Source organism: Microplitis demolitor, chromosome 9 (assembly GCF_026212275.2).
Source record: "Microplitis demolitor isolate Queensland-Clemson2020A chromosome 9, iyMicDemo2.1a, whole genome shotgun sequence".
NCBI lineage: Eukaryota > Metazoa > Arthropoda > Insecta > Hymenoptera > Braconidae > Microplitis > Microplitis demolitor.
This window is the reverse complement of record NC_068553.1, coordinates 14,237,320-14,451,969: the sequence shown is the minus strand read 5'-3', so window position 1 is coordinate 14,451,969 and position 214,650 is coordinate 14,237,320. Positions and strand designations below refer to the sequence as shown.

General features: G+C 28.3%; 13 protein-coding genes and 3 non-coding genes across 19 annotated transcripts in view; 4 read left to right on the top strand and 12 right to left on the bottom strand.

Moving 5' to 3' along the window:
* Nucleotides 1–29, bottom strand: part of LOC128668690 (large subunit ribosomal RNA) — a 3,926-nt gene extending 3,897 nt beyond the window's left edge. Inside the window, exon 1 of the ribosomal RNA XR_008404342.1 lies at nt 1–29. This exon is cut by the window's left edge and continues 3,897 nt beyond it. This is a non-coding gene — a ribosomal RNA (large subunit ribosomal RNA).
* A 240-nt stretch (nt 30–269) lies between these two features.
* Nucleotides 270–424, bottom strand: LOC128668683 (5.8S ribosomal RNA). The gene has a single exon (XR_008404335.1). It is a non-coding gene; the product is annotated as a 5.8S ribosomal RNA (ribosomal RNA).
* A 410-nt stretch (nt 425–834) lies between these two features.
* LOC128668686 (small subunit ribosomal RNA) lies at nt 835–2,744 on the bottom strand. Its single transcript, XR_008404338.1, has one exon. It is a non-coding gene; the product is annotated as a small subunit ribosomal RNA (ribosomal RNA).
* Nucleotides 2,745–14,443: 11,699 nt separating this feature from the next.
* LOC103568615 (proteasome subunit beta type-5) lies at nt 14,444–17,847 on the top strand. The gene is made up of 5 exons (XM_014440775.2): nt 14,444–14,647; nt 14,762–14,918; nt 15,006–15,218; nt 16,969–17,202; nt 17,683–17,847. The coding sequence occupies exons 1-5, from the start codon at nt 14,504–14,506 to the stop codon at nt 17,778–17,780; spliced, it is 846 nt and encodes a 281-aa protein (XP_014296261.1). The 5' UTR covers nt 14,444–14,503; the 3' UTR covers nt 17,781–17,847.
* A 1,197-nt stretch (nt 17,848–19,044) lies between these two features.
* On the top strand, nt 19,045–25,537 carry LOC103568614 (methyltransferase-like protein 17, mitochondrial). Its single transcript, XM_053741801.1, has 10 exons — nt 19,045–19,103; nt 19,295–19,589; nt 20,130–20,301; nt 22,166–22,562; nt 22,633–22,786; nt 22,851–22,994; nt 24,661–24,747; nt 24,810–24,951; nt 25,072–25,210; nt 25,279–25,537. The coding sequence occupies exons 2-10, from the start codon at nt 19,545–19,547 to the stop codon at nt 25,520–25,522; spliced, it is 1,524 nt and encodes a 507-aa protein (XP_053597776.1). The 5' UTR covers nt 19,045–19,103; nt 19,295–19,544; the 3' UTR covers nt 25,523–25,537.
* LOC103568613 (methionine--tRNA ligase, cytoplasmic) lies at nt 25,524–31,585 on the bottom strand. Its single transcript, XM_008545546.2, has 5 exons — nt 31,403–31,585; nt 30,604–31,332; nt 28,873–29,471; nt 26,095–26,331; nt 25,524–26,009 (listed from the first exon to the last, which is right to left on the bottom strand). The coding sequence occupies exons 1-5, from the start codon at nt 31,442–31,444 to the stop codon at nt 25,652–25,654; spliced, it is 1,965 nt and encodes a 654-aa protein (XP_008543768.1). The 5' UTR covers nt 31,445–31,585; the 3' UTR covers nt 25,524–25,651.
* Nucleotides 31,586–41,715: 10,130 nt separating this feature from the next.
* On the bottom strand, nt 41,716–127,168 carry LOC103568611 (transmembrane protein 132E). The gene is made up of 10 exons (XM_053741766.1): nt 126,765–127,168; nt 65,351–66,416; nt 64,147–64,302; nt 63,756–64,050; nt 52,465–52,608; nt 51,379–52,275; nt 48,521–48,989; nt 48,058–48,386; nt 47,494–47,732; nt 41,716–42,508 (listed from the first exon to the last, which is right to left on the bottom strand). The coding sequence occupies exons 1-10, from the start codon at nt 126,796–126,798 to the stop codon at nt 41,914–41,916; spliced, it is 4,224 nt and encodes a 1,407-aa protein (XP_053597741.1). The 5' UTR covers nt 126,799–127,168; the 3' UTR covers nt 41,716–41,913.
* LOC106693374 (phospholipase A2-like) lies at nt 72,873–77,989 on the bottom strand. Its single transcript, XM_053741765.1, has 4 exons — nt 77,732–77,989; nt 74,927–75,086; nt 73,117–73,269; nt 72,873–72,990 (listed from the first exon to the last, which is right to left on the bottom strand). Exons 1-4 carry the CDS (start codon nt 77,871–77,873, stop codon nt 72,909–72,911), a joined length of 537 nt encoding a protein of 178 aa, XP_053597740.1. The 5' UTR covers nt 77,874–77,989; the 3' UTR covers nt 72,873–72,908.
* Nucleotides 127,169–129,472: 2,304 nt separating the features above from the next.
* LOC103568610 (rRNA methyltransferase 3, mitochondrial) lies at nt 129,473–134,576 on the bottom strand. The gene is made up of 4 exons (XM_008545543.3): nt 133,973–134,576; nt 131,722–131,963; nt 131,475–131,630; nt 129,473–131,404 (listed from the first exon to the last, which is right to left on the bottom strand). Exons 1-4 carry the CDS (start codon nt 134,317–134,319, stop codon nt 130,722–130,724), a joined length of 1,428 nt encoding a protein of 475 aa, XP_008543765.1. The 5' UTR covers nt 134,320–134,576; the 3' UTR covers nt 129,473–130,721.
* A 686-nt stretch (nt 134,577–135,262) lies between these two features.
* LOC103568609 (uncharacterized) lies at nt 135,263–138,938 on the top strand. The gene is made up of 4 exons (XM_008545542.3): nt 135,263–135,409; nt 136,253–136,725; nt 137,721–138,062; nt 138,147–138,938. Exons 1-4 carry the CDS (start codon nt 135,346–135,348, stop codon nt 138,750–138,752), a joined length of 1,485 nt encoding a protein of 494 aa, XP_008543764.2. The 5' UTR covers nt 135,263–135,345; the 3' UTR covers nt 138,753–138,938.
* Nucleotides 138,939–145,890: 6,952 nt separating this feature from the next.
* On the bottom strand, nt 145,891–150,309 carry LOC103568608 (tumor protein p63-regulated gene 1-like protein). 2 transcript variants are annotated; one of them, XM_014440768.2, is made up of 6 exons: nt 149,993–150,309; nt 149,645–149,852; nt 148,679–148,855; nt 148,421–148,525; nt 146,460–146,593; nt 145,891–146,388 (listed from the first exon to the last, which is right to left on the bottom strand). In XM_014440768.2, exons 1-6 carry the CDS (start codon nt 150,081–150,083, stop codon nt 146,201–146,203), a joined length of 903 nt encoding a protein of 300 aa, XP_014296254.1. In that variant the 5' UTR covers nt 150,084–150,309; the 3' UTR covers nt 145,891–146,200. The 2 variants fall into 2 exon arrangements, with proteins under 2 accessions (XP_014296254.1, XP_014296255.1); XM_014440769.2 differs by lacking the exon at nt 148,421–148,525.
* Nucleotides 150,310–154,482: 4,173 nt separating this feature from the next.
* On the bottom strand, nt 154,483–180,099 carry LOC103568607 (intermembrane lipid transfer protein Vps13D). Of its 2 annotated transcripts, XM_008545539.2 has the most exons (9): nt 179,730–180,099; nt 173,895–176,789; nt 164,154–170,545; nt 163,897–164,089; nt 160,654–160,836; nt 160,353–160,583; nt 160,110–160,136; nt 157,712–157,872; nt 154,483–156,337 (listed from the first exon to the last, which is right to left on the bottom strand). In XM_008545539.2, the coding sequence occupies exons 1-9, from the start codon at nt 179,824–179,826 to the stop codon at nt 154,535–154,537; spliced, it is 11,982 nt and encodes a 3,993-aa protein (XP_008543761.1). In that variant the 5' UTR covers nt 179,827–180,099; the 3' UTR covers nt 154,483–154,534. The 2 variants fall into 2 exon arrangements, with proteins under 2 accessions (XP_008543761.1, XP_014296256.1); XM_014440770.2 differs by lacking the exon at nt 160,110–160,136.
* Nucleotides 180,100–184,660: 4,561 nt separating this feature from the next.
* Nucleotides 184,661–186,709, bottom strand: LOC103568616 (spermine oxidase-like). The gene is made up of 8 exons (XM_008545550.1): nt 186,457–186,709; nt 186,088–186,355; nt 185,794–186,007; nt 185,485–185,715; nt 185,287–185,412; nt 185,022–185,224; nt 184,841–184,961; nt 184,661–184,777 (listed from the first exon to the last, which is right to left on the bottom strand). Exons 1-8 carry the CDS (start codon nt 186,650–186,652, stop codon nt 184,661–184,663), a joined length of 1,476 nt encoding a protein of 491 aa, XP_008543772.1. The 5' UTR covers nt 186,653–186,709.
* Nucleotides 186,710–188,313: 1,604 nt separating this feature from the next.
* On the bottom strand, nt 188,314–191,802 carry LOC103568605 (sugar transporter SWEET1). Its single transcript, XM_008545537.3, has 4 exons — nt 191,566–191,802; nt 191,417–191,494; nt 191,051–191,333; nt 188,314–188,694 (listed from the first exon to the last, which is right to left on the bottom strand). Exons 1-4 carry the CDS (start codon nt 191,640–191,642, stop codon nt 188,479–188,481), a joined length of 654 nt encoding a protein of 217 aa, XP_008543759.1. The 5' UTR covers nt 191,643–191,802; the 3' UTR covers nt 188,314–188,478.
* Nucleotides 191,803–191,946: 144 nt separating this feature from the next.
* On the top strand, nt 191,947–194,841 carry LOC103568606 (mitochondrial coenzyme A diphosphatase NUDT8). Its single transcript, XM_008545538.3, has 3 exons — nt 191,947–192,037; nt 193,642–194,310; nt 194,401–194,841. The coding sequence occupies exons 1-2, from the start codon at nt 191,990–191,992 to the stop codon at nt 194,302–194,304; spliced, it is 711 nt and encodes a 236-aa protein (XP_008543760.1). The 5' UTR covers nt 191,947–191,989; the 3' UTR covers nt 194,305–194,310; nt 194,401–194,841.
* Nucleotides 194,842–195,048: 207 nt separating this feature from the next.
* Nucleotides 195,049–207,209, bottom strand: LOC103568604 (uncharacterized). Of its 2 annotated transcripts, none has more exons than XM_008545534.1 (3): nt 206,536–207,209; nt 195,871–196,030; nt 195,049–195,441 (listed from the first exon to the last, which is right to left on the bottom strand). In XM_008545534.1, exons 1-3 carry the CDS (start codon nt 207,043–207,045, stop codon nt 195,257–195,259), a joined length of 855 nt encoding a protein of 284 aa, XP_008543756.1. In that variant the 5' UTR covers nt 207,046–207,209; the 3' UTR covers nt 195,049–195,256. The 2 variants fall into 2 exon arrangements, with proteins under 2 accessions (XP_008543756.1, XP_008543757.1); XM_008545535.3 differs by having other exon boundaries at nt 195,323–195,452.
* Nucleotides 207,210–214,650: the final 7,441 nt, after the last annotated feature.

Sequence of the window (214,650 nt, the reverse complement as noted above, 5' to 3'; positions counted from 1 at the left end):
AGCGGGTAGTCTCACTTAATCTGAGGTCGTCAATTTGAATTAAAATACCAGTGAACTAAAAAGTAACAACTGTTTACGGTCTATAATATAAATATAATTCGTAAACTCGAAAATCAGTTGTACCATAATATTATAACAATTCACTGATTCAAGTAAAAATAATATTTTCAAACGACATTATCGTATTTTATAATCAAATATTAATAATGAACGTTCAGTGTATATTTTCTCGCTAGTACATTCAATGTAAGCAGTTTTTATATAATAAACGACCCTCAGCCAAGTGTGGTCCGGGAATTGGATCCGTGGACCGCAATGTGCGTTCGAAGTGTCGATGTTCATGTGTCCTGCAGTTCACAAGTTGACGCGCAATTAGCTGCGTTCTTCATCGATTTACGAGCCAAGTGATCCACCGTTCAGGATAATCATCTTTTTTTAGAAAATATTTACATTTTCTTTTTATGCGTGTTAGCTTAATTTTTATACATTGACAAAATGTCTTTTACATTAGAAACATATTATCCTATTCTAATATAAAATTGCCATCTATACATCAGATGTATATGGCAACGAAACTTTGTAAATATAATTCAGTCATGGCGTATATTCATTTAAAAACCTCATCGATACAATATATGCACAAGACATTTAGAGTATAGACTAGTATAGGTTACCATGACTATGTGATACAAATATAATCGAACACAAAGTTTCTCAAGATACTCAAAAGTATTCATTCAATTTACTTTTTACATAGCGTGTGTTAACACTTTTGAAAGTAATATTTATATATATATATTACAGATACAAAATTTTGTATTGTATATTATACGTTAATGATCCTTCCGCAGGTTCACCTACGGAAACCTTGTTACGACTTTTACTTCCTCTAAATAATCAAGTTTGGTCATCTTTCCAACAACATCGGCAATGCCGAAACATTGCCGCGCATCAGTCCGAAGACCTCACTAAATCATTCAATCGGTAGTAGCGACGGGCGGTGTGTACAAAGGGCAGGGACGTAATCAACACGAGCTTATGACTCGTGCTTACTGGGAATTCCTCGTTCATGGGGAATAATTGCAAGCCCCAATCCCTAGCACGAAAGAGGTTCAGCGGGTTACCCGGGCCTTTCGGCCAGGGAAGACACGTTGATTCTTTCAGTGTAGCGCGCGTGCGGCCCAGAACATCTAAGGGCATCACAGACCTGTTATTGCTCAATCTCGTGCGGCTAGAAGCCGCCTGTCCCTCTAAGAAGATATTTATTTACGTTGGTAGTAAAAATCACTTGATCCGAAAATCAAGTAAATCTTTCAAGATACCAAAAACGCCTATTTAGCAGGCTAGAGTCTCGTTCGTTATCGGAATTAACCAGACAAATCGCTCCACCAACTAAGAACGGCCATGCACCACCACCCACCGAATCAAGAAAGAGCTATCAATCTGTCAATCCTTCCGGTGTCCGGGCCTGGTGAGGTTTCCCGTGTTGAGTCAAATTAAGCCGCAGGCTCCACTCCTGGTGGTGCCCTTCCGTCAATTCCTTTAAGTTTCAGCTTTGCAACCATACTTCCCCCGGAACCCAAAAGCTTTGGTTTCCCGGAAGCTGCCCGCCGAGTCATCGGAGGAACATCGGCGGATCGCTAGCTGGCATCGTTTATGGTTAGAACTAGGGCGGTATCTGATCGCCTTCGAACCTCTAACTTTCGTTCTTGATTAATGAAAACATTTTTGGCAAATGCTTTCGCTTCTGTTCGTCTTGCGACGATCCAAGAATTTCACCTCTAACGTCGCAATACGAATGCCCCCATCTGTCCCTATTAATCATTACCTCGGTATTCCGAAAACCAACAAAATAGAACCGAGGTCCTATTCTATTATTCCATGCACACAGTATTCAGGCAAAATAAGCCTGCTTTAAGCACTCTAATTTGTTCAAAGTAAACGTACCGGCCTACCTCGACACTCAATTAAGAGCACCGCGATAGGATTAAATTGGACCGCCAAGTTTGACCTCAGCTAAATCCACCGGTAGGACGTTCCATAACATGTCAGTTAACACCGCGAGCGATGAACCAACAGTATGAAACACAGATTCAACTACGAGCTTTTTAACCGCAACAACTTTAATATACGCTATTGGAGCTGGAATTACCGCGGCTGCTGGCACCAGACTTGCCCTCCAATGGATCCTCATTAAAGGATTTAAAGTGTATTCATTCCGATTACGGGGCCTCGGATGAGTCCCGTATCGTTATTTTTCGTCACTACCTCCCCGTGCCGGGAGTGGGTAATTTGCGCGCCTGCTGCCTTCCTTGGATGTGGTAGCCGTTTCTCAGGCTCCCTCTCCGGAATCGAACCCTGATTCCCCGTTACCCGTTACAACCATGGTAGGCGCAGAACCTACCATCGACAGTTGATAAGGCAGACATTTGAAAGATTCGTCGTCGGTACTAGACCATACGATCAGCAGAAAGTTATTCAGAGTCACCAAAAGTAACGATGGACAAGCCACCGATTGGTTTTGATCTAATAAAAGCGTTCCTTCCATCTCTGGTCGGAACTCTGGTTTGCATGTATTAGCTCTAGAATTACCACAGTTATCCAAGTAAATGTGGGTACGATCTAAGGAACCATAACTGATTTAATGAGCCATTCGCGGTTTCACCTTAATACGGCATGTACTGAGACATGCATGGCTTAATCTTTGAGACAAGCATATGACTACTGGCAGGATCAACCAGGGAGCTTCGTTACATGTTTTATTTTTTAAAACATCAGAATAACTCCTCTTTCACTTTATACATACATGATAGTATTTTAAAAATCCTATCCGCTGTTAAAGTGGTGCTGTTTTTGTAAGCATTTGCTTCATACAACACTTAAAAAAATTTTTAAATTTACATTATTTATTCACAAAATTGAATAATAATTTTATTGTTCAAACATCCTCTCGTTTTTATTAACTTTAACTCTCGCTAGATATTTTATTATCAAAGCGACTTGGTTTTTTATATGCACGTAAACGTGATATTTTATTCTTGCTCGGAAACAAGTAAGTCGATACTCAGTTTTATATTTGTACACTTTTTTAAGTTATACATAATATTATATAAACGCCGTAGCGATTTACCACATAAAGAGTCATTCAGTCATAGACATCGACCCGTGGTACTGATGCGTTGATGATATTGTATATCATTTCACGGTAGCCAGTTTCAGCCAGCTCTTACTTAAACCGCTTCAACTGACTACTCTTTCATACTAGTACGAGCTGGCGTCTAAAAGGGTTACAGTAGCGCGCTAACTGCCAGCCGCGTCAGCGGCGGCGGATACAACGGTAGCTCCCTGTATCTAAATTACGTGTTGCCACTTAGACAATTTTTTTAATATAAAATTATTTATTTTTATATACATAGTACTATAATTATTATTATTTTTTTTTTTTTTAAATAATTCAATTGTTTGGATAAAAACATTAAATTATTTATTTCTTTTTTAATTGAATATAAAATAGTTTTATAATAATAAATAATATTTTTGCTTACTAAAAATAACTAATTCTTATTCTATAAAAACTATAAATATATAAATTTAATTAATTATTTTATTTTTTTTTAATTAAACATTGAATAATTTTAAAATAGTTTGATATTTAATAAAAAAAACTATTTTCAGTTAAAAAACAAAATAACTAATTTTTATTATTTATTTTTTAAAAATTGTAAATTTAATAAATTAATTTATTTTTTTTTTTTTAATTAACATATCATAATTTTAATAGTAATAATAAATATTATCGGTTGTATAAAATAACTAATAATTATTATTATTGATTCTATAAAAATTACAAAAAATAAATTTTTTAATAACATTTTCTTTTAATACAACTATAGTGTAATTTGATATATTGATTATTATTTATTTTTTTAATTGAAAATTAAATAATTTTTTTTAAATAGTATAATACATAATAAAAAAAAGTTATTTCAATATAAAATTATTTATTTTAATACACATAATAATATTATTGATTTTTTTTTTCTTTTTTAATTAAATATAATATATTTTTATAATAATAAATAATATTATCACTTACTAAAAATAACTAATTCTTATTATTTATTCTATAAAAATTATAAATAAATAAATTCAATATATTATTTTTTATTTAATTAATTTTTTTTTTTTTTTAATTAAACATTTAATAGTTTTGAAATAGTTTGATGTATAATAAAAAAAAATATTATCATTTTTAAAAAATAGATCAAATTCTTATTATTTATTTTATAATAATTGTAAATATAATTAATTAAAATTAAAAAAATGATATTATATTTATTTGCTATTCTGTAAACAAAAAACTTAATTTCAATAATGTATACTAATAAAAATCTCTAATTATATTTGTACGTATTTTAACAACATATTTCAGAATTTAATACTTGACTACTTTTTTTAAACATTTTTATATTTTATATTTTAATTTTTTTTTAAACTTTATTAATAAATGAAGAGAAAATTATAATAACATTTTCCCCATAAACCAATTTCAGTTTTACCCAACTACATACTCCAAGTTATAAAATCATGACTATCGTGATTTTATTCTCATATCATTTAAAACAGCATTTCAATAAATATATATTTATTCCTTAAATAACAAGATATCCCCGTTACTATCTAATTAAATTCATTTATTCTTATTATTTATTCTATAAAAATAATAAATTTAATAAGTTATTTTACATTTTTTATACAACTATAGCATACATTTGATATATTGATTGTTATTAATTTTCTTAATTGAATATAAAATAATTTTTAAATACTTTAATATGTAATAAAAACAAATTTTATCAGTTACAAAAAATAACTCAAATTCCTATTATTTATTTTATAAAAATTGTAAATTTAATAAATTATTGTTCATTTCATAAATTATTTTATTTTTTTTAATTAAATATATAATAATTTTAAAATAGTTTGATATATAATAATAATAATAATAATAATAATAAATATTATTAGTTGTATAAAATAACCAATGATTATTATTGATTCTATAAAAATTATAAATAAATAAATAAATTATGTAAAATTTGTTATTTTAATAAATTTTTTATTCATTTTATTACAAGTATAGTATACATTCAATTTCTTAATGAAATTCCATTTATACAAATTAATATATAAACCATTAAAAAAATATTGTTTGAAAAGTATTAAAAAAAAAAAAAAATGACGTTTTTACAATTACGTAATCTTGGAAAAAAAAAAAACTTCATTAATAAATAAAGAAAAAATAATAATAATATTTTTCCCATGAACCCAATTGCTGTCAACTACATACTCCATGTTGTAAAATCATGACTATCATGATTTTATTCTCATATCATTGAAACAGCATTTCAATAAATATATATTTATTTCTTAAATAACAAGATATCCACGTTACTATCTAATTAAATTTATTGATTCTTATTACTTATTCTATAAAAATAATAAACTCAATAAATTATTTTATTTTTTTTTTTAAATTACACATTTAATATTTTAAAAATTGTTTGATATAAAATAATAATAATAATAAAACAACAAATATTATCAGTTGCATAAAAGTAATTAATAATTCTTATTGATTTTATAAAAAATATAAATTTTTTAAATCATTTTCTTCTTATTTTAATACAACTATAGTATACATTTGATATATTGATTATTATTAATTTTTTTAATTGAAAATAAAATAATTTTTAAATAGTTTAATATACAATAAAAACAAATATTATCAGTTACAAAAAATAACTCTAATTCTTGTTATTTATTTCATAAAATAGCAAAATTAATAAATTAAAATTTAAAAAATGATATTATATTTATTTGCTTTTCTGTTCAATAATATTTGGTAATAATAATCATTTTTATTATATTTATATAAATACTTTTTATTATCATTATTATTATTGCCATAAAGATGAGCGTAATGAAAAAAATTATGTACGTATTTTAGTAACATATTTCAGAATTTAATACTTGAGTATTTTTTTTCAAATTTTTATATTTGAATTAACTTTTTTTTTTTTTTTTTTTTTTTTTTAAACAAAAAAAAACTTTATTAATAAATGAAGAGAAAATAATTGCAATATTTATTCCCATCAACTCATATTCAATTAACTATGTACTTTAAGTTATAAAATCATGACTATCATGATTTTATTCTCATATTATTGAAACATCATTTCAATTAAGATGTATATATTTCTTAAATAACAAGATATCTCTATTACTATCTAATTAAATTAACATAAAAATTTATTAATTAATATAATTATCTTTCTTTTATTCTTTTGTTTATTTATTTATTACTAAAAATAACTAATTCTTATTATTGATTCTATATAAATTATAAATAAATAAATTTTATAAATTATTTATTTTTTTTTTATTTTATTACTAGTATAGTATACATTTAATATGTTAATTATTATTTATTTTTTCAATTGAAATTGAAATAATTTAAAAATTTTATAATGGTTTGATATATAATAATAAAACATATTAGTTAAAAAAAATAACTAATTTTTATCATAAGTATAGTATACATTCAATATCTTGATAAAATTCCATTTGTATAAATTTATATATAAACCATTACAAAAACATTGTTTGGAAAATATTAAAAAAAAAAAAAAATAATATTACATTTATTTGCTATTCTGTATAAACAAAATACTTAATTTCAATAATGTCTGGTAATAAAAATCTTTCTTACTACATTTATTAGACTTTTTCAAATTAGGGGTCTATTTTTATTTTTTTGATGAACATTGAAAAATCGAAAGGGTATCTTAAAATATGATAACAGTTAAAATTTGAGGTCTTAATATTGATATTCAGAGGTGGCTATTGCTCATGTTCGATTTTTCATTTAGTAACATAGTAAAAAATATATAACTTCCAAAAAAATTAAGATACTAAAAACCTCTACTTAAACTTTTGGTAGCAAATTTACTGATCTACAAAAAAGATATTCTATGACTTTTGCATAAATTCAACCATTCACAAGATATCCGACGTCAAAGTTTGATACAATTCGATGAATTTATTTTTACTCGTTCTGAATTTTATACTATGTCAACCTAATGAAAATTCAGAAATTTTCAATACAGTTTTTTTTTTTTTTTTTTTTTTATAGGAAATTGAATGCTCTACAAAACAACTCTCTTATCATTTTTTGATAAATCCATCTGTTCAAAAGTTATTGGAGTTTGAAGTCAAGTTAGAGTATATTTTGAAATTTTTTTACTTTTCCGGTAAAACTACCAGACTAATCATAAAATGTCATAGAATCTTTTTTGTAGGCTATTTTATTTCCTACAAATTATCTTTGATAAATTCTTTTTTTAATTCTCTTCTAGTTATTTTTATTTTAATGCCGAGCTCTTAAAATCTTAAAATCGATCAGGGCGCTTTTTTTAGGAACTTTTTTATTATCAATCATTGAGAAAAATCAATTTATCTGTATCATTCGAATTACATTTAAATTACGAGAGAAAAAATACGATCGTAATTATTTTCTTTAAATAAATTAATATTCTAATTGTTTTGTCACTAAATATGACTAAATGACACTGAATATATACTATATTATTTATTCCAAAATAACAAAGATTTATATTTCCATTTGGTTTTAGGAAGCTTCTCAAACCCAAAAAAGTGTGCATAGAAAAAAAAAGGATTCATTGACACAAAAAAACTTTACTCGCCTAAAGAAAATTTTTACTTACCCCAAGAAATTTTTCGCATTGTGAATTGAAACTAAAAAGTTATTTAGAACTATAAAAAATTTTTTGGTGCAAGGAATCATTTCTTGACCAATATAATCTTTTCTCGCTCCAAGAAAATTTTTGTATTGAATTTATGATGTATAAAATTTTTACAATTACGTAAAAAAAAAAAAAACTTTATCAATGAATGAAGAGAAAATTATAATAATATTTTCTCCATTAATAATCTTTATACCAGGTGAAATCTATAAAATTTAATAAATTTTTAACATATTATGTGCTACATTTTTCTTATTTTAAATTCATAAAAATTTTTTCATATATTAAAAATATTTATTCAATCAAACTCTATTATATTTATAATAGTATATTTTTTAGCTATTCATTCACTAATAAATGGCTAAACTCAATTGTTCTTAGTAACCAACTTATCTTTAGATACCAGCATTTGCAACTACTTTACAGTTTCCATTCTACTGTTCTTTTAATATTAAATTATTATCAAGCATGAAATGTTGACTAAGTATTATTTTTATAAAATAAAAATACTATATAATTATAATGCGCATGATATTCTTCTGTAATAAATTAAAAAATTTCTTAAACTTTTATACTGTATCAAACATTTTTGATACTCACGATTCAATAGTGGAAGTATTTTATAATATCTACCTTACTTTATGCCCACTACTAACGACAATTTGCCTCAACCAAGTAACAACTATTATTCAACATAGTTTTATTACTTGTTGTTATTTTTATTACTCAAACTTGTTACATACAAATTAACTGTATTTATAATATACTCTTATAATCAAATAACTTATTATCAATACATCAAGGTTTTTAATTTTTTTCAAATTTAACAGTTACATTTTTACGGTATATCCATTATACTCGAGTTAAACATTTTAATCTTTTTATTAACAGTTTGATCCATTCTAAAATTCTTCATTTTTTTTTTTTCCGAATTGAAATATTAGAATTTATATTCTTTCAATATTAGAAGCAATTTTTTTTTTACATTTGTTTACATTGCTGTAAGTTAAATCTATTTTCATATTATTTGTTTTATTAATAATTATATATTACAATTTAATTTTTAATCAAACTATTTTTTTATAATCATTTCTTTATTGCTCATATTTTTTATTCTCCATTAATAAAATATGGTTATTAAAAAAATATCTTCAATATATAAGTTTTATTTTATATTCACAGATTTTTTAATTAACTTGGTAGAATGCAGTAACTTTCTGCATGTATATATCATAATATAATTGAGTATATATATTAAAATAACTATTCTTTGCCACTTTAATTACACAATAATGTATATTTTTAACACATACAAGTATGATATATAATATTATATGTTAGCATATATACATATTCAAACTATATATTAAAAATTATATCATAAACACATAAGCAATTTTATTCTATTAATATATATCATTGACTTATAAAATTTTAAGCATACAATATTGATTCAATCATGTCTGAAATCATGTTTTAAACCCAAAAAAGTCTTATTTAGTTTTTCATAGAGTTGTATATATTGATATCATCATCAGATCTACTTATAATATATACTGAGATTTCTGATTTTCCTAAATATTTTTTTATTAATCAGTAGTTATATTTTCTTTTCTCAGTTTAACTGAACTACTGAATATTCATCTACCCGATTAAAAAAATATTCACAAGTATAATGAACATTATTACTTTTTTACAGCATTATTATATTTTATAAAATATCTCTCGATTATATTTTCGTTACATTATTTTTTATAGTTTATAAAAAAAAAAAAAAACAAATACACTTTCAATTTATATGAACATTATATTATGCAATTATATATTTTCGTATATTGTAATAAAAATATACAATTTTCTCATGCGGGTCTTGCGTTGTGTTTCGATTGCTGTTTTATAGCTTCGACTAAAAATCAATAATTTAAATTAATTATAAATAATACTCCTTCTTATCGATAGACTACTAACATATGTCTTAAACTATATCTTTTAACTTTAATAAATTTATATAGATATACTATGTACTTATTTTTTTAAGAATGCGTTTATTAAATCATTTTTTTTAAACATAAAACATTTTTTTTTTTTTTTTTGTTTTTTTATTTTTAATATTCCATTATACCTCTTTTAATAACTAACTGATGATCATGCAAATCAATATACAAACAATAATAGTACAAGTAAAAAAAAGTACATTCCGATAAAAATTGTTATTTAATTATTCAGTCATTGTTCAAGTTTTTTTAATTTTTATCACTAACTTAATGCATAGAGTCTACAATATTTATTAATTTTGTTGTACTTGATATTAAATTTTTAAGATCTGTGAAATATATATTTAATAGTCGAATTTTTATTATCTTTTACTTTTTTTAATTAACATTACATATACTGACCGTCATATTAAAAATTAAATTTAATTATAATCATTCCATCATTTTTTTACACTAATACTTCATTTAGCTTAAAAACAGTAAGCTTACTGTATTCTACTGCTCATAACGCTTTGCATCGACCATCCAACAATCACCAACCAGCATAGTCTAACTTTTTTACAAATACTTTTTTTTTTTTTTTATTGTACACATTATATTAAATCACATTCTATTTTCTTTATTACTATTATTATTTATTTTTTTTTTTATCATATCTATATTAAACAATTCTTTATCATTAATAAATTAAATTTTAATGTTTATATCTTTACTGCTTACAGTTTTATTAATAAAAATGTGATTGTTAAATAAATCAAGAAATATAAACATTCGCAATAATTTACGAATTTCTTATATATATATATATATATATATATATATATATATATATATATATATATATATATATATATATATATATATATATATATATATATATATATATATATATATATATATATATATATTTTTTTTTTTATTTAGAAAAGTTACTTATTCATCTTGTACACATGAGTAAACGACGGGAGTAACTGTTATAGTCTTTTTGCTTTACCATTGAAATTTTTATACAAGTTAAAAAATATTAATATAAGAAATTTACAAGTATCGTAATATAATAAAAGAAAATTATAAATAACAAACACATACAATATTCAGACGTTTTATTTTATTAACGTTTATATACAGTATTCATTTGTATAATCATTTTATTTGCTGAAACATGTGTGTAGGAAAAAAAAAATATTACCAGTAATAAAAAAAAAAAATTTTTTTAACACACATTTATCATCCGATGAGTATTATCATTAAATTTTAAAGCAATAAGCTCTTACTCATTCATAGATTTTTAATTAAAATTTTTATTTTTTTCTTTCAAATAATTCATGCTTTTTATTGGGTCTGTTTAAAATTTATTATAACCGACTTATGTTATTTTTTTTATAACTCACATAGAAAAGATATTAAAATATACATAATAATCCACTTTTTCATCATTTACAATTCTTAAAATAATAATGCTTACGAAGATTTTCATATCTATTATTTTTATTTGTTTCTGCATTAACATAATTTCCATTGCGTTCTGAGTGCAATAGACAACTTGTACCAATGCCAAAATCTAATAATTAATATACGATGCATTCTAACATTATCAGTAACTTTAATCAACAAATTATTCATAACTTCAATCAATTTTTTTTTTAACCAATGATAATAATTTTATATATTCATCTTTAAAAACTTTTTAAATATTGATATGATGTATCGTTGGGCTGAAAAATGAATTCGACACCGCTTATGTGTTTTCCAATCTCGTTTTTTAAACCGAATAATGTATATATATATATATACTATAATTAATTCATATATCTATTTATAATCAATATAATCATGTAACCAATAACAATAAAAATTAGAATATACCAAAGTCATCTATGCATTATAATTCTTGATTTGTACTTGATTGATAACAAAAATTTCCAAAAGCACTGATTTGACCTGAAAGGGTACTGTTTTCTTTTCAAATATACCTGACCACGCAGCAGTAGCTGTCATCAGTATATCTGCACATTCATCCAAGCTTGTTTTAAAATGTACACTAGACTGGGCCAAAAAAATTGACTATTATTTTTTTTTTAGCTATATCGAAAATATTATTTAGAATGACAAAAAAAAAAATTCATAAAAGTTTGAGCCTTTAATATTAATTTTAAGAGGTCTATCATCGCTATTTTCAATTTTTATTCATAATTTGATGTTTTACGGCAGAACTGCAAAAACATTGGATTGGAAGACGTTCATCTTCACTTATTTTTAAGTAAAATTTAATTTTCTACAAAAAAGATTTGATTTAAAATTTTCGTCTGACAAGCCGTTTCAGTTTAATAAAGCTTAATAAATTGGTATATTTTTTCGATTCAACATTTTTACTTTTGAATTTTGTAACTGGCGAATCGATAAATATCTAAAAAAGATCATGACCGAAATCCTGAAGGAAATTTAACGCTCTACAAAACAGGTCTCTTAACATTTTTTGCGAAATGCACTCCTTTGAAAGTTATTCAAGGTTAAAGTTGAGTCAAAACGGTTTTAATAACCTGAATAACTTTCGACGGAGTGAATTTAGCAAAAAATATTAAGAGACCTTTTTTGTAGAGCGTTAAATTTTCTTCAAGATTTCGGTCATGGTCTTTTTTAGATATTTATCAATTCGCCAGTTACAAAATTCAAAAGTAAAAATGTTAAATCAAAAAAATATACCAATTTATTAAGCTTTATTAAACGGAAACGGCTTGTCTGACAAAAATTTTCAATTAAACCTTTTTTGTAGGAAATTAAAATTTACATGAAAATAAATGAAAATGAATTTCTTTCAATCCAATGTTTTAGCAGTTCTGACGTAAAACATCATAATATAAAACAAAATTAAAAATAGCGATGATAGACCTTTTAAAATTAATATTAAGGGCTCAAACTTTCATTAATTTTTTTTTTCGTCATTTTGAATAATATTTTCGATATAGCTAAGAAAAAAAATAATAGTCAATTTTTGTAGCCTATTCTAATGTACACGTTTTTTTTATTTATTTATTTCTTAAAAATAACATTAGTATTCATTTATAACTAAAAATATGTATTTCTTAGATTATCTTAATATATAATAATAAAATCTAAGATGATACCTTTGATTAAACAAACGATTTACTTAACGATGAATGTAAATCTATATTAAATTGATTTTAAAAAATCGACTATTTTTAGTTTTCTTCATTATATCGAAAATATTGTTGGAAATGATGAAAAAAACTATTGTGAAAGTATGAGCTCTTAATATTAATATTAACAGCTGCCGCATCGCAATTTTCTATTGCTAGATTACAGAGTAATACATCAATCCTCGTTCTTTATTTTGCGTTTCAAGTTTTTGTTTAAAAGAAAAGCTTAGACAAAAATTTCTGTGGACCCTTTTTGACCACTATTGAGTTGGCGCGGAAATTTAATAATTATTAATGAACGATATACCAAAAAATTGCTCTCAAAATGCTCTTTCAAGATCCGCAATTTCTTTAGTCATAAAATGAATAATTAATTAATTATCATCAATTAGAAGTACGAAACTCATTTTGTGTAAAACTCAATAAATAAATTTTATTTTTTATATTGATCAGTTATTAAATTGCTCCCCTTTATTTCGATCGAGAGCAATGACTTGTTTGATGAAATATTGAAAATTTATGCTAATTAATTGAAATCGTAATTACAATGTATAATTTAATTGAATTGTGACTTCAAGGTGGTGACGGGACGGCGCAGGAAGTGGGAAAAGGGGTGCGCATGAGTACGGCTCTTTTAAATTGGCGGGAATGATTTAATTTTTTAATTCTTTAATAAAATTTTTTTTGTAAAGGGCATAAAAAGGGGTGGTTTCCTATATTTTTTAGGGTGCGTACTATCACGTAGATACACGATATCGCTTAGTAAAAGTCCCTCAATTTTCCCCAAGTTCGTCTAATCTGGGAAATTCGCGAATTTTTGGCCGTGACTACAAGAAAAACGACGAGACAGGTTGCAGATACGCTACGAGACAGGTTGCAACGAAAATTCGCAAATTTTCGTGAATTTCTATTGCTATTGAAAATTAATTTTTATTAGTGGTCATAAAAAGGGATGGTTTCCTATATATTTTAGGGTGCGTACTATCACGTAGATACACGATATCGCTAAGCGAAGCCCGCCAATTTTCCCCAAGTTCGTTTAAACTTGGAAATCAGCAGATTTTCCTAATTTTCTGCCGTTAGTAGGCATTGAAAATCAATTTATTTATTGAGTTATACACAAAATGAGTTTTGTTTTTTTAATGGATAATAATTTATCAAATTTTAATTTTATGACTGGAGCAATTGTGGATTCTGAAAGAGCATTTTGAGAGCAATTTTTAGTATATTGTTCATTAAAATATATTAAATTTCCGCACCAACTTCATAGTGGTCCCTTTTTGAATGTATCCGTAAAAAATTCCCACTTAAACTTGTAACCATCGTATGATAAAATTGGAAATGTTGTTTTCAGCATCTATAGTAAGTTTAATGACAATGTTGCCAACCAGGTGGGACTTTAAAGCAGCGTGAGATACATTTTACATTCCCCAAAAAAAAAAAAAAAAAGTTTTTCATCACAATTCATAATCACAATATTCACAATTGTAACCGTGACTTGACTAGTAATTTGTATACAAAAAAAATGGCGCTCGTCGATGTCTGCGGTATAAATTCAATAATTAATTTAAATTCATCTAAAGAAAACAATAAATTGCGCAGTGAAATAAATAATTACACTTATAATTTCACTAACAATCTATCGCTCGCAGTTCCTCCTTACTCAAACGTAAGTACAATTAAATTAAATCTAAAAAACTTTCCTAGCCCCAAAATTGCAGCATCATCCTAAAAATAATAACTAATTCAACCAACAAATTAATAAAAATATAAATAAATTCAGCCAGCAGAAAGTCTCGCAGCATTAACGAGCACCCCAGATGAGACTGGACGTAATATTAAAATAAAATTTGATCATGGAACCACAACCCTTGGGTTCCGGTATCAAGGTGGTGTCATCTTGGCCGTTGATTCACGTGCCACTGGTGGTCAATTTATTGGTAATTATTTTCATCCAATAGATATTTTATTATTAATAAATCTAAATCATAAATCACATGTTAATTGATGCATTTATTATTAATCAGGGTCACAAAGTATGAAGAAAATTGTTGAAATAAATGATTACTTGCTTGGTACACTTGCTGGCGGTGCTGCTGATTGTGTTTATTGGGACCGTGTACTTGCTAAGCAATGCCGTCTATACGAATTAAGAAACCGTGAACGTATTTCTGTTGCTGCTGCGAGTAAACTCATGTCTAACATGGTTTATGATTACAAAGGAATGGGATTGTCGATGGGTGAGTATTTTAAATGATTTTATTACTGCGACCAGTTATCCAAGGCCAAAATAAATATTAATTGAAAAAAATTTTTTAAATCTTCATGCAAATTTTCATGAACCTAAAGTTCCCAGGTAGCACACTTGCCTTTGTGACATCTATGAGATATCAGTTTTTAAGCTACTTTTTGACTTGACATTAAGGCAATAATATGTTGACAAAACGATCAAAAATTTATGTCACCGAAAAATTACCTACTTAAAAGACTTAAAACAAGTGACGACAAAAAATAAATTACAAATAGTGGTAAAAAAAGTCATCTAAACGACTTTTTAATTGACATGAGACAGGAAAAACAACACAAATTTTTTCTGTCTCCGGAACTAACATTTGCATGTCGTATTCATATCAAAAAATATGACTGAAACAAAAAAAAATTTGTCTTATCCTTTTAAAAGACATCTTAAAGTTGACTGTGTGCTACTTGGGTTAACAGATAATTAACAGATAATAATTTTTCGAATTTTTTTTCAACACTTTAATTTTTAAAAAAATAAACTGAACATAAGGTAAAAGCCCCTATACCTGATCAGTACCATTAGTCACTCACTTTAACTGTTTAAGGCGTTTCTTTTATAATTTAAAAAAAAAATTACAACTAAAAATATTATTATTGATAAATAATTATTTGTGAATTTAAATATATTAAAATATCATGTATCAAATTATTTTATAATAGATTATAAATTTAAATTAAATGACTGTTCTCAAACTCGCGCTCAGCCGGGCATTTTATGCAACCGAGAAATATCATGGAAATGTCAGGGAATTTTAAAACGTATCCGGGAATTTAAGTGCGGCAGTTAAAAATTAAAAAATTTTTCAATAATACACGAGTTACAAAAATTAAGAAATATTAAAAAAATTCAATATTTTTAAGTGATTTTGAACAGGCTGTAATTCGAACGAAAATGGTCATACAACAAAGACAAAAAACGCAAATTGTAGCCCTAAGTGTTTAGTTTTCTGACCTGGTCTTTAAAATTTTTTATTATTCACGGTCCCGGAGTAATCCTAATAAAAATTATCGAAAAAAAATTTTACAAATTTTTGCTCGTCTTAAAAATGGTCTATAGGCTTCAATAAATTTTTTTCGATAATTATGATTGATTTTTTATTACTCCGAAACCGTGCATAATAAAAAAATTTAAAAACCAGATCAGAAAACTAGACACTTGAAGCTAAAATTTCTCTTTTTTGTTTTTGTTGTACGACCATTTTCCTTTGAGTTACAGCCTGTTGAAAATCACTTAAAAATTTGAAACTTTTTTAATATCCCTTAGTTTTTGTGGCTGGTGTATTTTGAAATTATTTCAATCATAAAATTTCTTATTAAATATTTCAACTTATATATTTTTAACATCGAATAATCAAAAGTAGGCCATGTTAAATTATTTTGACTTGTTTTTTTTGCTTTCTCGCATGATTTAATCATCAAATTTAATTAATCACAATGAAAATATAGTAAAAACTTTGAATGTCTTAATGATACAAATTAAATCTGAATCACGGAAAAATGTGAAAAATTTTACTGGAAAACCGGGAAATATCAAGGAATTTTCTTTGTCTCAAATTTAAAAATTTCCTGGAATAAATATTTTTTTTTTTTACACTTGGGGTCATTGGATTATTTTATCTGGTCAAATGTTACAGAATCACTTAAAATAAGTGTTGATTGGAGCATAATAATTTAATTTAATTTATTTAGGTATGATGATTGCTGGATGGGATAAACGTGGACCAGGACTCTACTACGTTGATTCAGAAGGCACCAGAACAACTGGTAAAGTTTTTAGTGTTGGTTCTGGTTCTGTATTTGCATTTGGTGTCCTCGATTCCGGTTACCGCTGGGATCTAACTGATGAAGAAGCCTATGATCTTGGTAGACGCTCTATTTATCACGCAACACATCGTGATGCTTACTCTGGAGGAATCGTTCGAGGTATCATTATATTATAATTTCATCATTTATATTTTTGTCGTTACTAAATAGTTCAATAAGATATCAGATTAGATATTTAAATAGTAAATAATTTATCAATCCTATGCGTGGAAAAGTACTTTAATTTTTAAAAAAAATTTTTTATTTCTTACTGATTAAAAAAATCCTTACACTTAGTATTATTTTATTTATTACTTTCTGAATAAACTATTCAAAGTACATAAAAAAAAAAGATATCAGTTTTATAAAAAATTGAATTTTCTGTAAAAAAATTTCTTATCATTTTCAGAGTAAATCTGATAGTTTTGATGATAGAAACTTTTAAAGTAAATATTCAATTTAAAAAATATATTCAGTAAAATTATTAATTAATTTTATAACTCACTGCCCTATTAAATAAAATAATTAGTTTAAATCTGACAATCGGATATTTACTAATTAGTAAACTTATATTTAATTTAAAAAAATTTTAATTTATAGTTTATCACATGAAAGAAACCGGATGGGTTCGCATTTCCGACGACGATTGCAAAGATCTTCATTACATGTATCAAGAAGAGAAGAAAAATGCTGCTTAATTAATTAAATTGTATTTTTATTAATTACCTATTAAATAATTAATAAAATAATAAATCTTTATACATACTCATAGATTATTTTATTTTATTTAATATAAGGAATGTATCTTTTATTTTAAATTAGCAATTACACATTATCTTTTTTTATAATCTTTAATAACTTTTCTGTAGTAGCCATATTTTGTTTCAAATTTTTTAAATTCTTATCCGTTTCATTTGCGAGTTGTAATATTTCCTGAAGATTCTGTAATACAAGTAATTATTTATTTCATTGGCACATTTTGTATTAACATTTAATGGTTTAAAAAAAATTAATTAAATACTAACTGTTTTAATTGTTCTGTAGAGTAGTTCAGTTCTTTCTGCTGAGTACTTAGATGTTGAATTTGATCCAGTTGTTGATTCATCAGCCATTTTTATAAAAATATTTTTACTATAAGAAATAATAATTTATTTAGTATACATTGCAATTATTGTTCAAAAATTCAATATATATATATATAACAATCTATCCACATATTTTTAAAAGAATAAGAACTTTTGGTCATCTCTATGACAAAAATACTTATAGGGTAAAGTATCATGTGTGGCTACTTTAGGACCAGTCTTGGCCACTTAAAAAATTTAAATAAAATATTCTGTATTGTACGCAATGACATAATTAATTTTTTTTAATTCATTCAAAGACAATTTTTTTACTGTATTAGAATGAAATTGTTTTTTATACTTTTTCATTAATTAAAATACAGTATTAAAGGTCCAAAAATAGACCACTGGCCACAAATGTTACTTCTACCCTAGATTAAATTTGGTATAAATGGAAAGATCTCGAGTTTAATTCGCGCCTTAAAATAATTAAAATTTTCTATAAAATTATTTTCGGTTTTTACTTTTATAAATTTTGTTATTGGAAAGGAAATAAATTATTTTAAAATCAATTTATTTTTAGAAAAAGTTTATCGGATTTCAAAATTATGAATCAAAACTTTTTTAACAGAAGTAATAATTAATAAGAAAATATTTCGGTAAACAGTTAAATTTAAAATCTATTTAATAAATCTAGTAATTATACTTGGGCAGTTATTAAATTTATGATTCTGAAATCAGTCGACGTCGAATAATTTTTGAATTTTTTTAAAAACGATAAATTATAGAAAAAGAAGTCTTACAAAAAATTGCACCAAGTTTTTTTAATTTTCTACATGTGCATGTTTTTAGTTTTTTTTTTTTTTTTTTTCTAAATTATATTATTGAAAAAATTCGAAATTTTTTAATTTTCTCCTAACTTTAGAATCATATCAAATTTAACTTACAGAAAAGCCGGTAAAATTTTAAATAATTTGAAATATATTTAAACAAAAATTTGTTTTTTAATAATATTAACTACAAAAAAAAATAATTATTATTATTTGTAGAACATTAATATAATTTAAAATTGTATTATTGTTATTATTATTATTATTAAAGAATAATCATGACACCAATTTATTTATTATGATTTTATAATTTTTTAGGTTAGTGCAATGCACATGGTCCTTTATTACCGATAAAAAAAATAGTGCAAGTAAAAGTTTGACGAACGATTTTATGCTCAATATTCACTAATATTTGTTTTGTTATCAATTAACAATAATTATAAGTAAAATAAAATATGACAGTTACATGATACTTGGAAATAAAAATAGATATAAAATTTTAATTAAAATAACCTTTTTGTTAAAATCATTTTGATTTATAAATTTATTTGTTACTGGACTCGAAAAAATGTTTAAAAAAACTTATTTGCCTTTTAAATTATCAACACGACAGGTAATTAATTAATTAAAATAATCAGTACTCAAATAAAATAAACTTTTTGACAATTGTTAATTATTAATTATTTATTATCTATAAAAATTGTTAATTATTTAATAACAGTAAAAATAGCGAACATCTGACAATTTTCAAAACTTTTAAATAATAAATTAAAATTTTTATAAAGTAAAAATAAAAAAATACATGTTTAGAAAATTCAAAATTGAGTACATGCATTTTTTTAAATTTTATTTTTTTGATTATTTATTTTTTTATATCTAATTAAATAATTGTCGTATGTATGCTACATTTGCATGAGTGTGAATGTAGCAGACATCAGACAAATTTAAAATTATTAATAAATCGAGTTAATAATTAACAAAATAAAATTGTTAAAAAATGCACATAAAAAATTTTTAAATTGATAAGTGCATTTCTTATAAATGTTATTTTTTAAATTATTTACTCTATTTATTTATAATTTTAAATTTGTTTGATGTCTACTACTTTTACACTCGTATATTTGCACTCATAATTATTTATTAAAAATTTCAGTGCTCGGCGAAACCTCAAAAAAAATTAAAGCCGAAAGTGATATTAAATGAAGAGATTAGTAATTTAATAAAAGAAGATAAATTAAAACCACGTAAACAACCTGGTGTTATACTGAGAACAGTTGTCAGATTACCAGAATGGTTAACAAATGCAATGAAACGTGCTTTAGATGGTATAATTATAATTATTTATTATTATTATTATGAGTCATGTCCTTTAGAGTAGTCGTTACAAACTAAATTTTCTCAGGTGCTCCATAAAAAATTTCTTTTTGATGAAAAAATATGTGAGTTATTTGGTTTTTTCTTTTTAAGTAAAAAGAACACGTGCCTCAGGACGATCAAAGTTCATTTTTCGATACAATCAAGGTTTTTTTTAAATATCATGAAATATGCAGATTGAAGGAAAAAATTATAGGAACAATTTTGTAGAAACTTAAATTCTTGACAAAAAAGGTCTTAATCATTTTTTTTATAAAATGTATATTTATAAAGATATTTTAAAAAAACTTTTTTAGATCTTATCAATTGAGTATTTAAAGGATTACGAATGTTAAAAATAACGTTTTTTCTTAAATATAGACAACTTCGTAACTCGTAACATATCAATCATTAATGCTTGTTATAGTTTTTTATACTTAGAAAAATGTTATTTTCTTTACGCTGAAAAAAAAATTCCTGCTAAGTTTGAGATCTTAATTTTAATCCTAAGTACTTTCCATTTGATTTCAAAGATTTACCATTTAAAATACACGTAAATTAGATTACTTTTTTTTTTTACTTTCTAATATTCAGCTGCATTTTATGATATCAAACTGCCATTTGTCGCAAATTGGAGAAAACTTAGTGCTCTTCAAAAGTGCCCATAGTAACTTAGCTGTTATTCAAGCTGTTTCACTTGTGTCCATTGAGAAACTCATTTTTCCCATGAAATTGACTTTTATCGGCTTGCAGAATGTAAACCAATGAAAGTACACTAAAAATGTTAATATGCATTTTATATGAAATTTTATTCTCTTTAAAAAAAGCCCTATAAGTCAAGTCGCTAAAGTCCATAGTTTCCGAGTTATAGGAATTTTAATAATTTAAAAAATAAAATATCAATTGTAATTTTTTTTATATTTTATTTTATTTATTAAAATATATTGATTGATGAATAATAAAAAACAAACTTTTACCGGAAATAAAGCACCCTAATATATTAGGGTAGTATTTATTTTAAATATTGTTGTTTTGTGTCACGTACCCCAAAAAAAATTCCTGCAAAATGATTCTTAATTTTAATATTGACTTCCAAGACGATAAAAGTTTTGTAAGTCGCCAATAGGTGAGCCTACAAATTTGAACGATACGTATTTTTTTAGAAAATTTGATTCCCTGCAGAATAAGTTTTAAATGTCATGTATAAAATCAACGAGCAAAAAGTTACAAAGCAACAAAACGGAAAAAAAACACGAGTTCCTTGTTTACTGTCATTATTTTGATGACGAAACATTTTATTTTAAATTTAAAAGAAATTATTCTACAGGAAATTAAATTTTCTACAAAAAATGTCACGTGCACTATATCAGTAAAATTATTGAAAAAAAAAATTACGCAACTTAAAAGGTTGACAAGAATTAGAGTTTAATAAAATAGCTCATGTCGTCAACTTCCAATTATAAGATGAGCAAAATTGATCGTTTAATTTAGAAATACTGATAATTAAAAGTTTTTTTTAAGTGAAGAAAATTCTATTTCCATCACTTCTTTCTCTCATAATTTTTTAATCAAGTGCCTCAGCTCGATACCGAAAATTTTTTTTCAGAAATTTGCAATATTTTGACTTCCAAGTGATATTTTTTTAAATAATAATTTACAAAAGTTGATAATAACTTTGGTTAGTTGTCGTATAAACCTAAGTAAAAAGTCTAAGAACATAATTAGTAGCATTATTAGTTCTGATTTCTACATATTAATTATTTATTATGTAGAGATTTAATGCTCTTTAGAAAATAAAATTATTATTAAATATTTTTTATGACATTTTCATCATAGAACATCCAAGAAAGACAATAGTGGAAGATGCTGCAGGACTTTACCGTCATCTGAATGGTCGACATCCACCACCGGAGCAAGAGTTGATTAATTTAAAGTACTCTGAAGTAAGCAAATCGTTGTACAATAACAGTAAGTATATGACAGCGTTAGATGGAAGTGATGAAGAAATGCAGGAAAAAATGCATCATGACACTGTAAAAATTTTAAAACGTAAAGTCCATCCATGGGCACCTATTCAGTATGACAAATATCGTGGATTGATGTACATGGTGGCACGTGGCTCTCACGATTACGCTATTTTATACAGAATATTACTAGAAATAAAAGAACGTGATCCAGGTTTTAAACCTAAAACTTTGCTAGATTTTGGTTCTGGTATTGGAACTGTTTCATGGTAATTTTTAAAATAAAAATAAATTTATTTAAGTATTTTATATTTTGTTAAATTTAATTTATTTTTATAGGGTAGCATCACAATTTTGGACAAAATCATTAAATGAATATTTATGTATTGATGCATCTGAAGAAATAAGTAATTTAGCTGAATGGTTTGCTAAATTATCGCAACCTAGAATAAAAAATATATTTTTCAAACAATACTTACCAGTGACAAATAATGTAAGACATAAATTTTTTTTAGTAATTATTTAATATAGTGAGTTAGTTGATGATTTAATTACAGCCTACATTCGATATTGTGGTGAGTGCATTTACTTTGATGGAGCTGCCAAGTAGAAAGTCACGCATTGAAACAATATTAAATTTATGGAGAAGAGCCGATCGATACTTAGTACTTGTTGAACAAGGAACCAATGCTGGTTTTAAGGTGATTTTTTAAATTTATTTATTATTTAAGACTTATTATTTTTTTAATTATGTGTAAATTTTTTAATTATTCATATTGTACAGAAATTTTTTATAATTTTATGTGAGTTAAAAATTTAACATTCAAAATTAAAACCAAAAATTTGAATTTTAATAAATTAATTTTAAAACTCATAAATAATTCGAAAGTTTATGAACCACCAAGTAGCACACTTGGCTTTTTGACATCTATAAGATAGAAATTTTGATCTATCGATAAAGCGCCAAAATGTTGACAAAACAATAAGAAATTGATGTCATCAAAAAAAAATATCTGTTAAAAAACTTGATACAAATGGCGGCAAAAAGTTAATTACAAATATGCAGCTATCAAATTTTGCCACCGTTTGTGTCAATCTTTTAAGCAAATTTTTATTTTTGATGACATCAATTTCTGATTGTTTTGTCAACATTTTAGTACCTTACTAATAGCTCAAAAAAAAGCTTCAAAACTACTATCTTATGGATGTCACAAAGCCAAGTGTCTCAAGTAGCAGCATTTTGTGACCAAAATGTTGATAAAGCAATTGGAAATTTATATCACCGAAAAAATATCTGCTTAAAAAACTTGACATAAGTGAAGACAAAAGTTAAACTGCTAATAAGTCATCTAAACAATTTTTTAGTAAATTTCATAGAAATCTAATTATTGCATTTGTCTTCATGACGGAATTTTTGAAACATTTTGCTATTTCTGGGCTTAGCTCGTCGAGCTGAGTCAGGAAATACATATTGTTTAAAAGTTTATATATTTATACGATAGAACGCGGTTCGCCACGACGATAGTGTCCACAATTCTTAACTGATCTCAATGAAACTCAGCCCATATTTTCTGCGGACGATTTTCGAGATCAAGTTCGAAGATAAGTAAAATCGGCCAATTTATTTAGGAGTTATAGCATTTCAAAATTTTCCAAATGTCAAAAATTCATATTTTTACTGATTCATTCTTTAAAAACTTTTCAATGTGACAACTTATCGAATTTCTTCAAAATGCATCTTAGCTCTTTAAATAAGCTTTAATTTGTATGCCTATATATATGCCTAGACCAAAGAAATTACTTATCTCACTACTCATTAAATGAAATTTTGCTATTGCATTCGTTTTCGATGATGTTCAAAACAACTTTTTTGTGGCTTTCCTAATGCCTCTGATTCTGGCTATTCACTTTTTACATATGTATCTATCGATAATATAGATATCATGAAATCTACTTCCATTTCGGCGCCAGAATGGCCTTTCTTTTAATTGAAACGACTTTTTTACGGCAGATAAAAGAACACCAATTTCCTATGACTTTGAGATTAAAAAAATTTATCTTGTTTTCTTAAAAGACATCTTTATGACATCTTAAAATTGCTCTGTGCTACTTGGGCAAGAATCTAAATTATTAGATTCAATTTAATTGGAACACTATTTACATTTTTCTAATACTTATAAAATGAAAATATTTTTTTGTTTTTTGTTTTGAAACTCTAATAATTTTTAAATTAAAAGCAGAACTGTTTATATACATTTTTGTTATATCTGCATTAATTAAACCAGAATTATAATTTTTTGACTGAAACCTTAAAAAGTAAATTTTAAAGTCTGTAAAAAATATTATAAATGAATCATTTTTTTTTAGCTTATCAATGAAGCCAGAGAATTTATAACTCATTTAATAGATGTCCATAAAAAACGTGAATTATATGAGGCTTTTATATTTTCACCCGTAAGTTTTTGTAAAATTATTTATCTTAAATCATTAAATAATTGATCATTTAAATTTAATAGTGTCCACATGAATTAAAATGTCCAAGAATCGAAGACGGAACTAATACGCCTTGTAATTTTGAAGTGAGATTCTTTCCGATGAGCTATAATAGAAGGGATCATATTTTTAGTGAACGTTATTCATATATAGTTTTTAAAAAAGGTAATTTATTATTTATTTTTCAATTATTAATTTCTCGTTTTTGAAAATTTTTTATTAATTATTTTTTCATTCAAGAATTTTTAAAAATAAGTTTGATAAGAAAAATTTATATTTATTCAGGATCTAGTCGAGGTGATAATGAAAAATGGCCAAGGATTGTAAGAGAAACGATTGTACACTCAGGCCATGCTATTTGTCGTATGTGTACCTCTGAAGGGAAATTACAAGAAATAATATTTTCAAAATCAAAACACGACCGGTAATTTATTTAAAAAATTTTTAATTTATTTTGTTTATAATTATATGAAAAATTATTTTATTTTCTAGACCTTTGTATTATTGTGCAAGAAAAAGTCTTTGGGGTGACCGTCTACCGATTGAAATAAAAAATAATCAAGCAATTGATCAAAATATTGATGATGCCACTGGTAAAATAGCAGAAGATAAAGGAATAACTAATGAAAATAAACAAAATGTTGATGATGCCAATGGTGAAATAACAGAAGACGAAAAAATAAGTAATGAAGTTGATGAAAAAAAAATTAAATTTAGAAAAAAATTTCTACTGTAAATAAAAATGACCCACTTTGTTTTTATAAATAAAATAAATAATTACAGCAAAAATTTAAGTAAAAAAAATTGTCTAGTCATTGAATTTAATTAAGAAAATTAACAAAAATTAAATAGATTTTTATCTAAATTAATTCTTCAAATCGGCCATTGATTTTTCTAATTCAGCCACTGGGTTTTTATTTTGTTTGCTTTGCTTCTGAGTTTTTTTATTTTTCTTAACTTTTTCTTCTTTAACGCCACCGAATTTATCACGGTAAGCTTGAATTTCTTTGTCAGTGATTCTAGTGAACAGCGGAAATGATTTGCCAATTTTATGTCCCGGTTCCAATAAAATCGTCACCGTGTCCGGTATTAATCCGTAATGAGATTCAAGACCTAGTTGAGATCTCAAAGCAAGTGATATCATGGGCATAAATGGACCAATCAGCGATGACAGAAGACAACTTAAATTGCAACAAATACCCGAAACTGTTCCAGCAATTTTTCTGTAAAAAAATAAAATTTATGTTTCAGTAGTATAATTAATTAGTTAGTGTGTTAATCAAAGACAATCAATAGTTTTAAACATACTTGTCGTCATCATTTCCTTTAATCTTAGCCCAGGGTTGCTGTGCTTGCAGATACTGGTTACCGAGCTTGGATATCGATAAAATTAATTTCAAACTATCACGAAGCTTAGCTTGTTCCATTAATAAGTTATATTGTGTTAATTCACGTTGTACATGGGCCAATAAATTGTATTCCTCGTCACGTAGTTCCATTTCTTGGATTACCCCATCGTAATTTTTTTCAGCAAATGCAAGAGATCTGAAATTAATTAATAACTTATTTAAAAATTACTGTTATATAAGAAAAAATTGTAAAAAAATTAATTATAAAATAATCCAATGCATTTACTGTAAGTGTTACTTATAAATTTAAGACAGGCTCGGGTAGAAAAATTTAGATATGATCATATGTGAGAACTATTAATACTCAGATCTGAAAAATGATCCTATTTGATTACTAATGATGATACATGAACGAATACTCATAACTAGAGACAAGATTTTTACCTTGATTTCGAAATGAATGTTGCAAATGTTTTGATATTACGACGAAAATATTGGTCTTATCAGAAAAGATTTTAAATCGAAGTTGTAGGAAATTTGATTTTCTAAAAAAAATGTCTTCAGATTTTATTATACGGCAAATATTTTTACCGTAATTCCAAAATTAAGATTCATAATGAATGATTCAAATTTTTGTTAACTACAAAAATCATAATTTTGAAATTACGGCTTTTTTATTAGTCCTAAGACAAAATTATGAGAGATATTTTTTTATAAAATTAAATTTCCTACAACTTTTGGTTAAAAAATTTTTTTATACGACCAATATTTTTGCTGTAATATCTAAAATTTGACATTGCAGCAAATATAAATTGCTGCAATATAAATTTGATATCATTTTTATTATTGGTTAATTTTAAATTAAAGCAAAAATTCTGGCCCTACTCATAACCGTATATGTTTATATATACAGATGATGATACAATATCAGATATGAATAAATATAAGACTGGGCCAAAAAAATCGACTATTTTCTTTTTCTTTCGATATTGTGAAAATATTATTCCTGATGACCAAAAAAAATTATTATGCAAGTTTGAGCCCTTAATATTGATATTTAAAGATGTATCGTTACAAATATTCTTTTTTTGACAGAAATTTCATTTTTTACCCAAAACTCGTAAATCATCTATCTGAAAAATTTGACCAATCTATATTCTTAAAGGAAATTGAATTCCCTACAAAAAATCTCTCTTAGTTAATTGACGTAAAACTAGCCGTTTTCTTGTAACCGTGCCTTAAATATATAATATAATATAATAATAAATTCATATTATATAATAATAAATTCACTCCTTCGAAAGTTATTCAGGTTATTTAAGTCGTTTTTACTCAACTTCAACCTTGAATAACTTTTGAAGGAGTGAATTTATCAAAAAATGTTAAGAGACCGTTTTTGTAGAGCATTGAATTTCCTTCAAAAATTTGTATATTGACTAAAAAAAATTTTAATATTTCTAGTAGTTACAAAAATTAAAAATAGAAACAAAGAATTTGAAATACAAATCAATATTTGAGGCACGGTTACAAAGAAACGGCTCATTTTACGTCAAATAACTAAGAGAGATTTTTTGTAGGGAATTCAATTTCTTTTAAGAATTGGCATTGCTCAAATTTTTCAGATAGATAATTTACGAGTTTTGGGTAAAAAATGAAATTTCTGCCAAAAAACGAATATCTGTAACGATACACCTTTTAATATCAATATTAAGGGCTCAAACTTGCACAATAATTTTTTTTGGTCATCAGGAATAATATTTTCGTAGTATCGAAAGAAAAAGAAATAGTCGATTTTTTTTGGCCCAGTCTAATATATATGATCATGAATGATGATATATAATTATAAACGTCTTCCGAATTTTTATAATCATACATGGCTATATGTACACAGTAGACTAGTTAAAGTTTTATCTCCTAATATTAATATTAACAACTGCCTTATCGCAATTTTCGATTTCCCATTTAAATAACATGGGAAAATTTTTTTTAAAGTTTGGAATTTTATCACTCACCAGGAAATCAGTCTATCTAAAAAATACATGAATATTTTTAATAAAAATTGAAAGCTCTACAAAAAAGATCTCTTATCATTTTTCGATAAAATTAATTTTTCAGAAGTTATTCGAGGTCAAAGTTCGATTTATAGTAAATTTTAGTAATATTTTACTTTTTTGGCGAAGCTATCAGACTTATCTGAAAATGTTGTAGCACCTTTTTTGTAGATCATTTCATTTCCTACAAATTTTCTCTTATCAAGTTTCCGAAATTTTTGAAAGTTCTTAAGTTATTTGCGTTTAAATGTTAATTTGTTTCAAGAAATTGTATTCTGATCGATTTTATTTACTTATTTTTAAATGCAAATAACTAAAGAACTTTCAAAAATTTCAAAAGTATTTTTATTTAAAAATTTTTTTAAATCCTGCCAAAAGTCCAACAGTTTAAATTTATTGTATTTACGTCAGCTAGAAATTTTTTAAAGTAAGGTTTTCAATTTTTTTTTTCCAAGTTTTTCTTTAAAAAAAAAACTGTTAATGCAAATTAAAACTTGAGGCTCGATACATTACTCCATAATCTACCAAAGTCTTTTTATTTTTTGAAAGTTGTTATTTGTTAAAGCAAAAAATGTGGATATAGTTTCCATTTACTGTATAAGTGAAACAATGATAGAAGTGCTCGCGGAGTATTTGTACGACTTAGAAGCTGAAGATTTTTGAAAAATGATAAATTATTTATTTACCTGTTAACAAAATTGCCAAAATTATTCAATAGTTCACTATTGGTTTTAGTCGCTAAATCAGTCCAGTTGAAATTCGTATCTTGACCTTCGGGACGGACATACGCTAAATAAAATCTCCAAACATCAGCAGGTATTCCAGTATCACGTGCGTCAGTGCCAAAAACGCCAACACCACGTGACTTTGAGAATTTAGTATCTTCGTAATTAAGATACTCGACGGCCATGATGTGCTTCACAAGAATATATCCTTGATTAGCAGCTAGCAGAGATGCGGGGAACATTATTGCGTGGAAGGGTACGTTATCTTTAGCCATGAATTGATACAATGAAACATCCATTTCCTTTTCAGGTTTCCACCACTGTTCGTAGTCTTTGTGGTAATTTTTGGAGATACTCAAATAACCAAGAGGTGCATCGAACCAAACGTAAAATACTTTGTCTTCGTATCCCTCCAGTGGGACTGGTATTCCCCATTTAATATCACGGGTAATGCAACGTGATTTCAATCCATCACGCAACCAGGGTTTTGCTATTGCTCTGGCTACCGATGACCATTTACTCTCGGCTTCTGCGACCCATTCTTTAACTTTTGGTTCAATCTAAAAATAATTATTAATTCAAATTTTCTTAAGTAATTAAAATTCTTCGAGCTTAAATAAAATTAATAATTAACAATAACATATTACGATCTCTGATATAAAAAGGTCTATCCAAATTACAACTCAAATATCACATTTCTACCAAGAAACATTTTTATCCAACTGCAACTCTACAAATTAATACAACAAAAAAAAAAACGAAATACTTTTATATGTATAGTTATAGATGTAATTATTTAAAACGAAAATCAGATTTAAAAATATTTGGCATGAGAAATAAAAGAATTTACGATAGTTTCAAAGTATAAGTTACATTTATTAATTTTAAAAAATTTTAAACTAGAAATTAAAGCTGAATTTTATGATGTCTAGTTAAAAATTTTTAAAAGTAACTGAAAAGCAAATTTAAAAATTTTTCAAACGGAATATTTGGTTGCATAACAACTGATCCTCGACAAGTGATCACACGCCAATTAATCCCTCAAACAATTGTATAAAATAATTGATTATTAATTAATTACTATGACATGAGTAATTAAAATTCACTGTTATGAATATAAAAAGTCAAATTATATAAATTAATCGTTGTCTGATTCTGATGTTATTTTTCTCTAATTTCACGCGAACTTTACAAAAATGTTTACCAAAGTCTTTCGAATTTTCAGGCAAACATGAGCACAACAGAATGCCGTGTCTACACAGAACTTCATTATCTTTTTTAAATTTTATCAAGTCTTAAAGTTCAGCTCATTCATTTCTCCACTACATGATTTATTTACTCCAATTCATTTTAATTCTAGAACAAAATCCTAAATTTATGAAAGAAAGGAAAGTCTAAGGTAAATAAGATAATGATGTCTACTTGTTTTTTTTTCTGTCATAATTTTCAAGTTGACTTGTGTTTAGAAGAAAATGAATTGGAGTAAATAAGTCATGTAATGGAGAAATTATTGATCTGAGTTATTAAGCTTGATAATCTTTCAATAAAGTTGGAAGCAGAAAATTAAGAGTTGTAATTAGATGTATTTATTAGTAAGAATATGATAGTGAAGTTGTGATATGGGTAGATCTGTTTATACCAGTGATAAATATCTCTTTAACGATGAAAGATTTTCCTGATAATAAAAACTACCTTAGGAAGATCCAAAAAGAAATGTTCCGAGGATTTAATGACCGGTGTCTGGTTGCACAATTTACATCTCGGATTAATTAATTCCGGAGCATTAATCAGATGACCACAGCCATCACACTGGTCACCTCTCGCATCCTCATATTTACAATCAGGACAAGTTCCCTCGACGAAACGATCGGCCAAAAATTTTTCACAGTTCTCACATCGCAGCTGATCAACTGTATCAGTGAAAATGAACCCCTCGTCTTTAACTCTCAGGAAAAAATCTTGAACAACCTCCGTTTGTTCTTTAGTAGTCGTACGTCCAAAACGATCGAATGCGATATTGAACCAGCGGTAAACTTCGTCATGAATATTGTAATATTTATCACATATTTCTTTGCATGACATCTTTTCTTCAAGTACTTTAGCTTCCGTAGCGGTACCATATTCATCAGTACCTCCTATGTACAAGGTGTTATAATTTCTCTGACGACAATAACGAGCAAAAATATCTGCTGACAGTACACAGCCAATTATATTTCCTAAATGCGGAATATTATTAACATACGGTAGTGCTGAGGTTATCAAAATATTACGTGCCTCTTTTTTAGGTAGCACTGGATATTCTAATTTATTGGATGTCAATTGTGTTTTTGTCAGCCAATTATTTTTAATTGCATTTAATTCATCTTCAGTTATCAACATTTCTTCTGACTCTTTATCTTTTAAATTATTTTCTTGGCTTATCTGGTAAAAATTCAAATGAAATAAATAAATAAATTACTTCATCAATAATCAATATTATTGCAATACTTACTTTGCATTGTTTTTGATTACTTTCAATAGTTGGGGTACTCATTTTTGTTTATTTATTAATATAATAAGTAAAGAGTTTTATGAACCCGGCACGTGTGACAGATTGCACTAAAATGTACACTTATAAATGTATCTATAAATATTTGATGGTGTTGGACTTGGACTATGATGGTATCTATGTGTAGGCTACACGGAGAAACGGAAATGATGAAATTGTATATATAGAATGGATAAAGGTGATTTTTCAACGCTGACGTCCTACGCTCGTTTTGGTCACGTGAGAGATTTTTAAATTTCGCGCCAAATGATTCAGTTCAGAGTGCATTACGAAATGCGCTGCAGACAACAGCAGCAGACTATGAAAGTGCAGCATAGTAGCAGTACGTTTTTTGTGTGAAACACTTGCGTGTTTTTTTACATATTTTAAATATATGATACTGAAGTTAGCCGACGTCTAATAATTTTTGGAATTTATTTAAAACGATAAATTATTGAAAAAAAAATATTTAAAAAAATTGCATTTATAGTTTTTTTATTTTTCTGTATGTGCATTTTTTTTTTTTAGTAATTGATTTGTTGAAAAAAAAATCCGAAAATGTTAATTGTTAACTTCAGGATCATTTTAAATATTTCTATCATATTCTGCCGGCATTTTATTTTGATTGATTTTTAATTTTTCTCCCATTTCTAATAATTTATTTTTCAAATATTCAAATTTACCACGCAAGTAATGAGAATAATTAATAAATTATTGATGAAAATAAAAAATTTCGAGTATACTTTTTACTTTAATTAATATAATTATTGACACAAATACATTTTAATAAAATTATTAAATTTTAGTTTCGAAGTTTCGCGCCAAGTTGGCGCTACTGCGTGTTGCTGGATTCAACATTCACATTTTTGCTAAAGTAGGGGTGGGAGAATGAGTTGCAAAATCGATTGCTTTGTATCAACTGGCGGTCCAATAACAGCAGTCAGTATCATCGACAACGGCAGTAGTAGTCCAGATTCTTCTTTACGTTTAAATTGAAACATAGTATTGCAGTTAATTCGTGGAATTATACATAAAATTTATTGCTTAGTAATTGTTTAATAAAATTGTGCAGTGTTTGTAAAATTTTAATTATGCAAAGTGTCTGTGGTGTCGTTAAGTGTTTTGTTCAGTGCTAGTATAAAGTGTTGCGAGTTGCTGATGCTGATAACTTCCAAGTTCCTGAGCAAACTCATCTGGCATCGTCTGGTGGGAAATAGCAGTTAAGTGACGTTTTTTTAGCTGGAATACACTTGGAGCAATTTAAATTAAATATCCAAGTGTTCTAGGACACCCTTCTGCATATTATTTCCCCACTAAGGTTTGTTTAAACACTCAAGTGTTTTTTTTTAAATTTTTTAAATATTTTTCTATCATATTCTGCCGCCATTATAATTTGACGTACGAATTTTAGTTTTCTCCAATTTCTAATAATTTGTTCTTAAAATATTTAAATTTACCGCACAAGCAATAAGAATAATTAATAAGGGTCCCAGGTAGCACACTTGCCTTTGTGACATCTATAAGATATCAGTTTTTAGACTACTTTTTGACTTGTCTATAAGGCATCAATATGTTGACAAGACGATCAGAAATTTATGTCACCGAAAAAATACCTACTTGAAAGACTTAACACAAGTGATGACAAAAAGTAAATTGCAAATAGTGGTAAAATAAGTCATCTTAACGACTTTTCAATTGACATGAGACAGAAAAAACAACACAAATTTTTTCTCTCTCCGGAACTAACATTTGCATGTCGTATTCATATAAAAAAATATGACTGAGACAAAAAAAAAATTTGTCTTGTCCTTTTAAAAGATATCTTTAAAACATCTTAAAGTTGACTCTGTGCTACTTGGGGTGCATTCGGAAATACAATACGCTACAGATGCTCGCAGCGTATTTCGGAATGCACTTTCAGCGTAAAAGTTGCTTGTACTCAAGTGGTGAGAGTGGACATTTTTGAATTTCATGTTGAATTTGTCATCAATTTAATATTGTTTTATCAAAGTAAACTTAAATTCAAGACAAAATTAACAAATATCAAGCTTATAGTCGCTGAGGTAGGATGGAAAAATAAAATATAAAAAACAAGTTTTTTGTATTATTCAGGTTAAAAATCGATTCACTTCATGATTAATCAATCAATAATGATTAATATTAATATAAAAATATAAATAGTTTTAATATCGATTTGTGTTAAAACATAGGGTAAATAATATGACATCCCTATCCAAAAATTCCCATAGGAGCCACTCAAACGCCACAAAAACCACACAGAATCCTATAAAGTGTATTGGTTTCTATCCAGTCTTTGTCGCATTTGAGTGGATTCTATGGGAATTTTTGGATAGGGATTGAGAGTAGCAGACATCAAACATTTTTAAAATTTTTATGATCTAATTAGTTGTAAGATACAGTATTTAAAATTGGCACAAAAAGATTTTTTAAAGTTTTTTATATGAAATTTTCTAAAATTTTTTTTATAGGTATTTTACTTGTTTATTTAAAAAAACAAAAAATTTTTTAATGTCTTTAATTTCCAAACGGAAAAAGAGTCAACAAATAATTGAAATAAAAAAATTTTTCAATATATCACGTTTTTAAAACGGACTAAAAAGTACAAAATAATTTCTCTAAGCCTCATGAAGATTCAAAAACCCATACAGATTCCGAACTTCTTAGATAGTCTTGAAAATTTTTGATTTATAATTTTTAATTAATAGCTATGAAAATACTTGTAAGATTTAAAACGAAAAACGTGAGCGTATGCAACAAATAATTGTATATTATACATGTCCTATATAGTTTATTTATTTATACACTCAATTATTCAATACTCTGTTGGAAACTAATAAAAAAAGTCGCTTTCCTCTGTTAATCTGTCATCCAGTTGTGAGCTATATTCAAGAATATAACTTATCCAGAAGTTAGTTTTAAATGAATTATAAAAATTTGTACAGAACAGACAAACAAACAAATACGAAAGCAAGTTAATCTTGCATTGTCCCGGTTCGTAATTTAAATCGTACATTGAACGCAATCTTTCGTCTTCTTTTGGTATAATAGGCTTTAGTTTTTATTCTTTTGGTATGTCTTTTGTTTTCGGCCTAAGTTACTCGAGATTGTAGAAGTTTTTTAAAAAAATTTTCTCCGAGTAGACAATTTATGACCAATATCGCATGGACAAATTACATTGTCAATTACATGTAATCTTAACCACTAAACTCCGATAAAAAATCTATTGCAAACACGAAAATTTGCTAATGATGAATTTCAATTGGAACCAATCGAAAATTTTTTGAGCTTTCAATAAGGCTCAATAGGAATTTTTTAAAAGGAAATGGATTTCTATCGTCCTCTGCTTAAAAAATCTCATAAAATTAAATCGATTCTCCTTAATTCTTATAGCGCAATTGGCTTTATTTATGCAGCTACATAAGAATCTATTTTTTTTAAGCCGCGATTCTCGGCCGTGTTTAAAGATCCATAACTCCGATTTATAAAAATTTTAATATTCTCTGAAGGGTCCAGTTTATAAATGAAATAATTTCTCGTGATTTTCTGTAATATGTGTTTTTTTCAAAGAATATTATTCATGAATGTTCTAAGAATTACTTTTTTGTAAACTGATTGCGTACTGAAGCCGGCTTGGAGGCCTCCAAAACTTAAAAGATAAAAGAATATACTAAAGACGTAAAATTAAAAATATAAATTCTTTAATAAAACTTATTAAATAGTCTGAAATTTATGAAAAATAAATAAACAAAAACACAATTACAATTTTTATAATTATTTTTTATTTTTTTTCAAATATCTTTGCTGACGGTTTTGGTGGTAACAACAGGTAAATACTACATATTGTACATTCAATAGGCGACAGTCGTATCTTAATACTTATTTAGCATATTTATATATATTTTTATATATATAGAGAATGATGATGATAAACAATAGCCATTGACTATCGTGTGTTTATGATAATTTGATAACATATTTATTTATTTTCAATTATTATTAAGTTTATTATTTTAATTATCATTATTATTAAATAATTAATCATTAATAATTAATATATATATATATATATATATATTTATATTTATTTAATAATATATCATTTAAATTAATCTCTCTTAACACTTAATGTGCGTTAATAAACTTCACACGGAGGAATGATTTTTTATTTTTGTCACCTAGACAACAGCCTAAACACCTCCTGCATCAATCATTTATTCATTCTTTCCTTCATTTCTTTTTTTTTATTTTTTTTCCAATAATTAATTAGTAAATTAATTAATTTTTTTTATATCAGCTTAACAATTTAATTAATAAATATACAAAGCTCATTTATACTTGTAAGTTTTCTACTTTAAATAATTTCGCGGGCATTTTTTGAAAATTTATTAATTTTTTTTATATATTTTTAAATAAATACCACTAACATAGTGTAGTTAAATAAATTTCTACTGCAAATGCTATTTTCGATTTATCAAAATGAAAAAATAATTAAAAATTGAATTAAATTATTGTAATTACAATAATTATAGCGCATTGAATTGACAATGATTTAAATACCACGAGGGAATAGTGTGGGAGGAGTACTGTAGTGGTTTAAATTAACAAACGGAATGAAGGACGTAATGAGAGTTTAAACAGGAGAGAAATACAAGAGGTAGAGGACAAGAGGAGAGAAGAGGGAAGAGATAAACATGTAATGAGGGTGGGTATAAAATACAAGTTGCTTGTATTGTTAATAATTAATTACTCGCTATTGAATTAACGCATTTGTGAGTGTGCACAAGGCGAGGTCATAAGTTTTTTTTTTTTTTATATTAAGTAATTAATTATTTATTTATTTTATTTATTTATTCATTAATTGAGATGATATAGTTTTTTTTTCTATAAATTGCTACGAGGTAGGAGATTTTTTAAGCGAATTACTTAAATTGGTTTTTTATGGTTTCATGTATTTTTGGTAGAATTTTTTTTGTGCAGAAATACTTGCGTGAGTACAGTTTCAATAATTTTTGGCGGTAAAAATTAAAAAATCAATTTATTATTTAAAATGCTATTTTGTTTCAATTTACTTTTGGCAAGTTGACAACAAGAAATATTACAATCAGAGATGAAATAATTGAGTTTGTTTTATCAATTTAAATACAGAACAAAAAAATTAGTTTTATGTAGTAATTTTCTGCAAAACCCAAATAGTAAAAATTAAATTATTTTCAAAATTTCACAGTGTTACATAAAATGTTTTCTAGTCAATTAAAGTTACATTTAAATTTGTGAATTTGAATCTTCTAATTTTATTTTTTTCTTTAGTTATAGTTATGAAAAAATTTATTAACATATAAAATATTTTTATCAATAAATCGAACAAATTAAAAAAAATTTCACGAAATGACTAATAAAATTTTTTGAATATCCGTTTAAAAATAAAAAATTTGAGAACTAATTCATAAAATTTTTTTTTGTTGCAATTTGCTCTTGGCCCATTTATCAGTAATGTAAAAAAAAGGATGTCAATTGTCATATTTTTACGTTATGCCAAAAAATTTATTAAAACCAAAATAATAAAAAAATTCCAATTTTATTGAACTTTGTATTTTTTTTATTAATTCAACGCGAAGTAAAATATTTAAAAAAAATTTTTAATGATCTTCTTTTTTACTGCTAAAAATAAATGAGACCGTACTGCATTAAAATTTCAATACTTATCGATTATTTTATTAAATTTATACGTTATCATATATAGTTATATAGGAACTCATATTTGGTCATACTTCAACATATATGGCCATATCTAAGGATTTTATTCCCTGACTAGCCAAACTTTTGTGCTCATGTCGAATCAGATATGAGTTTTTATACATGAATATATATCATAATACAGTAATGTAAATATTTATAGCCATATATGATCATATATATTCTGATATGATCTTGCTTGATCATGAATGACATTACGTGTGATCATATCTGATTATTTCAAACATATATGATCATATCTATGTATCTTTACCTGGTGATAATTTCATTTAAAATAATCTAAATAAATTTTATTAAATCTAAAAAAATTACCATTACCCGGAATCGAACTCTGACCTTTTGATTATTCAACACTCGCAACCCTTTATAAAAATTTTATTTTTAATTAATCAATAACTGATTAATTATCAAAGTAACTTATTAATAAAAAAAAGTCAATCCATTAAAAAAATATATTAATAAATAAATACAAAAATATTTTTTCCTTAAATACATTTAATTTGTATTTATGATAATAATTAACTTAAAATATTTAATAATCTTTTTCCAAAAATACATGAAACCTAAATTACCTCGAGGAAATTACAATAAATAATTAAGTATTTACTTAAATATAATAATTTAATGGCAAATTAAAAAATTGAGCATTAAATTTTAATAGTAACAATTAACTACCGTTCATTAATCACAAATCAATATTTTTAAAAAATCGTTTACTTTCTTACGTTGATTAATAAAAAATAAAAAAATACTGGAAACAATAAATAAATAAATACAAATATTGATGAACGATAGAATATTTTTTAAAATTAAAATAATAAATTGACTAGAATGTGTTGAGGAGGGAGTAAAAAAAGCATGAGTCTCCCTTTAAATAATTATCATTATCATCATCATAATCATAATAATTATCATTATCGTTAATTAACAATTAATTACCGATATACGTATTGTATACTGACTTAATTAAATAATTACGTATTTTAATTACGAATTTCTACCTTCTACACGGCATTCTAAACACATCTAAATGTTTTTTTTTTTTTTTTTTTTTTTTTTTTTAATAATAGGTTCTTATAATTAGATTCCAAAGCCGTTAATTATTTTTAACTTCGCTCACTCTGCGTTACAATTTAAATATTTATCGCTTTTTTTATTTTTAATTAATTAATATTATGCATTATTATTTAATTTAACACAGCAAGCTCATCAATTAAATACGTTAGCTCTTGACATTTATTTATATCAATATATATTTGTTGAGATTGGAACTTTAAAGCAGGTTCCGGGAGTAAGGAAGCGGCAGCTCGACGCACATACTCTCAATTTTATAAATATTAATCAATTAATAATAAGCTGCTAATTTTCTTTAGCGCGTCGAGTTTATATTTTATTTAAATATATATTTATTATACTTTTAATATTTATTAATTAAATACTTTATAAATATAATTTATTTATTCGTGGCTTCAATGAAAAAATTTTTTTTTAATATTAATCAATTAATTATTTATTAACTATTTATGGTTAATTAAATAAATTAATTCTTATTATTAATCAATAATAAGTTACTAATACATCGGTATATCTTGTACTATATCGCGTAATTTAATTATAATAATTTATACTTGTAATTATTTACAAAATCTTACAAAGTAAAATTTACAAATTTTTTTTTTATTTATTTTCTTTTCACTTTTAGACGTGAGGTCTGTTTTATTATTCATCTGCTAACGTAATTGTCTTTTAGTCTTCGGTTGTCCGCACAGACTATTTTTACTTTTTTTTTAATTGGTTAAGGTCTTTATGGTAAAAAATAAATTTTTTTATTTACGAGGCCCGGAAATTGTTTTTAGGAAGTAGATGTTAACTTTTTTTTTTATTTAAAGCTCAATCGCATGATAAAGTGAGAAATCAGAAGTGGAAGATGAGAGATATGAAAACATTGCAAGCTGTGATATGATTTTTTTTTTAAATTAATACATTAATGACTGGGATATAGAATTTAATTTTTTTTTTAAATTAATTATTTTTTTAATTATTCCAAATAAACGAGTAATTATATTGTAATTAAAAAATATTTTTCAACTCTATTTTGAAATTGTTTCGTCAAAATTAATTTAAAAATACATATTTGTGGTAAAAAAATTTTATTTTCAAATTTCGAATTTTTAAACAGTATTAATATTAAAAAAAAAATAAGTAACTATTTTTTAAATTTGAAAAAAAGTTTTTATAATTTTACTCTGAAACTCAACAATCAAAATTTTTTTGTAAACTTATTTTATCTCGAAATTTCAATTGCTCAAATAATTTTGTAATTAAAAGTAAATTATTTGTAATTCGGTAGTGTCTTCTAAAATAAATTTTTTAGTTCATAGATGGGTAAAAAAATTTTTTTAAATAAAAATTTTATGATTTTTTCATTAACAAAAGAAAAAAAAATCCTAAAATTTTTTTTCTTGCATTCGAATTAATTTTCGTTTAATTCATAAATTTTTTCAAAGCTGCTTTAGAATTTCGCGGTCAATTTTCTTTTAAAAATACCTTTAGCTTGACTTAAAATATTTTTATACTATCTCAATAATTACATTTTCTGATTAAAAAAAAAAAGTTTTGAAAAATTTCGATAAAAAAAAATTAAACTCTCTCCACTTTCCCAGAACATTAATGAGTTAATTTGATTAACTTTAATTAATTAACTTTCATTTAAATATAAAGAACACGTGCTTATCAGTCGATTAATTTGCCTTTGTAAATTGACTATTTGTTTTTACTAAAACGATTATTATTAATTATTATTTTTTCATCATTTATCGGTATTTAAAAAAAAAAAACAATGTGAGAAAAAAAATTGAGATCTATTTTTTGCACCACGTGAACGGAAGAACTTGAAACCTATAGATATATCTTTATATATTGATATAAATTTATAATTTATAAATATCGCAATCTACGTACAAGCCACCGAGTTTCTTTAACCCTGGACTGGTATTTATTTTTCTTTTTATTTTTAATAATTTATAATTGCTAGTTAATTTAATTAGTTTGTTGTTGCTGTAATTAACACTTCATCTCGCGTACAAAAGATATATCAGACAAGAATATCATTATTTATTAATATTATTATTATTTTTACTTATAATTTCTTTTTTTTTAAATGCTACTCATATTTGACTGATAAAAATTTCAATTTTTTTTATTAAACTTTTCAATCTATTGTCATTATTATTGATAATTTTTTTACCTTTTATTACTTCATTAACTTATCGCTTATACGATCTTATTACTTATACCAAAATAATTATTTATTATTAAATAAATTTATACATTTATGCAACATTTAAATTATTTTAAAGTATTACAATCAGTCTCGATTTAATTAAAATTATTTAATAATAAATATTAATATAATTATTTTAATTGTGTTTATGTGCAGTGTCATCAAATAAGTATAAGTATATTAATTAATATAATTAATGTCATTAATAAGCAATCATTAGTCACTGGAAAATAATAATTATTTTTTTTTATGAAAAAAAATTGTTTTACGAAAATTTTCTTTCGCGCTTTAATTTTAAAATTTGAAAGCCGTATATTTTTTAAATAAAATAATTGACAAAAAAAATTTTGAAATATATCTCATAAAGAATTTAATATTTTACAATTTATATTGAATAAACTTTTTTATGATTCCAATACGCAATGAGTTATTATCAAAAAACAATATATAATTTTTTAAAACCTTTCCCGTTATTATTTAAAATGTTTGATGTCATATATTTTTAAAAGAAATAAATATACAAAAAAAAGTTTGAAATATTTTTCATAGAGAATTTAATTCTCTACAGTTTCTGATTAAAAATTTTTTTCACAATTTGAATACGTGATGAATTATTTCCAAAAAACTATAGATACTTTTTTTTTCAATTCTGAGTTTTTCAAGATTTAAATAAATATACAAGAGCATATTAAAAATCTTTACTAATTACTCGATAAAATTAATTATTAAATAAAAAAAAAAAATTAATTAATTTTTCCAGCGATTTTAGTTTTATTTTTTATAAATAAATAAAAATATTCCATCCATTCTATTGATTTCAGTCAAGGATGAATTAACAAAAACAAAAACAAAAAAATAAATAAATAAGCAGACAAACAATAAATATAAATATATAATACATTAATTAGCAATCGTACCAGTAAAGGGTTAAAGTTATTTTATAATTTAGCATACGCATTAATTTACGTGCTGCTATAAAGCTGACTAGAATACATTGTCATACATTAATATACACATATACACACATACATGATACACTACACGATTTACCTACCCATATATATGTATATATATGTATACAAAATGTAAGGATACATATTTGTATAATTTATGGCTGTGAATATGTAAAACGTAACATATTCTTTGGAAAAAAAAAAAAAAAAAAAACCGCACACTTATCCACATAACGTAGCACTAAGTCGACGTGAGTTTGTATTGATTAAAGCCGACTAGGATTAATGTTCCACGTATACACACACGAATTTAATACAAGTATATATTTATATTAATATATATACGTGTGTAAGATGGAAAAAGTAAAATCTTAAGAAGGATTAGTGGCTGCACCTGACAGATAACGTCTTGGATATTAAATAGACTTTGCCCAGTCAACTAAATCGTGCAGCCGGGCTGTTACCTAGGCATTCGATTCCTTTAAGTTATCAAAATACTGCATGATTTGATTGTAATCCATACCAAGATTAAGATCATCTAGGGCCGGTGTTTCTACTAGTGAAGCCATCGTTTCATTTAACTCTTGATTTGAGACTGTGGACGACGAACTGGATGAGGAAGAGCTAGATAAGTTAGACGAGAACATTGGATTCCCAACAATTGTCGCGCGTTTTATTTCGCGAGGGATTATTTCTTTAGGTTTGTCTTCGTTTACTTTTTTTAGCTCGACAAACTCCTCGTCGTCTATAGTCTGGGCCTCTTCGTTCTTTGATACGGGATTAGTGCTGGGCTTCGTGCTGTGAGTCTTTGGATGATGGTGGTGATGGTGGTGCTTTACATGCCGATGGTTTGCGTGATGATTACGATGTTGATGTTTCTTTGGTGTCTCTGGCAGGCGTGCTGTCACTCCAGTGTTTCTATGAGGTGGTACTGGCGGCTTGTAATCTTCATTGTTATTTGCTAGGTCTGTTACTCCTGCTCCTGAGGATACGGGAACTGATGCTGGTGATGTGATGCCGTGAGGTGGCAATGGTGGAGGAACGTCTTTTACCTCATTTCTGTAAAATTAAATTTTTAAATTACAATATTTTATAATTTTATGTGAAAAATTTAAATAATCAAATGTGAAAGAATGGGAAATGAAAATTTATTATTTTTATATTCGAAAATTATGATTCAATTTAATGGGTCATAATAAAAAATATGGGAAACGGTGACTTTGCGGGCCAGTCCCAAACTTTCTGCTGTTTCTTCAAGTTCTTGAGTTCGAAAACAATTTTGAGCTCTGTGGATTCAAAAAAAGTTATGTCTTGTATTGGTCTACGAAAATGAAAAATAATTTAAAAAAACAAGCAATTCTCAAATTTTTAGTTATCTAGAAAAAAAGGATTTCTTGGAGCAAGAAAATTTTTGTTTTCAATTTACAATGCAAAAAAGTTCTTGGGCCAAGTAAAAATTTTTTGCAACAAGAAATTCTTTTTTATCTGTGTGTGATTTTTTTTTTGATGAAACGCATGGATTCGGACAGAAATAAGTATAAGAAATTTATATAAAGAAATAAAGGAGTTTTGAATCAGATCAGACTGTCAAGCTATGAAATATCCGAGAATAATTACGAAAAAAATCATTTTTCAAATGTTTCGTTGACGACATTTTCTAAACTAACAATTCGATTACAATAAATGACGCAGTGATTAAAAATGATTGTAAAGACAAAAATCTAGTATAATTTTCGAACTATTCGTTAAATTACATTATGAAATAATAAAAATGAATAATTCGTAGATAGTTAGTATTGAATATTAATTTTGAAAATAATTATTTAATATTAATACTTGAATTTTTTATATTTATTTGATAAGTCAATGGTAGAAAGATTTATTAATGTTAAATAAATTATTTATTTACAGAAATGATTTTAATAAATATTTATTAACAATTAATAAATTGATTATTTGATGTGAGTTTGTTGGTTTAATAAATATTTACTAAAAGTCAATATATCTTAATTCAGACCGCTGAAAAGTTAAAGTGATATAGAAATTTAATATATGTGACTCGATAACTTCTTAATTCGAGCTAACTATGATAAATTTATCATATTTATCATAAAGTTTGTGCCCCACATGGTTCAATATTTGTTATTATGATAACATAAATAATTATTATTGGTTATTATAAAAATACAGAGTACATTATATTTCATTATCAAAATATTTGTAATTATTATAAAAATAACATTTCGATGAAAAATAGCATTTAGACCGTTTTCAGGGGTCACGTCAACCGACTTTCAATTCAATTTAATTCACGGACAAATACTGGAAACTTAAAATAAAGTAAAGGGTCTTTAGCGTTTTTTGAAACCTTTTTTTAAGGGGTGGAACGGGTCTGAGATACAACAAAAAAAACATACTTTTGGGATTTTTTTTTTAGAGTACTTTCGTTATTTAAATTCGTGACATTATTAAGCATCATTTCAAGAATATTCAGCTAAATTTTCATAAAAAAATATTAAAAAATAAGCCGGTGGTAGTAGGGAGAGACGTGTCACCTCAAAAAAAAGTCTCCATGCCGTAGGCAGGATAACTCATGATTGCTTCGTCTGAAATCAAAAAACCAAAAAGATTTCTTTAGTTCATAAGTTTATCTTAGATTTGAACGGATTTTTTTTTTTCAATAACTACTTATTTTTGAATTAAATAAAAGGAGCAATTTTTGGTAAAAATCAGAGTTTTTTTATTGCACCTTTACCAAAAATTCAAAAATGAATATTTTGTTTATTACTTTGTTCAAATCCAAGATAAGCTTATGTACTAAAGAAATCTTTTTGGTTTTTTGATTTCAGATGAGGCAGTCATGAATTATCCTGCCTACGGTATAGACTTTTTTTTGAGGTGACTCGGCTCTCCCCACTACCACTGGTTCATTTTTCAATATTTTTTTTTGAAAATTTATCAGAATATTCTTGGAATGATGCTTAATAATGTCACAAATTTTGAGAATTTTTATAAAGAAGGTACTCTAATAAAAAAAATCATAAAAATATGCTCTTTTTTTTGTATCTCAGACCCGTTTCCTCCCTAAACAGAGGCTTAAAAATTTCGTATTTAAAAAAATTCTAATTAGTCTCCGAGAAATTTTTCTGAAATTCCCATTTATTCTACGAGTACAACAAAGATAGTCCCGTTTATTTTTCTAATAATGCGAAAGAGGTCCGGTGACATTCCCCCTTAATAACATTAACTTTTTTGGGTTCAACAAAAAAAATTATTTATATCCAACTCGACAAAAATTTTTTTGAGCATTATTACCTCTGGGAAAATTAATCGATGAGTTTTGATACTATCATTTAGGTCAACAGTGAACATTCTTTACGCATGAATAGAATATATTTAATGTCATTCACTTTATTAAAGATCATTTAAAATAATGAACTAATCTTTCGGGACTTTGTTATGTGTCATATTTTTGTCTAATTGATATATATTATTCAATCATAAATTTATGGATTATGAAACTGTGGGTATTGTGTAGCGATTTATTATGTGAATATGAAGAAAGTTTAATCAAAATAAATACTACATTCGATAAATATAATATTTTTTAAACATTAATAAATATTTGTCAGGTACTAATAAATTAATATTTGCCGTAAATAAATATTTATAATATATAACATATATAATCATTGAATGTTAAAAATTTTTTCTTTTTTAATGAAATAATTTATAGGATTAATTTAAAATAAATACGTTTATTAAAAATAATAAAAACGGTATTTTTATTTCTAGTGAAGTTTAATCTGGAGTAGGGGATGCTTATTTGGTATTCGTACTAACAATATAGACTGAGGTTATTGTCATACCGACTTGTCAAATTGGTGGTTTATGTTCTAAAGTAGAGGTACCATTTTTGGTCATTGTACACGCAGAGAAAATTATGGTAACTGTTCCTAGTACGTTTATGAAATATCATCCTATACCGTTATGGTAATGATTACTTGGGATTATGGGATATAGACTCATACTTTCTGGGAAAAGTTTCCATAAGTATGGGAACAATTCCTATCATTATGGTAACAGTTTCCATATTGCATGTGAAAGAATCATGGTAATGATTACCATACTCATAGTAATAGTTCCCACAAGCAAATAGTAACCGATCCTATAATCACATTGCAATGGTTCCTAAGTGTATATGGGAATAAGCCCTATATATTATGGTAACTATTCCTATAATATTATTGTAAACATAACCATCATATTATGGTAATGGTTACCATAATATTATGGTAATGGTTACCATAATATTATGGTAATGGTTACCATAATATTATGGTAATCATTCCCATAATGTATGGAAATTATTACCATGATATTATGGTAACCGTTACCATAATATTATGGTAACGATCACCACAATATTATGGGAATAGTTACCATAATAGTATGGGAATGGTTACCATAATATCATGGTAATAATTCCCATAATATTTAGAAATTATAATAATTTTTTTTTTTTTGTAAGAAGCGTTTTTTGTGTATATTACACAATTTTAAGTATACAAAAAAAAAGCTTATTACAAAAAAAAAAAATTTATTATAATTTTTAAATACTATGGTAACAATTACCATAATGTATGGGAATTATTACCATAATATTATGGTAACCATTATCATAGTTACATAGTAACGATTACCATGATTCCATAGGAACTATTCCGATACCACATGGGAATTATACCCATAATTATAGGAATGATTACCATAATATATATGGGTGCCATTCCTATAATCAACATTTGAAAAAAACCGGTTACCATGCAGTATGGGAACCATTCCCATAATATATTGTAACTGTTACCATAATTTTCTCTCCGTGTAGGGTCAGTTTTGAATATGTAAAAAATTTTAATAAAATGATTCGTAAAATATGCGATGACAATTTTTTAAATGTGTCGGAAGATACTATTATCAGACTATAATAAAAGTTTTTTTTATACTTTTTCATTAATTGAAGTAAAGTATTAAATATTAAAAAATGGAGCAGGGACCACTCTCTAGAGGTTTCAATTATAGTATAGAAGATCGATATAAATTTCTCAATATACAGCGATTGTACAATAAGCTCACCGACTTTGAAGTTTTTTTTTTCTTATATAAAATCAATAACTTGATAGACTTCCAGAAATTTTAAAACAGATCAACTCTGATACTTACAAAACTGAACTTAGAAGTAAATTGACTGAAGAAGTAGTTGTCTGAGCAAACACAGCGTTAAGTTATGTCTCAAGATGATATTACTTAAAAATTGTAAATACTCTGACAATTTGAACTATTCAAGAGATTCTTTATGCTATTTTAACTCAGCTGATACAAATTTATTGGAATACTGGTTGTACTGTATATTTTTCATTATCAATCATTATGGGACTAGTTGTTTTTAATTTTTTTTCTCAAGTATATCTTAAAACATCTTTATTGTTTATTATTTTACTTGGTAAATTTTTAATAAAATCTTTCTATCAGTGTGTAGATTTAATAAAAATTTTTATATTTATATATATGGGCGTAGATAAGCAATAATGTGTCAACTCACTACAAATTTATTTGTGAAATTTTTGTACCAAATGATTATTTAGTAACTAAAAAATATATATTGAGTAGTTAAGCGTTAAAAAACATATTTTTAAATCATAAAATCAAAAAAATTGTGGACACAAATTAATTATCTGGGATGAAACTTTTTGTAAAATCGAGTTAATAAGTAAATAGAGTTGGAATACTATATTTCAGAGCGTTATTTATTACCTAGAATAAAAATTATAGTAACTTTGTAGATTGCTTCAAAAATAATAAATAAAATTTTCTTATTACAATTTAAAAGTTTTTTTTGTATTTAACTTTTTAAATCTTGAAAGGAAATTTTCACAAACTGGCATCATGTTGGTTGAGACATTTGCTGATCTACTTCCATATTAAAAAATTAAAATAAATAACCCACTGTTATTCTCAGCAAATAAATAAAATAACCTACGTACCCATTGCGTGTAGAAGATGTAACAGGACCATCCAAAATTTGTGTCTTAGCTGTATCATTTTTCTGCATATAATTACGTACTCTGTCACGTTTGCAGTAGGTAGTGGTATCAATTGGCGTAACAGTGACACGATTTCCGGCCGTTGGGAGTTCAATATGATTTGGATTATCAAAGCTGGTACCTAAATCACCGACATCATCGTCAACTTCACCTGCCAGTGGGTTGTTTGTCACTCGTACCTAAAATAACGTCAACAACAAAAAATAAAAATCACAAAAACAATCTAAATCTTAATTTAAATAGTAACAATAGTTTAGTGGTCGATAAATAAAATATATGTAGTACAGAACATCAGTTAAAGTCACCACTAATGACTCGTGAAGATGGGCAATATGCCAAAAATTCAACAGTCACGACATACAATTGCTTTACCCTCTATCTTTAACTTCCAGTTCAACAGTATCTGTATCTAACTATTTATATATATGTACATATGTATATATATGTACCTTTGTATAAAAGTCGATCACGAAGAAGCAATGTCTGAGTTAAAAGTTTAAATACCTGTTGAGGAGCACAAGCAGCTCGTTCAAGTGTTGCCCTACCAAGCCATACCCAATCATGTGCATTGGTCGTCGACTCACGAGGTCTACGAGCTGATGCCAATTGTTGGCTGGCTGCCGCAGCTCGTGCTCTGACAGCTCCTAACATTGGGATGCTTGGTAATGGTGAATCCGATTGATGGGGTTTGAATTTACTGGCGTATACGACGCATGAAATTACGAACACGAGAATAGCAAATCCAAATGCTGCTAGTAGAACATACATTCCTATTTCTAAAGGTGTCATGTGGCTGGCATTGTGATGACGTACTCCTACACCACCTACGCCACCTAAAGAATTAATCAATTGCAAGTTATTGATTATTGATTTTTGATATAAAGGATATAAAATTATTTATTTAACTTTTAGTTTATAAATAAATAAGTCAACGAATCAATGAATGAATGAATAAATTGGTAGTTACCAATGAGTATGTCATGTAAATCAGGAGCAACCTCGCGTCCTGTTTTTCGTTCGCGGTGGTGGTGAGAGGAGCCACCTTGAACCATACCCCCACCGTCGTTCTGGACGAATTCCGGTCGATGCGGAAGGTCGCTAGACGCAAAATCAACCTCAACGTTCGCCGTCGCAGTAGCCAATGCTTGAGCACCACCTTGTCCGTTGTTATTTGTCCTTGATCCTTTAGCTCTCCTGCCGGAGTTCGCTCCTGACATCCTGCATGCCTCTGCTAACTGCAGAGTTACTCTCAGCAGATCTCCGTGACCTTCTCCGACTGCTATCACTCGCGGATGGTGCGATGCGACCATCGGTGCGAATGCCACTACCTCGGGGTCTAAACTCTCTACCGTCAGATGATAATCACTTACGGCTATTTCTCGCAATGGAGTTTTCATTGAATCGGAGAATTCTATATCTATATCTAGAAGTCCTTCCTGAAAGTAATAAATTAAATTATCGATAAATTTAATGCAGCCATAACATGATATAAATTCAATTTTACAAGATAAAAAATACCCAGTACCCAATCACTTTTCGTCGGAGTAATGGGCCATTAGCTTAAAAAAAAATACAAGCACGATTTTTAATTTTCATACAAATTTATCAAGATTTTGAGTAACAAATAAGTTCAAGTAAATATTATGGAAATATTTCATTATTATTAATTTTTTAAAATAAATAAATCAAATGCATCAGTGGCGGATCATGAAAAAATACTCGGTACTAGCATTCGATTGAAAATATCCCGAATGTCGATCAGAGAATCATATATACTTTAATTATGATCGCTATAATAATATAACAATAATAATGCACTTTGATGTCAATAATTAATTATTTATATCCCTTGGGGTGGTTGTTAAAAATTAAATTTTCTTAGGCGCCCCATAAAAAGCTTCTTTTTAGTGAAAAAATACGTGGGGAATTCGGTTTTTTTTTTAAGTTAAAAGAACACGTGCCTCAGGAAAATTGTAGGATCAATATTGTAAGAACTTAAATTTTTGACAAAAAAGTTCATATTCCATTTTTTTATTAAATGTGTATTTTTGAAGATATTTTAAAAAAACTTTTTTAAATCCAAGTACCCATGGTTTCCTACATGGGTTCTTTTATAAATCCATACTTTCTTATATGGATTCCTATGGGTTCCCATGCAATCTCACATGGATTTTGTTGATAGGGTTTACAGCAGCTTAAAATTTTTTACAGTGTTTAAAATTTTTTATACAGTTCAACATCCGACTAATTAAGCCTAGACTAGATCAGTTAATTTGGAAGAGTAAACAATAAAATAAAACATTTAATCAATTTTAATATCTCAGACAAATCAACAAAGAGTATTATCAATTCGTTTGTAGTTTACAGACTAAAATTTATCTGCGAAATGTTAAAACACATAAAGTTTTTACTTCTTCCAAAAATACACGACATAAAAAATGCACGTCTACGCTCGCTGTTTGAAATGATTATTTAAACGCATTTAAATTTCTTAACATATATTTAATTACTCAATATGCTGGATTTAAATTCAAATATAGCTCTTTCATTAATAATAAATTTTTCAACTACGGTTTATTATATGACAATTACATAAATATATTTAGTAGGTCATATTCAGGTGTTGGGTTTGTTGCCGTAACTGGGGTTAAATTTTTTATGGGTCATTAGAAACAAAAAAAAATTTTTGGCACTTTAATATTTAGAAACAAAGCTAACAAAATATTAAAAATAAATTAATGATATATTTTATACACAAAGTAGGGGAGACCGAGCTGCTACGGCCCCTTGGGGCACGGCGACCCCCTTAAAAATTTAGTAAAAATCTTTTTTTTCATTTTCGGTCAAATTATGATACCAATAAAGTTTTAAAGATATTTTAGGCTGATCTGTGATATCTGAGGCATTAAGGACCACTTGAAAAAAAATTTGCTACAGGAAAATTATTTTTTTTTCTAAACTAAAATGAATTTGAAAAATTTATAGATTAAAGCTCTTTTAGGGCAATAGATTATATTGTGGTTAAAATCAAAAAATAAAAATTTCAATATAATTGGTTATATCAGCTAAATAAATTTTTTTTAATAAACTTTAATTACATGGGATGTCAAAAGTACGGAAATAGCCTACTTGTGCTTAAAATCTTTTTTTTTCAATAAAAAAAAATTTTTTTTTAAGCTTTCTTTGGAGAGGGGCTATCATGCCCCATAAATTTTTTTTTTGAGTTTTGGTAAAATCTTAATGGATTTGCTTAAGAAAAGACCAAATTAGGTTGACCTATAAATTAAAAGCCATAAAAAATAATTACCAACTTAAGGTGGCCGTCATGCCCCGGTCTCCCCTATATTGTAAACATTTTTTGAATAAAAAGATTATTTCTTAAGCTTTAATTTTCTCTTTTTCCATTTCTCTACGTCAATTCTTTAATTTACTAAATGAGCAAAAATGACTGCTTGAAAATTAAAGATTTTTTTTTTATTTTCAGATAAAAAAAAAGTTGACTTCATTATCATCAAGGCATTAAATTAGAGTCTTAAGCTTTAAAATGCCTTTTTTCTCATTTCGTTACGATAATTCTAACCCGAGTTACAGGTTCTCAAGCTCACTAATTTATTTCCAATAACAAAGTAATCCTAAATTTATATCCCTAATTAAATACAAATAAATTAAATAAATGAGTTTAAGCAACTTTACTAATGTTGTTTGACATTCTCTCACTTATCTCTACTCTTCGGTCTAGACACTAAGTCAACTCACAATAAAAACCGATAAACCAACTCGTAAAAAAAGAAAAATAAAGTAAACAACTTTAGCATGAAACATTACCTGATACTGAGCAGTTAGACGTCTAGTGACAGATGTTTCAGCGACATATCCATTCTCAATGGCAGTATCCGGACTAATAGTCAATTGAAGACCCGATACAACTTTAACGGATAACCGGGCAATAGACACCCGATCATTACCCACGCGTATCTCTTTGGCGCCAATGACACGTCCAGTAATAGGCGACAGTACTTGGACCTCAGTCCTGCCTACCCCTCGTCCCTGGACAATTCGATCCTGCAGCAGAGTTGCAATACGCGGGTCCGAAACACGAACTAGTCCAACAACTAGATCCGTGACCCTAAGCCACGTGCGTCTGTTAACGAAATACGACTCACGTCCGCTGTCATGTCCGGCCGCCAGAAACCGTGCATGCACTTCGACGGGGCTCTGTTGAAAACGTAAACGGCATGCCGTGGAAGTTTGCAATGAACGATCGATTGAATTAACCACGTCCCATCTATCATCGCGAAATCTTTCAACTTCAATGTCATCAATCTCTTCTTCGTTGTCTTCCTCTTCTTCGTCTTCATTATCATGATTAATAGTCTCATCATCATCATTATCCATTGTATCTAGTCCCGAGACACTTGTTCGTCTTCGTCTACGTCTTTTATTATTGTTATTTTTATTGTTGCTATTGATGTTAAGGGAAGTTATGTCAGTTTGATTTAAGCTTCTTTTATTTTTTTGTACTGGATGACCCTCTGGTACTTTCCATCCTTTTATTTGACTTAGACGTGAGTCAGTAACAGTTACTTCGAGCGGAAATTCCGGCATCCAGACTGTGAATCGTGCTAATCCAGTATATGTACCATATTTAACTAACACTGATGCATTACTTGATCCTCGTATTTCAGAACCGTCTACGTAGACGCTGCTGCATGATGATGAAACCTAGATATGTCAAAAACACAACATTTAATTAATTTTCTTACTGCATAAAGAGGATGAGAAGTTTTAGTTTAAGTTTCTGTTGGAATTATGATGATGATAGCAGGGGTGATTGTGGTGGTGGTGGTGGTGAATAGAAAGAGGAATTTAAAATACTGTTTTTTAAAGAGATTTACTTGTATTCTCACTTGCCTTGAGTACACTTTCATCCTCGGAGTGGCAGGATGACTGCAGTGTTACGTCGGCAACTGTTCCCGCTTGGCTGACGATGAAAACCTTCATCGCTTGGGATACTTGACGACCGGTTAGCACTGCGGTATTCATAACTTCCCAATTCTGTGTACGTATTACAGAATTTATTCATTAAAGTACTCTGTTAGGTTGAATTACATTATATTTTATATAACTTAAAATTTTTATGGTATAGATATTACATGAGGGTATGAAATAAATTTAAGTGACATTAAATGTATCTAGATCTTTAAAAAGTCGGACAGTAAAGTGGAAATGAACAAATTTAAATAAGGGAATTGTTCATTATTTATTAACGACTAGTTTTTAATAGCGACTGCTGAACAATATTGTGTTCAGTTTATAAATAAAATGGGTCACTCAATAACTTTTTATTGGCGGTATTCATTTAAAGTGTTTAATTGTTACGCTGTACTTTAATCAATAAGTAATTTCGAAAGCCAATTTATAGATTTTTTAAATTAAAAAAAAAATTTCTTGTGGAATTTTTAATAAATTTAGACGAAAATTTGACAAATATTTTGGCTACAAGCGAATGTCTGCAGTTGGAATAGTTTTTAAGTATAAATTTTTTTAATTTAAAGAAAAAAATTATTTTAAAAAGTTAGATAATTTCTTTAAACTGTAGGTAAACATTGATTTTCATTTTGCTTAGGAGAAATTCCTATGTCGGCATAGCAAATTTTGCTTCATCAACAAGGGAAATTTTACTAGGGAAAAATGAAAATATAACGACAATTTATGGAAATTTTACCCACATATTATAGGAATATCTTCCATATTACTATAGGAAAAATTTCAATGTAGACATGTAAAAATTCCCTTTTTAATATTGCTGCAATTCCTATATTGACATGGGTATTTTTACTATGTCACCATAGGAATTTTTCCCATGTTACTAGAGTAATTTCTTCTATATCGACATAGGAATTTTTCTTAGGTTGACAAGGAAAAAGTTCCTCTGTTAACATAGTAAATATTCCTACGTTGACGTAGTAAAAATACCCATGTTGGCATAGGGATAATTTTCATGTCAACATAGAAAAAAATGCTATGTTGCATGGAAAAGTCCACAAGAAGCTAAAACCAACAAATTCTGATTATTTTGGTCATTATTATCATTTAGGCTTTAAAGTGATAAAATAGAGATGTGTGAAAATTTTAAGATTTACAAAAATAGAGTTTCAAAGTTTTCGAGATCATTTTGTGTAATTTAATTAAAATTTTTTTGTAGCACCTACCAATGAACAAATATTTTTATAAATTTAATTAATATAAACATGTACGTAAAAGTCAATTACATCGTATTTCCGATAGTATTTAATGATCAATTTAATTAATTAATTTTAATTTACTTAATAAATTACATAAAAAAAACATCCGTTTACAAATACACCGAAAGAAAATTCTAGCAAAATTTACGATGTTAATATCGTAATCGTGGACTAGACTTTTATTAGCGTAAATTTTAAAATATCTTATTTCAAAATTTACTATATGGGTTATATCTTTTACTTTTTAGCATCGTAATTTTAACAAGGATTTTTAGGATTAAAAATTACTTTAAAAATTACAATTTAATATCGTAAAAAAAAAAAGAAATAAAAATTACAATTCAAAAACTATATTTATTCCTATATTTATCTTTCTATGTACTTTTGAATAAAATTAAATATTACAGTGCTGCCTCCATTACAATACGATGTAAGCTCGAAAAATTACGATAATTTAACGTAATTTTTAAATATTAACTGCATATCCGCAAGAGGCGCTCCCATGACTTATGAATGTATATTCAAATCGTTTATATGGACCTTAAAAATAAGTAAAAAAGTCCTCGGTGGCCGAGTGGTCCAAGGCGTCCGACACTTAGCACTCGAAAAGACTTGGCTTCGAATCCAACATCCGGACGAGTATTATTTTATTCTTTAATTTAAAGTTTCTCTTCAAATTTTACGATATTCACATCGTAATTTATACTAAAGAGCTTAAGACTTGGTATTATTTGTCTGAAGTATTAGTTCTTAAATGAAATTTCCAACGCTACATCATAAAAATTACGATTTTGAAAGTCTAGTCCACCACTACAATAATCAATAGGACAAATTACGATATTTTTATCGTAAATTTTGCTAGAAATTTCTTTCCGTGTATTTCATCTTTACATACATGGGAATAATTTCCATGTTAACATGGGAAATTTTCCCATGTTGACATTGAGGAATTTCTTATGTCATTAAAAGAATTCCAGCAATAATAACACAGGAATTTTTTCAATGCTTACATAGGAATTTTTTCTATGTTAACATGGGAAAAATTCCTATCTTAACATTGGGATTGCTTCTATATTACATAGTTATTTTTCCAATGTTGGTATAGGAAAATTTATATTGTCAATGTAGAAATCATTACACTGTAACAAATCAAAATTTGCTATGTGACATAGTTACACTTCACATATTGACATAGTAAAATTTACAACGCCAACAAAGGAATTTTTCCCAAACGAAGCTGGAAACATTCCCATTTTTTTCTCTCCATGAATCAAAACTTTAGTGACATTTTGTTTCACTTTATTCCAAGTATTTATAAATTAAAAATATATAAAATTATACAATATCAGTGGGGGTAATTGCCTCTGAATAGTGTGTACACATAAAAGTTTACGTAGCAAAGAATAAAACAGCAAGTTGATTTAATCAAAAACTAAAACCAGTATCTTAGTATAATACCAGGAGTTATTCCTCACTATAGCTACAGAAAGATCATCAACTAAGAAGTATAAGAGAATGAGACTTGTTAATGAGTTTTCCTTCTCAAGACCAATATCATTTAAAGATCACACAACTTTATTTAATTAACAATTAACAAATTATTAATAAACTATTTTATTTTGTTCAACAAAACATAAACGAGATTACTAAAACCCAATAAACGCAATTTAGTTTATTATTATTATCATTAGTTGTTTTTTTTTAATTTGTTATATTTATTCAATTTCTTCACTTTTCACTTTATACATTTCCTTTTTTTTTTTTTTTTTTTTTTTTTGACTTGCCAAGTAAATAAAGTACGAGCAAAGTCGGCGCTTCAATAACTCCATAGATAGACTTTGAATAAGCCTTAAGATTCACACAATTTCCTTTACTTCTTTCATTTCATTTTTATTTATTTTATCTACTTGCGTTTCTCTACATATACTTTTAAAGCCTTGTACAATTGCTATTGTACAGTCATTGGTATTTGAAAGATTCAACAGCAAAAAAAAAAATATTAAATTCACTATTATTTACACAGCTTTGCAATCTTCCGGTATATACATTACTGTTTCTTGTATTCTTCTACATTAACAAAAATGAAACCAGAATTTGCTTTTTTTTTTTTTTTATTATTCTTGTTGTTATTTTGTTTAGCTCTGTATTAAGCCCGTGACAATATTTTTTGCTTACATTAGCATTAATTAACTTAATTGTTGCTTGTAGAATTAAAAAAAAAAATACTAATTATAATAAGTATAAAAGGAAGATTATTTGAAGACTATGATTCACGTGGAATGTATTATATTTAGCGATGCTTTATATAACATAGATATAAATAAAAAAATATTTATGGTAATAATAAGAAACGTCTGGCCTAGATTTTATATTAACACAAAGAACTGGATTTTCATTGAGGAAATCGCACAAAGAAATAGAGTAGTACAGCTGCCAGAAACTCAATGCTCGACTAATGAAGCTTTTCAAATGTGTCAAAGATGGACTTAAAAATAAATAAAAAAGAAAAGTTACTGTTTCTACATTTTTAATTTACCAGAAATTAATTACTTTTTTTGATAAAGAATGGAAAATATTTTGAGAAGAAAAATTAAAATTTTTTTTATTACACTGTAAAAAGAGTGGTGTTAAAAATGTACTCAACTTAACACCACGCGGTGTTTAAATGAAATAACACCGGTGTAGGCGGTGTTGAATCGGTGTAAAAAAAAAATTCCAAGGATAGAAATTAGAAGAAAAACATGTATTACACGGAGATAAATTTATGGTAACAATTACCATATATCATGGGAATAGTTCCCATAATGCATGGTAACCGGTTGTTTGAAATATCGATTAAAGGAACGACACCCATATATATTATAGTGACGGTTACCATAACATTATGGTAATAATTCCCATACATTATGTTAACGTTTACCTTATTATAATGGGAACGATTACCATAACATTATGGGAATAGTTACCATAATATATAGGATTTATTCCCATATGCACTTAGGAACCATTACAATATGGTTATAGGATTAGGTCCTATTTGCTTATGGAAACTATTCCTATGAGTATGGTAGTCATTACCACAATTCTTTCACAAGTGATATGGAAACTGTTACCATAATGATGGGGATTGTTCCCATACTTATGGGAACTTTCCCCAGAAAGTATGGGCCTACATCCCATAATCCTAAGTAATCATTACCATAACGATATCGAATGATATTTCATAAACGTACTAGGAACGGTTACCATAAATTTCTCTCAGTGTATGCATATAAAAAAATATAAAAATTTAATAAATATTTTCTAGAGGAAATTTCAATTTTGCTGTATACTTATTTAAATAATTATTTATGGTATACGTAATTTATTTATAAATTAAACAGTTGTACGCCCACTTTTTCAATCACCAATAATTAATTAATTTATAAAAACACTGACTAACTGTAGTGATCGAGTAAGAAAAAATATTCACAAAGTAAAATATTTTCAACACCGAAAAATATTTTAACACCGGTAAAGAATATTTACACCGTCGGAGGTGTTATTTTAAGATCGCTTTCGGTGTTGAAATCTAGCACGGAAAATTTTAACACCCATACCGCCTGGATTTACTCCAATTTTTTTTTACAGTGTACGAACACAATTAAAAACTGTTTTTTTTCGATTTTCAAGGATAATTGTCATGGGAATTTAACTGAAATAATTAGTTTTACATGAATATTGAATTTTTATATAATTACAAAAATGAAAGCATAATTTTTAATGGAAAAATAATAAGACTTTTGAAAATACGTAGAATAAATGGAATAAAATCATGCAATGGAATGCATTCCAATTTTAATTGCTAAGGTAAAAGACCCTGTTGTTGACCATGACCCTGTTTCTGGCCTTTTCAACTTTTTTCTAACTTATTTAAAAAACTATAACTTTAATAAGAAAATCGATTTTTTTTTAATTTATAATAATCTTTTTTGAGCCTAATTAATGACAATTTAAAAATCATAGAAATTATTAACTGAATAAAAAAAATGTTTTAGTCATAAGTGGCTGAGAAAGCCATTTTTTAAGTGTAGTCTAAACAATCGACGTTAAAAGGTGCGACAATTAAATCTGTGCACTAATTATCATGTCAGTAAAAAAAATTTAATTGAAAATGTATGGATAGATCAATATTTAAATAAAATTTATTTTAATATACGTATGAAACATATTAACAAGAGTTTTGTTGCTAAAATTTGAAGGTCAATAACTAGGCTCAATTTTAAAGGTGTGATGAAGTTGTTGAGCCTCAAACTCTAACCTACTACGAACGAAGTAATCTATTTAATTACATGTCTGTGAAATGTAAAAATAACAATTTTCATAATTTTATTAAATTTTTTTTCAATATTTTTTATAATACAGATATAAATTGACATTTAATATTTATTTTTATAAATAAAAGATCATATTTAGATTTTGAAAGTATATTTTTGGAGTGATGAATTGGAGGAAAAAAAACTAAACCAAAATAGTTTTAACAAATGATTCTAATTTTTTCATTTCTGTAGTGTTTTATAGCATGATTAATTATTTATATTTTAAATATTACAAAAAACGATGTAATTGTTATAAAAAATATTTAATTTATTTATCTAAACAACAATTTTAGTTTATTCAAACTTAGTAAGTATTTCATAATCATGGTTTAATGCGAGGGTCAGAAACTGCGACCTGAAGAATTCTGACGGTCAAAAACTGGGTCACTAAAAGTCCATTTTTTAAACCTCAATTTAAATTATTAATTAATTCAAATAATTATTTTACGCACAAGACTTTATTTGACAAATCCTAAACTAGTTGATAAAATTTTTTTTTTTCTCATTAAGTTAAATCTTACATTAAGTATTATAGTATAACCTCAACCAGCACTCTTAAAAGGTCAGAAACTGGGCCCCTTACATTATGATATTTATCACTTTAAAATTTAAAGTAAGGCAAAAATAAAGTATATAAATAAGTTAATTTATACCCTATTAAAAAAATCCATATGGAAATCCAGTCTAGATTTCTATGTGGACGTTTTTGGATGGATTCCCATGAGCTTTCCTATAGGAATCAGCAAAGATCTCGGTATAGATTTTGACATTGGTTTCTATGAAAATCGACACCACGCCAAATCCTTATGGGAATCTTGTATGTAATTTTTGGCTAAAAAGTATTCTGCCAATAGAATATTAATCTGTTCTTTTTTTGATATCCGCGTATCAATAGACGATAGACATAGAAATCCGGATACCCCAGATTCTATAGAAATTACTTATAAAGAAACCCAGATTCCTATATGAATTTCCCATAAAGAAATCCAAGTTCCTATCTCGAGTTTCTGCATGGGAATCCAGGTACCCATAGTTTCCTACATAGGAATCCCGAGACCCATGATTTTCTACATGGATTTTTACATAAATCCATTCACTCTTATATTAATTTCTGATTAAGAAAAATGATTTGCTCCATATCTATATATTAGTAAATTCAAATTGTTTTATATCATTTCAAATTGTTTTGAATTATTCCAAATCATTTTTCTTAATTAGGGATTCCAATGAATTCTTACACAAATCCATACTTTCCTACATGGATTTTTATGGGTTCCTATACAATCTCATATGGATTTTTTTGGTAGAGTAATCATATTTATATTTGATAGTATTGATTGATGCAACTTTTTAATTTCAAGTATCTGATTAAAATTTAAAGGAAAATTTTTAACAGTAAAAAGGTTTTTTTTTTATTCGTAATGTTTGTAAAATTAGTTTCGATAACTGGGCGTTTTTTTTTTTTTGTTTTTTTTGTTTTTTTTTTTTTTTATATTAAAAAACACAAAAAATTGAGTAATGTAAAAATCATTGTGCAGGAAGAAATTGATAAAATTTTTGGAAAAAACGAATTCATAAAATTATTTCGTGTAGGAAATTTTGAAGGCTATTTAAAATTTAAATATTAAATTTTAATAAAATAGATATGCTTAAAAGAGTTTTAAAAATTTATTATGAGTTAAAACAAAAGTCTATAATTTAGTACTTTCTAATTCATAAAAAAAAGTGAACGAGAAGTCAGGTTCCGATTTATTAAATTTAGAAATTGCCATTAATTCTCAAGTGATTATTACACAACAGCCTAGTACTTAATCAGTGTATAATTAATAATTATTAATTACTTTATGTAAATTAAACAAAATATAAATTAAAAGTTCACATTTCCAGTAAATTTCCGGTGTTTAAATTTCCTCTGATTTATTTTATTTTTGTATTATGTAAATTTTTTTAGTCAGCAATTATCGTATAAATCTTGTGAAAAATGAGTATGCAGTATAAAAAAAGGTAAATAAAAATAAATAGACGTGTGTGAAGTGTAATTTAACACGATTATAGAATGGTGATGTTAGTTGGAATGCGAAGCCCAAAATTGAAACAATTCAAATGAATAGGATGGGAATAAAGTGAAATGAGTGGGTTGTGGGCAGGTGCGTTGTTCGACGTGAGTACACCTGTCACCCTTTTTGCATATAACAAGTCCACACACAATATATATGTATATTTACATGTATATGTATATATATTTGTTGCTTGAGTGTGAGTGTAGAGAAAGAGAATGAGAGAGGATGTAGTAAATGTTGTGGAGAGAGTAGAGAGCGAGTGGACCTCGAGTTACTGGGCACTGTGGTTAGGTCAATTATACTGTCTGTGTAATTCTTGATTATGGTAGCGTACTGCTAGTTATACATATATGTAGTTTTGTCTATATAGTTGTATATATATATATATATATATATATATATATATATATATATATATATATATATAGATATATATTAGATTGTAGACCGAAGGATAGTAGCGAGATATAATTTATATCCTGGTACCAAAGCTACATCGAAACATGAATTACGATCGTTAAAATTCGCGGTTACAACTCATCTACAATCAGATTAAACTTTTTCTGTTGTTGTTATTTTGTTAAGTCGATTATGACTGATTTTCGTTATTATCATTTTATATATTTAATAGGAAATATAGGTGAAGTAGACATTTTTGATAAAAAAAAAAATCAGGTATAGAAGTAGAATTTTTTGTTGATTGGAATATTTTGAAATAGACATTTTTGAAATAATTACCCGATTCTGACCGTCTTTAAACTGGATCAAGCTGATTATCAAAAAGAAGTCGATAAAATTTTATTAAGATCCAATAAAAATTATGTGTACTATCATCATATATATACATAATGATTCTAAAGTTAGCTGACATTTAATAATTTTTGGATATTTTTAAAAACGATAAATTATGAAAAAAAAAAACATTTAAAAAAATTGCACCTATAGATTTTTTGATTTTCCACAAGTGTATTTTTTTTTTTTTTTTTTTTTTACAACAAATGCAATATTTAAATTTCTATGAAATCCGAATAACATTTTTTTTTTGTTTTATAACTAAAATTTTGATGAAAATTATTTTTCAATATTCAATGCCCTACACTGTTACAAAAATTGCTTGAATTTTCAAAACATTGTATATAACGCAATAAACACATACATTTGTACTTAAAATTTCATTACTAATTTCATATAGAATTTAAAATACATGTTTTTGAATTTTCAAATCAACACTTTGGATTTTCAAATACTTCGTTTTGAATTTTTAAATACCATTTTTTTAATATTCAAATACTTTGTTTTTAATTTTCAAACACTTTCTTTTTAATTTTCAAATAGATGTATTTGAAAATCTTAACTGTTTATTTGAAAATTCAAAAGCTTGTATTCTAAATTCTATACGATCGTTACAAAGAAATTTCAAACACAACTGTATGCATACTTATTGCGTTATATACAATGTTTTGAAAATTCAAACAATTTTTTTAACAGTTCATGGTTACATGGAAATTAAAGACTATTAGGTATATAAAGTAACAAAATGTTTATTGATAAAACTACTTTAAAACTATATTATGCTTATTAGCAATATGCTATATCACGTTTAATACTGTATACTGTCAATGATGTTCAGTTCAGTCACAAATTTTATTTAATTTATATTATCGAGGAAATGAAAACTAAACAACAATAAAGTCTGATGTACACCGCTCATATTACTCAAATTTATTATATATTTAACTAATTAGTATTAATAGACAAAATCCTTGATTACTGAACGCGCAGCACGTCACGCGTAGAAATTTCATATATAAGTATTTGAATTTCCAAATAAGTATTATGAAATTTCAAATGGAATTATTAAAATTCAATGTGTCTTAGAATTTTCAATACTTGCTTTGAAAATTTAAAAAACAAGTATAAATTTTAAGTACGTTTATTAAAATTCATATTCTTTTTCTTAGTTTTAAATACCAGCTTGATTATTAAATTACGTACATTAAATTTGAAGCTTTTTTTATTGAAAATACAATTCAAATATCTATTTATGAAAATTCAATTCCTTTTATATTGTAATTTTCAAATTATTTTTTACAGTGTAATATCTTAGAGCTTTAAAAATTTTAATCAAATTTGCGTCTAAAATAAAAAATCAATTAGTTTTATAAAAATAAATTTTAAAAAATCCATAAAAAAAATGATCAAATTACTTAGTAATTTAAATACTTGGAGTTAATCCGAGCATTCCTAGTTCTCAAATTACTGAAATCAGATTCAGCTTTTCGTCGACGTTCCACAAATGTTCTAGCCCATTTCACCGAGGCAATAGATACTCTACTACTAAAGTTACGTCTAGTCGTCCACGCCTTAGACACCTAAAACTTAGATCCCTGAGGCGGAGACTAATTAACTTAAATTTAATTGTAAACTACCTGTATAGTACCAAGACCAAATCATACAATACATTATTAAATACTAATTTATAGCACAAAGTACATGAATATAATTTATCCCTTAATAATTCACTTAATTCATCAGCGTACAAGTACTTTCTAACAATTAGCCCTCTCACCCTTCAAATTAATTTCACAATTAATTTATAAATTTGAAAAATAAACGTAATAATTAAACATTTACACGGAAAAAAACAGAATATTAAAAATTAATAAATAATAATAAAAAGTGGAATCTGTTATCAATAATTAGTACTATTATGTACTTAATGCAAAGTAGTTTACTAATTTTTGTAGATTCCGAAAAACTACTATCAATTATTTGAAAAAGTAAGTAAATATTATTACTTTTAGGTATAATAAATAACTTATTAGTGAATATTAATTAATTTATGACAAACATATATTAAAAAGTAATGATTGGTCAAATTAAGAATTGCTATCTTAGATACTGACTTTTCCAGCCGAAAAGTTGCAAAAGTTACAAACTTTTATTTTATAAATTCGATATTACTGATCAATAATTAGCTTAAAATATCATTTATTCATCATTATAAATTAATTTACAATATACATAAATCGAATAAGTGGTAAATAATAAAATGAAAAATTAGTATACTAGATACTGATTTTGTTGCTCATAAAAATACCGAAAACTTTTAACTCTTATTTTATAAATTCTATCCCATTGATTAATAATTAAGATAAAATGTTATTTATTCGTTATTATAAATTAATTTATTATATACATAAATCAAATGAGTGGTAAACTTAAAAAATTTTTCTAAGTTTATTTGAATAGTAATGAAGAACTGTAGATAACAATTTATCGATTCTGTTTCATATTAATTTTAATATACGAAATTACAAATTTTGCTCTTCTGTGTGTATCAAATTTTAATATAAATAATAGCCATTTTGTAATATATAATGATCCTGGTTTGATATTAGTATACAAGTATACTAATTTTGAATCAAAAATAAACTACAAACTATTAAAATTTTGAGCATCATTTTTTCCGTGTGCACAAATGTAGCAAATTTTATTTTATTATTGATCGAATTAAAAATAATAATCAATAATATTACCTTAGAAATAGGTAAAACAGCTTGAATATCATCCTTCTGAATTTCCAATCGTGCGCTGAATTTCCTCTTCTCAATATGATGATGATGATGGTGATGCTGTTGCTGTAGTTGCTGTTGACGCTGCAATTGCATCTGTTCAGAAGATCCGGTACGTGTTTGCATAGTAAGATCCTCTTCATCTCCTTCCAATGTATAACGTACACTCCACATGATTCTCCCATCATCCCAGCTGCTGCTACCATCTCCTTCCTCACTTGCCTCCAGCAGCATCGTCATTATTTCCTCAGCAGATCTGCTTTAGTTTAATTATATTACAAAACAAAAAAATAACTTTGTAATTATCTTCATTATACAATAATTAACAGAATAAATAAATAATAAAATAACGTACACATTTGTTGGCTCAGTCGTTATTTCAAGATCATCACGTCTACGTTTAACAGTAAACGTCGCAGCTGTATTTTTTCCATTTATATCAGAGGTTAATATCCAATTAGGGCTACTTGAAGATGCATCTAATATTCTCACGCCTGATTTAGCTCGTGCTCTGGATTTAAATTATTTTAAAATAAATATATAATATAATCGATCAGTATCTCAGTAACTTAGTACTTTATTGGAAGCATATATATTTATAGTTATAAATAAATAAACCGGAAATTTAGTACTAAAACATTATAATTAATTATTAACGCAACATGGAAATATTTTAAATATGGACTTAAGTACATCAATCTAGCTATCAATTATAATTAAAATTGAATTGGAACACGATGAGAATATATATAGACTGGGTAAGAATATAAGAGCGTGAGTTTGTTAGGTCGATCAATAGAAGGTCTCTTGAATTATTTGAAACGTCGTCGTCTAGGTTCTTTTCCACGATCCATTTATTTTCAAACTTAATATCTCTTTTTTTCTTTTTTTTTTTACTTCTTTTTTGCTTTTTAGTTTTTACGTATTCAAACGAGTGTGAATAAATCATTTTAAATCTTTTTACGGCATCAGAAAATAATGTATGCTTTTTTTTTATTGGAATTAACCGCATTGTCTTGGAAGAATTTTACTAAAGGTTAAGACAGCGGGCCATTAAATTTATTATTTATGAGAAATTTATTTTTTACTTTATTTATAATTGTAATTAAAATTTTTTAGCACTTAAGTTAATTAAAAAATGTATATTACAGCTAATTAATATTTACGCGATCCATTTTGCCAGGAAAAATATTTAAATTTTATTAAATAATTGTAAAGTACATTTTTTTGCATTAATAATTATTCAAATATCTCAGGTAATTAATTTTTTTACCCTTTTTTTGAAAAACTCAAAATTTTATTATATTATTATAGAGCATTTTTTTTTTTTACAAAAATTAAATGAAAATTTTTTCAAATTCTTTAAAAAATAAAATTTTATGCGGTTCATTTTACCCCATTTGTTAAAGAAAAGTTTTCGTTTACCACAAGAATTTATAAAAATTACATAAATATTTTTTTGACTCCAAAGAATTCTCATTACTGCGGTCCATCTTACCCCATGTTATTTATTGGCCATTTTATCAGACTTTCGACTATAAATTAAAAAAAACAATTACCTGAGAACAACAGTAACAATGGGAGGTGCTAAAGCATCTTTATCTTCAATCGAGGCTCCAGTTGTATCGACAGTCATTGAATTTTGCGGATAAAGAAACACCGGGACATGCAATCTAGACCGTGGATAAAGTGGTCCATGTGGTACTAAAAGTACTAATGAATCATCAGCTTTTATTTCTTTGTAATCAGCACGATTTGGTGTCAATGGCATTTTTCCTAGTGGCGTAACTGGTTGAATTTGCACCCGCGGTCGACACCCTCCATTACCAGATGACCCAGAATCTGATGACGCAGATAGAGTTCTCGGGACTCCAGCATAAATGTCAGCGGCCATGTCATCAGTAAGTACGACAGTACGTGGTTCCAAGACAGAATAAGCAACTTGAACAAGTCTGGGAGGTGTCTTGGTGAGTTTAATGTGTCCAGAAGAATCTGGTGGCGGTAGAGATGGCCACCAATCAGCGGGAATAGTTATCTGTGCCAAACAAACGCCATCTTCACCGTCGGGACTGCATGCAGCGGTCAGTGGGTTTTTACCCGGTAAAGTTGCTTGCAGTAGGACACAAACACGTTGATGACGTGCTAGCAACTGACGTCTACCACCCGCTTCACTACCAGCATGAAAAAGGACTCTGAGAACTGGAGAATCTCGTGATATGCTAGTTCCTACTAAGTGCGCAGACATGTCCAAATGTCTTGCACCCAAATCTTGGACGTCCATCATAGCTGCGTTGGATGAAGCTGTTACATTACGCCTTTCCGGTCCCGGTAAAGTTTCTAACGGATCAGGAACAATATAACGCGCTGGGACAGTTTGTTTTGTGCTGAAAGGTCCGTAAGTAGCACGTACTGATGCTGGTTCACTTGTTTGGAAGACAGTAAATTTATCTATTGACAAAATTGAACTTGATGGTACGGAGGATGATGTCACGCTTGCACCTTGTCCGGTGTTACTTGTGGACATTGTGTTGTCCAAACGTGAGGGGTAGTATTGACGAGGTGTGTGCTTTAGAAAAAAACCTCCGTCTTTATTTTCGAAGTGAACTTCCACCGACGCTGCGACACCTGAAAATAAATATTTACTCAGTCATTGACAGTTTAAATTTTAGTTTATAGACTTACTTCTAGATGTAACATTCACTCTTTTTAAAATTATTATACGAAATTTTTTCAAACTCTAGGGAAGCTCTATTTTTATTTAAAAAACAAAAAAAAACCAAATCTGTTTTTACTGAAATTACATCATGTCAGACACTAATTTAATGCTTCTAATCCATATATCTATAGATTATATTTAGATTTTTTAAAAATAATTTTTTTTATTTCCCGCTATGAAAATTGAAAATTTTCAAAAAAGGGAAGTTACTGTTTTCATCCTGATTTTCGAAAATCAAGTTTTCATCAGATATCGACGTTTTGAGGTACAACAAAGTTATTCCGACTATTTACGGGTAGACGTTCGTGTGTACGTGTGTTATATGTGTGAGTGTGTAAGCTTTTTGTGTACGACGATATCTTTGGAACGAGCCAACCGATTTGAATGTTCTTGAGGGCAATCTAAAGGGCTTACCAATACTTAGAGCTGAATAGATTTTGAAGTCGATCGGTCAAGTAGTCTACGAGTTATACGAAAAATAAAAATCAGAAATTTTTTTTTTAAGTTTTTGTTGCATAACTTGTAAATCGCTCGACCGAAGGTCATCGGATAAAAATTATACTTTTTTTCAGGGAAATGTATATATTTTTTGGTTCAGCTCGAAGAGCTCGTAAACAGCGGGAAGTTTTGGTTGGGCCACACCCGAGTCGAAAAATAATTTCGGATTTTGGCCTCAACAGTGGGTTTGGACTCATTTAGGTCTCATTCGGCTGTTTTTGTTGGATAAGTCTCAATTTAGCCTCAACAGCTCAACTAATTGATTAAGTCTCATTTTGCCCTCAACGTGAATATCATTATATGAGGACAAAATCCGTTGAAAATGGGGACTTAAAAATAATTTTAGCTTCATTTATTATTGGAGGCAAAACGAGTTTGAAATGGGACTTAGAAAAAATTGTTCCATTTTTAGATGAGAATAAACTGTTGAAATCTCAATTTAGTAAACTTTTGCTATTCTCCGAAAAGGTTGGCCACATGTGCAAGTACATGATATTTATATTTGTTTTTTTAAATAGAGTTTTAGACATAAAATTATTAAACCTTAAAGAAAATTCTGGAAGTAAATTCCTTCGTATAAATATAATAGAAAATCAGTCGTCTCTGAACTCTCAAAACATTCACATCGTATATTTCTATGTCTGTAAATTCAAGAACTGGAATAAATGATTTAATTATTGTTATTATAAATTTTTAATTCAAAAATATTCAAAAAATATGCTTCAATTTTTGGGCTTGTAATAAAACAGTTACAAATAATATCAATAATTCAAATCTCAAAACGTTCTCGTTATCATCATGTGACAGTGAAACTGAAATGACAAGATCCAAAAATTAAAAAAAATGAATACTTGAATACTAAAGTTGTTAAAATGAACGGTAAGTACATCTGTTATTTATTCATGTATATTTTTCATTTTTTCTTGTTAAAATTGTTAATTATTTGAGAAAAATATTTCAGTTATTTATTAACATTTTTATTTTTCTTTATTTTAATAAATAACCTGAGTTTCAATTGACTTTACAGTAGAACCCGGACAAAACCAGCAACAGTAAAACCAGCATCGAAACCAACAATTTAAACAACAAAATGAAAGATATCAAAAAGATTGGTTTATTAATTTTGATAGAGCTAATATTCACTTATTTTCGACGAAGAATAAATACAGCTATTGTAATTGAGAAAAGTATATCTTTTAACAAATATAATAATAATTGATGGTTAAAATATATGTTAAAGTTTACAACGTACATGTACTTCAGTTCAAATAAATCGTTAGTAGTTTAAAAATAAATTTGTTTATTTAAATTTGAAGAAAAAAATACACTCGAGATATTCCTTATTTTGGCCTCCTAAAAGTATCGAGACGTGAGGATAACCTCATCTTGGTCTCAGCCTTCAGAAATATACATATGAGGTTAACCTCATGTACGCTTAAAAGTTGCAAAAGTCGCACAAAATGAGACTAACCTCATCTCAGATTTATATGAATTTTAAATGGTGAGGACACATTGAGACAAACCTCAAAATCTTTCATTTGAGATCTAAAACCGGAATTATTTTTCGACTCGGGCAGAGTCAACCGTTTTTCAGATTTTTTTATTTAGTGAGATGAAAGACGTGATCAAAGAAATCTAAAAGTATGCCCCCCCCTAAATCCTGGAAACTACAAGCTCAAAAAACCTTAAGAAATAAGGATGGATTCCTGTAGTATTTTCGACCGGCATTTCATGGGAACCCATATAGGTTCCCATAAGAATCTCTAAAGATTTAGAGCGAATCCTATACGAATTCTCATGAGAATCCATATAGATTCCCAGAGGAATTCAAGGAGCCTCAACTTAAAATTAACGGACCCTTGCAAAATTTTAATAAATTTTATTAGCTCTGGAAATTAATCAAATTGAAAACTATCTTTATACACGAAGAAAATGTAATTATACTATCTACGATACTAAATTTTAAATTTTAACTATTTGAAATGGTAGCAAAATTTTTTAATGGTAATAATAATTAGTTTTACGGTTGAAAATGATAATGGTAACAATCGGTAGTGGTGACGATTACTATCGAGGATCCTAATTGTAACTAATTAATTATTATAATTGTTACAATCGAAGATGGTAACTGTTACCATTCAAGGTTGTGAAAATTCTGATACAAAAAATAGGATAAATTTATATAAATTTAAATCCTTTATTTATATCCATATATTAGCTATGTACATTTTGTCATTTAAATAATTAAAATAAGTAACAATACAATCGTTTAAGTCCGAATATAATAAAAATTTCCAAATATTAAAGATATTATTGATCACTTTAAATTTGAATGATTGGGTAGTATCATCAAAATAACAGCAATTGTCCAAGCATTAAGTGAAATTCATAACGTACACTAGTAAACAAAGAGAAAATCACTTGTATACAAGCTTCCAACTGTAACGCTGATATTTAAATTCTCTAAGTGTTTACATAGAAATTATTATATAGGCTGATAATAACTATTACCATCAGGTTATTAAGAATTATGATGTTGATAATAGTTATAATTATAGTTAAGATAATAATAATTAAGATTTTTTTTTATCATCAATAATTGTAGATTTTGCTAATCAGTTGGTATATACTACAATACAGATTGTTTATCTGATAATGTAAATAATATTTACTAATATCGAATTCAGTTTAAAAATTTTACTATTACTTAATGGTAACTTTTACTATAAAATTCTCTCCGAATATAAAAATCCTCGGATATCCATTAGAATCCACGGCAATATTTCTCATGCGTTAGAAAAAATCTCCATAGATTACTATTGATTTCTTTACTTTGACTTTTCTTCAATACAACCATATAATGGATTCCTATAGGAAACTAGATAAAATCAATGGGAATCCATTATAGTTTTATTGAAGAAAAGTCAAGGTAAAGAAATCAATGGGAACCCATACAAAGTCGCCGTTAATGGAAAAAATGTCGTAGATCGGCCGATGTCTGACTGCCGTCACTTGGCCAAGTATAGGCAATTAGTAATGGGCCAAGCATGGTTAATTACCAGCAGCCGTTTAATATTTTAAACGACGCTGCCGATGGCTGGCCAATGAATGGCTACTTATGACTGGCCGAATATCGGTTCGCAATGTTAGGATACTGTTAGTGAATCAGTGGTCCATGACTTTGTCAAATAAAAAAATCTACTAATCAATTATTAATTATACAAATAACTTATCATGATAGTTTTCTTTAATTAATAATTATTTATTTTGTGGATTTAAACTAATTTTTAATCAATAATTTATTTTAATTTTCTGATTAAAGTTATTTACAACTAACAATTAAAATATTTTTTAGTTCGTTATTATTTGCAACCAACAACCGCAATTTTATAACGTTATTTTTAAAAATTAATTTAATAAAAAAAATAATACATACATTTTTATAATAAATGTCATTATTAATAATGGTGGTGGAGCAAGATATTTCAACTGGGTTCTTGATAAATAATCAATTTGATTTAATAAGTTTTATTTTTAAAAATTATGTAATTATAATAAAAGTACGAAATCCTTATTTTTTTTTTTTAAATAATCGAAAATATTAATTAAATTGCTCTTTATATTTTATAAAATCGAGTGGTTGTAGTAGAATGAATATCTAGATCATTCAAAAGTGTCAGTTCAACATTAGCAGTTTCGTCCAGTAGCCATCGTTCGGACCCAGTAATCAGAAGGACGGCAGTTCTCGCGCCCAGAACCCAGCAGAGTTTTTCATCGAGATTATCAACACCATTTACCTCACTTAAATTGTTTACACGTTAGTGACCATGAACTTCTATCACGACAATAACAAAAAAAAATTTTTTTAATTAAATTCATTTGTATGCTTGGCCGATTGCCGGTTGCCATTAATGGGCCGGGGTTTTCATTTGTATATTCAGCCGTTCATGGGCCATTAAAAATTGTCAATGACCGTCCGTTAATCATCATACTTTGCCCAGCGATGGGCCATCCAAGGGCCGGTTTCCAAACTTTGTATGGGAATCTACACGGAAAGAAAATTCTACCATAATTTACGATGTTAACATCGCAATCGTAGATTAGACTTTCATTGGCGTCAATTTCTAAATGTCTTATTTTAAAATATACTATAGTCTTTGTTAAAATTACGATGTCGGTTATATTATTTACTATTCAATATCGTAACTTTAACAAAGACTATAGTATATTTTAAAATAAGACATTTAGAAATTGGCACCAATGAAAGTCTAGTCCACGATTACGATGTTGACATCGTAAATTTTGGTAGAATTTTCTTTCCATATATAGAGATTTTTTTCTATCACATGAGAAATATACCCCTGGATTTTTATGGATATCCAAGGATCCGAGGATCCTTAATGATATCCGAGGATTTTTATGGTAATGAAGTTGATAAAAAAAAAAAAATACCAATAATTCGTAATCACTTAAAATTACGGTTATTAATTTTAGTAATGATAATCATTCAAAATAAAAAAGAAGACCACCTATTTTTTTTTAAATATTTGGCAAGTAAAAATCTTATTCACAAAGAAAGACCTATTAATAACTATGACATTTATTTAATGTAGGATATGTTTAAAAAATGCCATCTGGCAACTGGAAGGGAAGTAGATTCCTTTACTAAGATAACTTATAACCCTAATAAAATTCGTAAAAATGCTCAATAAATAAATAGTATATAAAAAAAAAATTCAAATTTATTTTATTAGCATTAATATATTTTTTTAGAGAAATGAGCTAATTTTTTTCTAAAAAATTTATTCAAGATAAAAATCATGACAGAAGCGTTTGTCGTTGATTCGGAAATTTCAAATGAATATTTCTAAAATACTTGACTAATTTTGATAATTTTTCAACCCAAATTTTCGAATCATCTGTGATGAAGCTTCGAGTTTCAATGTCTGTCGTCAGTTGAAACAACACAATTTAAAACCAATAGCCCATATATCAACTGTCGTGTTGGAAGGTTTACATGAAGCTTATAAAAAATTAATGAGATTCTGACGAGTTGAAATGAAGTCAGAAAGAAATTAATGCAGGCGGAAGTAATGAGACATTTTTCCATTTCTAGGGATGAAATATACAATGTCATCCCACTTCTAATTCGCATTAGTCTGAAACTACAAATCATAAAAAAAATTTTTGACTCAATTCGATGGAATTATTAAAAATTTTTTCCTTTAAACTTTAATCTTTATCTTTAAAAAATTATTTCCCTCAATTAGTTTTCTTTTATTGAAAGATAAAGTAAAAAAGGGCTTTTCATAAGTTATCATAACTATGTAAAAAAAAATCATAACAGAGCTCATTAACTTGGCTTGCCAAAGCCGGATTTCAAAGCTTTTGAATTCCTCTAATTGCTTTAATCTGTATTTTATTTTTTTCTTTTTTAAAGTTATAACCTAAAGACAAAATAAAAAACTTTATCAGGAAATTAAAAAATGTTTTATTCAATATTTGTTAATCAAAAAAATGTACAAGTAATTATTAACAAATTTTAAAAATAAAATAAGGATGAGATAATTAAAAAAAAACATTGCTTTATTAACAGTTTCAAAAGATACACAATAAAGTCTTGACAAAAAAGTAGCTATCGATAAAACGTGCTCATCATCGAGTTATTGCTAAAAAAAAATGATAAAAAATTTGTTGGTCGTTTATTTCCGGTCAATCAATCGGGCGAGCTCGAAGCTATTAGATGAAGTGGGCTTTGGATGAAAATTCACGTTAACGGTGTAGTGTATGCTAGTAACCAGCACGTGAAAAGAAGCTGCTATGTTGTATTTATATATATAGGGTATATATAGTAGGTGGTACTTTTCTCCTCATCGCTACTCTTGATTCCAGTTGAATGATTATCAGTAAAGAGGCACGTCGAACCACTGGTATATTTTATCTTGGCTCCTATCCAGATCGTACTCTATGCACCGTTTTGGATACCTGATAATATTTTGTTGTATATTCTTTAATGTTATCAAACCTCGTTTCATTTATAGATAATAATAAATATCAAGTAGTAAAAAAATTTATTTAATATATAAAAATAAAATTTATTGAAGAGCTTACATGATATATTTTTTACAAGATATTATCGGAAAATCATTTCGAAAACATTGGGTATTAAGAACACTGAAGTAAACAGTTCCAACTTTCTGTGAGATATTCTCTTCAGTCCCATGAAGACAGTCGTAAAATTTTTCATCACAAGAACAGTGTACCCTAGTTCATAAATAACGAAGAGTATAATAAAATTATCTAGATCTATTAGTTATTGTTATTGTTATTATTATTTTAAAGCTTTTAAAAGGTACTTGAGTATAAAAAAGATTATTTTTTCGATAATATGAGCCCGTTTAGAAAAATTTGTTTCAAAAAAATTCGACATGTGGAACTTCTAGGCTTGAGATAGATTAGAACTTAAAGTGAAGCTTTTTTAAGCTTTGATAATTTTGATCGTGAATAAAAAGTTTGTCTAGAAGTTTATAAGAATGAAATTTGAGTCGAAAAGAAACGTTTTTAAAACATATTTTTTAAAACGTACACGTAAAAAAAGGTATAGATGAATTTACCAGAATTGGGAGACATACACTACACTGGCTAGTAATATATAGGATGACTACACATTTAGTAATGACTACTAGCCTATTGTGGTACACAAACTGTGGTAACATCTACTACTGTCGTTGGTTAAAACAACTCCTTGGTCAATGACAGCTGTGGTTCTTACTACTCCATATCATAGTTTCTAATTTTTTATCCCTAATTTATTTTTCAAATATATATTAATCGATATTTATTATTTTCATGGTACTTGAAAAGTTTTAAACATTTAAAAATTTATATTATATTGTTCGCACAAAGAGTTTTTAAATATATTAAAATGGATTTATAAGTGATAAATTCGAAATGTCATCCGCACAAAATTTTTAAAGTAGATTTTTTTGTTCTATACGGCATAATATTTATTTTTCATTTGGAATGATCTTTGTAACAAATTAATTCTTATATTAATAACATAGTTTCATAGAGTATTTAACTTTTGTTGATATAAAATACAAGCACGTAATTTTAAAGGTTATAATTCCCACATTTAAAGATGTAGTAATTTTAATTGCAATTGTGGACCCAGTACAACCACACAGTGGGGTAAAAAAGTTGAAGGTGGTGATGTCGTTTTCGTTTGTCAGTCATTTTACTCCACATTGAAGTAGATTGTACAAATTATGTGATATTGCGCACTCCAAAAATAGTAATACCAACAAAATCTTATAAAATTGTGTGGTTAAAGAAACCACAGGAAGAGTTTTTCATACTCCATTGAGTAGTTACTGGGCCTACAAATTTTTACCCCAGTCGAATAGTAAATAGAACTGCTACAGTAGAGATTAATCTTATACAGGGTCATTTATGCTACTCCATTTGTCGCGACGATGACCACAAAGTGTAGTTTAATTATTACTAGCTTAGTGTGGTAAATTTAACTCCATTATTTACTCTCGTTCCGAAAAAAAGTTCCCGTTGAAAACCCATAGCCTCATAAAAATCAAAAAACTTTCATAAAAATTCCAAATTAGAGGTTTTTTGAACTTTTTCGAAACCAGGGTAAAATGTAGTAGAATTACGTTATGAAAACTATGTCTTAAAAACGTTTTTTTTTTGGCTCAAATTTCGCTCATATAAAATTGTGAATAAAAATTCTACATGTCGAACTTTTTGGAATCTTTTTGGAAGGAATTTTTTTGATACGAGAGTATAAGTAATATTTTTAGAAAATGTAAATTCTTGGAGCAGAGAAGCTGGGGTTAGTGCAGAGGCGATCAAAAAAGTATTATCTCGATAATGTAAAGAAGCTCAACATGAATGTGTTTCTTCAAACCTCGTATAGTAAGAGGGATTAGTGAGACCATGTCTGGTTTGCATAGCTTCGATCGTTTCGTCGCAGTGGTCGTGCATTCGACAGCAAGCATCCGTTTCTCTGAAGTAACCCAGGTCATTGTAGTTTTCCGCAATGCTTCCGCTTCCGCACCACTTTGTTCCTAAGATGAACATTATATATAACGCAACCGAGCTGAGGCAAACCCACCCCTTTAGGACCTTTAGAATTATTCTCACTACCCGAGTAATGAGGGTAATTCCTTTCCCTTGATATAACCGAGTACGGTAGACCGAAATAAGAGAGCTAGAAAAGATATAAAATTGTGACGTTCCCTTGGGTTGCTGCTAAAACGGAATTTCAATGTTCATTAAATGTCTTTTCATTCTTTGAAAATAGATAGCAAAGTTTACACTTTTGTTTTAATCAAAGTTCAGTATTATTGTGAATTTTAGTTCCATTTCATTCATTTATAAAATTGTTATTATTATTATTTCTACTTGCTGTTATTGTTTTTACTCGTTGTACAATATTCAATATTTGGCAATTTAGTTTTCAAATTTTAGAAGATTATGAAATATTTACAACAATTTTAAAATTATTATGAACAATCGTAAAAATTCTATAACTGTCTGAAGTGTTGAAGGCAGATTTAAAATTCTCATAATTTCTAAATGTTTTTAATTTCAAACAGTTTTTGATTCTTTCATTAATGATTTTAAAAATTTTCTAAAATATTTTAGCCCGTTGTAAAATTTTCGGATATGTTTCAGTTTTGGAATTTTTGCAACTGGTCCGAAAGTTTATAAAATTTTCTGAAATATTCCAGACGATTTTAGAATCTTGTAAAATGTTTTAATTTATTCTAGAAGTTTAGAATTTTTTGAAATGTTACGGCTGTAAAATCTTCCAGAATTCTTTGTTTGATTCTAGACTTTAAAAAAATTTTTTGTTATACTCGCTCCAAAGGTTCAACTTTTGAGCGCTGGGAGGCGTCCGTAAAGGGACTCTTTTGTAGAGTACTATACCGTCTTTTTTTCACGGCCTAGGCCGTGAAGTTTTACCCCCTCCTTCTTTTTACTAACTTTTCGTGTACACCCAGACGAAATTGAGAGAGATCGTAGAAAAAAAAAATCTCATTCTAGTGTACCGATCAGTTTATTACGAAGCGGACCTAATGTTAATAGAATAATAACCACGCCATTTTATTAACCATAAATAAACGATACAAGTAAATTATCAGCGTATATTTTTAAAGCAAGTAATACAAATTAGTCAACTATTTGTTTAAGATATATCTATATTCACCTATGAGTGTGAATGTAGCAGACATCAGACAAATTTAAAATTATAAATAAATAGAGTAAATAATTTAAAAAATATTATTTATAATAAATGCACATATTAATATTTGAATTATATAAATGCGCATTTTTAAAAATTTAAATTTATTAATTATTTACTCTATTTATTAATAATTCAAAATTTGTCTAAAGTCTGCTACATTCACACTCATATTCACCTACAAGTGATTGAATGAAAAAAAAAAAAAAAAATGTCATTATTTGTCTCCTATCCCTCAAAAGTTAAACTTATGGAGCGATAATAACAAAAAATATTGTACGTCATTCGGCCGTTTAGTGGCGATTTTGACAACGACTTTTTTTCGATATTCGCTTTAATGTTAGTGACGCAAATGTTCGAAAACGAGCGTAAATTTCCGTCCTCGGCTACGCCTGGGACGTTAAAATTACGCCCGTTTCGAACTTTCCCGCCACAAACCTTAAGCTCATATCGAAATATCGTCGTTGTCATAAAACTGCCACTTCACGACCTTATGACGTAAATATCTGTTTTAAATTTTGCAATTTTCACGACTGATCTTAAAAATTTTATAATTACTTTTAATGTTCAAAGCATTTTTAGAATTTTTCCAAATATTTTTGTAAAAATAATTTTCAAACACAACTAAAATTCCGTATAATATAATGTTATTATTATTAATAGCATTATTATCAAAATTACTTTGATATTGTTTTGTCTATTCAACTTTAAATTAAACGTAAGGTGTTAGTATAATCCGGTACAAAGTTTACGAGATCAAATTTTATGGAAAACAAACAAGGAGATTGACTGAGCAACGACAATCTTATTACGAGGATTTATTAACAAACACAGACTAAGGATTAAATAATAAACAAGTGTTTATGAAACCATTGACTTTGAGTAATTATTTTATTTATGTATACAGAAAATAAGGATTTCTTGGTACAAAAAATTTTTACGCGCCCCAAGAAAATTTTTGCATTATAAATTGAAAACAAAAATTTTTTTGAGGCAACAAAAATTTTTTCTAGTCCTAAGAAAATTTTTGTTTTCCTTTCATAATGCAAAATTCTTCTTGCGCCAAGAAATATTTTTTTTCTGTGTAAAAAAATTTTTTCAATGCTTTAAAAAAAAATACAAGAAAAAATTTAATAATTTTTTTTCACCCTCATTTTTTAAAATAATTTATATTAAAGCAAGAAGATATAAATTTTATTTAAAATTATAAAACCAATATATGAGATGCTAGAGTATTTTTGAAAACATGTGGGAGCTCCCGCACATGCTGTCGTTATTTACAATATTAATAAAAAAATCCATTATTTTAATGTAGTTTATATTAAAAAATATATAAAATCCCAATAACTCATAAACTTATATTGAATTTTTTTCCGCATTTTAAAAATTTCAGCAGTGACCTTTTTTTTATATGAAAAAAACAAAAAAATTTCTAAAATATTAAACAAATAATCGCTTTCTTACCTGGAAAAATTAAATTAAATCTCTCATTTTGGTTTTCACGAAGACCATTGTCGTCATTCAAATAAAAATTAATTGACCAGCAATGAAGTAAATTTATCTGAATTAATATTGTCGTAAAAACGATTGAAACTTTACCGAACATAATTTCAAGTATTTTAGAACTTTAAACTTGTAAGCCTTCCAAGTTATTGACTGGGAGGCTAAAAAGGCAGAGCCTTTTGTTGGATTGATAAATGGATATTTGCATTTTTAAAATACGGAAACCAGCAGGGAATCGGTAGCGTAGGGTGATATAAATGATTCGACTATCTGGTAGTAGGTAAGCTAACTAAACCAGGAACGTGATCTGGTTGTTGTAATACATATAATATAAGGCCAGCACTGTAGATGCTTGGTAGTGGGTTATTCTCTAGCAGACTTGATGGCCGAGATGAAAGCTTTGGATACCTCGTGCTACATACTCTGCATTACGTCCTATTTTGAATGATAATGATATACATGAACGCTGTTATGTTTAAGTTGTATATAGAGTTGTATGTAGGAGTACTGAGCTATTCAGCAGGGTTGCATAATCTTGCGAAACGACGCAACATTGGCGTGGTCTTTGCGGTCGATGAACTTATATATGTATATTATGTATATTTCTGCTCATTAGATTCTCATAAATTGTTTAAATTACTAGAAATGTATCAAGCTAGGCATTATGAGAAAGGTAAATGGACATAAATAAAAAAAAACACAACATACTGATATGCAGATTCAAATTGGGGTAGATTAGTTTTTTAAATGGGAATTTTAATAAGGAAATAGCTTCCACAGGTTTTTTTTTATTAGTATTTGAATTTTAAATTATTTATTATAAACTGTTATGTATATTTGGAAAATAATCGACTTTTTGTACTACCGGTAAATTTATTTGTTTGAAATATTTTAAAGGTAAATATTTACCGCGCTTAATTATTCATCGTTTATTTTCAAAATCAATAGATTGTTTTTATAATTTTTTGCTTAATAGGCAATGGTGATATTTATATATATATATATATATATATATATATATATATATATATATATATATATATTAATTTTTTTTTTTTTTTTTTAATGCAGTAGAAACTTTGGCGATAAGACATCGTGATAAAATTTTTGAAAATTCAAGTTAAATTTAACAATATGGTGCATTTAAAAAAAAAAAACTATGATAATTTACTATAGTAATTTGGATTTTTTCTGAATAATTTTAATTTTTGAAATTATCCGATTTGATCTGAATAATTCACGCACACGTTTAAATATTCATAGGGAGAAATTTATTTCTTTATCTCTTCTTGTCTTTAATAATTAATTAAAAAGAAAATAACTAGTTGAGTTATTTCAATAAATTTTTTCCAAACTAAAACTTAAAATCTGACAAAAATTTTAAATGCAAGTGTAAATCTCTGAAGTCAGAATACTGTAAGAGACATGAATTTTTAAATTTTCCATAAAAAATTTAATGACATTAAAATTATAATTCTTTTACTTTAATTTCAAAATTAATTTTAAAAAAAGATTTCTCATGATTTTATTATTTCAACCTTTTAAATAAAAAGTAATTGGAAAATATAAATTTTTTGACATTCTCGGAAATTCTCAAAGCTATAAAACAAAAAGAAAGTAGAACTAATGCAATAGCAAAATTTCATTTAATGAGTGGTAAGATAAGTAATTTCTTTGGTCTAGGCATTTATATAGGCATGAAAATTGAAGCTTATTTGAAAAGCTTTCAGATGCATTTTGTAGAAATTCGATAAGTTGTCACGCTCAAAAAATATTGAATAAAGAATAAGTAAAAATATGAATTTTTAACATTTTGAAATGCTATAACTTCTAAAATAATCAACCGATTGAGCTCATTTTTTAACTTAATCAAGGTAGTTACCCATGAAATACATATACCAAATTTCGAAGCAACCGGTTTGAAATTGTGGCCATAATCAAAGTTACAACCTGTATAAAATTACACGGGTCACAATATCTAGCCTCAATATAGCTTCATCGAACCCAAGTAAGCCTCAATCCAGCCTCACTGATTAAAAAAAGCATTTTGAGCCTCAAATGGTGATCAAAGAACCTCAAATAATATTAATAGAATTTAAATCACATAGTTGAGACTAGGTTCATTTGAGGCTCATCGATGCTTATTAAGGATCTTTGAGCATCATTTGAGGCTGATTGAGGATTTTTGAACATTATTTGAGGCTCAAAATGTTTTTTTTACTCAGTAAAGCTGGACTGAGGCTTACTTAGATTCGATAAGACTAGATATTGTGATCCGGGTAGTTTTTAGAATATTTTACAAACTTTCAAAACCATTTATTTATTTAAAAAAATGGTTAAATCAATGAGTTGTATAGTGAAAATTAAAAGCAATCGAGCGAGCTTTCAAATAAAACAAGCAAAAATAAGTTATCTCGTTCCGTTGTCAACAATTTTTTTTTTTTTAAATTTTCACAATTTCAAATAACCATAACTTCTAAACTTATTGACCAAACTGGCTCATCTTCAAACTCATCCAAGGTAATCGTCCATATAATAAGTATACTGAGTTTCATTAAGATCGCTGTAGAATTGTGGACGCTATCGTTGGAGAATGACACGTTATACGTATATATATAAATTTTTTAACCAATAGTTTTTTTGGAACCTACTATCAAATATTTTTGAAAATGTATTTAAAATCAACAGTTGTATTTTTTAAATTAAATGAATTCCCACCATTTGATTAAACCCCACCTTTAATTATACACGGACTATTTAGTAATTACTCATGAATGAATGATTAATGATAAATGAAGAATTTAAACGGAAATGAATAATTTGCCAGTGGCATCAGCATAATTTATCCACGTAGTCGGACAATAAAGGTAAGACAAAAGGTGTCCGCGTGACTATGCAATCAGAGTAGATGTTAGAACAACTACAGCCACAACTACTTCTCTAACAACTCCTGGTATACTAGTCTACTACCAACATAGCCAGTGGCATATACATATATATAAGACTAAAGGATGATGGTACAAATGCCAGACGAGATGAATTGTCCTGTCGGTCTGTTGTAAGTTGAGCTCTCAGTAAGCTCGACTCTTGTTTAATGCAGGCTGTACTAGCACAGAGGTGTAGTAGAATAGTCCAAGCGTTGAGTATCAGGAAGCAATGTGTCGTACAGGTGCTATAAGCTATTAGCTATTGTGCCCCGTTGATCTTCCAGGCGCAATTGGTGTTAAAGTGATGGGTGATCGTCGAATTAGACACTCCTCTGGTTCAGACACCGACAATGGCATTTGCATCTTGTAGTTCAGAACCCCCAGGAACCAACTGACTACAACTAAACCACCGACAAGATTCTGCGATGAATAAGGTAATCAAGGTGACGGTGGTAGTGATGCTGATGTTGATGCTGATGGTGTCTACTGTATGTAATTGTCATTAACGACCTAAAACTTGTTTACCAGTCATACATTTCTGTATGAGGATCCACAATGTATGCTGATAACTTTAGGTAGTTAAGATTTAACTCTGACTTGGATTAAACTTTAAACTAAACTGCAACACTATTACTGTTATTTGAATTATTTTGGGTGGAGGCGAAAAGAGGAGACGCAATCCCAGATAGAGGGTCTTTAGGGAACAAGCTGGCTAATTCTCAAAGGGACGAGACCATGATCATCTGTAAAAGATTAAATGCTTGATGTTGCACTGGCAATCTTAAAAGCATTGCTGTGTTTTTAGTAGCAGAGGGTAGTAGACAGTAGACAGTACCGTCAAGTTGGAAATGTTGAAACATCAGCTATCGCTGGACTGTGTGAGTAAAGCTGTAAAGCATAGAGGTTTAGTATGAGAGTAAAGATCAACGAGTTGCATAGTATAGCTTGTAAAAGAGTAAAGGGAATGAAATGGAGGGAATAGAGTAGAGTGAAGGAGTTGGGTCGAGTACGGTAGCAATGGTCCAGCTCTCTTTGGCTGGTCTCGACTATCGCGTCGATAAATTGAACGAGGCGACGAAACTCGCGACCTCGTCCTCGTCCTCGTATACATGACTATACACCGACACTGTGCTACATACTTGAATGTTACTAGTGTATTTGTATGTAGAGTACAGTGCTGGGACTGGAACTGGGTAGAGAAGGTGGATCGATTATCACCATCACCCACTCACCCATCCACCCATCCAGTCACCCTTCCCCCAAATGCTTCTATGTATTGTCATGTATGTACGACACTAGTAGTGGATCGCTGTAGCTGTAGATTTAAGTGTGCATCCCGACTATGTTTCAAGCTGCTTGTGGCGTCGCTACGACTACTATCGTTTCTATTCTATGCGACATGTACTGAAATATCTATGTATATATATATATATATATATATATATATATATATATATATATGTATGGCATATAGATTGTAGAGGATGAGGCGGTTATGTATAAAGTAGATGGAAAACCGGGTCGGTGAATCACTTCCGAAGCTATTGTGTACACAAGTCAAATGTTTAAATAATTATTACTATGATATCATTTATGGCAGTATATATAACATTATTTTATTGGGAATTTATACAAATATGAATAAAGACGAATGAGAATTTAGGTGAAATTGTTGAATGAGGTCATAAAAAAAAAAAATTGTAGTTTATGAAAAGTATTTTTTTGTTATTCTTTTTATTACTCGGAGCTTGGCAATTTTATTGGGGCATATGTCGGTTTTATTATTTTTGGTGTATTACTGTTATAAAGACGGATTTTTGGCTGTATACGGAGGATTACAGACTTTATTTTGTAAACATGAAAAGGTTGGAAATTTATATTTGTGGAGGTAGTTGGAATTGAGCTTGATGTTTTAAATTATGGTTGACTGAATCTAACTTTTAAAAAAATTCAAAATACGTGAGTTTGTTGTTGATTGATAAATTTTAAACGTACAATTTAAATTTCGTTCAAGTATTGGAATTTATATTTTATTTTAAATTTTCAGTGATGGACTTGTCATATTTATTAGGATCCTTCATATATTTTTGATATTCATAGTTGAAAGTATATCAATTAGTCGTCAAAATTTTTATCAGGTTTTTAGAAAGAATTTCAATAAAAAATTCTTTGAATCATCTCGATTAATTTTAAAAATAAAAATTGAATCATTAAATTCATTACGAGATTTTTAAAATTATGCACTAATAATTTGTCAGTAGAATATTAACTTAAAATTTAAATAAAGATAACTCCGGTAGCTTTAGAATATTTAAAAAATTTCTTTTCAAGTTTTGTTTTACGTTTCTTCAGTAAATAAAATCTTCTTATCAAAATAGTTCTAAAAAAACAAAAATTCTCATCTACACATTTACATATTCTCATTTTACTCTATAAGCTTTTTTTTTATGAATAAACAAATGTTGAAGTAAATAATTTAACGTTTAATTCTAGTAGAAAAGGATTATTGCTTTCGACCGGATTTCTCATCTGACTCTCGACCTCATTGGAAAAAAGATCATACGTTTTTTTTTTTAAACTTTTTTTCATCCTTTTTCTCTATTTTCCAACGCTCCACTAGGACCAATAAATCGAATGTCGTGCAGTAGCGCATAAGAAAAACAGTCCAACGGGATATAAGAGATTGAAGATCAAACTAAAACTAAAACTTGAACTAAAACTATGATTTAAATATATACATATATATTATATATTTTTCTCAGTTAACTTTTTTTATCAGGACATCACTCGCTTTGATTCGTAATATAATGTAATGATGTTTTTATATTATGTATTACACATTATATGTATATTTACTATCCAAGCATGTATGACGTAACGTACGCGACCTACGTTAGACTGAAATTAAATGGGGTTGCATACCAGTCTATAAATAAATCAACGTACATTCAAATTTTCTCAACGTTAAAAGATTATGAAGATGAAGATGAAGAAGATGCTCAGCATAAGTATAAATATAGAAGAATATAAATATATGAATATAGATTAGAGTCATTCCAAAACTGACAATTATTTTTTATTTTAGGAGGCACAAAATATTGTGATTGATATATCAAACTATAAAAAAATAATTAGATCAACATTGAAAATTTTTAGATCGATTTTAAAAAGTCGCTCAAGCTAGTTGTCGATATTTTTTCGATTTGAACAAGAAAGTTCATTCCTATACAATATGGGAATGGTTCCCATGATATTATAGAAAGTATTCCTATAAATTATAGGAACCATTTTTATAATTAGAGGCACCATTCCTACAATTGTAGGAGCTATTCCTATAATTATGAGAAACATTCCTATAATTATAGGAACTGCTCCCATAATTTATGGTCAATATTCTTATGATGGTATTGAAAAAAATTTCACAAAATTATGGGAATCGTTTCCATAATTTTCTTTCCGTGTAGTAAATTTGAAAATGAAATTTCTTTAATGGGTTCATTAAAGTCTAGAGGAATTTTCGAAAGGACGTAAATTTTTTAACGTTACGGATGTTTTCGACATTTAAAAAAAATTTTCATGTCAATAAATTTTATTTCCTTACAAATACTAGAATGGCTTACGCAAACGAATCATTAATAACAATAAATCCCATTCTTGATAGAGAAAAATATTTTTTTTTCTCTATGATTTAAATAGTCACGGTATAAATGTTTTTTATTTTTTTCGATTGTTTTGTTTTTTTTTTTTTTTTCATGGTAAAAGCTTTAGCCGACAGCATAATTTCCTCTGCGTTGCACAAAAACATGTAAAAAATACGATAGAAAAAAAATTTTCAAATGCATCAACTGATCAATAAAATTGGAATTTTAAAAATTTGGCCTGCGCTACCTTTTTCAATAGAAATAATTATGTTCAACTTTGAAAGATTTTTTTTTTTTTTTTTTTCAATTGCAATAACTTTTTGCATACTGCTAAAAAAATAAAGATTGTCAGTGTTTTTGAATTACCCTAATATATATATATATATATATATATATATATATATATATATTAGGGTGGTTTATTTGGAACGACAATTTTTTTTTTTACTCCCACTTCAAAATGTTGTAAACACTGAAAAAAAATTCCCCGCAAGTTTCAGCCCTTAATTTTAATATTTTATTCACAAAATTAATAAAATCCCTATATCACGTGGACGAAGAACTTGAGCAACTTAAGTAAGAGGACTTCTTTTGTAGAGAATAAAATTTCCCAAAAATCGTTATCTGTATTTTTACTGTAAATTTCGCTATTTAGTTAATATCAACAAAAAACCCATATTATTATTAAAAAAATGCTTTTCAGAACCAATGCAAAATAAACAATTAGAGTCACCCAGAGAGGAAAGTACGACGGGCCCGGGCAAATCAAATGTAAAGTATTGAAAATTAAAATTAAGAGCTGAAACTTGCAGGGAATTTTTTTTCAATGTATACAACAACATTTCGAAATGGAAGTGAAAAAACAAAAATAGTGGTTCCAAATGAACCGCCCTAATATATATGCTCTTTTAATATTAAAACAGATATGACGTATTTTTTTTTTTTTTTTGACGCGAAATGTACTCTGTAAACATGAATAAGTGAAATAGGTGAATATTCACTAATTCTGAGTGCCAATCGAACCACTTTTTACAATAAGTGGTTCGGTTTGCACTTGAAATTAGTGAATATTCACTTATTTCACTTATTCATGTTTATAGAGTATCCTTACAAAAAAAAAAAAACGTTATTTTTTTTTGAAACCTTAATAAAAATAAAACTACTAAACTTTTAAACATGATACTTTGAGCATTCAATGCAGGATCGCATTGAAAAGGTTTTTTATTTCAATTACTTCTATAAATATTTATTTCGCCTCAATAAAAATAAAAATATGTCACTTTTTTTTATATTTAACAAAGGGTAAAACAAAAACCCGATTTTATTTCGACTATAACATTTCAGTAAAATAATTATCAGACAAAATCTTATCAAAAAACAAACACTGTCAAAAATTTTCAGAGTAAACGCGGATTAAATCCGGACACTTTTATTATTTGTTACTCTATAATTTTGGTTTCTTTACAATAACTTTTAAATGTAAATTTCGAAAGTCGCAATAAAAAAAAAATATTTTTAAAAAATATCCATTCATTGTCTAGCGACGAAGGTAAAGATATTACTAGTAGATATATAAATTTGAATTTAAATTATTTGAGAAAATTTTTTAATTATAAACTCGTGAAAAAGTTCTATATATAAATATATATATAGTTGCTACGGAGATTGCGGATAAAGATTAAATTGCTGAGGTAAAAAAAAGAAAATTGATAAGAAAAGTAAAATAAAAAATAAAATAATGATAGAAAGATATTGGATACAGAAGAAGTAAGAATGCAAAAATTGTAGATGGAAACTCATTACATAAAAAAATACAAAAAGTTATTTAATACCAGGATTTCTTGGGTATTTTCACGTGGATTTGAATCTAAAGAGAGTTATGAAAATTAATATATATGTATATACATGGAAGAAAAAAAAAAGTCAAAGAATAAAAAGGAAATGCAAATTAATCTTAGTTAAAGAGCAAATAGATAAAAAGTTTTCTTGATAACTCATAATATTTAAAATAAAATATAAGTTTACGAAATATTAGTTTTTGAAGAAGTCTTTTTTTTTGTGGTAGAATGTTTGGTATTATTAATTTAAAAAGAAAAAAAGTATTACAAGAAAATTTGATTTAAAAACTCAACAGCGGATTTCTGTTGAGTTTAATAAGAATTACATTTTTTTAAATTTAAAACTTGTCATTTGTCAACTGCATTGTGTTATTATCACTATTAAATGTGTTTCCACGGTTACATGAATTTTTGTCGTGTTACGAATAATAAGGTGTCAAGATTATACAACTCTAAAATTAAAAAAAAGTTATTTTAATGGTCACGAAAGTATTCTTAATGATCTATATGTAGAAATGTCTGAGTTGGTAAATTAATTTGACACAAGTATTTTTATTTTAGCTTTTATTTGATTTTATTTCCGGGTTAATTGGGTAATCAAACTTAATATTTAAAAATGATGATATTCTTTTATTATTCAATACATAAATAATATACATAAAAAAATAATAATAATAATAATATCGAAAAAAAAAAAAAAATGAATTTTATTGAATAATTTAGATGGTAAAAGTAAATATCTTACGTAGCATTTTCAAAAATTCAGTATATTAATATTTAAATACAAAAAAATGTAATAAAAAAAATAACTCAGCATATTTAAATCTACATTTTTTTTAAATAAAATAAAAAATATAATATTATTTTTATCCACAAAAATAATCTTTATCTCTTAACAAAAATATTTTATTAAGTTTCGTGTATTGAAACTTTAAAATAACAACTTTCAGTAATAAAGCTCACTAAAAGCCCGTTATATTTTTATTTAAATTGATTAACGATGTCCCTATATTTTGTTTTATCCTCCGATACAAAAAATGTTAGGATAAAATTTTTTTTACTATATTTATATACATGTACGTATCGAGTCAATGAGCTTTTTGTTTTTTTTTTTAATGATTAATTTGACTAATTTTTCCAATTTTATTTTTCGTACACACAGAGAATTTTACGGTATTTTTTACATTAAAAATTTATAGAAAAATTACTATGTCATAGTAACATGAGGACAGTCTGGAATAATTGTGCAAATTACCAATAACGTAGAAATTTTTAAAATACATCGAACGGAATTTACAACGTGCATTGTAATTTTGACAAAGCAATAGATTAATAAATTTAAATTTCTTGGATAAAATTTAATCTGTTGCTTTGTCAAAATTACAATGCACCTTGTAAATTTAGTTCGATGTATTTTAAGAATTTTTACGTTATCGGTATTTTGTACAATAATTCCATACTGTCCTCATGTTACTTTGACATATTAATTTTTCTATAAATTTTTTATGCAAAAAATACTATAAAATTCTCTGCGTGTATGTGCAAAAATTCTTGACTATCAATTTTAAGTTATGAATTTAAAAAAAACTAAAAAAATTATAATTTAATAAAAAAATTTATAATTTATTGCAAAATGGAAATTAAAATCGGTCTTTTTTTTGTCTTGAAATATAAATTGTAAAAGAAAAATGATAATTTATATTTGAGTAATATTTTAAAAAGAATTTTTTTGCTTTTTAGAATCCGACACTTTGGATTCCATTTTTTTAATACAAATTATTTTAGAGTCAAAATAAAACTTTTAGAGCAATAAATAAAAAAGAGTTTCGAATGTCATTGATTTTGTAAGTTTATTATTTTATTTTTTCCGTATTAGTTTGATTTTTCATAAAGACAAAAAAAAGTTTCAAAAATTAGGAAACAATTGCAGTTTTGTGTATCAGTAATCGAAATGATTAAAAATTTAAACCATTCAATTTATATTGATATCTCCTGCTGATACTTGTCTATTGATTAACTCGATTAAAGTGCTAATTAATTAAGTAAATTGAATAAAATATAAATTCCACCCGATAAAAAATGTTTAGATCCAAGCATATATGATTGAATCCAAACAGTCAGATATGCTTGGATCCGAATTTTGGCGCGATCCAAGCGGATCCAAACAGATCTGACAATATCCAAAGAGATCTCACTATATCTAAGTATATCCAAACAGATCTTAAAATATCAAACGAGATCCAAACAGATCTCACTACATTCACGAATATATAAGTGTATCCAAGCAGATCTGCGTAAATGTTGATCTTTAAATAAATCTACATAGATTTAAGCACATAAATCTAAAGAAGCTTCACTACATTCTAATGAATGCATGTATAAATATATTATACTTTTGACGTTTCTAAAAACAATATCTACTCACATCATAGTTCTTATTGCTATGACCTCTTAATGCTTTTGATGAACCTATGTATAACATATACCAAAAGTCAATTGATATTTAAGTCAAAAAAAAAAAAAAAAATAGATGAATACTTCAAAAACATTGATCAAACTGATTTATTTTATTTATTTATTACAATATCAAGTATATGATTTAAATAACGTATACATCAAAATCAGTAAGAAAAAAAAATTTTAATTTTCGTATATAACTCAGATATTCGTGTATAATTAGACAAAAAAAACTCTATATTTAATGTCTTATTCGCAGTAGAACCCCGACAGTTCGACGATTCAGGAGCCTCACCTGTATTTAAATATTATTGGATCTGACCAATATGACTCCATATAGACACACATTTTTGGATATAGTCATAAATTCTTGGATATACGTATATCTGCTTGGATATGAATTATTTTTGCATCTATATACTCACATACATAGAGTCGGGTCTGAGCAGAAATAACTCTATGTACTTATATATGCTTGGATATAAGTATATCTGTTTGGATGTAAATTTTTATATTTGTTTATATATAATTGGATCTGAGCAGATATAACTATATATACTTGTATATGCTTTGATATAAGCATATCTGCATGGATATCAATTTTTATATCTGTTAATATATCATTAGATCTGAGCAAATATAATTATATATGCTTATATCTAGCAAGATCAAATATTAGGATGTATTTGGATGTAAACAGATATAACGAGATCCAGACATATCTTGTTGGATCCAAATGTTTTTTATCGGGCAGAGTTAAAAAACCGAAGGTATCCAAATCCTTTTCTTATTGATCGCTTCAAATAGATATTTATGTCATAGGGCCATGAAGTGGCAGTTTTCTGACAGCGACGATATTTAGATATGAGCTTAAGGTTGGCGGCGGGAAAGTTCGAAACGGGCGTAATTTTAACGTCCGAGGCGTAGCCGAGCCTTGAACCTTTGGAGCGAGTATAACAAAAAATTCTATTTTAAATGTAAAATAACATACATTTAAAAAAAGAAAATCGATGGTATCGAATTTTAAATATCATGAAACTTCACAATAAAAAAAAATAAAAAGAAATTAAATAAAAAACATCTTTTGAAATTTTTTTTCATAACCTACATTTCAAGACAAAAAAAGATACATTTGTAATTAATGTGATTGTCTTCTTTCTACTCAATGTTATGAATTTTTTACTTATGCCATAAATCCATAACTTCCGAACTTCCAAAAACAGAGGACTGAAAATTATTAAACACGGCTTTTTCAATACCCTAGCGGATCCGGATTACAGTAAATTACCGTATTTTACCGTAAAATACTGTAATTTACTGCAAATTTGCAGCATTGTACGGTAACTTGCGGTATGTAAAAAAATTATGAAGGTAAGTTTACCACACTAAGCTAGTAATAATTAAACTACACTTTGTGGTCATCGTCGCGACAAATGGAGTAGCATAAATGACCCTGTATAAGATTAATCTCTACTGTAGCAGTTCTATTTACTATTCGACTGGGGTAAAAATTTGTAGGCCCAGTAACTACTCAATGGAGTATGGAAAACTCTTCCTGTGGTTTCTTTAACCACACAATTTTATAAGATTTTGTTGGTATTACTATGTTTGGAGTGCGCAATATCACATAATTTGTACAATCTACTTCAATGTGGAGTAAAATGACTGACAAACGAAAACGACATCACCACCTTCAACTTTTTTACCCCACTGTGTGGTTGTACTGGGTCCACAATTGCAATTAAAATTACTACATCTTTAAATGTGGGAATTATAACCTTTAAAATTACGTGCTTGTATTTTATATCAACAAAAGTTAAATACTCTATGAAACTATGTTATTAATATAAGAATTAATTTGTTACAAAGATCATTCCAAATGAAAAATAAATATTATGCCGTATAGAACAAAAAAATCTACTTTAAAAATTTTGTGCGGGTGACATTTCGAATTTATCACTTATAAATCCATTTTAATATATTTAAAAACTCTTTATGCGAATAATATAATATAAATTTTCAAATTTTTAAAACTTTTCAAGTACCACGAAAATAATAAATATCGATTAATATATATTTGAAAAATAAATTAAGGATAAAAAATTAGAAACTATGATATGGAGTAGTAAGAACCACAGCTGTCATTGACCAAAGAGTTGTTTTAACCAACGACAGTAGTAGATGTTACCATAGTTTGTGTACCACAATAGGCTAGTAGTAATTACTAAATGTGTAGTCATCTTATATATAACTAGTCAGTGTAGTATATGTACCCTCAATTGTGGTAAATTTAACTACACCTTTTTTTACGTGTAAAATACGGTATAATAGGCAAAATCCGCGATTTCTGTTATTCAAAAGAATTCCCGTAAAATACGAAATTTTCCCATAAAATACCGTAGTATTATCTCAACTTTGCGGGGAGCTACCGATATTTTACCGTAATTTATGGTCATTCTTCTGGATACTGTAAATTACGTTCTTTTATGGTAATTACTGTGATTCAGATCTGTTGGGGTATACTGACAAGAACAGATAAAAAAAACTTCAAATCGAAAAACTATATACATAAAATATAAATAATTTTTTATTATATCTTCTAATAGCCTTTGAACTTAAACTTTATTTACATAATTTTTTTTCTTTCAACCCAAATACATAACAGACTTAAAATTTTTCTTTCTCAGATTATTTATTTTTCTAGCATTTAAAATAAATCCCTCGAATTAGTATAGATTACACTGATTAAATAAATAAGATAATTTTTGTTAAGTAAAAAAATCTATATCCATTCACAGTGACGTCAATTCAAAAGCTTCGAAAATTATTATTAGAAATATCTTAAGAATATAAAATAAGTTTTATGCAGGTCACCATCTACCGTCTTTACTAACTTAAATTATAAATCTTCTTATATTTTATTCAATTAAATATTCACATTACATATTATGGATATATAATAACCCGATAAAACCCATTAAACAATTAATAATTAATTATTAAAATTATTAATGTCGTTATTATTGAATGATATCCCTCAGGTATTTTTATCATTAAATTATCCACAAAGAGTTACAAATTGGTTAAAAAAAAAAAAAAAATATTTATTAAAGTATGAAAGCTATTTTATTGATAACAAAAAAAAGAAAATAATAAAAACTAAAAGCGTATGGAACGTTAATAAGGCAATTCCCGTGGGTATAAGACTCTGCCGTCAGTTGAGAGAATTTCTAACCCTCTAAAGCATCAGCCGTATCGATTGTCCAGTGGTGTAAAAATATAACCCCGAGGCGACGAGCCGACTGGATGAACTTTTATTCTTTTTTTAGATTTTTTTCTCCCTATTTTTCATTGACTTAATAGTTGTATCACAAACCTTTATAACTAATAATAATAATAATAATAATAATAATAATAATTAATATTAATATACATTTAATACCTACACAATTTATCACCATTTATTTTATTACTTTTTTTTTTAATACATTATTTTTTTTTAAATACTTTTTTCTACGTCGCTTTTTTAGCTGGTACTGCAATGTCGTTAAGTGCAATTAATTAAAGTCTTTCCCACGAGTGTCGTTGAGTCTTGGACAGAGGAAGTGTCTCAAGTTGCGGGGGCCAACGAGACCCTGCTGACAACCTCCACATTCCACTAGCCACTCTTCAACAGCTTTAATACATTCATCGTTAACAAAATCACCAATTCCGATTATATTGTAATTTATATCACCACTAGACTCTTTCATTCTTCTTATAAAATTCATTACAATGTCTCCATTTCCTACTTCATCTCCATCTCTCTCAACATTTTCATCTTTATCTTCAACTTGTTCTTTCCCCTCTTGATATCTTTTACTCCCTTTTGGTTCAACATCTTCATCTAGTAATAACGACGATGATAAACTTGATAAATCTCTATTTTTTTTACCCTCACTTCATAAGTTTCATAGATCCCTTGGAAAATATTTTCAAGACCCAACTTCTCTTTCATGTCTACGTACACGTCTTTTATTATTTTCTCTTCTTTTAACATCTCGACCTTATTCTCTTCTTCTTCTTCTTCTTCCTCTTCCTCTTTTTTTTCTTTATCCTCACCCTCACCCTCACCCTCAAGTTCCACCTGCTCTAACTTCGTATGGTTCTCTAGCTCTGGTAAAACCCATCCTACGTCTAGTTTTTCTTCACTTTTACCATCGCTCTCCTTACGAACACCATCATGTACACCCACATTCTGTTCTTCCTGACGTTATTAGTTTCCCAAAAGACAAATCGATTAAAAACTTAAACTTAGACATTCAAAAAAAATGATAAAAATATATAAAAAACTTTTGTTTAAACTCTTTAAACATATGTACATAGGTAGATATATGTATATATGTATACAGAGCTAATGGTTACACACCTTTGAGCAAACTTTTGTTGAGCTATAACCATTTGACTTGTTCACATAACAATTACTTATTGACTGTATAGACTCAAGACTATTACGCAGAGTTTTTCTATTTTTAATACTTTTATTATCAGTAATATCGTCTTTCTTAGTATAAGCGTATTTTTGTTGAGTATGAGCAGTTCTTTCGTCAACAACCATAACCCCGAGCTCTTTCTCATCAGCTTTGACAACGTCCAAACGAGCAAAACATTTGATATCACCCTTGCTTATCTCCGCTTGTGTCACAGTACTTTCTTTTACGCTTGAGCTCGAGGCGACGTCACAAACACGCTGATTGCTAGTCTGTATTGTATTGGATGGATTTTTATTAAATAACCCAATTCATTAAGACCCTTTTTAGCTGAGTAATAATTTTATTAATGTAACTTGTAAGCTTGAGTGAAGGTTTAAGTTGTTATTATTATTTTTTTAAAGAATTGTTTCATCTAGAAAATGGGTAAAATGGAGTAATCACTAAAGTTTTTGTTTATTATTCATTTTTTAAATATTAATAAACCTGAAGATCGGAACGTTTTTCGAACAGCTAAAATGAAAGAAATTTATGTAATTTTACTGCTAAAGATGACTAATGGGACAATTGAGGGGGGACTTCGGCCACCCCCAATATCCGGAACTATTACTTAAGCAGTCAAATCACATAATTTTTTTTCATTTTCGTTGCGCAAAAAATGTTCCGATCTTCAGGTACATAAATATTATGAACCCAGAAGTTTTATTAATTTTGAAGATATGCAGGCACATAAAATTTTTAATTTGCAAAAGGGTTAAAGATTTTTAATTATTAGTGCACTTTTTTTATAATTCTACAATTTTAATTCAAAAAGTATTTGAGTTGCAGTTATTTTGTTTGAAAATCTAGTAAATTTTTGGTGATGTAAAAAATTCATTAAAATACTTTTTTTTTAAATATCGAATTTTAAAAAATCTAAATATAATTGTAATATATAAAAATATATTTTTATATTGAAGTCTGTAATTTAAATTTGAAAATTAATATTTCGAAAAGTATTGATGATTTAAATTTAAACTTTATTTCGAAATGTAAATCAAATTTTTGGCTATAATTAATAAAATACTTTTTTAGTTTTTAAGAAATAAATTTTTGAAAAAGTGAAAAAATTTAAATATTTTTTAATTACACTCATGCCGAAAATTAAAGGAACAGAAAAATTTTAGAAATTTTTTATTGTTTTTTGCAAGGCCGTAACTTCGTGAAAAATAATCGTATCGAGATTTAAAAAAAAAGTATTTTATAGCTTGAAATCTTAAATTTTGGTGCATTTTGATCGAAAATTTTTTAGTAGCTGCGGCTACTGCGCATTTAAATTCTGCACTTTAAATTAAAAAATTGTAATGATGTTAATCTTGTTTTTGAAATTTTTGCCTTAATTTCAGTTCTAACTAAAAAAAAATCTTCAAAAATTTCGAATAAAAAAAAACATCTCGAAGTATTTATATTGACATTGAATTTTTTTATCTCCATTTTACTTCGCTTTTTCCAATTGAAAACAATTGCCAATAAAAATATTACATATAATACGGTTTATTCTTTATTGTCAGAATAATAGAAATACCTGACTTATGCAAACAGATTTCAAGGAGATCCTGGAGATTGAACTCGTAAAAAGCATTTTATCTCTATCTTTTTTCAGCATCTTATTCTTCGTCTTTATCTCCTCCCCTGGTTTATTCTTCTTCAGTAATAGTGAATGTCTCAACAGCTTGTCAGGAATTTTGAGATTTTCAGAAGTACTTTCGGGATTTTCACTGGAGCAATCGAGTCGTGCTAGATAACCATAGATGCTGAGCATTGTCGTGAGTGGTATCATACAAGATCCACCTTCAGGTTCCTCCGTAAGCAACTCACACATGTAAATTATCGTTTCTTTGAGATTCTGTATTATGTACACCAAATAAAATTTTTTCAACATAATCCCAACAATATTTCTATTAATCGGTATTCAGAATATGGAACTATTTATAAACTAAAAATGATTTTTTTTTTTTAAGTATTTAATGACTTAAAACTACAAAAAATTTTGATCTGAAACCTTCGTCATCATCCGATGCAGAATCGCTTGGAGCTTTGTAGCTACTCATTATAAAGTCATCAACGTTTACTAACTTTTTTCTTCACGGAGAGAAAACATGGGAATTTTCCCAATTTTGCTTGGAGAAAATCCCTTTGTTGGCGTTCGAAATTTTACTATGTAAACATGTGAATTGTAACTACTTCACATAGCAAATTTTGCTTTGTAACATAGGAGTTATTTCTATACTGATAATGTAAATTTTCATATGTAAACATTGAAAAAATTCTTGTGTTAATATTGCTGGAATTCCTTTAATGACATAAGAAATTCTTCAATGTCAATATGAGAAAATTTCCCGTGCTAACATGGAAATTATTCCCATGTTGACAAAGTAGGCATTTCCATGTATGTAAAAATGAAATATTTGTAACCTGATGTTTTTTTTTGCGTAATTTATTAAGTAAATCAAAATTAATTTATTGAATTGATCATTATATGCTATCGGAAAAACGATGTAATTGATTTTTACGTACACGTTTATATTAATTGAATTTATAAAAATATTTGTTTATTGGTGGGTGCTACAAAAAAATTTTAATTGAATAACACAAAATTTTCTCGAAAACTTTGAAACTCTATTTTTGTAAATCTTAAAATTTTCACACATCTCTATTTTATCACGTTAAAGCCTAAATGATAATAATGACCAAAATATTTGGTATTTTGTTGGTTTAATCTTCTTGTGGGCTTTTCCCATGCAACATAGCATTTTTTTCTATGTTGACATGACAATTTTTTCTATGTCAACATGGGTATTTTTACTTTGTTAACGTTGGAATATTTACTATGTTAACAGAGGAATTTTTTCCTTGTCAACCTAGGAAAAATTCCCATGTCAATAAAGGAATTTCAATAATGTTTAAAAGGGAACTTTCACATTTCTACATGGAAATTTTTCCAATGGTAATATGAAAAGTATTCCTATAATATGTAAGTAAAATTTCCATAAAATATCGTTATATTCTCATATTTTCCTAGTAAAATTTCCCATGTTGATAAAGTAAAATTTGCCATGGCAACATAGGAATTTCTCCTAAGGAAAATGGGAAAAATTCCCATGTTCTTCTCTTCGTGTTGGATTGCTTTGATAAATATTTATTTAGCGCTAATAAAAACGAAAGAGTTCACTTTTGTTTCTTTCTACTGATTCGAAATTTGGGGCGAATGTTTTTTCATAAGTATTCGCCATGTTACAGTTTTTTTCGAAAATAATTTCTCGAGAGAGATTGTGGAGACGTACGTCAAAGATAAAAACACTCCTGTTCTTTGACTCTGATATCTACAGACTTGAGCTTTGGAACATTTGCTTATTGTTGTTTTACTCAAAAAACCCGCCATTACTTGAGAATTGTTTATTTTTTTTCCAACTTATTTTATTCTCGATTAATTTTGCAACATCCATTCTGACTCTAGATGTTTATATAAGTGAAGGGACCGTTTTACTAAAATTGGAAGTGTGTGGGATTTACAACTACATAATGCGTTTTTTTTTATTTTTGATACCTCCTTTTGTTCTTTCAGGAGTTTATGCTTGCAATATTCGTTTTTTGTAGATATAAATGTAATCTAAGAAATATCTTGACCAAAATTTAAGTCGATTGGATTTTTAGTTGCAACACATCGCGTTACAGATACCATAAGGGCGTATACCTGGAAAATATACCGTTGAAAAGTCCTAAGGGCGTATAAAAATTTTTTTTTCGAAAATCGACTCAATTATATTCTATAAATATAATAGAGACGAAAATAATTTTTTTTCAAAAATGAAATTTTTTTTATACGCCCTTATGGCTCCCGAGGCTGGTACCGGGAGCCATAAGGGCGTATAAATTTTTTTTTTTTCGGAATCAAACGTAATTATGTTCTATAAGTATGATAGAGGCAAAACAAATTTTTTTTCAAAAATCAAATTTTTTTTATACGCCCTTATGGCTCCCGAAATTTGTATCGGGAGCCATAAGGGCGTATAAACAAAATTTAGTTTTCGAAACCAACGTGATTGTGACCTTAAAGAATAAGAATGATAAAACACGTTTGAACTTAGGGAAAATTTTTTGGTTTGTTGAAAAAAAATTTTCAGTTGGAAAAAAAAAAAAAAAAAATTTTTCTAAGTATAAAAAAGAATAAAATTTTGAAAAAAATTTTCTTTTTAGTATTATATTTTTAGAACATAATTACGTCGATTCCTGAGAAGTAAACTTTTTTATACGCCCTTATGGCTCCCGGTACCAAATCCGGGAGTCATAAGGGCGTATAAAAAAAATTTGATTTTTGGAAAAAAATTTTTTTTGTCTCTATCATACTTATAGAACATAATTACGTCTGTTTCCGAAAAAAAAAAAAAAATTTACATGCCCTTATGGCTCCCGATACCAGTTTTGGAAGCCATAGGAGCGTATAAAAAAATTTTTTATTTTTGAAAAATAATTTTTTTTGTCTCTACTATACTTATATAATTTCATCAATTCCTAAAAAAAATTTTTCATACGCCCTTATGGTTCCCGGATGCCATAAGGGCGTATAATTTTTATACGCCCTTATGGCATCTGTAACGCGACATGTTTTTCCAAGTTTGACGCCTCCTCTTGTCTTACCCTTTAGCAATTTATTTCTGCAATATCCCTTCTTAGTTAATATGAATGCAGTTTAAGAAAGTTCCCTACCGAATTTCGTTGGTTGGACTTATAGTTAAAAATAATATTTGATACCCGATAAACTTACGCTCAGCGATCGCTGCAGGCTGGTAGCAGCTAATATATATGTATATATTAAGGTGTGCCAATAAAATCGACCATTTTTTTTTAACTACCGAGAAATTTATAGTTCATTGAAAAAAATAATTTCATAATAGCCAGAGCTCTAAAGACGTATTGAATTGTTGATAATGCTGATCGCATTATTCAATTTTCCAACTATAACACAGAAAATAATTTCCTGTCAGGCTTTTTGATGTATTACCATGTCAAAATAACGTGCTACGAAATTATGCATGACTAATCTCTGATTTAAGTTAAATTTTTGCAGAAGAAAATTTCAATAATATCCAAAAATTTCACAGAAATTTGTTTTATACTCAATTTTTTGCAAAAAAATGTATTATTGGTTCAATGGAATATGTAATTAGGCAATGATACATTGAAGTAATGTCAATCAGAAAATTATTTTTATCCAAAATATAAAATAATAAACAAGAATTCACTTATAAAATTTTTTCTTGGAAGTCGAGTACTCTTAAATTTTTTAATTAAAATTGTTGATTTTTTTGCTGCGTCAAATATTGGAATAAAAAATTAAAGTGTTGAGGCTGCAGTTTAAAAATCGTCAAAGAGAACGCTTTGAAGTTCAGGAGTTTATTTGTCGAGTGTTGAATTCTCTATAAAAATATGTCATATGTACAATTTAGTAATAAACTAGTCTGACATTGAAAATACATCAAAAAGCCCAACGGGAAATTATTTTCCATGTTAATTATATAGGAAATTAAAGGCTGCAAGGATCACTATAAAAAATAAAAAATTAACAACTCAAATTTTAACAGTGGAAAAAAAATTAAGTAATTTTTACTAAATTTGAAAAAAAAAATTACAGTCCGAGAAGTAATCTCGAAACGTTAAAAAAAAAATTAAAAACTTTTACAAAACTGAAAGTACAAATTACAACATATTATTTAGAATAATAATTTCTGTTATATCCCACTAAAATCCCCCACAAGCCCCAATAGGATAAAACTTACAATAATTTGATTTCTTTTCGATTCGGATTTCCCAATTGGGTTTTTATTGGGTCCTTATATGGATTTCCCTATTGAGCATGCCTTATGAGAACCTAATGAGGTCCACATGTATACTCTGGGCGATCCCACAGTACTTTCTAGTCGGGTTGATTATAAAAATTACTGCAATTATAATAAAATTTACTAGCGACAAATAAAAATTATAATGCAGCAATAATTTTGACTATTGTACTTAGTAAATATTAGTTAACGCGCTTTGTAAAAGATGTATTCTGGCGAGTAATTCTTATAATCAAAATAGTAATTATTACAATCTCAAATAGTAATTTTATCTCCCGGAGTAGCAATTTGTACCTACGTAGAATTACATTGGAGATGTAATATTTATCAACTACAAAACAAAAATTGTGACTAATGTGTTAACTTTTAATAATTCTAATAACAATTCATACTTTTTGTAAGATTTAACTATTTCTATATGAATAACTAAATAATGATTTTTTCCAAGCGAAAATTTAACGAAACTTTATTGTCATTATTATAAGTGAAAATTACAATCTACACGGAGAGAAAATTATAGTAACAGTTACAATATATTATGGGAATGGTTCCCATACTGCATGGTAACTGGTTTTTTTGAAATGTTGATTATAGGAACAGCACCCATATATATTATGGTAACCATTTCTATAATTATGGATATAATTCCCATACGGTATCGGAATAGTTCCTATGGAATTATGGTAATCGTTACTATGTACCTATGGTAATGGTTACTATAATATTATGGTAATCGTTACCATAATATTATAGGAACAGTTACCATAATGATAAGAATTGTTACCATATTTATGGAAACCTTCCCAAAAAGTATGGGTCTATATCCCATAATCCCAAGTAATCATTACCATAACGGTATGGGATGATATTTCATAAACGTACTAGGAACAGTTCCTTTAATTTTTTCTCCGTGTACAAAGTAATAATTGAAATAAAATATTAATTTTCAACGAATCGTATTTTTTTTTATGGATTTTAATTTTTTATTTGAGATAGCAAATTTTTCATTGTGATTGTAATTATTATTTAATTTTGACCTGTATTTTTCTCGGTGAAGAAATATTTTTTTTTTTAGTGCATCCTAATTTATCTATACATGTTTATTTTTATCTTTATTTAGTAAATCTTAATTTAAAATATTCTCAAGTTATTAATATGAGTTATTATTTAGTGGGGCTTACAGAACCAAAAAGACCACAGGCAACTGCTAGAAAGCGATATAGATCCACTTGGCGTCTGTCTTGATCATTTAAAAGTCTACCTATCATCAAGATCTGATAGAGAAGTGTATCCGAAAGACCGATGCCCTGCCACTGTACTAGTAGACGATCCAAGGCCACTTTGCTGTTTGCTCGGCCAAATTGATTGAGAAGGGTCTTCAGGTAACGCGGTGTCAGTCCCGTAGGATGAGTGAAAGGCGGATACTCAAACCGTTCCTGTTATGGTACAAAAATAATTCACTTTTGGGCTCGCTTCGGGCTTTCGTTTATTATTTTATCCTTATGTGTACTAAACCTCACCCGAAATTATATTTTTTAATTTTTAATTTGAATTTTTTTTCATCATTATTATTACTATTATAGATATAATCATTATTGGTTGATACTTTTTTTGATAATTAATTCATGAATCGTTGAATGAGTACTTGAAAACAAGCACTTGAGACTCGAGAGATGAATTAATTTGTGAGTGTTGAAATACTCTTATACTAAGGGGTCATTCTACTATTAAATATCAAATAAATTTTTCTGAGATCGATATCGTGAAAGCGGATTATATGAATTCGTTTACTTGTTTGAATTAATAACAATTTGTACTCGTGTTTTTTTTTTTTTTTTCGACGTAATTGAAGCTGTCATTATAAATATCATATTGAGTTTCGCTCTAGCTTATAAACTATCAGGTTTATGTGAAAATTGACAGATACTTTTTTTGTAGGAAATTGAATTTCCTATAAAACTATTTACTGTAATTTTTACCGTAACTTTAATTGAGAGACGTCCGAAACTAAAATTGAATTTTTGATAAAAATTAAAAACCAACTTTCATAACTACCAGGTTCTAAACTATTGGACATACACAAAAATTGATAAGATTCGTCCTTATGGTAAATTTAATTTCCTATAAAATAGTTCTATATAATTTTACCGTAACTTTAATTTAACCAAAATTTTAATTGAAGGACGTCCAAATCTAAAATTTAATTTTTGATAAAAATTAAAAATCGACTTTAATAATTACAAGCTTCTTAACTATAGGGCATACTCGAAAACTGATAAGGTTTGTTTTTTGAGGAAATTAAACCTGAGTCGAAAAATTGAGTCTTTGTAAATTTTTTTGATTCTTCCCTGTTTTTCACATCTAAAGAGAACCAAAAAAAATTATACGAGATACTACGTCTTCACTTAACTCCATGTAATTTTGATTGACTTTTGGTACTCTGCTGATGATAATATTTTCCGTTTTACACGTCAAAAATATCAAATGAGAATCAAGTAAAAAATTTCCTAGATTCTCGTTTATTCCTTCTTTATTCTCTTTTAATAAAAATTAATTTTTTTAAAAATGAAATATTAAATTTTTAATATATATTATTAAATATTAACCTGGGTAAGCAAATTTTAAACAAAAAAAAATAATAAATTTTTTTCTCAGGCGAACAATACAGAAATACAGAAGACAATATAGAAATTTTAAATAAATTTAAAACAAAATAGAATTTGTTTATTCCGCTTGCAATTTTTTGTTTAATCATATTGGCAATCCTGGTATAATCCCTTTCTGGTATAATCAGATATGCGAATAAGTGAATTTTTAATCGAGTTAGAAATTTTTAATTCAGAGAAAAAACACTAAGCTTATCGTTGACCATACAACAACGCTTTGGTGGGATTCGAACCCGGGTCCCTAAGAACGAAAGACCGACGCATTAACGACTAGGCTACGCAACGGATAGAGACTACTAACTTTATTTGTGTTACATAACATTGAAAGAATACATTCGCTAGTGAGTGGATTTTTTGGAGAACGCAGAAGAATCAAAAGCGAATCATCGTCCATAACTTTCGGAGAATTAAAAACTTTAAATAGAGAACTCAGAACAGCTTAAAGAAAACTAAAAAAGCAAAAAGAAACATGAAGAGAATGTAAGAGATTGAAAAAATATCTGAGTAAAATCAAGAAAAATCAAAAATATAATTTTAAGAACTGAAGAGAACCGAAAGAAAACTAAAACTTCGACTCGGGTTAATTTTTTATAAAATTGTTCTGTTATTTTTATCGTGACTTTAATAGTTGAATCCAAATTTTAAGTACTAGAATAAACATTATCAATATAATAATTAGAGCAACATTTTTATTTTTAAATAAAAAAAAAGTTTTGACTTCTTAATAAGAGGTTAATAGCAGACCTTGACTGATGGCACTTGATTATTAGCAAGTGCGCGAAAATAACACGCAGTTCATTTAAGAAGATCATAAGGCTGGGTACGTGTAGCGGCCTTAGCGTAGGATTTTAATATACCCGGAAATGTTCCCGGTATATTTATTTGATCTGATGAATAAATATGTCGACTAATCCTCGACATTTTTAAAATCTATAATTTACTTTCTTTTGTCTCTGGCTTTCAGCCAAAAAATTGTTATTTTATCACCCTCATTTTTGTATAAAAAATTATTTTTATTTTTCAAGTGTTGATTTTTTCAATAAAAGTTAATAAGCATATAAGACGCATTGTTAAGATTAAAGTAAAGAGTTAAGGGTTATAGTCTGCGACTAAAGAGTACTACTCGTGCTGACTTGCACCCTCGCAACCCTCACAAGCCTTTACAACACTCTAGTGCATTTTTTTTTCTTACTAGCCCTCTCCGACGTTAACAATTGCCTTGCACACTATACATAGGTGTCCCAAGAGGACCTCCGAAGACTTGAGATTCCAAGGAGTCTACTGTACTAGAGAGTATAGACAAGAGGGAAAAAAAAAAAAGAAAAAATAAAAGAAAACTTGAAATGGAATATTAAAAAAAATTTAATAAAAAAAAAAAAAGAAATAACAATTCATTTAAGGGGTTTTAAGCGAACAATTTCACGGAGATTTTCATGTAGATTATAGACATTAGCAGCACTAAAGCCCGCTATTAAATAGTTTTTATAAAAAAAATTAATTAAGATAAAAAAGGTTAAGGAAATTAAGATAATGTTGAGAGGAGGGACAAAAAATATTTATTAGTTGCATTGAGGTCGTAAAGAGTTTAAATTTAGTATATAGTATGTATATATCTTTGAGTGTTCAGTCAAAGAGCCCATGGATGATAAGTGAGAGATGTTGAAAGTCGAAGTGCTCGAGCAATTAGACTTGCTAAATTATGCCTTCGCTGGATTTATCAAGCACCTCGTTTTGAAGCTCTTCTATTTCAACCGGAACATCAAGAGACTTTGTAACGATCTAGAGTTTTGCAAACGTTTTATTGTTCAAAGTTTATATTTTTTGTAATCATTGACTTTTTTTGGATTATTACAAATTTATTTTATTTAAACTTTGAAATTTATGATTTTCAAAAATATATTATACTATTAATTTGTTAACATTAAATTTCAAAATTTAAATTAATTCAAATTATATAACTTCTTATTGACGTTACATTTTTTTTTTAATTTTTTAGTTCTAATTAAAAAAAAAAATTGATGTAAATACGTCAACTTTTTTTTTTAATAAATTTCTTAGTGAAGGAAAGGAGAAATTTTAATGAAGTACATAAATTATGAATTTCAAATTGAAAAATTAATAACTCCAACTTTATCAAATATTTGAATTTGTAACTGAAAATTTTTTGTAAACATTTGACTATAATTTGAAAATAAAAATTCATAGAAATATTTTATTTAATATTTGTGAAATAAATTTTCAAATGTGACGTTAAAAATTTTATTTTTAATTATTAAAACTCTATATTGAAAATTAAGCTATTATTAATTTACGATCTACCAAAACTACTCGTGCTTGTATTCTAAATTTTTAGCTAAATTAAAATAAAAACTTTTAAATCTCAATTACTATTTTTTAAAATGTTACTTTAGAAAATTGAAATTTTCTAGTTAAATTTTTTACTTAAAATTAAAAAATGGAAATTTATCATGATCCTGAAGTTGGCAGACAATTAACAATTTTCGGATTTTTTTTCCAATAATTTAATTTAAAAAAAAAAAACAAAAACTAAAAATATGCACATGCAGAAAATTTTAAAAACTATAGGTGCAATTTTTTCAAATATTTTTTTTTTATAATTTATTATTTCAAAAAAAATCCAAAAACTTTTAGACGGCGGCTAACTTCACAATCATAAATTTATCAGTTTTTTGAGCTTGTATTCAAAATATTGTTTTACTTTTATATTAGTTGCAGTTAAAAAACAATTTATTAAAATATCTTTAGGCCATTCTCAGACAGTGCCCGCCATTTTTTTAAAAATTTCATTTACTTTCAATAGTCATAAGCAAATTAAAATTTTATTAAAATTAATTAATTAAAAAAAAATTAAACGATTAATTGAAAGAAGAACAGTTTTGCTGAGGTATAGATTTAAAAAAAAATTACTTGCAGTTGACATCAATTAGGAGTTGAACGAAAATTGTCAAATAAATTTCAGTAAAATCTTTCTGTTACTTTTATAATTTGAATTTTCAAATTTTGTTGGCTAAAATTTATTAAACAAATTTCAATTAATTCCTTGTTGATAAAAACTACAAGTAATTTTTAAAAAATTCTACATCTTGATGAAATTACGAGTACACGTTGTCCTTTCCACAATTAAGGTTTTAATTTTTTTTTAATTAATTAATAAAATTTTAATACAGTTATATGACAGTTGAAAGTCATTGAATATTTTTAACAAGTTGGGGGGGGGATACTGTCTGAGAATTTCCTCAATAAGTTCTTATAAAATCCTCTGCTAGTTTTTTTCGTTAAAAATAAAAAATTTTTCCTTTATTTCTAAAAAAAAATCCAATAAAATAGTAATAAATTATAATGTCATTGTAAAGTAAAAAAAATCATTAATATGCCAATAAAGTTTCTGGCGCTTTTATTCAAAGAATCGGAACGCATCCGCTGAAAAAATCACAATATTCATCGCAGGTATTTTTCAATGGATATATGTGGAACACGTCTCTCTATATATCTCTTATACATCTATATATATTAATATACACATACCTACTTACACATATATACTTATATATATTATATATGCCTAAGTATAGTGATAATAGTATACATCTATATATAAATGAAAATATAAAATAAATTTATATTTTATATTCAAAAAAGTCGAGGATGAAAAACGAAAATATCTTTCTATATATTTATACATATATATACTTTTATATTGAAAAAATAAACCGTAAAGATCAAAGGGAAAATATTAGAGAGGCTTTTGAAGTGAGTAAAACACGTAAATAAAATGATGAGTACCAAGAATGATGCAAGCTTCGTAAGAGATAAAAAACCCAGAAAAATTTTTCTATATCCTTAATACAAATACATATGTATGTTCATACAAGCATGTATGCATGCATGTAATGTGTACATAACTACAGCATGTAAGAGAAAAATAAAAATATTGTACAGTAATAAGAGAAACGTTGAAAAATTTAGAGTCTGAAGTAATAGCGGCGCGACTGCGGTTACAAGCTATTTTACGCCTTTTTTTTCGCTTCTTCAAACCTCGTTTTTTTTTTATTTCTAGTTGTTTTAATTTTTTTTTTAACGCTATTCGTTCTTGACCTTTTTTACGGAGTTAACACACGATAATCCTGTCGTACCTGCAGTGCTTTTATTTATTTTTATTTTCATATATACAATAAAAATAATTTTTAAAAATATTTTAAATTTATATGAAATCTGTGAAACGAGTACATGTGAAATTAACGAATGTATATACGTACAGTATAATCGCTTTTATTTTAACGTTTTATTATCGCACTTTATTTTATGTACATGCAAAATAAAGTTGAAAAAAAAAACTAAATTAACGAAATAAAATAAAAAAAAAAAAATAGGATGAGATTATTGGAATCCCTGGGAGTTTTGTGATGATCGAACGTGGAACGATGTGTGGACTCGATGAGTACGAGGGAAAGAGTATGAAGAGGAGTGAGAGTGAGGGAACGGAAGAGGAGAAAAGAGAAAAGACTAGGATATAAAGAATTTCCCGATAACGAAAAATCTCTCGTTCACATCGCGATGAAAAGTACATTGGAGATAAAACGAGAGTATTATGAAGAGAATTGAGGGATGGAGTAAACGCAAAAAAAAAGTATAATAATCATGGTAATCATTATGACAAACACAAAAGATAGAAAAACTTTTCTCGTTTACTTTTTTCAGATCGAATTGTCAGTTTTTTTGTCTTTGTTATTTCAAGAGAATATATAAATTTTTAATATATACGGGTAAAGTAGACATTTTTATATTATTTTTAAATTTTGCTTTGGAGTTTTTTTTTTTTGTTGTTTTCATATTTTAATTAATTTATTATAATTTAGACTTGCTTTCATAAAAAAATAAAATTTTTGAATAATTTCTTGCTAACCCTTCTATACTCCCGTGTTTTTGACTCGCTTGCACACAGCAACATCCTATAATTTTTTAATAGTGTCCCGTGAGCAAAATGCACATAATGGGCGTACTGACGAGTTAATTAAAAAATGATAATTAATTAACGGCTTTAAGTAATAAAAATTTTATAATTTCTCAAATAGACTCAAATTAATAATTATGGCTAAAATATTAAATTGACAAAAAAAATACCAGACATCTTTTGTATAGAAAATTTTGTCTACAAAATTATATCGATACATTCTTCTTGAATTTTTAATATAGTTTAGACATAAATTAAATTTTAGAAAATTCAAAATTTTTATTGAGACATTTACATTTAAAGTTTGTGATTTTTAATACAAAATTCTGATTAAATTATCAAAGATACCACAAAAAAGTACTAAAATAATTTTATAAATAATTGAATTTTTGTAACGAAAAATCCTTGACTGATCAGCTGCCAATTTCAAAACACAGTAACTGACAAAAATAAAATTTTTGAAATATGTATTCACGGAAAAAAAGATGCTCAAGATTTGAATAGTTTGAAGTTTATTTTTGAGTTAAAATTAGTATATTTGCATACTAATATCAAACCAGGACCATCATATACCCATACAAAGTTTGGAAACCGGCCCTTGGATGGCTCATCGTCGGGCGAAGTATGATTAACGGCCGGTCATTAACAATTTTTGATGGCCCATGAACGGCTGAATATACAAATGATAACTCCGGCCCATTAATGGCGCTCGACTATCGGCCGATTAATGGCAGCCGGCAATCAGTTAAGCATGTAAATGAATTTAATTAAAAAAATAATTTTTTTTTATTAACCTACTAGAATTCATGATCATTAACGTTTAATCTATTTAAGTAGGCTAAATGATGTGAAAAAAACTCGGTGAAAATTCTGCTGGGTTCTGGGCGCCAGAACTGCCGTCCTTCTGATTACTGGGTTCGAAAGATGGCTACTGGACGAAACTGCTAATGTTGAACTGACACTTTTGAATGATCTAGATATTCATTCTACTACAACCACTCGATTTTATAAAATATAAAGAGCAATTTAATTAATATTTTCGATTATTTAGAAAAAAAAAAATAAGAATTTCGTACTATTTTATTATAATTACATAATTTTTAAAAATAAAACTTATTAAATTAAATTGATTATTTATCAAGAATCCAGTTGAAATATCTTGCTCAACCACCATTATTAAAAATGACATTTATTATAAAAATGTATGTATTATTTTTTTATTAAATTAATTTTTAAAAATAACGTTATAAAATTGCGGTTGTTGGTTGCAAATAATAACGAACTAAAAAATATTTTAATTGTTAGTTGTAAATAACTTTAATCGGAAAATTAAAATATATTATTGATTAAAAATTAGCTTAAATCCAAAAAAAAAAATAATTATTAATTAAAGAAAACTATAATGATAAGTTATTTGTATAATTAATAATTGATTAGTAGATTTTTTTATTTGACAAAGTCATGGACCACTGATTCACTAACAGTATCCTAACATTGCGAACCGATATTCGGCCAGTCATAAGTAGCCATTCATTGGCCAGCCATCGGCAGCGTCGTTCAAAATATTAAACGGCTGCTGGTACTTAACCATGCTTGGCCCATTACTAATTGCCTATGCTTGGCCGAGTGACGGCAGTCAGACATCGGCCGATCTACGGCATTTTTTCCATTAACAGCGACTTTGTATGAGATATTACAAAATGGCTATTTTTTATATTAAAATTTGATACACATAGAAGAAAAAAATTTGTAATTTTGTATATTAAAATTAATATGAAAAAGAATCGATAAATTGCTATCTACAGTTATTCATTACTATTCAAATAAACATAGAAAAATTTAAAAAATTGACCAATTATTCGATTTATGCATATAAGAAATTAATCTGTAATAACAGAAAAATAACATTTTATGTTAATTATTAATCAATGGAATAGAATTTATAAAATAAGAGTTAAAAGTTTTCGGTATTTTTATGAGCAAAAAATCGGTATCTAGTATACTAAATTTTCATTTTATTATTTGCCACTTATTCGATTTATGTATATTGTAAATTAATTTATAATGATGAATAAATGATATTTTAAGCTAATTATTGATCAGTAATATCGAATTTATAAAATAAAAGTTTGTAACTTTTGCAACTTTTCGGCTGGAAAAGTCAGTATCTAAGATAGCAATTCTTAATTTGACCAATCATTACTTTTTAATATATGTTTGTCATAAATTAATTAATATTCACTAATAAGTCACTTATTATACTTAAAAGTAATAATATTTTCTTACTTTTTGAAATAACTGATAGTAGTTTTTAGGAATCTACGAAAATTAGTAAACTACTTTGCATTAAGTACATAATAGTACTAATTATTGATAACAGATTCCACTTTTTACTATTATTTATTCATTTCTAATATTCTGTTTTTTCCGTGTAAATCATGTCCACAAGACCCCAGTGGAACTAAAAATACTAAAAAATTGATTTTAAAAAATTTGCCCCTTACTGTGTGTTTGAAATTGGGCAGCCGTGATTTTAGAGTAAATTTATCAATTTTATTGTAAAATGGTTATTTTCAAATATTTTATAAATTTTTTTCTTTTACAATTTCATTAATGAGAAATATTTGTTATTTTTTTTTATTGCAGCAAATTAAAATTATTTATTATTATTTTAGAGTTAAAAAATTAAATTAGTATATTTAATGTAAATAGTGTTTTAACCTCGAATTAAAATTCAAAATTTAAAGTTAATGAATCGAATTACTTTAAAATGAATAAATAATATGACGCGACGTTAATTTTATTTTTAATGACAAGTCGCGACGTCTATAAGTTATATTTATTTATTTTATATTTTTTTAAATGTCAAAACCTCAATGACAGATATTATATAAAAATAAAAATAAATAAGTATATATATATATATATATGTTTGAACCTAATGTCAATATGGTCAACAGATTGATTGACTGCGGGGCTCTACACACACTAATCGTCGTTAAACATCCCCCTGTTGGCACAAAGAGCTCACGAACAAATTGATCGAGAGTAAGAGAGGATGATAAAAGGGAGGATGAGGAGATTGAAGAGGGGCTAGTTGAAGAGCATCACTGGGGAGTGTACAGAGAGGAGTAAGGAGTAGGCAAAAGAGAATGATAGATGTTACTGAATTGAAAGGGCGAATGAGAAGGAGACTAAACGATAAAGCTACAACGCCAATCGACCAATTTGTTGAACCAGTGAATCTATAAATTAATTATCTGCCCAGCAAACTCATTCGTACGATTTAATATCATTAGTATTGATTATTATTTTCATTGTCTAGGGAAATATGATACGATGTAATTTTTTCATTTTGCTTAAATCACTATTCCCTTTTTTCACTGGCACATTCTATGACATTTTAAACTTCATTTTTCAGGAAATAAAATATGAGAATTTGAATAATTTGTGGAATAATTAATTAGGTTAATTAAATTTTTAATTCAAATTTATTCTTATAAACGTTGTTTTAATTTAAATTAAACTGTGTAAAATATTTTAAAAGGTAAAAAAAATTAATTTATTGTTAAAAATATAACAGAGTGGCCACAAAAAAATGATTTCAAAATTCCCTGATATTTCCAGATTTTCCAGTAAGGTTTTTCACATTTGTCCCTGATTTAGAAATTTTATTCGTATCATTTAGATATTCAAAGTTTTTATTATATTTTCATTTTCAATAATTAAATTTGATGATTAAATCATGCGAGAAACCATAAAAAATGACAATAAAATTAATTAACATTGCCTACTTTTGATTATTCGATGTTAAAAATATGTGAGTTAAAATATTTAATAAGAAATTTTATGATTTAAATAAATTCAAAATACACTGGTTACAAAAATTAAGGGATACTAAAATAATTTCAAGTTTTTTAGTAATTTTCAGCAGTTTGTAACTCGAAGGAAAATGGTCGTACAACAAAAACAAAAAAGGCAAATTGTAGCTTCAAGTGTCTAGTTTTCTGATCTGATCTTGAAAATTTTTTATTATGCACGGTTCTAGAGCAATCAAAAATCAATGATAATTATCGAAAAAAATTTATTGAAGCTCGAAGACCGATTATAAGAAGAGCAAAAATTTGGTAAATTTATTTTTCGATAGTTTTCTTAGGATTACTCCGGAACTGCATATAATAAAAAAATTTTACGACCAGATCAGAAAACTAGACACTTGAAGCTACAATTTGCCTTTTTTGTTTTTGTCATACGACCATTTTCCTTCGAGTCACAACCTGTTGAAAATCACTTTAAAATTCGAAATTTTTTTAATATCCCGTAATTTTTATAACTAGTGTACTATTGAAAATTTTTTTAATTTTGAACTGTCGCAATTTAATTCCCGCATACTTTTCGAAATTCTCTGGCATTTTCATAATATTTCCCGGTTGCATTAAATTCCCGGTTTGTGGCCACCCTGCATAACTTTCATTTAAAAAAGATGCATGAGTTGACATGAAAAACAAATAATACTTTTTAAAAAAATAAATAAATAAAACTATCACTGCTTTTATGACTTGCAAACCGATGAAACAAATAAAAATTTTTTCTCAATAAATATAGTTTTTTGTTATCTATCCGCCGTAAATTGAAACATTCTCATAAAAAAAAAGTTTCAGAACTCAATTATCATACTTTTACGTCAAAATAAATAAAGCGTATTCCTGTTTCAAAAAAAAAATTTATTTTCTAAATAATTTAGACTAGGTCAATTCATTTAAAAATTTAATCAGCAATAATATTTGAGCGCCATCTTCAATCACCTCCAAAATTATTCAAATCGGCATATTTTGAAGAAAGATATTGCCAATTCGTACGTACGCACGTACATCTATACGTAGACCCATAGCTACATATTAGCAAATATCCTCCTATACATGTGACTCGAAAGACTCATAACCTCCCATATGTCTGTTGAAAAAATACGATATTTGAACATAAGGAAAAAAAACTGTCGAAATATTTCATACGTCGGGATAGGAACTTTTCGTATGTTAGCTTAGCAATTTTTCCTTCATGGAGAGAAAATTAGTGGACCGCTTCCAATATATTATAGGAAATATTTTTATAAAATCTATGTATATCAAAAGAATTTGATTTCGTTTCACTCCCAGTTTTTGAAAAATTAGAGTATACGGTAAAAAAAAAAATTCTCATAAGTTTTAGCCCAAAAACTTTAGAGTTCTCGAAATTTTTTAATTTCTTAAAAAATTAAAAATTTGAGTTTCTTTTATTCAAGATTTTGAATGCTACGGTTCAGCACAGATTAAAGCCAATTGGATTAAATAGAAGATGCTAACCACCGCGATTCAGAAGTTCTTTGGTGATAAATCAACGAAGGTAGATTTTTTGGAAAAATTCAAAAATTTAAAACGATCATAACTTCTAATCTTTCTGGTCAATTTAACTCATTTTCAAACTGAACCAAACACTTAAACTAAATAATAGCCATATGAAGTTTCATTAAGGTCAATGTGGAATTGTGGTCGATATCGTGAGAGAACAGTATGCTGTATCGTATATATATTAGACTGATTAAAAAAAATCGCCTTTTTTTATTTCTTCATAATATCAAAAATATTGTTGGAAATGACGAAAAATGAATACTATCAGAATTTGAGCTTAAAATCATCAACTCCCGCATGGCAATTTTCTATTTCCTGTTTGAATAACATGGGAAATTTTTTTTTAACTTTGGAATTTTATCACTCATCAGCAAATCAGTGTATTGGAAAAAACAATGACTACTTTTGTTGAAAATTAAAAGATCTACAAACAATGTCTCTTATCATTTTTCGTAAAATTTAAAATTTCAAAAATTATTCAAGGTCAAAATTGGCTTCACAGTAAATTCTAGTATTATTTAACTTTTTCAGCACTACTATCAGATTTATTATACAATGTTATAGAATCTTTTTTGTACACAATTTTATTTCCTACAAATTATCTCAGTTAAAGTTTGTTGAAATTCCGCATTGTTTTCAAGTTATTTCCATTTTAATTTCAAGCTTTTAAAAAAAAAATGTGTTCTCAGTGATTTCAAGATATATATATATATATATATATATATATATATATATATATATATATATATATATATATATATATATATATATATATATATATATATATATATATATATATATATATATATATATATATATATATGCGGGTGTGGGTGCGTGCATTTGTGTGTAAGTAGATATGTGGTTTTTTTGAATCTACACGACTAGTTGGTACAAAAAATGATAAAATTTTTGTAAAGTTGCATCATGAGTACAAATACAATAGTAGAATTTCTGTGAAATCTACTAAAGAATTTGCAAATAAAAATATATTAAAAAAAAAAAAAAATATTTAATTATTAACATTAAAATATAAAACTTTTAATAACCAATTAAAACTCCTACAAATATATATTAAACATAAAAATACATTTATATTAACCATATGAATATACTTTTCGAGAAATCCATACTAGTTTTCGCGCAATCCAGTTGAGTAACTTGCGCTGAATCTCTCATGCACCAAACTCTCACCTCGTTAGAAATAATCTTTTCACAAAGCTCATACCCATATAAATTTCACCTTTGATATATATACATGTATATATAATATACATGTATATATAATATACATAAATTAATAATTAAAATGATATATGAAATAAAAATTTCTAATTTGTCTAATAAATTATTTACGCTCGTTAAATATAAATAAATATTAATTACGGTAGTAAATTAATGTAACTGGATTTAGTGATAAAATATTTTGAGTGCTTGAAGTTGAAGTAAATATATATATATATATATTTATATATACTGTATAAAATATACTCAATTTTATATGTGGTCTACCCTCGACACAATTTAAGGGATGTTATAAAGAGTCACTAGAGTAGTACATATATAACTAAATATATATACATGACATTTGGGGTTTGTGTATTTGTATATAATAGTTGCACAGTGAATACGAGTTTTAGTTTAAAGTTTAGCTCCATTCGACGCTGACCCACCACTACAGCATCTCCCATCACAAGAACTGGGGGAGAATTTACCCCTCCTTGATTTTTTTTTAAAACTTTTTTTCTTACAACAGCCATCTGGTCTCTTACGGCCCATCCGGGGGCCTTTCCCCATACTACTCTCTTAGCTGTTTTCTTATTATTCCTTTTTCCCGCATCGAAAAATCTGCGCCTACACAATGCTACGCTGCACCAACATAAAAGACCATCCAAGAAAAATATTATACCCAAAGATTTTTTTTAATTGGATGAAGAAAAAATGTTTTTTCGTCTGTTTTATTTTTTTTTTTATTTTTTGACCAACTAAACAGTCAGCTGACATTCAAGATAAGATTATTGATGTTTGAGGTAGAATAAAGATTAAGGTTTTACTGGCTGATAAAATCATTTTCTATTGAGAAAATAAAATTTATAAGATTTTTTTTTATCTTTTGTGATACTTTAAGTGTTTGTTGTGGACTAAGGACAATGCCTGAAATATATAGTGTAAAAAAAAATTGATATGAGATATTGAATGAGAGAAAGCAATAAATTAAAGTCGAGTGGGACAATAAGCTGGATCCAGCAAACCAGATGTGGAATTAACTCAACAATAAATTCGTTAGTCTCCCCCGAATATGCGGGCTGTTACTTCATATATATGTGTATATATCTTTATATATATATGGACATATATAGATACACTCTCATATATACATATATATAAATTTACATCTACATACGACACATGTGCACATCCGAGTTCTCCCGTGGTTCCGATTCCGGGAAAAAAAAAAGTAAAATAAAAAAAAAATTTATCACTCCGACCTTTCGATCTGTGGCCCCGAGATTGTGGATACGAGCCAGGGAATGTAACATGCACATATATATAGATATATATGTACACATACTTACATACATGATCCACTCGTGTGAAGACTTTTGTAATAGTGGGAAACGCCTTTTCGTATTGACCATTTCCGCTGCTATCTCATATAATAAAATGTCGTATGCAATAAAAGATTATTAAGTTAAATGACCTATTGCTTGTTTATTTATAACGGGAATGACTAATTACTTTTGCTGGCTCAATTTATTTTCGGACATAAAAAATAATATTATTTCTAAGTTTTTTAAGCTTTTCTACTAAATCTTTTCTAGACATCGCGGAATTAATGGGAAGAAATACATAATGCGTACTTGTAAACTTTGTTGTTTCAAAGTTGAAGAGCTTTTGAACTGTAAACAAAATGTACCTAGTTTTTAATTTATTAGTTTTTCCATATTTTTAGTGTGTCCGCAAAACAACACTTATAAAAAACTAGGTTGGCTTAAGAAAGATTTGCTTGATTTCACTAGGAATTGGCATAGAAATTGAATTCATCTTCCAAACGTACAAAGTTTATATTAAAATTTTTTTTGTTGAATTTTACATTCAATTCAAATAGAAAAATTTTTTTTTAAGTTTACGTTTTGGAAATCGAGTGTACTTTTATGCAAGATAGATTATTATATTTTTTAAAATGCATTATTAATAATTTAACTAGTTAAAAATTTAAATATCGTGCTATGATTAAAAAATAATAAATTATTTATTTATATGTAATTATTTATTTAACGTTCGCTTGCAGTGGTAGAAAATATTTTTTTTTTTCGATGGACTTTAATTTATTATGGTCAAAGTATTAAATTGACAAAAAATGACTTCAGACTTCTTTTTATAAAAACTTAAATTCTCTACAAAATTAATTCAATATATTTTCTCATATTTTTTAAGGTTAAGCCACAATTTAAATTTAAAGTTCAAGGAATTTAAAATTTTTATAAAAATATTTAAATATAGGGCTCGTGGTTTTTAATTTAAAATCTTGGTTTAACTATCAAATGTATTACAAAAATACACTGAAATAATTTAAAACTTTACTTACATTTTTAAATTTAAGGTCATATAAAATAAACAATATACACAAGATTAAAGAATTTTGATTTATAAATATTTTTAAAATAAATAAAATTGTGTAACTCTTCAATAATTTTTGCCTACTCCAATAATACAATGATAAAAAAATGTATGATACTAAATGATACTGAAGTTAGCTAACGTCTAACAATTTTTGGATTTTTTTTTTACCGATAAATTATAAAAAAAAAATATTAAAAAAAATTGCACTTGTAGTTTTTAAAATTTTCTAAATGTGCATTTTTTTACTTTTTTTTCTGTAATTTATTTATTAAAAAAGAAATCCAAAAATTACTAATTGTCTGCTAACTTCAGGATCATTGATACTTAAGTTAGCCAATGTCTGATAATTTGGGAATTTTTTTAAAAACGACAAATTATAAAAAAAAAAAAATATTAAAAAAAATTTCATCTGTAATTTTTTGAATTTTCTACATGTGCATATTTTTAGTTTTTATTTTTTTGCAATATATTTTTAGAGAAAAATATCCAAAAATTATTAATTGTCTGTTTACTTCAAGATCATAAAATTTCGTTTTTATTCAAATATTTATTTCAAAAACGTGACAGCAAATCACTATGTGTAAATAATTTAAAAAAAAAAAATTTTTTTTTAAACATTTTTTTTATTAAAAATTAAATTCTATAAAATATTGCAATTACGAATTCATAAAACAAAAATATTTATTGCGTCGTCGAATAAATATTAGAATTTAAAAAAAAAAAAAAAAAAATTATACATAATCATGTTTTACTCTTATTTTATGTGAAAGTTATCGTTGATTGGATCAACTACTTATTCTTTTGCTTCACTCATATCACACATTAAATATGGTAATCTATATATGTAAGTACATATGTACTTACACCCGATAGTATAACCGATGTATGACACATAAATATTTATGTTAAAATTTTTTTTTCATTTTTGTTGTCGGTGACAATTGAATTTACCTGGCGGGAACAATAAATGAACAGTAAACAACAAGTTGTTTTAAAAATGTAGTAGAAATAATTTCAAAAAAATTATAAGCAAATGTTAGATTTAAAAAATAGTATGCAGTATAAAAAAAAATAATTAATCATAATAATAATAAATTTTTCAATTGTTTATTTTTATTTGTAAAAATAGTAAACATGTATAGTTAGAATAAATCAATTCTCTTTAAGCCGCTTGCGCGCGCTTCCGGGATCGCGCAGGGTTCAAAGGGATCCGAGTTGTGAGCGAGTTGAACAAGTAAAGCTTGAAAGACCATAGTATACCCTATACCCTACAACTTTATATATACCAAAAGAAAAGCTTCTGTGTATTGGCTTTCAAATTGAAAGAAAGAAAGAAGGAAAGAAAGAAAGAATGAAATAAAGGAAGAATGAAAAAGAAAAACTATCTATGACTTTGTCGATACGATATGTAGACCGTACTATAGAGGCTAAAACGTTTATTCGTGTACGAAATATAAAAAAGAAAAAAAAACCATCTCCTAAAGCCGCTTGAATTCAAGAATAATAATGTTAAATAATAAAAATATTTATTAAAGAATTTTTTTAAGAGAACATACTGTTCAACATGTAGGGAGAGACATTTAGCTTGGAATTTAAATTCTTTCGACTATTAAAAATACGATAAAAATGATAATAAATAATTTTATGGATAATTTCATTTATAACAAAAAAGACCTTTGTCAATTTTTATGAAAGCTTGATAATGACGTCACTAAAAGACGTTAAAATTTATGAAAAAAATTAGCCTACAATTTTAGTTTCTTGTAGCATTTTTTTTTTTTTTTCAATTTTTATACACGGAAAAAAATGATGCTCAAAATTTGAATAGTTTGTAGTTTATTTTTGACTCAAAATTAGTATATTCGGGACTAAAATCAAACCAGGATCATTATATATTACAAAATGGCTATTATTTATATTAAAATTTGATACACATAGAAGAGAAAAATTTATAATTTTGTATATTAAAATTAATATGAAAAAGAATCGATAAATTGTTATCTACAGTTATTCATTACTATTCAAATAAACATAGAAAAATTTTTAAAATTTACCACTCATTTGATTTATGTATATAATAAATTAATTTATAAAAACGAATAAATAACATTTTATCTTAATTATTAATCAATGGAATAGAATTTATAAAATAAGAGTTGAAAGTTTTCGGTATTTTTATGAGCAACAAAATCAGTATCTAGTATACTAATTTTTCATTTTATTATTTACTACTAATTCGATTTATGTATATTGTAAATTAATTTATAATGATGAATAAATGATATTTTAAGCTAATTATTGATCAGTAATATCGATTTTATAAAATAAAAGTTTGTAACTTTTGCAACTTTTCGGCTGGAAAAATCAGTATCTAAGATATCAATTCTTAATTTGATCAAACATTACTTTTTAATATATGTTTGCCATAAATTAATTAATATTCACTAATAAGTCACGTATTATACCTAAAAGTAATAATATTTACTTACTTTTTGAAATAATTGATAGTAGTTTTTCGGAATCTACAAAAATTAGTAAACTACTTTGCATTAAGTACATAATAGTACTAATTATTGATAACAGATTCCACTTTTTACTATTATTTATCAATTTTTAATATTCTTCTCAATATAGTTCAATTAATAAAACTTAAAATTAATGTGAAAATTTTGATAGTAAATGAAATTAAATTTTTTATTATCTCGAAATTTAAATTCTGACCAATCTATTAATAGCCCAATAAAAACGACAGTAAAATTATTTAAGAAATAAAATTCTTTACAAAAAGGTTCTTATCATATTTTATGTAAACTCGATAGTCTGGTGGCTACAAAATTTCAAAGTCAATCCAGCTCTCGTTCTTCAAAGAATTTAAAAAATTTACAATCTCCCAAATACAAATAAATCTAAAATCCAACCGTCAAACCTCGCCCTTTAACATAACACGTTTTAATATAAAAAAATAAATAAATACTTTAATTTAAATCGTAACTTTGTAATTTTAAATTTTAATTTTATTTTTGCCAATTTTTTTTATCAATGTATTCCGCATTTTATTATAATACATTATATGAGTACATATATATTTATATATGTATATGGTTACTATTCCGTGGATTTTGTCATTGAACCATACAAAACATAGTTTGAAACCGTCCTCGTGAGTGGGTGTGGCGAAAGCCGTGCCGGCAAAGTAAAACGAGTAGAATAGAATATAGTAGATGCACCATACCCACCATACAAAACGAACCACCGAACCACCATGCCTGTACCATTCGACACATTGATAACTTTCCGATGATAGTATAAGGTCGAAGGCTCTGTGTATCGATACTTTACGTGTGTAATTTATCGACTACTCTCCGACTCTCTATACATATGTACACACATATATATAAATGTATATAATACAAGTAATCTCACTACCATACAACGACACTATTGCTAAAGTGTATATTGTGTACTCCTGCACTACACTACTGAAACAACCCTACACTCTTTTACTTTCCTACTACAATAGAGGGTTTACGAGACTTTTTAGGGAAAAAAATGTATATATATATATGGTATATATATATTGTACCCTCGACGCTTCCCTTCTGTTGCTAATTTTTTATTCATCTAATACAAAGAAAACAAAGTAAAGTGGATTGCATTTTTTTTTATTTAACTTTTAAATGCTTTTATTTATTTATTTTTATTTACAGTATATTGTAGACAAAAAGTTGAGAGAAGCTTCCGGAAGCGGCAAGTTTAAAGAGTTCGAGAGTTTTACAAAAATCATCACATCTCTAGTACAGTAGAGAGGGTAAAAAATAGTGAGAGGAAGGTATAAAAAAAAATTTTTTTTTAAATAAAATAAAAAGTAAAATTGTAAGTAGAGAGTAGTGTAGGTAGAATGTGGTACAGTGAGAGATGAAGAGACCAAGTTTAACGGGCTTGAACAGCCGTGCATCCGCTATTCTATACCACTCTATCTATTCTGTACTCTAGAAAATTTTAAGGAGAAAACGGAATAACTTTTTTGACGGAATGAAAGTTTAAACTTTCGAGCTTTTCATTTTATAGATACATCAAATGGAAAGTTATATATTTGGGTTTTTATTTTTATTATTATTATTATTATTACTTTTTTTTTAGCTTCGAATATTATCTGGCCGTATAATTTGAAAAAAGTTTAATTGTATAGATGGGTTTTTTTTTACGAGAAATATTTCTATTGTGATTCATTTTATTTTTCGTTATTACTTTTTTTTTATTCATTAATGAAAACATTTTTTTTTCAAAGTCACTGGCATGTGACACATAAATAAAAGAATGGGTTGTCATCTCGTGAATCTTGTCGCGCTCGTTTATTAGCCCAGGCGCCACGTGAGTACGTGACAGACTCGAGACCAATGACCACGATGCAACCTACCAACCCTCCTAACTGGCTATCTCATATCAGTTATAAAAAATTGTTAGTTTTTTTTTATCTGTATAAACGTGTCAGCATGTGTCGGAATTACTAATTAACGTTTTAAATCGTAAAAAAATCTATGGAAAAAAATATTCCCGAGTCAAAAAAAAATTCGGATTTAAGTCTCAAAGTTCTCAATGAGGTTTTTTAAGGATCAATTTTGAATTTTAAGATTGGCAACATGCAGTTGAACATTTTGTGTTCTTGTGTATAAAATTTCAATGGTTAAATATTTTGTGTCAATTATTTGACACCATAAAGTATAAATTTAACTAAAGTTGAATGTGTTATCTGATCTCAACAAGTTTTAAACCTGTATTATTGTTTGCGACAAGTATATGAGAAAAACAGAATATAAAAAATTAATAAATAATAATAAGAAGTGGAATCTGTTATCAATAATTAGTACTATTATGTGCTTAATGTAAAGTAGTTTACTAATTTTTGTAGATTCCGAAAAACTACTTTCAATTATTTCAAAAGGTAACTAAATATTATTACTTTTAGGCATAAATACGTAACTTATTAGTGAAAATTAATTAATTTATGGCAAACATATATTAAAAATTAATAATTGGTCAAATTAAGAATTGGTATCTTAGATACTGACTTTTCCAGCCGAAAAGTTGCAAAAGTTACAAACTTTTATTTTATAAATTCGATATCACTGATCAATAATTAGCTTAAAATATCATTTATTCATCAATTATAAATTAATTTACAATATACATAAATCCAATAAGTAAATAATAAAGTGAACAATTAGTAAACTAGAAACTGATTTTGTTGCTCATAAAAATACTGAAAATTTTTAACTCTAATTTTATAAATTCTATCCCATTGACTAATAATTAATATATAATGTTATTTATTCGTTATTATAAATTAATTTATTATATATATATCGAATAAGTGGTAAATAATAAAATGAAAAATTCGTATACATGTCTTTATATATTAATATGTACGTTTACTAATTTTTCGGTTCCTAATTGTTTTTATTTTTCTATACTTATTTAAATAGTAATATCTGTAGAAAGCAATTTATTGATTTTTTTTCATATTAATTTTAATATACAAAATTACAAATTTTGCTCTTCTATGTATATCAAATTTAAATATAAATAATAGCCATTTTATAATATATAATGATCCTGGCTTGATATTAGTATTGAATATACTAAAAATAATATACTGAAAATAAACTACAAACTATTAAAATTTTGAGCATCATTTTTTTTCGTGTATAATGTTTTAAATTAACACAAGAATTTGAATGGACCGTTTGAGACATGTGATTTTTGTTAATTTTAACACAAATTTTTTAACTGCAGTATAGAAAGTTATTCTAGTTTACTCCTCAAAGATTTTTAGTACTAAAGGAGATTTACTTTCTGGGTGGCAAATAAATCATCAAAGGAATTGAGGCTTTTGAGGACTAAACTAGAATTTGTTTTTTGACTCGGGTTTTTATTTTTTAAATCTAGTTATCGTTGGAAGTTAATAAAAATAGAGCTTTTAACTTTTTTTAGCCTGGCTAATTAGATTTGTGGGTATATCGAGAGGTAGAAGACCGTTAAGATAATTAGTTAAGGTTTTGTGATCATTTTAACAAGCATTTGAATTTATTGAATTAATTATCGGTCTTGAGGTTCACTTTTATAGGGAACTAAAATAAGTGGACTTTTGTGTGGGTTCGAAAAATTGAGTTACTTTCTTGACAATACAAATCTAATTCAAATTAAATATATTTATTTTCTGTATTGATAAAATTTATGTCTATTTTAATGTTGAGTAATATAAAGATAAATAGATTTATAAAAAATAAACCAACGAGGAAATTCTAGAAGAAAATAAAGTTAATCGTTTTATGAAGTTGGGAGCCATAATTTTAATGAAAGAACTTTTTATAATATATGTTGTTTTACTTTAAATAATCTTTTTTTAACTAAAATTGAGGGTGGGTACAGTGTAAAAAAATCGGGAGTAAATTTGAAGCGACTACGAATTTTATTTGAATCTGAATTCACTCCGCCATTCGGAGTTCCGGAGTTTTTAAAAAAATCACTTTGCATACGGAGTAAATCGGGACTTTGTTTTTCCAGCGGAGTGATTTCGGAGTGATCTGGATTTTATTTAACCCTTCAGTACTCCCGTCTTTTTTAGTGTCTCGCTTGCACTGCGACATCCTATAATTTGATGGTATCCTGTGAGCAAAATACTCATAACGGAAACGTTGATGGGTTAAATCTGCATTCACTCCGAGTCGCGATTTTAATAATAAAATTAATTTCTTTTAAGAGTTAATTTCACTTGAAAACGGAGATTCAAAATTATAATTAACCCTCCTTCGGAGTGAATTTCACTCCAAAGGCATAAAGTTAATACACGTTCACGCTGCAAATTTTTCAGATTATTAATTTAAAGCTTATGTAATAAAGATTTTTATAATATTTGTAAAGGTGCATGATTAATGATTTAATTAGGTAAAAACATCAAACTATCATACTTTTAAGTATGTCCCCAATTTTTTGAAATGTGAAAAAATTTAAGGTGGTGTTTTCTACACTGTAAAAAGAGCGGTGTTAAGAATGGACAATTTAATACCGTTCGGTGTTAAATCGGTGTAAAAAAAAATTTCACGAGTAGAAATTAGAAGGAAAAAATGTGTTACATATAAATAAATATAAAAATTTAATGAATATTATCTGGTGGAAATTTCAATTTCGATAGGTACGATAGGTATTTAAATAATTATTTATATTATACGTAATTTACTTAAAAATCACACAATTGTACGCCCGCCATTTCAATCACCGTTAATTTAATTAATTAAAATAAAATAAAAATAATTAATTTAAATAAAGATATTCACAAAGTTAAATATTTTCAACGTATTTTCAGTGTATATGTGGATGAAAAATTATTTAACAAATGGGCATTCAAATTTTTAATTAAAAATTATTCAAATAATAATGGATATACCGGTTAATTTATAGAATTCGAGGAATGAAAAATTTAGATAATAAGAGAAGTGCATCATCGGATAAATATTTATAATTTAAACATTCAGTTTACGTGTAATAATAATAATTAAGAGATATTTAATTCATAATTTATAATTAACAGCTAATTAAACAACTACCCTGTAGTAAAAATGATATTTTTTAATAGAACTTAATTAACAGTTATACTGTAAAAGTATATGAAATTTACAAGAAAACTATTGTAGACTTTTTTTATAGAAAATTTAACTTTCTACAAAATTTTTTGAATAAATTTTTAATAGTTTAGTTACGATTTCAATGTAAAGTTAAAAAATTAAAAATCTTTATTGCTATTAAAATTCAAATTTGCTAACTTTTAGTTCATAATTCTGGTTGAACTATCAAAGGTACCAAGAAAATATGGTGAAATAATTTTGTAATTAATCAAATCTACTACAAAAAGTCTTTGTTAACTTTTATGTAAATTTGGTACTTGGCTTAAATTTTTAAATTTAGTCATACAAAATAAATAACGAATAAAGTTTATTTTTAAATACTTTCAAAGTGACATCAGTATAAACTTAAATTCGTCGGCTTTTTTAAAATTCATTCTCAATGAAAAATAATCTATAATTATCTCCAATCATTAAGAAAAGTGAACTGTAAAAAATAGTATTCTAGAATTCTATTTACGTACGTACACTTTTCTCGTAAACTAAAATAGTTACAAACTTGTGTTGGGGCTGAAAAAATTCCTCGTCTGCACGTCGTTTCATTGAACACCACTAGTATTTATATCACATTTAACAATGACAAGCTTTACTTATCTAAAAACTCATTTATTTTACTAAAATAATTTTTTTTTAAAACCAGGTCCAGTTTCTCATATTTTTCTCTGATTAAAAAAAAAAAGTAATGAATCTTTACTTCTATTAATTAGACAAATGTACCGCAAGATTAAAAATCCAACTTTCACGCCCACAAATTAATCTTCATCACAAAATTAATTAATGACTACTAAAATTTTAAAATATATAATTACATATCATTTTAAATAAAAAAAAAAAAATATTATTTATTAGAATAATTTCCTCTCTAAGAATTTGGTAAAAAATTTTTACACTGTAAAAAATCGAGAGTGAATCCAGAGTGAATACGGATTTTATAGAAACAGCTGTTAATTAAAACATAAATATTTTAATAAATAATTAATTCAGATGTTAATAATTAAACTTAGTATATTATGTTTTAATTTATGAAATGTTTTAGTAACTCACTAAATTATAACTTCATATACTTCCATGAAAAAAAATTATAAAAAACAAAATATGGTAAAATATATTTTAAATAGCTAACTTTTGGCCAATTTTCATATATATTTTAATATATTTAAAATATATCTTAGAGTACATAAAAAATATAAACATGAAAATGTAAAAAATGCATATATAAAATATATTTTTATTTTGACCAACGAACTAGGAAAAAAATATATAAAAAACATATTTTTTATATTTTCATATTTATATTTTTTATGTACTCTAAGATATATTTTTAATATATTTAAAATATATACGAAAATCAGCCAAAAGTTAGCTAATATCTAAAATATATTTTTTATACATATTTTATATATATTTATATATTTTTTGTGTATTTTTAATATCTTTTTTCAAACAACTTTTTTTCATAGGGTATAAAATACATAGTAAAAATATTAAATTATTGAATAGCTGTAATGAGATAATTTTTATGGGAATATTTTATATTTTGATACAATATAAAATATTATCTCATGGTATGGTTGATGTAAGTCATTGGATAGTCTGTGACTCAGTGGAATTATATTTTTGCAAGTTTTGTTATCAGCTGCTTTCAATTTTCAAAAATCATTTCGCGTGAATATATGGAAGGAACTCGTAATTAATTCCGCACTCAATATAAATGTCAAAATATCAGACCTAAGCTCACTATGTATTAGTAATTTTTTTTATAATTAATATTTTTCAAAACTGCTTCGGAGTGAAATTAACTCCAAGAATAAAATAAATAAAAAATCATCCTCTCTGCATTCACTCCGTAAATTTTTTAGTGCAAATATCTCCAAGTAAATAAAAACTATAACAATTCATGAAAAAAATAATATATAAAAAGCCAAAGTTAACTAAACGATTTAATAATAAAAGATAGAGATAGAGATGATAAATGATAATATTAAAATTATGTGTAATGGTTGCGTACTTGTTCAAGTAGAAGCAACTTATTCTAGCATGAGTTGGGAATTTACTCGATGGATCGTAACGATATAACGGACATACAGACGTCCATAGCATTCGATACTCTCTAAAGTTATATCAGCATAATGCCCAACTCGTCTTTACTTGTCTCGTCTCGTCTCGTCTCATATCGTCTTGTCTCCATCCAGAAGTCCAGAGATCATAGATTCAAAATAAGAACCTCAATCGACGATTATTCGCCCGCGGTTATATTCCGGGTCTAAGAGTTTCGTCACGAATCAGAGCATGCACACAATTATATTCATATTTATATATATTTATATTATATATATATAATAATAATAATAATACACATCTCATCTTAGTATCTCTTACTCATAAATATAAATATAAATTTATTTACATAGTAATCTATTTGAATTTAAAAAAAAAATATCCTGTACTGAGACTTCGAGGACGAGGACGAGGACGAGGATGAGAACGAGGACAAAATAAATAACAATAGTAACATTGCTTTACATTGTCTCTTGCAACGAGCAGTTATAAACTTTTGGAGTAGTTGTAGCGTAAAATAAACGAGCCAGTGGTGCATACACCGACTGCTACTCCATTCTACAGTACTCTATCCTCCGGTGAAGAATCATCAAGATCTTAAGCGACCAAGACGCTCAGCTAATGGAAAAAGACCGCCGTAATTACATCCATAGTTTTATTATTATTATCTTATTTATTTTTTTTTTTTAATAAAATAAATTACTCCATTTTATTAAATTTTTTTTCCAAAATTTAAATATCTTCTTTATCATTACAATTTAATCTATGACAATAAAGTTAGCAGACATTTAAAAATTTTTTATTTCTTTTAACAAAAAAATATTTTGAAAAATTACACATATAGTTTATGAAATTTTCGACAGATGCATTTTTTAGAAATATTTTTTTTTTCATTATTTATATATTAAAAAAAATTTTTTTAATTTCAAATGTCTGCTAACTTTACTGTCAGATTTAATTTTTATATCCAATAATTTTTGAGATCTATTATAAACAATAAATTGTGAAAAAAAAATATTTCAAAGAATTGCACCTGTAGTTTTTAAAATTTTCTACATCTGCATTTTTTTGGTTTTTGTTTTTTTGTAATTTATTTGCTGAAAAAAAAATCCGAAAATTACTAATTGTCTGCTAACTTCAAGATCATAATTTTTATATGAATGACAAATTTAAAATTATTAACAGAGTAAATAATAAAAAAAAATAAAATTTAAAAGAAATGCACTTTTAAAAAATTTTCAAATTAATAAGTGCATTTTTCATAAATATTATTTTTTAAATTATTTAGTTTTAAATTAGTCTGCTACATTCACACGTAAATTTTTAATGATCTGTAATTATATATATATAATTACATTGACAATAAAATAATAAATATTATAACATAAAAAAAAACTTACCGAGTATAAATATTAAAAAAATCCACGAATCCATGGTCGATATAATTTACAATTACAAATTTAAATTAAAATAGTTATTTCATTAATGCGGGCACATGGTTGTGGTATGCACGTATGCAATAGTATTGTAGAAATGTACATCTACTTGTTACAATTAACAATAGTAATAGTAAAACCAGTATTCATATATATTAAATATGTGTAACTTAACTAATGATTCACACACTGGCACTTGGATAAATTATAATAAAATATAAAATATTTAAAATAATCTTATATTTATCTTAACACTACGTAAACGTCACCGCGGGTTTTTATTCACAGAGTAGTTACTACCGACACGACAGACACTCGTGTCACTGTCACTCACATTCAAGTTCATTCACATAATTTCATACTTTATCTTAATATAAAAAAAAATAGTAAATATTTATTTAATCAGCATCTTCACTCAAGTGTTTAGAGTAATTTGTAATTATAATTATTATTTATTTATTTATTATTTTTTATCGCTCACAATTAGTTATATAATTAATCATATTAATTAATAAATAAATAAATAAATATATGTATGTATATATATATATGTATTTATATAAACGTGGTACATAGATATAGCATGAAAAACGTGTATTCGTCAAGTGCACGCCCGTCAACGTCCACGACGTAGAGGATTCTGTGTTGAGTTTGCGTCTGTGCGACGACGGCGATTACGATGAGGAGGATGACGTCGAGGGAGATAGAAAATAGTAGACGAGGTGTACGGGCTGTGGCTCTGATGTAGAGCCGCGGTGCTGCTGCTGCTGCTGCTGCTACTCCCCGCGGAGGAGGCAGAGAGGCACCACAACGCGGTACGCGAGCTGCTATAGAGCTGTGTGATGCGCTTTATATTCGGGCGCCTACGAGACTAATACTAGTGAGTGAGAAATCGAGGAGTGAGCTAAAGGCCAAGACGAAAGCTAAAGAAGAAAGAGAAGAGAGTAAGGCTGCGTGCGCCTCTTGCCTCCACACATTTTCTCTTAGTTAGTACCCCGTGTTCACATATGATCCCTTCCTAAACCTCAATTAAATTCATCTCACTTCGTGGAATCACATCCCAGGTAACTTCATCTCCCTTTATCTTGTGCCGCGTATTGCTCTGTGAAAATACAACTCCCACCCACGAGTTTTACTCCCTCTCTTGGCGCCGTCGCCGTCCCTATCGCGTACCGACGTCGCTTGGAGTCGGAGTATTGACCGGTTTTATAGTTTTGTCTTCTATTCGGTCTTCGGCTCATACTCACAACTTCAAAACTCCATTTCGATTCGATTCGGCAAACTGTTAAGCTGTAACACCAACGCGCCAGCATCACCTAGAGTTTCAGATTTTAAATTCGATCTCTGCGCGCGCATTTTTTTATATTTGTAACTTATCAAAAATAATACTATTTTTTTAAAATTAAAATTACAATTACAATTGCATTAAAAAACAAATAAATTAAGTACTTGAAATAAACGTAGGGTTGGTGCGCTTTATCCTCACCCTCGTCACTCATCTGCTAATTCCTTTTTTATTTTAACTCGTATACAGAAGCTTTTATAAGCCGCGTGCACGGGGGTGCCACTTGTCGTTTTGTTGAGAATGCGTGCATTTAAAGCACATGCACTTCACGCGTTTAAATACCGGTATAGTAATAGTAATATTTTATTTCCGTTATACTTTTTTACGTTTGTTTACCCTTGTTTTGTATGTCACGGACTATGAGTATTAACTATTTAATGGGGCTGCGAGCTTATAAGTTACCGTGTACTTTTTTTTTTTTATAAAGGAAATTAAACATATAATTAATAGTAGTAATCAATATTTTTAAATCGTACAGTCGATTTACTCACAAATAATTAGGAAAATAATGAGTATGAATGTAGCTGACAGTTGTAAATTTAAAAAATTTTGAATTACGTCAAATAAACGTAAATCGAATAAAATAAAAAAATACACATTTATAGAATTTAAAAATCAGTACATGCATTTTTTTTATTTATACATTTAAAATTTTTAAATTTGTTTATTTGAAATTAAAAATTTACCTCATATCTGCTAAATCACACTCATACGAAAGTAATTTAAAGTGGAATATTTTCCATGCACGTGTCAAAATTTCCGTTCAATTTTATATGGTATTGTTATTAATTAATTGGAGAAATTTCTAATACATGGGAAATAGTAATCGATTTTAAGACAGCAAAAAGAAAAAAAAAGCTAGAAACTGAACCCAGATAGAAAAATCACGAAATGTCCAGCATAAATATTTAGTGTAGAACTATAAACTTCTCTGCAATAATAAAAGTTTCATGTTTTCACTGATACTTGAATTAAAGTAGAAGACCCAATACCCGATTACTTTTCGTTGGAGTGATGTGAGATTAGCTTAAAAAAAGTTACTAAATAAAATACAAACAAGATTTTTATTTTTATAGCAGGGTGGCCACAAAGAAATGATTTCAAAATTCCCTGATATTTCCCGATTTTCCAGTAAAGTTTTTCACATTTGTCCCATATTTAGAAATTTTATTCGTATCATTTAGATATCCAAAGTTTTTATTATATTTTCATTTTCAATAATTAAATTTGATGATTAAATCATGCGAGAAACCATAAAAAATGACAATAAAATTAATTAACATTGCCTACTTTTGATTATTCGATGTTAAAAATATGTGAGTTAAAATATTTAATAAGAAATTTTATGATTTAAATAAATCCAAAATACACTGGTTACAAAAATTAAGGGATACTAAAATAATTTCAAGTTTTTTAGTAATTTTCAGCAGTTTGTAACTCGAAGGAAAATGGTCGTACAACAAAAACAAAAAAGGCAAATTGTAGCTTCAAGTGTCTAATTTTCTGATCTGATCTTGAAAATTTTTTATTATGCACGGTTCTAGAGCAATCCAAAATCAATGATAATTATCGAAAAAAATTTATTGAAGCTCGAAGACCGATTATAAGAAGAGCAAAAATTTGGTAAATTTATTTTTCGATAGTTTTCTTAGGATTACTCCGGAACTGCATATAATAAAAAAATTTAAAGACCAGATCAGAAAACTAGGCACTTAAAGCTACAATTTGCCTTTTTTGTTTTTGTCATACGACCAGTTTCCTTCGAGTCACAACCTGTTGATAATCACTTGAAAAGTTGAAATTTTTTTAATATTCCGTTGTTTTTATAACTAGTGTGCTATTGAAAATTTTTTAAATTTTGAACTGTCGCAATTTAATTCTCGCATACTTTTCGAAATTCTCCGGCATTTCCATGATATTTCCCGGTTGTATTAAATTTCCTGATCATTCCCGATATTCCCGGTTTGTGGTCACCCTGCTCAATTAAAGCCGCGAAACCATCAACGATAGGAAACTTTACCCGTTTACTGAAGACTTTGGTTCGAATCCTGAATTCGGATTTTATTATTTAAATTTATTTCCTTATTGTTAAAGCCGCTCAATAGTCTAATTGTCGACTAGTCAAAAACATTTTATTCAATAAAATAATAATAATAGATGTAATATAAAATTCACGATATCAATATCGCTTATACATGACACGCGAAAATTATTTCTAAAGCTTACGTTTTATGTGATACAAGACATATCTCACGATATGTCTAGTGATAACATGCTCCAGCTACTCATCGATATGCCAAAGGTAAAAAAAAAAAAAGTTTGATGAAACTTCTCGACGCCAACAGAATCTAAAAACTTATCCATATCACATCTACAACTAATCTGAGGACGGATTTTCTCCTCATATATCAATAACATCGCGTCATAAATTTTTCACGAACCTTCTCTGAGTCGTCTTTAATAAAAAATCATACTATCATTATTATTATCAATTTTAATTCAATAAAAATTTAACAATTTTAATATTTATATTTACATTTAACTCAATAAAATTAAAATACCCAATAGGTAATTAATTAATCATTATTTTTATCATTTGGAGTTTGATTGGTAGCTTGTTTAGCAGCTTTGAGAGCAAATTGACGTTTTATTTCAAAAGCAATTATACCCAAAGCCATACTTGAGTTAAGACTTTCAACCCTATTAGTCATCGGAATATTAACGCGTACACCCAACTTATCATTAATCATATTAATAGCTTCGATACTTAAGCTCTCCGTTTCACCTCCAACGACAAGAATAATTTCATCTTCAGTATAATCAGTGGCATAATACGGAATAACTGGAATATTTTTAATCATTTCTTTGGCCAAATTAACTTCATATTTTGATGGCTCCCCACTTTTTCTCTCATTTTTCTTTATTTTTATTTCTTGATCTTTGATCTGATCATCGTCATTTTCTTTTTGATCTTCAACCTGACTTTCTAAATTTTCATCTTGATTTTTTGACTGAGTATCTAAATTTTCTTCTCGACTTTCAAGCTCAGCATCTAAATTTTCTTCATTATTTTCTTCTAAATCATTTTCAGAAACTTGTAACTCTTCAACAGAAGTATTATGATCAGCAACATAAACATTTGCAAACGAGTCAATTAATCCACTGATTTCGTCCCAGGTTTTGCTGTCGAATATTGGCATACGGAAATGTGCACCAGCGGCAGTTTTCAACACCTTGGGGTTCCAAATATCAACACAGCCTAAAAAATAAATAAACAAAAAATTATTTTAATAGTTTAGAAACTTAATGACCTAGTAATAACAAATTACCTGTGAGTGTTATAAGTTTTTTGCAGCCAACTGCAGCCGCAGCACGCAATATTGATCCTAAATTACCTGGATCACGTACATTGTCACAGATAATAGTGACAGGTAAGGAATCAGGTGCTGGTGTGTGCATCTCTAACTCAGGCATCATAAAAAAAGCTGAGAAAATATTTTAAATCAGTAATCAAAGTTTTTAAACTGATGAATTATTTAAAATAACGGCAGCTTTCAATAAATTTTATTAAATTACCCATCAGTCCTGGTGGTGTTACGAGAGTTGACCATGTTTGTATCACTCTGTAAGGTACTTTAAATAATTTAATACCAGTATCGGGCAATGGTAACTTCATAACATCAGCATTTCTACTAAATAAAATAATTTCTGGCTTCAGTCCAGCGTCAATTGCATCGTTAATGAGTCTGACACCTTCTAAAATAATTCTACTGTTTCTTTCACGTGTTTTTCTTGATCTCACTGTCATCATCAGCGATCTAGAATCAATAATTGTGAAATTAAACACTTATAAAGTAATTTTGATAATTAAAAAAAAAAGTTATTCACTAGATGCCAAGTTTAAAAATAGGACAAGAACAATTTTTTAAACTTTTGCAAAATGGTTAATAGAAAAAGCTAACAACTAATGAACCACAGGTAAAGTAAACTGTGAATCCGTACAGAAAATATGAATTTATACAGAAATTCATGTAGCAAACTGGGTAACTAAATAGACTTTACAGGAAGCCCATATGGGAAACTAAAAGTGTCTGGATTTGTAGTCTGGGATCCACTTGAGATAATATGGATTCTTATAGGAAACAATATAGAAATCCATGTAAGGAACGATAAGTTCTTACAGAGCAAATCGATCGTGTTCAATGACTGAGTTGAAGTTAAATAAATATTTTTAGGCCAGTTTTGATTCTAACTCGATTTTTAGCTTGATTTCGATCGCAATTGATAACTAAAAAAAAGTGGATTATGACAAGTCACTCCAAAACCTCTACACTCTAAAAAATTTTTCGGACCCGATGTAGTGTAAATGACGGTGTAAAAATTGCGGTGTGAAAATTACACTAAATGTCGTGTTAAATCTAGGCGGTGTAAAAAATTTAAGCAATTCAATTGCTTAAGAAGTTGTTCCGGAAGTTGGGAGTAATCTAAAATTTTCGTGAAACATACACGAAAATAATGAACTATATAAATTGAGAAGCGACAAGTAATATAATAATAAAGTGATCAGTAAATACTATCATTCTAAATAGTAATTCTTACTTAGATACTTAGAAAATTAACGACACGTATTATAGAATGTATTATTTGGAATGTTGAAATTCCCCATATTGACAACCGGGTTCCGGGTTATAATTTCAAACACTAATTTTCGAAGCTTATTTTTTTCTGGGTACCAGCATCTATATGCGAAATATTTCAGAAATCTAGTCATCCAGTAGAAGTTTACAATCCATGTTTTTTTTTTCATTGCGCGAAAAATGTTACGATCTTCAGATACATAACAAAGTAGAAATGTAATTAAAATCTTGCAAGTATATGATAGTACTCAACAAATAAACATGGTGACCACAGATTTTGGAAACTTAAATTCCCTGATTTTTCCAGGTGTTCCAGTCAATTAATTAAAAAATTCCCTGACCATATGTAGCATTATTGAATCATTGGAAATATTTATTTAATTCAAAATAAAATTATATAAGTCAGTTCAATAAATAATCAATCGTTGTCGTTAAATGAAACTTTATTTTATTATTTGTCAATGCTTATAGGTTTCTTTTATTTATTAAATGAATGATTTTTTATTTTTTATTTTAAATCTATGTTTTTTTATAACTTACTCTATAATAAAATATAAATTAATTTTTCATTTTCACTAGAATAAATTTCAAAAATAAGAACGTCTTATGGAATATTAATAACATATTAATCAAGTAAGCAAATAATAAATATAGTGAAACTTATTAGTTCACTACTTATGTATACTTTTAATGCTTTTGGTTTTTCAACTTGTCAATATGCATGTTAATAGCTTGAAGATCCTGACGATTGGTTTCTATTAAGACTTTTTTTTCCAACAGCCTTTTTAATTCTAACTGCTTCATTTTTTCGCTATTGGGATTAATTTCTACTATTTTTTTTCAAGACGGTATTACAATTGTATTCGCGCCGCGCCAATTTTTGAACAGTTTTGACAGAAAAAAAATTTCATCGGATTTTTTTAGTCAAATAATAAGAAAGTAAAAATTTTTCCAACTTTGTGACGAAACTCCCAGACTTTTCCCTGATTTTTCCAGTATATTTATAATTTTTGACATTCCCAGGTTTTACAGAAATGTGGCTAGCATGAAAAAGTAAAAATTTATGAAAAACTAAATTTCCCATTTGCTGAAGATGGCCTATTTTAAAACCAGTAGTTTACTCCGAATCAACAAATTTAAAAAATAAAAAACAAATTATTGACATACTAAATAATAAATACTAAACTTACGTTAACATATGATCATTTTCTTTTAGTTCAATAAAATTTAAAGAACCATCTTCTTTAAGTTTAGTATCAGTAGGAGCAGCCCGTACTTTTTTCTTAGCCTGACGTTTTTTCGTTCGAATTTTCAATGGTGCGTGTGTTGATGTTTTTTTGGCTGATTCAAGGAACTCATTTGGTCCATCAGCAGCTTCTGCATACTCTATGATTTCTTCTTCATTTACAATTCGCTTTGGCCTACGATGAAACCAATCCGAATAATTTTGAATCCTTGTCATACTCGACACTGGATTTGCACGTTGGTTTGATGACTGGAGACATTTTATTGTCATTCTTATTCCATTTAAAAACATTGTTCCCTTTTTTATCTGATTTCTCACTTTATGAAAACTTAACCTCACTATAATTCACGTGCTTTATCTTGAACATAAAGTAATTATTGATTTTTATAAACTTACAGTATGGAATACGACTAATTATTTTATCACTTTTATAATACTAATTAATTAATTGATTAGTAATTAATTAAATCGGTAAATAGATACATTTAAACTGATTTTTATTTATTTATAAAATACACGAGACTTCTATCAATTTGTTTTTATTTTAAATTTTTAAAGAGGGCAGCAGTTCTCGGAAACTAAATGGTAGCGTAAATTGGCGGGAAAAAAATTATGAGTGTAAATGTAGCAGACATACGATAATTTTTTAATTACATATAAAAAAATTATACTTATAAAAAAAGTACTCATTAATTTTTTAAATTTTTAATTGTGCATTTTTTAAAAATTTCATTCCATTAATTATTTACTCTATTTATTAAAAATTAAAAATTTTTCTGATGTCTGCTACATTCACACTCATAATAATTTTTATGATGATCCTGAAAATTGACAGATAATCAACAATTTTCGGATGTTTTTTTCATCAAATCGATAAAAAAAAAAAAAAAACCAAAAATCTACACATGTAGAAAATTTGAAAAACTATAGATGCAATTTCTTCAAATATTTTTTTTTCATAATTTATCGTTTTGAAAAAAAATAAAAAATTATTGAACGTCGGCTAACTTCAGTATCATTTTTATGAATTATCAGTTCCAAAGTTATTTTATAAATGAAAATAAATAAATCAATTGATGATAATCAAATACAACATAATAATTGAGAGTTAATATCAAGATCAACTGTTTTGATAGAAAATTTAAACAAAACTGAAAATTCAACTAAAAACGAACCTCGGTGAGTCACTGACTTTAAGTACAGCGCAGTAGAAATGCGCAGAAATTTGCGCGGGAACAGAATCAGAAAAAAATTTATCTCAAGCATTCTGTTATGATAAAATAATTATAATAGTCATTACTTTTAAAAACATTTAAAATGGATAATGAAAATGAATCTAATAATAATACTCAGCAAAATGAACTCACTGAAGAAGAAAAAGGTCAGTGACAATTATTTCAATTGTATTTTTAAATATTTTTTAGAATTTCTAACCTTAAAATTATTTGTTTACATTCAGTTCAATATTTATTTAATTAAAATTTTAATCAATTACCTAAATAATTATTTTAAATAAAAAATACATAAAAAATTATAATAATGAAATTCGATTATTTCTAATTTTGAAATTTCCTGTAATTAAGATTGTAAATTTTTATTTATTTTTGTACGCAGTAATAACGCATTCAAAATATTTTTAAACATAAAAAGCATGTGAATTTATTATTTTCATTAAAATTTTTAATCATACTGAAGTTAGCAAACGTCTAATAATTTTAAAATTTTTTTTTAAATAATAAATTATAAAAAATGAAAATATTTTAAAAAATTGCACCCATAAATTTTTTAATTTTCTATATCCGCATATTTTTTTTTATAGTTGATTTTTTAAAAAAAAATCTAAAAATTTTTAATTGTCTATTAACTACAGAACCGTAATTTTTGAATTAATAAAAATTAGATAATTATTGGAATAAAATCCATGCTTGGAAACAATAATAGAATAATTTTAATTGCATTAATAACAAAAATGTAAGACGTAACTCCACCGGTGTGTAAACCTTTCAGTTAATTGAAACTCTTAATAAAAACAATTTAAATAAATAAGTTTTAAAATGAATTTAATGTATTATTGGATGTTACAAAAAAAAACCAAAAATTTTGTATAGTAATTTTGAAAATAATACGTCTCTCATATTTTTTCGGTATATATTGTATGGTAAAAATTTTTTTTTGTATGAAATAATTATTTTAAAGTAAAATATTTATTTTGTTTTGTCTCTAGAATTATTGGAAGCTAAGAAAGCCAAAATAAGACTGCAGATTTCCCAGTTGGAAGATTTAATTGAAGAAATGACTTTACAATCTGAAATTGTTAAATTTGGAGATCTAGATATTGATCCCAGTTCTTCAGCTGCTTCAACTGTACCTGAATCATCAAGCAGAAATATTGATGATGAATTAGAATATGATTTATTCAAATTGTCAGGACTTTATTGTGTAAAGTGCACAAATAATGAGTATGTTTATAATTTTTCGCCGACGTCAAACTATGAGTTCCCGTACGCGGTACAATTTTTTTTGGATGACAATAAAATTACTTTAGGGAAATGGGCATTGCCATGGGGTATCAAGATTGAGCACATTTTAAAAGAAACTCCGCTGGAAAAGTCATCACAAGTGTCAACTTTTTTAAGGAATTGCAAGCGACATATTAACTGTCACGATACACGAAGGCAACAAGTTGAAGCTCTCAAAGTATGTTTCATACAATTATTTTTTTAAATACACCGTAATTATTAAACGAATTGAAGATTATTATCGTTCGTTTTAAAATGAATATGACAGACCCAGAAAAAAATAAAACATTTATCATTAATTATTAACTCAAGAGTTTTTAATTTTTACACAGGGTTCAAAAATTAAAAAATAATTTATTTTTTATTTTTAAATTGACATTAAAGTGCCTTATAACGGAGCTCATGGAGAAAAAGGGTCTGAAATACAAAAAAAAAGAGCATAATTTTGTGATTTTTTTTTTTTCCGAGTACTTCTTTTATTAAAATTCTTAAAATTTGTGATATTATTAAGCATCATTTCAAGAACATTCTGCTAAATTTTCATAAAAAAATATTAAAAAATAAGCCAGTGGTAGTGGGGAGAGACGAGTCACTTTAAAAAAAAGTCTTCATGCGGTAGTCAGGATAACTCATGACTGCCTTATCTAAAATCAAGAAACCAAAAAGATTTCTTTAGTACGTAAATTTATCTTGGATTTGAACGAAGGAATAAACAAAATATTTATTTTTGAATTTTTAGTAAAGGTGCAATCAAAAAACTCTGATTTTTGCCAAAAATTCTTCCTTTCGTTTAATTAAAAAATAAGTAGGTATTGAAAAAAAATCCTTGGTTCAAATCTAAGATAAACTTATGTACTCAAAAAATCTTTTTGGTTTTTTGATTTCAGATGAGGCAGTCATGAGTTATCCTGCCTACTACATGGAGAATTTTTTTTTAAAGTGACTCGTCTCTCCCCACTACCACTGGTTTGTTTTTCAATATTTTTTTATGAAAATTTAGCAGAATATTCTTAGCATGATGCTTAATGATGTCACAAATTTTAAAAATTTCATAAAGAAGGTACTCTGAAAAAAAAAATCACAAAAATATACTCTGTTTTTTGTATCTCAGACCCCTTTTCCCCCTTAATTAATTTAGTAATTAATTAACAATTTAAACAAATTTGATTTCAGAAATCTACTTCAACAGTAAAAAATATCAGAGTCGAAGGGTCTCTCGGCTATTTGTACATTTATATAGATTTATTATCAGTACATAACAATGAACTAGACTGCAAGCATAATTTAGCACTACATATCTTCTACGACTCAGGTGAAGTGCGACCACATTTAATAAAAGTAAACACAAATTTAAATAAGGAAGCAGGTGAAGATCTCTTATTGAAAATGTCTAGATTTGCAAAAGGTTTTAAACGACACAGTCTAGAAGAAGCTTATCAGTTGATTGTAGAAAAAGATCATCCAGTGTTTGTATGGAAGCCAGAAGAAATTCATGAAAATTATCAAGATTTTCCTGTAAATTTTTAAATTTTCAATACTTATCGATACATTTTTATTCAATTATTTCATTTTATATCGTGATTATTTTTTTTTATTCAGGACTTAGGATTAGATGACTCTGCAATCAGTGATGAAGAATCTGAGGAAGAGGTTCAACAACCAGGAAAACGAAAACGTGCCAAGAAACGTGTCATTACAAAAGGAAAAAACGCGAAAAAAAATCAAGTTACTGAAAATAGTGAAGGCAAAGATTCTTTTGAAAACTCAGAGAATGAAACTGCTGTTGAAAATAATGAAATAAGTAAAAAGAAAGTAACTAAAAAAAATGTATCTATAGGAACTAAACCTGGAAAAGGTAAAAAATCACCGAGTGTTAATAAAACACCCAGACCTGCAATCGCCAAGTCACCTGGAGCTAAGTCTATAAAAAATCAACCCGATAAACGACAGACCAGATTGAGTTTCAAAGGAGTCCCTCTTGATAGTTCTAATGCACGAATTTCACCTCGAAGACAAGAATTTAATCAGCGTAAGCGGGATACAAGCACACCGAAGGTAAATAGGTTAAATAAAGTCCCCATTGTGCCGCTCACACCCATCAGTATTAGTTCTATTGAAGCTAATTCTGATGATATCAATAGAAGTAAAGGCGACAGTGATCAGAAAAGAGAAAAAAAGGCTGCTAAGAGACAAAAAAAAAAGTAAGTATTTTTAGTTGATAATTAAAAATAGTTTTTATTTGAAGTGGAGTAAAAAAATAAGTGTAATTTTTAATAGCGTAAAAGTTTGTAATTCATAGTTATAATAAATTATTTTTTATGTTTAAATATTTATAAAATGATATGTTTAAGTAAATTGATCAATTACAATATTTATGATCGATATCCTAAATTATTTGTATATTTCATCACACAAAAAATGCAAAATTAATAAAAAATTTTTATTTTTTATAAATTCATTTCTCGGGATTTTCTCTGCGTATTTTTTTTTTTTTTTTAGTTATAAAACTATTCCTTGAAAAATTAGTCGTTATAATTGATGTTACATGGTGGCCACATTTCTGTAAAACCTGGAAATGTCAAGGAATTATGAATATACTGGAAAAATCAGGGAAAAGTCTGGGAGTTTCGTCACAAAGTTGAAAAAATTTTTACTTTCTTATTATTTGATTAAAAAAATCCGATGAATTTTTTTTTCTGTCAAAACTGTTCAAAAATTGGCGCGGCGCGAATACAATTGTAATACTGTCTTGAAAAAAAATTAGTAGAAACTAATTCCAATAACGAAAAAATGAAGCAGTTAGAATTAAAAAGGCTGTTGGAAAAAAAAGTCTTAGTAGAAACCAATCGTCAGGATCTTCAAGCTATTAACATGCATATTGACAAGTTGAAAAACCAAAAACATTAAAAGTATACATAAGTAGTGAACTAATAAGTTTCACTATATTTATTATTCGCGTACTTGATTGATATTTTATTAACATTCCATAAAACGTTCTTATTTTTGAAATTTATTCTAGTGAAAATGAAAAATTAATTTATATTTTATTATAGAGTAAGTTATAGAAAAACATAGATTTAAATTAAAAAATAAAAAATCATTCATTTAATAAATAAAAAAAAACCTGAACATTGACAAATAATAAAATAAAATTTCATTTAACGACAACGATTGATTATTTATTGAACTGACTTAAATAATTTTATTTTGAGTTAAATAAATATTTCCAATGATTTAATATTACTGCATATGGTCAGGGAATTTTTTAGTTAATTGACTGGAGCACCTGGAAAAGTCAGGGAATTCAAGTTTCCAAAATCTGTGGTCACCATGAATTGTAATCGAGTAAAAATGCCACTCTTTTTAAAAAGTTAAAAAAATATTTTTATTGAACAACAAATTAAAATAACTACAATCTTTACTCATAAGTAATTGAATTCTGGCACGTGGCCAAATTGGGATGATAGCCAAAAAGAAAAAAAAGTAATTAAATTATACATGAACATTAATGGAAATCCATTCTATCGAAAATTTCTGTCTCAAAATTATCATGAACTTGATTTTTAAAATGGGCAACCATAAATGGATGTTTCTCAGTTTCGTCATCATCAAAACCCACGATCCCTACTTGTTCCGGTCTAGCGTGGATTAATTCTTTTCCATCAGTTATTATAGTCACATTAATACCTCTATTTCTTTCCGGATTTTCACTCCAATATTTGTAACCATCAGTAATATTAATTTTAAACCATCCGACATAATTCTCTGGCATTTTGACTGAATTAACATAAACACTTTTATAATCTTCGATCACTCGATATATAGTTACGTTCAATGATCGATAATAATCTATTTCAGCGTAAGAAAATTCGCGATACAGATGTAATTCAGCGAAAATTAAATTTTTATTTCCTTTAGTATTAAACCACATGTAGTCCACATAATCCGGCTTACAGAAATGATTGTCCGGATGCTTGGCCATAAAAGTCGAAACAGTATCGTCGTTATTACTGTTTTCATAATGCTTCAATGAAAAAATAAATGACGATTCTCTAGACATTCTTCTAATATTCATCCGGTCTAGAGATAAATTTTTTGGACAATTTATTTCATTTGATAATTTTTGTAGATTTAAATTATCTGAAAATGTCACTTTAATTTTTGACAAAATAGTCAATAAAATAATTATTGGTTTGTACATTTTTTATTTAGTAATCAACGGAGACTTTTTATTGCAACGAAACACTTATGCTATTTTGAAATACTTAATGACGAGTAACGTTTGATAAAAATTTATAGCATGTTTTTTAGATCATAAAATGACTATGATGCGTCATTAAAGTTATTAAACAATTTAGCTGAAAGAAATGATCAATTACTGTTAAAATATTAATAGAAATTTTTTATGACGTAAATTGTACGAATTGTTTTTTCGGTGATTTTTTATCTCGTGGAAATTCTGTCAACGTTGCTAAATCATCTACCCTGATAATAATTAAATATTTTACAATTTTTTTATTTAATTAAAAAAGATTTTTTTTTATTAACTATTAAAATTTCTATGTAAAAATTTATTGTTAAAGTTATTCTCAGAAAGTGCCCCGCCCTCTTTTTAAAAATATTCAATGACTTTAATTGTCATAAGCGTATCAATATTTTATCAATTAATAATTAAAAAATAATTAAACCATTAATTGAAAAAACAACGATTTCGTCACTTATAGATTAAAAAAAAAAATTACATAGAATTGATATCAATTGGGAGTTAATCGAAATTTTTTAAAAAAATTTCAAGAAAATCTTAATGTCGAATAATCGAATTTTGAAATTCGAATTTTCAAATTTTGTAATAGTTGTAAGTAATTTTTTTTTTTTAATTAATTAATAAAATTTTAATACGGTTATGATAATTGAGAGTCATTGCATATTTTTAAAAAATGTGGGGCACTGTCTGAGAGTGCCTTGAATACAAATTTTTAAAAAATTTTGAAATTTAAAACGTCTCAACTATCAAATTCATAGAAATAAGTTTCATAACGTAGTTAATTTTTTACAAAATTATTTATATTAATTTTTGTCTTATCTTCAACAGTTGAACTACAATTTTGATTTGAAGTTTTGTAAAAAAAAAAAAAAAAAAAAAAAAAAAAGAATTGAGTAAATAAAAGAATTCATTGGATTCTTTAAAACTTATTACCGCCTAAATTACTTAAGTTACGGAAATAATGATAAAGACTTTGCGTAATTATGGATAAGTACGACTCCATGTATTTTTAAGCGCTGTTGAAAATTTTCTTTAAAATTAAAAACTAATTTCTTGAAATTTAAATCATCTAGAGATATAAAATATAAATAAAATTATTTTTCTACTATTTTAAATTTAGCGTTAAAAATCTTGCAAAATTATCTATTATACTAAAATTTAATACTTGGATTTTAAATGGCTTGAAAAAATTAATAATCATTTTTTAAAAATTTTTATAAAAAATTTCATCATAAAATAATTTTATGAATTCTGGTTTCTAGAAATTTTACTAATCATTTCCTGTCAAATAACTGTGCAATTCTTTTTTTCAGAAACAAAAAAAAATAGATCCAATTATCTAATCAATTAGAAAGTTCATTCAACAGTTGAAAATTTTATTTTTTGTTTGTTTAAAACTACAGCAATATTTTTATAAAAATATTAAATTACTTTCCTAATGGGTGTGGTGCATCCCTACAGAAAATTTCTTTATATTATAAAATCTCACAAAGTTTTTCTCTACACAAGTCAACTCTACAGATAAATTTTTACATCGCAACAACTCTACAAACGATTATTTTCGCGTCTATCCATCTCTACACGAGAACATCTTTCAAATTAAAAATCTCTACAGCGATTATTTTTACACAGCGCTAAGTTCAAACAATAGAATTTTTGTTTTGACATTTTATTAATAAAGTAGTTTAATTATACAAAAGAATGAATAAATCGAAGTGAAATTAAATTATTAATATATTACAAAAGTGATGACTCATCCCCATAACAAATTTAAAAAACTTAGGGGTTGCTGCTATTAAACTGGTGGTCTGATGTCAACATTTTATATCAATTTATTATTTAATCAGTATTAATATTTGTTGTTGTCTTCATATTTTTATTTTTAATAAAATATTAATTTTTTAAAAGTTTTTTTTTCACATATCCCTTTAATTAAAAAATAAAGCTTAATTTCTAAATAATTTTTTTTTGCATTTAAATAAATTTTTATTTTTCCAATACATCAGAATAAATTCTTATAAATAAGTATACAATTAAAACAAATATATAAAAAATTATTGACATTCACAGCTAGCCACATTATCATAAATATACTTCAAAACATAATTACTAGTATTAATATAATAAAAAAATGGTTTTCCCTTCCATCTTCGTGGCCTGCAAGTTTCTGTGGATCTTTGATAATTATTTCTCCAGTTATAATTATATCCATAATAATTATTAACTCTTAAATATCCGCAGCTTCCAGCACAGTAATTAGTGTAGTATTTTCTAGGAGCAATAACCCAAAACTTATCACTCTGATCAAGATCAACAAACTTCGATTTTAAATTACATCCAGGACTATTTTTTCCATCTGCCTCATTATTATTATTATTATTACTATAAGTCGTAAACATATTTTTTTTTTTCATTTCCCTATAGAAATTAATCTTCCTATTGTCCTTGAAATATCCGATTAAAAATGGACGTCTCTCCTGAATTCTCGAAAATCCCGACATTCCCAAATCTTTGAATCTAATTTTACCAGCATTTGTATCATCATCAATCAGCGTAGCAGTCAATTGTACACCCTCATTGTCTTGCGGGTACTTTGTCCAGTATTTAAAACAATCAGTTAAATTAAATCGTACCCATCCGCTGTAATCATCATCAACGATAACAGAAATGTTGTTTTTTATTGATGTCTTTCTTTTATAAAAATCAACACAATAAGCACTGATCGATATTTTGGATCCTCTTATTTTAGCTAATGAACTGTTACGATAAATTCGTAACTCGGCGGCAATAATTCGTTCATTATTTATTTTTATTAATTTTCTTGTAACATCAAACCAAAACTTGTTTATTCTGTTGTAAAATTGATGAATCTTTTGATTCTCATGATATAATTTAGGCTGGAAAGTAATCAACATGTTGCTTTTTTGTAATTTATCAATATCATACATGTTCAATGTTTCCGGTATGAATCCATCTTCTGGTAATTCTTCGACAATGTAGGAATAAATGCTGTTCAAAAATATTCCTGATGAGTCGTGCAATACGTCCGTGCGATTTATTTTATAAGGAAGATCGGGAAGTAACCATTTGGAGTTATCTTCAATTTCTTGAGTGTGTTTAGGTTCCGGAAAGGAATCTCTGCTCGATTTTGATAAGTCTCTTGATATTGCCACTTGATAAGTAAATTTAAAACTTGATAACAAGCACAAAAAAATTATTAAGTCAGTTAACATTTTTGAAAATTTATTTTACACCACTGACACTGAACTGTTGACTATTAACTGCGAACTGTTTGAATGAAGAATGAGTGTGAGCTGTATGAACTTATGGATACGAATGAATAAGTAGAGCGCTGAGGGTAGAGAAGGTAGGGTATGTAATGAGGGAAATATGGTCATTAAAGTCTAGACACTGGCGCCGAAGGGTGGATTTAAATTTTAAGTCTTAAAATTAGTACTATGGTAAATTAAATTTAAATGTCTGGGTAATTATATTTTGGAGACAAATTGCAGGCAGATGTTTAAATTACCTCAAGTGGTAATATGTTCTTTAATTGCTACTTATTTATTTTTCTAGGAATCTAATTTTTATTTAATTTTTTATTCAAAAGTTTAAATCTGATATTAGACTATAAAATAAGAATGCTGTAATGAATTTTAGTTATACTATTATATATATTATAGTTAAATTATTTAGGTAAATTTGACTGAAACTTAAAAATTTTGTAAAAATTAAACTTTGATTTTTTTTATAAATTTTGTATTTCTTTTTAAATTAGCACGAATTTTTGAGCAACACGAAATATGCGGGTAAAGCGAAGCATGTGGAAAGTTTAATTATAATTTAATTTTGTTGTTAGTCCTGATTTTATGTATTTTTTATGCTGCGTTATATTCTAAATATACTCATGGATTTCAATAAACTATGGTAAGATTAAAAGTAATTCATTAAGGAAGAAAAAAGGACTGAGATAAAAAAAAAGATCATATTTTTGAGATTTTTTTTTTCACAGTACCTTGTTTATTAAAATTCTTAAAATTTGTGACACTATTAAGCATCATTTCAAGAATATTCTGCTAAATTTTCATAAAAAAATATTGAAAAACAAGCCAGTGGTAGTGGGGAGAGACGAGTCACCTCAAAAAATAAGTCTCCATGCCGTAGGCAGGATAACTCATGACTGCCTCCTCTGAAATCAAAAAACCAAAAAGATTTCTTTAGTACATAAGTTTATCTTATATTTGAACAAAGGATTTTTTTTTCAATACCTACTTATTTTTTAATTAAACGAAAGGAAGAATTTTTGGCAAAAATCAGAGTTTTTTGATTGCACCTTTACCAAAAATTAAAAAATGAATATTTTGTTTATTACTTTGTTCAAATCCAAGATAAGCTTATGTACTAAAGAAATCTTTTTGGTTTTTTGATTTCAGATGAGGCAGTCATGAATTATCCTGCTTATCGCATGGAGAATTTTATTTTAAAGTGGCTTGTCTCTCCCCACTACCACTGGCATATTTTTCAATATTTTTTTATGAAAATTTAGCAGAATATTCTTGAAATGATATTTAATATCACAAATTTTGAGAATTTTAATAACGAAGGTACTCTGAAAAAAAAAAAAATCACAAAAATATACTCTTCTTTTGTATCTTAAACTCTTTTCCCTTCTCTATTCGGTCTTTTTTATTGTATAAAAATCGTTAATATCAATTTAAAAAAATTTAAAATCGATGAAATTGGTGTTATTCATTTTAAAGATCTTTTTTTTGGCTATAAGTAAAAAAAGCTATCAATTCATTTTTGATCATTCGTTTTTGAACAGCAAAAGTTTAAAAATGTAAGGTTTTTTTTTTTAATGAAAATTTTTTTTTTGTTAATTCAAGAATATGAATATGAATTCAATTAAAAATCAACAATTTAATTACGAGAGAGTTTTTGATATTTTTTTCAATTATTATGATCTTACTTCCCTTGTGTGTAATACCCTCTTTTGATGTGTAATATACTAATTAATATGTAATCACTGGAGTAAATTATTATTAATTAATTAAATATGTAAATAAAAAAATAAATAAATCAATTAAATATATGTTTTATTAAAGAAATAACATCAACATAAACTTTAAAATTTCTCATAATAAATTTTAAAAGCACAAATATTTATCATATATTATATGTATGTTGTAAATTTAATTAGGCATATGATTATTTTAAGTTAAGATTGCAAATATATAGATATCAAGATATAAATTTATATTAAAAAGCACCAGTCTCTTAAATTAAATATTTGGTATCATATATATTTGATGAATAGTATTATTGGTAATTTAATTTAGTTAATAGTATATAAAGTTATAATGACCAGTGCTTTTAAATTATTGGCTGATTAAAAGCTAACTTTACCGCGTACTTTAAAAAATCCCAAGGAATTGCGATTGTGTAGAATTGCACCTAAGCCCAAATAATTTTCAATAATTATCTGTTCCTTAGTAAATTCACACTGAATATTAAAATGAGTCATTAATGCGTCATGAAAATCATCAACGTCGAATCGTTTTTGTTCCTCACTTGTGCCTAAAAGTATAAGAAAAAAATTTTGTTTTAATTATTTCAGATAAATTGATTTAAATAATTTGGTAATTTACTTTTATGCCAGTATAGTGGGTGACTCGTGAATGTAATCCATGGAATACGTTTAGCAAATGGATTCCATTTCTTATCTAATGATAAGGGTTTGCCTTTGTTCCACATTATTTTTACACCAAACATGTTCCTTTTTCTAAATAATAAACAATTTTACGGTTTATTTTATTAATTAAATAAATAAATAACATCAAAAAAAAAAAAAAAATACAATTTTTAGAAAATATGATAAGGCTTTAAATAAAATTTTTTTAAAAACGATATATAAAAATATATAAGACAAATCGATCATATATGTTAAAAAAAAACTGCTTAATAGGGTACATAAATATTAAATTTTATTAAAAGCCAAATTTATTCTAATAATTATTCGATAATAAATTTAAACAAACAACAAAATTTCTTATAAAAATAATAAAATTAATTTAAAATACTGTAATAGAAATAAAATCTTAAAAAATTCATGCCTACTAAATGCGGGTATTATTGCAGTTTGTATTTTAAGCTTGATAATGTAATGACATGTAACAATTTGTTGCGTAGAAGAAATTTTTAATCACTCAATAGTATCAATGTAATAGTAATTGTAACTATTAATTTGTTTTTATCAAATTAATAGCTGTACTTACAGATATTTTTCATTTAGTAATTTCAGTTACGACGATTGTCAAAAGTAAACGTTAATATCTCACGTTTTTATTTATTTATTGATTCAATAGCAGAGTTACAAATTTTTCAATAAAAAAAATTACAATTACTATTATTCAAAAAATTAATTATTGAAATGATTTTAATTAATAATTTTTTTAAAAATGGGAAATGAAAGTAAATTATCTTAATTAATTATTTTGTCTAAAATTGTCAATTGAGAATATTTTAATTTTTTGTAAAATGGGGAATAAGTATTTCAATTTTTTTACTTTTTAATAATGGGTAATTAAAAGTATTTGAATTTTTAATTTTTTGAAAAATGGATAATTAAACAGTGCATCAAAAAAATCATTTAACTTAACAAAAAGGCAGGGTTAAAAACTCAAATACTTAGTTAGATTAAATTCAAAATAAAAAATGCATCTGTGATTAATTAGAATAAAATAGTTAAGAATGAAAAGTGTGTTAGTAAGTCTGTTATTTCTTCTTGCTGATGAAAAATATATCCAACTAATAATTAATCCAAAAGATGAAGTATTTGATATTTAATTGAAAAAAATTCTCTGATATTTATGTAATTTTATAATATACTATTTGTTTAATAATTAGCAATCTATGTTTCATGGCTTAATTAATATATTTATAATTTACTTTGACCATTCTTAGTATTTGATACTCAATAATTTAAAATCGTTAGGGTACTTAGTATTATACTCCAACCTTATAAAATCTCCGGGTAGGGGAGACCTAGATATCGCAGGTCAGCTTAAAATATCTTTAAAACATCAGAGATAACATGATTCGACGGAAAGTGAAAAAAAAAATTTTTACCAAATTTTTGAAAGGGCCTCTGTGCCCCAGGAGGCTGTAACACTCCGATCTTCCCTATGTACTTTAAATTTTTCTATTGATTACCGTTCATTTTATGTAAATATTGTTTTATTATTTAAAAAATTCTATTTTTTTATTTTAATTAAGCTTTACATTAACGGTAAGAAAGGCGAGGTAACTTTCATTAATTATTGACAGCATTTTTATGAATACAGCCTTGTACTTTCTATCGCTATACCCATATTTACTCTATTTCAATTAAAAAAAAAAAAAAAAAAAAAAAAAAAAAGTATACATAAGTTAATTAAAAAAAAAAAAAAAACTATTCCACTAAAATATTAATTTTTCATTTAATAATAAATATAAGTAAAAATGAATTACTATTAGAAAAACTATTAAAAAAAATCCAAAGATTAACAATTAAAAAAAAAAATTTTGCTAAGGTGTAAAGAAACAATTTTTTTTTTTGTATAAAAAATACCTAGGTTCAAATTTAATATCTGATCTCGAAGCCAAAGATGACCATTGTTGACGTACTGCACAATGTATCACCGATGACACACCTTCAGCAAGACCATTCAATCGCCTAAATATTATTTTAAAATTTTAAATGAAATAAAATACCATTTTTATCTCACAAATAATTCACCAATAATAATTTATAGATTTAAATTATAATCGTAACTTTATTTTAACTGATTAAAATTTCTGAAGAAGTTAAAAAAAAAAGATAACATACGGTGCAATTGATGTTTTTGGATACTCCAATTCTCCATAAGCGATCGTGTCAACTTCAATCATCGGTACTCGATCGAATTCTAATAATTTAAGTGATATGAAGTCATATTTTATTGTGTAAAGTGCATTTTTAGTTAATAAGACAACTCGTTCTTTTTCAGTATCCCAAAGACTTATTCTAAAAAAAAGTAATTATTTAGTTAATTAATTAATTTAAAAAAATTAAGGGGGAAAGCGGGTTTGAGATATAAAAAAAAGAGCATATTTTTGTGATTTTTTTTTCAGAGTAGCTTCTTTATTAAAATTCTTACAATTTGCGACATTATTAAGAATCATTTCAAAAATATTCTGATAAATTTTCATAAAAAAATATTAAAAAATAAGCCAGTGGTAGTGGGGAGAGACGAGTCACTTAAAAAAAAAAATCTCTAGGAAAATTCATGACTGCCTCATCTAAAATCAAAAAACCAAAAAGATTTCTTTAGTACATAAGTTTATCTTGGATTTGAACGAAGGAATAAACAAAATGTTCATTTTTGAATTTTTGGTAAAGGTGCAATCAAAAAATTGATTTTTGCCAAAAATTCTTCCTTTTTTTGATTAAAAAATAAGTAGTTATTGAAAAAAAAAATCCTTCGTTCAAATCTAAGATAACTTTGTGTACTAAAGAAATCTTTTTGGTTTTTTGATTTCAGATGAAGCAATCATGAGTTATTCTGCCTATTGGAGAATTCTTTTTTTAAAGTGACTCGTCTCTCCCTACTACCATTGGCTTGTTTTTCAATTTTTTTTTATGAAAATTTAGCAGAATATTCTGAGCATGATGTTTAATAACGTCACAAATTTTAAGAATTATAATAAAGAAGGTACTCTAAAAAAAAGCTACAAAAATTTACTCTTTTTTTGGGTATTTCAGACCCGTTTCTCCCCGTAATTGATTTATTGAATTACTGGGTATTATAATTACTCAGTTAGTAGCCAAGTGCCAATAATTTCATCATTTTGATCAGTAGCCAAAGTTTCCCGACACTCTTTGATAGCTCGTTCAACAACTTCATCGCGGTCAGAAAAAAAAGTGTGGACATCAATATTTTTATATGGAATACTCACAACATGGGCATTATCTTTTTTAATTTCATTTTTTTCATTACTCAAATCATCCCGCGTATTTTTATCTGTAATATCAACCGGCGATAAAATTATTATAATTTTTTTATCACGAGCTGTCAAACTGACATATGACAATTTGACAGGTGTAAAAAAAAAATGTTTATGAATTATAAATTAGTGATATTTTTATATACTCATAATTTACCATTATTATCATCGACTTTATTAGTTATTCTCAATGTAGCGGCTTCAAAATTAACTGAATTTACTTCGTCCAACTGATTATGGTCTAACATTTTATTATATTTTTCTTAACTTTCTAGGCTGGTGTACAGATCAATATAGAATATATATTATATATTTTTTATATGAGGGTATTTTATATTTTAATTCTTGTTTTTTAAACTTTTAAATAACTTTCTTTAATTCTTATTATTAATAATATATACGCTCTGAATACACGTGTAATTAAATTGTATCGAACCTTGAAACCTTTCAAATAATATCTTTGTATGTACGCGTAGTAAATGTTAAAAATATATATATTATTATTCTATCATTTTCAAGCCATCTAGTGGTTCGAGATATAAACAAAATTATATGGGTATACAAAGGTGTAAAATTTATGTTATCATGAATTATCACTTTAATGATAAAATGAAATTTGCATAAATTAATTTTAAAATAAAAAATTTATTTTTTTAATGATCCTATTCTTAATAAACAGAAAAAAAAACGTATTAAATTTTTAGTTATTTTTATTAAAATTAAAAATTTATTAAAATTTTTTAATCCACTTGTGGAAAATATTTTTTTTTTTTTCAATTAAAATTATAATTCCGCTAAATTTATAAAATTATATAAAGTGTAAAAAAGTTTGGTAAATCCAAAAGTGCACGACTCTTTTGCTCATTTGATCGTGGAAAATAAAAATAGCTTCCAATACATTTTTTGTAAAGTTACAAAAAAAAAAGAGCAGTGCAAAGAAAAAAAAAGAAAAATGTACAATAAAAGTTTCAAGGACAGTTTTTTTTTTTTCTTTACACTAAACTAGAAAGTTTAATTTTGCTCCAAAAAATAGTCAAATGTATTTTTTCGCACAGGTGCGACTGGTATGACGAAAGTATCCTGAAAAACAAATTGTCTTCAAACAACAAAATGATTTGATTGCCTATTGCCAATCATATATTTGATTGTTTTAATGAACTGTTTTATAATCCACCAATAAAACAAAATATTAGAAACTACAAAATATTAAGTAAAGAGAATTACGTGATAAGTAGCAAGCATAAAATCAAATTGACTGCCTGTATTAGAGCTTATAAAGTATAGTCATAATGAAATATATTAGTTAGCCTTAGATGCTAAATTATTAATAATAATTGAATATTATTTTAAAACGACAGAATATCTATTTGACAGTTAAATGAATCCATATTTAGAAAAATAATTTATTTCCTTAACACGTATTTTTTCTTTGTACTTTGACAAAAATTATTCAAGGAAACTTTTATGTCATAGTGTACCCTGATTAAAAAAAGGGATTTAAAATGATTCGAAATAAAAAATTTTAAATACTTTTCAATACTTTTGAATACCTTGAATACTTTGGAATCCCTCTTCTTATGGGAATTTAACATTGCAAATCGTTTTAAATCCCTTTTTTTAATCAGGGTAATACGGGATACCCCTGTATTACTATCAAAAAAGGGTTAGCGTCATTGTGCTAATTTATAGCGGGTAAAAATTCCAATAAATGCTTCAAGTTGGAAATATAATAACTCTTAAATAAGTTTCTTACCAGGGATACTTACAAGCTGTGGGCGCGATCTAGTGGCGAGCACTGAACTACTCCCGCTGCTGCTGCTTAGCACCATAACTTCCTCTCCACCATATTTATCATTTCTCCCAAAAAATTATTCTCTTAGTTTAAGTCTTGATGCAAGCCAACAGCAGCGGAAGTAGTTCTATGAACAATTTATTCAACGTCTTCATTTTATTTTATTTATTACATTTATTATGTTTTCTTTCATTCAATACCCTTGAGAAATTTCAAGTACGGAAAACTGACCAATGAAATTAAATTTCCGGGTGCTCAGTTGTTGAAAAATTTGAATCAGCCATAATAGATTTTGATAATCAGAAGTTAAATGGCGTTTTCTTGGGAGACATTTAAAAGCTTAAATAATTTTCTGTTAAATTAAGTCTTCGACCATCATTCACAAAATGGATTCAACGGACAATTGAATATTGAATATATATGTATATTTTGTAATTCATAATTTTTTTTTTTTTTTTCAAATTGTGTTTCAGAAACCAGAACAAATTTCAATGGCGCCAATTATACTAAAAGCTGTGGCTACATCACCAAGAGAGGAAGTTAGAATTTCAAATATATATACACTCAGAGAAAATTCAGGATTATTATAGAACGTAGTAACTGCCTGGGGTATAAAAAATTATATTGAATGAAATACTTAATAGTATTGCTTTACAAAAATATCACTCTCATGGTTTTAATTAAGTAAAGACTCTATAGAGTTTTAATTAGAATTATTTTTTTTTGAAAGTTAAAGTTTAATTTCAAAGACAAATTATTTATTGAGCCATTAATAATGAATATTAATTTCTTGATGTAATATAGGTTATACTATAACACGATCGAAAAAAGGACTTATCATTTCGTCAAATGACAGAAGTGTACTGATACCAAAATGGTTTTCAAGTTTGGAATATAACACTTCTGAGATAAATATCTTTCCAGGGACACTACAGCGGCTGGGCGCGATCTCGTGGCGAGCGTCGAACTACTCCCGCTGTTGTTTCCTAGCACCACAACTTTCTCTCCACTATATTTATCTTTTCTCCCAAAAGTTTTTTTCGCGGTTTAAGCAACTTTTTTTTTTTTTTGGTTGGAGCATTAGATAATTCTTGTGTTAAACGAACAGTGCTTATTACGAGACTTTTTATTGTCTTCAAACAAAAAATACAATACTTATTACTATAAAAAACTAACACATCTCTCTTCAAAAAAATATCTCTCATTTTAAGAAATAAACTTCTCAAAATAAGTGAAAGTTGTTCAATTTAAGCATAAAAATATGTGGAGTTTTGGAAAAAAAATTTTTATTCAGAATAAAAATTTCAAGATAGTGAATTACTTGGTGCACGAACATTTTGATTTCTCGAATCGTTAAAAAAATTTCTTGCCGTATAGAGTGAAATAACGGCCCTAATATCCTCTTTACCTTGAAATTGACGGTAATTTGATGTTAAAATTACCTGAAATCTGCTGCCCGAATTTGCAGACAATTTCACAGCAAAAGTTAAAAATAATAGTTTGCGATTAATTTTTCTTCAAAGACGGTTCTTTTATAATCTATATATAGATATATCTATATTATTGTTAAGAGAATAAGGAAAATTTTGTTCTTGAAAAAATAGATTTCTGATTGATTTTAAGAGCTTGACATTGAAATGCAAATAACTTGTAAACAATGCAGAATTTCGAAAAATTTTGTTGGTAATAATTTGTAAGGAATAAAATTATCTACAAAAATCTTCTTATGATATTTTTTGATAAGACTGATGCTTTCGCCGGAAAAGTAAAAAAATCTCAAAATTTACTATAAATTTGACTTGAAGCTTAAATAACTTCCGAACAGTGGGATTTATCAAAAAATGATAAGAATTTTTTTGTAGAGCGTTCAATTTCTTACAAAAACAGTTACTGGGCATAAAAATTCGTCGATTGGTTTGTGAGCTAGAAAATTCTAAAAAATACAAAATTTTTTTTCCCGTGTTTATTTAAATGGAAAATCGAAAAATGGATTGAGGTAAACCTTAATATTACTATTAAGAGTCCGGATTGGTACCAAAATTTTTATTTTTAGTTATACTTTCAATTTTTAGACACCATAAAAAAAAAAATTTTTTTTTTTGAAACACCCTAATAGGCATATCAGATCATATCAGGTCAGATATGGATATATAAAATTTTTTAATATGGCCATATCAGGTCATATAAGGCTTGATCAGAAAATTTTTTCACGGGAATCAAAAATTTTTTTAGATAACGATAAATTCTATAAAAATTTTTACTGATTTTATAAGGGTTTAAAAAAAATTTTCAAAAATAAATCCATCAATTTATTTATCCTTAAATAATTGAAATATTTTTTAAGCAGAATAAAATTATCACTGATTTGAGTAAAGATGTCTTGAGTCTTTCTCTCATTAACTTTAAACAAAAAAAAATATCTTTATTTTGAATGTTAACTTTATTTACATTTTTCTTACAAAAATTTCGTAATATTAATTATTTACAGTTTATTATTATTATTAGTAATTTTATCAATAAACAAAAAAATATTTGTATATTTACATTTATAGTTTTCTTTGTTTATTTACAGACAACTAATAATCCGGTAACTAAACATTATTATTTGGTGTCAGTATTAATATTATAAGAATAAAAAAAAATATTTATATTAATGCATTATGTTAAGTATGCTTTCAATTAATGTAACTAAATAAAAAAAAAATTATCCATGATTATTTACAATAATCAATTATAATAAATTAATTATTAAAATAATTTAATTTATTTTCCTTTGGACTATTCTAATTCACAGCCCTACTAAATATATATATATATATATATTTATTTATTTATTTATTTATTTACTAAAGTTAATATTTATTATTAATTATAAATTAGTTACGTATGTATTGAAAAATAAATAATTTACTTATAATAATAAATATCATCGAGCATATTATCAGATGACATGAGCGTAAGACTTTTCTCTTCGTGCATTCCTTTAGCGTAATTTATTTGTTGGGACACCCACTTGGCAATTTCATCAGTGTCACATCTAACTTTTGGTCGTCTCAGTACCTCAGGAGCATCAAAATTAATCAAACCCGAGTCAATTCTTGAAGTCAGCTCAATGTAATAAATTACCGATCCATTGGATTCTATTTTCTTCGTCTCCTGACACTGTACCAGATCCGCAAGTCCAACTTCAGTGACCACAGTCTTGCTACTCCCACAAATAATTCTCACTCGTTCATTAGACACCAGTACTTTCAAATTTTCTTGCCCACCGCACAAACTTTCCCACGCGACAAACAATTCATTGTAATTTCTCTCATTAATGCTGTAAAGAAACTCTTGTCCTTCAGCTTGCTGCGGATTGTACGGCGGTAAGAGTCCAGCAGGTCCGCTGGCAACTCGAGGTAACCGCTGTCTTTTAGGAATAGTCCTGTGAGCACTTCTGCTGGACTCTCTGATAGCAGTAGCAGCTTCTGTTGCAAAGTCTAAAACTCCAACAACGGGTTTTGTAAAAGTACCAACGATTCCTTTGCCAAAACCGGCAATAAATCCGGGAAATCCTTCATTTGCGGCGCCGTCGTAGGTCTGTCTTACGACGCTGGTCAATCCACCGAGGACTCCAAAGCCTAGACCTTTTAGACCCGCAACAAAATGATCGCCACTGTGAACTGTTTGGGAACGTATTCTCTGGCGCGTTTCTTCGTGACCCTCGTCCATTGTAACGCGTCCCAGTCCATCGGATAGAGACTCAGATAATTTAGCAGTAGAATTTGATAATCCGTGAGTTACATTTTTAATTAATGTCTTGACATTTCCTTCTCGTATAAATCCGGACATGCCTTCGGAGATATCATTTACGAAACCCAGAGGATTACCCAGGAAATCAACACTTCCAAGAATAACTGCCGCTTGCCATTTCAATTCATCTTTGTAGTGTTTTATTATTGAGTGAATCAAAAACTGGCTGCTTTCAAAGGGATGCTTTTTTACAAACGGTTCCAACTCTATGGAGGCATCCTCGAATTTAATTAACGTCAATCCTAGTTTACGTTTGATTGACTGAAGACTTCGAGGTAATTTTGTGGTGGTCAGGACACTTAGTTTAACTTGGCTGGGTACCAACTTGAGAAGACCGAAGTAATATCGTTTGGCGTGGGCTGCTGATACTTCGGAAATAAATCTCTGGGCTTTGAAATCATTTTCGTCGACGGGAGCTTCTAAGTCGGTGCGGTTGGTGCCTAAGAAGGCAGCGAGTTTGAGGATCAATCGTTCTTCTAGATGGACGCAAAGCGGCCGGATCATTACGATGAGATGCTTATAGATCTCGGCATTCTGATTCTTGGATGGAAGTTTTTCCATAGAGACTTCGATTGCTGGCCGGTCGTTAGTTTCCGTACGGGAGGTGCGGGAAATATAGAGGACTGAGGTGCACTGGGCTTCAAAGAGCTGATTGTCGATCTGAATATCAGAGACCGTGAGGTTAAGGGTCGAGTTGTAAGGGGTCTGGAGCAGGTCGAAGGCGATACCAGCAATGCGAGCGAAGAGAAGTTCTTCAACGGGCCGTCGGGATACTACGGACAATCCGAGTCCTGAAGGCAGGGCGATGGTTAATTGCAGCTCGGATGACGTGCGGTCGGCTTCTACCTGCGTTGGTCGCTGGGCTACGGCAATGTGGGACCAGTCTCTTTCTTCTAAGAGTGCAAATGTCTTTTTCTGAAAATTAAATTGAGTAATTAAATTAATTATTTTTTTTAAATTATTAGTTTACGATTTTTAGAGGTTTTTTATTTTTTTATATTTAATAAAAAATTTATTAAAGGCATTCTCAGACAGTACTCTCTTCTCCCACTTTTTAAAAATATTCAATGATCTTGCACTGTTATAACAATATTTAAACTTTATTAATTAATTAAAAAAAATGAAAGCATTAATTGAAAAAAAGACAATGCAGTTACATCTCCCTGATATAGATTTTTAAAAAAATTACTGACGGTTGTTATCAATTAGGAATTAAATGAAATTTGGTAAATAAATTTTAACTTAAAAAATTTGACATTCCAAAATTATAATGATGACATGAAAATTTTGAAATTTATTTTTCAAATTTCGTTTAACTCCTAATTGATATCAACTGTAAATAATTTTTTTAAAAATCAAGATCTTGGTGAAATTGTAACTGCGTTGCCCTTTTTTTCAATTAATGCTTTAACTTTTTTTTTAATAAATTATCGAAATTTTGAAGCCATTCTTCGACATTGCCCGCCCCTGCTTTTTTAAAATGTGCGATGATTTTCAATTGTAATGACAGAATTAAAATTTGGATATTTAATTAAAAAAAAGTTAAAGCGTTAATTGAAAAAAGGCCAATTTCGCTGAGGTATAAATTAAAAAAAAAAAATACTTACAATTGATATTAATTGGGAGGAACCAAATTTGGAAAATAAACTTCAGTAAAATCTTTATGTCAATTTTATAATTTGAATATTAAAATTTTGTAAGCTAAAATTTATTTACCAATTTTCATTTAATTCCTAATTGATAACAAGTGTGAGTATTTTTTTTTTAAATCTATATCTCGCCAAAATTACGACTACGTTGTCCTTTTTTAAATTAATGCTTTAATTTTTTTGAAATTAATTAATAAAATTTAAATAATGTTATGACTATTGAATATTTCTAAAAAGTGGGAAGTACTGTCTGAGAATGGCCTTAAACTGTTGAATTAATAAGATAATTTTCTCTAGTGAATATTCACATTAATATCTTGCAATAAAAAAAAAAAAAATAAATTAAGATACTAGATTTATTTTTTAATTTTTTAGAGAAATCAATCATTTCTATAAACAGAGTACACGATTGCGAGTAAAATGAATACCAACATAAAGATGTTTAAACCATAAACAATTAATTAGTAAATAAATCATAGAATTATCACTTCACCCAAACCTATTGTTGTTGGTACTCATATTACGCGGAATGTCATCAGTTACTTCCAAATCCTACTCATTTTTTCTTCAAAAATTTTCCCAATCCCAAAAACCTCTAGAAGTCACATTAAATTATCAAGCTCAACTAATACCAACTTACTCGTTCTTTAATATCCAAAATTTGTAGCACACGCGTCGGACCATCAGTCGTGACGCGTACTGACAAAAATCCCGAGCCAGGACGTAGACGTTGTCTGCCAACGCGTTGCTCAATTGGTGGCGGACTGCTATGCGTCTGTGGTCCTAGTACAGCTTCACTCCCTGTCAATAAAAATAAATTTATGTAATAAATAATTGACACTTAATAAATGAATGAGATTAATTATCGCAATAAGCGGTGATGTGAAATGAAAATTAGTGAGTCTTTTATTTGGTTTCATTAAATTGTTCAAAGGGTTCCCACCTCTCCCGTTTTGATCAGGAGACTCCAGAAATCGCATAGTTTCTCCCGAATTTCGATTTTAAAATAAAATCTCCCGAATCCAGTAAATAAAATTATTGTTTAACAAAATTAATTGATTTTTCTATGATGTGTATCATGTTCATGTTGTAAGTTAGTCAACAACCTGGGTCAAAAATAAAACTTGATTCAGGCTTGCTTCACTTTATTTTCTTGTCAAGTTATACACTGTAAAAAATTTCTTAGACCCGGTGTAGTGTAAATACCTTGGTGTAAAAAGTTTGGTGAGAAAATTACATCAAATATCGTTTTAAATTTTGGGGGTGTGAATTGAAAATTTTTACGCTGCCAAGTGTGTATATATGTAATTTATGATAATTTTGCGTTAAGAAAAATATTAAAATGTTTAAATACTATTTAATATGCAAATAAAATTAATAAAGTTAATGAGTAAGTAGTTAAAAACGTTCAATATTATTTGTTGCTCATTAATTAAAATTACAACGAGTAACACGGAATGGTATAAAAAAAGTAGATTACATCGTGTTAAAATTACACAGGTGGATAATTTACACCGTTATTTCACACTACACGGCTGTGTAAAGTTCTCCGGGTCCATTTTTACACCGAAATTTTTGACAGTGTAGATTTGCTGACAATTTTCTGATAAGATCTTGACTTTTTTGAGATAAATTAAATTTTTCTTAACTTGCAGATCTTTTTTTATCTTAGTTGGAACTTATTCGACTTCACTTTGAGCACGACAGTCATTCACCTTACTTTAGACTTGCTCAACTAAGTCAGGGTGGCCACAAAGAAATGATTTCAAAATTTCCTGATATTTCCCGGTTTTCGAATAAAGTTTTTCACATTGTTCCCTGGTTTAGAAATTTTATTCGTATCATTTAGATATTCAAAGTTTTTATTTTCATTTTCAATAATTAAATTATGTGAGAAACCCTAAGAAATGTCTATAAAATACATTAATATTGCCTACTTTTGATTATTCGATGTCAAAAATTTATAAGTTAAAATATATAATAAGAAATTTTATGATTTAAATAAATTCAAAATACACTGGTTACAAAAATTAAGGGATACTAAAATAATTTCAAATTTTTCAGTAATTTTCAACAGTTTGTAACTCGAAGGAAAATGGTCGTACAACAAAAACAAAAAAGGCAAATTGTAGCTTCAAGTGTCTAGTTTTCTGATCTGATCTTGAAATTTTTTTATTATGCACGGTTCTAGAGCAATCAAAAATCGATGATGATTATCGAAAAAAATTTATTGAAGCTCGAAGACCGATTATAAGACGAGCAAAAATTTGGTAAATTTATTTTTCGATAGTTTTCTTAGGATTACTCCGGAACTGCATATAATAAAAAAATTTAAAGACCAGATCAGAAAACTAGACACTTGAAGCTACAATTTGCCTTTTTTGTTTTTGTCATACGACCATTTTCCTTCGAGTCACAACCTGTTGATAATCACTTGAAAAGTTGAAATTTTTTTAATATCCCTTAATTTTTATAACTAGTGTATTATTAAAAATTTTTTTAATTTTGAACTGTCACAATTTAATTCCCGGATACTTTTCGAAATTCCCTAACATTTTCATAATATTTCTCGGTTGCATTAAATTACCCAATAATTCCCGATATTCCCGGTTTGTGGCCACCCTGCAAGTCAAGAGCCAGCAGTATTTTTTAGTGTAAAATATGCTTTTCGCGTTTCACCTTAATTTTGACTTTTTCGTCTCAAATCGTGACTAGTAAGTCAGTTAAGTCTAAATCATGTTTTATTTTTGACCCAGGAATCAATTAGATTAAAAATATAAAAACAATAGATAATTTGACGTAAGAAATGTTTGAACTTATTCAATTTTATGTATTGTTATCTATGTTGACGTAAAATAAAATAATGATATATCAATTTGTTGTTAATTCTTGAGATTTTATTTAGTGAATAAAGTATATTTGTCTTCTGACTGTTCGGAATTTTGAGGTGGTCACCCTAATTGTTAAGTGTTAGGATTATGTATTTAATATTAATAAATTAAAATAATTTTATATATTCCGTTAGACTTAATACGTACACATTTGCCAACGGGCAACACTGCCGCCTGTAAAAATTTATATATTTTTTTCTTTACTATCTATTAATTAATTAATTAATAGTTAATTTCATAAATAATAAATAATTTATCTCTCACAAATATAAAAATGAATTTAAAATGCTTTTTTAAGCAACTAAGCCAACACAAAAATAATAATTTTATTAAATTAAATTAAATATTTATTTATTTAATTACTTTTATCTAAATAATTAGAGCGATTACCTTCGTATAAACCCATAAAACCGTCTTTAGATTGGACGCACATATTTTTATGAGCACAACAAAGACGTCCGTCGTCGGTAAATTTCCAGGTCTGCGTTGATCTGCGCCGTGGATCTGGTCTGCGTAGAGCTAGAGCACAATAATTAAATGGTTGAGGTGCTGGACCAGCAATATCAAGTACTAGAACGGTGTCTGGTGTTCTTGAATGTTTATCACGTGGTGGACTTGATCCTGAGACAATAAATTATTAATTTAAAATGGTTATTTATTTTAAATAAAATAGATAAAATAAAATAAAAACCTTCATGTTGAAGTTGTCCATCTCCAGTCATTCTCCATAATTGTGATCTGGCGCCGTATTGTTTCCGTCTTAATGCTACCCAACCACCAGGTCCAGCTTCTAGTACTAGTCTCTGTGTTTCGACATCCAGTGGATCTAGACCTCCTTCTCCAGTACCTAGATCTCCGTCTATTTTAAATGTTCCTATAATTTTATAAATAACAATCATTATTTTATATTTTATTATTTATAAATTATGAGCTATACGTTAGTGGAATTTTGATGTTACAGAATTAATGATTAAAGAGATAATTTTTACATAAAAAAAGTTTAGTTTAACGCAAATTAAATATTAGGGTGACCCAAAAAAACCGACTATTTTTTTTCGAGTCTTTTATGAAAATTTGTTGATTTAAGATGTTTCAAGAAGCCTCTCCAAAAATCAGCTTAATGAAAAATTTATAAGAGATCGCTCGCGAATTTCGAAAATATCACAATTGATTAAAATTCGGATTTTTTGTTTCGAAATTTTCTCTTTCTCGTGGCAGCAATAGTTTATATTTCTAAAATCACGACTGCCCAAGTAGCATACTTGCCTTTGAGACATTTATAAGATCTCTGTTTTTAGGCTACTTTTTGACTTGTCGATAAGGCATCAATATGTCGACAAAACGATCAGAAATTTATGTCACCGAAAAAATATCTACTTAAAAGACTTAACATAAGTGACGACAAAAAGTAAATTACAAATAGTGATAAAATAAGTCATCTAAACGATTTTTCCATAGACATGAGACAGGAAAAACAACACAACTCGTCTCTGTCTCTAGAACCAACATTTGCATATCGTATTCATACCAAAAAAGATGACTTTGAGACAAAAAAAAATTTGTCTTGTCCTTTTAAAAGACATCTTTAAGACATCTTAAAGTTGACTCTTTGCTACTTGGGTACTTGGGTATGCAGAAAATTTCAGCCCAAATTTTAAATATTTAAACGGCGTTCAAAAATTTCGAATATTAACTAATAAATTGTAACTAATACTTCGAATTAGTTTTTGTATTTTTTTATAACTCAATTGTTGTCATTTCAATAAAATATAACTTTTGCATAACCAAAAATATACAGGGCAGTCTTAAACAATAAAATTTGCTAAGTTTGGAATAAGCAAAAAAAAATCTAAAAATTGAATTAACAAATAAAAGAGTATGTAAATAACTTATTATTTCTATTTCTCGTGTTATATTTTCATTTATTGTGATGCAAGTTGATGGTGAAAAAATCGAAAAGCTTTATTATCAATATTTAAGGGTCGCTCGAAAATGTCCAAAAGGCAGCACTCGGAAACATTCAAAATTCTTAAGCGAGATTTAAATATTTAAATTTTGGGCTGAAGTATTCAGCGTAGTCATGATTTTACAAATATTAACTATAGCTGCCACGAAAGAGAAAAAAAATTTGAAATAAAAAAGTCGAATTTCGATCATTTTTGATATTTTCAAAATTCGCGAGCGGCCTCTTGAACATTTTTTATCGAGCTGATTTTTGAAGAATCTTCTTAAAATATCTTAAACCAACAAATTTTTATAAGAGACTCGAAAAAAAAAATAGCCAGTTTTTTCGTGTCACTCTACTGAATATAGAAAATAATTGAGACTATTTTTATTTTTATTCTAAAGTTTAAAAATAGTTGATTTTAAATAGGGTAAATGCACCAATTATTGACCGATTAAAGTTTTTAACTTCCCGCTAAGAAAATTGCAAATTTTCAAAAATTCGGGAAGCTCTTGGTTTCAGTCCGATTTTCGAAAATCGAATTTCTAAGAGATCTTGACGTTTTGAGGTTCTAGGAAGCTATCCTGACTAATTTCACGATGATGTCCGAGTATATGTATGTATGTACGTACGTATGTAAATATCTATAACTTTTGAACGGATGAACCGATTTTGATCATCAAGGTGTCATTCGACGCGGCTTGCGAATATCTTGAAGCTGAAAAAAAATTAAACTTGATCGGTACGGACTGTTTAGAGATATTCCAAAAATAAACTTCTTTCAAAAATTTTTTTTTTGGATAACTTTTTATGTTCTCGATGGGTTGATTCCAAAATCAACTGGGCTCTGAAGCTTTATAAGCTGCGTCGAATGCCACCTCAAACATCAAAATCGGTTAATTCGTTCAAGGGGAGATATCGTTTGAGAAAAAATCGTAAAAAACGTTTTTTTTTTTTCGAAAACAAAAGGATACAAAAGTATTTTCGAGCTCGAAAATGTATCCGCAACAATTTTTTGAGCTCAAGGAGCTCGAAATATGCGGGAAGTTTTGGGGCTGGCCCGCAGGGTCAACCGACAGACCGATTTTTTTCTTGCTTTTTGATTCAGTCATTTTAATCTATTTTCTGATGTAAATAGTTCAGATTTGTAAAATAAAATAGATAAAATTCAATTAGGAACATATATGGTGACTTACTGAAATATTGAAAAAAACTAATTTAACTAACCGAAAAAAAAAATTCAAATATTATTTAAAATACGAATATACTTTTTACATTAACAATATTTACATTAACTACAACATTGAATAATTGAAGTACTTTGAGTACTTGACAGATCTACTTTTGAGGTTGGGACTCTTAATTATAAGTATGCGGTCATTTATTGGATCTTGATAAAATCAGAAGTTTCAATAGATGACCGAATGAATTTTTTACTGGGTAAACGATCTCTGACAGATCCAATAATTGACCGGTCTCGAAATAATATTAAAACTCATAATTTTACTTCAACTATTCATAAAAGTTGACATCTGATCTTTAACTAACATATTAACACAAAAATATTTAATATTTAATCAATAAATGTCATTAATTTCATAGTAAAAAGCACTCTCCTTTCAAGTGTACCCTAGTTTTTGACCGGTTTATAGTTAGACTCGTTGTTAACAAACACATAATATATATTTAATCGCGGTTGTCAAAGTATAATGCTCTGCGTTATTTTTTATTGTGAAGATTAAATACTATATTTTATATTTAAATTACATCTAAAACCAAAAAATTTTTGTTAAATATTAATTATTTAACTTTTATACACATCGGTCAACTAATTGGGGTCCGGTCAATAATTGGTGCATTTACCCTATTTGTTAGAATAAAAAAATGATTTTTTTTAAATTAATTTTTTTTTCTTCAATACCATACTATTTTTTTCAAGGTCCTGCATAATTCATAACATAACGTATCAATTATTTATTAAATAATTACCACTAAATGCGATGTAAATAAAATTTTCATAAGTCAATCCGCGGTTTTCTCCCAAAACATTGAGATCGTACGAAGCAGTAACACCTCCTGGAGCAGTTACTATTAAATTTGCTGCCTGAGTTGGTTCATCAAGAGCATACGGTACCGATGAATGAGGTCTTACTGTCCATTGTAAATTATCCAGTATATCAGCCTAAAAATTAATTTTTTCATTAACCAGGTTTCAAAAACTTATAACTGAATTTAAAAAAAATTACTTGATTAATAGCCAACGGAACTTCTGAAAAATTATCAACTCTAATAGGCGGTGGCATGGTGTTGGCATCAGTAAAGACAATGAAGTAAGTACTTTCCTGTAGAACAACATCAACTCGAAGGAAGTGCATTTTACCAGCAGTATCTCTGATATTAATAGTCAAAGAATGATTCCCGTCGATGATAATCCCGCCAGACCAAATGCAATTCGGTACGTCAATGACTCTGACGCAGAGCAGCTGGTCCTTGTCTAGTCTAGGCCAGTGGAAGGGCATGTGGCAGTCAGGCATGGCAGTTATATACGTAGCCTGAGCATCCGGATGGCTAACTGTAGTAGTAAAACATTTCTGGGCCAACTCTAGAGTACACGAAGATCTATTATGAAGTTGATACCGCGGAGACAGAGTTACTACCGTAGTAGCACGGTATCTTCCGCGGGCAGCTCGCGTGGCGACGCCAATCAGATAAACGATATCAGGTCTCCCGTCTCTCAAAGTTATTCTCAATCGATGGACCTGGACTCCTGGTTGTAAATGAAACGGCTGTGACCACTGAGCTATTCCCTGCGGATGGACGTTCGTTCCTACGCGGACTGACAATGTCCGACTTGCTTCTTCGTCGCTAAACGAAAAAAGTAACGGAGCAACCATCCGCGCACGTTCATGCTCTTCAAACTGTCCAGCAGCTTCAGTACCAACTCCTTCTTGACGGAAAACTAGAGGCAGTCCGGTTTTGTTGATGATCCAGTAAGGTGCGGTGATGTTGATCCTCACTGCTGCGCCTTTTTCAATGACCACAGCTGCGTAGAGAAATAATATCCTTCCAGCAGCATCAGTTAGTTTCATTCTCGATGCATAGGAACCGCTTGTTTGTCCTAAAGTAAGTGTACCTGATCCAGAGTAACCATCAAGCTGGAAAGCAATCCCTAGTTGTTCTTCTTGTAAATTGATACTGTATAAATCAGCAGTGCTGCCTGGAGGTATTCGGCCACTCTCCCCAGCTACTTGGTACAGTAACTCATGCGGTAGTAGATTGATACACGTGACTGGAGGCAGCAGAGACACTGTATGAGCTGGTAAAATACAACTGGCACTGTCCATTGGATAATTTTCACGTCTCACAGCAACACACATTTTGAAAATATTATTTTGATTAGTACGACAGGTCGTTATTGTCTCGATAATCTCCATGGGCTTTTTAGCAAGGGTCCAATCAATTGGTTCCATGCAGTACTGAAACACTTGACTGGGATGCTGAGGCTTCAAACTCATCTGTACATTTGTATGAGTAATTGGTACTGATATAATTGATTTTGCTGGAACTTGGAGTGTTTTAGGGCCAGCTATAGCCGCTCCGTATCCATAACTAAGTGATTTATCGAGTCTTATGTCAACAGTATACGCTAATTTGTTAACAACTTGGAGCGCGGAACGAACTGTCACTAGCTTGCGAGCAGAACCTTCAAGTTCGACGGTAAAAACAACTCGTGCTTTGGTAACAACGCTCTCGATGTGCGTCACTGCTGCGTTGGCATGTCGGAAATAAACCCCGACCCGATCTACAGTCACTGGATCAACTGGACGCCAGCCTTCAACCAGTACCGCAACTTGATGGCGACGCGCGATGTGAGTCGACTGGTGTCTCAGTTTCCCACGTTCTTCGAAAGTAAACGGGATAGTTTCTCCAGAAGCTACTTCAGTCCATGTCTTGTCACGCTGGACAAAGTCCGCGGTGTTGAATCGCGTGTTAGAAACTTCAGCAGCGACTGCTATGAAAGTTTTGAACCACAATTTTGAGCCCGTGTCATTTTTCAGAGCGAAGGGAACGAACGGAGATCGTCGCCGGTAGTTTTGGAGCTGGAGTGAGACCGCCTTTTGGCTGGAACTTGAGTAATCTTGGGTCCAATTGTCTTTTACTAGTTTCATTAACTCAACAAACGTTGAAGTTATGTTCACATTTACTGAATCCTCGGAATCAACTCGGACGTGCAGTCGCCGGGAGTTTACAGAATTTTTTATACTTTCCCACTGGACTGTAGCCTTCCAGGATTCGAGGAAAGGTTCCCAGCCGCTAAGCACACGATTGTAGTAATCGATACCAAAGGTAGCTTTAAGACAAGCCTGTCCATCTGGTACTTGCCTCAAAGAAAAGTCTACAAGTGCAAGTTCTACAAGAGGAACATCAGCATCACGACAGTCGTCAATAATACAGATTCTCAAACAACTCGAATCTATTTCAATTACCTGGAACATCTTAGTATGATCACTAGGAGTCGCGTTCTGAGTTAACCAGAGTGCTGCGTCATCTAGCTGACCATTGCAGACATCTAGCGCAGCCTCGCAGTCAGTTTCTGCAAATCCTAGAGCAGATAGTTTCATTATATGACTTTTAGCATTTGCAGGCGGGCCTTGAGACTGCTGTTTTGCCCAGAGAGTTTGCTTCGGTAAAGAACTTAGCATTCTACTGAACATAGTGACGTCATGATAACTGAGCTTAATACTCAACGGCTGAAGCTGGATCTCAAGTGATTTTTCTTTGGTTAATTCAAAATTAGCGCCTACTGGATCAATTATTGACAAAGCTGTTTCTTCTTCCATCCCTAGAATACAAGAGTAGAGTTCGCAGTGGCTAAGACTACATGACAGAGGCTTCTCATCATCTTGTGGCAGCGATCGAAACGACAGGATCGCAGTGCACTTTAATATCACCGCGTTTGTGTCCCAGAGTGACGTGTCCTCGACAATTACTAGCTCTGAGTCAGTGATATTTAATTTTAATTCAAAGGGCAATGTATTGGCTGCAGTATCATCAGTGCTGTCTATCGCAGCCGGAGCTTGAGTTGGCTCTGGTTCCGTAGAATTTAGTACCAGGAAGTCTTTTACTGCTTCCCACCAGTCAAGAATAGCCGTCAGTCGCATACTGTGCAATAAAATAGTAGTAGCGGCATTATTTTTACGTCTCCTGTGATGTATTTCAGCTTGTACACGATCTGGGATGCCAGCAAAATTTTTTAGTGGCTGTAGAATGCTCGTGAATACGTTTGAACGTTTGTTTACCGGCTCGTCCTGAAATCGCGTGTCTATAACAAGAATTTCTTGAGATACTAGATCAATGTCTTGAGAACCATCACTTAGGGAATCGAGTGTCAGACGTGATTTTATGAAATTTACACACGCGAGAGCGGCTATTCCATGATTAGGATGCAATTTAACGGTAACATTGACGATGTCCAGAATGATACAAGAGCGCGTCCATACTTTGTCTGTCACAGGCTCCTCGAAATAACTGCTGACATCCTGTAAGTCATCCAGGAACATACGTATGTCATCGAGATTCTCGCCGATATTATAAGAAAGTAGTCCGCGTACTAACATATATTGGGCTGGGTCCATAGCACAATTCATTGTAGACAAAGTGCCCTGGATACTTAGATCAGGTATCTCACGACTCACGTAAATGTCCAAGTTCCTTTCAATTCTTAGACTCAAGTGACATTTGTCTGTAAGGAGCGACGGACCCAATTTGTTGACATAAAATCCTCCGATGAGAGTCTGGTTGTCAATAGACGTCTCCACGTGGTCACTTTTAACTCTGGTGGCTGTATACACGTCCATGTTGACTAACTCCAGTAACATAACATCTAGAAGACACTGGGAGTCTTGCTCGGACACGTGAAATGAATTCGCGGCAGTCAATTCTCCTAGATCAAGAACTAGGAGCTGCTCACTACGGGAACTTACTGGCAGGAGAATTATTGGAGCTCCAGCGTGAAGTTCTAAGGAGAGACGAGTTCCTTGCTGTTTCTGAACACTAACAACGACATCTCCAGCTCTGAGATTGTTCATAATGTCTCTGAGTTGTGAGAAATGTCGAAAGAACGCTTGGAGCTCAGCTACGAAGCGCTGAGTGTGCACGTAGTGGACTGCAGACATCTGGAGTTTTAGTTTTGCGTCATAAGGAAGCTTGTGCGCGTTCTCGTAGCTCGAGTACTGGAAATTCAAAGCTTTTCTGCCAGATGACAGAAATCTTTCACGATAAAAGCGTCCGTGAGGAGTAAGATCTAATAGAGACATTGATCCAAGTGATCCAGATACTTTTGTCTTGCCTGATGCTTTGATTATCCGGGTGCTGGCGTTTGAAATATTCGCTTTGGCGATCTCGCGGTCAGTACGAGTCAGTACCAGCGTTAATGATCGAACTTCAATGTCAACCTCCGATTTAAACTCGTAAATGTTTTCTTCAGTAGCGTCAGTTTGCGAATCTGGTTGCGGTGCCGCGTGTATTGTTATATGATGATTAGAATTTGTTCCAATGCCAAAGAAATCCAGGACAATCATCCAGGACTCGACACTGACTATCAGGTCAAGACAATTGAAATCAATAGTGACCGTCTTGTGGCGAATTGGCCGTGAGTTTGATTCTAGACCCTCGGGATGAATTTCAGTCATTGTTATACTGATGAGCACAAGATTTTCTTCGCAAGTAACAGCACCTGGGGAGGGTGGCGGGGTATTGGGAGTTCCAACCAGCGAGGAAGCTTTTCTCCAGTGTGCTGGTACTGTCCCGTAGAGGGTAAAAGTCTCCAACCGATCGGGCAGACTTCCGCGACTGTACTCACTTCGCCACTTACGACAGTTGTAGGCAAAGTCTGGGCATGATTTAGACACACCGAGAGGCAAACGAGCGCGAGTGGGAGCAGATGACTGCATCATACAGCGATGTCGCGAACCAACTGGACAAAGCAAGTCTTCCATCAACAATGATCTTAAAGATACTTGAGTAGTTGATTCCTGCTTGTGAAGTTTCTCGTACTTGACTACAAATTCCTGCATTGATAATTCGACTAATGGTTGCTCCGAGTGATCCTGTTTCAATTGAATGCACAAGGTCGGTAGCTCGAACAATACTTTTAATAATAATTCAAATGAAGATTCTGCTGATGTTTCAATGCGTTCGGGCTGGATCACAACTTCTCGCGAGTGGGGGAATGAAAATACCGCATGCACTGTGTCAAGTAATTGTTCATACTGTGTACGAGACAGCGATACCTTTAGTGGAGTTGTAATGACACCGTGGACTTGAAAAATCGGCTGCGAAGAAATTGAAATATCCTGATCAATAAAAAAACACGATCCATGCAATGAATTAGCAGCAGTGACCTTTTCAATTGTAATTTTAAGCGAAGTGTCGTGTAAAATAGGACGTCCTGAATCTTTGCAACTGTATGTGTCTTCAGCACGTGGTGGTAAAGCTACTGTTGAATTTCCCACGCGAGCGGTAACATCTAAAGAATAAAGATTCATGTCCCGGACCTCTAAGCTTGCAGTTTGCTTGGACATGAGATCAGCAGAGGGTTCGTGCTGCAAAGACATGGTGCCCAGATGAGCGACAAATACTTGATGACTGTGAGAAGCCCGCGGGATAACGATTACCGGGCTGTCTAATACGACGTCTAGTTTAAGGCGCAAGACTGCTGGGTTGTCTCCGTCGATCAACGAGACGCTAGGCAGCCGTTTTCGTTGCGGGACACTCCAGTCTTCTGTTTGCACTAGTCCTATCGCCATGTCCGTAGCAGCTGCACCAATCGAACGCGCTAGATTGCTCATGTACTGTTTGAATTCGTCGGCACACGATCGCAGTTCGGATATTAAGTGAGGAGCGTGTGTATACCAGACACTACCAATGCGTATTGATATGTCTGCTTCTACGACTGATGATGATTGTAAGTTAGTACGACTTGCTGAGAACCTAAATGCTTCTGGTTGATTTGACAAAGAAAAGTGTTCCAGAGGTGCGTGAACTGGATCTACCAAAGGATCCCGTCCTACACTGATGATCCGCTGATGTGTTTTGCCAATCAGCGTTTGGTCTAAGACTTGTAGACCTCCTAGAGATCCAGATATTGACGTGTTAGTCGCTAAAGTTGCTTGGATACGAGCATCTGACATGGTAGCTGTTGCTATTTTCTGTCCTATCAGATGACTCTCGTGCATTACTGCTCGGAGCAAGAGTACATTGAGCCGATGAAAGTCAAAAGTTATTTCTGTTCGCGTTGAAGTTGTTGACAGCGATTGACTTACGACAGAGTCTTGACGTTGGATCTTCTTGCTCCGTTCTTTAGATGGTAAGACCCGTCGAATGAAACCCACGAGCTCGACGATAGTTTCTTGGTTCGCTATGATGTCAAGATTGTTAAATTGGATGTTGGCTACCCGGAGATTTTCTAATGAGTCTTCTACCAAAGTCAGCTCGATTACTATCAACGCTTCGTTGTCTAGTTGTTCTATTCCGCTCAGAGAGTTGTTCCGAGGAGACATCATATTTTTTACATCGTAAGCCAGGCTAGAGAGAGCGCGGGTCAGAGCTATTGGTGATGTTAAACGTCTCGGTAGACCTAAGAAAGATATGTCAGTTATAATATACATCATCATAGTATGGTTTTCTAGCTGGTGGTTAACTAACGTTATCAGGGTGGCCACAAACCGGGGAAACCGGAAATTATAAGGGAATTCCGAAAAGTATCCGGGAATTATATTATGACCGTTCAAAATTTCAATAATACACTAGTTATAAAAATTAAGGGATATTAAAAAAATTACAAATTTTAAAGTGATTTTCAACAGGTTGTAACTCGAAGGAAAATGGTCGTACGACAAAAAAAAAGGCAAATTGTAGCTTAATCCTTTCCAGGTTGACCTTGAGTCTCTACTCTCAATTTGAATCGTACGTCTTCGTGTTAAAGCGAGAGAGCGCTAGCCTGTTGAGAAGAGAAGGAGCAGAAAAAATAGTAGAAAGGGGCGCATGCATGCACTACTGCGATTAAACCATTACTCACACAGCCTTAACGACGAACTTTGATTAGTGCTACCTCCGTAGAGCTCACACCGATTCATTTCGACACACACTTTCGGGAAAGGGTTAAAGTATCTAATTTTCTGATCTGGTCTTTAAAATTTTATTATGTGCGATTCCGGAGTAATCCTAAGAAAACTATCGAAAGATAAGGTAATTGTGTAGAACCGTGACTCCACCCGTTTTTTAAAAGCAAAATTCAAAAAATAGACCAATGGCTTTGAAACCAATTTCAACCGCAAGCATTTGTCGGCGGATTAAAATTGCCTTTGCTTAATTAGGTGTTTAATAAGCATCAATCTGGCATAAGTGTATGCTAAAGGTGTAAAAATGCCTAAATTTTGGATTTTTCATTGAAATTTTTCAGTTCCGTGCTGCACTGCACTATTTGGCATATTTTTCTTTTCATTCTATGTATTGACTCTTAAGTCAACCACCAAAACTTAAGGTATATGCCTGTTTGCCATAATTTATGTAGTTTCGTCCTAAGTACGTTAACGGACTCATCAGTAAGGCTATGTTAACGGACTCTTGCCTTAGACTACATCTCTTACTAGTATGCGCCGGCGTAAAACAGTGTTGTAGGCTTCAGCCAGACACTATACTAGCAAACGGAGGCGAATACCGTCCAAACTACTTGTAACAAAATGTTAGGTGAGCTGTTGTACACCTTAAAAATATTGAAATATTAGGTGTACAAAAAAGTTCTACCCGTTTTTTGTCAAAAAAAAATATATTTAAAAATTTTAAATAAAATACAAATTTCAATCAAAATAACCACCATCAGCATCTACTACCCTTTGCCAACGCTCAGGCAACTGATGGATCCCACGGCGATAAAAGGCTTGATCTTTTGTCGAAATGAAATCATCTATTGTTTTTTGCATTTCGTTTTCATTTTGTAAGTGTTTGTCAGCCAAGTAATTTTGCAATGAACGGAATAGGTGAAAATCACACGGTGCAAGGTCTGGTGAATACGCCGGGTGCGGTAAAACTTCCCACTGTAAATCATTTATAGTGTGGTGGACGATTGAACTTCTATGAGGCCTGGCGTTATCATGCTGCAGTATCACTGGTCGAGGTTTTTGTCCCGCAAATCGTCTTTTACTGTTGATTTCATCTGCTAATTTTTTTAATTGACAACTGTAGCGTTCTCCAGTAACGGTTTCTCCTGGTTTGAGTAACTCATAATATAGCACGCCCCACTCATCCCACCAAATACAAAGCAATATTTTTTTCCCAAAAACATTACGTTTTGGTGTTGATGTCGTTGGTTGTCCTGGGTCTACCCAATGTTTTCGACGTTTAGGATTCTCATAGTAAACCCACTTTTCGTCCCCTGTTACAAGTTTCCACAAAAAACTTTTTTTTTTATGTCGTGAAAGCAACGACAGGCAGGTGTCAACTCGTCTCTCTCATTGTTCTGGAGTTAATTCATGAGGTACCCATTTTCCTTCTTTTTGAATCTTACCTAAAGCATGTAATCTTTCAGAAATAGCTTGTTGAGTAACGTTTAACTTTTTCGCAAGTTCTTGTTGTGTTTGTGCAGAATCTTGATTCAGTAATTCTTCCAATTTCTCGTCACTGATTGTTGAAGGTCTTCCAGAGCGTGGTTTATCATTTAAATTAAAATCTCCGTTTGTGAATTTCCGAAACCATCTTCGACAAGTACTGTCATCAATAACACTGTCACCATAAGTTGCACAGATTATTCTTTGAGCTTCAGCAGCACTTTTTCCTTGATGAAATTCATATAAAAGACAATGGCGGATATGCTCATTACTTACTTCCATTTTTAACTTAATAAAAAAATATATATATCGAAGATTAATATATTAAAAGTTTGATGAATTTAAAGAGTACAAACAGCTGTGCATGTACATATACGTATTCATAGCTAACCTATAAATAGCTGTTAGATAACTCCATCTTTGAAAAACGGGTAGAACTTTTTTGTACACCTAATAACACAAATATGCTGATTTTCACTATTACAAGAGTTCAAAAATTATTTGTAACTCTTAGATAGATCTTCCTATCGCCACCCTCCATCTTACGACTTTAAATAAATTATATTATTATTATTATTAGAAAAATTTATTTTTGAAAATCTACATGATTTTATGTTATTCTTACCAATTTTGCGCACATTAGTTACAAGGTTCGGATAGATATCACATGTTAGAGACAAAAACTCGTACAGATAATTCATTCCGCCGTGTAGTAGAACACGTGGAAGAAGTGTAATTATAGATCTTTAATGTGCAATCACTTGGAACCTTGAAAAATGTGTGGAGCCATACATCTAAACAATAACCAAAAATAAATTTACCAAATTTTTGCTCGTCTTATAATCGGTCTTCGAGCTTCAATAAATTTTTTTCGATAATTATCATTGATTTTTGATTGCTTTAAAACCGTGCATAATAAAAAAATTTCAAGACTAGATCAGAAAACTAGACACTTGAAGCTACGGTTTGACTTATTGTTTTTGTTGTACGACGATTTTCCTTCGAGTTACAAAATGCTGAAAATTACTAAAAAACTTGAAAGTATTTTAGTATCCCTTAATTTTTGTAACCAGTGTATTTTGGATTTATTTGAATCATAAAATTTCTTATTATATATTTTAACTTATAAATTTTTGACATCGAATAATCAAAAGTAGGCAATACTAATTTATTTTATAGGCATTTTTTAGGGTTTCTCACATGATTTAATTATCAAATTTAATTATTGAAAATGAAAATAAAATAAAAACTTTGAATATCTAAATGATACGAATCAAATTTCTAAATCAGCGAATTTTGAAATCATTTCTTTTTGGCCACCCTGGTTATCATGGCCACCTTAGAAACTAATTACGTAAAAAGATTTTAAAAATAACTTACCTGGATCTGGTGAACCTGGTGAGACTGGAGACGTCGGAGAAGTTGGTTCCGAGTCTCTCAAGCTCCCGGAAACACTATCCATGCCCACGTGCTTATGACTAGCAACCAAGAGTTCAAAATCCGGGCCATATTCTTGCATAGCATCAACTAGCAGCAATCCGTGAACAGACAATGAAACATTCATGTCAGCCAGCCGTTTGCTCATCGCAGCCCTTACTCCAGAGACCTGAAGCTCTGCGACACTGCGTCCGCGACTCTGCAACTCGAATGTCATCTGGTCAATTATAAATTGCACCATCATCGCGTGTAACATCGTCCGGTCGCTCTCCTCTTTCTTCGGACTCTCCGGTTCACTTCCGATCCCCGGCTTCGCCAGTTCCGAAGGTTCCCAGAAGGTCGACAGCAACTGGTACATTGATCTAATCGCTTCCACTTTCTGCTCATTCACATGCACGACCAACCGCGGTAAGTTTCCTGACACCGTCAATGACGGGTACTGTGGGTCCATCGTTGAAACAACGCGTCGTTCTATTTGCAGCGATATATTAAATCGTTCAAGCACATGAAGCGTGCTCATACCACGTGTACGCGCATGTTTCCAATTGTCTTTAACTTTACCCACAAGTATCTGGAGATCTGACAGATCAATCGTGTACTGATCGTACAGTTTGTGATGCAGCGCAGTCTCTGATATCATTTGATATTCCGCGACGCTTCCATTTTCTTGAGAACCTGGTGGCGTTGAACAAGGAGTCTGGAATCTTTCATCTTCATCATCATCTTCATCGCCAGCACCAACTTCTATTTTCTTGCTGGTATCTTTAGCACTTATTTCGTTGTCTTCATCGCTATTGGGTGAGCCAGGTCGTAAAACGACTTTCTTATCACCAATACTATTTGTCAGATGTAACCTACCGAAATCAACCACCACGACAGCTGCAGTAGAGTCACTAAATTTTTCTACCAACAGTATTTGAGGTGCAGATATATTGAACTGTAAGTCCCAGGATGAGCGATAGACAAAATCACCTTCTAATATCTGCTCCCAGTTCTTTATCAACTGGCGGCGAGTGCGGCGCTTCATTGCTTGCAGACGTTGATTTGATGAATTCTTGTGTGGTTTGCTGATAAAATCCACTAGCCATCGGAAGGCCGAAGGATTGTAGACGATATCCAGTGACCTAGTTGACAAATGAAGCGAGTGGTCCATTGTGATATGCAGCGGTTTCTTTTCGTAAATTAACTCAAAGAGTGGCTGATTTGTAGTCGTTAGTTTGTCTGAAGAAGTTCTTAGGCGCACTGAAGAGCCAGTCGTTTGCGGCTGTATTAATATGGGGAACATGGAATTTTCTGTTAGGAAATCGTGTAAATAAAGCGCGCCGAGACTTATTGAAAATTTGTGCGATCCAGAACGTGGTCTTGATTCGTAACTTAAATTAACCCGTTCAAATTGTAATTCCATTATTATTTTTTTAGTTTCTTTGGTTGTTTCATCATCAGCAAGAGCTGTGGAATTTTTTTCCGCACACAGACTGATGGCTCCTTTAGTCAAAGTAAAATTAAATTGTCCGAATACAGTGTCACGTCTTAAGAGAGTGTTGTCGTCAATGGTATCGGCAAGTACGTCAAGTAATTCACCGTCAAATGCTGAAGAATTGGGCGTTGATGTTTGATCTGGAGCTTTCGAGTACCAGCCCCACCATTGAGGGAACCACTGGACAAGAATACCGCGAGCTTCTGGATTAGTCGTTGGTTCAATGGGCTTTGGAGGTCGGACTTTGGCCATTGCCAGCTCTCTGAGCACACGCAGATCATCGAAACTTCGCTCGTTTTCAACTTTATCTTTCAGGGATTTAATATCTGGAGGCAGGATTGTCGTAGGAGTGTCCAGTAACTTTCTGATAGCATCTACATAGGCAATGTTGTCGCGACCACGTTGCAAAACGTCTTCCCAGGTCATACGAGGTTTAAGAGAATCTTTGCCTAGATGACAGCGCGCCGCGTATTTCCACCAATCACGCGGACTGCTCACGATTGGAACTGATGGACGACAACGACGCTGACGACGTCTGTGGTCAATGTTTTCTAGCTCGCGGATACACTGGACCATTTGTTCATACTGGACGTCTGTAAGTGACAGCGGGACCTGGTCTAACTGAAGATTAACGACAATTCGCGGTTGTAACACCGATCTAAGCGGTTTCTCCGATCGATCGCGTTTTATGTGAGCTTTAGCACTCACTGGTGATAAAACATAGCCAGCTGTCTTGGTGTCTGACATTGCGACAGCCAAATCTCCAAGACTCAGGTTCCCGAAGACTTGGTCTGGATTCAAATGGTTCCAGTAAACTGACAAACCATCCAGCTCCATCAGTTTGAATGATGCGTCGTTTGAGTTCCATGATGTTGAACCAGGTGTCCAAGTTGCGTCGCAACTTTGAGCCGAGAGGGCTTTTATTGTGATACCCAGTGCCACTGGCTTTCTCGTAACGTCTTCGAATCGCAAATGAACATCTTTAATATTAAGTTGGAGATTTTCTATGATATTGGTGACCAAGGATGTGCCGTAATTTATCCAGGAGCTGTAACTGGCCGCATAGTACCCCGCGTCTCGTTCATTGCTAGCTCGCCATCTTGCTTCCAATGCGTCGAGTCGACTGTGCTTGTATTCTTGGAAGATCTGTTCCTCCGTTTCTTGGTCGTAGTCGTCTAAATTTATTGGTGATGCTACTAGGTACAGCTGCTCGATGGCGATCACCCATGACGCCGTTCTTATTTGACGAACTGGCACCTGCAGACGGACTTTCCCTATAAATCCAGCTTTTATTTCAATCGGCAATCCTACATGACGTAGTGCTTCTTTTTTTAACGGCAAATTTTCTAGTTCAACTTCACCTAAAAATTAAAAATTTAATAAATTAATTAATTAAGGTCTGGTTGGTTTAAAATCATTGAATTATTGAAATAAAATAAAATTTTACTTTATTAACGGAATACTACCATAAGTTTGCAGGATTTAAAGTAAAATGTTACTTTTCCTCATTAAGATAAATGATTTAATCCATGCTAAGTATACATCTCTATACAGTCGGACCTCGTTATAAGACTATCATTCTTTTTTATAAACCAGATATCGCAATAGTCTGAGAGAGAAACTAATAGTCTTATAACGAGGTTCTACGGTAGTAGTCGGTTCAAATTATTTAAAATCATTTTAAATTGTTTTAAACTATTTCAAATGATTTTTCTTAATCAGGATTATTCCTAGAAATTAAATTTAAAATCCGGTTGTTTTTTAAATTAGTCCGATCTGACGAGTGGGTTATAAATCTAGTATAAATTTATCTCATTCAAATCTGAGAGTAAATAAAAAATTTTTACTGGCTATTGAAAATAAATTTTTATTGATTTCTTTACTTTGAATTATTTATTTATTAATAAAAAATTCTGTCTGTGGTACTAAAGTACATTTTTGAGTTTAATGATAGGTTAAAAATAAATTGATTACAAACAATTAGGGAAATATTTTGATAAAATTCATGACTCAAGCTTTTTTCCTGAAGGGGGGGGGGATAGGTTTATAAGCACACTGAAAAAAAAATACTGTATGCAAGTATCTGCATATTTGTACTCTCCCGAGAAAATTATTTGTTTAATCTTAGTAAAAATTTACTTCAACCGAGAATATTTTCTTAAAATAAGTGTACAAATTCTTAAATCAAGAAAATATTACTCGGTAGAAGTATATTTACTATGATTAAACAAATATTTACTCGGGAGGATACAAATACGCAGATACTTGAATACAGTTTTGCCGGCTCAAGCGCCAAAGCGTTGAAGGTGCTTTATGAACGGTTTTTTTTTACGAATATGAATAGAGTAAATTAACTTAAACCTTTTGTACATTATTAAGTGTCATTTCAAGAACATTCCCTGAAATTGTTACGCGAAAATATCCACAAACATGCTGGTAACAAAGCTTTCCCAAGGACGCCTTTGAAAAAAAGACGATTAGCGGTGATTACTGTATCTCAGCTAAAAATTATGTGAAATCGAGTTACCCTTAAAATTTAGTTCAAGTATCATCAAATCCTTCCCCCAACGATTTCTGATAATTTCTTTTTCCATTTCTACATTTTTGGTGGTCATGTACAGTGAAAAGTGCTATTTTTCACGAAGAATTCCGTCATTTGGGGGTGATAAAAATCTTTACTATAAAAAAAAAATCTCCATCTCAACGTTGGAGGGAGGTTTTTTATATGTAGAAGGTGTGTACCAAGTTTGAAATGAATCGGTCATGTAGTTTTAAAATGGCAGTGATCACGGACTTGGAAAAAGTACTTTCGAAAAAAACGCGTTGGAAGTTTTAAAAAAAAAAAGTAAAAAAAAAAATTTTTTTTTCAACTTAGGGGAAGATGAGGCAAGGGTTACTTTGATTGACTTGAAATTTTGGAAATATATTCTTGAAATGTTTAAGTTAAAGAGTTTAACTATAAGAAAAGACAAAAAAAAATTTTTTTCAATAGTAGAAAATCCTATCCCTCCCTTAACGTCAAATAAAATTATAGAATTTCTTATAAAAGAAATAAAATTCCCATCCTATGAGCATAGGAAAATTCAAATAGCGAGCGCCACTTTTTAAAATTAAAATAAAAAATTGTCTTTTCGACAGGATTTTTTTTTGATGTATAGAAACTTTTTTTACAACAGCCGAAAAAAAAATATTGATTTTTTTGGAGCACTCTAATAAATATACCACCGGTGAAGAAATGAAACAATCAATTTAAAATTTGAATGTTTTTTTAGATAACATTCAAAATTAGTCAACATAGTGAAAGTTAAAATCACAACTGAGCTTTTTTCAATTACTAGTTGCGAGTGAAATCGAGTTAAAAATTGAATTAGGATTAAAACTGGCCTAAAAATATTCACAAGTTCACATCAAGTACTTATAGTTTCTCATACGACTTTTCTGTACAGAAATCTAGTTACCCGCAAGAATCTGTATGTATTCCTATACAAGAATAAGTCATTTTCTATACATAGAAAAAAAGGATTTCTTGGCGCAAAAAAAGTTTTCCTTTGTGAAATGAAAACAAAAAATTTCTTAGGACTAGCAAAAATTTTTTTTCGTTCCAAGAAAATTTTTGTTTTCAGTTTATAACGCAATTGATTTCTTAGGGTAAGTAAAAATTTTCTTGAAGTAAAAATTTTTTGCGCTAAGAAATCTTTTTTTTCTGTGTCGATAATAAATAGATTCCTATATAAATCCATGTATTCTATATGGATTCTCATACAATCCCACGTGAAACTTTTTTTTAATGATAATGACATAACCATTCACTTTATCCTAGTCCGTGTTATTATTTTTTCTCATCAGTGATTTTTGAAAAAGCTGAAAAATGTTTATTGTCCGTGTTTTAAACCAGGAGCCTCAACTATAATATACCTAATAAAGAAAATAAATTAATTTCGAATAACAAAATAAAGTAATTGAATCTTATTCTAAATTAGATCATCAGTTTTTAATTAGAAAGTATTGAAAGTATCTGAAAGTTAAACGTTATCAAAGGCTTGACTAAAAAGAGACCTGTCCGGATTACTCTGGACACCTTAAAAATCAGGACATGGCTTAGAAAATTCTGGCGAACATTTTTTATGATATATTTAAGTATACATGTATATTTTTTTATTAAAATAAGCAAACAAAAAAAGATGAATCTGGTGTATAATAAAACAATTAATCGATAGTCGAATGAAGTGCTGAAAAGTTTATTAATTACTGATGGTTTTGTAGATTAAATGAATCATTATTAAGCAATTACAAGAGGTTACCTGACAGCAGAGCAATACTGAGTTGATCGGTATTTAAATTTTCGACATATTTTCCTAAATAATTATTTAGTACCCAGGCTACTAGGCCTTCTAACATTTTTAATAACAAATAATTATTGTGTCTAAATAGTTTTAACTGTTACTTTATAATTTATTTAAACATTTTTATATACTGTGGAGGTTAGAATAACACTGAATTTTTGTTGTAGTTAGGAGAGTTTCAAAGTTGTCAACTGGATACACGTTATTTTTTATATACTTTGATGGTAAACAAACATTTTTTACAAGTTATTATGTTTAAATAATTCAGTGATTTAGTAATAACTGGCTTATAAATAAACATTGTTGGCTAGTTCACTACAAAGTTCGATTATCTTTCTGTCTGGAGTATTTTTTACATTTCGAAATATTGTGCGCGCGCAAGGCTTCAATGGCGGATCACTTTTATTTTGTGCGCAATTTTTGAATGAGGTGTTTTTTTAAATATCAAAGGGGCTGTACCTTTACCCTCAAGAATAGTAGCTATGAATTGTGTAACAAGTAAAAATTTATTTGATTTTGCAATTTTATAGGATAATTATAATTTGAAAGAACTGCGAATGTTTAAATCATAGATTGATAAGAAGTTATGATAAATATCTCAGATTAATGCTGTATTAAGTCATATGACTAGTGTGTGATGACCCGACAATGATGTCAAGTAATGTAGAACGGTGTAAACTGTATCGTTTATTTGTTGCAATAAAGATAATTTAAAACTGCATTGTAAAGAAGTCCGTATGTTAATATTGTAAATTTATTTGGAACGATTATGATGAAAAACCAATAAGCAATTGTTAGAATTATAGTAGAGTGAAAAAGGCTTATGTCCATTACTTTGAAGAAGTAAGAAGTTGATGGAACAGTTGACATGTAAGAAAAATTAGCTGTTAATCCCTAATAGAGACTTTAGCTTGAAATTGACAGTAATTTGACATTGAAATTGTCTGAAATTTGCTGTTCGAATTTGCAAACAATTTGAAAGCAAAAGTTGTAAAGAAAAATTTGCGGTCAATTTTTGCTCAATTTATTCCCTGATAGCCAAGTTGGCGAAAAACTGACGAGAAACTTGCAGCCGCAACTGGACATCAAGTTGACCGTCAACAGTTGGTACCTCCAATACCGTCAATAGTTGATGACATTTTCTGAGAAACTTGTAGCCAAAAGTTGCAAAAGCTGAAGTTGTCGAAAACTTGTCGTCAAGTTGGTCGGAAACTAATGAATGACCAACTTTTTCACGATCAACTCGTGTTATCAGAGATTATTAAAACTTGAAACACCCCTGATAACACGAGTTGATCGTGAAAAAGTTGGTCATTCATCAGTTTCCGACCAACTTGACGACAAGTTATCGACAACTTCAGCTTTTGCAACTTTTGGCTACAAGTTACCGCCAACTTTCTCAAAAAGTTGGCGGCAGTATGGAGCCGCAACTGGAATGCAAGTTTCTGAGGAAATTGAAAGGAAACTTACCGTCAACTTATGATTGTCAACTTTTGCAAGCAACTTTTGCCACCAACTTTTTCAGAAAGTGTCCATCAACTTTTTGGATTTCCAACTTTTGCCACCAACTTTCTCAGAAAATATCTATTAACTATTGGAGGTACCAACTGTTGGCGGTCAACTTGGTGTCCAGTTGCGGCTGCAAGTTTCTCGTCAGTTTCTCGCCAACTTGGCTGTCAGGGACGTTTGAGCAAATGTAGGAATCTGAAGCCTCCTTTGTCTCCATCTGTCGAAAAAGTAACGACTGTCGGAATTGTACTTTGTTGATGATAAAGTAGTTTTCAAATGATAAATAAGAGATAGAAAGAGATAGTAATATCACGCGTCATACTGATAAGATACTATTATAACTTTCTTTTGTTATTTCCCTGATAGCCAGAGTTTCTGATCAGAAAGCTGGTGTACATGAGTTGCGATCAACTTGACGACAAGTTGTCAACAATCTACCACCGCAACCTGTCAACAACTTTCTGAGCAACTTGTAGGCAACAGTTACACGAGCTGAAAGTTGTCGACAAGTTTCTCAGAAAGTTGTCATCAACTTTTGGAAATGCCAACTTTTGCTTAAAAACATTAGTGTGAATACATTTTCAAGCTCTTCAAGCTTCTATTGCACTAAAATAATTTTTGAAAATTGCACACTGAAAAAAAATTTCTCTTTGGAAAATTAAATTGTTTTTCTTAAATTCTGTTAAGAACGGTTTTCAGATAATTTTGTCCCAGCTTTTCTCTGAAATAAAAGCTCTAAACGTAAAATAAAGACACAGACCCGATGCTTTACTCTATAGACTAGCGAAGTGCACTTGAATTTTTTGATAACTTCCATTTGTTTACGAGAAAAGCTTGGACAAAGTTCCTATTTAATTTACAAGTGCAACAGAGATAGTACCGTTTATCCAGTTGAGTGCGAATAGAGAAACAAATGAAAACGCGTCTTAAACTAAATTTTATTACTTCAATATAATCTATTTTGTCATTTTTAATAAATGAATTGATAAACTCTATTTGGTTAGCCGATAAAAAATGATTTTGTATAATTATATATAATTATATATGAGTCCATATATAATCAGATCTGAAAAGTGGCCAGATCTGATCATATATAATCATATATAATTAGATATAATCATGCATGAACGAATATAGTCATTTTTAAAAGCTTATTGAAAATATCTGAAAATTATTAATTAAGTAATTAAATTAAGATTTATTGTCTTCATTAGTATAAATGTTGGCGAATTACAAAAAAAAAAATTTTTTTTTGTAGTTTTTTATTCATTTCTCAAAAACGAATTGAACGATCAACTTCAAAATCTAATCAGCTCTAGAAATCAATAAAATGCGTCGAATGCCGCCTTAACCATCTCAATCGGTTAATTTGTTCGAGAGATATCGTTGGAGAAAGAAATGATAAAGAACGGTTTTTTTCAAATATCTTCAAGACGGCTGAATCGATCGCTTTCAAATTCTAATTAGCTTTAAAATAAAATAAAATAATAATAATAATAATAATAATAATAATAATAATAATAATAATAATAATAATAATAATAATAATAATAATAATAATAATAATAATAATAATAATAATAATTAAGATTAGTTTAAAAGATATCAACGTTGAAAAGTTTAGAAAATAACATTCTATGTTATTTTTTCAGATAAATCAAAATGTACTGTACTAAAATGTGTCTAAATTCTTACAAACTTTTCCTTTTTATGGTCTTTTTTTATCATCATATCATGATTATATAATGATCATTATATAATCATTGAATTAGTTTAAACCATATTATCAACGAAAAAATTGAAAAAACAGAGTTTTTAATCATTTTTTCGGATATTTTATATATTATTGCTTTGACCTAACCCAGAAAAAAAAGATCAGACCTGATCATACCTGTCCATGCCTGTTCATGTCTGAAGCGTTAAATACGCTCAGGCCTGATCATACCTTTTTATGCCTGCTCATGTCTGTTCATGCCTGTTCATATATATAAAATTTTGTTGACCAAGAATCTATCACATATAAGATTTTTATTACTTAAAGTTCATACAAAACCTATAATTCAACTAAATCTCTTAAGTCAGTGGGTAGCGTGTTAAACTATCGAGCGCAAGGTCCGCAATTCAATTCCTGCACACGCCCGAATTTCCCATTTTTTTTTTATTTTTATAGCAATAATTATATATAATATAATATAGTAATACATAAATATATATAATTATATAGGGCCATTTTTTATGCATAATTTTTTTTCCCGGATGGACATGAACAGGCATGAACGTACCTGATCAGACTTGAACATGCCTGATCAGGTACGCCCATTTTTCATGTCTGATCAGGCCTGAAGACTCATGCCTGTTCATGTCTGATCATTTTTTCCTGGGAAGTTATCGAGTCGCCGTTAGCGGCAATTTGTAGATAATTTAATACTCTTAAAAAATCTTCTTAGTAATTTTACTGAGATTCTAATCGTTTTTTTTTAAATTGGTTCTGGAAATCGTCTTTTTAATAATAATTTGGAATTTTAATCGATATTGACTAAATGTCAAAATTCACAGTAAAAATGTAGATAAAGATTTGTTAGAAAATTTGATCCTCTACAAAATAGATCCTTTTAGCTAACCCTGTTTAGAAAATCTCATAGAATCCAATAGATTTTCATAAATTCCCTTAGAGATTTGATAAGAATGAATGAGTTCTATGAGAAGTGCTATAGTTAACTATAGGGCCTTACACATACAACTATAAGAACCTATCGGATTTTTTAAGTAGGGAAGAGACTCAAGTTCTTCGTTCATATCATATAGGGATTCTATTCATTTTGTAAATAGAATGTTTGTCAAAAATTTTTCGAAGCTTGTCAAATTTAATTCTTCATAATTTCATTAAAGGGTTAAAGTAATCCTACCAAAAACAGATTCTCTGTATAAAATCGCGCTAAGTACACGTTTAAAATTTTCCACATATGTGGAACTTATAGGTAAAAAAAAGGATGTTATTGGGTTTAGTTCGATTTTCGAAACCTAAGTTTTTAACAGGCCTCAACGTTTTTAAGTCCTAGTAAGCTCTTCTGACTTTCAAGATGATGTTCGATTGTATGTATGTAAATATTCTACAACTTTTGAACGGATTAACCGATTTAGATCGAGGAAGGGTTTGAAGCGACATTAATTTCTACAATTGCTAAAAATAAAGCGTAATCAGTACAGTATGATCGGGTCATTTGACAATAATTTTTCCAGGATCAAGGAGCTGAAAATCCGCGGGAAGTTTTAGGGCTAGCCCGTAGATCATCCGTTTTTCAAATTTTTTATATACAGAAATAACCATATAAATTTTCTTTTTTTATTTGCACAACAACACATCACTTATATATTAAAATTTATATATTTTTGCTGTAATCTATAATTATACGATTAGCTTCTCGCCATCCTGTTTCGATTGCGCCATGGACCATTCCATAATGAACACTTGTACCTTCACCAGCGAATAGCAGTACCTAAAAAGAAATTCCCGAGGAACTCATTTCAAATATTAAATACAATAAATATTAAATACATACCGGCTTATTATTATTCATGATTGGTTCTGCATAATCTTCAATGTGAGCACCAGCTGTATAATATTTTACCCCATGAGAACTATAAGTACCAAGAAAGTTTTCATTGGTGTTCCATAAACTCCTAAAAGAACACAATTAAATTATCTTTGCAGTTTAAATTTTGCAATGATTCTAAGCACACCTTTTAATAATAGTTGGCTCAGTTAAATTATAAGCCTTTCCAAAAAATTTAGTGACAAGTTGTTTTACTTGATCTTGAAATAATGCTTCTGGCGTTAATTCCATTTCACGGACGTAAGGTCCACATACCCAAAGAAGAAACAACTTTGGTTTGTGCTCAATTATCAATCCTCTGTACACACCAAGCATCCATTTTTTTTTAGGCTAAAAATTAAATATTTAAATAGCAAATAATTTTGAAGTTCTGAACATTATAGAATTCATACATCATTTTCTAATTCCTTTCTGTCCTTTTCTGTCCAATATAAATTCCGCCCATAGATAGGGTCGTGCAACCACCAAGGATTTTCATAATAGAGAATTATTTTAGCGACACCTCCATAGGAAATATTCTACAATAATTTTTCTATTGTCATTATTTTCGAATTTAACTCAGCAATTATTTTCGCTAAAGTAATAATTACGTTAATGGCCAAAAGTTTTTTTTCAGGCAATGGTGGATTAAATAATTTGTTGTAATTTTTTTTAATGACACCTAAAGACGATGTTACTATTACATAATCAGCAAAATATTCTTGTCCATCAGCAGTTGTCACTTTTAAAGGAGTTTCATCGAATTTTATTTCCGTTACTTTGGTATTCAGTTTAATTATATCTTTTACTGGAAGTTCTTTCTCTGGATTTGGATATTTTTTCTAAATATAATAATTATATTATTATCCAAATTAATTTAGTAATAGTATTAATCATAACTATAAAGTAATATAACAAACCATAAGTATATCTAGAATAGTAGAATATGTCCGGTTTTTCCAATTGATTTCGTGGTCACCTTCGCATCCTTCGAAATCTCGTATCGCTCTTGCTGATATTTCATACCAATCCGATTCAGCATCTTCTTCCATTCGCATCATATTCAATGAATGTAGCAGTGGCTGATATTGGTCCGTAGTTATTTCTGGATGATTTTTAAAATATTCATATAATCTCAAAAAATAAAAATCAATTTTAATTATAATTTGTTAAACAGGAATTTATTATTAAATTTCATTAAAAAATATATTTACTTCGGTTCTGCATATTCTCCAAACGAGCCAGTTTTCAAATTATCGATATCATCATATATGTGTGTAACATTGTTAATAAAATAATCTATTAATGGGGTTGCTACACTCTCAGGTATTACTACTCCCGATGATCCAAATATTTTATGGTTAAAATTGAGTCCGCTATCAGAAAACCTTTCAAGAAGGCCTAATGGCCCGGCCAACTCGAATACAACGTTGGATTTTTCGCCATGTACCCATTGAGCGCCCATGTCAACTAAATAGTCACCTGCAATTGAATATATACTTATTACATAGACATATAATTATTAAATAGAAAAATCCACAATAAAGTATCCTTAGAATTATATAGCGGGGGATTAAATTTACCCATTTCAATGGAATAAATTCTTCCACCGATTCGATTTTCAGCTTCGAGGATAGTAGTATTATTAAACCCATATTGAAGGAGCCTTGAAGCTGCTGCAATACCAGATGCACCTGAACCAACAACTATAACCCGTGGAGGTATGTCTTCAGAAGATAAAACACAAGTTGTAAAACAGAGTAAAATTAACAATCTCATTGTTTTGCACGTTTACTAATCAGTTATGATGGTAATCTGGTAATAAATATACCGTCAATTTTCTTGGAAAATTATCTTCCAACAAATGTATGATATACTTGAGAATCTATTTAATATTATCAATCGCATCATAGTTCATGCAAGTTTCATGGCTGATCAGGTCATCTCTCAAGATAAACTTGACGATAAATGACGATAGGAAGGAAGGACATTATTATATTTTCATATTCACGACCTTTAAACACTAATAACTTTCGTAATCATACTTATACAATTTTTTTCCCGTTGTGAAAATTTTCAAAAAGATGGAAATTATTGGGTGTGTGTGTGTGAACTCTTTGTAACGAAAGAACCGATTTGGATAATTAAGGTGGCAATCGAAAGAGCTTGTTGACTATGAACTTTCCTGGAAGTATCAAATCATTTGATCAAGTAGACTCGAAAATATTGATGAATTACGAAAAAAAAAAAAAAAATTTCTTTTTTTTAGTTTTTTATTGATTTCTCTGATAAGACTTAAACGATCGACTTTAAAATCTCTAATTACTTTGGAAAAAGCAAAATATGATCATCAAAATGCTGTTAGTGATATCAAAAAAATTTCCTATTTTTTTACACTATAACATCTTGTTTATAAGTAATTATAATAGTCAGCTCAAATTTTTTATATAAAACTGTATGTCTATATATGACCATATATGAGCATATATGATATATAAGATAGTATAAAAACAGACACTGCGCTATCAAATATGATAATAGGTAACTACGCGTTAAAAGTATGCGAATAGTTCGAACTTACGAGTTATTTATTTCGCATCGAATCAAGCTATTCATATTTGAAAATCATTCGAAACTTCTCATTAATAGTTTTTATTTCAAAGTTGATTCTTAGGGTTAATAAAATATTTTAAAATTCTTACTAAAGTAAATTTTTATTTTTTTATTTTTTATAGCCCGCATGAAAATTTTTTATTTAATTAAAAATTTGCTTTTCCCATTTTCTTTTTTTAATTATTTTATTTTTAATTAATTTTGAGAAAAAAATGTGAAGGAAACTGTTTTTTCCTTGTGAAACTATATAAGTCAGTATTTGGTATTAAAATTTGAATTTTTTTCTATGCGCCCTTTTTGCTTAAGAACGCCCAACTTTTTTTTTACAGATCTTTGCATTTTGAAAAATTTCAAAACTAATGGCAAAAAAAAAGTTTGCATGCACCCTTTTAGCATGGATCCCTACTAACCTGTAGCACCCTTCTACCTTTTGGCACGCGATATTATTTATTAAATGTTTCAAAAAATTTTCCCATGTTAGAGGTCAGAAAACTGTGTGAAATGCCATTTTCATCGTCACAATCGGTTCATCATTTCAGAAGATATTGTGGATATAAATTAAAAAAAAAAACAACGATTTACTTCATTTTTTTTTTTTTGTTATTATTTATCACTTGAATTTTTGCAATGGAATGTGCGACATTACTATTGTTAAGCTTGAAGAGCTCAAAAGTGTATTAACAATGTTTTCGAGCTTCTTGAGCTCGAAAACAGTGGGGTTACGGGGCTGGCCCACAGGATCGGGCGGTTTTCAAATTTTTACTTCTATTCTTTAACATAAAAAAATTATTGAGTAATACATTTTATAATAGATAAAATACATTTATTTTTAATATACATTTTTAAAAAGTCTCTTATTCGTTTACACAATTAAAAAAAAAAAACCTTAAATACCTAAAGTCAATTGTTAAAAATATATATGTATATATATAAATTACGGTAAGCCTATTTCAAGGTTACGGTACGTCAATGATTAGTTCATTTATAGTTCATTAAATAATACGTATATCACCAACTTTTTTACTTGGATAAATAACGAACAGTGATAGCTGAAATGCTGATAAAATACAACCGAGAAAATTTGGCATTTGAATAAAAGGGTCGTCCTTTAAGCATCCGTATGCAAACCATTGGCATGATACTACTAGAGATGATATTATCACAGGAAATGGTAGACTTTCAGCACTTTTATTTTTTATTACATGAGCCTGCAACATGAAATTTAAAATAATATTGCTATTATTATTATTATTATTATTATAAATCATAAATTTATTTTTTATAAATACAAATTATTAAAAATTTACAAAAAAAAATTTTGTCAACTTTACATAGGAATATCTCGAAAATTACATAAAATAAACGATAATTGAAAAGAAAATGTTCATTTTATATAAGCTTAGTTTCAAAAACTTATTTGGTACAATTAAAAGTTACACTTATTTAAATAGGTTAAGAGAGGGTATTACCGTGGATTTTTTTCATTTTATATTATAAATGAATGATACATAATTTTTTGTAATTTAAAAAAAATCCAGCAACAAATTGAATATTTTGAGAATGTAGTTAACAAACAATCCGATGTAAAGTTTAATTACTATAGTTTGTTATGAATTATTGAAAACCGATTGATTGTTTCAAGAGAAAATATCATCAATTAACCAATGACAAACTAAACCATGACAATTCAACCGAACAACAGCGATATTTCCACCGCAAGACAAAATAAATATTAAATAATACAATATGGTTTTTTTTCTTTTAAATAGAAAATTTATTTGAGATAATATTTTTTCACTCATTGAAAGCTAAGATCATCTTAAAAAGAATTACCGAGATCAGAAACAAGCCAGGAGTCGAACCTGAATTTTTACGATAACATCCTCAAATTCATCTTCCAAAACAGAGATATGTTAAATAAATACCAAGAAAAAATTCTTTATCTCTCGTCTGTTGTTACATTCGCAAAATAATGATAGTTCTTATTTTTATCTAGAGGCTTCGACTCCCATCTTTCACCAAGGATTCACCACTGAACCTCACCAGGGCTTTGCCTCTGGACCCCCTTGAGATGTCCATTGTTTACGAAAAAAATTAACAGAGGAATTGAAAGACATGATAGATCAAATAGTAAGGCAGAGTTTGAAGTTCCACAGGAAATCGATAGTCAGTTGAAAAATTACTTTTCTGAGTCTATTTTTTCCGATTACCAAATAAATTTTAGCATGAAAAATTGTCTATGATAAATTTAATGGTAAGAGTTTTTTGAATACGAAAAAACAGTTAAAGTGTCGTCTTGTTGAATTATTATCAGGAACTGACATCCGGTTGAAATGTCGTCGGCTAAAACGTCGCAGCACCAAATTCGATAGTTTAAAAATTATAACCGCTTGAACAATTGAATTTTAAATAAACTTTTTAAGACTTTTAAATAAATTATTGAAGATTTGAGTTAAAAAATTTTTTTATTTTTAAAAGAGATCACTTTTTTTTTTTTAATTTTAAATCAAGCCATAGTGGTAGGCAATTAAATTGTCTTTTTCAATCACTATTTAAACTGCTTATACTGATAACAAATAATAAAATATATTACCATACATAATTAAATTATAAAAAATAAAATTTAATCAAATTCTTAATCTATAAATTATAAAGTCCGTAAAAAAATAGTCATGATATAAAATAATTGAATTTAATTAATTCTCAGGTAACACTATTTTAATCTATGGTGGCCACAAAGAAATGATTTTAAAATTCCCTGATATTTCCCGATTTTCCAGTAAAGTTTTTCACATTTTTCCCTGATTTAGAAATTTTATTTGTATCATTTAGATATTCAAAGTTTTTGTTATATTTTCATTTTCAATAATTAAATTTGATGATTAAATCATACAAGAAACCATAAAAAATAGCAATAAAATAAATTGATATTGCCTACATTTAATTATTCGATATTAAAAATGTGTAAGTTAAAATATTTGATAAGAAATTTTATGATTCAAATAAATTCAAAATACACTGGTTACAAAAATTAAGGGATACTAAAGTTTTAATTATGCACGGTTCGGAGCAATAAAAAATCAATGATAATTATCGAAAAAAATTTATTGAAGCTCGAAGACCGTTTTTAAGCCGAGCAGAAATTTGGTAAGTTTATTTTTCGATAGTTTTCTTAGGATTACTACGGAACTGTACATAATAAAAAAATTTAAGGACTAGATGAGAACACTAGGCACTTTAAGCTACAATTTGCCTTTTTTGTTTTTGTCGTACGACCATTTTCCTTTGAGTTACAATCTGTTTAAAATCACTTAAAAATTTGAAATTTTTTTAACTAGTGTATTATTGAAAATTTTTTGAAATTTTGAACTGTCACAATTTAATTCCCGGATACTTTTCGAAATTTCCTGACATTTCCATGCACTTATTAATTTCAAAATTTTTTAAATGTTTATTTTTAAAAATTAAATTTTTATTAATTATTTACTCTATTTATAAACAATTTTTAATTTGTCTGATGTCTGCTAGATTCACATTCATTAAGTATTAATTAATTACACGTACCAGCATAGTCAGAGGAGACGCAAAAAATAAAATAGTGAACCCACAGCTCAAAAAACCGATTTGTCTTGTCGCCAGTTGTTTGTCTTCTTCAACAACACTCCATAAATATACTCCAGTAATAAACAAAACTGCTAATAAAAATTGTCTGACGATGATTGATTTTTTAATACAGTACAATATATAAATAGCGATATATCCCAACTGTAATACAACTCCAAACATATTAACCATAATCACAAAAATATCTTTTATCATCCATCCGTATCTTAACCAAAAGCTGCATCTAAAAAATAAATAGTGAATTAAATTATTAATAAATAAATTAATAAATAACTAAATCATAAAAAATTCACTGTAAAGACTCACGATACTAAACATGTAATAAATGCAAAACCAGATGTATCGCCAGTTGTTCCGTTAATTATATACTTTCTACAGACTAATCTGGAAAAAAAAAATAATAATTTAAATGAATAATATTTAATTTATTAATTTTTATAAAATAAATTACTCACGTGCCAGCTAAAAATTGTAATACTGTGCAAATAGAAGCTGACGTCGCTAAAAAATCTTTGAACGCTTCCGAAATCATTTCTACATTATTTTAATATTTATTTATGAAAATACAAATATTATTTTTTTATATTACTTGGAGTGCCACGGTTATGTATTTCACATCTAAGTGATTAAAATAAACTTTATTTTTTTTATCTGTACAAGCAAGATAAATAATAAGCATTATTTAATATTATTATTTTGTATCGTTTGTTAAAATTCACCACTAGGGTCGCTGAATTCATTCGATAAAAAATGTGCAGTGCTAAGTTTCTTCATTTTTTTATTTATAATAATAATAATAATAATAGTAATACTAAAAGTAATATGTTGACCAAATATTTACAGTGATATTTATTTATTTTTATTTAGAAAATTGTTACCATGGCAATTAATAAATGCTCTCTATTTTATTTAACTTATCGACAATTTGTAAGTATGACTTTCATTTTTTTTTTTACAATACTAATAATAATAATAATAATAATAATAATAATAATAATAATAATAATAATAATAATAATAATAGTAACTTACGTAACAGCTGATTCAACCGGCAATTTTACTCACTTGGTATTATAGAAATTTTTTTTACCGCTGGTAATAGAAGATTTTAATGCTGATTGTAAAAAAGGCGGCAAAAATTTAAAAAATATGAATTTCTTTACAAATTTTCCTTGAAATTTAAAGCAAGGTATTTGAAACTATTGGAAAGTTCGAATTAATCATAAATATAAAATATGAATATAATTATAAATTATTTTGGATTTTATTTTACATTACTTTAAGTTTCCAAGTGATAAATGTCATAAAAATTAAAATTATAGTATATTTTATTTTATTTCATTTAAATAATAGTTTTTTTTTGTTCATAAGTCAGTTAAGTTTAAATAGTATTAATTTTAAAGCTGATAGTTATATACTATATACGAAATTGGTTTTTAAATGAAAAAAAATTTTTAAATTACTTTTTTTCGCGTAAATGGAGGATTTTCTGAAATGGAGTTAGACAATTTGCTAATTTAGAACGTTGATTAGTTTTTAAATACGAGAATTTCATAGCAAGGCTACAATAAACTCACAATTATTGAAAACTAAATAAAACTTAAAAAAAAACAGTTAGTACTGTACTTTTTAAATTTTTCGAATAAGTATCCAATTTTATATCTTGATTACATGTAAAAAAATTTTTTGAAAAAGTGTTGACTATTCTAAACTTCAAAATGTGACAGAACGATCAACTTTTTTTGAACGTTTTTTAAACTTTTGAAAATCTAAATAAAAAATCAATGATTGAATTGATACTTTTAAAATAAGATCAACTAAAAAGTTCTAAAATAGTTCAAAATCAGCTTCTTATGGTCGTATTTTACACTGAAAAAAAATGATAAAATTTATCATTTTTAATGGAGAGTCAAAATAAGTTTACAAGAGTCTAAAGTCGCACACCAAACATATATTTTAAAATATTCTCATTATCTTTTGATCAAAGATTATTCCTTGATTACTCATGTAAAATTAATATATTTTATTAAATTTTCATGACAATTATCCCTGATTAAGAAATCTAATTTAAAATTATTTGAAAAATTTTAATTATTTCATATTGTATCATATCATAAAATCATAATTTGAAGTAATTCAAAATAATTGTAATATTATTTTCTAATTCGATTTATTTTGAAATGATTCAAGCGTTCAAATTATTTCAAATAATTCTGAATTGTTCGAGGAACCAGAAATAGCGTTATTATTTTTTAATTCAATTTAATTTGAAATGATTCGAGAGTTTAAATCATTTCAAGTAATTTCAAATCATAAAATAATATTTCATTATTTTTTAATTAAGCATGATTTAAAATGATTCATTCTAAAATTTATGCTCAAAAGCAAAATAATTCAGACAATTTAGAATGATTCAAAATGATTTAGAGTTACGTAATCTCAAATCATTCCAAATTAGATTTCTTAATCAGGGATTGTTGTAAATCGAAAAAATGTTGAATAGTATTGTGAGATAAATTTTTTATTTGCAGACAATAAGTAGAAAAATAAATACGCTTAGTGATTTAAAAAATAAATTGAGTCCGGATGTGATACTGAGTGAGGAATATAAAAAATCATGTATTGAAAGATTGCAAGTGATGAAACCGTTAAAAATGAAAGATAATGAAAAAAAAGCTGCGGTATTAGTGCCACTTTGTTTATACAAAAATGAATTGGGATTGTTATATACACTAAGGTCGTTTAAATTGAATACTAATCGAGGACAAGTGTCATTTCCTGGTGGGATACAGGATGACGACGATAAAAGTTATGAAGAAACAGCGATCCGCGAAACGTGGGAAGAATTAAAAATTCCGCGGGAAAAAATTGATATTTGGTCACGAGGTAATTTCGTCGGAAGAAATGACGTTGATGTAATGCCGGTTGTGGGATTTATTGGAGAAATAGACCCTGGAAGATTAGATATTAATGTTGAGGAAGTAGATGAAGCTTTTGTTGTAAGTTTGAAGGATTTGTGTGACCCTAACAAGTGTCGGTTCACTTATTTTCGGCAAGGATATATTTTGCCGGCATACACGGGAGGTAAACATAGAATTTGGGGACTTACTGCTGTTATTACCCATGTTATTATGAAGACTTTGGTTCCTGATGTTTATGATTTTAAACCATTTCAACTTGTAAAAATATCCTAGAAATTTGTAAATTGAATTTAAATAGAAATAAATTATTTTTAAATTTTCTATTTTCTTTTACAAAAAAAAAAAAAAAATATATTTACTTTGCTTCAGACGCGGTTGAAACCTTTTTCGATTTATTTTATCGGGACAGATAAATATTGATAGTTACTTTTATATCCAAAGATGGCGCCAGTGATTCTGTTTTTGATGAAAATTTTATTTTCGAAGAAATTGCTATTTTTTAAACAGGTCCTAAAACAATCCTAAAAAGGTGTAAGCAGTAATTGAAAAAAAAAATAAATAAATTCATTGAAGCCCATTTCGAAAGGTAAGAAAGTTTTTAAAATTTTTTCCTTTTTGATTTTTTTATAATTGCTTAAAAACTATTAGTGATTTGGAGAAATGAACCAAGAATCTAAAAACTAGAAACTTTAAGCTTCAATTTGCATTCTTTTCTTTTTTTACAAAATAGCAGTTTTTTGAAAACCATCTGAAAACCAGGATTTTTTCAATATCCTTCAATATTTGTGACCAGTGTATATATTATATATATTTTCGTGCGAAGGTGATATAAAAAAAATAATTAATTAATTTTATGAGTAATTGTAATTATATAATAAAATTATTAATTATTCCTGTAATGAAATGATGGCTTAAAAAATACTATATAAATGAATAATTTTTTATTGAATCCATTGATGAAACACTGGATATAATTTATACTTGAACAACAATTAATATGTTTATATATTTATTTGAATCTTCAATAAGAAGCTCGTTGCAAAATGTTATTAGTGTGCAGTAGACTGTATAGAAAATTTGAACATTAAATTCGAAGACATGGTTTGATATATAAGCTCTTGAATTTGAATATCACATAGAAGAAATCACATTGGAAAACGGGTTTTGTGGTTCTAAAAATTTTAGTGAGCAGAATTGATATTAATTATTATTCTTAAGAGGATGATCAGTGACGCCTGATGAGTCGCGATCGATGGTAACCAATAAGAAATTCATTGTCATAAATGTTGTTGGATGTTGATGGGCGTCTAGGTGACCTCGGCGGTGTTGCGGAGTCACACAATCCATAGTCTTTAGTAACAAAAGCTACTGGAAATGATGAGCGTCGAATCAACGGCGGTGTACTCGTCCCTGGAACGCAACTTTTAAAGTTTTCTTTTGATGTCTTTATCTTTTGATTTTTATATTAATAAGTAATAGATTAATATATAAATTCAGCCCAATCTTATTATATATAAGACTAAGTTGTGACTTGAGTGGAAAAATTTGTGGTATTCGGGTTCCCCAACTACCATTCTTGACAACGTTATGCGTCCGAACCTCGCTATAAGATTATCGATGTTTTATTACGTAAAAGAAGAGAGAGATTTGCTATATTTTGTCCGTACTTTAAGTTAGTTTTATAACGGACTGAACGCAATATGTATATTAGTAGAGAAAGCGTTTTAGAAATTTTTTAACAAATTGAAGGAAAGAATCTTATAACGAGGTCGGGTTGTACATGAATAAATAATTGAATAATTAATTTGAAAAATTAATAAAACTGTTGAATCGTATTACCGGAAACTCGTACTGTTGAACGCTGTAATCCCATTGGTACATCCAATGACATTTGTGTTTTCAAAAATTGCTCACGGCTAACATGTTTTCTAGGTAACATCAAATCTACAATTGACTGTCTCCTAGGTATCCATGTACTTTCAATACTTGATGGTGGATTCTGAATTTTCAGGAATGACGATTAACATACTGCCCTTGCTTCGAAATAGAGAAACAAGTATAATTTTATTTTACAAAAAAATAGAACATCTTTCCATTAAAATTTAATTCAAAAATTAGTTTATCATTTTCATGACAATTTTTTTTTATAGAATTTATTTTTTATTTAATTCATAATTCAATATTTAATTGACTGGTTACTATTAAAATTTGTGGAGTGATTAATTAAAAATGTCACGGCTGCTACATTCAAAAATTTTTAATTTTTTTTCTCTCTCTTCCAAAATAAGTACACACTAAAACCTCCTGTATGTAAACCTTTTTATGTATAACGCCAACTTACTGACGCCAGAAGTCGTACCGGACAAATATACCTACCTGAGCGTTGTCAACGCTTTACAATTAAGTCGTATTGTACTAATGGACCACGCGTATTATATATTTCTCTTTCTGGAAATTTCATCATTTTTACTTAACGTACTTTTAAAATTTATGTATCCGTTCCCATTTAACTAATCTAAGCATAGAAGCGGTAGTCTTCTTTGATTTTTCATCTTAAACCTATAAACCACCCAACTCATGCGCACCTGCATGTGATTCTTGGAAATTAGAGAAAGCTAATGGAAATCTCCAAATTTATGGTTTCCTACACGAGCATGCTCAGCGACAGAGTGGCGCCAGGTCATCAGCCTACTTTAATAGTCAAAATCTGTTTCCCAGGGATCACACGTGTGCATGGGCCTAGAACTTTCGGGCGAGTCCGAGTCCTCTCGTATGGGAAACTGGTTACCACCACTTTTCATATGCGAGGATCATATAAAAAGACCATGGACTTTAGCTCATTAGTTCTTTTGGGCATCAAACTCTGAACCTTACCGAACTCCGGACACTTGACGGTGTTCGTGGCTAGAGGATTGATATCCCGATTGAGCATTCGGTCACGTGAGCCCAGATCATTGGATCGGTCCTTGATCGTCGTAAGCACTCGTATAATCGGTATATTATTTTCTACTAGCTTCAGAAGCATAATCAACGCGATATTAGCGTATAGCATCCGATCACGTGAGCCCAGATCGTACGATTGGTCCTTGATCGTTGTAAGTCGTGAACTAATATCAACCGTTTAGCACCGGTACAGCATTGATTATCTTCATCTTATTATAAACCATTTAATTTCATTCATTTTATTATTTTTATATTGAAATATACCACAAGAAACGTGGAGAATCAAAGAATATTTTACCGCGATAAATGCGAAGATTTTAAAGAATATTTTACCGCGATAAATGCGAAGATTTTAAAGAATATTTTACCGCGAAAAGGCGAAGATTTTGAATAATATTTAGAAATATTTTTTTTTTCCGCGAACAATACGCGAAGATTTTATAAATTTATATTACCGCGAAGACGCGAAGAATTTGAATACATTGAAATTATTTTACCGCGAAAAGCGCGAAGACTTTCATTTTAATTTAACCTACAGAGATTTAAAAACCCATAACCATTGAAGCTTCTACAACAAGGTAGACTAAATAAATAAATAATTCGATAAATTTAAAATCACATTAATTGACCGCGAGAACGCGTCGTGAATAAGTGTCCTGTGTAACTGCTGACAGTCTTGACACCTCACCAAAACCTGTTTAGGGTAAGTTTTTGAATATTGTAACCATTGTTTGGTATTTTTATTTTTATATACTCTGAAATAATTGTAACCCATATGCATGAAACATTTGCTTTTATATTTACTATTCTTAATATTGCCATTTGTAACCCCTTTTGTATTTTGAGAATATTGAGTCATTTAATAAATAAATACTCGTTAACATAAAACATTTGAAAAACATTATTTATCAGACAATTTTACTTTAACAACGAGATAATAGCTTCACGAGGCTTTTCGGCAACCCACCTTCCTTTATCCCTTATTTTACTACCTGTCTAGCCGCTCAGACCGATAGTTCACAGTAGGGGGTACACAATCTTACGTTTACCGCTCGACGTTTGATTGTGAAATTAGATCAGTCACATAATAAATTGGAAATCGTTTTGGGTTTTATCAATATTGTCTTCAACAATATTGTGTGGGCGCGAATTAAATATAAAATAGAATAAACTGAGCATTTGGTCACGTGAGCCCAGGTCATAGGATCGGTCCTTGATCAATGTAAGTACCTTTTTATTCACTATACTTTATACGAATATCGTACCTACGCCCATCACGATCTCCAATCGTGACAATTTTGGTGTCAGAAGTGGGATGCCGCTGATCATTTTATTGTTAAATTCAAAATTGTCTTATATTTGAAAAGAATAATAATAAAAAAAAAAAGGGAAAATTTTAACTTTCATACAAGATAATTATCTTTGAAAACGATTTATACAATTATAACTTCGAAATTTTATAGAAGACTTAAATTGTCTTATATTTTAATAAAGATCAAATCACTACAATTTGAAAAAAAAATTATAAATAAATAAATAAAAATAAATCAACAAATCAAATTCTTTCAAATATGAATTTGACATAAATTGTTTTAGAAAAAAAAAGAGAAAAGAAAAAAATAAAGATCATTTGAAATGGCTGAGGAAATCCGTAACCTCACCATTCATCAGAATATAACTGATGCAATTTTAATTACTATGGGAGAAACAATGCTGCTACATCGGGCATTGCTTCAGGTACCTCCCTTCGATGGCAAAAATATGCCACTAAAATCATTTTTAGAAGACGTCCAAAACGGTCTAGACGTCATACCTGCAGAGCTTTCAGCCTCTTTCCTTAAAAAGGTCATCTCTAAACTTAAAAATTTAGCACGTGATGCTGTATCAGATAAAATTATAAATACTTTTGAAGAATTAAAAACCATTTTAACAGAATATTTTTCTTGTCAGAAATCATATCCACAATATTGCGCTGACATACAATCTGTTAGATTACGTCAGGGAGAATCAGTTCTTAGTTATTATAATAGAATTAAAGTTCTTGTAGCAAACGCCTCATCAATTTTAGAGGATTATTTCAATGATCCTGCCGAAGTTACCGGTATGAAAAAATTATTAAACGGGTTAGCTCTAGAGTCATTCAAACGCGGGCTACCGAACAAGTTAATCTACGGGGTTTCTGTTGAAGACCCTCAAACATTAGAAGACGCGTATAGGATAGCGTTACGAATAGAAGAAGATTTAAAATGCAGTACTGCTCGAAATTTTAACTACCTGAGGCTCACTCAAGCCGAAGGAAAAGAACAGAGCATACCTGCTCGCACATCTCGTATTTTTAGCTCTCAATATGAGGAGCAAAGAAGGACAGTACCTTTTAAGATCAACAGGGACTCAATGTCGCAACCAATTTTTAATGACAGAAATAAATTTAATCCTAATGGAGATTACTATAGATATCGTGATAGATCAAACCATTATAATAAAAACAATCATGATAAAAATAATTACGATAAAAGCTATTATGACAGAAATAATTATTATAAAAATAACTATGATAGAAATAATTATAACAGACACGATTATGGTAGGAACAGTTCTCCGGGAAGGTATTATCCACAGTATCCTCCACAACCAATGCCTTATTTCTATTATCCTCCGGGATACTTTCCACCACATTTTTCTAACTTCTATCATAATATTTACATCCATGACGATCTACCTGATTCAAATTATGATTTATACTCTACTTTTACTAATGAAAGAGATTATTATGAGTTTCAGGATAACATCCAGCCTAATGTAACTTCAAGTTATACGGATAATCAAAAGTCGTACCCTCGTATTGAAAAATTTTCACGACTCACTACAGTTCAAGGAAACCATCCTATCGTTACTTTTCATGCACCCGAATTTAAGAACGGCAGTGCTCGGTTCATTATCGATACCGGTACTGATGTAAATTTAATAAAACGATCGGCACTAAAATCTAATTGCATAATAGCTGCGCATGAAGCTATAATACTAACTGAAATAACATTTAATAAATTAATTACTGAAGGATCTACGAATATCTCTCTCTTTTCAAATCGTGAACAATTTCAAGTCCTCAACAACGATAAATTGCGTATAACAACTGACGGAGTCATCGGAATGGATTTCTTCCAAAATAAAATCGCGAAAATTTCTTTTAAAGACTACAAATTAACTATTGGTTCACAATCGTTTGACTTTGAAAATTTCCATGATAATTCGGAAAAACCTATCGAACTAACAACCCAAAATACTGACAATCGAAACGAATTTTCAAATACTAATTCAGAAGTTCAAAATCCAGCCAGTCAAATTACGGGTTTGCATGAAACTAACTTTTTAACAAACGACACACATCATAAAACAAACAAAGATATCAACACAGAAAATACGAAAACCTACTCTACACTACATAACGAATTAGAAGCTAAGATATTATCAGTCGCTTCACACTCAATACCGAGAGACAAAGAAATAAACCTTAAAGGAACCAACATTCAAGTATTACACCAGCCACGGGTTAACACTAAGAACCCCGCCGTTAGGAGTACTGTAAAAATATCTGCATTACAACCTTCGGTTAGACTAAAAGAAGATAATGTACCATTAAGTCAACCTCTACCTGAGTCAAGGAAACAACTCAAGGAAGCTCAAATAAACACACCTACTAGTTCAGTACTCTATACCAACAAGGATGAATTCAACGTAGCTCTTAATTTAAATATTTTAATTGTCCAAACCACAAGTAAGCCAAGAACAATATCTAATATGTTACAACCTCAATCGATAAAGGAAGACTTCAATTACAAATTGATAAAATCAATTACGGAGAAGAAACACCCAACGATACACTCATTTAAGCTGTTTAAAGAAAACCAAAAATTTGACAATTATCCTGTTCAAGATTTTGCAAAACTTTATCGTACACTTGAACGATACCTCAATCTACAATACCATTCTCGTGATTTTGATTTCAAGATCATTGTAAATCTTTCAATGTTTAAATTACAACCGGGCACCATATTGCCTTCTCTACTTAATGCTAAAAAGAAGCCATCGTATTGTTTACACCTCAAGACCATTATACAAAGTCCAGAACCACCCCATAACATATCGTCACTTACTGAGGGAAAAATTTTACTTTCGAAGACCGATTCATTACCTTTAGAAGCCAGACCACTACCTGCAGTGAGTTTACCACCAAAAGAGATGTTTACCTCAGATGAGGAGGCCCTCGGCTTGTCTACTGTTTTAAAATCGTCATGGGATAACCGGAAGGCATCTTCCATTCTTCCTATCATACCATCTTCAAACCAAGAGACAGGATCCTTAAACTCAAATATCCAAGCTGGGAATCTACACAACAATGTTGGACGTAACTATCAACTACTTACGCTCATCTTACTCAACATACTCCATCTACAAGGAACAATAAATCTATTAGCTTTATATAATTATCCATCATCGAACTCAGGAGATTATAAAATTAAAAACCACGATATACCATTCATGGAACTACGTAATAGTCCGATAATACAATGTCTAGCTTGAGATACTAGATTTCTGAGTGTTAAAAATTGTAAACGCAAACGTTTCGTTAAAATTTTCATTCATCAACTTTTCCTTGTTTTTATCCTTTTATTTTTGTTATTAACCCTCAGAAATACTAGTAAATTATTAAATATGTTGGAGGAACACAAAATTACCTTTAAGAGGAAAAAGAGAAGATACAAATTTTGTTTTGCTCCAACATATATTTTGTTTTTGAGTGAATTAGGAAAAAAAAAAAAAAAAAAAAAAATTGAAACTGTTTATTCAAAATAACTCATCGAAATAATATTTGTGATGACTTACAAGTTTTGCAATTATCTCGATAAAAATTTCAGTCTTAAGAATTAAACAAGAATACTAGAGTACAGGTAAATTTAACACCTAAGTTCGTTGACCCCTAGAAATTTTTACCTACCTTATCTACCTACACACCATCCTATCTCCTCCAAGGTACATAAGAAAAAAAAACAAAAAAAAAAAACACTTATAAAGAAAATTTGAAATAGAAGAAAATATATACTAACATCAATTTAGTCGTCTCTAGAAACTAAATAAAACCACTATTTGAAGACCATCTACATGAAAATGATGAATAACATCAGCGATAAATCATCTATCTACAAAAACCAAAACGAATCAGAAACAGTACGAGCATCGAGAACGTTGATTGTTGCATAGAATAATAACCATCAAACTGTACTACCAATTTACCAGATGTCCACGATCTTTCACTGAAGACTTCATTTGGAGACTCAGAACAACACAATTTGTGACGTACAAAATGGAATCATCAATAAAGTTCTTCAACCACCGACGTCTGTTCACCAACATAATAACGTTACCAATCATCTTGAGTACGAGTACATCAACGAATTACGATGCATAATAGTTGCAACATTTGAGAATCCACCATACCAAAATTATTGTGAAGAGACATCACGACAATTTGAGATGAGTAAATTTTAAGCGATGTTCTTTACTATCCTCTTATCCAGACCTTTTCATAAATACGAACGTAAAATAACAAAAAAAAAAAATTTTTGAATTAAGCTTGATTTAAGTCACTATTTAAGCAAATAATTGCATAAATTGTAAATCATCGGGACGATGATTATTTTTAGGTGGGGAGGTGTCACGGCTGCTACATTCAAAAATTTTTAATTTTTTTTCTCTCTCTTCCAAAATAAGTACACACTAAAACCTCCTGTATGTAAACCTTTTTATGTATAACGCCAACTTACTGACGCCAGAAGTCGTACCGGACAAATATACCTACCTGAGCGTTGTCAACGCTTTACAATTAAGTCGTATTGTACTAATGGACCACGCGTATTATATATTTCTCTTTCTGGAAATTTCATCATTTTTACTTAACGTACTTTTAAAATTTATGTATCCGTTCCCATTTAACTAATCTAAGCATAGAAGCGGTAGTCTTCTTTGATTTTTCATCTTAAACCTATAAACCACCCAACTCATGCGCACCTGCATGTGATTCTTGGAAATTAGAGAAAGCTAATGGAAATCTCCAAATTTATGGTTTCCTACACGAGCATGCTCAGCGACAGAGTGGCGCCAGGTCATCAGCCTACTTTAATAGTCAAAATCTGTTTCCCAGGGATCACACGTGTGCATGGGCCTAGAACTTTCGGGCGAGTCCGAGTCCTCTCGTATGGGAAACTGGTTACCACCACTTTTCATATGCGAGGATCATATAAAAAGACCATGGACTTTAGCTCATTAGTTCTTTTGGGCATCAAACTCTGAACCTTACCGAACTCCGGACACTTGACGGTGTTCGTGGCTAGAGGATTGATATCCCGATTGAGCATTCGGTCACGTGAGCCCAGATCATTGGATCGGTCCTTGATCGTCGTAAGCACTCGTATAATCGGTATATTATTTTCTACTAGCTTCAGAAGCATAATCAACGCGATATTAGCGTATAGCATCCGATCACGTGAGCCCAGATCGTACGATTGGTCCTTGATCGTTGTAAGTCGTGAACTAATATCAACCGTTTAGCACCGGTACAGCATTGATTATCTTCATCTTATCATAAACCATTTAATTTCATTCATTTTATTATTTTTATATTGAAATATACCACAAGAAACGTGGAGAATCAAAGAATATTTTACCGCGATAAATGCGAAGATTTTAAAGAATATTTTACCGCGATAAATGCGAAGATTTTAAAGAATATTTTACCGCGAAAAGGCGAAGATTTTGAATAATATTTAGAAATATTTTTTTTTTCCGCGAACAATACGCGAAGATTTTATAAATTTATATTACCGCGAAGACGCGAAGAATTTGAATACATTGAAATTATTTTACCGCGAAAAGCGCGAAGACTTTCATTTTAATTTAACCTACAGAGATTTAAAAACCCATAACCATTGAAGCTTCTACAACAAGGTAGACTAAATAAATAAATAATTCGATAAATTTAAAATCACATTAATTGACCGCGAGAACGCGTCGTGAATAAGTGTCCTGTGTAACTGCTGACAGTCTTGACACCTCACCAAAACCTGTTTAGGGTAAGTTTTTGAATATTGTAACCATTGTTTGGTATTTTTATTTTTATATACTCTGAAATAATTGTAACCCATATGCATGAAACATTTGCTTTTATATTTACTATTCTTAATATTGCCATTTGTAACCCCTTTTGTATTTTGAGAATATTGAGTCATTTAATAAATAAATACTCGTTAACATAAAACATTTGAAAAACATTATTTATCAGACAATTTTACTTTAACAACGAGATAATAGCTTCACGAGGCTTTTCGGCAACCCACCTTCCTTTATCCCTTATTTTACTACCTGTCTAGCCGCTCAGACCGATAGTTCACAGTAGGGGGTACACAATCTTACGTTTACCGCTCGACGTTTGATTGTGAAATTAGATCAGTCACATAATAAATTGGAAATCGTTTTGGGTTTTATCAATATTGTCTTCAACAATATTGTGTGGGCGCGAATTAAATATAAAATAGAATAAACTGAGCATTTGGTCACGTGAGCCCAGGTCATAGGATCGGTCCTTGATCAATGTAAGTACCTTTTTATTCACTATACTTTATACGAATATCGTACCTACGCCCATCACGATCTCCAATCGTGACAAAAAAAAAATTAGTACTATTTCCAGTATAAGATTTAAAAATAATTAGTATAAAAAATATTTTAAAATAAAATAGTAATGTCGATTAATTTTATTTCAGAAGTTTGTATAGACATAAAAAGTATTTAATTAAAATCCGATAATTGTGTATTACCTAGAGTGACTTTATTTAAAAATAGAATGCCGGAAGAATTTTTCTAAATCGGTTAATGTGGAGATAAGCTGTTGAGACTTTCATGTTAACAAGACAAATATTAAGACAAATAATTTTTACCAGAAGTTATGATAATAGACGGAGGACAATAACAAATTTATTTCATAAGAACCATTATAGTTTAATTGGAATGGTAATTTTATTTTCCTATGGTTGAATCTCATTGAGCTATAAATGTCAACTCTAGTTGCCCCCTTTACTCTTTCTCGAAACTATCTATAATTTATTTTATTAACCCCTTATAATCTACTTTAGTTTAGATTTTATTATTAAAACTCGGTACTTTTAGAACTATGCAATGATTGAATAATTTATAAAATTATCATTAGGATACTAATTACTTTCATGCATGAAAAATGTTAATTATTTTTACAGCCACTGAAACTAAAATTCATTGATAAAATTTTCATTATTAATTTAAAAAATAAAAGAACTTAGATAATTAGTTAAGTAAATAAAATTAATTTTTTTCAACACGTGTCTCCTCACCTCACTGGTAAATTATATATAGTAGACAATGCATAAAAGAATATATATTCTTGTGTCAGGAAGATATACAAATTATACTAGTTATACAATATATTGGAAAAAGTTGCGAACAAAAATTATTCAATTCATTATTTCTCTACTTATCATATGATAATTGATTGGTAACTGACACTATACGATTTAAAAATTGATATAGTATTTAATTTACTGCCGTTACGTTTTGGTCTTATTTTACTAGAATAAAATTACATTCAAAAAAGTTTTTAATTATTAATATTAAGTGACATAGTGATTCCCTAATTGAAAATTTCAATTGAATCTAATTGGATCCGATCAATCATTAAACATTAATACTATTTTTTAACTGAATCCGATTGAAATTTTTCTATTGGATTCAATCAGTTTTAATCGGAAACTAATATCCATAATTAATTTTCAATCGGAACCGATCGGTTTCAATCGAAGTTTTTAATCGAGAATTGTTTTCTTCAAGATATAGCATTGCCGTCTTTTACCTCAACTACTCTCTCTCTCCGTTCTCCTATTTAGCAAATTTTTCTCTTTATGTTCGCAATTTCTATATTTCCCTTTTTTTTTAATTTTCCTGCAACTAAGCACTCGCGGCCAACGAGCCCCTCGATAGAATTATGATTTTTGGTAAAAATATTTCAAATTAATATATTTTACTTGAAAGTATATTTTACTATTGGATATAATCATTTTCACATTGGTCAGATATTTTGGAATAAATGAAAAATTGGGAATCATTACAATTGTTTAGAAAATTTTAGAGTTGTTATTTAAATTTTTAAATCAATATCCATACGAAAAATGTATACCCAGGTATATATACCGGCAGAATAGCATATATATACTATTTTTCTCAGGTATATAATTTTTCATGCGGGTAGTTTTCAGTAAAACTTATAAACGGGTTTTATTACTAAAAATAAAAAAACTTTGCATTTCCAAAAACGTTACTCTCATAAATTGGTTTCTACTCAGAATATTTCACAATATAATTTTATAATCCAGTCAATTAAATGTTTACTCAACATAAATTAATTTTCAATGGAAAGATATCTTCAAAACGAAAAATCTACAACAACAAAAAAAAATATAAAAAAATTAAATTGCATACCTGAGTATTCATGAAACGTATGCATAAATATTCTGCAAAGGCACCAATGATAGAAAAGACAAGCATTATCATAAGAATATAATCTGTGACAGGTACTGATTTGGGACGTATAATTCGAAAACTTGGGCTAGATAAATTTGTTGCGCTTGACGTATTTTCTTTTTCAGTCTTATTTATTTTAGTCGCTTTATTCCTTACAGGTTCCACATTTTTGTACGTACAATTTTGATCATAATTGTTAGTAAAAATAGAATCAACGATAAATTCATAATTATAAGGACACAATTTAAGTTTTGCGTAGTCAATTATTTTTTCTTCTGGTTTCAGGTATTCATTTGTATCATTAATGCCATTACTATCATTGTCAGTATTATTATTCAAAGTATTGGCATGTGTATCCTCGTAATTTGTGTCAAGTAGCATTCGTAAAGGAAGAACAAGTATTACAGCAAATATTATTAAAATAGTAATGATACTAACATTTATTCCTAATGATAGTCGACCATCCATTTTAAATTATTATTATTATTTTTTTTTTAAGGATAATTAATTTTATTTCTTAATTTTAATTTTTTTCAAAAATATTCACGTTACATGGTATTGTTTGTTTACAATTCACTATTTACTTGAATTGATTAATTTGACTTTTTAAAAATCACTCATGACGCGAGTGGACTGGCGAGTGGCAATGTTAGTCACTACTAAAAGCTCGCACTAGGGGTATTGATTATTTGAAAATTTGTTTCTAGTGCGCAAGATCATGAAAATAAATTTTTATCACTGATATCAATAATTTTTTTTTTTATAATGTTAAAAATTGGCTACGATGATTTAAAGAAAAATATGAATTTATTGAGGAAAATGCACTTACAGATGCGTATCCGTTCTCTACAGTGATTTACCGAAAACTAACTTGTTCTCTTAAAATTATTCCAGACTGGGGTTTAACAACTTCCCCTTCTTTTACTTAAAATATAGTTGTATATTTTAAAATATACATTCTTACTTGAAAGCAAACGTATTGTCCTGCAGGATTTGCAACCATGGCCACTTAGAATTTAGGCCCTACAAAGATGTTCTTTGACGTCTCCAAAGTACCTGACGTCATGAAAATCCAGGTAAGATTACTTTATTATCTTCCATAAGTACCAAATGTAGCAGTATAAATTCGAAACTCGACAACTATTACTTCGTTTAAAAAGTAATATATTTGACATTACATTGATTCAAATAATATTTTAAACTTTATATATATATATATATTAGTTAGAAAACAAATTTCGAAAAAAATTATACTTCAAAATGAGACACAACGACGCACGTTTTTAAAAACTATTTTAAATTTTTTCAAAATATATGGAAAAGAATACTATACAGTTGACTTAAAATTATTAATGAATGTTTTTTGACTCTTCTGTAAAGTTTTTTTGACACCCTATTCGCTCAACACTATCATTACTTTCACACATCATACGTTCAGAAAAATCTGATTTTGAATTATTTCTGAAGGTTTTTCTAGTTTTTCATGATTGTTTTTGATAGTATTAACCCTAATCACTCACCAGAGGTCTGAAAACTCGTAGAATCAATCAGAGTAAATTTGAACGAGACGATGCTTGAATTAGGACCTGTGATGTCACACAATGTCAGTCCTAGGTGCCAAGTTTACACTCAAATAATTACCGTCGAGACAAGAAGCGTCTGTTCTTCTTGTAAGAAATTAATCAAAAGTATTCAGTGATTTTCGGGGAGATATCCTTTAATACGACGATTAAAATAATTATACTCTTCGGATTGTCTTAGAATGGACTACTGTTTTTCTCGATATAGTTATCTCAAATCTTAAGAGTTTAATAATCGAAGTTATAGTAAAAAATAATCCAAGTTAAAAGTTATGAATTTTTGAATGAAAAGTTGGTTATTTCCAATTTTTACTTTCAAAGTTTTTCACAGATTTTCAAATAAATTTCATATTTCAAAACCACGTGCGTTCCATTTTCTTTATATTAAATATTGGCTCTGAATTTTTTTAAATCTAATGCATATAATCGATTTTAGAACTTTTGAAAGTTGATTGGGTTCTATATGACCCCATTAGGAAAGGTGCGACTTTTCAGGGGTGGGAGTGATTAGGGTTGAACTACTAATATTTTGGTATACTACCAATAGACTTGAGCCAACCATTGGTTTTTTCTTGTATTTTCAAAAATTTGAAAATAGTTTTAAGAAAAGTTCGTCATTGTGTCACGTTTCGAAGTTTAGAACAGTCATGCAGTGCGTTTTAAACTTTTTTTCAATAGAGTTTTTTTACGCGAGTAATATAAAAATTTAATATTCATTTTATGAAAGGAAACTAAAGAATAATAATTAGGCTAGGATCTGATTACATTAATATGATATAATTGTTCAGAGTATTTAAAGTCATAACATAAATTGTATTGAGCATATATTTGTTTTTAATGTTTCGTTATATATTCACAACTCCTTCAGGCTCTCAAAACCTTCGCTTTATATTAATTCATATTATTAAGGCTTGCATTAATATATTTCTTGTACTTTGTGGATAAACATCATTAATAAAATGATAAAAAAATTTATAAAACCATCGTTAACTCTATAAGTAATTAAACCAAGTCTATATTGCATGTGCCTAAAAAATGAAGTGCGCAAATAATTCGATTTTACGAATTTGTATTTTTGAATAATTTACTGTATTCATAAATTTCTAAATTAATTTCCAGCTTCGACATTATTTCAAAAATTAAAACTATTCTTATATTTTTTTGATAAATCAAAAATTTTGACTTTGTCAGTTTTTGTTATATATTATTATATGAATTCACGAATTATAGTCTCTAAAATCAAAAAAAGCAAATCAGTGAAAATCACGTGACAATCACTATTTGGCAGTGAATATTCACTTATTGTCAGGAAAAAGTATACCACTATTTGAATTAGTGATATACTTTTCACTAGTAAACAGTGAATAGTCACTATTTTCACTATTTCAAATTTAAGAGTATGATTTATCAATTCAAAAGTTGTAAAATTAAATAAGTACTTTAGAGATTTTTTTATAATTAATGGCATGCAGGTTCAAAATTTATTGGTTTGAATTCAAAATATATCATTTGAAATTTATATGCATTCACAAATTTCTGAATAATTTGAAATTTGTGAATGTAATAATTACAAAATTCTGATTTATTTGAATTGTCGAATTATTCGATTCGAATATCGTGGGCAAACTTCTGTAAAAAATGAAAAAATTGTTTTTAAATAATTAAATGTTCTATTGTATTTTAGAACAATTAAATAAATTTTTAGTGATGAAAATAAATTAATTGTCAGCTGTGTATAATGTAAAAGATGACAATGGAAAATAACCGATAGAGGAAATGTTTGACGAGGGACTTATAAAAGTAATAAAACAATAATCGAGTATGTATATGAGTGTAAGGGCAAAAGGGCGATACGAATGGAGAGCATTATTTTTTTTTTATTTTTTATTTATCATGTTTTTTTTTTAACTCTTTCACTTGGAGGATAAAATAAGAAGGCAAAGGATGAAAATGAGGATGAGGTTGAGGATGAGAGGTAAGAGGGTAAAAGTGTATAAGCGCAAATGCCTGGTGGCGAGGAGGCGCAAAGAGCAAGACAGAAAAACAACAAAAGCGATACGAATAAAAGGGAGAAATGAAACTCAGGAGAACAGCGACCCGACCCGACCGACCGGTAGCCCAGCCATACGTATATATCTTGCTTCGCTTCACCACACTCTGATTTCTCGAGGTTCTCAAACGTTATTTTACTCTTTATGTTTATCTTCATAAATTGCAAAGAAAAAGAAAAAAAATTTTTCTAATTTGTCATAAGAAAATTTTTTTTTATTCATTTTGAAAAAAAAAAAAAATCATTAAATAGAATTTTTTTTATAATTATTATTTTAAGAATTTTATAATTTTGCATACGAATTTTTTACCGAAAATTGTCTTGTGTATTTGCGGATTTAATAAAAAAATTATTAGATATTTTGATATTCCCAATTTTATTTAAAAGTTTGAATATTTTTTGTACAAATTTTTTTTTTTAATTTCAACTTTATAAAAATTAAAAAAAAAATCTAGTCATTGAAAAATTAAATAAAAAAATTTACGTATGCAATTAAGTTGCTTAAAAAAAAAAATTTTGTACTTACAATCTATTGAGCTGAACAATAAATTGTAAAAATAAATCTGGTTAATAAAAAAAAAGTTTTACGAAAAATAACAGAATCAGAATAATTGAATGAAAAAAAAAGATGTTTTTTGCAGGAAATTCATCAACTTGTTGAATGTGGTGCAAGAAGGTGCTGGTTGAGAGCCCGGGTATGTAGAGCAGATGCTCTGACCGCGGTAGTGGTAGCGGGGTGATTTTTCACCGCCGACAGCTCCTCCTTCGTACGAGACCCCGGTATACATTCCTATCCACTTGCCTCCTACTCTCGATCTCTTTTCTTGGGCGTGCTCACCTACCAGTTGCTGCTGCTGTTGCTGTTGCTGCACCACAACACCATCATCCTTCACTTCATCCTTGCACTCTATATCTACACTCTACATTCTGCTCGATACCTCTATAAGAAGATACCAGTGTGTGTACTCACACTCTTTACACCCTACTGTCCTCGTTATTTTTTTTCACACTCAATAAGCTTATTTTTTTTTATTGCAATTGACATTTCAGTTTTTATTTTCATTCATACATGTGATATTTTTATTATTCATTTGATTTTATTTACCTGAATGTTTTTAACTGAATTTAATTTAAGATTTCTGTGGATTGATCTTTCCTATTGTGGTTATAATAACTCGACATTAATTATTTCATTATAAGTTAAGTTAGTTAATTTTTTAATAATTATTTTTGTTTGTTAATAATAATATTCAGAGTTATAATTAATTAGGCTCTAATCTTAAATTACAACTCAAGATATATACATGATATTTCTCACTTTTATGTACACTAATATAAATATTTAATTTTTGATAAGAGTGTTCATTAATTAAGTAATTAATCTAATTTTTAATTAGGCTACTATATAAAGCCAGTTTTTTATTTACATTAAAAAAAAATTATTTATTAAAATTATATAATTATTATTATTATTATTAATTGGTTTCAGGTGTTTATTTCAACAAATCCTGTTGCATGACAGTTTCAATATACTTTATATATTTGATTATCAATTAAAATTTTATGAATTTTTGTTTAACACTACTCTATAAAAGTGAATTAGCAAAATTCACTACAAAATACTGAATATTGACTAATTCAGTTTTTGAGAGTAGATGTAAGGTTTTTATGTCCGACAATATCTTTGAGACGAATCAACCGATTTAAACGTAGTTAGCAGTAATAGAACGGCTCACCAAGACTTTGAACTGATTACATTTTGGAATCGATCGGTCGAGTAGTTTACAAGTTTTACGAAAATTAAACACTAAAAAAAATTTTTTGTAAGTTTGTGTTGCATAACTCGTGAATTGCTTCATCAATTCGTTTCTAAGTTTGATCAAACCTAAGTCTCAACAAGTTCTTTTGATTGCCGCGAAGCATGTGCAAATCGATTGATTTGCTCCGAAGATATCTTCGGAGAAAAATTACTTTTTTTTAGCGAAATATATATAATTTTGACTAAGCCGTGTTTTGAGCTCGAAGATTATTTTAATTTTTCGATAATTTACAGCAGTGAATTAAATTTTTTAAACATATCATTATTAACGTACGAGATATATGTGTATACTTTTAAATTTTTCAAAATTTTTTTTTTATGGTTTTAGATTTTTTTGCTGATGTAATTAAGTGAATGTTGTAAGTTTTTTTGGTTTTTGGTTGATTTTTTTTTTAAATATTCTGAAATTACTAACATAAACGTTTTTCAATATTTTGAAATGAAATACCGATTTGTTTTTTGTCAAGTACGGGCGACCTTGTGGTAAATCTTAAGAATTTCACATTTCTCATATTTTTTTTATCCTTGAGATTTTTTCGAAAAAAGAAAAAAAATACAGGAAAGAATTAGAAAATAGTCAAATTTTTATATTTCACAATAAGTTTTTTATTGTCATTAATTATCATAAAGAACTATCAGTTCAATGTCCAATCGAAACTAATAGAAATTTTGTAACGTCTTCATGATAATAGTTGATTGATAAATTTTATATTAATGTTCTCCTAAATACCAATAGATTTGATATCGTTTGTTTATCATAAACCACTGTGATGAAATAAATTGTTTATTTATATTGATTTTCTTCTACGTGACGGACATTTACAGTAGAGCACTGATAGAGTGATAATACAAGCAAAAATGTTATTGAGAATGTCTAAAAAAATTAATCTAAACAAATTTATTAATTTGTATCAAATGAAAAATTCAAACAAACTTCATACAAGTGTACAAAATTTATCAATAGTTAATCCAAAAATTGAGGTACGTACACTGAAAAGTATATTAATTAAATACTATTCGAGTTTACTTAACTCTCTATCAAAAATATATTATGTTAACTTAATATTATGTCAAAAACTGTTTCTTAGTAAATTCTCTTCAAAGTTATATAAATGGTTCCTATAATAGTATAGGAACTATTCCAATAGCATTATGAGAATGGTTCCCATAAAATATAGGGTGCATTTCGATACATTATGGGAATCATTCCCATAATATTATAGGAAAACAATTCATCTAAATTATAGAAGCCATTTCTATAATCATAGGGGCCATTCTTATAATGTCATAGTTAGGAACTATTCTTATAATTATGGGAAACATTCCTATAATTATAAAAGCTGTTTTCATAATTTATGGTCATAGTTCCTATATTGGTATAGGAACAATTTTTACAGAATTATGGGAACCGTTTCTATAATTTTCTTTTCGTGTAGGTGTAAAACAGTGAATAGTCATCGTTTCAAATTTAGAGAATAAATTATTCTTGCCCTGAGTTCCTCAATATTTTAAATTATTTTAAAATTACTGACCAAAAATTATTTTTTAGGAAAAAAAAATAAATGTCAAAGGTATTAACATTAATTATCTTAAAACTGGTACTGGAAAACAAACAGTGTTTTTAACACCAAGTCCTATGGGTAAATCTATTTTCATTTCAATATTAATTTATATACTCATTTTCGTAAAAGCGCGCCACGAACTTTAGGCTCATGTCGCAACATCGCGACTCTCAGTACACCACCACTTGGCGACCAAGTGACATAAATATCTATTTCAGGAAGTATATGGACAGACTTAAAGCCACAAAATGCTCATCTTAAATATTCCGACCAGTATAATAAACTAATAACAGACTTTTTGCTGAAAGAAAATTAAAACATTGTTCTATTAAAAACAATACATATTCATTTTTGCACAACTCAATTGCGAAGCAATGAGACATGTCCTGCTAACGCTTACTCGGTCCCGGCTGATTCACTCACGTAAAAATCGTATTTACTCTTATTCTAATATTATCAACTAGAAAAAAATTCGTACCATTTGAAAGATAATTTATTAATGAATAAAATGAACACAATTTTAAGTTACTTTTTTTTTTAAAATAATAATTGAAAAAAAAAAAAATCTTTTTAAAAACCTGTAATGTCCGCCGATATTTGCAGATGTTAGTAAACATAATAACCTATAAAGTACGCAACCGATTGATGTATTTTTTTTTCATTACCCTCCAATTCTGAAATTGAAGAACTTCATTGAAAATCACTGTCTAAATCCCTTTGGCTTAATTACAATTAGTAAAAACTTAACACTGGCGATTTATGAAAACATTTAGCTGCTTTTTTTTTTAAATATTTTTTTGCATATAGAGACGCCATCTATTGATCACTTCAAGAATAAGCAATTGAGTTGTGCACGTTTGAATTTTTCAACTTTTTATTATTACTGATACAATATCATTGTCCTGATATTATTTGAATATCAATTATATTTTTACTAATGAAGTGACTTAAATAAAAGAAATATAAATTTAAATCTTGTACTTGTTAGTAAAAATTAAAATTTTTGCTAGTTTAATACAATATCGCATTAATTTGAAAGAAAAAAAAATAAAAAAACTTTAT

Coding starts and splice junctions, on each gene's coding strand:
- LOC103568615 (XM_014440775.2), top strand. CDS start 14,504: ATGGCGCTCGTCGATGTCTGCGGTATAAATTCAATAATTAATTTAAAT. Junction 14,648..14,761: donor CAGTTCCTCCTTACTCAAAC/GTAAGTACAATT, acceptor AAATAAATTCAG/CCAGCAGAAAGTCTCGCAGC. Junction 14,919..15,005: donor CACTGGTGGTCAATTTATTG/GTAATTATTTTC, acceptor ATTATTAATCAG/GGTCACAAAGTATGAAGAAA.
- LOC103568614 (XM_053741801.1), top strand. CDS start 19,545: ATGTTTAAAAAAACTTATTTGCCTTTTAAATTATCAACACGACAG. Junction 20,302..22,165: donor AATGAAACGTGCTTTAGATG/GTATAATTATAA, acceptor TTTTCATCATAG/AACATCCAAGAAAGACAATA. Junction 25,211..25,278: donor TCAAAATCAAAACACGACCG/GTAATTTATTTA, acceptor TTTATTTTCTAG/ACCTTTGTATTATTGTGCAA.
- LOC103568613 (XM_008545546.2), bottom strand. CDS start 31,444: ATGAGTACCCCAACTATTGAAAGTAATCAAAAACAATGCAAA. Junction 29,472..30,603: donor TCTTTTTGGATCTTCCTAAG/GTAGTTTTTATT, acceptor AATTATTTTTAG/ATTGAACCAAAAGTTAAAGA. Junction 26,010..26,094: donor AAAGGAAATGATGACGACAA/GTATGTTTAAAA, acceptor ATTTTTTTACAG/AAAAATTGCTGGAACAGTTT.
- LOC106693374 (XM_053741765.1), bottom strand. CDS start 77,873: ATGTTCGGTAAAGTTTCAATCGTTTTTACGACAATATTAATTCAGATA. Junction 75,087..77,731: donor ATTTAATTTAATTTTTCCAG/GTAAGAAAGCGA, acceptor TGTTCATCTTAG/GAACAAAGTGGTGCGGAAGC. Junction 73,270..74,926: donor AATCCCTCTTACTATACGAG/GTTTGAAGAAAC, acceptor TTTATGAACTAG/GGTACACTGTTCTTGTGATG.
- LOC103568611 (XM_053741766.1), bottom strand. CDS start 126,798: ATGGATTCGTGGATTTTTTTAATATTTATACTCG. Junction 52,276..52,464: donor AGGATGAAAGTGTACTCAAG/GCAAGTGAGAAT, acceptor TGACATATCTAG/GTTTCATCATCATGCAGCAG. Junction 48,990..51,378: donor GTCTAACTGCTCAGTATCAG/GTAATGTTTCAT, acceptor TATTACTTTCAG/GAAGGACTTCTAGATATAGA.
- LOC103568610 (XM_008545543.3), bottom strand. CDS start 134,319: ATGTTTTTAAATGGAATAAGAATGACAATAAAATGTCTCCAGTCATCA. Junction 131,631..131,721: donor AACACCACCAGGACTGATGG/GTAATTTAATAA, acceptor ATATTTTCTCAG/CTTTTTTTATGATGCCTGAG. Junction 131,405..131,474: donor AAAACTTATAACACTCACAG/GTAATTTGTTAT, acceptor TTTATTTTTTAG/GCTGTGTTGATATTTGGAAC.
- LOC103568609 (XM_008545542.3), top strand. CDS start 135,346: ATGGATAATGAAAATGAATCTAATAATAATACTCAGCAAAATGAACTC. Junction 136,726..137,720: donor AACAAGTTGAAGCTCTCAAA/GTATGTTTCATA, acceptor ATTTGATTTCAG/AAATCTACTTCAACAGTAAA. Junction 138,063..138,146: donor AAAATTATCAAGATTTTCCT/GTAAATTTTTAA, acceptor TTTTTTATTCAG/GACTTAGGATTAGATGACTC.
- LOC103568608 (XM_014440768.2), bottom strand. CDS start 150,083: ATGTTAGACCATAATCAGTTGGACGAAGTAAATTCAGTTAATTTTGAA. Junction 148,856..149,644: donor GGCACTTGGCTACTAACTGA/GTAATTATAATA, acceptor ACTTTTTTTTAG/AATAAGTCTTTGGGATACTG. Junction 148,526..148,678: donor CCAAAAACATCAATTGCACC/GTATGTTATCTT, acceptor AATAATATTTAG/GCGATTGAATGGTCTTGCTG.
- LOC103568607 (XM_008545539.2), bottom strand. CDS start 179,826: ATGTTAGAAGGCCTAGTAGCCTGGGTACTAAATAATTATTTAGGAAAA. Junction 160,137..160,352: donor TTTTATGGGTTTATACGAAG/GTAATCGCTCTA, acceptor AAATTTTTACAG/GCGGCAGTGTTGCCCGTTGG. Junction 157,873..160,109: donor TGTTGCCCGTTGGCAAATGT/GTACGTATTAAG, acceptor TTTTATTGACAG/GGAGTGAAGCTGTACTAGGA.
- LOC103568616 (XM_008545550.1), bottom strand. CDS start 186,652: ATGAGATTGTTAATTTTACTCTGTTTTACAACTTGTGTTTTATCTTCT. Junction 186,356..186,456: donor AATTTATTCCATTGAAATGG/GTAAATTTAATC, acceptor ATTCAATTGCAG/GTGACTATTTAGTTGACATG. Junction 184,778..184,840: donor TCATGAATAATAATAAGCCG/GTATGTATTTAA, acceptor ATTTCTTTTTAG/GTACTGCTATTCGCTGGTGA.
- LOC103568605 (XM_008545537.3), bottom strand. CDS start 191,642: ATGATTTCGGAAGCGTTCAAAGATTTTTTAGCGACGTCAGCTTCTATT. Junction 191,495..191,565: donor TTACAATTTTTAGCTGGCAC/GTGAGTAATTTA, acceptor TTTTTTTTCCAG/ATTAGTCTGTAGAAAGTATA. Junction 188,695..191,050: donor CGTCTCCTCTGACTATGCTG/GTACGTGTAATT, acceptor TTCATGTTGCAG/GCTCATGTAATAAAAAATAA.
- LOC103568606 (XM_008545538.3), top strand. CDS start 191,990: ATGGCAATTAATAAATGCTCTCTATTTTATTTAACTTATCGACAATTT. Junction 192,038..193,641: donor ATTTAACTTATCGACAATTT/GTAAGTATGACT, acceptor TTTTATTTGCAG/ACAATAAGTAGAAAAATAAA.
- LOC103568604 (XM_008545534.1), bottom strand. CDS start 207,045: ATGGATGGTCGACTATCATTAGGAATAAATGTTAGTATCATTACTATT. Junction 196,031..206,535: donor TACGTTTCATGAATACTCAG/GTATGCAATTTA, acceptor CTGAAAATTCAG/AATCCACCATCAAGTATTGA. Junction 195,442..195,870: donor TTCAACAGTACGAGTTTCCG/GTAATACGATTC, acceptor GTTGCGTTCCAG/GGACGAGTACACCGCCGTTG.